General features: G+C 42.2%; 8 protein-coding genes, 2 long non-coding RNA genes and 2 pseudogenes across 11 annotated transcripts in view; 6 read left to right on the top strand and 6 right to left on the bottom strand.

Annotated features, from left to right (window-relative positions):
• Nucleotides 1-55,885: 55,885 nt before the first annotated feature.
• Nucleotides 55,886-57,723, bottom strand: LOC130201815 (uncharacterized). Of its 2 annotated transcripts, none has more exons than XM_056426944.1 (4): nucleotides 57,501-57,723; nucleotides 56,827-56,974; nucleotides 56,419-56,635; nucleotides 55,886-56,268 (listed from the first exon to the last, which is right to left on the bottom strand). In XM_056426944.1, exons 1-4 carry the CDS (start codon nucleotides 57,632-57,634, stop codon nucleotides 56,090-56,092), a joined length of 678 nt encoding a protein of 225 aa, XP_056282919.1. In that variant the 5' UTR covers nucleotides 57,635-57,723; the 3' UTR covers nucleotides 55,886-56,089. The 2 variants fall into 2 exon arrangements, with proteins under 2 accessions (XP_056282919.1, XP_056282920.1); XM_056426945.1 differs by having other exon boundaries at nucleotides 55,887-56,268; nucleotides 56,431-56,635.
• A 9,192-nt stretch (nucleotides 57,724-66,915) lies between these two features.
• Nucleotides 66,916-76,629, top strand: LOC130201814 (beta-1,4 N-acetylgalactosaminyltransferase 2-like). The gene is made up of 11 exons (XM_056426943.1): nucleotides 66,916-66,984; nucleotides 69,532-69,675; nucleotides 69,844-69,950; nucleotides 70,299-70,336; nucleotides 71,689-71,752; nucleotides 72,915-73,028; nucleotides 73,283-73,369; nucleotides 74,512-74,693; nucleotides 75,666-75,809; nucleotides 75,975-76,203; nucleotides 76,294-76,629. The coding sequence occupies exons 1-11, from the start codon at nucleotides 66,923-66,925 to the stop codon at nucleotides 76,476-76,478; spliced, it is 1,356 nt and encodes a 451-aa protein (XP_056282918.1). The 5' UTR covers nucleotides 66,916-66,922; the 3' UTR covers nucleotides 76,479-76,629.
• A 3,406-nt stretch (nucleotides 76,630-80,035) lies between these two features.
• LOC130201522 (beta-1,4 N-acetylgalactosaminyltransferase 2-like) lies at nucleotides 80,036-92,433 on the top strand. Its single transcript, XM_056426572.1, has 10 exons — nucleotides 80,036-80,180; nucleotides 81,188-81,331; nucleotides 81,573-81,679; nucleotides 84,863-84,926; nucleotides 87,696-87,809; nucleotides 88,029-88,115; nucleotides 88,472-88,653; nucleotides 89,919-90,062; nucleotides 90,383-90,611; nucleotides 90,702-92,433. Exons 4-10 carry the CDS (start codon nucleotides 84,917-84,919, stop codon nucleotides 90,893-90,895), a joined length of 960 nt encoding a protein of 319 aa, XP_056282547.1. The 5' UTR covers nucleotides 80,036-80,180; nucleotides 81,188-81,331; nucleotides 81,573-81,679; nucleotides 84,863-84,916; the 3' UTR covers nucleotides 90,896-92,433.
• A 2,675-nt stretch (nucleotides 92,434-95,108) lies between these two features.
• On the top strand, nucleotides 95,109-123,110 carry LOC130201572 (piggyBac transposable element-derived protein 4-like; annotated as a pseudogene).
• Nucleotides 123,111-123,768: 658 nt separating this feature from the next.
• On the top strand, nucleotides 123,769-125,554 carry htr1d (5-hydroxytryptamine (serotonin) receptor 1D, G protein-coupled). The gene has a single exon (XM_056426657.1). It carries the CDS (start codon nucleotides 123,865-123,867, stop codon nucleotides 125,014-125,016), a length of 1,152 nt encoding a protein of 383 aa, XP_056282632.1. The 5' UTR covers nucleotides 123,769-123,864; the 3' UTR covers nucleotides 125,017-125,554.
• Nucleotides 125,555-138,089: 12,535 nt separating this feature from the next.
• On the bottom strand, nucleotides 138,090-139,940 carry LOC130201671 (uncharacterized). Its single transcript, XR_008833227.1, has 2 exons — nucleotides 138,377-139,940; nucleotides 138,090-138,222 (listed from the first exon to the last, which is right to left on the bottom strand). It is a non-coding gene; the product is annotated as an uncharacterized LOC130201671 (long non-coding RNA).
• Nucleotides 139,941-156,607: 16,667 nt separating this feature from the next.
• Nucleotides 156,608-157,636, bottom strand: LOC130201669 (gastrula zinc finger protein XlCGF57.1-like; annotated as a pseudogene).
• A 9,146-nt stretch (nucleotides 157,637-166,782) lies between these two features.
• On the top strand, nucleotides 166,783-184,539 carry LOC130201571 (oocyte zinc finger protein XlCOF6-like). The gene is made up of 2 exons (XM_056426640.1): nucleotides 166,783-167,086; nucleotides 179,621-184,539. The coding sequence occupies exons 1-2, from the start codon at nucleotides 166,783-166,785 to the stop codon at nucleotides 181,504-181,506; spliced, it is 2,190 nt and encodes a 729-aa protein (XP_056282615.1). The 3' UTR covers nucleotides 181,507-184,539.
• Nucleotides 184,540-198,627: 14,088 nt separating this feature from the next.
• LOC130201569 (ras-related GTP-binding protein D-like) lies at nucleotides 198,628-218,714 on the bottom strand. The gene is made up of 3 exons (XM_056426638.1): nucleotides 218,657-218,714; nucleotides 217,758-218,053; nucleotides 198,628-198,930 (listed from the first exon to the last, which is right to left on the bottom strand). Exons 1-3 carry the CDS (start codon nucleotides 218,712-218,714, stop codon nucleotides 198,724-198,726), a joined length of 561 nt encoding a protein of 186 aa, XP_056282613.1. The 3' UTR covers nucleotides 198,628-198,723.
• Nucleotides 199,006-261,578, top strand: part of LOC130201668 (gastrula zinc finger protein XlCGF57.1-like) — a 96,395-nt gene continuing 33,822 nt past the window's right edge. The window contains exon 1 of the mRNA XM_056426758.1: nucleotides 199,006-200,438. Coding sequence (XP_056282733.1) covers nucleotides 199,092-200,048 — 957 coding nt within the window. The 5' untranslated portion in view covers nucleotides 199,006-199,091 and the 3' untranslated portion in view covers nucleotides 200,049-200,438. The remainder of the gene's footprint in view (nucleotides 200,439-261,578) is intronic.
• Nucleotides 220,776-222,451, bottom strand: LOC130201667 (oocyte zinc finger protein XlCOF6.1-like). The gene has a single exon (XM_056426757.1). It carries the CDS (start codon nucleotides 222,364-222,366, stop codon nucleotides 221,185-221,187), a length of 1,182 nt encoding a protein of 393 aa, XP_056282732.1. The 5' UTR covers nucleotides 222,367-222,451; the 3' UTR covers nucleotides 220,776-221,184.
• Nucleotides 259,380-260,269, bottom strand: LOC130201670 (uncharacterized). The gene is made up of 2 exons (XR_008833226.1): nucleotides 260,007-260,269; nucleotides 259,380-259,633 (listed from the first exon to the last, which is right to left on the bottom strand). It is a non-coding gene; the product is annotated as an uncharacterized LOC130201670 (long non-coding RNA).

Raw genomic sequence — 261,578 nt, 5'->3', positions numbered from 1 at the left:
GAGCTGCTTCCATGAGCTTTTTTTTGTCTCCCACAACATGTTCTGTAAAATGAATCAACTCTTTGTAATAGAGTTAGATACAAATAATTGTCGGAGAAATGTTTGAACCAAAATAGATATGGTACTAGAGCTGCAGGTTCTGCAAAGCTGCTTTCATTGAACTAAAAAGTAATAGAGGTTGTATTAACTTCTGCTGTAGTTTCCAGAGGAAAATAAAGTCTGTTTTTCGATTTGATAACAGAAGCCAACTGTTCTTTTTGAAAGACGAGCAGTGGAGTGAGAGTCCAGATAGCTGACTCCAGGAAGACATTCCTGCTCTGGTGGCTAATCAGATCACAGGCGATCACATTAGTTTCATACATAAACATGTGCACGAACAAAAAGGGAGACATGTGTTTATTAAATGTTGAAACCACAAAGTGATGATGGCAAAGATATGTTGTGCAGTTCGGTCTGGCAACTTTCTGAATCCACCACCTGCACCGTCTGACACATTTTTAATAAGACAGTCATCTCTCCTTTTCCTGGATGTCCGCTGATCAGCAGTGAGTTCATTTCCTGTCGAGCGTGGAGTAAACGGACCAGGCACATCCATGTACACATCTGTACACACCTGTAGACACACACACACACACACACACACACACACACACACACACACACACACACACACACTGGAAATTAGACCAGAAAAAGGCTTTCATCAACAATAACACTAATTACGAATTACAAAGCAGAGATGATTTTGGGAGAAGTAATGTCATGTCTATGTGCAGCGTCGGATTCGGATGCAAACTGTTGAGTAAAGGCGAAACCCCATTCAGAATACTTATCTTTCAGATTGAAGGATTACTGACAACACCTGCTACTAATGCCGGCATAGATTTTTCATCTCTCCATTCCCAGACAAGCCCTCATTCGGCCTGCAGGTTTACACATCCAGTAGCAAAGTGCTATGAGGGTAGAAGATAATCAAACCTTCATTCAAAAACCACAATAGAAGCTTCAAACATGAATACAATGATGATTGGTTCAGCCCATTTATAAATCAGACTCACATTTTTCTTTCTCTTGAGCAAAAAACAATTTTTTCTTCACGAAACCAGAGACATTTTTTGGAGATGCTAGTGGCTATCTATCCTCCAGGTAGCTACAACAACCAAATGCTCTCCTGGCGCTGCTTATGTATAAGGCTTTGTCACCAGACTTAATCTTACAGCTCCTGAAATGCACTTCAGCTCAGGGTGAGTTCAGTTAAATCAAGCAAATCTTTTCACCTCACTTTCTATTAAAAGTGTTAGTCACTTGTAAGCGTACCACATTTATATTGAGCCAAATCTGCCAAAATTTAGAGACACAGACACAGGATTATGTTAAAATGTGAAGCACACTTTTTTAAACACTGCAATTACATATCAAGTCATTGCAAAGACTCAAATTTGAATCAGGACTGACGCAAAGCGAGTGGGGCAAATACGTAACACGTCCCTCCCATATGTGTCAGAGTTTAATTTTCAACGAATTCAAAGGAGTGATGAGTCAGCAGTCAGTCAATGGCAGTATAAAACAGGAAGTAAAAGGTGTTTCGAGAACGTGTGAGTCATCACAACCACAAGTGGTCCTTGAGCATGCAGCCAAATGAAAACCCCAACCATGGAACAGTTTGGAGCAGCAGGATGAGCTGTGGACAGACAGACAGGCACACACACACTTACCTGGACACACGACCAATCTCATTATGTTCAGTTGGAGATCTTATCACATGATGAAGCACCTGGAAAGGCTTATCAAAAGAGGTGAGTTTTAAATCAATTCAGAGGTGAGCAGGCCACACTGAAGAACCTGTCACCCATAGAGCAGGACCTGGAGGGGGTAGTGGAGGGGAGATGGGCATCAGAGGACTGCAGTGAGCTGGTTGGTGTTTAATAATGGAGAAGATTGGATTGGTACAGTGGCATGGAGAGATTTATAAACAAAGAAGTACTTTAAAACAAATGTGCTGGTACAGTTTCTGATGGGTGGGTGGGTGGGGGGGTGGGGGATGTGCTCCCTGGGCCGCATGTGACAGAAGACTTCAGTACAAACTGTAGTCCGTTCAACCCCTCAGTGGGTACACCAACCAAGGAGAAGGGCATCACCACGATCTCGCTGGGATGTAATAAAGGTGCGAGTAGGAATCTGACAGCTAACACGCTTTCGGCTTGTTGAAAAAGGATACAACGTTGTGTAAGCACTCAATGGCTCCTGTTTGTAGCACCCCACACACTCAGAGGCCAGTCACTGGTGATTATTAGAGGCTTAAAGCCTGTTTCCAATCGCATGTCCCAAAAATAATCCTCTGAATAATGGTCAAATATGCCCAATATCAGCATCATCACTTTTATTTATTTGTTTTACCCAAAGTGAGGAGCAGTGGGCCCCCACTGACCCTCTTGAACAGAGCCGGGTCCCCCACTTATTTGATTTATTTCGTCTTATATGTAAATGTAACATTTAAATTATTGCACTATGTTGACTGTTGATTGTTGTTGTGTTGTTTGCCAAGTCAAATTCTTCTGAAATGTTTCTGATTCTGATTTCATTTTGCCTTGACCACATGTGACATCCAGATAGTTACATTTATGAATCAATGTTAAACAGCAACAGTGGATATTATTGACACCTGAATGTTGCATCGCACTCAATGTTGCTGCCGCAAGGAATTGTTGGACGGCATTATCTCCTTTCCTTTCGTAAAGGATGGTCCAGTGTTCCCTATGCTGAAGGAGATAAGAAAAGACTGCTTTGAAGCACCTTTCCTTAGCATTTAGATAATTTGACCAGCTCTTATTATGGCTGCCACTAAAATACTTCTGAGTCATTTCACACAGTGAGAAACAAAAAAATGATTATTTGGCCGACGCCTCACTCTTAATTTCAAAGCCACAACCTCTTGCCCTGCAGCAACCTCTTTCCTGCTGTATCCACCACATCACCGTCGCCGCCCACTCACGCACATGATTCTCATTTCACCCAATTAGGCGAGCACCATATATACCGGAGTAATATACCGGGGTTAATGAAAAGATTGTGGAACAGATCAACTTATTAAAAACAAAAAATGGAAATTATGATTTGGTAGCAAAACATATACAGTTCTTTATTTCTGTAATGCAATTCAAAAAAAAAAAAATCATGCATCATTGATTCACATTAAAAAATCAAAAAATATTGCAAAGCCTTTTATTCTTTTTAATTGCTGATTTTATGTTTTAGCAAGAAAACTCTAAAATCCTATCTCATAAAATTTGAATATTAGGTGTTTCGTTTTAATTAGACGATTCAAGTGATTATATATATATATATAGACGTGTATTTGTGGTTGGAAGAAATATAAACACACATATAGGATTAAAATTTGGTGAACAGTAGAAAAAAATGTCTTAACTTGTTGTGTTGCTTTCATTTTTTTTTGAAAAAAAAATACACCTCCCCCCCCTTAGGATTAATTTGACCCCATTCAATGTTTAATGTGGTGTTCTTTCGGTAGTCAACAAACAAACATAAAGTTTAAACTTGGAAAACAATATTAATTCTAATAATTTTTCTGAGTTTTATTGCTGGCGTCAAATTGAACCCAAAGGGTAAAATATGTTAGTAAATATAAAGAGAGGGTGAAATGATGAATCGGTCAAAATGACCCAAGGGGAGGGGAGGTATATTTGAGTCGGGTCAAAATGACCCTAAGGCAACACAAGGGTTAAAGTAAAACATACATGTTGCAGCATCCTGCTTGCCACTGCATCAGAGACAGAGGGGACATGACAAATGATTTCCATGGATCACAATTAATGGAGATATGCAAATCAAAAACAAACGTGAACAAAAGCCCAAGGGTTTGCCGAGAACAACCTCATTGATCAATACATTATTGACGATACAGTACTGCCTCTCGTACCTTATTGCATAAATATTCCACCGGGTCTGTGCCCAACCAAAACATTGAGTCGAGCCCCATTCTAGTGATAGTTTTGGGTTTCCTGAGGGCACGCATGTTTTCATCTGCACAGTCGGAGGCTTCACTTTCTGCTTTTGGTTGTTAAATTAAACATAGCTCAGACAGGAAATGGACCAGCAGGGCTTTTATTCTTGGCTTAAGACGTTATTGACTGTATCTTACACTGGTGCAGTCTCTGCATTACTGCACACATCAGAGATCTGACTGGAGTCTGACATACAGCAAGCAATGCAGATGGGAGTTTTTACATAAATACAGCTGTTATGTAGTCACATCAAACAGTGGAATGTGTGGCCTTGGGTCAACACTATGCGATACAGTTCCAACTTAACTGCAGCTACTTAAATGATTTTTCACTTTAAGGCTTTATAAACTGCTAAATGTTGCATGCAGACATCCTGGAACAAATATCCAGTACACAGCACTCAATCTCAGGCCTTAACTTTGCCATTTGGAGTGTGCTTATATCAAGTTTGCTTGTTGTTACAAAGTTAATACATATTTAATGAAGCGAAGAGGAAAAAAGCACTAGGTGCAGAAAGTATGAAAAATATCGAATACCTAGGGACCACCGCTTTCACTGCAGCTGTGACCTATCCATATTATAGCACTTTGCCTTATCATCCCAGTTTTCAGAGACGTATAAGAATAAGTGAATTTGAATATCCTGAAGCGTAGAGTCACTTATTCAATTCAATTCAGTTTATTTGTATAGCCCAATTTCACAGTGCTTTACAATCTGTACACATAGACATCCCTGCCGCAAAACCACACATCGGATCAGGAAAAACTCCCAAATAACCCTTCAGGGGAAAAAAAGGGAAGAAACCTTCAGGAGAGCAACAGAGGAGGATCCCTCTCCAGGATGGACAGGTGCAATAGATGTAATGTGTACAGAAGGACATATTTAGAGTTAAAATACATTCAATGAATATGACAGAGTGTATGAATAGTTGGTAGTAGGCATATTCCACGATGGAGACCTCCACGATCCATCAGGCAGATGGAGTTAGAGAGGAGTGGGCGGAGTCTCAACAGTGGGCGGAGTCTCAACAGGGCAGTGGCGTAGTTGGTAGCAGGAATTCCACGACCCAGACCTCGATGATCCATCAGGCAGATAGGATCTATGTCGTCTCATAGGGTCCGATGACCCCATGAGACTTGAAGTCAAAAGGACTTATCACTTTATCAATGCTTCAACTGTTTTTGTCCTTAGCGGCCAGTGGTGGGAGAAGCATTCAAATCATTTACTTATCTTTTTTATTGACTGCTGTAAACGGGTGTGTTAAAGGGTTTGCCCGTAGTGACACACTCTGAGACAACTTCACTGTATCTTTAGCTTTTTTAATTGAAAGGTTTAAGCAACTAGCTGGTAAACATAGTGGAGAATGTATCCTCTGCACAGTCAGATATTTCCTTCGGGAGAACAATACTATTGGTCAGGTGGCCAGAGCAGGCCCGGGGTGGGTAATCGGGAGAATCGGGAGAGTTCCCGGTGGGCCGCTTCACTTCTGGGCCGGTCGAGAATTTTATTTGTTGACATTTGTCACGTTAGTCCATCTTCTCTTAAAGTGGGCTAAACACGTTCCGCATTCTGACACCGCAGCCTCTGCATGGGTTGTACCATGCGAGGAAGTTCACCCCTCCCAAATAATAGAGTTGGTTCAGTCCATTATGGAACTCAACCAACTCAATTTGGGAGAGAACTTCACCCCTCCAAAATAGAGTTGGTTCGGTCCTTAGCCGTCTTTTCCAAAAAGTTTTCTCAGCTACGGATAGCTGGGCCGGCCCGACCGCAACGATATGCGTCAGGGAGGATGGACGGGAGGAAGAGGGCAGGAGGGGCTGAAAAAGCCAGGTTGAAAAAAAGAAAGGCATTGGAGGAGGATGCTGCCAAATGTGCCAAGCTTACCGATTTATTTTCACGAGGACAAACACAAGTGGCAACTGGTAAAGAGAGACAAAGGCCTAATGATTAGCAACATAACTATTCGGCTAACGTTGTAGCCTTGATTAATATCATTGTTGAGTCACGGAATGTAATTTGAGGATGTTTTGTTTATTTGACTGTAAAAAATAATTTACAGTGAATAATTAGAGTAAACCCAGGAGCAAGAACAGCTGATGTGGTGACGTCATCAAGTCAGCTGCTGTTCCAATTGCAGAAAGACCGTCCTCCCGTCCTCCGGAATCTGGACTCCCAAGACCAGACTCCCAAGTCCAGACTCCGGAAGAACACAAGTCTGTACTCGTGTACTTTGAATTGAGAAACGCCGTCAGACTCAAATGAATGATAATGTTGAACTGTCTACTGGACAGGAAACAGCTCCATTACAAATAAAAGTACTCTATTGAACTGACAGTTAAGTGCAGAAGTACTATTAGCAAAATACACAAGTATCAAGTATAAGTTTTAAGTAAGCATAAATCTAAAGGTGAATTGTTTTGAATTTTTAAATATAGTAATACATGGGCTTTTCTGACTGTAAACAAATCCTCAATCTATAAAGCAATTTGTAAATACAAATATACAAAGTTCAATATTTCCTTTTGAAATAAGACACATACTAGTATTGTAAATAAACTGTACGTATACCTGAGTGCATTCTCCCTCTGTACAGCCAGCATATCACTCACAATCATCTGGTATATTCTGTTTGCATTCTTCTCAGTAGGACCGATACACAAAATGAGTGACCCAGGTGATATTATGAGATACATCTTGGTTTATACTTTCTGTCATGATTTGAATCACTGAACATGATCCATCGGATCATCTGATCCTCTGTGCAGTCAGTTAGTCCGTGAGGAACGTGTAGACCAGGGGTACTCAACTTCGGAGGCCAAGAGGGCCACATTTAAACCACAACAGGTGCAAAGGGCCACAAACTATTATTAACATATATTTGTACCATTTTATTCACTATTTACTACTGCTGTTTAATATGCTGTCTTGCTAGTCATTTTTAATGCATTCCAAAGCATCATGGAATATTTAACAAATATTCTCAATTTCAGTAACAAATGTAGTGTAGCGACTGCATTTCCAAGGATGACAAGTGTTGGTCAAGCTGATGTTTTATTAACACTGGAGTGAATAGCTTTGCATTGATGACATTGATCAAGTTTGCAATTGCTACTTTTCCTATTGAGAGCTCTGAGTCTGCATTTCACAAATATTAATAACAATAACAATATAACAAACAACTGTTTCTTATTCCTAGTGAGAGCTCTGAGTCTGCATTCTTTTCACAAGTCCTTTCAGATCTGGTTGTTGCTCAGTTGTAGCTGCTCTGAGATAGTCTGCCAAATGTCTGTCAGTTAGATGGGAACGCTGCTTTGATTTTATTATTCCCATGGAAGAGAAGGAGCTTTCACACACATAAATAGATCAGGATTTTCTGAGCACACAGGATTAATGCAGGGTTTGTGTTCCTCAGAACACAGGATATCCAGAATATATCAATGCTCTCCTCCTTGTGTCTTTCTTTGAGGATGTTGTTGTGCTGCAGCTCTATGAGTTGTTCCTCAAACGCAGCCCTTTCGACTCGATTTTACAAACAAAATTAAATTCACCTTTAAAAGGCTTTTGCATATGACACATACCCATGTGTTATACATCAAAAATTCCTGAACAATCTCAGCTCTCTATATAATGAGGCACAATTGACCTCAGGTACAAGTGTAAAGAAAAAATATGACCCTAAAGCTGAAAATGTAAGTTCGATTTCTAAAAATTCTTCATATCTCTTCTGAAAACACACCTTTACTCATGTGGACCAACTGTTTTGGTGTTTAAAATTGGTTTACCAAAGGTCATGGGTTCACAAAAGCAGTGAAATATCTGAATACAATGCTAGATACATGTAAAGATGTCAAAAACCAAATTTTGTATTATCGTTTTTTGAGTAGAAATGATGTGGTCCGTCACACATTCACCAAAATGATAAAGATGGGACTGAGAAATGACTTAATATTGCAGATAAAGTTTCATGGGGTGTGTGCAAACACAAAATGACCATTTACATTTTTTCTTCTTCAAATTAATGTATTATACATTACAAAAAGTAAACATATTCTCCATAATATTCATGTTGAGAAATAGAAAACAGAACACAAATATTGATACAGAATATTTACAATATGGCTTCACTATAATGGCATCATGTCATCGTGTCATGGTCCTCCGGGGCACGAGACCATTGCTGGCCGGACAGGTAGAGCTGCAGGTGGATCTGCAGGCTGCACTGCAGGTGCTGGTGAATCCTCTCTGTAAAATATAATACTAGTCAGCACCGCCACACGTAACAGACACCGTGACGAGACACATAACAGACACGTCCGGACACGTCCCGACACGCAACGTTTAGTGAAGACTCTTACCCGGTCCAAGTGGATCTCTTCTGGCTGCGTGTTCCTCCTCGTGGCTCTGGAGCTCCTCTGAGGCTCCGCGCTGCTCGCCAAAGTCGCTGCAGCTGCTTCCTTGTTGTGAAGTCTGTTCGCGCCGTGTTCTCTGGCTTCTCTGACTGACAGACTGCTAATGAGCTCCACCTGGGAGGTGGGTCGGTCCTTGTGATTTGAGTGTTCATTGGTTGTTCTTCTCCGCAAAATGTTGACGGACAACCGCATTGGCAAATCACAGTACTCGGTGCCGCGTCACCCGACACGTTCGTCCCCCTATCTTTCTCTGTGAATCGCAGAGGAGCTTACGGTAGAGAAATGAACGGAAGAGGAAATCCTCCGGATTCATCCAGTATTTTAAACGTATCTCCGTATTGTCGCGGAGACTTCTACGTTACATCTATAAGCGTTTTATTCAGAAATCAGGATACAAGTGGACAACATGCATGGACCCCCCTCCAGAGCTCTGACCGATGGCCTCAGCGCTGGAGAAAGGAACCCCGTGTTTTGCCGCGCGGCCATTTAAATACCCGACGGGAACAGTTCTGATTGGACAGGAGCATAAGGGGGGCGGTGCCTTCTCATTGGTTCTTGTTGCCAGCTCCCGCCTCTGCCGTCCCTTCATTGGATGTTGTGGCCAGCACATGAATGCATATATTTAGTAAGGGGGTTGTACTAAAGTAAAGAGATGATTCAAGGTCCTTTTGTTGAGAAGGACTCCTGTCCGGTCATTCATTAATGAAGGTATGGTGCTGGTTCCTCTCAGATGGCTGACTGGACAAAAGGACCTAATCATTAAAAAGTGGGAAAGAGTGTGTGTGTGAGTTTGTGTGTGTTCAGAGTGGGGCCATACGTGACTTTAAGGAGAGAAACGGCCTCGTCCTAATCTTTCTGCCCCGGTGAGGTCAGGTGTGTGATTGCCCTTTCCTAACCTATGAATATAAAGAGCTTTCTTCTATAGTGACTTAGCGTGAAGCGGAGGAGGGGAGTGTGCCTAACCTTCCTTTTAGTGTCTTTTGTTATCTTTTTGGCGATCAGCCAGTTACCAGAAGGGCTCTCTTGTAGATGCTTCAACATTCCTTAGGTGTCACTGTTATCTTTCTTTAGATCAGCTCAGACGCCAGATTGCCCTGCCGAAGTATTCAACTCTCATTCAGTGTTTTTCCATCTTACACAACAGGCGGCCCGCGGGCCGCCTGTTGAGTAAGTCTGGCGTAGACCTTGGTTTCTTCTTCTTCTCCTCAAGTGTCATACATTTCCAGCTCCTGCTGATTGCAGGGCTCTCAAGTTTTGAAGACAGCCAAGCGTGAGATTTCCATCAGCACCCGATACAGCTGACCGTTGCGCGCGCCGGCATCGAGCCGAAAAGAGTTGTTGACGGGGGAGGGGGGGGGTGCTAGTGACTATTTTTTTGCTCCATCCCAATGCGCGCAGACCGGCGTCGGAGCTCTGCAGCGGAACAATCGATCGGCGTATTGAGCACCCCTGCATTCAAGCATTAAATAGCCGAGAGGTTTTTTTCAGCGTGAGGAATTCGATGTGTGGCGGGAGTGCGTGAGATAAGACCGAAATGCGTGAGTCTCACGCTCAATGCGTGAGACTTGAGAGCCCTGTGATTGCTCTTGCTCACGGCCCACAAAACCTGGTGACACATTGAGATGCACTTATTCAGTAAATCAGTCTTGCTGTCTTAAAAGCGGTTAAGATCGTCTGTCTTGCATGACAAACCTGCCACAAAGGAATTACCAATACCCACTGGAGGCCTGGACTGCATTCATCAGACTCTGACTATCTTTCATTTTCTCATGGTAACTTGAAGCTGGAGAAATATTTTCAAAGCCAAAAGATATATACAGTCGCTTATAGTGCTTCATCGAAAGCTATACATCTACAAATTTCAGCAGGGAAATGCAGGATCAAGAGACACCATTGCAATCTTACGGCTATTGACATTTGCAAAAATGGGTACATTTCTAAAAGGTATTGATCTGGCTGATGGGAGTATTAAACCAATGACCTGCCATTTATTGATGGGTTCTATGAGACACTGCCAACATTTCACGTAAGGTCATGGATGGAATAAAATACAAAAAAACTTTCATTTACAAAATATCTCAAGACTCCATTGACGTAACTGAATAATCAAGAACAAACTGTACTTGTTTACTCCATTTCCTTATTAATTTTCATTCAACTATTTAAATAATATAAATGTAGCAGTAATGGGATTGTGAAATACACTTATAAACATAATATAGCCTATGAATGCATCCAAATGCTGCACAAACATATGGACATGTATTTCTCAGGTTAAAGCTAACACTGAATAAAGGTCCCACACCAATTTGTATACTTAACATGGGCGTAGAAACTATTTATTCATTCTAAGATTGATATAAATTAATGGTCAACAATTTTAATTGATTTGTTGTAAATTATGAAGAGACAAGAATAATAGTGGATAGCTATGCTAGCTGTTCTATAAGACTGTAATCCTTATTCTAAAGAAATCCACTACGTTATTACAGGAGAAATCAATAGGTTTATTACTGTATACTTACTCATTAAATTCCGTATTTTAGTTTAGCTTGTAAGCATATCAACATTGGTGGTCCTGCTAATTGGCATAAGACAAAGTATGGTTTTGGACAAATACTGTTTTTATTTTGATGTTTGTGCTAGTGGAAAAGTCCTTATGGGCCATCGTGTGTGAACCATGAATGTCTGTACTGAGTTTCATGTCAACCCATCCAATACAGTATTTGTCAAGACCGAAGGCTACCATCACTATACCTCAACATCCATGTTGCTCATGTGACTTGAAATGCCAGACTTTTGCTGATTTCAGCTTCTAAAAGGAATTTGCTGCTTGTCTCTTATATTTTTGTACATATAATACCTCGACATTTTGGACCGTTGGACGGCCGAGAAGTAATTTTAATACAATACCAAGGGCTCTGGGTAATGGTGATCAGCATTTTTTACTATTGGCGTACTTCTCATTCGATATTAATAGTCCTAATGACAATACTCCATTACATTAATTAAGTAATTTACAAAACCCTGCTGCTTTTCTCCAACACAAGTACAAACACACAGTGGTATATGGAAGGACTGGTGTTCTGTAAATGATTAGGCTAGCCTGTTTGGACCCTGGTGGTGTTTGTCTATCAAGCATGGTTTCTCCCTCTCTTTTCTGGCCCCCGTGTTCATATTTCAGTGGCCTATCCACTGTTGGTGTTCGAGCTGAGCTCATTCGTCAGCGGGCAGCTCACTCTGTTAAGGATGTTTGTCGCCATGGACGACAGGTCCTGAATAACCTTCTCAGCATGGGATCCAACCCTTGATTTAAAAGTAAAAGGAAAACAACCTGTTAAAATCTTACAAATGATGAATAGCCGTGCTCAGAGGGAGTTAATGGCATTTGAGGTGAAGCGCTGCCAAGAAGAGAGGGACTGCATGAATATGTTGGAAAACAAATGCCTTAACACATACACTGATAACACACTTACATGCAGACACAGCTCATAGTACACAAATATAAAGCTAAAGACTTTTTGTTTCTCATCCCATCATTTGTTCTGGCAGGAGCATGCAGTAATCTATTTCAGGCCTGTCTTCGATCCAAATATCCTCCTACATTTCGATGTGGACTCCACCGCTCTTGAAAAATGCTTCAACGTTCCTGAAACGTATGAAGAAAAGAGGGATGTAAAAGCTTTTTTCTTATAGCGATCAGCTTAAATCTCCGACATGTTTCCCACTTGGCTCAAATGCATTGAAAGTGGTTTGTATTCACAGTCACAATAAAGGCTCCTCTTCCTACAATCTCTCATGAGGAGGTCTGGTATTGAGCATGTTCCTCTTCATCTATAGGGGGCATCCAGCATTAACATGATCACTTTTGTGCTAATCCTGAAGGTTTGAGTTTGTTATCTGAAATGGAAATTTCAGGTATTGCTTTGGGGCCGCAACTCATACAAAAAAAGAAGAATCTCCTGAACAGGTATGCTGCCTAGAGAACAACAAACTTGTGTTGTGCAAGATATTTGCTTGTTTCATCCCATGTAACTAGCATGTCAGAATTTCTTTGTCTCATCTTACCTTGTTTGTTATCTTCTACGATGTGTTCAGTGACATCGACCCATGGGAGAACAGAGTGCTCTCATCAAGTCAATCCACCAAACAGATCACACCTGTAGATAGACTGTCCGACTATGGACACATACTGTATGTATGCTGAGCACTTGAACTTCAGGTTGCTTTCTGAAGTTCTCTAGAAAATCCATGTATCTATATTGAAATCGATAATGATTTCTGGTCTGAGATTGTCAAATAATGTGTGGTAATCACCTATCACGATCAACTGCTTTTAGGAATAAAGTTAATTCAAAATGTGGATGTGGGTGATTTGCAATACAATGCCAGAACATGCATGAGCTAAAGTATGGATGCAGGTGTTAAAATAGAAAATACAAGGTGAGAATATCCATCCATTTATTGATTTTATGAAGAACTAGAATTTGGACTGGAGCTTATCCCATTATGGTGGACAAAGATATAATTATTACTGATGTATTTATATCTGCAACAAAGACATATGTTCCATTTAGGCAACATACACTGCTTTAACTTATGTAAGAATACAAAAAATACTACATTTAAAAGACCGATGGATGACATTGGAAAAAAAGTAGAGAATTTATTTCCAATCAATTAAATGTTTCACCTTCCTCAGGAAAAATCTTTTTCAGGATTCTCACTGCACCTGAGGAAACACATTTGCATGGCATATCTTTGCACATGGCCCCTCTGTTTCTGGTCTTTACCTTAAAGTGTTTAAATCCTGCTGACAGACCTGCGACTTGCTCCACTTGTCTTTATAATTGGGGTGCCATCCCGCCGGCGGCATACAGCTCGAGTCTGTTATGGAGTATTTTCTTAATCTGCAACTGCCTGTTTGCATTTAGCTGGAATGAGATTACATACGTGCATACAAGTGCCTAAAGAGAGACAGACACACAGCCTGATGGACGGGCAGTTAAACTGCCTGAGTCGGATGCAAATCATGGTCCTGTACCTTTCCATAGATTTAGCTACAGGATTAGAGTTCACATCTAATATGACCTGCTGCTGTCAGAGAAAGACAATAAACCATATGTTACTGCACTGGTCATCTACTAACGACTAGGGAACAAAAAATGTAATGGGAGTGTGTGTGTGTGCAATAAAATACCGAGCAGCTTTTGTTCAGTGTATTCATCATAGACAGCAGATCTTTCTCTTCATCCCTCCGTTTTCATTATTTTAGGGATGCTTTGTTCCTGACAATGATTTTCTGTCTTCCTGTTTCCCACCTTTCTCTGAATGAAAGGATCTCTGACATTCTGTTAAGAAAAGATGGGCGGATTTTCACTCAATGCGTCTGCCACAAGAAGCGTTTTTCTATTTTATCAACCGGTCATTCAGGAATACAAAGCCACCATCTCTTCTTTCTCTGATTCTCTTTCTGGTGTGTGATGTGCAGGTGTTTTGTGGGCGAGTCACAGGAAAGATTTTGATCCAGAACAAAAGCGGGGTCCCACGGTTGTCTCAGAAGTAGCACTCTATTAGTGAGACAAGCCCGCCAAAAAAGAGGGGATGAGCCCTGCAGAGACATTTAGATTTTGTCTATGTGCAAAAGTGAATTTGCCAGTGAAAATAGGGATCAAGAAGTCAAATGAAAACTTCATCCATCTCCAACTGTCAAACCCAAAGAGACAATTGGCTCCTTCTGACATAAGATCAAGGTCAGACACACAATGAAACAAAACGACTACACACGGCATTGTGCATCTCTCCGTGGTTTTGCATCTTCTTTTTTTTTCTCCCTCAATGAGTGTTGATTGAGTTCCTAACAACAAAACTAAAGTCTCTTTTAACCAGTGGTTCTCAAACTTTTTCTATCGCGCCCCACTTGGGAGGAAGAAAGATGTTCGTGCCCCACCGCGCCAACAGAATTGTAACTAAATGGTTTATGCTCAATTTTGATTGAAATAACAACTTTGTGTGACTCCTACATCTTGGCTTTTTCAAATAGAATAAAGAAAATTGCAATAACTTTTAATGAAACCAGATTACTTTAATGTTGTGCAAAAAATAACAAATATTTGGCAAATCGCTTATTGTGGCTGCAACTAACATGTTTTGCACTGGATATCTTTTCAAGATAATAACAATAAGTTCAATCTGCGAAAAACTAAACAAGTTCAAATATTTGGCAATCAATAGTTCTACTGAGTTTTACACTAACCATCTTTTCAAAACAATAACGTGCAAAACAAAATCATTGCAGATATGTGTGCGCCATCAAGTTGCATCAGTATTAGTTCAAATTCACTCAGATTCTCAAAGGAATCAATATTCTTGATCGAGTCTCCTGTCCCACATCTCAGCTCCAATGAAACCTGATCTGGTCTGCAGCTGAGGAACCTGCTGCTCTCTGCCTTGAAGATGAAGATTTAATTAATTTAGCTTTCCAAATATGTTACTGAGATAGGACAATTTTTACAGAAATGATTCATCATCAAACTTAACTATAATTGAATTAAAACATTTGACTCCAAAAAGTATATAGATGTGTATTGTTGCAAAGAAAAAATAAATGATAAACTGAGTCCACCTCCTCTTTGCAGAATAATATGTGCATGGATAACATGTGTAAAATTGTAATTGTATTATACTGTCCAGTATTTCATATGTCATGCATATGACGGATGTTTAGTGTCTCTGAACTCAAAGACGCGACACCAAGTTTCCTCCTGAGAGCCACCGAGCTCCATGTGAAGCAGCTGAAGACTCCGACTCCTCACAGAGTGAACACAGTGGTGCTTTCAGGGACCTTGTTTTCATGAAATTGACCACGCTGATAGCATCGGTCAAAACCTTGTGTAGCTCACGGCACATCTAGCGCTTCTCTGTGTACACAGTGTGTCCATTTGGAGAGACGCTCTTGATCAGCGCCTGCAAGCCTTTCCTTTCCCCCGCAACGGTCTGTGCACCATCTGTGACGTCGCGATCGCGCATGCGCAGGCATAACCTGTTAACGCCGTAACCGTAACGTAAATATTTACACGTACTTTTGTAATATGTGAAGTTCTCCGCACTGCCTCCTGCGCCCCACCTGTAATACCTCGGCGCCCCACAGTTTGAGAACCACTGCTTTAAACAGAGGGTCAGGATCAGGGCACCCAGGACCCCTTGGGCCCTACATGGGCCTGTGCCTGGTAGGTCTGTTCATTAATAATCCACCCATGTGATTATGCTCCGTACGGTAGACACTGACATTTTTCATTTCTTTCACCTAGCAGCGAGACTTAATTATCTGTCATTACATTCAGCCTGAAAAACATCAGCCACATTTTTCGTCTTGCTGTGAGGGACAGGCCAAGACTGGGGGAGCGACAGCTTAGTAATAACACATCATATTACCCTTCAGGCTTGTTTTAAAGGGGTTGTAACAATTGTGATACAGCTGTTACACGTACCTCCCATCAGGCCCATCAGCGTGTTGACACACAAACAACCATCATACTTTTGTTTTTCCGACAGTGTATGATGTTTACAAACAACCTCTCCTGCCAGTCTGTGATTTCTGTGGCAAGTTTTCAAAACAGATGAACATGAAACCACAATTTGATTTATGGCCGCCTGGACGCAGCTCCATCTTAACTCACTCTGCTGGATTTGACCTCTTCACCTTATTGCCAGAAATAGAAGATATGTAGATGATTGTTTGTTGTGCATCGTTCACATCAATAAAGTTGAACCAGTGCCTCTGCAGATACAGTATAGATGTTTACAAGACACAGTCTCCGGGTTTCCTTCCATAGCAAATCAGCAAAGTTATTGCTTTAGTTTCTCAAACTGTAATAGTTATTTTCATAATCTTGCAGAAATTCAGTATGAAAAGGTTAACGCCACAATGTTACAGTAAAATAAACGTGTTTGTTCATTTAATGTATTTATTTTGATAATAACTTGGACAGAGTATACATTTGGAAGGCAGGGAGCGTTTGGAATTTACAGAGCACATGCATGTTGCACATGTGGTTTCAATTCAAGGTGACCACAGCTGTTGGTCCCTATAAAAGAGGAATCTACCAAGTAAAAGAAAAAAATCATTTATTACTTTGCTGAGAGGTCAAAGACAAGTATCAAAGCAGCTGTTTCAGAATGATCCTTTCAGGGAAATCTATGGAAACATCTGACATTAGATTCTTTATCAAAGCACAAGAAGGTCAGCCTGACTTTTCTCCTGGACGTTGACAGAATGGTGTCCTCGGCTGCATAGAAAGCGAAGTACCTTCATTGCCATTACTCTGCCATTTATCATGGCTCAAATAATTAGCATGTCAACATCACCAGGATATCACTCTTGCATGATCTCCTCTTGATCCATGTTTCTAAACACCTACAGTGCTAACATGACAACAGCGTCATCATTCACATCTGTTACACAACAAGGGAAACCGCGTCTTCTGAAAAATACATCCAATACAAATTTGGCATTTTCTATAGAATCTGCTTTAAAAAAATGTATTTGCTGACAGACGCTTGATTTAAAGTTCTGAACAAAAGCTATTCAGCTTTTGCAACAATTGTACCTTAAAATAACTGCTTGAAAAAAATTGTGCCGCTACAATGACTTTTAATATGGCGATTTGCGCCTCCGCCATTGACATCGGGGGTCTGTGGGGAAATAACTCCGCTATGTAGGATTCTGGAGCCGCTCGCTCCGGGGCGGATGTACTTCGACCTGCTTTCTGGCAGTGATTACGCAATGTCATATAGTGCCACTCCACGCTCGCAGCTACAGTATAAGGGTAGCTTTTTTATGTAGCTTTTTGGTGTGGTCAACAATATTGTATTCGATCACACGTACTCCACATTCAAACATTTAGAAAACAACATATATAGGCTGAAAACGCGATCGGTATTTCATCTAAACTAAATGTTGTCATTCTTTTGGTTATGTTAGCATTCATCTCCGATATCACAATGAATAAAACTATGCAGTCATATTTATGTAAAATCGTTGAATATTCAAACCTTATCGGTTGACATAATTTCTTGGTTTCTGACTTCGTCTGGTCATCAATACAAGTGTATGCGAGGCTGCATCTATCGTAACTGGGTATTTACGACACTGAAGTAAACGTTAAATACCTCCAAAACTGAAGGGGGCGCTAAAAGGGAAAAACTCCATTATGGGGCTTTAAGATGAATTGGGACAAATTCACTTTTTGTCAATACAGGACGGGTGGCGTTCAAATAGTGAAATCATATTGAGAATGTCTGGCAAGACTGAAGGTGTACAAACCACATCATTTAGACCCCACACAAATAGATGTTTGTTTAGCACCTGTTTCTAGCTTCAGACATTCAAAGTACTTACCGTAGTTAAAGCTGCACTAACCAATGAGTTCATATTAAATGCGTAAATTCTCATATTCACACCCATTCATATACTAATATTCTACCCATCGGAACGAACTAACTCTTCGGGAGCATTTGTGGGTTATGTGTCTCTTCCAAGGACACATGGATCAGGACTGGAGGTGGGGATCATAAAAAATGACCATCCACTCACTCCGTCTTGGAATATTTTTATATTTTCATCTCCCCATGTTTCTTTCCCCTCTCCCCTGCCCTCTTTACTCTGCCTAGACTCCAGTCAGCATATTTACAACCTTCCACATTTCTGTATTTCAAGACATCCTCCGTTGCCAAGCATTTGACTGAGGTTTCCCAGAAGAGCATCTTCTCCTAATCAGCTGTTCCATATATTACCTCTTTGCAATCCTGCTGCTGGCTGTACATTGACAGTCCTCCTCTGGTCTACTCTGGTGTTTAATTTCTCCAACCATTTGTTATAAGAACTTCAGAAAAGTACCTGAACACAGTGTCCATGAGACCTTAACCAAAAGGTCCTTGAGTACTAATCTGAACAGGACTTTTTCTGCCAGAGGGGCCATGTTTATTTTATTAGTCTCACTACACTGGATTAATAACATAGTTACTACCGTTGTTTTGCATATAGACACTTGTTTGTCAGCAGCAAGTGACCTTTGTGTTCTGCCATGGCAGAATAAGAGAGGCAGATCATTTAAATATTACCTCAGCAGAATCAGGACTCCTATTGATGCAACACACAGTTGTGTAATAATTGGTGTCAAGTGTGTAGGGCTCTTGATGTGTAATAAGAGGATTGTGCACATGACTACAGTACAGCATCTGCTCCACGTTGAGAAAGCAATCAGATGACGCAATTTGAGATTAGAATTAGAAAAAAACCAACACAACGTGAGAGTGGACAAATGCTGAGTAGGTAGATGATATGTACAACCTCAATTTTCCTCTGCATTAAATAACTTTCACGAATGTGAGTTTCGAAGATGTAAGTATCTATCGGTTCCTCGCTCTGCTTTGAGCTGAGTCAGGGTATGAACATTGTGGCTCCGGGGAGCATTCGTCAATAACTTTGGTTCGAACTGAGATAGCTCCACATATATTGAATAGATTGCCAGGAAAAAACTGGGTAGAAGTTATTTCACGATGACTCTACACTGATCTAATATGCGCATGAATTACTTCTCCTCCAGTTTATCTCAAATCACTAGAAACATCATTATTTTGTGGACTATATTTAGTATTGTCAGTATTTTCAGTATGTTCTACTGTCAGGCAAACATTGTACAGTCCTTTACGCCTCATGTTGACCTGTCGTTTACATATCTCCATACCAACAAATGAAAGCCTGCAAGATCACGCCAAGAGGTCTCAGGCCGGTTGTTCTGGTCCGCCTCAGAGTACGCTAACTGCGTTCATTACTGCCCAAATGAACCACACCAGAGTCTGAATGTTGGTTTTGTTAAAGTGCCCTTTGTCTCGTCATCATACATCTATCATGAATCTGAGTAACATAGTTATCCACCTGTTTTCAGCACTTTGTCATAATGTATATGCTCACAGGGCCCCATCAATAAACCAGTTGTGAAGCCAAAAGTGCATTGGAAACTGTTTACAGGCCAGTTAGTTCATTCTGGCAAATCAAAGCTAGCTTCTGTATGTTTTAATACTTGGCCCCATGGCTCATCCCGGTTCTAGTAAGCAGAATACATTGTTTTCATGTGCCAACTCATCCATGTAATGCTTGAATATCTTGAATGTACGCTTTTCATATAAAGGAATGCTCTGCTGCTGCATAAATGTCAGGGGATGTGTTCCTGCTGCATAAATGTTAGCTTTGAGGAGAGAGGGGCCAGCCATTTATATGTTCTCCACTTTATATGCAAACATGGTTGTCGCAATTGTGTTATCGCATTAAGGAAAAATATACAGTAAAATAAATTATTATAAGAGTGCATACATATTTCTAACTGGAAAAGCAAATATGTAAGAGTAATTTACATGTTGAGCATACTTAAATAATTTAACAACTATTATGTTTTAGCCTTAGAGAATCACAGCCAAAAGTTTTTGCATTGGCTGATTAATTTACTTTTCTTTAGCTTTGCTAGTTTAATCAATCAGATGCATTTGGAAGTTGGTGAGCTAACACACTAAGCTAAACTAATGGCTCGTGTCCAGTGATGATTGTGATGTCTACTTAATCTGTAATGAATATCACGGCGCTATTTGACTGTGGCATACAGTATCTGGTTAGTTATGCATGAAATTGCCCTGATTATGAGATAAATAGAAGGAAAAGGACCATTTTGCTGATGATAATAGCTGAATTTCATTACTGTTTGGCTTTGCATTCACAAAGCGAAGCAGAAATGCAAACTTAGCTACAGAAATACTTTTTTTCAATGCCACAGTTATTTGTGTTAGTCAAGGATATATCAGCAAAAATAAAGTTTGAATATCTCCACCCAAAAAATAAATAATTATAGCAAATTGTATTCAGCTACAAAATAAACTTTTAACTGCTCGAAGAGATTTTCAATTAATAGCAGAGAGGTGCTTTCATCAAAACCAAACAGAGGAGATACATTCATATATGTAATGATTAACGGATAAAAAGAGTTAAAAAAAAGTACCCAATAGTTTCGTCCGATGATCGGGTGGCATTTTGAGCCAGTGTGCCGATATCTTGCTCACAGGTGACACTTTTTTATGCTTCCCTATCTTTAAAACTACTATGAGTATATTGTATGAAGTATAAACAATTCATTTTGAATCTAGATACATTTCTAATTGTGTTTAGAATTAACATGAAGTAATATTTTACTGTTGCATTTATGAGTTATTAACTTCTACATATTAAAGTTGACATGGCGGTGTAGTGGCTAGCACTGTCGCCTCACAGCAAGAGGGCGGTCCGTCTGTGTGGAGTTTGCATGTTCTCCCCGTGGCAGCGTGGGTTCCCTCCGGGTTCTCCAGCTTCCTCCCACAGTCCAAAGACATGCAGGTAAATTTAACTCTAAATTGCCCGTAGGTGTGAATGTGAGTATGAATGGTTGCCTGTCTCTATGTGTGCTCTGAGATGTCCAGGGTGTACCCTGCCTTAGCCCAATGTCAGCTGGGATCGGCTCCAGCGCACCACGACCCTAAAAAAAGGATACGCGGTTTGTATAATGGAATGGAATATCTAAAATATCAGTTAAAACATCAATCATAGTCGAGGTGCAAACATATCAAAGCTGCTGCAACTTCAGCCTCCTGTGGGATAAATCCAGCTGAATTAGAGGAGCAGCGGTGGTCAGAGTAACATTCAGGTGTGCTGAAAGGCCTCCGGCTCTTTTCCTTGCAGCGTTCTTCATAAGTCAAGATAGACAAGTTATTGCCTGTGGGAGCTACAGACGCAGAGGAATATCAGGCGTGCAGCATTAGGTTATATGTAATGAAGGATGTGAAATGACAAATCACGGCAATTAACCTTTTCTTTTTGTCAGATTAGCACCAACGGTTGTTTTGTCTAGCTAATAATTGCTAAATGAATTATCATACAACCTTTCCAGTGTAAGTAGCTGAATAGTTGTCATGTGATTCAGCTGGGTTCAAATTATAACCTTTTTTAAATTTATCCCATTCCATGACGTTGGTCTGCTGTTAAATAAATACACAACAAGGACACTAAAGAGCATCCAGAGCTAAATTAAAGCTGCTCGACATATAAAAGAAAAACGAGGAATGCTACTGTTATGCTGTGCAGCAATAAGGAGATAAATAACAGGATGTGACATTTTCAACTCAATCTTATCTGGCACAGGAGCTTAAAGTACTCTAAATCACACACTCCAGCATCATCCTGTGAGCTGGCTCTATGGCGACCAAACTCACTCACTATCTGCCTGAACTCTTCCCTGCTCCATTCCGACTGTTTACCACTCTACCCAATAATACTTATGTGGACCGGCCAGTAAGCTTTATATTTCCTCGTATTCTACCTCTCATTAATCCCTGAACACTTCCTGACTGCTGGATTGTTTGCCTTTGGGTCCAATTTATTGTCGCCTTGACCCGCCTGCGTGATACTTACAAGTTTTCTGAAATGATCAAATACAATCAAAAAGGATTTATCTGACACAACTATTTGAAGTGATTTAAAAAAAAGGACTACACAACTATAAATTCGGTGTGACAGCTTAAAATATCTGCAGTCTCAAAACACAGATTTACACAAAGGGTAGTCATTCTTGAAAAGAAGTTAACTGATTTCTGAAACTGTCGTCTACAAATCTGTGGAAGAAAAATGACTCGGTCATAAAAAACACTAAAGACAGCGAGAGGTTTGCTCTACAGCTGCTACACAATAACACAATACTCCACTATAGATATACTGTATGATTGTCTGAAGACACACACAAACAAACATATGACAAACACTCAGCTCTGAATCATTTACTAAATTTGTGAATGCGTGGTAGGGAGGGGGGGGGGATTGGGGGAGGGGAGGTTGGGAAGCGAACCTTCATGTGAATGATTGATGTGAATTGCTGCAGGACAGTTCAAGTGCATTCATCAGTGTTTGGTAACCATGGTGAGAGATTATAAAAGCACAGCTTTGTGCTGCTTAAAATGTAATTTGTATGGATAGATGAGCCTCATGTTGACTTAAAATAAAGAACCTTTCTATGATGTATATGCGTCATCCTTAAAGGGATATGAATATTCAATAAATCACATCCGCCGCTCAGTAACAAGGTATTACTACGTAAATACATAGAATATAACTGCATTGGCAAGAGGCCACACATTCACAGGATAAAATAGCCACTGGGTTATTTGATGAGAATGCGATCATGAAATGTCAACAGTGCAGCATTCTGTGTCGATGTAAAAATATAGCAATTACATGAGGATGATTAATGTGGGGATCAAATAAATTTGCATTTGCCATCTAATGGACTCAAACTCTGCTTTAACGCGAGGCAAATACCTCGGGATGGATTATGTTAATCACGGATTGCTTCCGTCTTGAAGCTTAAGTACATGTTTAATTAACTCTCTTCTGAGTGTTTACCGATACACAAACCCAGTCTCCCGGCGGTGAGTGAAATAGTCCCAACATTTAAATCTACGGTGTTTACAATTTTTTTTTTCTTCAAGTATGTCGCTCAGCATAAAAACAATGGCAATGGAAAGTCAATTACATTACATTTTCAGAGCGGAAATACATATTCTACGGATCTGAGTGACAATGCAGCGATCAGAGCGAGAAAATATCAAGAAAGTCACTTATGTTATCTGGTTGGGAGTTAATGTGTCGGCAAACAATGGTCCTTCAACCACAAGACTGATAAAGATAGTACTTTTTTTTGTTAAGTGATGTTTTTCTAAAACCTATGACAATGATCCTTTTGTTGCCTAAAACTAATGTTAGAAAAAAGTGAATTAGCTTGAAAGTTTTGAATATTTCGAGACTGTTTGACAAACTGCCATGAGACTGTGTTGAATGCACACAACCTACCTGTGTCTATTGTTATCAACAAATACTTCAACGGTACCTAACTCCTTCACTGCTGGCCGTGTATGGATTTGTGTGGCTCTCTTGCCTGTCTAATGCTAAGAAACCCTGCTGACTTTTGACATCTCCGCCTCAAGGTGAAACATTTGCTGAATCAACAACATTTCTTTAAAAGCAGCTTTTCACACACACTTCTATGGTTCAGTGTGTAACTTCCTGACAAGACTATTGACAGCTTCAGATTTTGAAATGAACTTTTTAAAGTTCAAGTCTTTGTTGATATTTAATTAATTCCATGTCATCCCTCCCTGTAGAGTAGTGATCCTCATGGTCTGCCAACCACAGTTAATAGTAGCTGTAACCTCATGTAGTAATGCTCATCACAGGTATCTACTGTTGCAGGGAGCACAAAAGCTTCACTGGCAGAGAAACCCACGGAGGCGTGAAACGAAATGGGAAACACTACGGGTGGCCTCACAAACTTGAATGGTGACAGGTGAAGTGAGTAGGAACACACAGACACACACACACACACACGCACACAGTGGTGAGTTGACAGACTGCCTCCAGAGTCTTAGACAGTAAGCAAGAACATAGAGTTTCCATTTTGCCTTTTGACTGGGAAAAGAGAAAAGTCAAAACACACTGATTCTTAGAAGAAGGCTGTTTTTGGGGTGGTTTTAAAATGGGCAAACAGGAAAACACATGCACATCAGTGTTGATGAGGCACTAATTGTGTTAGGTTACTGGCAGAAAAATAAATAAATGGAGCGGACTGGACTGGAGTTTATGTGACCTTGAACCTCTGAACTTTTTCTATACTTACACCAAATGTACTTTACAAGCTGAAGTTTAGGGGAGAAACGTCACAATGTGTTCAGATTTTTCATCATCTGTTTTTCAGGCCAGCGGGAAAAATGAAACTTAAGTGTAACGGTGGTGTTTGGGAAATCCCAGGTTGAACAACATACTTACAGCAACAGGAGAGACTTTTTCGTCAGCCAAAAGGTTTTTTCTTTTCTTCCTCTTCTTTTTTTAAATTACTTGCTCCAAGTGCATATTGGCTCATTTAAGTAAAAATGTGAACTACCATCGGTGTGCGAAAAATACCTGGTGGGAGGGTCCCACCTACCTCGACCTCGAGTGTTATGGTGTGTTCACACCGGACGCGTCAAAAATTTGACGCGCGTCGAGATTACATGTTAAGTCAATGCGTAGCTGCGTATTTTCCAGCGAGCAGCGCGTCAGACGCGTTTGAAGCAGCACGAACAGAGGGTTTGTCGCGGGGCGAACTCAGCGAACAGAGCGAGCAGACGCAGCTCGTTGACGCGCGAGTTCAAATTTCCCAACTTTGGCAGCAAAGACGCGTGAGTCATAGTTGCGTCAGCCAATCAGCGTTGAGAAGCTCCGCTCGTCATCGTCCTGCCGGTTGAAAAAAAATGGAGGACAAGATTATTATCGCTGTCTGTGGGCACCCCGAACTTTACGATAGAACTCTTTATGCTTACCGAAACCGGAGCTATAAAGATAAAGCGTGGAACAAGGTCGGAGAAGCCGTGGGACTCCCTGGTAAGTTTTGAATGTATGTATTTGCTTTTATTCTCGCTATTTGTTGTACTTTACTATGAACCAACCGCCGGCATATGTGTTTCATGGCAGAGGAGATCTGCCGCCGTAGGTGGAAAAGTCTCAGAGACACGTATCAAAGAGAGAAGAAGAGAGAGAGAGAAGCGCAGTGGGAGTGCAGCTCGGTCCACTAAAAAGTGGAAGTACGCTGCGGTCCTGTGGTTCCTCGACCCATTTATTACTACGCGTCCGACGCGTCTGGTGTGAACACACTTTTTTCGACGCGCGTCAAGACTGCTGCGTCAGACGCGTCAAGAATTTTTTCGACGCGTCTGGTGTGAACGCACCATTATGCTGAATAATACCCGATATACAGGATTTCGTAGATGCAAGCCCACCCAACAGACACATCACCAAGGTTCATTGTTATCAATAAGGCCACTCACACAGCACTTAGCCCTGCAACCTTTTATTTTTAAATCACAAACTACACTGGATTACATTTGTGGTGAATCGGCATTGGTTAAACGCCATAACCTCCAGGCTCTCTTGATCTGTGACTCAAACCCACCTTCCTGGATCATATTGCACCGGTACCCAAAGCAAAACTTTTGTTCGACCCGAGCATTTCTTTTTTCCGATTCGAACACCTGAGATGATGCCAGTAGAACATCGCAAAATGTGTGAGATTTAAAACATTGTCTTTCATCTTGATAGCACTGTCTTTGCATTATTATCTTTGGATTGTATGGAATACAAAATGTCAAAAAGGTCTCTGTGAAGGCTTATACCCAAGTCGGATTCAGTATTTAGAAGTATTTTTAAGCCAGAGGAATCAGGTCCACTTTTCCCCAGAGCAAGTTGTCCTGCTAGAACAGAACGAGTCAGTGAACTCAATTACAGTTTGAACATCGACGACAGATGAACATTTGGACCTATGCCATGTGGGTTGAGAAACGGGGGCTATGCAGTCCACTCTGTCTCTGAAGGAGAGAGGAAAGAAAAGCCAACTGAGGCGTTAGAGCCAGAGGAGCAGCTAGCCACCTGGACACAAGCTGAAGCCTGAGAACACCTCTGCTGGTTCACATTCTGACCACATGGAAACCCCAGTGCTGTGCTTAGGGCCGACCAGATGGAACAAGTACATCTTGTCCCCTCTGAAAACATGCAGAGCACTGAATGTGCTGTCTCTGGAGGAGTGGACATATAGTGGGTGAACATATATGCCGCATCTCTGCAGTATCTGAATTCATTATACTGTACGAATGGGAAAACTATAAATATGTGGAGGAGTTTGCCCTTTGCTCACCACTCGTCTCCTCATCCTACTTGTTATAACATATAAGAACATAAACTGGAATGAAGCCACATTATTTGAATGTATAGAAATCTCTGGAGCTGTATCGGGCCTTCCCCCCAAACTCTCTAGACATCATGTACTGAAGTGGAAATAAAGGTAGTGCCCTCTCTGCACCCTGTGGGCCGGTCAGGAGAATGAGCAGCCAGTTCACCAGCAGCTCTTATTACTACACATTCGCTGCCATCAATAAAACATAGATATTACATGACAGTTTCAAGTTTTACATTGAAAGCACACTGATGGCACACTGGCATAATGTGTTACATGATTTTCCCAAATGGATTGCAATTTCTTAGCTGATGCTGTACCTCACCACATTGAGTATAAATTATGTATCACAATGGACAATATTATAGATGTATATCAGCTTATCACATATAACGTGTTACAATAATTATGCCATATATGATGGCCTATTAGCAACCAGAAATATCTGCAGAGAAATGTCAAATATATAATTGAGGCGATTTAGAAAGAGTGTTGCCTCGACTATCAAACATAAATGGACCAATAGAAAGAACCAACAGAAATACCCAAACGCATTACAGGAGACATCGCTGTGGCAGGTCTTTAAACTTTATGATTCAGACCTCTTCATTCCAAATCCAGTATTGATTGGGTTGTAATCACAAGCTTATCTTGCGAGTAAGGAAGCTTTCATGTACTTTTTTATACTTCCATTAATACCATTTAAATATGTACTGATTCTGGAAGCACTTCAACAGAATTTTGATGCACAATTCAATTAAACCACACTTGGAAATACCATAGTATTGAAGTGTTATGGTATATAAATACTTTATATATATTGTAACAGGTCTTGTTACTATGCCAGGGTTTGTCTGGGTTTCCCCCCCAGCACCAAGGAATGAAGACACGTAGTGTAACGTTTGGCAAGATACTTTATTTGTAGCTCTGCTCTGCCGGTCTCATCCCTCCATCTCCCTTGCAGCTTGTATAGCATGAGAGTCAATCAACCTGATCCCCCACACCTGAGGCCAATTAGGCCTGTTCCCTGAGCCACTCCCCCACACACCTCCACAGCTGATCCTAACGACACCCATATGGAGGACTCAAAATGACTTAAGTATAAATGAATAAATGCATGAATAAATATAGGAATAAATAAATAAATGCTTACATAAATGCTTAAATAAATAAATAAATGCATAAATAAATATAGGAATTAATAAATATAAGTTATAAATCAACAGGACATCATTAAATAAATATATCTACATTTCTGTATTTCTTCATTTATTTTTTTCTCTATTTATGTGTCCACACGTATTTATTCATGTGTGACATTTACGTGTCCGTATATTCAAATGAGCTGGGCGGTCCGAACCTCTGTCTAAAGCATGATTGGTCACAGGAGTGTGATGCACCTGGTGTGTTGTGCTCTACTACTTCTGCCTGGCACATGAAGCTGAAGTTGGCTCGCTCAGCTAACCGTTATCAGAAGTTAGCCTAGACAGCTTTTTGACTTCAGCCGTTTATCATTTCCAAGTACAGAGTACAGACTCGTGTTTTCTTGGAGTCTGGTCTTGGGAGTCCGGACTCTCGAGGACACAGGACGGTCTTTCTGGTCTTGTGACGTCACCACATCAACTGTTCTTGCTCATGAATTTCCTCCAATTATTCACTGTAAAATACTTTACAGTGGAGTAGAATGTGTTGCGGTGTCCACTGTTTGGCGTAGGCTACGAATAAACGGTAATAACTATACAACGTCTCGTAGCTTTCCTGACCCAGGGTCGCTACAATATGAAGCTATGAATCTTAAACCCTCAGTCAAATTGACGTAACGTTATCTTTTAATCAATAATAAACTCTTTGTGCTCTTTAGATCCTCCAAAACCTAATTATATCTCATGTTTAGCCGCTACGGAGACGTCAGAGCCAGCGGAGCATTTCAAAAAGTCCTGCCGAGATCTGGCTTCTCTCGGCGGTCACACAGCGCGCTGAGCGCCCGGAGCTCAGTGGTCCCGCAAGCAGGACCTCAAATCTCCGTTGCATATCCTTATTAGGCTGAATCTCGATAAACCGACCACAGATTTGATGCTTAAACTACGAACTTCTCGGCTGAAAACATCCATAAATTACATTCCGTGACTCAACAACAGTAGTATTTAGAATGTACAGACAAGAATGCATAATAAACGCTGTTCGACTACAGATCCAAGTGCTAGGGATCGATTGCTTCTGTCTTGCTCTCCGACTTGACCAATCCTGTTCAACAATGAGGTTTGGACCGCCCAGCTCATTTGAATATACGGACACATAAATAGAGATATAAATGAATGAAGAAATACAGAAATGTAGAAATACATTTATTTAATGATGTCCTGTTGAGTTATAACTTATATTTATTAATTTCTGTAGTTATTTCTGTATTTATTTATATATACATTTATTTATTTATTTATTCTTGTATTTATTCATGCATTTATTTATTTATTTATACTTAAGTCATTTTAAGTCCTCCATACACCCAGCCACCTAATACATATATATATATATACATATATACATAAACACACATATATATACACACACATATATATATATATACATGCTCCAATACTGAGATGATATGTGTCTCAAACCACTGTTCCTGAGCATGGGCATAACAATAAAAAACTTTAATATGGTTGACTGCAGCTCAAGTAACATGTTGCATAATTGATGTAGTGTCTGTACCCTCTCACCTCATACAGATTAATAATATATTGACCCAAATAAAAAACTCAATAAAAACCCATACAGTACAACCACCTCACAGCTGTCGAGTCAAAAGAGAAATAAAAAAGCCAAATGAAGATTTATAAAAGGATACTGAATTTGCCTGTTTTCAATATCCAGGCAGGAAATGTTAATAGGGCGCTGCGGAAAGATTGAAGGCAGTTGTCAGGCTTATAGGGAATCAAAGATCACACATGTAGGAAGGGACCATGTCATTTCAAGGCTTTAATATACATTCTAAAACACACAGGTAACCAGTGAAGGGCAGCAAGGATGGGTGTGAGGTGGTCCTTGTCTTTTTACGAGTTAAAAGCCTGGCAGCAGCGCTCTGTATCTATGGAGGATTCAAAATGACTTAAGTATAAATAAATGCATGAATAAATATAGGAATAAATAAATGCTTAAATAAATGTATAAATAAATAAATACAGGAATGAATAAATATAAGTTAGAAATCAACAGGACATCATTAAATAAATATATTTCTACATTTCTGTATTTCTTCATTTATTTCTTTCTCTATTTGTGTCCACACGTATTTCTTCATTTATTTATGTGTGACATTTACGTGTCCGTATATTCAAATGAGCTGGGCGGTCCGAACCTCTGTCTAAAGCATGATTGGTCACAGGAGTGTGATGCACCTGGTGTGTTATGCTCTACTACTTCTGCCTGGCACATGATGCTGAAGTTGACTCGCTCAGCTCACCGTTAGCAGAAGTTAGCCTAGACAGCTTTTTGACTTCAGCCGTTTATCAATTCCAAGTACACTGAGTACAGACTCGTGTTCTTTTGGAGTCTGGTCTTGGGAGTCCAGACTCTCGAGGACGCAGGACGGTCTTTCTGGTCTTGTGACGTCACCACATCAACTGTTCTTGCTCATGAATTTACTCCAATTATTCACTGTAAAATACTTTACAGTGGAGTAGAATGTGTTGCGGTGTTCACTGTTTGGCGTAGGCTACGAATAAACGGAAATAACCATACGTCTCGTAGCGTTCCTGACCCAGGGTCGCTACAATATGAAGTTATGAATCTTAACCCTCAGTAAAATTGACGTAACGTTATCTTTTCATAAATAATAAACTCTGTGCTCTTTAGATCCTCCAAAACCTAATTATATCTCATGTTTAGCCGCTACGGAGACGTCAGAGCCAGCGGAGCATTTCAAAAAGTCCTGCCGAGATCAGGCTGCTCTTGGCGTCCACACAGCGCGCTGAGCGCCCGGAGCTCAGTGGTCCCGCGAGCAGGACCTCAAGTCTCCGTCGCATATCCTTATTAGGCTGAATATCGACAAACCGACCACAGATTTGATGCTTAAACTACTAACTTCTCGGCTGAAAACATCCTTAAATTACATTCCGTGACTCAACAACAGTAGTATTTAGAATGTACAGACAAGAATGCATAATAAACACTGGTCGTCTACAGGTCCAAGTGCTAGGGATCGATTGCTTCTGTCTTGCTCCCCGACTTGACCAATCCTGTTTAACAATGAGGTTCGGACCGCCCAGCTCATTTGAATATACGGACACATAAATGTCACACATAAATGAAGAAATACGTGTAGACACATAAATAGAGATAAATAAATACAGAAATACATTTATTTAATGATGTCCTGTTGAGTTATAACTTATATTTATTAATTTCTGTATTTATTTCTGTATTTATACATTTATTCTTGTATTTATACATTTATTTCAGCATTTATTTATTTATTCTTGTATTTATTCATGCATTTATTTATTTATACTTAAAGGGTACCTGTAGTCAAAAACAACAACGTGCTACATCCATTAGGCGCATCAAATAAATCATATTTTCCCTGCCGCTATTGTCAACAAGTCACGCATAGCCCGAGGCTTTACATTTCTTTGTCAACATTCCGAGTCCGTGAACGCTTCAGGGCGCAGACATATTGCCAGTTATTTACTCATGTCAGAGTAGAGTCGTTGAAAGGAATTCAGCCAATCCGGAGCCACTTCTACAACCGTTGCTTCTTGGGATAGATCGGTGGCCTCAAGAATTACACAATCTATATCAGGGGTGCTCAATACGTCGATCGCGGCGACCTGCCAGTCGATCGCGGCGTAGTATTGGTAGATCGCATGACATAAAAAAAATTTGGCCCGCCCCCCTGTCACTTTCTCTATAGCGCCACATTACAGCAGAAGCACGTCATTTCTGTCTCTACGTGTTGCGTTAACAGTCCTCTGCCTGCCGTCTCGTGCGCCGCGGAGCTCCCGACACCGGTTTGCGCGCATCGGGACGGACGGAGCAAAGAAAAAGTCACTAGCACCCCCGAACATGTCGGCCGAACATTGCATCAATGAAAGACATCGCCAGCGCTGGCTTATGCGCGATGTAGCTATCAAGCTCACGCTTTTGTGTAAAGCAGATTAGGTCTAATGTCACGATATCATCGGACATAAGTTTGTGTTCTTTACAACAAATGCACTCTATGTCTGTTTTTTGTGGCACACATTTCCCACAACTGCACCAAACGTCCGCCGACTTGCGTGCACTGTCCGCACGGTGAAGCATCTGGACCGGCGGTCCTTCGGCATCAACTTCATCAGAATCATCGCTATCATCGCTGTCACAATTCACTAAATGGGGATAGTCTGCTTTTAAAGGTTCAAACAAGTATCCAGTTGCTGAATCTGACAATCTTTCATCGTCCATATTTCGCCCGTTTTCTATATTATTATCAAGTTATCAGCATTTGTTTGCGAGCGCTCGACGTTGTTTACATTGGTTTCTGAACACATCCGCTGTGGCTGGCTGTCGATCTATCAACGATGTGACGTCACACCACCGGCGCCATATTCAAGCACCAGTGCAATGAAGCTTGTCGGAGTTGAGGACTTTGAACAGCCTAAACTACGTATTGTTATTGAATACTGGACCGTCAGTGCATGAATAACCTTTAGAAACACATTATCTTTTGATCTGGCTACACATTCGAGATCACAACAGGTACCCTTTAAGTCATTTTAAGTCCTCCATAGTATCAACTGCGGTTGCAATGTCTTGCCTGCTGCTACCAGAATAATGTACTTTGCAGTAGTCTGGAGGAGATATTTGAACACACTCAGACATTATTAAGTGCCTCCTACCCACTCAATGAAGGTTAAAGAGCTCCCCAACATCCAGGAGGTAAACGTAAAGTGCATATCTCATTCCTTCTTCTAATTCTAGGTATTTGTCAGGAACACGGACATGTGACTTTAAGATGTATTTAGCATCCTCTTCAGCGCCACAGAAAGCTGACATGAATAAACTCTTGACCGCGTACACCAGGACTTCTGAACCTTCAAGCCCACTTTGGATTAATAGAATTCTGAGAACTACACTTTTCCATCAACTGGCTGCAAATATGTGTCAGCTGTAATGATCATACTCTTCATCTCACCCGTCTGTTCCTGCCATTCTGAAACCAAATGTAAGGTATTCTAGATGGGTGATGATTGCCGTGGTGATATTAAAACATGTCATTTAAATGATGTATTTCAATACAATGTTGTTTTCTCCCAATATCAATTGTCAAGCAAATTTATATATACAAATTATAAGCATGGTATATCACCAAAAAAAGAAAGAATCCATTATTAAGTACCTCTGTAGCCCATTTGATGCCACCCTGAGGCCCATCAGTGGGCCACAGTATCGTACACAGTGGCGGTGCGTCCATAGAGGGCGCTACGGCGCCGCCCCTCTTAAAATTTTGAGATGAAAAAAAAAAGAAAAAAAATAATATATACTGTCAAAAAACATTATATACCAAATCATTTAAATAGTAAATAAACCGTGTTGACGCGCTAAATGTGTGTGGGAGACCGTAAGCCCCTGTCAACAACCACTTAAGTTAAATGTGATATAAATAATATATCGCCACTCATCATCATTGAGAGAAGCCCCTCCCCATTTTCGGGGCGCCGGCCAAACGTGTGTGTGCGGCAGCGAGCAAACATTTCACGGTCGTTTCGGCAAGGACGGCTTCTCATTGACGGATGAAACGTGAATCTTGGGGCGCAAAAGTTTGCGCCCTGGCCAATCACATCGTTTCTTATTTCACGTGATTGGACTATTTGGCCAATCAGAGACCGGTATCGTTCCCTCAGCCCAGAGAGCTCCACGGAGCTACGGGAGCAGGTTGCTAACGGAGCTGGTTAGCTGGAGGCTCAGTGAGTAATGCGCTGTTTAGTTTCCCCGGTCTGTTGTTCCAAAGTCCTGGGACTGAAACTCTCTGGACTACAACGGGGTGAGGGATCTAAAGAGCTTCAGACAAGTGTAAAGCACGAATCTTGCCGCAGTTATCTAGCTAAGAGCATGAAGCTAACACGCTAACAGCATGAAGCTAGCCCTGTTTGAAGAGTATAGCCGAGCAGCAGAAGGAGACCGAACTGGCATCGAAAACACAATGAAGAAGTTCGGAAAAACAGACACATTCCCTCAAGAATAATGGAAACAGGCTCGTCACAGACATGATTGACTTTAACCAGAGAGTTATTGAGAAGTTTGCCAACTTTAAACAGAGGAGGCTACTTTTCTTTACATGTAGTGGGGCCTACTCTGTCAAACACCCAATGTAACATGTGCTGCATCTCTTTCTGACTATTCTGCTCTGAACCTCTTTCATGTGAGGGTGAAACTATTTTATTTTGTAAACCTCTGAAACCCAACCCAATGTTTCTTAAAGCTGCTCATGCCAGAAGTTACAGTGTGTTGATAGTTGTTATTGGACAGTGTTGAGCGTGAGTGTGTTCTTGAAATAAAGATTTGTTTTTTACAATATTCTACTCAAAACCTCTTTTCTTCTCATTGTTGAGTGCTATTTAAACCGCGTCGCCCAACTGCGCCCCCCCGAAAAAATTTCGCCAGCAGTCACTGATCGTACACTTTTGAAAAAAGCCTTTAATAGTATTAGACTAGTTTGCTCTAGAGGTTATTGTAATGTGGTATTCTAACTCTCAAGACGTACATTCCCATACTGAAAGATTTATGACCACTGTGTAACTCTGTAGTTTGAGGGACCCCGAGGAAGACGCAAACAAAGCGACCGATGAACTCCACAAACACGATAACGGCTGAGATTTTCTGTCAGAGAGAAAAACGCAGTCGGAGATAAATGTCCTCGTTATTTATGAGAGGCAGCCAGAAAAGGAAGACCTTAGATCGTTTGAAGCAATAAAGCTTTAAAGCTTCTGTAATTACTACATATTATGTGAGGGAGTCGCTCGTAGCAAAAAAATAAAAATTATGCAGTTCCCCTCAGCTCTGGAGAGTTTCAACATTTTTCAAGGTCTTCGTTTTGGTGTTAAGGCCCACAACCATGTTCTGTTTAAGACTGCTCCAAAATCAAAACGTAGAGCAATTCCTCTCAAATTCTTCTGAGCGCTACCACTAAAGCTGCTGTCATTGCTGTAAAGGAGGTATTCGTAGGCGAGCAAGCGAAGGATAAAAACTCTTCAGGGCGCAAGGTTGCTAACCTTGGCGGATTAGCTTCACACATGAAGCACGTACAGTAATTTACAGTCGAAAACCGGGGATGTAAGAGGCCACTTGCTCACACAAAGCTATTTTCAAGGCTGTGTGGTGTATCATTATCATTTCGATGTGTATACATTTCACAGTGGATGAGATGACAGCCCTTTTGGTTTAAAACTACTGAACAACCAACACTTGTGCAAATGTCCTTGCAGCACAAATGCACATATTTAAATAAATAGAAAAAGGTGGTTTTTTGTGCACTTGACCAGGGCATATTATTTGTAGATTGGTCCCTCGAAATGAATGGCCTGTTTTTTCAGTTCTCTCTTTGATCACTATTTGAGGCTTACTGTAATTGCGGCTCAGTCAACTGTTAACACTTAATTACTGATACAGATTTCTGCAGGTTATCTGGGAAATAGCCTCATGTGCTGATTTTCCTGCAGAATAAACACATCTAAAAATGCACATAGGCGATTGTCCATCCAACTGAGTCGTGGAGGCAGCGAACTGAGCAGGCTATTCCAGACATCCCTTTCCCCGGCAACATTTTCCAGCTCTTCCTGGGGGACACCGTAGCATTCCTCAACCAGACAAGATATCAAATCTTCCAGGTCTACATCCTGGCCTCCTATCAGTTGGACGTGCCTGTAAAACCTCTTAAGGGTGGCTTCCAGGAGGCATCCTAATCAGATGCCGAACCTCCTCGCCTGAACGCTTTTGACACAAAGAAGCAGCGGCTCTACTTGTGCCTGAAATGTAATTTATTTGGCCACTGACAGTTTGAACAACAGGACTGGGAAATTGAGAGCTTTGCCTTCCAGCTCAGCTCCCTTTTGACCACAACAATACCTGAATCACTGCTGACGCCACTACGAGTGTGGGCGGTTGTACTCAGCTCACATTAAAGAACGGACAATGCACAATGAAAGCTGAAATGATCTGTATTCATTGAATCACAGAACTCAAGTTCCGGTGAGCCGATGATCTTATATGGTTCAGGGTCAGTCTTTTGATCTTAAAGTGACTCTCCAACACGGCTTACTATTGATATCTATCAGTGGCTCCCGGCGGTGACTTGCACAGCAGAAACCACATCGACCCCTTCATAAGACAGATAAAAGCAGGAGCAAAGTCACAGGGTTACTGCACATGTGTGTGAGAGCGGGAAGATTTTCAGAAAGATAATTGAAAAGAAGCGAGAGTCTTGGTTTTGACATGCACAATGGAGCATTGTATCCTGGCTCAGCGTATGGTTAAGAATTAATATGAGTCTCTGTTCATTAATGGTACTGTCACTTCTGCAAGGAGCAATACGGTGTCAGTAAGGTGGATTCTTGAAAACCTTCCTGTTGCTAAATTACTCATTTTCTGTTGATCTGAAAATCATGACTAAAAGCTTTAACCAAGTAGTTTTACTTTCCCAGATCAGGAAACACTAATATCATTTACACCACTAGGTCTGCTATAAGTAGTAGCTTTTCTGTAGCGTTCAATTAGTTTTTTTTGTCCTAAAAAGATTAAAGATTTCAGAAACAGGTAATCGACACTCTCGCTGCATAGCAATTGGTGTGTGGAGGGACAAACATAAATCTTTCAAGTGGTGTTCACAGCGAGCCCGTCTGATTAATTTGACAGTTTTGTTTGGTTTGTTATGGCTGGTGCAAAAGCTGTCAATAATTATCTGGTTTTGACTGAGCACCTGGAGGACATAGAAGACAAAAGAACACATCAGGTTCAGTGAAGTGCAGCATTATTCGCTGTCAGTCCAAAACTGTTTAATCATTGAGTTGACTGTCAGTCCACATCATCGTGTCCATGACGTTGTGTTTTATTCTTGGTTGGTTCCAAAAAAGTTCAATGTGAACACCAAAATATATACAGTATCTTTTGTCCAGACTAAATTAACCCAGTGAAATGTGACCAGCCAACACACAACCTGGTCTGTTTGAAGCACATTAACCCTCAATACCTGTTATTCAATGTGAGGACTACTCAAATAGCTTATGTTAAATTGTAGAGGCCTGGTGAAGCACGATGATTAAAATGTGAATCATTCAGTGCAGGTAAACATGTTTACTCTACAGGGAGGATTTTCACAAGCTTTTTTTTTTCACGTACATTTTTTTATTCGTTTAGACATATTGAACATAAAACAAATACAAAAATGTCCGACAAACATAAAAAAACAACTCTGCCATACATCTTCCCTAATCGCAATATCAAGATCTTTTTGCCATAGTCTCAAGCCATCGCACATTCCAGCTTCAATATTCAACATTTTTCTATAAAATATTGAGGTAGATTGTTGGGTACGGGAAGCACTTAGGAACTCCTGAATCTTATTCTCTTCATTCTTCTCTATTTTCAATCCGAACCCAGCCTCCATGCTACCCCTCATCTCCTCATCTAAATTAAACGTTTCTTCAAGGTCCTCGAATGATTTAAATGAGCCATCTCTGTAGAGATCTTTGATAACATGCATTCCTTTTGCCAGCCATGTATCCCATATAAATACTTCCCCCCCCCTAAGCAGATGAGAGGGTTATGTGCCCTTGCTCATGGCCACTTAGAGTGTTGTAAAACTAGACTTCTTTGGTCTGTTTTTGTCGTGTGTTTTTGAGATAACGAGTCCATAACCTGGAATGGAACGGCTAATTCCCCTTCCAGCTTTACCCATGCATTCAAGTTTTTATATCTGCAGAGTCAGCTGTTTTGTGTGCTCTATGAAGAATTCTGGTACTAGACGTCTCGCGCTCAATGGAAAGCAGGATCAGGATGCAATGAATTCAGTTTCACACTATTTAATGGCAAGAAGTTTAATAAACAATTAAAGCTCACGATCGTGGGTCCGAACTGACCGATGCTCCACAGGCTCCACGCAAAAAACAAAGGCGAGCAGGTCTGCGTAACACAGGTCAAGAACGAGAGAGCGGTTGTCCCCAGTACAAACGATATATTAGTATTCAACAGCCAATCACCGAGCCTCAAAGATTAGTCCTTTGTTATTCAGACATGCAACACCTTCTCGTTAGCTAAAGCTAGATCTTAAAATGGAGGGATTAAACGTCATGACCCTGGTTCACACTTCCGGTCAGCTGACTAAAAAGTTCCTTCACAATAAAAGTCGAGGATGTTACTTTCTGGATTAAAGTAACGTCACAGACTTCAACCAGCTACATGTAACATCTCTGAAATAATAAACTCGCATTCATTCCCATGTGGCATACATATAAACATTAACTCTTTCCATTAAAATGTATCATTACATACAGTCAACACAGAAACCAGTGTCTTTCCCTTATGCTTCATAATACATTCATAATACTATTCTTCCTAATATTTCCTATTTATAATATCTTTCTATATGTATTAATTTAAAGCATACGACTTCCTCTATGTACATGTGCAGAATCAAAATAAACTATTACAACCTAACTCTCTGGTTATGTCCCATTCGTTTTGGGATTTCCCTTTTGGATTTCATACACAACCGGATACCTTTCTGCCTTCATGTGATTTTAAAGAAAATTTAAATATCAATGAGTTAAATGAACTGATTTAAAAGGTTATATAAAATCTTTCACCCCTTCAAAATCTTACATCTAATGTCATTAACTTGCTTTTGTTGGCTTCAGTCACACTCCGGTGATGATACTGAGAGCATGAATTATGAGCTGCCGAGCTTTCTCCCTCAGCGTGCCGGAAATAACCTCAAGCTCTGTCACATCTCCTGTCACTGAGAGAGGCCGCCGCCTTCACCACCCTCATCCACGGCGTCAGCTTCTCGTAATGATGTTGGGAGCCTTATCAACCCCACTGCAACCTGCCAGCAGTCACACCAACCTCCCCCGTACTGAAGGAAACCTCTAAACGGACTCCATCGCCCTCAGCAACAACTGGGAAGCTGTCCCACACTCCTGCTCCTGCTATGTCTTGAGGGGAAAGAGGTGCTCAAGAAAGAGGAACATGGAGAATAAAAGGCAGAGAAGAGGAGAAAGAAACCAACATTTTCTTTTCTTGACAGTAACAAGCGCTCAGAATAAGAAACTTAAAGGATTGAGAGCGAGAGGATGATACCTTTACCCAAGGACATATGTTTAACACACATAACATTCTATGTTTAAAAGAAACATGTAATACATTAAGATTAAGGAGATTTGAGTGTTATGTGTGCTCCAAATTTGTTATTGCCTCAAACTTGATTTTAAAACCATGCATATATGCATGCCAGAAGATATTCATATCTGACAGCAAACCACTTGGTTAAGCTTAGGCGAATCCAGTCTATGTTAAAAGATACAAGGGGAACAAATCCTTTGTGGCTCAATAACAACGGTCCACTGCGTCCATTTTTGAGGTATGATGTGAAAATATATAATGTATTGTATAAATATTAAATACAATATAAATATCTAATAAGCTTTGTTCCAGTTGTTCTGATTTTAATCTGTAATGCAGAACCTGAATATTCATTGCAGTAATAAATCAAGAGTAATGATTTATTAAAATAAGAACATATTCAGAAGATATCAAACACGTTTTTGAAGCTGTCTAATAATTCTTTTTAATTTCCCCTCAGACCCCGGTTTGTTTATTTTTTAGTGATTTCAATCACACCTCTATTATTATATATATTTGAAAGATTCTGCAAAGACGTACAGTAACAGCGCTCTTCTGCTACTTCACGTTGTTTTTATATTTGTGATTATATTTAACAATATATGAGAACTAATTTTTATTCCCACCATCTGGATTGCAAGCCTGCTGTGTTTGACTTTGGATTTACATTCTTTGATTCAATATGTGAAATACCCTGCAGTCTCTATATATCATAATCTACATGTAACGCCCGGTTCTGTGTGTCCGCCCAGTGTCTCTTGATTGTTCATTGCCTTCACCTGCCCTCCGCCACTCCTAACTCTTGATTGTACATTGCCTTCACCTGCCATCAGCCACTCCTCTGTCTCCATGATTTACTCATGCCCTACACCTATGGTTTCTCCCACTATACAGGACTGTCTCAGAAAATTAGAATATTGTGATAAAGTTCTTTATTTTCTGTAATGCAATTAAAAAAACAAAAATGTCATGCATTCTGGATTCATTACAAATCAACTGAAATATTGCAAGCCTTTTATTCTTTTAATATTGCTGATTATGGCTTACAGCTTAAGAAAACTCAAATATCCTATCTCTAAATATTAGAATATCATGAAAAAGTATACTAGTAGGGTATTAAACAAATCACTTGAATCGTCTAATTAACTCGAAACACCTGCAAGGGTTTCCTGAGCCTTGAAAAACACTCAGCTTGGTTCAGTAAACTAAATCACAAGTATGGGAAGACTGCTGATCTGACTGCTGTCCAGAGGACCATCATTGACACCCTCCATCAGGAGGGTAAGACACAAAGAGAGGCGCAAAATCCAAGTTGCTTGAAATCCAGTGTGAAGTTCCCACAGTCAGTGATGGTTTGGGGAGCCATGTCAGCTGCTGGTGTTGGTCCACTGTGTTTCATCAAGTCCAGAGTAAATGCAGCTGTGTACCAAGAGATTTTAGAGCACTACATGCTTCCGTCTGCTGAAAAGCTCTATGGAGATGAGGATTTCATTTTCCAGCATGATCTGGCACCTGCCCACAGTGCCAAAACCACCAGTAACTGGTGTACTGACCATGGCATTACTGTCCTCGATTGGCCTTTCAATTCCCCTGACCTGAACCCCATAGAGAATTTGTGGGGTATTATGAAGAAGAAGCTGAAAGACACCAGACCCAACAATGCAAATGAGCTAAAGGCCGCTATTGAAGCATCCTGGGCATCCATAAACCCTCAGCAATGCCACAGGCTGATTGCCTCCATGCCACGCCGCATTGATGCAGTAATCCGTGCAAAAGGATTCCCAACCAAGTACTGAGTGCATTAATGGACATTTTCAAATGTTTGATTTTGTTTTGCTGTTATAAATCTTTTTGGCAACTTGGTCTGAGGAAATATTCTAATTTTATGAGATAGGATTTTAGAGTTTTCTTAAGCTGTAAGCCATAATCAGCAATATTAAAAGAATAAAAGGCTTGCAATATTTCAGTTGATTTGTAATGAATCCAGAATGCATGACATTTTTGTTTTTTTAATTGCATTACAGAAAATAAAGAACTTTATCACAATATTCTAATTTTCTGAGACAGTCCTGTATATTCTCCCAGTCTTTCCGTTGTCCCCAGCTGGATCTTTATCTTTATTAGTGTCCTTTATTCCTGTCTTTGTTACCCGTGGTCGATTCCTGTCTTTGTACTTGTTGTAGATTCTTTGTATTTTTGACTTTAGTTTTTTATGTTGAACTTTTTGTCAGTAAAATAGTGTTTTTGTTCTGTTTACTTGGAGTGCTGCCTGGTTCCTCCGCACATGAGCTCTTTCCCCACCCCCCTCGTGATACTACAAGAATAAATGTTGATCAGGATGTGGAGATGTGTTGACTTTCTGTACGTTTTTGGATGAGTCATGTGTGCAAATAAAATAATCTATCTGAAAACAATAATAGTTGTTGGAATGGGTGACGAGTTGAAACTGTTTGACAATGACAAACATCAATCTCGCCTCTCGTGCTCTATCGCTCTCTTTCTCACACTGATAAATGGATGCATCAAAGAATGGAAGGTGAGTACAGAAGGTGAAAACATGTGTTGGGGGGGGGGGGGGGGGATGAAGGGAGCTGAGGTGTAGGTTCACATATACTATCTATGAATGTAATTCTGCATCAACACAGACATTTCTTCTATTTTTCACCATATGACATGGTTCTTCAAGGGTGGCAGTCTGTCGATCAGTTTTCCACTTGCTGGTCCAAACTAAATGAATTGCTCTAACTTTGTAGAGATATTCATGAGAGTCACATTTATGCTTTTGAGTGAAATGTCTAATGACAACTATTTGGTGGCCTGCAATGAAATTTGGAATAAACATACAAGTCCCCCTCTGTATGAATTGTAATTACTTTACTGATCGCTCAACTAGTAACATGATCAGGTCAAAATGTATGTTTGTATTATATATTTAATGACAGTTAACAAACATAAGCATGCTATCATCCATCTTAAACATATTGTCATGCATTTCGCTCAAAGCACCACCTGTGCAGCCTCACAGCATGGCTGTCAACCCGTAGGTGCAAAAACATCAGTCCTCCCATTCATTACACTGTTGGTGGTGCCTTTTGGCTGCGGCAGAGGCGGCCACATGGGATAGCGAGAAAAATAAATGCAATTCCACAATGCAGTGACACTCCCACACTGCAGTGACACTCCCACACTGCTGCACAACCCTTTGCTAAATGCTGCAGCGCTTGCTTTGGTGTAAATGCAGCCGTAATCGTGTTTAATTAATAGAAGAACAAGCAACAAATAACACCATGGAGGGCTTTTCTTACAGAAATTAAGTATTTGGAAGCACAGCGCACCAAACCAAATGACCAGTGACGTATACCACTCTGAGAAGAATCCATCACAGCAGACAAAGCAGCATGAAAGTCACATTGGGGTTCGCTCAAATATAACTTGCTTACCGGTAAATTACATGCTGTGTGCTAAAATCGTTAATCTGCATTTTATTGCACCTAATTACAAGTTTTATTACCTTCTTTAGTCATTTGAAAGAGACAGTTTTTTGTTGTAATTGAACGAATGAATCGGTCATTGTGCTGTGATTCTCATGGCAGTAAGTCTAAACTTCCAGACAGCCCGGCTAATGGCGGACTGCGGGGCACGAGGAGATCCCCGACGTGAGGCACATAACTGAGCTGACTCACTGATGTGAAGTGACACTCGGCATCGAGTCTCAGTACACTGCAGGAAGAAAGATGAAGAGGAAAACAGAGAAAAGAGGGAATAATGTCTAGAATTTGAAATCTAACAAATTCAAAGTAATGTAAAGAGTAAAAGTGAGCAAAGGAGAAAGAACATGGAGACATTTAAAGAACTGTAAATTCTAAAGAGTGTGACATTTTTATTCAGTTTTCCTCACTCTGTTAGTCAAATGTCGACTGTGGGACGACTGAGTGAAGACACTTTGAGAGACGGTATTTCGAATGTTGAATCTAATCAGATGTTGCTTATTCAATGGTTTTGAATGAGAAATATGTCGAGAAACTACATGTTCCTCTTGCTATCAAAACATGTCAATGAGCAAAAATAGAAAAATAGTGTTATGGTTTCATGTCCCAAGAGCAGTGTTGGGAGTAACGCGTTACTGTAATTCCACTACTTTTAGCGGTAACGAGCATGTAACGAAGTATTTTTTTAAATCAACTAACTCAGTTACAATTACTGAAATTTAAATGAGTTCGTTACTTGCGTTACTCTCTTTTGTGAAAAATGAACACTTGCAGACAAGAAGACAAGCTAGGCCTACTTTAGCTGCTTCTGATCTGACATCGCAGGACCTTGGTGGCCAATGATATTGTAACGTCTCGGACGTTATGGACTGATGACACGGAGACGGGACGACGTTATTAATCCTCACTTTATTGGGCATCCACCAACACAGACAGCTGCTCCTCTCGGCTCAGCAGCTCCAATGTCAACAACAACGGTTCCCGTCAACCACCCTTAACTCCCGTTTTCCGACAGGTTAACCCCGCCTCCCCTCTACTCCGCCAATCACAGGCCCGCCCCCTCGACCAGCATGCACGGTGCCACACTGATTGACAGCCACTTCCTGTGTTGCCAGGTCCGCAGTTTTCCCGCGGAATTGGGCTACTTTTGAAGTGTTGCCGCGGGTTTATTTTTTTGTCCGCTGGTTCGGGTAGACCTATTTTGCATGCAAATTACATGAATATCTTTAAATAAAAATCCATATTTTAAATGAAATAATTTATTTATTCCCAAATCCTACCAAACTGACTCCAGATCAGCACGTACACGCCGACACATCCGCGCACACAGGTGAGCACACTCTCACTAGCACCCCCCCCCCCTCAATTATATGCAGCACCTCAAGGCACCTTTGTTTTCTCTTTTAATTAGTGTTAATACTGTAGGCCAATCACTTTTATTTCATTGGGCCTAATGTGGTAAAAAAACCAGTTAAATGACAGAGTTATTTTGTATTAAGTTAAGTATTAAAAGGGACTTTTGTACGACTGCTTGATTTGAAGGCCTGTTGCCCTGTTGATTGCAATAAATAGGTCAACAACATATGTTTATTGTGTTTGACTGTTAAGTACTGTTCATTACATTAAAAAAGCAGACAAAAGTAAGTTAAAAGTTACTTTCCCTAGTAACTAATTACTTTTGATATACAGTAACTAGTAAAGTAATTAAATTACTTTTAAAAGAAGTAACTAGAAACTATAACTAATTACTAATTTTCAGTAACTTGCCCAACACTGCCCAAGAGTGATTGAGTTGAGGCACAAACAGAGACATTTTGCTTCAGAAGAAGAGGATACAGCTATATTACTGTTCTTACCTTGGATCCCTGTCGTGACTCGCTTCTTCAGAAATAACGTGGACTGAGACAAAGACTTATTATGCACCGGATCATGCCAGAACACGATTTGGACCCTTCTTTATTGGGAACAACACCAACAACATTGTATAAAATCTGGCACCTCCTCTGTTAATTAAAAGAAAAATGATTTTCTAAGAGAATATTACTCTGCATTCTAGTTTCGAAATTAAGCACTGACTGGGACTAATATTTGGGCTAGCCTGTTGGGAGAGTTTTATTTTACTGTGGTAGGAAGTCTAAATCTACAATTATAACCTTCATGTTTTCAACACTACAGAACAATTGAATGGGGAATGTTTACATAAATGGATGTAAATGTCGCTCTCCAGTCCCAAACAACATTAGGACGTGCTCAGGACAGACCGCTCGGTGAAACTGATGCTCGTTGGCTACGGCTTAACACCTGTTTCTGATTCATAATTTGGTGATCTCAATAACTGAAATCTTGCCGCAGGTGTTGGAATACATTAAAACAATTTCTTTATAATCATCACTTTTGCAGAAGGCACACTGCTCCATATAAACAGGCCTGTGCGCTGAAGGTCATGACCAGGGGTCCCCAAACTTTTTCCTGAGAGGGCCACATAACGTTTCTCTTCAGCCGGGGGGGGGGGGGGGAGTGGGTGCTAGTGAGAGTGTGCTCACCTGTGTGCGCGCATCACGGCTGAGCGATGCGCTTGCTGTGAGCACTGCGCGTGCAGACAGCATTTAACGGAGCGGAGCAGCGCGTGTGCTCTGATCGCTCTTTTAATGAAGTATCGATACAAAAAATATGCGAAATCACATCGTTTTTAACGTACGGGTACTTCGTTAGTATCGCTACACCGTGCAGCGTGACAGCAGCAGATGTAGCAGACTAACATTCAAGCTAACCTAACTTCCCAAACGATGTGGACATCTGAACGCTGATTGGCCGAGACGCGACACGTCCCATCAAAGATGTTCTATTGCGAAGAGCACCACTCCACATTTTCTCCGCATCTCACTGAAATCTCAACGGCAGCGGGCCAGGTGAAAAAAATAATAAATCGGAACGCGTCTCTGGTATTGTTCAGGGGGCCGGTCCAAATGTGGAGGCGGGCCGAATCCGGCCCGCGGGCCGTAGTTTGGGGACCACTGGTCATGACCATAGGTGAGGGTTGGCACGTAGACCACCCAATAAATTTAGAGCTTCGCCTTCCGGCTCATCTCTTCAACAAGATGGTGCGGTGCAGCGCCTGTTTTACTGCTGTAGCCGCACCGATACGCCTGTCGATCTCTCGGTCCATCTTCCCCACACTCGTGAACAAGACGTGAACTGGAGATACTTGAACTTCTTCGCTCGGGGATGGCACTCTGTTTCCGGCAGAGCACCATGGCCTCAGATTTGGAGACGCTAACTCTCATCCCTGCCGATCCACACTCGGCTGCAAAATGACCAACTGAATGCTGGAGATCACGATCCCAGGAGTCCGACAGAATCACATCATCTTCGAACAGCAATCCCCAGATCCCCGAACCCGACGTTCTCCACCCCCCGGCTACGCATATATATCCTGTCCATGAAGGTTACGAACAGGACAGGTGATAAAGGGCAGCCCTGGCAGAGGCAAACACCCACTGGGAACGTGTCTGACTTATTGCCGAGAATACAAACACAGCTCCTACTGCATGCGTACAGAGACCACGAGAGAGCGGTAGCAACCATCTCATCAGCAAGAAAGTGGAATATTAAACTATTTAAATACAGAATGTATCATTTTTGTTTGAGGTAGATTACAAGTTAATTATATATTTTGGATGCCTCACTTTAGTTTGCGAAGAAAATTGATATCTATAAACATTTTTTTTTTTCATTTTAAGAATATTTTTTGGTTTATTTAATATTTAAATATTTGTTTTCTTTACTGCTTCAAAGCCAAGGCTATTCCTGTTGCATTGGATCTCTCTCTCTTTCTTTTGTTTGTAAGGTCAGACATAATAGTCTAAGGAAGCTGCTCTTAGCTGTATGCTGTGCCAACATCAAATTATAAGGGAAATACAATAAGTGGAAATTACTCATTTATGAAATCTAAAAATGCTCTGTGGGTTCTAGTCTACGGTCCTGTGAGTGTGGAGGGGGATTGACACTGAGGTTAAAATGGGGTGATTTTTGGAAAATATAAATTTGTTGACGATTACAGACGTTTTTTAGCCCAATCAATAAATGTTACATATGGAAATCAAGACACTTTGTTAAATAAATGTTCAACAGTTGCATTTTCTGGAGGTCTACGACATTGATCTATTATGAGCTGAAAGGAGGAATCAATACCATTTGCTCGAGCATCCATACCTTTATAATTTTACACAAACAGAATAAAACACTATCCTTGGCAGCCCCATGATGAAAATATTACTTACGATAAAGCAGCCGTCTCATGAAACTCACTCAGATTATTTAATAACACTATTAACTCATTTTCTTTGCCCTTTGTGTCGAGTTCTGCTCTTAGGACTATTATACTCAGATTGTAACAGCACTCAGACCAAACTGAGTCTGATAAGTGGAAAAAAGGAAAGCTAGAGGGAAAGGGATTTAATAGGAAAAATTAATAATGACCATCTCAAAAGTGCGTGCATATCACATTTAACGGAGAAAGATATATGACACCTCAACTTGAACCTTCAGCTCTGAGCCAAACTGGCCATGACAGGAGGATACACACCACGACCCGAGATAGTGAAGCATGTTTGCAAGTGTGTGCATGTGTGTGTGCGTGTGTGTGTGTCTGTGCGTGCGTGCGTGGGTGGGGGGGGGGGGCTGTCCTTATACATCTATCTTTATGAACACCAATTTGAGTTTCAAACAGCGGGAGTGAGGTTATTTTAGCTTAATTTTCTCCAAAGCCTGTTATTATAATCAATACATCCTATGAAAAAACAAAAACACTTAATTGATAAGAACTATTTTATGGTTAGCCAAAGCTGGATATAACTGGTTCCTCGTGCTTGCATGCCTCTGCAAATCAGTCAAGTTGCAGTTTACATAGTTTATGTCCAATTCTGTCAAAAAATGTCCTCCCTTTAACATTTGATCACGTTGCAATGACCTTGACCTTTGACCTTTAAAATGTAGTCCGTTGAGCTTGGTTTCAATTTAAAGAAATTCCATTTAGTTGTTGCGTGGACGGACGTAAGGACAACCCAAAAACATAGAAATCCTCAGACAGGTTGTGTGGTCATTGGATTCATTGAAATGAAGTGAATTAAATTTAGTGGTTATGGGAATGCATTATGTCAATGAGGGTAAAGTGTGTGTGTGTGTGTGTGTGTCTGTGAGCGCGCTTACGTGTTGGCTTTAAGTATTTGAAATAGTATGCTGGAGCATTTCTGCTGATTTACCGATGCGGTTTCTGATAATGGAAACTGCTGAATATTTACAACACCGCAGCAGAAAAGTGTGATGTGGATTTTTCACGGTTTCCACAAATACTTCAAACCCATTGAAGCTTTTTTTCGTCTCACAGGGAAGAGGTGAAGTGAGAATCAAGATACGCTGTTAATCATATTCAGAAGCAAAGCCATGTTCAATATTGATGAAATACAAGCGTTAGTCCTCTCTGGGCATCTCTTATTACATTGGTTGACCTCAAACTGTCTCAACCAGTAGTTCATAGTGATTTTTCCTTTTACATGTGTAAATGCGATGGTAGTTTCAGGCGACACACATCACCTCTGAAGACCTCTTAAAGGGAAAAACAGCAAAGCTCATTGAACAAGTTTCACTTGTGCTACTGTCTCACAAATATGAAATGATGCAAGAGACGTTCATAAGCGACAAACAATAAAACAATCAATAAAGTAAAAGGAAACCAACATGTGATACTTTATACTTCGGGAGGAAATGAACAATTAATATGTACTAACTGCTGACATTGTGTTTCCCTAATGACAGAAAATAACACTAGGCTTGCAAAGCGATACATTTAAACAAAGTTAAGCACTGGACTTCTGCTCTATTTGAAATAAAACATTACATGTACCTTAATCTACACTGAATAAGTGAATTTATAGGGGGAGTACACATTAAAACCACGGTGTTGTGGCATGTTTTGGTTCAAAGTATGCACATTTACAGTATTATTAATAACCTGATAGTTATACCAAAATAGGCCATACATCATGATTTATTGGGTCAAACCAAGCAATTCTATGTCAAATCAGACATTCAGTATCCCACGTAGGCCGAATGGAGCGACCCTTTTCCATAACCATATTTGACCACCACTGTGACTGTCAGATTTGGGGACACCCGATTGACAGGTCGCTACCGCTACCAGAGCCGTACACAACGTCTCTACGTCACTCGTCCCTGGTTCAGTGTGTCAGTTGTAGCTTTTGTCAGCAGCTGTTCGTTACATCAGTGAACAGCATTGGTCTGAGCTGTGAGTGCAGGACATTTACAATTACGATCTGTTCCTGGTAAACACTCTGCTGTCTGTCGATGTTTTGAGCCTCTCCAAACATTCGAGAGAGCCTGAGTTAGAAGATGTGTACTGTGTATTTACATCTGTCCAGTCAGTCTATTCAATCCATTGGGTTAGATGGAATATTGAGAATTTGTGAGCTATGTTTTACTGTTCGTTGATATCCAGTTACATTGTGTTATGTGCGCAAGCAACACAAATCTACACGCCCCATGTAAAGGAACTCCCTAGTCGGAGATTTTACTTTTGACATCAACACCACATCAATGTTTTTTTCTTATTTAGGGCCAATATTACAAATTAGTTAGTGCTGACCATTCCACACTTTTGGAATTGAAATTCTCATCAATCCAAAGACATTGATTTAAAGGTGCATTGTATAGTTGCAGCAATATATACTTAAATAAGTACGCCCGGCAGTCCTCTAGTGAGTCACTGTAAACAAACTATCAAAACACACAGTTCGTACTGCCCCCGGTTAGTGGCACGATGGCAATACTATTTGGATTTGTTATCAGAGTTTCAGAAGTGAAGTTCTGCCTCGTATTGGTTTGGAGCATGTGGGCAGATCTTTCAAATTGGACCCTTAAATGCAAGTCAAACTCAAATTAATATTCACGTTTACTAAATATACTGATAAATATATCATTGGGGTTTGTTTCGACTTACATATTCAATTTGTAAACATTTTAAATACCAAAGATATTTCATTAAATGTAAATTTATTTTTTGACTGTTATAGTGGGTAAATAGATAAATATGATGCAGGTTTGCCAATTATCTACAGAACATTGACACGGTGTTGAAGCTGGAATGTTTTGATCACTAAGAAGCGTTCAAGGACAACTGTGTTACCAAATGCAGCTGCAGAAAAGACAATCCCGGTATCATCGGCTCACAATCCCTCACACAATTTTCAGCTCCCTGCAACACATTTCCCTAGGGGGATCTTAACAAGAACTCTTGGCCATGTTAACCTCCAATCCCGTGTCTAGTCAGCATTTAAAGGTCGCTCTGCTTGGTGGGATTTGAACTGGCGGACCTCGGGTAAGGAGCCGAGTTCCCGGAGCTTTCAGTGGGAGCCGGAGTAAGGATTAATGAGCGGATACTGATTCCATCCTTTCTTCCAAACAACACAACTGTAAGGAGCAGGAGCTTGACTTGAATAATGCTGAAGCATGGTGTGTTTGTGTGTGTGTGTGGGCGTGTGTGTGTGTGTGAGTGCAGGTAGGTTAGAGATATGTGACCGAGTGGACTCACCTGCGATAACTGCATTGGAGAGGTTAGGCATGTGGAAACAAGATATTCTTGGAGCAAGCCGGGTGGGGGAGAAGAATACCACTGGGGTTTAGACTCCTGCATAACTTAGAGATGAAGGTTTCTAACACACACACACGTGTGTGTTTGAGCCTCAAATACTCTCCGTAAGATTGTATTGTGCAGGTTTAATCTCCATAAAGATTTGTCAAGTTTAAGGGACAAACGTACCTTTCCTTGTGGTCGTTTAGCTGTTTCAAATTAGAGCAAATTACATCAAATAATACAGCTCTGGCTCTCGACCAGGCCAATAAAAAAACATATTCATTACTTCAGAGCGGTTCAGATAATAGGACACCACTACAGATATTAATAATTCATTTGGTGAAAGAATACTCATCAGTGGCTTGCCATCGGAAACAGATCCCAATCTGCCTGCGGTCACTAAGGACCCCAACTTCATTTACTGTGGATGAATTCCACGGCAGTTTGCTCCAGCACACAACTCGTAAGGGAATCTGTTTTACTTATCATTTAAAAAACTCATTATTAATTGGTGGTCTACCAAATGAGCTGCTGAATAGCTGCTGCTGTGACAGTGTATCGTACCAAAAACACTGGGCGGATTGGACTGATTCATTTCCCTTCATGGTTTACAACAATAGATATAACTGATGTGTCACAGCTTGATTCATAAGCCTGTGCAAACAAACTCTCCTGTCACTTCAAACCCTCCTGATATCGAGCTCCATCCCATCTCCCAGGCTGAGCGCGGCCCACCCTGCGGAGAAAACTCATTTTGGCCGCTTGTTTCCGCGACCTCGTTCTTTCGGTCACGACACAGTATTTGTGACTGTAGGTCAAACTCACGCCTGGCATTATCAAATATAGTAGAGGTATATCTGTTCAGTATATTGCAATACTGTTCGGCAATTCCTGCAACAGGGTCTTAAAAAGTAATTTAGTAATTCAGCCTTCAAAGCATATTTTGATTCAAATAATTGTGAATGCAAAAAGAGAGAATTATTCAAGATTAGTGATGCTAATTATTATTAAAGAATTAGAAATGTGCCATTATCTCGAAACAAGACAACTACTTAAGTTCGTAGACCAATTTAATGACGGTTGTACAACATTAAACCAGCTCTGAAATAGCTAGGAGCCGCTAACGGTCATAAGTAGGCTACACTGCAGTCTGGACATCACAACAACCATGAGGTTAAGACTTGAGTAACAGCTAAAGAGAAAGACCAGCATTTATGAAGAACTGAAATGCAGTGACAAGACAATCATTTCACTGTTTTGAATCTCCAAAATCGTTAAGTCTCTGATGTCAAAGTAAATCACTGAGCAGTTCCAGTTATTGCATGATTAGAAGTAAGCAACTGGAATATGTTTTCTTTTCCTGCAGGGCTTTATTGGAATTTCAGAAGAAATTAGTATTGACTGACCTTTTGCAGGTCATTTTGGCACGAATTAACACATTTATTTATAATCACATTCTTCTTTTCTTCCTGCGAGGATAGTATTGACATTGTTGTTTGCCTCTATTCATCTTCTCTTTTGCTTTTATTGCAGTCTTCACTGTTTACTGTGGTGTTCGCCTTTGTATCTCATCACTTTGGCCTTTGTACCTTACAAATGCTGCAAAGATATTTTTATGGTGAGCAATCAAGAAAGAAAAGACAGCTCTGCAGCCAAATTGGCTTTTGGCTATCTTCAAACAACTTTGTTTTTGCTGCTAAAATTAAATCACTGTTGTGTTGGGATGTACTCAGCAGGAAACATGTAAACTGGCAGCTACAGAGACATTTTCATTTTTCTTACTGCAACAAAGAAAAGGCAAAAAACGATGTGTCTCGCCAAACATACTTTTTGTATCACTTTCAACGCTGCTTGATCTGAATTGAATGTTGTAGGACTAACATACAGGCAGCACAAGTTAAAACATGCAGAAATAAACTTGTATTAGATAATTAAATGAGTTGTTCCACCTTCTAACATCACTGTGCTAGCCGACATGTATTATTTACTATTTTATTGATAGAAATGGCATATATATATATATATATATATATATATAACTGTCAAATAAAGATGTGACAGAATTTATCGGAGTCTCCATCCATCAATGCAACGGCTCCCTGAGAGGCAGATTGGGATCTGGATGATTTCAAGGAGAATAAACTCTGACTCCCGAGTATTGTGAGGTGTTTGTAGTTCTCAGGTATTTTCACTGTTTATGGTATTTGAGTGTGAATTTTCTCGTTCGCATTCTTCAAGCATTCAATACATCTCTTTTTCCCGAAGACGATTCCGCTATTAAGAAAGTTTAATTGAATTGTTCAAGCCCTTTAATAATAATCAGTGGGGGTCCAGGATTTAAGATGATCCAAACTGATTTTTTTTTGACCTGTCCAGTGTTCACTAAGAGAAAAGCTTTCGAGTTTCACAAGTTTCTGCTTAATATGAATACAACTCAAAACTAAAGAACTCATAAATTGAACCCAACACGGACACATTTTTGACCTTTAATTCAGAGAGAAGTATTTCAAAATGCTAAACTGCCAAAATAAATCTGAACTGTATTTCATTCCCACGTGGGCACTCCAGTTCCTGAGGACGGAGACGATGGGATCAAAGACATATCTGTCAATTAGAGTCCAGCAGTTTTTGGTTCCACTTTAAAAAATCCCTTCAAGTGTGTGAGTGTTTGTGTGTGTGCATAGATGTGTGAAAGTGATGTGCTCCATTTCTTGATTAATGCTTTCTATATTTTTAGAGCCTATTAATTAGCTATGATAGAGCTGCTATTGATTCAATTAATGATAAAATATGCAGAAGATGGGAGAGAAAAAGTAGTTTAATCAAAGAATTTAATGAACTAACAAAACCACTCTCTGTAGATTAGTGTGGAGCATGTCAAATAATGTTACGGCGTTTTGTTATACTTAAAAGTGGAGCTTTTCAGAGATCTCTCTTATGTAAGATAGATGCACTGCTGTCAAAGTCTTCCCCAGGGCTCAGCATTGTTTTCTTATGGCAGCTGCTAATGTTGCACATTATTACCAGCATTGCTGGTATCTCAGTAAAATATATGCAGTGTGGTGTATCATATAAGAATGGCTGACATCTTCGAAGTTTCTCGCTGCAGAGCTTCCCTCAACTTTTGGAAATAAGTGGCGAACTGGCAAATAGCCGTCAACAACCAGATGTCATAAATAGCCCCCTTAACCCTCCCGTTGCCCTCGGGTCAATCTGACCCTCGTAACTGTAGATACACGTACATATGTGAATTACAAGCCTCTACCCCTGTCCTCTGGGTCAAAAAGACCCAGCTCTGGGTCAGAGTGACCCAGGTCTGGGTCAGAGTGACCCCGGCGTGTATCCGTACTCTGGGTCAGAAAGACCCGAGTTGAATCCCACGTGCCCCTCCCGTTGTCCTCGGGTCAATCTGACCCGCGTAACTGTATATACACGTACATGTGTGAATTACAGGCCCTCTACCCCTGTCCTCTGGGTCAAAAAGACCCAGCTCTGGGTCAGAGTGACCCAGGTCTGGGTCAGAGTGACCCCGGCGTGTATCCGTACTCTGGGTCAGAAAGACCCGAGTTGAATCCCACGTGCCCCTCCCGTTGTCCTCGGGTCAATCTGACCCGCGTAACTGTATATACACGTACATGTGTGAATTACAGGCCCTCTACCCCTGTCCTCTGGGTCAAAAAGTCCCAGCTCTGGGTCAGAGTGACCCAGGTCTGGGTCAGAGTGACCCCGGCGCGTATCCGCGCCCTGGGTCAGAAAGACCCGAGTTGCATCCCACGTGCCTACGTTCTTTGGGTCAGAGTGTGTGTGTGTGTGTGTGGTGTGTGTGTGTGTGTGTGTGTGTGTGTGCGTGTGTGTGTGTGCGCAAGGCTCCAGTTTGACCCCAGGACGCAGGGTGTATGCTTTCTGAGTAAAGGCAACACGAGGGTTAATGCCGTTTATTTCCTCTGATATTTATGTTCATGGTTAATTTCCAGCATAGTTGTATACATCATGTATTTACTTGTTTTATTTGGGTCATTTTGGAACGAAACATTCCCACATGGAAGAGTGAGGATATGATGACCACGAGGCAATACATATTGACAATTGAAAAATAAAGAGACAGTTGAGTTTTTCTTATTAAGCAGCCTTCAGTTAGCACCCAGTCACAGCACCACCTGTGCTTCACCTGTAACCTTCATTACTACATCATCATTACATCAACGGTTAATGGGGACACGTTTTTTGTTTTGTTTTTCGTTTTATGTTTATATGCATGTGTGTGTATGTATAGTGTGTGTGTTTATATGTATATATGTGTGTATATGTATGTATATGTATACGTATGTATGTGTGTATATACATATATATATATATATGTATATATATGATTCTCTGAAATAAGTTTTTTCGAGAAATCATAGGTTAGGGCACTTATAAGCTTGTTAGCTTCAGCCTCGACCCTTTCGGTCAGCCACTTTCTTCTTTTGTTGAATTATGATTGTTGTATATTTTGCTGATCGAAATAAACTAAATCATCATAAACATGTAACCTGTTCTGTTGTGACTCTGCTGTCAGTGTCTTAGCCCTCTGACTACATCACATCATCATCATCATGTAACCTGTTCTGTTGTGACTCTGCTGTCAGTGTCTTACTCTGACTACATCACATCATCATCAACATGTAACCTGTTCTGTTGTTTCTCTGCTGTCAGTGTCTTACTCTGACTACATCACATCATCATCATCATGTAACCTGTTCTGTTGTGACTCTGCTGTCAGTGTCTTAGCCCTCTGACTACATCACATCATCATGTAGTCCTTTGGTCTCCAGAAGGATGGAGCTCTGTGTGTGTGAACATGTTTGAGGAGTTGACTCCATGAGTTATTGTATCAGAGTGAAACATGGAGAGCACAGCTCCTCTCACATCTCTAAGATGTCTCACACAGTTTATAGTAGTGATTGTTGGCGTTGTTGTCTGTGTTTAGCCGTATGGCTATATCTCTGCATGTACATTTAGATAAGCCATATTCAGCTCAGAGCCTTGTTTAGCTTATAGAGCAACAGGTCATGACCTTGTTTAGCTCAGAGCAGCAGGTCATGACCTTGTTTAGCTAATAGCAACAGGTTTAGCTCAGAGCAACAGGTCGTGGCCTTCTTTAGCTCAGAGCAGCAGCTCACATGTACTTATATCTGATCCAATGACATCTGCACACTTCTAGATTCGTAAAGAAAGACAATCTTTGGTATTTTCTAATTCTTTATGTCAAGCACAAGTTAACTACTCCCCTAAAAGAGGAAGCCTTCAGATTTAGTGGTAGCATTGCATTAGGATTACATTCCTGTATTTGAATTGTATTGCTGGATCTCAATTCCTCTGATTCTTCCATCTGCAGTCAATCTGCTCACATGATTTACATCATCAAAGTTTTGCCTTCCAAGAGCTGTTCCAAATGAAAAGTGAATGTCAGATGTATGAACCGTCCTGACTGAGCTTCACTGAAGCTTTATACCTGCTACAAGCTCAGGTCAAAATGGTGTTTAGTATTATGTGATTTATAGGTTGGCTCAGATTGTTTATCATTGATGTTTGTTCCTGCTGTGTGATTGTAGTGCTCAGACATCAGCTGTGTTCTGAGTGAAGCAATAGGTATCAGATTGACATCCAAACTGAGGGTGTCAGGGTCCTTAAGCTGCCCTTCATAAACAAGCGAGGTTCCCAACCACATCGGGGTCCTCCTCCAGTGGGAAATCTTCACACTGGGTCCAAATCTGTGATATCCGGCTGTCGGGGAGACCGACTTATGAGCCTGAAACAAGTGATACAATGGTGGCTGATGTATGAAGTTATCATGGCTTCACCGCCCTAAACCGGCTGCAACCGTCTTGTGTGTGTATATTTTGGGGTGTACGTTTGTTACCTAGGTCAGAGGTCACTGAACAAGCCATCTTCCAGTGCCTTACTCACACTGGCAGGGGGTCAACACACCGTGTCACTATCAATAGTTGGTGTTACAGGTCCAGACTTTCCCATTACAGATTAAAAATGAAATTCGTGCCAGACTTTGAAGACAGAAGTGTTTATTCAAAAGAACATATTTCTCCTTTAGACCCCAACATTTGAAGAAAAGAAAAAAACATTCCGTCAGTTGAACCAATTAAAAAGCACAGACAATAACAACTTAGACACACAAAAAAACATCAGCGTTGACAATTTCTCCTTGAGATGTCGATGAGGCCTTTGAGTCCATCTTTGAACGGTTGTGGCAGATTATTCACTGCATTGTCCAGCAGGACACTTGTATCAGGGCACTGCAGAGCAAATTCCCTCAATGCAGCTTCCTGGTCCTGTAAACTTGGAAATGGGTTGGTGCCAAATCTGACACTCGTGTCAGTGAGCCCACTTCCTGGTCGTACCAGTCTGCAGCCACAGATGCATTTGGCAAAAGGTCTGTCGACAGCTTATTTGGGCATCCATCTCTGGCCAAGTAATTTGGTATCCCCCTCCCTGTAATAATAATTCAATGTGGCTGTCACAACCATGCCATGTATTGCAACATGCTCCTTCTAGTATTTGATTAAACATGTTTAAGAAACATTCAATAGTAAAACATTTTGAAAATAATTATTCACATTAAAAAAGGCTTGAAAGACCAACCCGAAGACATACCAGGAATCTTGTGTGCATTCCATGCTTGCACAGGTCGGTTAACACCGATCTGGGCCAACTGGCATGTCAAAGATGACACACAGAACCGAGTCATCTGGTCCTCCATGTCCAGCTCCTCCTGATCCACCAGTTGGACCAATGCAGCTTTCAATGGGTAGTTGACCCGGTTGTTGATTTCTGGCCAGATTCTCTCGATTCTGTGATTCTGTCATTGCAAAATAGAGACATTTTCAGATTCTTGATAAACAAATATTTCCCCGCCCCCCCAGACTAACTTACTTTCACATTTCAATATCTTCAGTTAACCATTCTGAATAATTAATGAAAGTGTGAAATAGTTATTTAATTACATGTTGATTAACTTTATAATCAGCAAAACCATTGTATGTTGATCACCTTTGTCGATGGTGTTTGGAGATATGGTGGCCTTTCAGTGTTGTGGCGGTGGCTGGCCAACTTCTCCTGCATGAAAAGAGTGAGGTAGAACTCCTTTCCATGATCCACTCTGACCTGGTCCCACATCCCATATTCCATTACTGCACTCCTGCAAGAAAACATAACATTGGCAGACAGCAGTATGGACGGTAAGGCTAATGGTGTCAGATACATTTACAAAATGTGTAGTAGGTCTTGTGTTATCAGGTACTGATGAGGTGAGATGAGTTTTAACTTGCTGCTTAAAAAGGGTTTCTGTAGTTTTCAATAAGTTTAATTTAAGTCCTTTTTTAGACCAATATGAATGCAATTTAATACGTTGATTCAAATCCAAACTAAAAAAAATTATATTATGAAGGTTTTCACATGCGACTAATCCCACTTAAGTTGAGCATTTTTTAAAAATACATTAACAAGCCATATTGAATTTAAATCCACTTTCGAAAATGTGCGTCTCTTCCTAATCAAGTGCATTTTTCAGAGCTGACAAAATGGTATTCAAGAAATTGTAAGATATTTAATTTTAAATGCATTTTTTTGTTTTTAAGGACCCACAGACACCCTGTTAAAACACCTCATAAAATGGGGATGATTTGTAATGTTTAGGGTACAAGGACAACAGTCTTTTCAATTACCTGTAAACGTCATTGTAGATGGTGAGGTTGTTCTTTACAGGCATAGTAGCTTGTCCAACAATTTTGCTGGAGAAGCGATCTATTGCCAGCACATGAGTCACGCCAAACATGACAATCTTCTCATTTTGGTCCATGTGGATTTTGTGACCCACATAGGCTGCATGGTAAGGAAGAGGGTTGAGGTTCCTTGCTCCCTTAAACACAGACAGAAAAGAACATCATGACCTTATTGAATAGCACAACATATTCTAATTTGAGAAAAAAAAAAAAACCTGGCATCGTGCCTTAAGGTAAGGTGGGTGAATGTTGCGCAAAACAGCTCCAACACGACCCTCTGATGCGAAGACACCTGCAGCTGCAAGACTCCCAGTCATCATTTTCCTGCCATAGGTAGGACCACCCTGAAGATAAAGAAAGGAATACATGTTGCATTGTAATGTTAAGCCATGAAATGTCAACTTCAACTCCAATTAAATTACAATTAATTGTTAAGTGTTTTGAATTATAGATGATTATGAAAACTAGTTGCAGTTTAAACATGTTTTACTCGATACATTTTCATAGTTGTAAGAGACTAATTTAATTAGCAGTAGGCTACATTATTTAGTTGGATTCAGATGTTGACCTTTAATCAGATCTGTGTCTAACTTTAATGTTAAAAGATGTCGTTATCATTTGTTATTGTAATAAATACAAGCAAGTTACAGAATGACGTCACATGGATCACACATATCGGCAGGTATTTGCGGCTGGAGCTGCGTGGAGCTGCACAGTTTTCGGACCGTGTTACAATAACTATATAACTACTAAATACAATAGCTATTATGGAGTTCCCCCCCCCCTCTTTGTAAATGTGGGACAGTCTTTCTTACCATCTGTTTGTATGAACCATCTATATCCTGCCTGTGTGCCCGGCCATCACCCCACGAGAACCACACTTTACAAATGTTTCTCATTTCATTCCTAAATACACCTTTATTGGACATGGGACACTAAGGTAAGGCTTTCTTTCATGTCTCTCCGAATAAATATGGTGCTCTAGTACTTCTAATAGACTGGGTGACAGAGTGACACACACCCTGTTCAGGGCTCTCAAGTTTTGAAGACAGGCAAGAGTGACATTTCTGCAGATCCATACGACTGCACCAAGAGGATGACTAAATCATCATAAACATGTAACCTGTTCTGTTGTGACTCTGCTGTCAGTGTCTTAGCCCTCTGACTACATCACATCATCATCATCATGTAACCTGTTCTGTTGTGACTCTGCTGTCAGTGTCTTACTCTGACTACATCACATCATCATCAACATGTAACCTGTTCTGTTGTTTCTCTGCTGTCAGTGTCTTACTCTGACTACATCACATCATCATCATCATGTAACCTGTTCTGTTGTGACTCTGCTGTCAGTGTCTTAGCCCTCTGACTACATCACATCATCATGTAGTCCTTTGGTCTCCAGAAGGATGGAGCTCTGTGTGTGTGAACATGTTTTGAGGAGTTGACTCCATGAGTTATTGTATCAGAGTGAAACATGGAGAGCACAGCTCCTCTCACATCTCTAAGATGTCTCACACAGTTTATAGTAGTGATTGTTGGCGTTGTTGTCTGTGTTTAGCCGTATGGCTATATCTCTGCATGTACATTTAGATAAGCCATATTCAGCTCAGAGCCTTGTTTAGCTTATAGAGCAACAGGTCATGACCTTGTTTAGCTCAGAGCAGCAGGTCATGACCTTGTTTAGCTAATAGCAACAGGTTTAGCTCAGAGCAACAGGTCGTGGCCTTCTTTAGCTCAGAGCAGCAGCTCACATGTACTTATATCTGATCCAATGACATCTGCACACTTCTAGATTCGTAAAGAAAGACAATCTTTGGTATTTTCTAATTCTTTATGTCAAGCACAAGTTAACTACTCCCTAAAGAGGAAGCCTTCAGATTTAGTGGTAGCATTGCATTAGGATTACATTCCTGTATTTGAATTGTATTGCTGGATCTCAATTCCTCTGATTCTTCCATCTGCAGTCAATCTGCTCACATGATTTACATCATCAAAGTTTTGCCTTCCAAGAGCTGTTCCAAATGAAAAGTGAATGTCAGATGTATGAACCGTCCTGACTGAGCTTCACTGAAGCTTTATACCTGCTACAAGCTCAGGTCAAAATGGTGTTTAGTATTATGTGATTTATAGGTTGGCTCAGATTGTTTATCATTGATGTTTGTTCCTGCTGTGTGATTGTAGTGCTCAGACATCAGCTGTGTTCTGAGTGAAGCAATAGGTATCAGATTGACATCCAAACTGAGGGTGTCAGGGTCCTTAAGCTGCCCTTCATAAACAAGCGAGGTTCCCAACCACATCGGGGTCCTCCTCCAGTGGGAAATCTTCACACTGGGTCCACCTATGATATCCGGCTGTCGGGAGACCGACTTATGAGCCTGAAACAAGTGATACAATGGTGGCTGATGTATGAAGTTATCATGGCTTCACCGCCTAAACCGGCTGCAACCGTCTTGTGTGTGTATATTTTGGTGTGCGTTTGTTACCTAGGTCAGAGGTCACTGAACAAGCCATCTTCCAGTGCCTTACTCACACTGGCAGGGGTCAACACACCGTGTCACTATCAATAGTTGGTGTTACAGGTCCAGACTTTCCATTACAGATTAAAAATGAAATTGCAGACTTTGAAGACAACAGAAGTGTTTATTCAAAAGAACATATTTCTCCCTTTAGACCCCAACATTTGAAGAAAAGAAAAAAACATCCGTCATCAGTTGAACCAATTAAAAAGCACAGACAATAACAACTTAGACACACAAAAACATCAGCGTTGACAATTTCTCCTTGAGATGTCGATGAGGCCTTTGAGTCCATCTTTGAACGGTTGTGGCAGATTATTCACTGCATTGTCCAGCAGGACACTTGTATCAGGGCACTGCAGAGCAAATTCCCTCAATGCAGCTTCCTGGTCCTGTAAACTTGGAAATGGGTTGGTGCCAAATCTGACACTCGTGTCAGTGAGCCCACTTCCTGGTCGTACCAGTCTGCAGCCACAGATGCATTTGGCAGGTCTGTCGACAGCTTATTTGGGCATCCATCTCTGGCCAAGTAATTTGGTATCCCTCCTGTAATAATAATTCAATGTAGCTGTCACAACCATGCCATGTATTGCAACATGCTCCTTCTAGTATTTGATTAAACATGTTTAAGAAACATTCAATAGTAAAACATTTTGAAAATAATTATTCACATTAAAAGGCTTGAAAGACCAACCCAAGACATACCAGAATCTTGTGTATTCCATGCTTGCACAGGTCGGTTAACACCGATCTGGGCCAACTGGCATGTCAAAGATGACACAGAACCGTCATCTGGTCCTCCATGTCCAGCTCTCCTGATCCACCAGTTGGACCAATGCAGCTTTCAATGGGTAGTTGACCCGGTTGTTGATTTTCACAGATTCTCTCGATTCTGTGATTCTGTCATTGCAAAATAGAGACATTTTCAGATTCTTGATAAACAAATATTTCCCGCCCTCCCAGACTAACCCTACTTTCACACATTTCAATATCTTCAGTTAACCATTCTGAATAATTAATGAAAGTGTGAAATAGTTATTTAATTACATGTTGATTAACTTTATAATCAGCAAAACCATTGTATGTTGATCACCTTTGTCGATGGTGTTTGGGAATATGGTGGCCTTTCAGTGTTGTGGCGGTGGCTGGCCAACTTCTCCTGCATGAAAAGAGTGAGGTAGAACTCCTTTCCATGATCCACTCTGACCTGGTCCCACATCCCATATTCCATTACTGCACTCCTGCAAGAAAACATAACATTGGCAGACAGCAGTATGGACGGTACATGGTGTCAGATACATTTACAAAATGTGTAGTAGGTCTTGTGTTATCAGGTACTGATGAGGTGAGATGAGTTTAACTTGCTGCTTAAAAGGTTTCTGTAGTTTTCAATAAGTTTAATTTAAGTCCTTTTAGACCAATATGAATGCAATTTAATATTGATTCAAATCCAAACTAAAAAAAATTATATTATGAAGGTTTTCACATGCGACTAATCCCACTTAAGTTGAGCATTTTTTAAAAATACATTAACAAGCCATATTGAATTTAAATCCACTTTCGAAAATGTGCGTCTCTTCCTAATCAAGTGCATTTTTCAGAGCTGACAAAATGGTATTCAAGAAATTGTAAGATATTTAATTTTAAATGCATTTTTTTGTTTTTAAGGACCCACAGACACCCTGTTAAAACACCTCATAAAATGGGATGATTTGTAATGTTTAGGGTACAAGGACAACAGTCTTTTCAATTACCTGTAAACGTCATTGTAGATGGTGAGGTTGTTCTTTACAGGCATAGTAGCTTGTCCAACACCTTGCTGGAGAAGCGATCTATTGCCAGCACATGAGTCACGCCAAACATGACAATCTTCTCATTTTGGTCCATGTGGGATTGTGACCACATAGGCTGCATGGTAAGGAAGAGGGTTTGAGGTTCCTTGCTCCCTTAAACACAGACAAAAAAGAACATCATGACCTTATTGAATAGCACAACATATTCTAATTTGAGAAAAAAACAACAACCTGGCATCGTGCCTTATGGTAAGGTGGGTGAATGTTGCGCAAAACAGCTCCAACACGACCCTCTGATGCGAAGACACCTGCAGCTGCAAGACTCCCAGTCATCATTTTCCTGCCATAGGTAGGACCACCCTGAAGATAAAGAAAGGAATACATGTTGCATTGTAATGTTAAGCCATGAAATGTCAACTTCAACTCCAATTAAATTACAATTAATTGTTAAGTGTTTTGAATTATAGATGATTATGAAACTAGTTGCAGTTTAAACATGTTTTACTCGATACATTTTCATAGTTGTAAGAGAGACTAATTTAATTAGCAGTAGGCTACATTATTTAGTTGATTCAGATGTTCCCCTTTAATCAGGTCTGTCTCTAACTTTAATGTTAACACTTGTAGTCTTCATCTGTCATTGTAATAAATACAAGCAAGTTACAGAATGGCGTCACATGGATCACACTTTACGGCGGGTATTTTGCGGCTGAGCTGCGTGGAGCTGCACAGTTTTCGGACCGTGTTACAATAACTATATAACTACTAAATACAATAGCTATTATGGAGTTCCCCACCCCCTCTTTGTAAATGTGGGACAGTCTTTCTACCATCTGTTTGTATGAACCATCTATATCCTGCCTGTGTGCCCGGCCATCACCCCACGAGAACCACACTTTACAAATGTTTCTCATTTCCCCCCTAAATACACCTTTATTGGACATGGGACACTAAGGTAAGGCTTTCTTTCATGTCTCTCCGAATAAATATGGTGCTCTAGTACTTCTAATAGACTGGGTGACTGAGAGTGACACACACCCTGTTCAGGGCTCTCAAGTTTTGAAGACAGGCAAGAGTGACATTTCTGCAGATCCATACGACTGCACCAAGAGGATGACTATGTGCTGGCCTTAGATCAACTTTTATAACATAATTTATGCATATCAACACTATAAATGAACATAACTAAAGTTTACTTTCAATACAAATCCTTTATGACTCATTTGGCTTGATTTTTAGTGGGCGGTCATTATGACCCTGAACACAGGTGTCTCATCTCTATTTATCTACATCACCCCATGAAATTTTTCTACTAAATGGTAATAAAATGTAGGAGAATATACATGTTATAGTAAACTAATGCAATTTAATTTAGATTTAGATTTTTTCAATGTACCTAAAAAATTGTTTGAACATGTATTTTTCATTAAATCTATGGAGGGGTGAATAACTCAATTCCACTAAAAACTGATTGGATTGTTAGTAATGGTGTTGGTGATGATGTTGTGTAGGGCGAGGTTTGGACCCAAACGCAGCAGGCAGAGTTTCAAAATAAAAAGGTTTCTTTTAATTGTTCACTGAGCAGAACCAGTCTGGCAACAGGAGAGAAACAGGAACAGGGACAAGAACCAGACAGGAACAAAAACGACCAGACCCCGAACAAGCAGAAGGACACAGGCTAAATACACTGGGGAAACGAGACACAGGTGGAGACACAGGTGGAAACAATCAGGGCGTGGCTGGGAACAATCAGGAACGAAATAGACAAGCACAGGAACGAAGCACAGGAAACAGGAAACAAGACAGGGACCTCAAACAAAACAGGAAACACTCTAAATCATAACAGTACCCCTCAAGGGACAGATTCCAGACGTCCCCACCAGGGCGGTGGAGGAGCAGGAGGAGGGGCCAAGTGCATGGCGGACAGAGTCTGGGGCGGGCTGGGATGACCACCCGCACGAGGGACGCTCCGGAAGACGGGCCGGAGGATAGGACGGAAGCTAGGGAACAGGGGTTGACGGACGGTTCACACGGGAACAGGGCTGGACGGGACGGATCACGGGGAACCGGGCTGACGGATTCTCGAGAACCCGGACGGGACGGTACACCGGGGACTGGAGCTGGTGACGGAACACCGGGGCTGGTGGACGAACACCGGGACTGGAACTGGCGACGGAACACCGGGACTGGAGCATTGAGACTGGAACCGCGACGGAACACCGGGCTGGAACTGGCGACGGAACACCGGGCTGAACTGGTGATGGAACATCGGGGACTGAAATGAATGAACACTGGGACCGGAAGGAACACCGGGGACTGGAGCGGAACACCGAGACTGGAGCCGAAGACCGAGACTGGAGCCGGAACACGAGGACAGATGGAACACGGAGACTGGAGCCGGAACACCGAGGACTGGGCAGGTGCTTCCATTAAATGGTCCGATTGATTATCCTGGACAAACTCCGCTGAATCTCCTCCAGGGTCCTGGGTGCTGGCGTCGGGGGAACAGGACCTGCCGGGTGCTTCCACGGAATGATGAGCGGCGGGTAGGTCCGATTGATGGTGTCGTAAAAACTCTGCTGAATCTCCTCCCGGGTCCTGGGTGCTGGCGTCGGTGGAACAGGAACTGCCGGGTGCTTCCACGGAATGATGATGGGCGGGTAGGTCCGATTGATGATCTCGTAAAAACTCTCCTGCGCTGGGTCCATCTTCTTGGTTCTGGTCGTTCTGTTGTGTAGGGCGAGGTTTGGACCCAAACGCAGCAGGCAGAGTTTCAAAATAAAAAGGTTTCTTTTAATTGTTCACTGAGCAGAACCACAGTCTGGCAACAGGAGAGCAACAACAGGAACAGGGACAAGAACCAGACAGGAACAAAAACGACCAGACCCCGAACAAGCAGAAGGACACAGGCTAAATACACTGGGGAAACGAGACACAGGTGGAGACACAGGTGGAAACAATCAGGGCGTGGCTGGGAACAATCAGGAACGAAATAGACAAGCACAGGGAACGAAGCACAGGGAAACAGGAAACAAGACAGGGACTTCAAAACAAAACAGGAAACACTCTAAATCATAACAGATGAGGTACAAACTATAGTTATTAGGATTTTTTTGTTTCTGACCACTTTTGGGTCAAACTGACCCGGGAGCATGACGGCTGTATGTAAGAAACGAACATAACAGGAGGGTTAAAGTATAACATACTAACCTTACACACACTTATAGTTTCGTTGTATGCATTTTTTCGCGCAAATAAATTAACTGCACCCTACCTGTGTTATTACATTGGAGACTGCAGCTTCAAGTTGTTGGTCCCTCTACGCAAGCCACATTCAAATATCAAGTGTTTTTTTTATGTCCACATCACTACAGCCACTATGCATCATTTGTTGTACAATATCTAAGTATGGTTACAGGCTGGAGTCCATCTTGCGTGCTTCAGTGCAAAAGGGTGTATATAGCAGTGGCGAACCTAAACACGTCTACTGCGGGAGATAAACACAGAATAAACTCAGTTACCCAAAATGCAACCCTTTGTAGTGTCAACTACATTTAACCCTCCTGTTATGTGGCGGGTCAAATTGACCATTTGTTTCTTTGTAAATGTGGGACAGTCTTTCTTGCTCCCTCCAACCATATGTTTCAAAACACACACACACACACACACACACACACACACACACACACACACACACACACACACACACACACACACACACACACACACACCTACACACACCTACACACACACATTAAGTGAGAAGGTGATTCTTGCTGTGTACATGAATATTAAACTTCACGTCGTCACCACTGTCGCTAACATATCCAGGTTTAATTCTTTATTCTTTATATTGACTAATTAAGATTCTTCTAACGTTACCCTGCTATGTGTTTGCATCGTTAAAATATATCCGTTTAATTATTTATTCTTTATATTGATTCATTAATATTCTTCTAAGGTTAATACGAATATGTATCACTGGCTTTTATTTTGACTTCATTTTAAGCACTTCCGTTCTGTCGTTTTTGGTTTCAGACAGCAGAAACGAAATACGGAGGTGGTATTCCGTTTTTCCGTTTTTGGTTTTCAAACGGAAAACGAAAAAACCACGTGATTTCCGTATTCCGTATTTGGAATGAAACGAAAAAACGAAATAACATTACGTACACGGACCGCACAGCCATTGGTTTTGACTGACACGAAAGCAAAGCCAGCAGGGCGTTCCTCGTGCGCGTGGAGACTATTTATCTGCTTGCTCTCTGGCTTCCGCGTGAGAAGTCGTGGTTCCGAGGGTGCTGCAGCACTCCTTGTTTTTTGTTTAGCTTTTTCTGCCGGCTATTTTTTCCAACTACAATGGTAATTAAAAAAATATATATTTATATATTTTATTTAAATCTTTGGTAGATGGAAAAGCAGCGGGCTTTGATTATAAATTAACTAACCAACTGACGTACCCACTAACTAACTAACTAGTAGGCCTACAGCCTATTGTTTCTTTCTTCCGTTTTTTCCCCTCTATATATATTTCATCAATGTATCTTTCATAAATTGTTCATTGACTGAAATGTAATCAAATGAATGTATAAACACAACTACTCTAAATCTGTCCTTCTGTACACATTACATCTATTGCACCTGTCCATCCTGGAGAGGGATCCTCCTCTGTTGCTCTCCTGAAGGTTTCTTCCCTTTTTTCCCCCTGAAGGGTTATTTGGGAGTTTTTCCTGATCCGATGTGAGGTTTTGGGGCAGGGATGTCTATGTGTACAGATTGTAAAGCACTGCGAGACAAATTTGTAATTTGTGAAATTGGGCTATAGGCCTACAAATAAACTGAATTGAATTGAATTGAATTGAACTGTATATTTTCTCCTGAACCAGAACTGCCAGTGTTTGTTTATGCCTAAAATATACTTCATGGTCCAGTTTCCGAAAAGATCATATTTATGAATTGATCGCGTGCTCTCTTGTCTCCCTAGATGTCTGTATTTTCCAGCGCATCGCTTCAGAAGTTTGCTGTGTCTGTTATGGTCCTGCTGACATGCTATTTCATGATATTCTGTCACTGTCCTGGAAAGTGGACCAAAGAGGTTCCCACTCAAATCAAATTGAGGTAAAGCCCACTCTGTCTTTGTGTGTGTGTCTGCATGTTTGCGTGTTCTCCAGCATATAAACAATGCATAAATAGCCATTCTATTGGTGTATTAATAATAATATTATCTCTAATATATATAGCGCTTTTCTAGACACTCAAAGACGATTTACACAAGGCATAGACAAACCAAACATAACTAAATAGAAAGACAAGGAGCAAACAAAACAAACAAACAGAACACTGATAAAAAGGAAAAAAAAGTGGAGAAGCTATGCAGAATGAGTCATGTAGTGGAGGGTAGGGTGCAGGGGTTAGCAGGTGAAGGCGAGTTTGAAGAGGTGGGTTTTGAGGGCATGCTTGATTGATGACATGGGGAGCCTGACGGTTGTGGATGGGGAGGGCGTTCCAGGTGGGGGTGCAGCAGCTGAGAAGGCCCTGTCACCCCAGGTCCACCGATTGGTCCTGATGGTTCTCAGAGTGTTTGCACCGGCAGACCTGAGACAACGGGTTGGGGATTGGAGGGGGAAGAGGTCTGAAAGGAAGAGAGGGCTCAGGTTGTTTAGGGCTTTGTAGATGGTGAGTAATATTTTAAAGTCTATCCTGAATTTTACAGGGAGCCAGTGACGGTTGCGTAGGACCGGTGTGATGTGTTCATAGCGGCTGGTGGAGGTGAGCAGTCAAGTGGCAGTGTTGTGAACATACTGAAGTTTATTGAGGATTTTGTTGGCAGAACCAAAGAGAATGCTGTTGCAGTAGTCAGGTCCGGCGGTTATGAGGGCATGGATGAGAATGTCAGTGGTGGCAGAGGACAGGGAGGGCCGGAGGCGTGCAATGTTCCTGGGGTGAAAGAAGGCAGTTTTGGTGATCTGGTTGGTGAAAGACAGGGTGGGGTCGAGGATGATACCAAGGTTTCAGACCTAGATACAGGGGGTGACGATGGAGCCATCAATGTTGAGAGACTATGGAGGAGAGGTCCGTTTCAGTGATTGAACATTGAACATTGAGGATGATAGTGAGTGGATTGGAAGTAAGTGAAGAACATCTTGAGGGCTGGGGTGTTGAGGGCTGGGATTTCCAAGGTGATAGCCAGGTGGTCAGAGATGGTGAGGTTGATGCTGGTTAAGGCACAGGAAGAGTTCTTCATGCTGGAGACTATGGAGGAGAGAGCTGTTTCAGGGATTGAACTGCAGCATGATCTTTCCTATCTTCCAATCCACTCACTCTCATCCTTCAGTTCAATCTACTCACTCTCATCCTTCAGTTCAGGGATTGAATTGAAGGATGAGAGTGAGTGGATTGGAAGATAGGAAAGATCATGCTGAGGGCTGAGATGTCCAAGGTGATAGACAGGTGGTCAGAGATGGTGAGGTCTATGCTCGTTAGATTGATGATGGTAATGCCGTAGGTGCAGACAAGGTCAAGTGCATGTCCTTTTTTATGGGTGGGAAAGTCGACATCTTGGGTGAGGTTGAAGTAGTTAAAGATGTCCAGGAGTGCTGTAGAGATTGTGGAGTCAGGTGAGTCAACGTTTATGTTGAAGTTACAGAGTAGCAGAGTGGATGGAGAGATGGCAAAAAGTTTTTGTATAGCCCATTCTCACAAATTAAAGATTTGCCTCAGAGTGCTATACAATCTGTACAAATAGACATCCCTGTCCCAGAACCTCACATCGGATCAGGAAAAACTCCTGAAGAAACCTTCAGGATTGCAACAGAGGAGGATCCCTGATGGACAGGTGCAATAGATGCCATGTGTACAATTAAATGTCAAGCATGAGGTCTTGTTGGAGGTCTTGTTGGAGTTGGAGAAGTGACAGGCACATCAGGATAATCCATAGGTCATCGGAGCTGAGGTAAAAAGTGGTTATGGATAAATCGAAGAAACGGAGGAGGCAGTTTCGGCAAGCTAACAGCTAGCTGAAAAAGCAGCAGTCAGACTGACTGCACCACGACGACAGTTGAGAGGCTATCAGGCAACCTGTCTCAGAGCAGTAGCATGGACAGGAGTATCCAGCAGGGAGCCGGCTGGCTCATTTGAGTGAGAGACTGCCAGCTAGCCAGCTAGTTGTCCAGGGAGAAGACGTAGCAGTAGAGAGCAGGTGAAAAATCCAAAACGAAGCGTTGGAGAAGAATTTAAAAAAGAGACTATTGAAAAAAATATATATATATCTGATATTAAATTGTAAGTAAGTTAGAATTAAACAAGAAACTGTCCCAGGCGGACCAGCGTCAGACTCGCCAGCATCCCCGTTGCTATTGGAATTGATTTAGCAGTTACATAGATTTCCTGACATTTAATTGTATTGTCAAAAAAGGCTTCTGGAACCATACAGCTCATGTTTCAGGGACTTTTTAAAAATAAAACTGGTTCATTACCTTGAATTTGTGGAGTGGCAAAACATCCTCTCATCTGTGGAGTACAAACAAGTACAGTCTGAGTTAATGCAATTCTTTGCAAGACCTCAAGCAATGTTGGACATATTTATTCTTAAGGGATAATTAATATGAGAGAAAAAGAATATAATTGTCGTCCTTCACGACTTTCATATTACCGCCACCCTTCTAGGTTCCTACCCCAGGGTCCTGTTCCCAAATCCGGTCCATGCAACTGTCCTAACGGCTCAACGCTCCTTAAGAATAAACTCCCGAAGGATGAGTATGAGGAGCTGGTGCAACGCAGAGCCAAGGAGCTCCAACAATTCAAAATCAGGTAGTGGAAGGATGCAGTTATCTAAATCTTCAGCGGCACTTTACGAAAAAATATATCTAGGGTGTACCATCTATATACAGCATATATATATATATATATCCTAATAAATGTGTATATATATATTTGTTGATTCATATCCCATCCCCCCCCCCCCCATCTTCCCGATAGGACCACGTCTGTATTATCCACACCGCTGTTTGCTTTGCCCAACTCTCCCCTGCAGTACCCTATCCAGGGTGTTCATGTACAGCCTCTGATCTCCACTCCTGTACCAGGTATGCTACAACCTGTTCATCTTGTTTCAGCTATGAGCCGAGTCAAATCTGGAATTTAAAGTGTCTGAAAGATCTGGTAAAACCGAAAGAAAAGCTCACACTCCGTATTGTAGCCAAAAACAATACCACAGCCAATAGCAAAATAAAAGTTTTATTTTTTACAATTTTGTGTTGGGAGAGAGTTACTATAAGATAAAGAGAGGAGGCTGGATCGGTTAGAGTCACTTCATGGTTTATTTATTTTTATTTGAGAATGTATCCAGCATAATGTCAGAAATGCCAGAAATGATAGTGTGTACTCCCATAAGTATGAAGTAGTGTGAAAGTACGAGACCATTTTGATTTCAGGTTTAGCACTACATGCAGGACAAAGGAGCAGCTACAAGGTTTGTGTGATCCCATAGATGTAAAAAATGGTCAAGTCATTCTGAAAGCTTTTACACACCGGGGTTGTGGAATTCATTCTGAAGTTATTGTATTTTACAAAACAGCAACACAGAGGCTCCTTAGCTCCACGGACAGCAAACGTTAGTCACGACCCCAATGTGTAACGGCCTTCTTGCAGATCAACCTGCTGGAATGGCAGCGTGTGGCGGGGCTGATACAAGATGGCTGCTGGACATTTGAATATTTATCCAAATTCACAGCTCCATGAAAACATGTCACATGTGATGGTTTTACATTTGGTGAAGACAACACACTTGAGGATAAAACATACAGCGTTATTATGATGGCAAAAAAAAAAAATCTTTATTATGAGGGCAAAACATTGTTTCACATCATCATCACTTTTTAGTTTTCATAGAAATCGTTTCTTGATTATTGTTGGAATTGATATAATGCAGAAGCATTTCCATGACGTTATTTTACATAATTGTACAACAGCCATCTTGGTGTAAAAAGGGACAGGAAGCTTGCTGCAACTGTGGGATTACAGGTGCTGAAAAAACTGCAACAGATGCTCAATGATTTCATTTTGAAAGCCAATATTTATTTAGTTTTTGTTAAGTTTTGAATTTGATTAATTTCCAACTTGGATTTTTGCCAAAAAAACTATTTATTTCCATAATTGCATTCTTGTTATAATGTCGGGACAGACCAACATATGAAGGTGAGAGGTGACATGAACATGACCACTCAATCAGCATTGGCTTTCAACATTTCATAATCAATGTTACTGGACTTTAAGGTCACTTCCCACTTTCCAACTGTTACAGAAAGCGTTATCTTAGCAACACGGCTGCTCTTTCCTGGGCAACAGCAAGGCCTGTCCTCACTTTCTCTTCCATCTTGGAGAATTCATTAATTGGAAAGAAAATGTTATTAACAAATACCTCACAAAACACATGGCCACTGAGAGCATTTTATTAGCAACGTTTTGTTTAGCAAACAAATACATTTCCATCCAAGAATGATCTGAAGTAATGATTTCATTAATGTTCTTCAAATTGTACAATCTATCAAGACACATTTTTACTCCTCCAAATGACTGCCATAAACATTATTTTGAAAAGTTAACTTCCACATAAACCTAAGCTTTGCTATTATGAGATTTTGATTTAAGAGACACATATCTATGTTGCTTACTTGCAGTCAGGAAGCGATGTAACAGAAGTTCAGAACTTTGTACAAAGCCAAACATCCCAGATCTGCTAGCTCTGAGCCAGCTAGGCAGTTTATGAATACCGGTTAAAATACATGCTGAGGACAGTTGATCCACTCGGGTGTTTGTCTCCAGGTCTACTTGGAAGTGTCCAAAGGGGTCCTGACCACAGAGATTGCTGATGGAGGAATGGTGCAAGGTGAGAGTCGGACATCTGAATTAATAGCTTTATTAAGCAACAGCTGACAACAACTTATGTGCTGGTACATTTTGTTTCTGGCCATTTCTGCCATATCTTCCATGTTTGCATGTTTATTCAGGACCTTAATATTGCCGCTTCACTATTTTGCAACTCATGCCCTAGAGCAGGGGTCAAGAACCTTTTTGACTGGGAGAGCCATACAAGCCAAATATTTCTAAATATATTTAATTGAGAGCCATATAGTATTTTTAACGTATAATAAATTAAATATGTCTTGCTTTTAATGCGATTTCTGGTGCTGCATGATACTACGGGGGGGGGGGGGGGGGTGCAGGTGACTTTTTCTTTGCTCCGCCCCAATGCGGCGCGCACACGCCAGCATCGGAGCTCTGCGGCGAGCGAGACGGCGAGCCGAGAAGTGTTAACGTGACACGTAGAGACAGAAGTGACATGCTGCTAGTTAGATACGATCAATAACAGACGTTTAGTTTAATAAAAGAACAAAGACGTGCTCTTTAAGAAAAGGGACCTTAAATTACTTCTGCTGTAATCTGGCGCGATAGAGAAAATTACAGGGTGGCGGAGATTTTTTTTTTTTTTCAACTCAAAATTGTCTGGTAGCCATATGCCGTCACCGGAAGAGCCATATATGGCTCGCGAGTCATAGGTTCCCGACCCCTCCTCTAGAGTTTCAGATATGTTAATTATTTAATCCCATTGGCTTTCTCTCATTTCCATACTAGGAAAATAAAGTAAGCATTTGCTTAGTCCATCCCTGCATCCATAGAAACACACTTTATCGCCACATGTGATGCATATATAAACATTGTTATAATCTCAAATTCACATGTGCATTAGTCCTCAACTTTTTTACTGTTTATATTCGGTCCCATTATCAGCTCGTCAGTCACCCGTTGAATTGCACCAACTTGTATTAAAGGTGCTGCACCAAATACAGTTTGACTTACTTATTGATCATGATAACTAAACCTTGGAGAAATCCTAACACTGGCTTTAATCATCAGGAATTGCATTTTCATACCGGAATTTGGGGAAAAAATGCATTAAAGTTCGTAGATTTAAATTAATATGTTTTTCATCCACAAAGCAGTGGTAACAAGTAAGTCAAATTAAATGTACTCTTTTGTTATGCTCTCAGGTGATGGGAAGACCAAGATGATTATGGAGTCTAGCAGCCTGGTGACCCTCAACTACCTGCTGGCTAAAGTATTCTACACCAGCACGATCTACCACATACACACTGGAGACCTCGGTATGAAGACATCAGAAGCTAGAAGACAAAATCTTTGTCTGTAAAAAAGTTCGCTTTACAGAAATGAAATGCTCAAAAATCCATGCATGAGTCCTGATGCGCTCAGTTGTCAATGTTTTGTGCAGCTATGTCTCTGCATAAATGTCTGTTTCTGTGTTTTTAATGTTCATCTTGAGAAAGTAAAATGAGTTAGTGGAAATTGTTGATGCAGTTTGATTCCTACAGTGTACTTTAACACCTGCTTCTGTACTTAGTATCCTTCCAGTTTGAGGAGCATAAGGCCGTGTTTCCCATCACCATCAAACAGCCTCTCCTTCCAGTCCTATACAACATGGGAAAAAGTAGGTGTGCGCTCTTCCTGCCTGTCTCGGGGGTTAAACATGAAGTTAGCGGTCAGTCAGGTGAGGAAGGAAAGTGATGCCTCTCGGCTCTCTCAAACATTGGAGCATCAGTCGTTGATGTGTCGGCATAACGACTGCTGTTGAGCGTATTTACGACCAGTTAGATCAGGGGTGCTCACACTTTTTCAGCATGCGAGCTACTTATTATGTGACCAAGTCAGGGCGATCGACCAAGTGTGCTCACCTGCCGCGCGCGAGCCGAGAAGAGTTGTTGACGGGGGGGGTGCTAGTGACTTTTTCTTTGCTCCGTCCGTCCCGATGCGCGCAAACCGGTGTCGGGAGCTCCGCGGCGCACGAGACGGGGGCAGAGGACTGTTAACGCAACACGTAGAGACAGAAATGACATGCTGCTGCTGTAATGTGGCGCTATAGAGAAAGTGACAGGGGGGCGGGCCAATTTTTTTTTATGTCATGCGATATACCAATACTACGCCGCGATCGACTGGCAGGTCGCCGCGATCGACCGGTCGATCGCGATCAACATATTGAGCACCCCTGAGTTAGATCTACGATCAATCTATATAAGATGCAATGACATGAAACTGCAAGTCTGTTGTTCTTGAGTGGATGTCCACGGGAACATTTGTATGTTTGTCATGGTGGTGCAGGAGTAAAACACAATTATATATATATTACAAGGCCAGTGGTGTGGGATCCATGATGGCGTCCTTTGGTGGCTGGTTGGGGTGGCTAGGCAGTTCTCCAGGAGAGTTCCTGGGGAGCAGAGAGGCTGGGAAAGCACACATTTACAGACAAGAGTAAACTGGAAATTCAAGAGGCCGTTGTAGCCGTTCCGGGAATAAGAACTGATGATCTGGCGAGGAGTTGAGGGAGAATTGAGGGAGGTAAGGTGTGGGGCTTGATGAGGGAATTGGTTTAATGTGTGTGGTTTGATTGGCAGCAGGAGTCATTGTTGTCTCATGTAATAAAAAGACACTTAAAGAACACTGAAATGTCCAGTCAGCTGGAGCAGTAATGAAATGATCACTTTCTATCTGTTCAGGTCACAGAGCCTGAACCCCAAGCAGGGACAGTTAGTCTTTTCTTTATGGAACTCTTTCCCTACTTCTCTTTTTGGTCAGATGTGAGCTCCCACGTCACCGTCATCACCAAGACGTTCCTGCGCTATCCACGACTCAAGGTGTTGCTGAGTAGCATCCAGAGTTTCTATAGCGACATAGGAGTCATCATCGCTGATGACAGCTTTGAACCGGAGCACATTACTGGAGAACACATCAGACAGTACATCATGCCGCCAGCACAGGTACACACACTCTCACACGCACACGCACACATATTCAATTCAAAATTGTGTTTGTGTTGGGGTAGGTTACCCTCAAGGACCAAAGGGATGAAACACTCAGGAAAGCAACAGAGAAGGATCCCTCCCCTCAGATGGACAGAAGCAAAATATGTCATGTGTACAGCGTTACAGAAATGAATATGACAGAAATTATGACTAATGAGTAGTAGGCATGGACCACGATCCAAATAACCACAATCCATGTAAACGGAAGGAGGTAGAGAGGAGGGGCATCAGCAGGGCCATGGCAGGAGGCAGGACCACAGAGGCAGGGGACCGGCCCTTGAGGCAGGAGGCAGGGTCCAGACCAGGGCCACGGAGCAGGAGGCAGGAAGCAGGGGCAAGGAGACGTATATAAATATTCACACATAGTTCAATTCAGTTCATTTTATATAGCCCAACATCACATATTACAAATTTGCATTTTAAGGGCTTTATAATCTGTACACATACGACATCCCTATCCCAGGACCTCTGATCAGATCAGAAGTATACATCAAAGTTGGCACATTCACTACAAATTAACAAAAGCTATGTTGCCTTACTATATTACGCTTTTCTAAATATTTGTCAATTTGTTAGGATCTGAGTGTTTCCTGTTTTATGTTGAAGTCCCTGTCTCGTTTCCTGTTTCCCTGCTCTTCCCTCCCTGTGCTTGTCTGTTTCTTTCCTGATTGTTTCCACCTGTGTCTCCACCTGTGTCTCGTTCCCCTGTGTATTTAATCTGTTTCTTTCTGTTTGTCTGGTGTCGGATCGTTTTTTTGTTCCTGTGTGGTGTTTGTCTGTGTTTCTGTCCTGGAAATAAAGCTTTTTTTTTTTAGTAACTCCTGCTGCCTTTGGGTCCTCCGCACTCTAGACCTTAACACAATCATCTGTATTGCATTGTACTCGTCACCTGAAATGAAAATGTAAAACGTGTGTTTCCTCCCTCAGGGCTGGTTTGCTGGCAGGAACCTGGTGGTCTCCCAGGTAACCACCAAGTACTTCCTGTGGGTGGACGATGACTTTGAGTTCACAGAGGGGACGAAGATAGAGAAGCTGGTGGAGGTGATGGAGGCACACCCCGAACTGGATGTGGTGAGAATGAAATGGTTCACGTCTAAGTGGTCAGGAGCTTGTGTTGATTAATTCTGGTAAAAAAAAAGTGATGAACAAAAAGGATATGTTGTCTGGTGTGCTCCAGATTCCTGCTTCTCTGAATCCTCTCTAAATTCTTTTTATTGATCTCTCCATTCTCATCAGGTGGGTGGGATCGTAAAAGGGAACCAGTTTTATTTCTCTCTCCTCTATGAGGAAGGAGAGGAACTGGATGGCGGCTGCCTCTACAGAAAGTCTAAAGGGAGGTTCCACTCACTTTCTGGTTACCCACAATGTTTTCTGGCCAGCGGGGTGGTCAACTTCTTCCTGGCTCGAACGCGTGCTGTACAGCAGGTGGGATTTGATCCTAAGCTCCAGAGGGTGGCACATTCGGGTAGGTCTGGAGTCCAAGCTGCAGTGAGTCCACTCTTTCAGTTTCTGTTGCTGTTTTTCTAAAAGTGTGAATGTCTGTCTCTGACTTCAGAGTTCTTTATGGACGGCCTGGGCTCCTTGATGGTTGCATCGTGCAGCCACGTGTCCATCGGCCATCAGCCCAAAAGGGACAAGGGTACATACGCCAGATTCAGACACCCTCCAGCAAGGGACACAACGTTTAAACTGCAACGTCACTTCTTCAAAAACCACCTAAAGTGTGTCAAGTATGAATAAAGGACCACATTGCGATGCCCCAAACGCGCCGCCTGGGAAAATATCGCGTCTATCGCAGCCACACGTGTCTGTACGTTGACTTTTCATGGGATTTGGTCGCGTGAAAAAATAGTTTTGCTTTTGGTGTGAACGCACCTTGAGGAGTGAGAGTGGGGAGCAGAGGCACGGTCTGCAAATGACAATAAAAGATATTACCAAATACTCTTCTTTGTAAGCTCATCCTTGGTGCTTGGGGAAGAAGCCTGCCGGTGACAGCCACAAACCTGTTACAGTTTTAGAGATTGTTTTGACATCGGCTCTTGAATGCCTTGGCACAGATGTACACTTGAACTAAAGGAATTGATTTGATTGCGGTGGACAAAGGTGATCTCACGTCCGTCCCATTCTCGCAATCTGGACTTCACAAAAGTTTGCTCAAAACACCCAGAAGTCTTGTGCTAGTTATGAAGAAATTCACACATGTCTGATCTGATGATTACATCAATGGATGTCCCTTAGGTACAGTCCCAGATATGAAACAACTGCAGTCCAAAATCTACCGCTTTACCTGTTTACCCATCATGTGATTGGGAGGGTTAGTTATTTAGTATTCTACATGAACGGGACAACAATGGAACCTTGGGAAGAGCAGATGGTAAGAGCTGTAGTATTTATATAGACAGACTAATATGACCAAAATGTCATGTTTTTGTTGAGATTCATAAATCCTCATTTTTAAGCCCAGCAATGTTACATGCCAGGTATCTGCTTAGGAGTGGTTATAGGCTAAGACTGTAACTGCAAAATAATGTTTTAAGAAATATGGGAAATAGATTATTGTACACATGAGATTATTCTCCCTACCTTTTCTTCTTTCCCTCGTTTCTTTGACATTCGTGAATAGTCATCCTTGTTATAAACATGCCTCAGCTGATCCTACATCAACAAGCCAGTTCAATATGAACTGTTGTTCTGTGCTCGTCTTGATGTCTGTAACACCGTCTGATTGTTCGTTGTCGTCTTATGTTATACCGCACCAATCCCAAAAAAGTTTGAAAAAGAAGTAACTGTTGCAGCCCGACAATTGTATTTTATCTCTCTTTGTGAAGTAGCTTAAAACCTTGAATGCAAATCATCTTCTTCTGTACAAAGCAAAGGGGTGTCCGATCCCCCGTATTGGTTTTAAGTAAGTTATGACTGGGGGGGGGGTGAAGACCTTTTGAAGTTTGATTGACACATTGACCAAATTCGTTGTTCTTATCACAACCTGACATGTCTTCCTTTGTAATCCCCACTGGTCCTTCTGGGGATAAATGACTAAGTGAATTATCACTCTTCCACCAAACCTTTTAAACTGCTCATGGAGAATTGTTGTTTTTCTTTTCTTCTCTACAATTTTCTTGAAACAATGAATATAATATATTGTGTATTTTATTTGAAGTAAAGACATTACTTAAATTAAACTAATGATCTTAAGTAGCAGTTACTAATGTTATATTAGTGATTTGTTTATATATTTTTATGTATGTTTAACTTAACATAGTTATTTAATTAAACTTGGACTAAAGAAAAGTGAACTAATGATTTTGAGTAATGATTACTAATGTGGACTTAGATATCTCTACTGCAGGACTTACATTTTTAAGTTAACCCAACTTTAACCCAGCAAATGGACCTGTACTCATATAGCGCATTTCTAGTCTTCCGACCACTCGCGCTTGTAGTTAAAAGCGCTTTAACTACATGACATGATTCACCCATTCATACACTGATGGGAGGAGCTAAGGTTCACCTGCACATCAGGACTAACTAATTTGAATACCAGATTCCCTTCTAGTCAGGGTTTTTCCTTTGACCCATGGGTCTTCGGTGCTCCCCAAAAAAAATGTTTGCGCGCTGCGCGCGCACCATCTGTTCACGCACGTCGGGCTGTTGAGTGAGTGATCAGCAGATGGCCACTCTGTCAAGTCGCGCACCTCACAGTTGCGCATTGATCAGACAAGAAGAGACGCTTATCAACTCCAGTGTTTCCCCTACCATTGTAGCAGGGTGAAATCTGACCACCCGTCACCCTGTAATTTTCGTCTACGCGATCATCTGATTTAATTGGACCACCCTGCTCACCACTGACACCCCTATAAGCTACATCTTCAGACAGCTAGTCAGTTTTTAAAAAATGGCTTCATCAGCAAAAAAATAATTCAATGAGATACTAATTTGAAATTATAAGATAGTAAATCATGTAATTCATTCATAGGCTAATTATGATTTACAGGGTCTTAATTTTTCCATCAAAATGATAATAATGGGCTTCCATACCTTTTATAGACCAAGTCAAATACAACATTCATTTTTACATTGTATGAAATCCAGTGATAATAAAACTTGAAGTTTGGATAAAGTACACAATAATCCAGTAAAAATGTGTATTTTATATTACATTTCCGTCTTGCGTTGCACGCAGTGGGGCACGAGCACGAAACCAACAGCAACAAATAAAGACGGCAACAGTTGCCAAACCAGTCTGGCTGGAAGGGTGTTAGGACGCGAGGAGATAAGACGAGGGAAGGAATCGAGGATGTACAATACATTATAGACTGGCAATTTATTCAAGGTGGAGTCCGGTGGGTGGTCGGTTCCCCGCGGCTCCGTGGGGTGTCCGACAAGGCGCGCCGTTTCCCCTTCTCTCTTTTCTCAACGCACGACCGGAGTTATACATTGGTGCTGTAGTTGAATGGAAGCAGATGCACAGCCATTGGTTTTGACTAACATGAAAGCAAAGCCAGCCGGGACAAGGGGCGTGCCTGGTGTGCATGGAAACTATTTATCTGCGTGCTCTCTGGCTTCCACGCGAGAAGTCATTTTTCCGAGGATGCTGCACCACTTTTTTTGTTGTTGCTTATTCTGTCGGATATTTTTTTTCAACTACAATGGTAATTAAAAAATATATATTATTTAAATATATGGTAGACGTAAAAGCAGCGGGCTTTGATTGTAAGTTAACTACCTAACTAACTAACTAACTAGCTAGTACAGCCTATTGTTTTGTTTTTCTTCAATTGTCTCTCTCTATATATATTTCACTAGTGTGTCTTTTAACAATAATTGCCTTGTCTAACCCTGACTTTACTGGCATCATACATTCTTCATTGACTGAAATGTAATCAAATTTAACCATAAACACATTTGTATATTTTGTCCTGAATTCAGGGTTAAAATGGGCAACTGATTTTAATTTCCTTTAATCCCATTTTCCATTTATTTTATAAATTAAGAACACGTCAAACAAAAGCCGTATCAATACAATTACATGTTAAGAGTGTTTTTCTTCTTCAAATTAGTTTGGCGGACTTTAATCTCAGTTAAAGGGCCCCTTGTTTGTTTCTAATTCCTTCACAGCTATAGAAACCAGAACTGCCAGTGTTTGTTTAGGCCTAAAATATACTTCATGGTCCAGAGTCTGAAAAGATCTGGTGGCATTTTCAGGACGGCTTTCTTCAACACCTTACATGATGAGCCAAAACATAAACCTATTCATGAATTGATCACATGCTCCTTTGGCTATATGGCCTCATTCTTGTCTCCCTAGATGTCTGTGCTTTCCAGAGCAACGCTTCAGAAGGTTGCTGTGTCTGTGATGGTCCTTCTGACATGCTATTTCATGATATCCTGTCACTGTCCTGAAAAGTTGACGAAAGAGGTTCCCACTCAAGAAAAACCGAGGTAAAAGGCACTCTGTCTCTGTGTGTTTGCGTGAGTGTTTGTATCAGTGTGTGTGTTCATGTGTGGGTGTGTGTTCCGTTTTGAATGCATGACACACCCTGGAAAGTGGTATGACAAGCTTAGCCATTCCATAGGTTTAATGATTCAGCAGTTCCATACATTTCCTGACATTTATTTTAAACGTAAAAACAAAAACAAAAAACTGGAACCATAAAGCTTGTGTTTCAGGGACTTAAAAAAAAGGAAACTGGTTCATTACCTTGAATTTGTGGAGCGTTAAAACATCCTCTCATTTGTTAAATACAAACACATATATACATATACACATAACACTTTAACTTAAACACACGTCACATGTAACATACACTTTTAACTTAAACACACATCACTTGAAACACACACCTAAACACTTTAACATTATTTGTTGTCCGAGCACTTTATCTTTATCTTTATCTTATCTTATTTTATACTTAACCCTTGTGTTGCCTTCGGGTCATTTTGACCCGAATCAATATTACACCCTACCCCCGCCTTTGGGTCATTTTGACCCGATTCAATGTTTCACCCTCCTGTTACCTTTATATTTACTAACATATTTTACCCTTTGGGTTCAATTTGACGCCAGCAATTAAAACCTCCAGAAAATTATTAGAATTAATATTGTTTTCCAAGTTTAAGTGTGAGGCACTTTATGTTTGTTTGTTGACTACCGAAAGAACACCGACATTAAACATTGAATGGGGTCAAATTAATCCTAAAGCGGGGGGAGGGTGTAATATTGATTCGGGTCAAAATGACCCGAAGGCAACACAAGGGTTAAGTTCACTGTTGCTGTCGTGTTGATTGTTGTTTGTCATGTCTAAATGTTGCACCTTCCGCCAAAACAAATTCCTCGTTTGTGTAAACATTCCTGGCAATAAAACTGTTTCTGATATAAGTGATAATATGATAGGAAGACAATATAATTGTGGTCCTTCACGGCTTCCATATGATTGTCACCCGTCCAGGTTGAAACCCCAGAGTCCTCTTCCCAAGGCTGGTCCATGCAACTGTCCTCCGGGATCATCGGTCCTCAAGAATCAAGTCCCGAAGGATGAGTATGAGGAGCTGGTGCGAGGCAGAGCCAAGGAGCTCCAACAATTCAAAATCAGGTAGTGGATGCATGCAGTTATCTAAATCTTCAGCGGCACTTCAAAATAAAAATACATTTTGGGTGCACCATCTTAGGGTGATGCAATGGCAATTAAAGATAATAACACCGGCACTATCTTGGTGAATTGTAGGGCAGTGTGTAGGATGTAGGGGGCTTATTGGCAGAAATCAAATCTAAAATGTATATATATACATTGTTGATTCATGTCCCCCCCCCCCCCCCCCCTATCTTCCCAACAGGACCACGTCTGTATTGTCCACACCGTTGATTGCTTTGCCCAACTCTCCCCTGCAGTATCCTATCCAGGGTGTCCATGCACAGCCTCTGATTTCCACTCCTGTACCAGGTATGCTACAACCTGTTCAACTGGTTTCAGCCCTGAGCCGAGTCAAGTCTGGTTTAACGTGACTGGAATATCTGGTAAAACACAAAGAAAAGCTCATACTCCATATGGTAGCCAAAAACAAAACCACAGCCAATGAGACATAGAAATAGTTGTATTCCTTACATTTTCTCAGAAGAGAGTTACCATAATATATAGAGAGGAAGCTGGATGGGTTAGTTCATGGTTTATTTTTATTTGAGAATGTATCAAGCATGTATCAAGCAATGTCAGAAATTAATGTGTGTACTCCCACAAACGATCATGCCAAAAAAAGTAGTGTGAAAGTACGAGGCTATTTTTATTTCAGGTTTAGCACTGCATGCAGGACAAAGAAGCAGCTACAAGGTTTGTGTGATCCCATAGATGTAAAACATTGTCTGGTCATTCGGAACGCCTTTACACACTGGGTTTTTTTGTTGGTGCAATTCATCCTCAATTTTACAAAACAGCAACACAGAGTCCACGGATGGCAAACGTTAGTCACGACCCCAATGTGTAACGGCCTTTTTGCAGATTGGTGCTGGAATGGCAGCGTTTGGTGGGGCTGATACAAGATGGCTGCTGGACATTGGAATATTTATTCAAATTCACGGCTTAAATAAACTCCATGAAAACACTTCACATGTAGAGCACTGTGATGGTTCTACATTTGGTCAAAGATACAGCATTATTATGATGGCAAACTGAAATAAATACATTTCCATGACATCATTTAAAATCATTGTACAACAGCCATCTTGTTGTAAAAAGGGACAGGAAGCTCGCTGCAACTGTGGGATTACAGGTGCTGAAATTGCTGAAACAGATGCTCATTGATTTCATTTTGAAAGCCAATATTTATTTAGTTTGGACTTATGCCAAAAAAGTATTTATTCCTATAATTGCATTATTGTTATAATGTGGGGACAGATATACATCACATATGAAGGTGAGGGGTAACATTGGCTTTCAAATTTTTATAATCAATGCTAGGTGACTTCCAACTTTCCAACTGTTACAGAAAGTGTTGCTTAGCAACACAGCTGCTCTTTCCTGGGCAACAGCAAGGCCTGTCCTCACTTTCTCTTTTATCTTGGGGAATTCATTAATTGGAAAGAAATTTGAATTAACAAATACATCACAAAACACTTGGCCACTGAGAGCCTTTTATTAGCAAAGTTTTGTTAAGCAAACAAATACATTTCCTTCCAAGAATGGTCTTAATTAAGTAACGATTTCATTAACGTTCCTCTAACTTAATCCAAATTGTACAATATATCAAGGCACATTTTGGAAAAAAATTAAACCTGTAACTGATTGCCAAAAATTTCATTTTGAAAAGTTAACTTCCATGTAAACTTAAGCTTTGCTTTCATGTTGTTGTTTTTACGGTTTTTACTTGCGGTCAGAAGGCGATGTAACAGTATAGGGTCAGATCAGTCTCAATAATTGCAAACACACACAGAGAGACTCACAAAAGCAAACACAAAGATTCACAAATGTGCACAGAACAATTCACAAATATATTCAATTTACAAATGCTCACAGAAGGATTTACAAATAAATTACTCACAAATACACACAGAACCTTTCACAAATACATTCCAATGCACACATAAATAAATTCAGATCTGTTTGTTTGTCAATCGCACTGCATTTGTTTGTGAATTGCTACACATTTGTTTGTGGGTTTTTGAGACTCCCTTGCGTTCGATTTTCATCATTTTTTTCAACATAGACCTATCTGAAGCCAATCAGATGTCGCCCTCATTTCAATCAATCCCATGACTAGTCATGACAACAAGATAGTTATTGTAAGTCATTGAAACTTTGGTTTAATCTTGTAAATCGTGTAAAAAAAATTGGAGCAGCGCTCCGTCTGTCATGACGTTGTGCTGTTGGTGACTCTCACTGGCTGCTGCTACTGACGAGACAGTCATTCAGGCGTAGTCGGTAAACAATCACGAGCTGTGTGAGCCTACGGGTGATGTTATGAACCCAAACACAAGGGCATTAGATGTTCCGACGTTTATGGGATGTCTACAACAATTATACAGCAGCAATAGTGGTTATTTCTTCTATGGTGGATGGCGGAAAAGATAACTGTTTCCTGGGAGTAAAGCCATGGAAATAAGCCACGCCCCTCTTAGGCGCGAATGAAGCGAATGATTTTGGTTCAAAATGAGGGCGACATCTGATTAGCTACAGATAGGTCTATGTTGAAAAAAACGCATTTGCGGATCAAGCCACGGGGAGTCTCAAAATCCCATGCACAAACGTGTAGCAATTCACAAAGAAATGCTGTGCGATCGACAAACCAAAAAATCTTGATTTATTCATGTGTGCATTGGAATGTATTTGTGAATCGTTCTGCGTGCATTTGTGAGTCTAATTTATTTCAAAATCCTTCTGTGTATGGTTAAATCGAATATATTTGTGACTTGTTCTGTGCGCATTTGTGAATCTTTGTGTTTGCATTTGTGAGTCTCTCTGTGTGCATTTTCAATTATTGAGACTGATCTAACCCTATTACATCGCTTCCTGACCGCAAGTAAATAACATAGATATGTCTCTCTTAAATCAAAATCTTCTGAGAGCAAAGCTTAAGTTGGAAGTTTACTTTTCAAAATAAAGTTTTTGGCATTCAGTTACAGGATTCTTTTTAAAATTTTTAATGTGCCTTAATATATTGTATATTGTGCCTTCTGTGTGCATTTGTAAATCAAATATATTTGTGAATTGTTCTGTGCGCATTTCTGAATCTTTGTGTTTGCATTTGTGAGTCTCTCTGTGTGCATTTGCAATTATTGAGATTGATTTGACCCCATATAACAGAAGTTTAGTTAAGTGTACATAAGACTGACTCACTTGAACTTTGTAAAAAGCCAATCATCAGAAACAAAAATCCTGTAACTGATTGCCAGAAACTTCAATTTGAAAAGTTAACTTAATCGTTGCTTTTATGAGATTTTGATTTGAGACATATCTACGTTGTTTACTGGCGGTCCTGAAGCGATGTAACAGAAGTTTAGTTCAGCGTACAGAATTGCTCACTTTCAACAAAGCCAATCATCCCAGATCTGCTAGCTATGAGCCAGCTAGGCAGTTTATGACTACCCGTTAAAATGCTGAGGACAGTCGATTCACTCGGGTGTTTGACTCCAGGTCTCCTTGGAAGTGTCCAAAGGGGTCCTGACCACAGAGATTGCTGATGGAGGGATGGTGCAAGGTGAGAGTCGGACATCTGAACTAACATCACACTGGCCTTTGTTGTAGTTCTTGAATACTTGTGACTGAGCCTGATTTGATGAACAAAACAAGTAAGCTACAGCACTTATGTGCTGGTACATTTTGTTTCTGGCCATATCTGCCATATTTTCAGGACCTCATTTCCATACTAGGAAAATGAAGTAAGCATTTGCTTCGTCCATCCCAGTTAATATTATGCTTGCATTCATAGAAACACGTTATATCACCATATTTTATATGTGGTGATGCATATATACATTTTTGTATCATCTCTAATTCACATTTCATTATTCCTCAACTCTTTTACTGTTTTTATTCGGTCCCATTAAAGTTACGTACACACCAAAAGGCGTGAGTTTACTCGCTTGACCATTCGCGTGTTCATGCTATAAGCATTGCGACGCTCCGTGAGGGGCAGGGCTTATCTCCTTGGCTTGCCTCCGTTAAAAACCTTTATCATTTCCTTCATCCACCACGGAAGAACTAACCACTAGTTCTGCTTTATACTTGTTGAGGACATCCCACACACGTCTGAACATCTAACGTCCTCGTGTTTGTGTTCATACCATTAATATCATGTATATATATATATTAGTGCTGTGAAAAATAACGCGTCAACTCAGTTAATCCAACTACAGGTTTAACTAGTTTTTTTTTTTAACGCATTTAACGCATGCGCAGAATGAGCTTCCAATCCGTCTGTTGTTGGTCGTCGGGACGAAAAAAAAGTCACTTGCAAAATGAGCTACCAATACACCACTTCAATCTGAACTCTGTCCGCTCTCATGCAGACGGTCTGTTCATCGGTAATGATCCATCCGCAGGTTCACCTACGGAAACCTTGTTCCGACTTTTACTTCCTGTAGATCAGGGGTCTCAACACGTCGATCGCGACCTGCCAGTCGATCGCGGCGTAGTGTTGGTAGATCGCATGACATTAAAAAGATTGGCCCGCCCCCTGACATGTTCTCTATAGCACGTCTTTGTTCTTTTATTAAACTAAACGTCTGTTGTTGATCGTATCTCCACAGCAGCATGTCATTTCTGTCTCTACGCGTTGCGTTAACACTCATCGATCTCCGTCTGGCGCGCCACAGAGCTCCGTGCGCGCGCATCGGGACCGAACAAAAAAAAAGTCACTTGTCAATCTGTCCACCTTTAGATTGTATCATGGTGGAGTTAATGGTTGACAAACAAGAGAAAAATGCTCTGTTTAACCCTCCTGTTACCTTTACATTTACGAACATATTTACCCTCGGGGTCAATTTGACCCCAGCAATTAAAACCTCCAGAAAATTATTAGAATTAATATTGCTTCCCAAGTTTAAGTGTGAGGTACTGTATGTTTGTTTGTTGACTACCTAAATAGCCCTTTAAATAAATAAACAAGTTGATATTTCTGATATGTTTGACACAGTGAAAAACAGCCTGGGGTCAAATTGACCCCAAAGAACACCGACATTAAACATTGAATGGGGTCAAATTGACCCGAAAGGTAACAGGAGGGTTAAACATTCTGTTTAGGATGAAGATGTATTAATGTTCCATATGGAAGAAAACTGCTAAATAACTGCTGAGTTGCAGCACCATTGTATAGAAGAATGTATAAATGTATATATCCGTCTTTTGTCATAAATCTCTATGTTCTCACAAAATATATAGAGAATATCGGTAATATGTGATTAATCATGATTAATCCACAAAAACCTGTGATTAATCCGATTAAAATTTTTAATCGTTTCACAGCCCTAATATATATATATACAGGACTGTCTCAGAAAATTAGAATATTGTGATGAAGTTCTTTATTTTCTGTAATGCAATTAAAAAAAACAAAAATGTCATGCATCCTGGATTCATTACAAATCAACTGAAATATTGCAAGCCTTTTATTCTGATTTATTGCTGATTATGGTTTACAGCTTAAGAAAACTCAAATATCCTATCTCTAAATATTAGAATATCATGAAAAAGTATACTAGTAGGGTATTAAACAAATCACTTGAATTGTCTAATTAACTCGAAACACCTGCAAGGGTTTCCTGAGCCTTGACAAACACTCAGCTGTTATAAATCTTTTTTTAACTTGGTCTGAGGAAATATTAAAATTTTATGAGATAGGATTTTAGAGTTTTCTTAAGCTGTAAGCCATAATCAGCAATATTAAAAGAATAAAAGGCTTGCAATATTTCAGTTGATTTGTAATGAATCCAGAATGCATGACATTTTTGTTTTTTTAATTGCATTACAGAAAATAAAGAACTTTATCACAATATTCTAATTTTCTGAGACAGTCCTGTATATATATATATATATTAATACATGACATCACTCTTAGGCTCACACAGCTCTTTCAATTTATTTGTATGAACCATTTTCACAAATTAAAAATGTGTCTAGTGCTTTACAATCTATCGCAGCAATTAATGGGATTCGGTCGTGCGAAAAAATCGCGTCGCTTTGGTGTCAGTCACCCGTTGACCTTTTGAACTGCACCAACCTGTATGATGGTGCTGCACCAAATACAGTTTGACTTACTCATTGTTGATCATGATAACTGATCCTTGGAGAAATCCTCACACTGGCTTTAATCAGGAATTGCATTTTTATACGGAGATTTGGGAAAAACGCATTCAGCCATACACCGATTTAAACAGATTTTGATTAATATTGTTGTCATCCACATAGCAAAGTAAGACCGTTTTTTTAAATAATATGAAATGTATTCTTTTTTTTTTAATGTTGTCAGGTGATGGGAAGACCAAGCTGATTATGGAGTCTAGCAGCCTGGTGATCCTGAACTACCTGCTGGCTAAAGTGTTTTACACCAGCACGATCTACCACATACACACTGGAGACCTCGGTATGAAGACATTGGAAGCAAGAAATCAAAATTTATCTTTACAGAAATTAACTGCTCAAAATTGCAATCAGTTGTCGATGTTTTGTGCAGCTATATGTATCTGCATACATTTATTTTTCTGTGTGTTTAATGTTCATCTGGAGAAATTAAAATCAGTCAGTGGAAAATGTTGCTGCAGTTTGATTGAGAGTGTACTTTAAAAGTTGTTTCTGTACTTAGTATCCTTCCAGTTTGAGGAGCATGAGGCCGTGTTTCCCATCACTATCAAACAGCCTCTCCTTCCAGTCTTGTACAACATGGGAAAAAGTAGGTGTGCGCTCCTCCTGCCTGTCTCGGGGGTTAAACATCAAGTAAACGCTCGGTGGATGAACATTTGTATTTTTCTATGTTTGTGACTACATATCCCCCCAAAAAAGGACAATGACTGGCTTTAGCTTTTGTTGTGCTAGTCTCATGTGATAAAAATACACTAAAAGAACACTGTAATAGGGCGCCTAGCAAGTTTATGTTCACGCATGTGCAATCAGCTGGAGCAGCAATGAAATGATAACTTCCTATCTGTTCAGGTCGGAGAGCCTGAACCCCGAGCAGGGACAGTTAGACTTGTGTGTTCACGTGTCTTCTCTTTATGGAACTCTTTGCTTACTTCTCTTCTTGGTCAGATGTGAGCTCTCACGTCACCGTCATCACCAAGACGTTCCTGCGCTACCCACGACTCAAGGTGTTGCTGAGTAGCATCCGGCGTTTCTATAGCGACATAGAAGTCATCATCGCTGATGACAGCTTTGAACCGGAGCACATTACTGGAGAACGCATAAGACAGTACATCATGCCGCCAGCACAGGTACACACAGACACACACACACAGACACACACACACACACTTTAATTCAGTTAATTTTGTACATCCCGTAAACATAAATTACAAATTTGCCTCAGAGGGCTTTACAGTCTGTACACATACGACATCCCAGACATTTGACCTCACATCGGATCAATAATAAATCCTTTCACGGGGAAAACAGGGAAGAAACCTTCTAGTAAGCAACAAAGGAGGATCCCTCTCCCCGGATGGACAGAACCAAAATATGTCATGAAACAACGTTTCAGAGTTACAACACATTCAATGAATATGACAGAATGTATGAATAACTAGGCATGGACAACCATCCAGATAATCACAATCCATGTAAACGGAAGGAGCTAGGGAGGAGAGGCTTTAGCGAAACTATTTTTCGCGTCACCCAAAACGCGTGAGTTTACTCGCTCGACCATTCACCGTGTTCAAGCCATGAGCGTCGAGACACTCCGCGAGGGGCGGGGCTTATCTCCGTGTCTCGTCTCCGTAAAGACCGTTATCATCTCCTTCATCCACCAGAATAACTAACCACTAGTTCTGCTTTATATTTGTTGTGGACGTCTCACACACTAACGCCCTCGTGTTTGGGTTGATGACGTCACCCGTAGGCTCACTCAGCTTGGTTACTTTCACCGATGAAGTTACTGTTACGTCTGAAAGACTTCCGCTTCCAGCGCTACGAGAGCGGAACTCAAGAGCTGATTGGCCCGAGTTGCGAGATGACCGCCTCAAAGTTGAAATATTACAACTCGGGGCGAAAATTGCGCCGCTGAAAACGCGCCGCTGTAAACGCGTTGCCCACATCGCGTCGCCCCAAACGCCCCAAATGCGGCGCCCTGGAAAATATTGCGTCTATCGCAGCCACACGCGTCTGTACGTTGACTTTTCATGGGATTCGGTCGCGCGAAAAAATAGTTTCGCGTTTGGTGTGAACGCACCTTTTGGCAGAGCCATGGCAGGGTGCCGGCCCTTTAGGCAGGAGGCATGGTGAAGGAGGCAGGGCCAATGAGGCAGGAGGCAGGCCCATAACAGGGCCATGGAGCAGGAAGCAGGAGGCAGAAAGCAGGGGCAAGGAGACGTATGTAAATGTTCACACATAGTATATACAAAAGTTGGCACTTTCACCACAAAATGAACAAAAGCTGTGCTACCCTACTATATTACGCTTTTTCAACTATTTGTCAATTCTCTGTATTCCATTGTACTCGTCACCTGAAATGAAAATGTAAAACGTGTGTTTCCTCCCTCAGGGCTGGTTTGCTGGCAGGAACCTGGTGGTCTCCCAGGTAACCACCAAGTACTTCCTGTGGGTGGACGATGACTTTGAGTTCACAGAGGGGACGAAGATAGAGAAGCTGGTGGAGGTGATGGAGGCACACCCCGAACTGGATGTGGTGAGAATGAAATAGATAATATCTGAGGGTTCAGGAGCTTATGTTGATTAATTCAATGGTAAAAAAGTGGAGAAAAAAAGGGTATGTTGCCTGGTGTGCTTCAAATTTCTGCTCCTTGCTGAGTCCAGCTACTGAAAGACTATTTTTAAAGGATTAAAATGTCCTTATTCAAATGTCAGTTTATCCTGCTATGCACTTGTTTTTACAACTACATTGTGTCAACTTAAGCTCATCCCAGCATGTAGTAGGCAAAGAAGCCAGGACACAATGTACTGGTTGCCATTTTATAATGATTTTTTCGATCTTTCTGTTTTCATAAGGTGGGCGGGACCGTACAAGGCAACCAGTTTTATTTCTCTCTCCTTTATGAGGAAGGAGATGAAATGGATGGTGGCTGCCTGCACAGAAAGTCTAAAGGGAGGTTCCACTCACTTTCTCGTTACCCAAAATGCATTATGGCCAGTGGAGTGGTCAACTTCTTCCTGGCTCGAACGCGTGCTGTACAGCAGGTGGGATTTGATCCTAAGCTCCAGAGGGTGGCGCATTCGGGTAGGTCTAGAGTCCAAGCTACAGTAAGTCCACTTTTTCAGCTTCTGTTGCTATTTTTCTAAAAGTGTGAATGTCTGTCTCTGACTTCAGAGTTCTTTATGGACGGTCTGGGCTCCTTGATGGTTGCCTCATGCAGCCACGTGTCCATCAGCCATCAGCCCAAAACGGGCCCCAGCAGTGACGGTAGATACGGCAGATTCAGACACCCTCCATCGAGTGACACAAAGTTTAAACTTCAGCTTCACTTCTTCAAAAACCACCTAAAGTGTGTCAAGTATGGATAAAGGACCACTTGAGGACATTACGGTCACTGGTTGGGTATATATCTCTCCCTTCTTGTCTGTTTTTATTGTTTGGTGTATATATATATATATATGTATATATAGTTATTTTTTCTTTTATATATATTTTTTGAAGATAATTATTTTGCCTCCTCATTCAGCTCTTGAATGCCATTCAAGGAATCTCTTCAAATTTGGCACAGATGTACACTTGAACTCCAGAAAGAATTGATTTGATTGTTGTGGTCAAAGGTGATCTCACGTCCGTTCCATTCTCGCAATCTGGACCTAAAAAAAGTTGAGCTAGTCTTGTGCTAGTTATGAAGAAATTCACATAAATGTCTAATCGGATGAAATGACGTCAATGGATGTTAACTGCAAACATGATTGATGAGTGGGAGCATACGACCTTCTCAAGGCATTTGGTCATTCGGCCAATGTGGTTTATCCTAAACACCCAAGAGAATATTTTTTTACAAAGTGCTTGTTATCTTATAGTATCGTCAGGAACATGCTTTAGCAAAGATAAAATATAAGTAATTTTCCACATTATTATGTCCGTATTTGTCCAACAGGACTGTGTGAAAAATAAACGAAATACGTGTGGGAAATTACTTTTATGTCGTAAGAAAGTCAAGTAGCCTGGAAGCCGGTACAGCAACCCGCCGGGAAGAACCGACACACTATGTTTTACTCAAGGAAAGAAAAAACTTTATCTATTCCATCTAATGCCAAATTTACAAGAAAGCGTAAATAATTTGGAATCTGATAGACTGCGTTTCACAAAGTTTATGTAGCTTCTTCAAATTCAGCAACTCACAAAACTGTACCAGAACCAGCCTGCCAAAACTTTGTCGTTCTTGACGGCCTTGAATGGATAGCGAAAGAAAAAAAAGGCTATGTTTAGTTGTTCACCAACAGTTCGGTCCAGTTGAGTATGTTAAAATACAGGGACTGTGGATTATGTTATGTCCTTCAACTAAGCAGTCAACTTCTAAGTATTTCGCAATGTTGTTGTGACAAAATGTCAAACATTATCAAATGGGAGTGGCTCATGACAAGGCTATGGTATGTTTTTGTGTTTTGCTTCATGCCACCGTTCCCTTGTTGTGACTAAAAATAAATACAGATGATGAAAATGTTTGTTTACATCAGCTTTCACAAGTGTTCAGCACCTGGGTTTCAGGTTTTGATGAACTATCCATGTTTTTATTTCTGTTTTTATGTCTGTTTCAATGTAAAAGCCTGTTGTTTGTAGTTCACCATGTGTGCCTCCTTATATTCCACTGAGAAAAAACAAGCTAAACACAGACTCGGTTCACACAGACAAATCCTACTCGTCAAATCCAGAAACTGTGTGCATCCAATTCACTTGGGCTTTGGAAATATATATATATTGAGGGATAGAAATATCCCTATAAACACACACATATATGTGGCTGTCTGTATGCATTTTCATTATTACTGTCATGAATGCAGGAACGATTTTTTAAAATTACGACGAGACACTAAAAAATAAAACATTGTTTTTTCACACACTGGTCAGTTTTGAGAGTTTGGGCTATACTTTACTTCCATAACATGTCTTCTTTCAGACTTGCAGAAAGAAAAACATTCAAAAGGCAGCATTACTTAATGCCTCATTTGTCCATTTGAAGACAACATTTCAGATCTGAGTTAAAATTCATGTCTTCAAAATGTGTGGAATTCTACAATACTCTACAAAACAATATTTATAAATATTATCTGTTCAATCTTCTGACCATCAACATAGCAGCTATACTATTATCTCTATGTGAAAATATAGAAACATAATAATTTATTGGCCATGTACATTGCACATGAGGAATTTGACCCGGTGAAATCTGGATAACAATAAACAGACATAGAATATAACAATACAATTTAAAAAATTGTGTTTTTCATCAACATATAAAAGTACTTTAGAACAAGTATATATTATTAAATTAAAGTGGCATGTGTATTTTAATAAGAAAAGATGTTCAAGGGTGTGGGGATGTGAAGGTCAGAGTCAGTCCGTGTGGGTGGGGTCCTGTCAACATTTGGCTGATATTTGTGTCCCTAACAATCTTAGGGAGAAAGCTCAGTTTTTTAACATAACCAAGTGTTTTTGTTATGTATTTTGTTTCAATTTCTAAAGGTTATTGTGTGTCTCCAATTTGTTTCCTCTTAAAAACATCATATAGAGAGCAGTTTGTTAGACCATAGTCTTTTAGGAGACAGTGTAGGGAGTTTTCCGCTCTGGTGATAATTATGTCCATGTGTGCTTAGTTTGGTTTCCATTGGAGACCATAATGGTAACGTATAGCAGTTTGTGGCACTGTATTTGTTTTCCACCTATATTTAATTTAGCTGACGCTTTTATCCAAAGCAACTTACATTAAAAAAAATACGGATAATACCAAAAATCACAATTTAATTTTCAACTTCTCAAAATAAAAAACATGAAAGCACCATTTTTTTGTTGTGGACATCCCACACACTAACGCCCTCGTGTTTGTGTTCATTACATCACCCGTTGGCTCGGTCACTTTCACCGATGAAGTTACTGTTACGTCTGAAAGACTTCCGCTTCCAGCGCTACGAGAGCGGAACACAAGAGCTGATTGGCCCGAGTTGCGAGATGACCGCCTCAAAGTTGAAATATTTTAACTCTGGGCGAAAATGGCACCGCTGAAAATGCGCAGCTGTTTTTTGCGTTTTTTAGGGGCGGTTAAAAGTTAAAATATTCTCAACTTTAAGCGCGAGGCGCACAGCTCATCAATGTCACACTCGGCCAATGCAGCCAATCGAATCAAGCAGGAGGCGGGCTTTCCTTCCTGTTTTCCCGAGGAGAACCTCATATTAGCGATATTTAATTACGAAGAGCTTTATAATTCTAAATCTAAACACGACTCAAACTGGCTCCTGCTCGGTCGGAAGTGGAACTGAAAGCCTCGCCATCGAGACACAATTGGCGGAATAGATGGTGGTGTTCGCCGTACTCTTAACTTTCTTTTTAAAAATATGTTGAACCCAAAATTAATGATTGGTTGCGCACGCAGGTCCATTTCACAGGTGCACCGTGCTGTTTTGCCCGGTGCTGTAAGCCATAATCAGCAATATTAAAAGAATAAAAGGCTTGCAATATTTCAGTTGATTTGTAATGAATCCAGAATGCATGACATTTTTGTTTTTTTAATTGCATTACAGAAAATAAAGAACTTTATCACAATATTCTAATTTTCTGAGACAGTCCTGTATATATATATATATATATATATACGTATACTAGGCATTACGGTACAAGCGTGTAAAAACTGACTTCAAAATAAGAGCAAACTTTCGGAGAACATGATATGACAAAATATGCCTTTAAATACTTTTAGATTAAACTAAATGAAAGAATGAAAAATTATGAATTGTATGAATGATGAACAAAAGAAAATACCGAAGGTAACTATTCCGATATTGGGACATTCTGATTTAGAATTTCAAAATAAAATATATAGAAAATTAAATTCACGAGCAAATGTGTCTCTAATTTCAGAATAGATTTAGAACAAAATGGTGCATAGTTACAAAATAATTGCAATTCTGATTCATAGTAGACCACTTTAAGGTCTCACCCAGAGACAATTCTGATGTTTCTAAATGAAAGCACGTGAAAAAGGAAATAAAATTAATAATTTTCCAATATTTGACTTTTTTTTAAAAGCAGATCATTACAAGTTTATACAAAAATGACAATGCATTCTGCTTATTGGTGACCTCTGCTATGTTCATGATTATTTTCATGATATATTACTACAGATTGTCAGGAAGTGAAAGTTAAAGTTAGCTAAAAATAAATAATGTTAATATCTTTCCAATATTTGAATTTTCTTTAAAGCAGATCATAAAAATTCTATACAAAAATTACACTGCATTCTTGTTTTTGATGACCTCTTTTATATCTATGATTATTTTCAGGAGGATTTAATGTACAGAATTTCAAGAAACGTAAGTTAAAGTTAGCTTTAAAAAAATTATATTTTCTTTAAAGCAAATAATTTAAAGTCTATAAAAAATGATACTGCATTATTGTTATTGGTGACCTCTGCTATATCTATGATTATTTTCAGCAGGATTTAATGTACAGAATTTCAGGAAATTTAAGTTAGTTACCTAAATACTAGTGGAATACAGCTCCATCACTAAAATTGCTCAGCAGAGGATGTTCTTCCTGAGGCAGCTGAAGAAATTCAACTTGCCAAAGACCATGATGTTGCACTTCTACATCATTGAGTCCATCCTCTGCTCCTCCATCACCGCCTGGTACGCTGCAGCCACCGACAAGGACAGGGCCAGACTGCAGCACATCATTTGCTCGGCTGAGAGGGTGATCGGCTGCAATCTGCCGTCCCTCCAGGAATTATCTGCTTCCAGGACCCTGAAGTGAGCAAAGAAGATTGCAGCTGCCTAAATAACATGCACAGATGTATGAAAAAAGGACGTATGGACGTATGCTTACTTCTGAGACACATAAGTTTGTGGAAAATCAAGAAAATATGTATTCTTTCGGAAAATCCGCTGTTAGTCTCTGTGCAAGTTGGAAATCAGTTTAAGCGCATAAAAACAACGACATGGCAGCTTTGAGGCAGTAAAGTGATGAAAGCATCAGGTCATGAAATTTCATGAAACTTGTAAATCCTTTGTTCTGAGACACAAGTTTGAGGAAAATCAAGAAAATGTGTATTCTTTAGGAAAATTCACTATTGGTCTCTATGCAGGCTGGAATTCCGTTTAAGAGCATAAAAAATGAACATACAGCTTTGAGGCAGTAAAATTATGAAAGCATCAGGTATTCAGGAAAATATCATGAAACTTGTAAATCTTGTGTTCTGAGACGCATCATTTTGATGAAAATCAAGAAAATATGTATTCTTTAGGAAAATCCACTGTTGATCTCTACTCAGGCTGGAAATCAGTTAAGTGCATACAAAAATGAACATACAGCTTTGAGGCAGTAAAATGATGAAAGCATCAGGTATTCATGAAAATATCATAAAACTTGTAAATGGGCGTTCTCACCAAAAGCGATGAGATTTTTTCGCGCGACTGAATCCCATGAAAAGTCAATGTACAGACGCGTGTGGCTGCGATGGACGCGATATTTCCCCGGGCGACGCGTTTTCAGCGGCGCAATTTTCGCCCCGAGTTGAAACATTTCAATTTTGAGGCGGTAATCTCGCAAATCGGGCCAATCGGCTCTTGTGTTCCGCTCTCGTAGCGCTGGAAGCGGAAGTCTTTCAGGCATAACAGTAACTTCATCGGTGAAAGTGACCGAGCTGTGTGAGCCTACAGGTGATGTCATGAACCCAAACACGAGACGTCCACAACAAATATAAAGTAGAACTAGTGGTTAGTTATTCTGTTGGATGAAGGAGATGATAACGGTCTTTTCGGAGACGAGACACAGAGATAAGCCCCGCCTCTCGACGCTGATGGCGTGAACACGGCAAATGGTCGAGCGAGTAAACGCACGCGTTTTGGTGTGAACGCACCTTAACCCTCCCGTTGCCCTCGGGTCAATCTGACCCTCGTAACTGTAGATACACGTACATATGTGAATTACAAGCCTCTGCCCCTGTCCTCTGGGTCAGAGTGACCCCGGCTCGTATCCGTGCTCTGCGGGGTCAGAAAGACCCGAGTCGCATCCCACGCGCCTCCGTTCTTTGGGTCAGAGTGACCCCGGCGCGTATCATCCGTGCTCTGCGGGGTCAGAATGACCCGAGTTGAATCCCACGCGCCCCCCTCCCGTTGTCCTCGGGTCAATCTGACCCGCGTAACTGTATATACAGGTACATGTGTGAATTACAGGCCCTCTACCCCTGTCCTCTGGGTCAAAAAGACCCCGCTCTGGGTCAGAGTGACCCAGGTCTCAACGCAGGTCTTTCTGACCCCGCAGAGCACGGATGATACGCGCCGGGGGTCACTCTGACCCAAAGAACGTAGGCGCGTGGGATGCAACTCGGCCCGGCGGAAAAACTCTGTCGGGTGAAAACGACCCGACGCCCGGAACCGCAAAGCTCCGCGCGCTTCATTTCCTTCGCCGCCGCGTGGGTTTTTGTCATCGGCCACCGAGCGGGACACAGACGGACTACGACGGCCAGTCGGCAGTTGTGTCTGCAGAGACAACTGCCGGCTCCGGCCGGCCGCACGCACGCAGGCCCGCCCTCCATCCATCCTGGACTTGTACACCTCCAGAGTCTGCGGGCGGCGGCGGTGGCGGCTGCGGGCTGGAAAGATAACTGCAGATCATTCGCACCCCAAACACAAGCCGTTCCGACTCGTCCCTTTTTCGGTAGGCGCTACAGAGCACCACCGTAAGCTCCGTAAAAACACACCCGACACACGTGGAAGAAAACACAAAACAAAAACAAAAACCCCAAGCATACACACAGGAAACGGCTTCTTCCCACCGGGCCGTCGCTCTGCTAAACCGTTAATCAGAAACGTCTACACGCGTGCACCGTCACCACTTTATTTCTGCACAATAATGAAAACCACCTTTTTAATAATAATAATAATAATAATAACGTCTTTCCCACACGTCGGACGTAGCCGGAGGCGGCGGCGGCACAACATTGCGTCGCCGAATACGTTCCCGGTTCACGTGAAATGCAAAAAGATTGACGCGGGGAGAAATAGGATCACAGGACACAGGACTTGTTGTTGTTGTTGTTTGAAACTTGCGTTTATTTCATTTGGTCATCACCTGCAGCGTTACAAGCAAAGACGCACGCGCACGCGCAGACCTCGGCTCTTTTCCTTCTCCGGTAACAGTTCCCGCCGCGCCCGCGCGACCGCGCTGCATACTCGCGTCGTCCTCGGGTCAAAATAACGACTCGACGTGTGAGACGACGACGACGACGCTGCTACTACTAACGCCGTCTTTGGTGCCCGGTGGTGCCCTGCTCTGCTCCTGCTCGCTGCCTGCCGCTCTATTGCTGCCGTGCCAAAAGTCATCATGACGGTAGATTCACCAGAAGTCAGATTGTCGAAATGCTGGTGGACCCGGCGCGGCAACCGCCGTCATTAGAAGAACGCGGTAGCGGTCGTCCTAGCGGTCGTCCTCGCGGTCGTCCTCGCCTCAAAGACGTCGCGACGGCGCCTCGTTTCGCCGACGGTCGGGTCGTCGACCGCGCGAACGCGCCTTCGGGAGTAGGACCCGGAGAAACGGAACGAGACGAACGAAAAGGACGAGAAGAACGAGGAGGAGAAGAAGAAGAAGAAGAAGAAGAAGAAGAAGCACGAGAAAAAGGCGGTAGCGGTCGCGGTCGTCCTCGCGGTCGTCCTCGTGGTCGTCCTCGCCTCAAAGACGTCGCAACGGCGCCTCGTTTCGCCGACGGTCGGGTCGTCGACCCGGCGAGCGACGCGACCCCTTCGGGAGTAGGACCCGGAGGAACGGAACGATACAAACGAGAACGAGAAGGCTGTAGCGGTGGAGGAGAGGACCGCCGCTCTGCCAAATCCATTGCGAGTCGTTTCCCCAGAATTCAGGATGTCGAAATGTTGGTCCGTCAACCGTCAGGAAGAGGAGGAGAAGGAGAAGGAGAAGAAGACGAAGAAGAAGACAAAGAAGAAGTAGAAGAAGTAGACAAAGAAGTAGAAGAAGAAGAAGAAGAAGACGAAGAAGTAGACGAAGAAGAAGAAGTAGACCAAGAAGAAGAAGTAGATGAAGAAGTCGATGAAGAAGTAGATGAAGAAGAAGAAGAAGAAGCAGCAGACGCCGCCGCCGCCGCCGCTTCTCGAGGCAAAAGACGGACCTTGCTGTCGAAAAACGGTGAAATATCGTGGTCCTCGACGCCGTACGACAGAGCGGGACGCCTGAATCGCCGCGCCGCCGCCGCTCCGGGGCGACGCAAAGTCGCACGCCCGGGACGCGGCCTCGACGTTTCGCATGTTTGTCACGCCGGCCGTGGAAAGGATCGTCCTGGAGATGACCAATCTGGAGGGCTCGCAATACGGCGACGGCTGGAAAGGGATGGACGAGACCGACCTGCGCGCCTACATGGGCCTGCTGATCTTGGCGGGCGTGTACAGGTCCCGGGGCGAGGCCCTCTCCAGTCTGTGGGACGCCGAGAGCGGCAGGGCCGTGTTCCGCGCCACGATGCCGCTCAACGCTTTCACCGTGGTCGAGACTGCTGCGCTTTGACGACCGCGAGACGCGAGGCGAGACGCGACCGACAAACTGGCGGCCGTGAGGGAGGTCTGGGAAGCGTGGGTGGCGCGCCTGCCGCTCCTCTACGACCCGGGCCCCGAAGTGACGGTGGACGAGCAACTGGTTCCCTTCAGAGGTATACCGTTTGGCCGCCGCCGCCGGCTCTGCTTTTGATGATGATGGCGACGGTGGTGGTGGTGGTGGTGGTGGTGGTAATAATAATAATAATAATAATAATCCTCTCTCTCTCTCTCTCTCTCTCTCTCTCGCACGCTCTCGTCCGCCAGGCCGGTGTCCTTTCAGGCAGTACATGCCCAGCAAGCCCGCGAAATACGGCATCAAGTCGTGGGTGGCCTGCGACGCCAGGTCCAGCTACGCGTGGAAGATGCAAATCTACACCGGCAAGCCCAGCGGCGGACGACCGGAAAAGAATCTGGGCACGAGGGTCGTGCTCGACGTGACCGAGGGCCTGACGGGGCGCAACGTCACGTGCGACAATTTCTTCACCTCCTACGAACTCGCGCGGCTGCTCCTGCTCAGGAACAACACCGTGGTCGGCACGGTGAGAAAGAACAAGCCCGAGCTGCCGGCGCTGCTCGCGCGGCCAGAGACCCGCTTTTCGTCAACGCGTTGCCTTCACGCCCGACGCCACGCCGTCTCCTACCTGCCGAAAAAGAGCGGCAAAAAAAAACGTGGTCCTCCTGAGCACCAAGCACGCGCGGGGCGACGTCAGCGACCGCGCCGACGCCAAGCCCCTCGTCGTCCTGGACTACAACCGCAACAAGGGCGGCGTGGACAACCTCGACAAGGTCGCAGGGACCTACAGCTGCCGAAGGATGACCGCCCGCTGGCCCCTGGTCGTCTTCCACAACATGCTCGACGTGTCTGCCTACGACGCCTTTGTGATATGGCGAGAGGTCCACCCCGACTGGATGCCCGGCAAACGCAACAAGAGGAGGGTGTTTCTCGAGCTGCTGGGAAAGGCGCTCGCCTATCCGTTCATGGAGAGGCGGAAGCGTCTGCCGCGCACGGAGGCGTCCGCCGCCATTGTCGCCAAAGCTGCCCGGGTGGCCTCCTCCGAGTCCTCCTCCTCCTCCTCCTCCTCTGACGCCGCAGGAGCGTGCGAAGCCTCGGCCTCCTCCTCCGAGACCTTGTCCTCCGAGACCTTGTCCTCCGAGACCGCCGCCGAAAGAGGTGTCAGATCTGCCCCTCGAAGAAGGACTCTAAAACATACACCGTGTGCAACGGGTGCAACAAGTACATCTGCAAGGGCTGCACGCTGACATACTGCCCGACGTGTGCCGATGCTTAGGGTCCCCTCTATCGCCTCTGCCGTTGTCCTCGGGACTAAAACGTGTGTGTGTGTGTGTGTGTGTGTGTGGTTGTGTGTGTGGTTGTGTGTGTGTGTGTGTGTGTGTGTGTGTGTGTGTGTTTGTGTGTGCGCAAGGCTCCAGTTTGACCCCAGGACGCAGGGTGTATGATTTCTGAGTAAAGGCAACACGAGGGTTAAACTGATTTCCAGCCTGCACAGAGACTAAAAGTGGATTCTCTGAAAGAATACAGATTTTCTTGATTTTCCACCATATTATGTGTCTTAGGACACAGGATTTACAAGTTTCATGATATTTTCATGAATACCTGATGCTTTGATCACTTTTCTGCCTCAAAGCTGTATGTTCATTTTTTTATGCTCTTAACCCTCCCGTTGCCCTCGGGTCAATCTGACCCTCGTAACTGTAGATACACGTACATATGTGAATTACAAGCCTCTACCCCTGTCCTCTGGGTCAAAAAGACCCAGCTCTGGGTCAGAGTGACCCAGGTCTGGGTCAGAGTGACCCCGGCGTGTATCCGTACTCTGGGTCAGAAAGACCCGAGTTGAATCCCACGTGCCCCTCCCGTTGTCCTCGGGTCAATCTGACCCGCGTAACTGTATATACACGTACATGTGTGAATTACAGGCCCTCTACCCCTGTCCTCTGGGTCAAAAAGAGTGACCCAGGTCTGGGTCAGAGTGACCCCGGCGCGTATCCGCGCCCTGGGTCAGAAAGACCCGAGTTGCATCCCACGTGCCTACGTTCTTTGGGTCAGTGTGTGTGTGTGTGTGTGTGTGTGTGTGTGTGTGTGTGTGTGTGTGTGTGCGCAAGGCTCCAGTTTGACCCCAGGACGCAGGGTGTATGCTTTCTGAGTAAAGGCAACACGAGGGTTAAGAAGAAGAGGAAGGCATATCTGCCTAAATCTCGGGAACTGTTTATCCTAATCTAGCTGAGTTTTTAGTCTTCTTCTGAAGTATTTGTAATCTTTACTTTTCTATCAAAATGATATGGTAGTTTGTTTACAGTGCAATAAAGAGAGTGACTGTCACTAGTTTGTTATCATGCTGCATTGCAACAGTGCGCAAGTGCGTTATTGACGCATGCACTTTCCCTCTGTGCAAACCCAACGTATGCAGCTTCAGCATTACAGTGGAAATCCCATTCAGACTGTATCGACATAAAAGTATAATGTATATGGACAAGGGTTCAGAAATCATGAATTTTTAATGAAACCAATGCATGCAACAAACTCAACACAGGTTTGTTAGAAGATGGAGACCAAAGCAGTGAATCACACTGAGTATTGGTATCATCCTGTTGGGATGGTTTGAGAAGTTTCACTAGATTTGAAATACTTGTTCCATCTGTAAACTATCCTGCTTTGCATCCAAGCTGACAACTACACTCAAAGAAATGACTCATTGGATGAACTCAATTAAATTGTTGGCAGGTTTTCCATCCAATAATTATATGCAACTCCAACTCAAATTTAGCACATCAGTGCAATAAAATGTAATTAAGTTAGTCCAACTCATTTGTATCAAATACATCTAAAATAAAATAACGATATTCATTAAATTAAATTAATTTATGTTTGTCCAACTCAAAATATAAACTAACTAACAAAATATGCAAACTCCACACAGAAGGAACGCCCCGACTGGGAATTGAACCCACAGCCCTCTGGCTTTGAGGCAACAGTGCTAGCCACTACACCACCGTACAGCCCTGAAAGTGTGTTCACCTCATGTAAACAACTGATTTTCAGCTGGCGCATGCGCAAAGGGTAGTCCTCAATGAAACACATTTATTTTGAGTTGATATGCACACCATCTAACCTAAATAAATCTAATAAATGAAAGTATTCATACATTTTGTGTTACACCCATTAACTATAAACATCTATTTTTGTAATTGATTTATTTAAATGTATCAAACAATATTTAAATGTGTCACCTCGAAGAAGGGCTTGAATCGTTTTTGTGAGTGTAACCTAAATAAATCTAATAAATGAAAGTATTCATACATTTTGTGTTACACCCATTCAATATAAATATCTTCGTTTTGTAATTGATTTATTTAAATGTATCAAACAATATTTAAATGTGCCACCTCTAAGAAGGGCTTGAATCGTTTTTTGGAGTGTACACTTTAAATCCCCATGATGTCAGAGTTTGAGTAAACTGTTTTTGGGTGTAGTATTCATTTAAATAACGGACACAAAATAAAGTCTGGTATTATTTCAGAACTCATTCAATCTCATATATTCTTTAAGAAATTATCATTTACAATTTTAGGTAAACAGAACTGATTTGAGAATTTTGCTTTGCGACCATCTTAAACTGCCAAGGGGCTGTGGGAGGTCCCTGCACCCTATCGAGACCCTCTTCCTTGTAACAGTAACATAAATGGACTGAGAGAGGTATCCACTGTATTACTTGCAAACACACGCCTGTGGTCGCTGTCGATTACATTCACTGTCAGTGTGTTGTGCGCACAGTGAAGTATCTGCAGCCAATCCCATCAGAAGCTCACAGAAACGCAGATTTCAATGCAACTTGTTGGCGACTCCGTGATCTCCTCTGGAGCAGAGCGGATCGTTTCAGCACCGGGAAGCCCCCACGTCGCCCCCCTTGGGGGGGCTTTAATTGTTGCCTGAGAAAACTCACAATGTGCTGCGCTTTGATGCACCAGATGGAGCTCCGCCGACAGCACACTTTTTACACGTTTCACGCATTCTGGTACTTAAACTCTGGAAAAGGGCATTTTTAAAGTTGAACGTCATCAATTCGAGTCGCTTCAACTAGGCTACAACTGAAATAACTTGATTTAGCCTACTGTGTTTCAATATATATGTATATACAGACCGGCATGCTCTACCTCTCTAGATGAGATGTGAAGCAATCTCAGCACTTAGCCTACAGCAGCAACATCGTGAAGCTGCCCGCTGCTCCCCTCTCAATGTAACCAGTCTGCATTTCGCTTGTTTGGACTTGACGTGTGTGAATTCCCTGGTCGCTTTTGAACTAACTCCGCTTTTCTTCAAGAGGACTGGATAGAAATTCGTCAAATGAAGAAAACACATGGTACGTCTGAACGTTTTTTTCTTTTTATTTATTTATAAGTAAATAAACATCATCTGTCTGTGTTCGCTATACCATTACGCACGGATCGGAGAGCGCAGGGGAGTGAAATATAATGTGTCACTTGAGGAGCAAACATCACAGGTTCAAATTGGCTTTTATAGAAATATAAAACAACTCTGCTGACAATATAGAAATGAATCCCACACACACCAGATGAAGATTTCACAAAATAGGCTACTCAATATACCTGTAGGCCTACTCTAGCAAACGACAAATAAACCATCATCATACGAGCCACTCGGGGAAAGTAACAAACGCATCGTGGATTTAAACGTGTTGTGAAGTGCAAGACATGAGAAAAATTAAGCTCCAGTGTGACACAACTGATTGACAAGGTGAGAAAACCAGCTGGAGGATGCAGGAAGCACATTATCTTTTATTCTAAAAATGTAACTATATTATCTAATTTCAGCTCGTCATGGTCAGTAATTGCAGCCTGATATAACTTTACAAATTGGTTGATTAGCTATTCATAATTCCTATTAAAATAATGAAAATATGAAGGTCACAAGTTTTTTTCTTTTCTTAATTAATGTTGTGTTATAGTTTCAACCTCTAAGTTAACAGTTTAAGGGCTTGGCAGGTGAGGAGCTTATATCGTGATAACGCATATTTAATTGTAATGACAAGGCTTGCATTCCTGTATGAATGTATATGATGATGTAGGAGTCACTGGTTGTCTGATCATGGTGCTGAAATCACATTAGTTGTTTTCTTTCAAACCAGCACAGTTATGGCACATGCATCCAAATCCATTCAGCAAATGTAGGACAGCAGAGTGGAGTTACATGGTGATATTGGTTATTAGAAATAAGCCTTACAGGCTTTTTGTGCAGAGCATTAACAGACATGGACAGTGTGTTGTCGTAATGTTGTCTACGCGAGTGGGTGTGAGGATATTCATGTTCAATTTGGCAATTTGTGGACAACAATCTTCCAATTGTTGTTTGTCCCCTTCTGTCTGACCGTCCTCACTTGAAGGAAGGAATTACATTCTTTGAATAACAGGAGAAGATTCTGCTTTGAAGTAACAAAAAAAAGGGCCCCTCAAGCTTATCAGGAACCCACCTCAGAGAGAGAGAGACAGAGAGATGCACTTTTTGCTCGTTAAGGTGCATGTATGCGTGTGTGTGTGTGTGTGTGTGTGTGTGTGCGTGTGTGTGTGAGAGATACTCTGCAAAATGAAAAGGAATCACCATCACGATGCTCTGATGTATCTTTGAGCACCGTGTGCCTCCACTCCGCTGGGAGACTCACACAGACACTGTCTTCTCTCCCATCCTCTTCCTCTTCCTCTTCCCTCACACAGTCACGCACGCACATGCACTTTAACAATTAGGGTGTGACTGCAAACAGAAAATGGAAATTCTATTCATGTCATGCCATACCCTCTCCCTACTTAATTATGACACTCTATTAAACATTGTAAATTGTATGAGACTGAAACGTGACGATACTGTTGAAGGTATCATTTTCTTATATGATGATGGAGTTTCTCATCTGAGGCTCATGAGGACATCTCACAAAGAGGACTAGCGTGAAGCTCATCAAGCAAAGTATAAAGTTTGGGTTTAATAATTAATGTCGGAAGAAGCAATTCATGCCTGATGTTTTCCAGAGAGCAGCATATGATAATATCACAGTTTTCTCTCAGAAGAGGATGGAGGGGTGAACATCACATCCCCACTGATTTGCTCTGTCACATTTACCTCATTTGGTCATATTGTTTTTACTCTTATAGAAAACTGCCACTATTAGGCATTCACACCTCTGGCAAGCAAATATCTGTCCAAAGCAGAAAACAAGTAAAGGGATGTATAAGAGTATAAGATGAAGAAAGAAAAAAAAATAACAACCTAAAAACAGATACACCTACGCCCATTATTTTGTGGGTTCACATCAAAGGTAGGCAGCCATTGGCATGTGGCAGCTATATCCACTGGCACACGGCAGCAATAGGGAGCGAGAGAGCTTTTAAAAAATGTTGAAATGCCTCTTTTCTGCATGCCAAATTACCTCTTTCACAGCTATGGCAGGTGTGCGGCCTATTATTTACTGTAGCTGGCTTGAGACATGTTCCCCCCACCTTTACTGATTAACCATGTTCAACTCAGAAGTGTACGTTTTCATAAATAAAGTAGCCTTCTTGTGGACTGCTTTTAAATATGCTTACAATGTTCTGATTATAGGAGCAACATGATTTTCAAAAGTGTTGTTATATACGGAATAAAATTACATATTCATTGGAGATTTAAATTGAGATGTGATGTCATAATTTAACCTTACTATTGTGTGTTTGGGAGTTTACCGTGCTTGCATTATTTCACTTGCATGACTGTGCTGAAACTCGAACAAGAGGCAGATTTGTGCAGTTGACTTACAGCTTCGTTCCACAAGCGAAACATGTGCTACTTTTTCGTCACTTTTTTCAGGAGACATAACATAGCAAACAGTAAACACTTGAGTTAATTTATCACTACACTGTTTGTTCTGCAGACTACTGTTTACAGAACTGTGCAGCACCTGAGTAGCAGCCAAGAAGATGGTGGGGCAGTGACTGTGAAGAGGACTTAACCATTCGGCTGTAAAACACTCTGCCTGGCTACATATCTTAAAAGGCATGCGCCAAAAAAATGTCAATATTACATTCAGCACCAAGAGATACTGGGAGTGCAGTATGGAATATGAAATTAACACTGACACCATACTCATTAACTACCATCAGACAACTCAATTCTATAAACTCAGTAAGAGGCTATCAAACAATTTGACAAATGGCCTCAGTGCAGCAATACTTTCAATTCCCACAACTATTAAAAATGAAACCAATGTGTTCCTATGCCGTCGCAGCAATAACGCACAAGGCAAATGGATGCACTTGTGAAGCTGAAGACGGTGCACTCCGATGAATGTACGATAGAGTAAACATGCAAAGAGGTTGGGAAAGCAGCAGCAGCACAAGCTGAATCTAAACGGTACGGGGAAAAATAAGTGGAGGAAATTAGCATCACACAACACCAATCATCAGTGGCATCCAGAGCAGGAACCAGTCACCATCATTAGATATCCCACGATGCGTCATTAAAAACAGCAGCGCAAAGGCCTAATGTCATCCTCAAAGTAACAAACAAAGCAGAATGAAAAGGTTTCTTAATACTGGATAGCACGAGGAAGGACAGTCAGGAGAATCCTCATCAGACGTCTGGCCAATAACCTGCTACTGCTTGACAACCTCTTGCTGGTCCTTTTAATCAACAGAGACTAATTGAAAGTCTTGCTTTAAGATATGAATTCATGTGATACAGAGATACTGGATGAGTTCTTTGGTAATTAGACCCCATCGTAATATCACACTTTTTCAGTGGAAGTCATGCCGGCATAAGAGCAATAAAGGAAGATGCCCCTAACGTCGAAGGCGATGGTGAAGCAGCTTAATATGTAAATTAATATGATCTGGATGGAAGAACTGGGAAAACTGGTTCTGATGGATCGTGGAATTGGGTTGAGGTGGGTCACAGCAGACACCGTAATGACAGCTGGCAGCAGAAGAGAAAGGATTGCTTTTAAAGTGTGATGGCAAATAGAAGATACAAGGCGTTCAAGGGCAACCCCATGCTCTATGATGCAAACTAACTCAAGTTTAAATCTCCACCTCCTTGAGAACCACTTTAAACTGTGAGTTTAGAATGATCCACCGGCTTAATATCAAGATGTTGTTCGGACTGGAAACACGTGGAAAGCCAAATGGGTTTAAAAACATAAAAGTGTCATAGCAAAGTTGAAAGAAACTATGGGATCGAGAGTTACATGAAAACAGTAATAAGGAGTCGAAATAATGTCGAAGGAAAGAAAGGTAGCAACAACTAATGATCCCCTTAAAGGTCACGTGTACACAGAGAGTTAACCTGCTTTCAACTTAAAGGAAACACCTTTTACAACATCCTTCAGTGCAGTGAAGACGTCCCGCCAGCAACAAACAAATATTTGCACTATTGATTAAGGTTATTTCTATAACATTTCAGAAAATTAAGAACAATTTCAACCATTATTTTTTAATGCTTAAAACTGACATCTTTAATATGTTTTTTAAATTTTTTTAACGACCAACAGTTAAAAAGTCTGAAGTTAGCTTGATAATAACACAGTGTACACGACAGGGAGGGGAAGTGAAGTGAGCTGATCAATGGAATGATCCGATTAGAATTTTGCATTAGGAAACCCTCAAATCTGACAAGAAAAGTGCAGTTGTAAGAAGAATTACTGAACTCTCATGTCTCAAAAATTACTTTGAATATTTAAATGTATTAGCTGCAGAAATCCAGTGTTAACCTTGTTTTATATTATCTCAAATACGTTATTTGTTTGAGTTTCACTAGTTTCACAATATGAAAATACTCAAAATTCTAGTTAATAATGTACTCTTCATTGATGCCACAGTGGGAAATTCATCTCTGCATTTGACCCATCCTTAGTTAATAAGGAGCAGTGGGCTGCAGTGAAGCACCCGGGGAGCAACTGGGGGTTCAATGTCAAGCTCAAGGACACTTTGACATGCAATATGGGGAGAGTGAGGATCAAACCGGCTCCCTTGTGGTTACGGGGCGACCCCTCATCCCCATGAGCTATACAGCCGACCCAAAGTTAGAGTGTTTTAAAGTGACGGTGGCTCAGCTGGATCGATACAGTAATCTGGGAGATTACAGAAGTTTGCGAGCCCAGTCGATATCGTATATGCTTCACTTCACTTGTCACACTTTATGCTGCTGGGTTTTCTATTTACACCGGAATTAAAGCAATCCATTAAAATTGAGACTCTGAGTGGTAATCCCATCGGATTTACAGGCAGGATTATTCCCATGGGATTGAACTCAGTCTGAGAAAGCAGTCTTTTACTAATTTAACAAAATGTCCCTCTCTTTCTCTTCAACACCATTTCTACACTATTGTCTCAGCACTGAGAAGACAATCCACATTGCATTGTCTCAGGTAAATGTTAATGGTGTTCTGTTTGTATTCTGGATGATGTTAACCTCTGCGAGGGACCTTTGTGATTTTGACTTATTTTATCTCATTTGTTGTAGCCTTCATCATTTCATGTCCTTCCCCTACTCTTTTTATTTCCCCTTCTCACATAATCTCCCAGTCTCTTGTTTGTTTCATTGCTCTATCCCTTCATCTCTGACTAATTTACAGTCAAGCTACCCATACGATTAGTGCTGAATCCTAAGAATGGGCCTTCCAGATGAAAGTAGTAATTATAGATCGTGACAATTTGGTAATTATCATGAAACCTGGACTGCTTGCTCTCACAGCAGCAGCAGCTGTGCCACTCAGGCCATTAAGTGGCCGATGTTTCGCAATTGCTTACATGTTGAAAGATGCCAGTTTCCATGACAGTGCTTAAAGCCAGTTATGGGAGGTAAAGCTGTGTCGCTTTATCCAACAGCCTTGAATGCATTGACTGAATCCTGTTGACTGGAAGGAGGGAGAAGTGAAAAATACCACGAGGCAGTACAATACTAAAAGATACAATATCTGTACTGTAGCACTCACCTGGATTTGCACATTTTCAATTTGAGCCACAAAACTGTTAACTGTATACTTTGTAAATTCACATTTTGTAACTAAAGTAACTTTTAAATATACAAGTTTGTATTCAGGTTCTGATAATATTACCTATGAAGCATTAATATTATTCAAAACATTCCAGGACTAATTATTTGTTGGATGCCACATGGAGATCTTTGCTTTTGTGTGAGAGAACGCCTTCTTATATTTTGCCTTAAAATATGATAATAGTTTGATGAAAGCAGAATTAGATTTCACAATGATGCATCAAGACCTAAGGGCCTCCTGCGAGAACTGCTCACAGGAACAAATGCCGTAAATTCCGATATTAGAGAATTTGTGGCATTCACATTTTTTTTTTCAGTATCATCCTCTGACACACTCGTTCACCTCCTGAAGGCTGGAATATCTGTCGCCTTTCTTATTAGTCATGGACTAATCCTGTTAAATCATTGCCTTTCTATTTGTGTCACAGTACACAGCGCTGCTCTGATGACACGTCAATCAGCTGCAGTGTGGTTTAAAGTGACTGACAGCTACATTTGTTCTATTTTAGTTTGCTGAATTACAAATTACAATTTTTTTAATGAAACTTTCCCACACACAAATGATGTCATCAGGACACACATTATGGTTCTGCATAAACCAGTTAGTTGTGGAGAAGATACGATGTTTGAACTTTGGAACGGAACAGATGCAGCATGTAAAATAATGATGTAATTAGGATGTAAACATGTTGTTTTATTTGAATGTGTGCACTTGAGGTGAGGTTGAAATGTTGCATTTAATATGCAGTATTGAGCTCAGGAAACATGAGTGGAGTTTATAATTACAGCAGGATTTTTGAAATTTGGTAGGACTCTGCTTGTTGGGTCTTTTGTTAAACACAAATGAAAAGTCTAGAGTTATATTTTAGTTAATCCTTTGAAAATTAAGTTAAAAGTGAGCCTTTGTCATTTTTTCAAATAGTTCATTGTGTTCATTGACATGGCCCTTCTGTCAGAAAATCAACCAGTCAAGCTGTCAGTTTCTGTTTTTTGTACTTACAAATTGGCTTCCACACATTTTCTCTGCATCTGCACTTCAATATAGATCCATCCTACTTAATTGGCAATAAAATCAAACCACCATCTCAGAGAAAGTTACAGCTGTCTGTGCAAAACATCTTCAGAATATTTCTGCAAATGGGCAGTGAGGGTTCAGGGCTAATGAATCCTCACTGGAATATTAAAAACTGGTTGACTCTGTAAGTGCAGCAAAAAGTCTCATTAATCCGTTATTATAACTGCAATATATTTCTTTTCTTGAATAAAATCAATGAAACCATTAACTCATTTCCCATTATTTTGTAATTAATTTCAAACTATTTTCAGGAAGAAGCTATTTCAAAGAGCTTTGAATGAGGCGAAGACATGCATGAGCAATCACAATGAAGAAAAACAATAGATGCAATTTCAGTGTTGTTACAGCACATACAAACATTTAATTTACAGCCACCTGCACTCTTTACGAAACACTAATTAATCTCTGGATGTATACCACTGTCAATAATATCCATGACACAGATAAAACCACAACAATAATCCTTCTTATCCACCTGACTTTGCTTTAATCAACATTAAGTAATTAAACTCTCGCTTGAGCGCTTTGCATATATATTGAATTACCTTCTGACGTCAGTAAATGCTGGCCTTCTGTTCAATGTTAATGCTTTGACAATACTCCAATTCAACGAAATACCTAGAGTTATAAGCGCCATGTTTATTTATGGTGCACAAAAAACACAAGTGTGTGTCCTTGGCACAAACGCTACAGAGGGGTGATACGATTGTTCACAAACTGTACAGGATCAAATCAACCCACATGTGCACGTCTCGGCTCCGATCACTCTCCACTGGATCATCTGCTGCTGCTCTAGAACCATCTCTCCCCGCTGCAGCTCATTTTCCTTACAATATGCGCAGCGCTGCAGGGTTTAATTTGTGGTCCAATTTCGGTGTACATGCTAACCCTCGGCCATGTAAATCATAATGCTTTCTTGCCCTGCAATATTACTGACAATCCTGTAAAAGCTCTGCCTTTAACCAAGTCTGACTTTTAAAGATCACACCACTAACGTTTTCTTCTAAATCGAGAGACTCCAACAAATATCCCTGAAAACGTCTCTCTTTGGTTTGTAGTATCTTTCAGCCTGGTGTCCTAACACTTCCATCCCCATATCACAAAACTTCATTGTTGGCTTTCTCACGGATTCATTTTTTAATTTATTTGTTGGCGTGACCCACAATTTGTAAAAATAATTTACAGAGAAATGTAAAAGTATGAACAAAAGTTTCAGAGCACAAACTTTAAAGTAAGAAAAAGAAAATGAAAACTAACCCTAAATTGCTCCCTGTAGCTGTGTCCAAGGTGTAAGATTATATAACATGATTGTAAGTTGCTTTGGATAAAAGCGTCAGCTAAATGAATTTAGTTAGAAAAAAATGGCTTTTATATTGAACTCTGGCAGTTGTTGCTTATTTCTCCCTCTTCAGTATTCAATTTGTCCTTAAACTCCTCGTCTTCATGTACGTGTACTTGTAGTAAACATGCCATATTTATTCTTCATCTTTGTATCATCACTTTCTGTCATTCCGGGAAAACTAAACCTCTTTGGCCTTTATGATGTGCTCTTCAGCGCTCGAGTCAAACATCTGCTGTTGCCTCCTCGATGGATCATTGTTTCTCAACCTCTGTTGCACCGCCACCACTTTCATGACTCATACACACACTCAAACATTGAAGATAAACATAAACATGAAATCCAACTGCCTGCTTTTTCACTTACACTTATCAAATGTAGTAATTTGTATCTAGTTGTTCAAACAATATTGTGTACTCCATTTATTTGCTGTTATTTTAACCTTATTTAGTCTTTGGGACAACTTACCAAAATAGTTTGAAAAAACCAAACAGCAGGACAAAGAAAGAAACCTCCAGGGACTGCACGAGTGGGCTTATTTTGTCTCATGTAATTCTCCTTTATGTGAATATGAGTAATTATTTGGCTCAGCAGTAATATCCACATAACAATTGTTTTACACTTGAGTTGGTAACACTTTGTAATAAAGGGCCAAATAAAATCTATTGCATGACTCAAGCTGATTTAACCCTCCTGTTGCCTTAGGGTCAATTTGACCCGATTCAATGTTTAATGCAGGATGTATCATGCATTATCAAGTCATTTTGATTTAATGTGATTCGGTCACACTTAGTATACTCATTTCAGGGATTCACAGTCACTGCATACAGTTATTGATAGCTAGTGTTCATTTAATTTAATTTCAGACACATGAATTTGCTCAATCTCTAAAGCTGTTCTCAGCAGCCTTCGCTCTGTTTATGTTTATTTAATTTAAGAAAAGACAATGCACATTCATTAAAATGCACATGTAAATGTAAAAAGCCATACAGGCTATTTTTCATCATCAGAAGAACCTGCAGGTTGATGGTATGAATAGAAAAGTATCTGTCTTAAAAGAGCAGAACCTATATTCTCAATAGATTTCTCCAAAAGTGGTTGCTAAATCGTTTTGATTTGAGTTATGACTAACACGTATATGGTTGTGACTAACTACTTGAAGTGATTCCTTTGAAGTGGTGTGATTTGGGTCAAATGCCCATGATTTCAATTTAATTATCTCATGTAAACAGGATTAATATGGGGAGCTCTGGCACTAGAAAGCATGAAACAGTCTGCAACAACTTTAATGAAAATGTGCAATACAATTCACATCCGTTTTGTGCCATTGTGTCTCTAACTAACACTCTTTAAAAATGCAAGTCAGTAGGAACATTTGGAAATATTAAAGGGGACATATTATGAAAATTCCACTTTTTTAGTGCTTCTATACGTTAATTTGGGTATCTGGCATGTCTCCCAACACAAAAACGCTGGAGAAAAAAACCTCACGCGGCTTGTTGTGGTTCCTCTATATCAGAAACGATATGCTTGAGTGTTTCAAATGGGATCACCACCAACGTCTACGTAGATTTTGAAGCACGCCCATGGAGGGAGTCTGGCTACATGGCCTTGGACCGCCCCCCACCACAACTTTACAGGTAAAGTTTATTTGAAAGTTGTGTTCATAGACATGAGTCATCAAATAAGTCATCAAATACAACGATTTAATAAGTAAACAAGGTTTAAACGCTAATTAATGGAGGTAAAAACATTACCCCCGCCCCTACTTGGTCACTTACTGTTGTCAGATAACACTTTAGTTTACAGATGGAACTTTATTCATGTAGCATTTATATCTTTATGGTGTTCCCGTTACTTGCATTTACACAAACACTTTCACAAACAGTAAATTACATAAACACACTGTATTTGCTACATACTCATACATGCACAAACTATTCACGTACTCGAATCTCTAGCACCACTATGCTCTCAAAACCGCTAACAAGACTGTGAGACCTTAGCCAATGTACAAACAAACAAAAATGTAGAAGTGACATTCAGAAACGTCCTGTTGAGCCCTAACTTCTCGAACTTGTTCGGGAGCCTCTTCTTGTTCAGGGTCTGACTGGTTCAAAACAATATGGTTGCACGACGCTATCTTCATCTGCAATAGCCATATTTCTACAAAGGTAATGGCCAGCTGGGCAGGCAGCAGCTAGGCGAGCGCATCTCGTGGAGGAGGGAGGGGGAGGGGGGAGCTGGCTCATTAGCATTTAAAGGAACAGGCACTCAAAACAGGTAAATCTGTGGGGAGGTGTTTTTGACAGGGTAAAAAGGGTGCTGTTTGAAATGATTCTTGTCGTATTTTGACCAAAATATGTTACAAACATTTCATTAAGACCCCAAGGAACCATATCAACTTGTGGAAAAATGGGCATAATATGGGTCCTTTAACACTCGGTAGAAATAAAATCCTGGGAGATTACAAATAAACATAAACAGTTTTTGTGCATCATTTTACTTTGTAAGTGTGAGGATTGTCCAATACTCTATTTGTATAACTTACAGCCGTAAACTTGGTTATAAGGTTAGCTTGTTAAATATAGGTACAAGAATGTTAATGGTTTGCTGTGTCAAGAGTTGTTGGAGCGATAAAGCGCCTTTGAGTCAGCTCGGGGAAAGAAAGTTTCCAGGCCTTAATGGAAGGAATTTGGTTCGTTCAGGATAAAGTTGGATTTTATTTGTGCTGTCAACAGTGGGTGGACATTTAATTACTTTATGGGGGAAATGACAAAAAGGTTATATATCGAGGTAATTTTGTAAATGGAGCAAAAAAATAGTGCAGAGATTTAAACAATTGCAAGCTCTCACAAATGATTTTTGCTTCTGTGTCAACTCCTCTGATCCTGCACAAGATCCCATGTTTCAGGAGGGACTACCCGAAATGTATCTTTTGTTTTGTTAAAACATACTTTGCACTAACAATGTTCTCAACAGCTCTTTTATCATCTTCCCTAGATTTAAACCAGATCCTCATTTGTCCTAACACACACACACACACACGTGCACACACACACACACACACACACACACACACACACACACACACACACACACACACACACACACACACACACACACACACACACAGACAGAGCCAGTTGTGACAGATGAGCTCAGCATCAGCTCATCCCAGCAAATAAGGGTCTCTCAGGTGTCCTAGATGTTTCACTTTCTAAGTGTCCTAAACACAGAGTGAGGAGTGTGTTAAGGTGCGTTCACACTAAAAGCGAAACTATTTTCTCGCGCGACCGAATCCCATGAAAAGTCAACGTACAGATAGGGCTCGAACACACCAGACGCGCCTCTCAAAAACGCGTCGCCCGCAAAACCATTGATTCCCTATGGTACGGCGCGACTTTCAGACGCGCCTTTTAAATGCCACGCAGCGCGGGTTTTTTGCGTTTTTCAAGGGCGGTTAAAAGTTAAAATATTCTCAACTTTAAGCGCGAGGCGCGGAGGCGCACAGCTCATCAATGTCACACTCGGCCAATGCAGCCAATCGAATCAAGCAGGAGGCGGGCTTTCCTTCCTGTTTTCCCGAGGAGAACCTCATATTAGCGGTATTTAATGACGAAGAGCTTTATAATCCTAAATCTAAACACGACTCAAACTGACTCCTGCTCGGTCGGAAGTGAAACTGAAAGCCTCGCCATCGAGACACAATTGGCGGAATAGATGGTGGTGTTCGCCGTACTCTTTCCTTTCTTTTTAAAAATATCTTAAACCCAAAATCAACGGTTGGTTGCGCACGCAGGTCCGCTCCACAGGTGCACCGCGTTGTTTTGCCCGGCAGGTTTTTGCCAAGGCGTTTTTGGTGCGGCTGCGTTTTTTAGAGTCGCGTCTGGTGTGATCGAGCCCATCGACGCAATATTTTCCCGGGCGGCGCGTTTGGGGCGACGCGATGTGGGCGGCGCGTTTTCAGCGGCGCAATTTTCGCCCGGAGTTGAAATATTTCAACTTTGAGGCGGTAATCTCGCAACTCGGGCCAATCAGCTCTTGAGTTCCGCTCTCGTAGCTGGAAGCGGAAGTCTTTCAGACGTAACAGTAACTTCATCGGTGAAAGTGACCGAGCTGAGTGAGCCTACGGGTGATGTCATGAACCCAAACACGAGGGCGTTAGTGTGTGGGATGTCCACAACAAATATAAAGCAGAACTAGAGGTTAGTTATTCATGGTGGATGAAGGAGATGATAACGGTCTTTACGGAGACGAGACACAGAGATAAGCCCCGCCCCTCGCGGAGCGTCTCGACGCTCATGGCTTGAACACAGCAAATGGTCGAGCGAGTTTTGGGCGACGCGAAAAATAGTTTAGCTTTTGGTGTGAACGCACCTTTACTGTAGTGGTGTAAATCAATAAAAAATAAAAACACTGGTGGAAAGGTTGCCTGAGTCGTAGGAGGCCTAAATGTGTCAATACAAATTATTCTACGCAGAAAAGATGTGAAAGTTGCTTTTGCTGTTATTACAGTTTTTCTCGATTGCTTAAACACATTTTTTGAAAGCATGCCTCGTTTTCTCAAAACTCTAAACACAAATCCCAAAACCACTCACACAAAATACAAAACCCTTTATATCTCCTGCAAAATGCAACTTTGCTTTCAAAACAGTGTTATGTCACCTCAAAAGGGTATTTTGTTTTCAAATGACAAACACAGCCCATTATATGAGTAGACATTCTGAGCATCGATTGAACACTGATGTGCTCAATGGAAAACACTACGATGAAATGGGAAAACACCAGCATGAAGGCCTTATCAGAAGCATGCCTTTTCATGTCCAGTGGTACTCTACGCTTTCTCCTGTTGTAAAATATTGTAAATGTATAATGTTTTAACTCAAAATATAAAACAATACAACAAAAATGTTTCTTTCTTTTTTCTAATTTTTTCACAGAACAAACAATAGAAAATAGACCAGTACAGTCAACAAAAAAAGAAAGAAAAGTGTAAATGAAAAAGGACAACAAAAATACTCCTCTGCCTTTCTGGTCTCCTCTACCTTCCATGTTTTCATCCATTCTTCTTCAAATCAGGAGGTCACCTGTGGCCCTTATATTGCTAAAGCCTTGATTCCAAATTGCACAACAGCCATGGAAATGGAAGTTTTGCCAATTGAATAGCAGTGTGTTCTGTCTGAACACAGGGAGGTTTTGGCATTGATGAAGTGTGCAAAGTAGAGAGGATGGTGTTTAGTGTTTTGAAGAAAGTGTGGCTAACAATTGAAATCTGTGTCTAAAGCAGATACTTGTGCTTATAGTTTAGCAGAATTGGTTTAGGGAGTTGGCACATGAGTTACAGGTTGTGGTCATTGTGTTATAAGTTCCAGTTTGTGTGTGTAATCAATCGAGAAAAACTGTAAAGGGGAAAGGCTTTCATGAACAGAAAGAAATCTTACTTTCTAAATTAAGAGGCTAAATTGTCCCGATTTCAAGAATGTGTTCTCATTCTATCGTTTTACAGAGGATCTGACATTATTCTGCCCAGCCGCTATAATGAGTCCTTAGGTTTGTACCCAGAGGTTCGAGCGAACTGCTTTCATTGTGTCGCTGGCTAAGATACTTCACACTTCGCACCTTCATTGCCAATTTCCTGGGAGGATTAATGATGTGTTATTTTCTATTTGTCTATGCTTATATGTATGTGTGTGCATGCATGTGTGTGTGTGTGTGTGCGTGTGTGTGGGTGGGTGTGAAGGGGGATTGCTGGGTGGTGCAGATTATGCATGTGTATACTATATGTACATATGCTTGTGAACATGTGCAGCCCCCACAGTTTTAATAAAACATCTTCTTTACCAAGGCAGTTGCAAACAATGGAGATAATCAAACAGTTTAGTGCGACATGCCAGCGTGTTGCAATTGAGGCATTCTAGCATTCAAGAAATGTGTTTCTGTTATTCTGCACAGCCTACTGCCATTGCTGTTGTTGTTTTATTATATTTTATTTTTTATTGTATGCACTTTAGGCTGCACTTTGATCGATACCACTTCTGAAGTCATGTTGACTGTTCAAATATTCCTACTAATCTATATTTTATCATTTCATTTTCCCACAGATGATGCAGCTCAGCTATTTAATTCAGTACCTGCATTGTTCCGAGCAAATAGCATTGTAATCATTTTTTAAATTTTTGCCAATATAAACAACAGCATCTTAAGAAGGATGTTTTCAATCCACTCACAGTGGAGAATTAATCAGTGACTGCAGATGGTGTGTCGCTTTAAATGTTGTTGCCATAAGGAATTAATATTATTTACAGAATTCAACCAGCTCTTATTATGCCTGCCAATTTTTGAGGAACCTACCTGAGGAAAAGAAAATACTTTTCAACTGCAGCTCAAATGATAGGGCTCGAGTAAGTAGCCTCAGAGACGAAACCAAGGGCATAGACATTTTCCAAAGCATTTGAATTAAAAAAATATATTTTATTCAACCTTTATTTATTCAGGATAAGCCTATTGAGCTTTTACATCTATTTTGCATGGGATCCTGCTCAATATGGCAAATAATTCTAATCCCATGTAACTGCAAGTAAATTCACAGCACAAATGATGCATAATCATATCTGTGTATTACATAAACTAGTTTAAAATGTCTCTGTAGCTCAAGACACTGGTCCCAAAAAATGGTATGACTTAAAAACGGTACAGGTCAAAGGAAATGACGAACATCATTTTTCAGTAAAAAGCTGATCTGACAACAACACAAAAAGGTTCACAACTCATTGAGAGCTCCAATAGTCTGCTCCGATGAGTCCTTCGCACTCAGCATTCTTCCATTGACTTCATCATCAATCCCCAACCTCCTTATCTTTGCCAACTTCCTCCTCCCAACACACACACACACACACACAGAGAGAGAGCACATCCTTGCTCACCTACCGTTTAGTGCATGTCGGAGTAAACACCAGACATTAGCTGACAGAGGAGGTAGAGCTAAATCAATTAGCCTATCTCCAGAGGGGCCATGCGGTGTTTGCAGGCCTGCTGGGTTCAGAGGGAACCTCGGTTCCTCCCAGACCAACAGACAGGCTGCCACACACGCTGAAGCATCTGCTTGGATTTGGCCCTCAGCCTTAGAGGAATGAAGTGTATTTGTAGTGAATAGATGTGTGGTGCACTGAAGCCAACTGGGCAGTGTTATTGTACACGACTCCACTTCTGCACTTCGTCACATCTACACCAACAAGTTTGAAAGTTTACTGTTTGTCATTATTGTGATTTTACGTCATTTAAACCATTTAAAAATGTCAACATATTGAATGATGTTAAATCTCACCCAATTGGGCTGAGAGATGTCTCCCTGTATGATATCTTCAATTTTAAAGCCAGATGTATAGAAGCTAATATATTTCACACAAACAGTCGGCCCAATTTAGACGACGCCGGTACTTTATTGAAAATCTTTTTCCTCCCGTCCATTCATTATGAACCTCATTACCTCATTGTGCTGTCAGCCAGACCCTGAGGAGATAAGCCTTATCATTGACTTATTTGATGTGTAAACAGATAAGCTTCTCAGCCATCTATCAAGCGTGCTACTGTAGAGACAACTTAATGAAGAATAGCTCACCGTGTGGTGCGACAACACTGTGACTGACATTGTTGCAGAACATCGTGCACATACCAATCTCTTCTCCACTGACGCAATGAAGTGAAACTGGAAGTTTGTTATGCTGTGTAATGCTTCACCCATCAGGAGTTGCACATATCTCTGACACATCTGCACTTGATGTCTTTTTCTTGGAATCTACAATACACGCAAAAAACAATATAATTAGGGCCATTTTTTAAAGGGGCACTCCACAGATTTTACACATGACGTTCAGTTTCCTTCTCACCACGAGTAGGTGTTTCCGTTTATTTATCCTTTCACGATGTGTTTTCAGAGGCTTCGAAACCGCAGTCCACAAACAAATTGGTGTTGTCACAGCGACTATGTCCAGGTATTATAAACAGACAATGTGTGTACAATACAGCATGTGAAAATAGTTGTATAACGTATTTTTGGAGAGCTGGAGAGTTTTCTAATGTATGAGGAAGTAACTTAGATGCTGCCGTTGTAATGTCACCAGAGTCAACTCCCTTCTGGATTCAAATGGACATTTATGCCCGTACTGTCTTGCTGTTGACTTCCTTTCTAAATGAGTAAACAAGATCCCCCGACTTTATTTAAGTGCAACACTCAATTGGACTTTAACTTCTATCTGTTGTTCAGGAAAGAGCAGCACAAAAGATACCATGTAGGTTTCATGGAGATGAAAAACAACAAATATGTGCTCTCAATTCAGCATAACGTATTGTCTTCACGTGTGTGTCACTATGGTTTGGTTTACATAAAGTTGTTTTATAGTTCATAGTTTTATTTTGATAGTGGCTCTTAAAAACAAATCACAATGGGCTACAAAAGGAAATGACTCGGGGATAAAAACAGAGTGATGAATAAATGAGTGGTATTTTTCAGGAACTTATCTGTATTTGGGAACCTCAACCTAATGGGTAGCAATAATAACCATAAACAATGCAAATAACAAACAGTAAACATAAGTGCTCTTTCAACTTACAGAGCTTGAAGGGACTTTCTCAATGACAACCTCCTTTGCATTTAAATAGTTGTGCATGAGGAGAACTAGGAACTTCCCCTGGTGATCTGACACATCGACCGAGTGCAGGACTGATGCTCATGGTTCAGAATAAAGCAGTTGATACCTAACACTCTGACGATGAAGAGCTACGATTGTTTTGCAGTGTCCTTAACATTCATAAGAGCTAAACCGAAGATCAGCAGTTAGACCGTCACTCATTGTCGATGTGGAGCGTGTGTTTGTCTGGCTGGGTACCATTAGCCCCCTGTGGCCTTTTCTTTGCTGTTCAACAGTACGTACGTGTCTTTGATGGAGGGCAGCCAGTCGACCAACCTCCTGGCCATTTGAATGTCATGGTGTGCGAGACAAAACAGAGGCAAAGCCTATGCTTATATACACTGAATATACCGTTATATGTAAATATGTTCACTTCTGTTGGTTTTATACCAGCTCAAGTCACCAACCAATGTGTTTTTAAAGAGCTGCTAGAATGGCGATAAACTCTTTGCCTTTTAAACTTTTGAAATTTAAAAGCAAGCCATAGCCCATAGTCTATATCTACTGTGGACACTCATTAAGATCTGCACTAAAAATATTGATTTGAAGTCATTTAAATCGGGGAATGAAAGAATCATCATCTCTAAAAGAGCAAACAGTGCACATAAAGAACAAAAGGCTCCGAACTGAGTTTAACAATGTTAATATGTGGAAATTAATGTACTAAACGGAGGCTGTTCTCATCCACTATTTAATAAGCATATTTATTATCACAGTCGAGGCACCATAATCCCCCTCCAGAGCCCAGCTGCCAATCAACCCTTAGTTAATGGAGGTAATTTGCTGCAGAGTTGTATCAGGAACAAACATGCACTCAGAAATCAGTCTTGACACTTCATGTGCCAGCAGAAGGTTGTGTGGACCGCGACAGAGGAAACATTTGTAATTACTGTGGCGAATGCAATTGCTGGTTTTTGGCAGCTTCAATATAACCACTCCGTAGCGTGTTGATGTGTGAAACACAAAATAGTCTTCAGAAAATAATTAACATCCATACAAATGTTAATCAAATAATCAAATTGTGTATGTTTTTTTCCCCTAACACATTCTTGTTTTAATTGTACAAATTCCACATTTTATTTAAAAAAACTCAGTCACTTTGTCTTTTGTGAAGCGTGGAAGATTTTCCAGGCAAATGTGTCACTTTATATAAACATAAATATCTTGTGCTATTTCTTATGAAATGTAAGTGGTCCGTATACATGCTGTAGAATTAAAGCAACACATACACTACCATTCAAAAGTTTGGGGTCATCCAGACAATTTTGTGTCTTCCATGAAAACTCACTTTTATTTTTCAAATGAATTGAAAATTGAATAGAAAATATAGTCAAGACATTGACAAGGTTAGAAATAATGATTAATATTTGAAGTATTAATTTTGTTCTTCAAACTTCAAGCTCAAAGGAAGGCCAGTTGTATAGCTTATATCACCAGCATAACTGTTTTCAGCTGTGCTAACATAATTGCACAAGGGTTTTCTAATCAGATATTAGTCTTCTAAGGCGATTAGCAAACACAATGTACCATTAGAACACTGGAGTGATAGTTGATGGAAATGGGCCTCTATACACCTATGGAGATATTTCATTAGAAACCAGACGTTTCCACCTAGAATAGTCATTTACCACATTAACAATGTATCGTGTGTATTTTTGATTAATGTTATCTTTATTGAAAAAACTGTGCTTTTCTTTGAAAAATAAAGACATTTCTAAGTGACCCCAAACTTTTGAACGGTAGTGTAGATGGAAAGCTGAAGGGAGAAAATGCCCTTAACAGTCCTCATCCCCACTGGGGCACAATACGCCAGTTCAGTTCTTACAGTATCTCTTTCATTGGACTTCAAAGTGAGTCCGCTCCCCATCCGGTAATCATGCTCTGTTACCGGGAGCCAACATAGCCAGCGCCTCTTTGTGATTCTGAGCACCAATAACGGCAAATGTGAAGCGAGTTGAGTTTATGTATCGGGAGTCCATCTCCATGAGAGCGTTTAATGAGCTTTGTGGGTAGTTTTGACAAAAATGCATACAATGAAAATGTTTTTATTAAAATAAAAGGACATTATTTTGTCTGTTGTCTTTATTTAAAATATGTATACTATAATATGCGTAATATGTTATATATTTGCAGTCAATTCAAATGAAATCCAGAGGGAATCAGGCAGAGATGGAAAGATGAGAACGAATTGTGCATTTTTCTGCCAGTGTTTTTTAATTTATTTTCGTGACAGAAGAGACAGAAAATGATGAGCCAATGTTGTTGCAATTACATGATCAGCATCCAAAACCGCTAGCCAACCAGAACATCCCATAATTGTACTGTGAACTATTACCTTAGGAAAAGCAGTTGCTATGGCAGAAAACACTAATTTACCCCACCATAATTTAAAAATAATATTAGTAGTATTAATTGCTTTTATGTTTAGAATTGCTGTACATTGGAGACCATCGTAAAGCACCGCTGCTGTGATTAGTTTAGTGTTCAAAGCAAACTGGACTGACAGATTACACGACTGGTTAACCTGTGGGGAAATGTTTTAAATGTATCTAACCTGGAGATTTCAGTCCTACAAAATGTTCTGTAAGTCAACAGAACGTCTGGAGGTGTGGGTGTTAAGTCCGTGTATCGAGTCAAAATGCTCCATTAAGGTTGAGGTTGAGTTTACAGATTGTTTATCTGCATTTAATGCCCCTTGTGTGTGGGCTTTGTCATGTAGGAGGTTTGTTTGTGTATGCATGTGTTCAGTATGAGGGAGGGGAGGATGCTAACGTTGAATATAACTAATGCTCTTTCATATTTCTCACTCTCATTTGTCTCCTTTAGGTTGAACATGCTGCAGAGGAGACTTCATGACAAAACCTCAGCTATGTCGTATGGACGCTACAACTGAACGTTTTTACACCGGGAACCTGAAAGAGCTTTGAGAACGCTGCATTTCAGCAAACTTATATACCACTGAAAAACACTCTAAGAATAATAAACAATTCTAAATCGATTTTTCCTTCGTCTGCATCATGTAGCTGTAATGTTCCGGCTTTCAAATAACTTCAAAGTATAATCCTCAATTTAGAAGGCATCCCATGTACATGAGAACAACGGGAGCAAACCTTGTTGTATCTGTCGTCACATCTTCCTAAATCTCCTCCTCGCTTAGTTTCACCGAGAAGGAGGAGTCCATTAAAGGATTTGATAGAAGCTTTGGTCACAAGGTGCTGTTTCCAGCTGACTGCTGCTTGGAGATGAGATAAGAGCATTGCCAAAAGAGAAAAAGGAGTGCATGTCTGAATACCAATTAGGATTCATCTCTCCTGCAGCTACACCAGTGAGGCAAATCAATATCGCAGATGCGAAATGGACAAATCAGCCGGCTTTGATTAGAGGAGCTTTAGCTGTGGATGGAATTAGAAGTTGGCTGAAGGTTGATATGAAATTACAGTATGAATATGAAACAATCTTCTGCATTTTCTACAGCCAAAACCAACAGTGCAACGCCACTGCACAGCCTGCTCAGTGCCATGCCTGAGCTGATGAGGTGAGGCTGGTTCAAACCTGTGAGTAAGGTTTAGAAGGCGCAGAGGCGACATGGAGCGAGATAATAGCTCTCTGGACAACTTCACCGGCAACTACACAGAGACACCTGACAGCATTACACCTCCACCCTGGAGCGAGGCCACGCTGCTCAGCCTCCAGATCTCATTGTCTGCCCTATTGGCTGTCATCACCTTGGCTACCGTGCTCTCCAACGCCTTCGTCATCGCAACCATCTTTTTAACCAGGAAGCTCCACACGCCGGCCAACTTCCTGATCGGCTCCCTCGCCGTCACCGACCTGCTGGTGTCTATTTTAGTCATGCCGATCAGCATCGTCTACACTGTCAGCAAGACCTGGTCGCTGGGGCAGATTGTCTGTGACATCTGGCTTTCTTCTGACATCACTTTCTGCACGGCCTCCATCTTGCACCTGTGCGTGATCGCGTTGGACCGCTACTGGGCCATCACAGATGCGCTGGAGTACACAAAGCGCCGCACCATGCGCCGGGCGGCGATCATGGTTGGGGTGATGTGGGTGATCTCCGTCTCCATTTCCATGCCGCCGCTCTTCTGGCGTCAGGCCAAAGCCCACGAGGAGCCGAAGGAGTGCGCGGTGAACACGGATCAGATCTCCTACACCCTATACTCCACCTTCGGCGCCTTCTACGTTCCCACAGTGCTTCTCATCATCCTCTACGGACAGATCTATGTTGCCGCCCGCACCCGCATCTTCAAGACGCCATCGTCCTCGGGAAAACGTTTCACCACGGCGCAGCTCATTCAGACCTCTGCAGCCTCCTCTCTCTGTTCTCTTAATTCCTCCTCCAACCAGGAAGCACACCGACACTCCCTCAATGTGGGAGGTGGGGGAGGTGGAGGATCACCTCTGTTCATGAATAGTGTGAAAGTGAAGCTGGCAGACAGCGTGTTGGAGAGGAACCGTTTGTGCGCGGCTCGGGAGAGGAAAGCGACCAAGACACTGGGCATCATCCTGGGCGCTTTCATCGTCTGTTGGCTCCCGTTCTTTGTGGGCACACTCGTCATGGCCATATGTAAAGAGTGCTGGTTTGATCCAGCGCTTTTTGATATATTTACCTGGCTAGGATACCTGAACTCTCTCATCAATCCAGTTATCTACACCTCATTCAACGATGAATTCAAACAAGCTTTCCAAAAACTCATGAAATTCAGACGGTTCTCCTGAAAAATAACAACAATGATAAAATCTCTCTTGGAAAACAGGGAGTGAAAAAGAGCAAACTGGATGCAGACTAAATAATAATGATAATAGAAATACTGACACTTAAATGTCCCATCTTGTGAACTCATGCTAATTGTGATATATTTTTGTTTTTATAGCAAACAGCTTTGTGCCATAGCTCTTTAGATAGCATATCCGTCATATAAACGTAGGCTCTGCATGCTAAAAAAGACAAACTTTTGAGCTCATGAATTTTGGAACTCATGTTAAAAAGATAAAGAAAGAATATTTTAAGTAGATTTCATGTCACAGGGAGACAAAAGCAGATGTCACAGTTAGAAAGAGCAAACTAAGAGAGACTGGGTTTTAATCCAGCGCAAATGAAAAGCCATGAAATATATGTTGTCTTAATCTTTGTGTCATTCTATATGCTGCTGTTTCATATTATGTGTCTGTGGTACAGTAAAGTAAGTGGCTAATGTCATTGTTTTTAATAGTGTCTTCATAAAGCTGCTGTTTTTACGGGAGACAATGATGGAAATCAAAGATAATAATAAAAATTTGATGAACTGATGAGCAACAACATTTCAACTGTCACAGTTTTAATCAATTGAGCAACTCTTAGACATAATAATAATAATTATTATAATAATAATTATAATAATGTTATTGATAATAATAATAATGTGTGAGCCTGGACCTTATACAATCTTTGATGCTTTTTTGTGTCTTGATGGTGAACAACAACAAGCCTAGAAAACTAATCCGTACCACATCGGCTCACGATTGGCACACTGCTTAGGGCACATGTTAAATGACTATTATTATAATAATATGCATATGCAGACAAGATGAGAAACCACATGGTGGGTTATTTGGCACCATGAGAAATGTCATGAAATTAAGTAATACAAACAATAAAGAAGTCAATTTTTTCTAAAGTCTCTTAAAAGGTTTAAGTGACCAAATACTTGCTAAATTAATGAAATTGTATACTTGTGAAGTTTCATTGTCAGTGACACCACATAACATAATGTAGCATCCTGAAAACTAAATGTAAGTCTATGGGTGATATTTCTGCAAAATGCTGAAACGGAAGACAATAACCTTTTCAATCAGACCCGCCAGATGAAGAAAAGCTCATTTTTAAAATAATAACATATGACGTGTGACGATAAAGTCTCAACAGAGTCTTTGGAGCTTAACCAAGGGGCATCTGCTCTGAGCATCACCTCCAGTGTCTGGACTCCTCGGGAGGATTCATCGTGCAACGTGCAGTTCTTCAAACACCATCAATTTATCACCTCCAGCCACCACTGATGAAGGTGATGAAGCAGATGAATCTGACAAAACCCGGGCAGAGATGGAGAGGTGGAGGGGCAAGTAACAGCAACATGAAAGTAGTCGAAGTAGAGAGACAATCATACTTCAAAAGAGACGGCAGCAAGATAATAGGCAAACGATGTAATTGTGTTGCTGTGCGATAGGATAGAAGAGACCAGCTGATCAGAACAGCTGATATGAAAGCCCAAAACAATAACAGCAAGGAAATTATGAGTGATCAGGATCAATTGTAATTTAATGTAATATAAATGTAATTAGCTTGAATCAAATCTGTCCCTAAGTTTCAGACTGCTGCTGAGTAGTGCAGAAGTCGAAAGGGGGATACAATGCATTCGTGCTTTTTCTTTGAACATATAGCTACACCTTTGAATACATAATTCAATCTCATGGAAGCTAATGACTAATGTGACCACATTAATTACAACGAGAATATGTAAAGCTCTGTGAAGAGAGGCCACAGTACCATCGCAGTGTGATAAAATGAATGTTCTCCCTGAATTTAAAGGTAGGTCACATTAAGCAGTGTTAAACAATAACACCTGATTATACAGGCTACAGTGTTAAAGATACAACCATTAGCCCATCAGCTATTGATTTATGCCTTTGGGAATCACTGAGGTGAACAAATGGGTCTGAACTAATTAGCATGCAGTGAATAACCTGAAACAAATAAAGGAATATCTGCTTAAGTCCCAAGGTAAGACACAAGCCAAGCAATTGCTGCATCTTGGGTTCAAACCAGGCGTTATGTGTCTTCCTCACCTGTGTATTCTCAAATAACGGCTAAAATACTCCCCAAAGAATGTACAAAATGGAACCAAAAGTAGTTCTGTCACTCCCGATCAGCGTGGACAAAAGATGGCTTCAGATAAAGTTAGGCTGTGTTGAACATTGAAACCAAAAGGTCATGATGCACTTAACCTCATGTGATTGGCTGTGACGTCTCAATCCATTCTCCACTAAAACAAAGCAGCACAACAGGAGCTGGTAACCAAGTCAGGCCCAGTGGTTCCGAGGTGCCACTTTAACATGTACATCACATCACAAAGTTAAAAGAAAAAGCGCAACAGATATTTCAACTCAATATCAGCTGCTTTGAAATGCAATGAATTCCTATGAGGTTTATGTCTGTGCTGAGATTTATGAATGATTTTTGCACCTCAGTCACACCTCATCTATGTAGTTTAGTTGAAGAGATATTGATCACCAATGTAGAGAAATGTCAAAATGTCTGTCGTGCTATGTATGCACTATTAAAAAAATGACATTGAGGCGAGCGAGAACTAACACAAAAGGGTGGATCTAAGATATGATTGTTTGTTTTTCAAAGATTAAGTTGTCGTTAACCTGACTATCAAAAGCTCAATATCAACATCCTGTGAGTGATACACGGTCAAAGAGCTAGAAATTATGCAATCGTTCTCAAACTGAGATTGACTGCAGTCCACGATGGGTTCACATTTTAAATGACGATATGCAATCTCACATAACTTCTATCCACTTTCACACATCCCTGAGACTGCGTTCTGTCCATGCATCTGAAATGCATCCATATTCAGTATCGTCGATATGCTTCCTGGGAATGCACACCCACACACACACACACACTCATTAAAACACCTTTGGTAACCCATCATACATGATCACGAACATGGGGGATTAATTATTTAAGAAGCCACATGAATATTTAAAATGTGACATCCTACGTAGTGTTAAGGCACAAAGCAAAACCTCATTAGGTGGCAATTAAATTAATAAACATGCTGCCTCCATTGAAATGTGGATGGAATTAGTCATACAACACCCAAACAGAAACTGTGAACATTTTTACTCCAAGTAAACAACGAAGAGGCTTCCTGAAGGATAAATAAAATCACCCTCGCAACACAAACTGAAGTAATCAATCAAGTTTAATTAAATTAAAATTCCAAACTCACCGCGGGAGCTTCGATCATGGCCAAGATTAAAAATTAATAAACTAAGGCAATACCAAGAACACTGTCAGCTGTGTATATTCATACCTGTTTTAGTTGTATTCAAAATTCTCATGAATAAGTAAAGCTAATAGATTGTTCGAAGGATGACTTTGTTCTTACCCCGTCTCCATTGTGTTTATACACTTCTTTACCGACACTTTCTCCACGGAAGCTGAGCATTCATCATTTATGTATGGAGCCCGAGCAGCAAGGGCCCGAAAAAACATTCGCTAAAAACATATATGAGCATCAAACGCGATTGAGACCTCGGTCATATGTTCTCTGAACATCTGCGACATGGAGGTGTGATGTCAAGTTCACCATGAGTTCATCACGACTGGAAGTTTACCAGCGACCTTAATGCCTGCTGTGCAACCAACAGCCCTGACTGAGGCTTGGATCTTGACAGGATGGCGAGGTAGGTTAAAGGAAAGCGCTGAAGTCAGTGAGTACGGGAAACGCTCTGAGTATCTGCTGATCCCACAAAAAGCTTCACATTGGACTGGAGGTTAACCAAGCAAGCAGATCTTGGTTGGCAGGCTGAAGACTACAACCATGACAAATAGCTGCAGGGGCAGAATTCAGAAGCGAGTAAACAGGTTATATAAATTGAGAATGTCTCAAACCACTTCTCTCTCGTTACCTTCCAGCAATGCAGGACTCATTCTTACCGGTTTTCACTGTCAGATGTTTTTCGGTTGTTTGGTCGATTGGAAAATAATCCAATAAACCCAGAAGCAGGGAGCTGGAATCAGTAGAGTATGGTGAGTAGTTTAGGGGTTTGTGATGCCCAACAGCAAAACAACTTTAAATAAAAAATTTAAATTCACAGCTGTATATGGTTAGAGGCACTGAATACTTACGTGTTTATTTCAACACGAGAAAGATTTTGGTTGACAGCTTCCAACGATGACCCAAAACCAAACAGCAACTTCACTGATGTTTCTTGGTTTGCAAAACCAGTCGTCATTCTTCATGTTTTTCTGTCATCCCTGAGGGGATGTGAGCAGCGGCTTGCTCCCTCAACAATGTTCCTAGAAATGTCAGGAAGACACAACATCAAATAACATCAGTAAGATGTTTTTTGGGCGGGGTAGATTTCATCCTTTATTAAAGTGATATGTGTTCAAATATTTAGCTACTTTCAGTTTCTATACTTCATTAGATTGTTGTAACCGTGGGTAGGATTTAGGATAATCAATGAGTAGAAATTTAACGTATTTGTTTTCTATATGTTTTCATTAATCACCTGAAACTAATAATTATGTTTTCGCCACCTTAGCATGAGCGCTTCATAACTCCATAGGTTGTGGGGCCCTCTTCCCTTTCCAAGCGTGCCGGTGAACTACGGTGGCCTACAGGTACAGATAGGTATCTTTAGGATGTCTTGGACAACTAGTGTCTACTCTTCGCAATTCTCAGTTTTTAAGAAGCTGTAGAAGATAAATAAATAAAGTTAATTAATTAATTAAGAACCAAATTTAAAGTTATTTAGAATTTAGATATCGCCCCGAAACGCAAAGTCACGATACAAATGTATTGACATCTCACGAGAAACAAATGTAAAGTGTCAATACCATAATTAAAGACGTCACTCTTCTGAGTGACGTTAAAGAATGAGGAACACCGACATCTGTCAGTATCAGTCGTGGCTGAGACGTTTACAAATGGGTCGTGCCGTACCTTTGTAAACACTGAATTAGGATTTTACTTTGGTTTGCAGATGCGTAGATCGATTATTGGCTTTTAACTCACAAATAATGACCTGCAGAGTAAGAAGCGTAGTATCCTTCACTTCACCTGAATGGTTTACTCCCCCTCAGTGGCCGACTCGGTGCTTTTTGAGTCTGTGTTTGTGAGGAGCTCTTGGAAGAGAAAATGCAAGGAGAGAGAGAAAGGAGTTAGGAGGAGGGGAGAGACACAAACACAGCCTTGTGGTTGTCTGTTTCAGCCAGTAATCTATATCGGTTAGAGCAGATGAACCACACTTGAACCCAAATGGAATGAGACATAGCAATCATCTAATCCATCTCATTCGTAATGAAGAATTTATTGTTCAAATGATTTAAAGCCGATGTTGCAAAACAAAAGCCTGTGCATCCACAGAGCCATGAAACAAATGAATGAATTATCTTATTCATTTTTTAAAATTATTTTGAATTCTTCAGTTATTCTTTTATTGTTCTGCTTAGTAGCCTCTGGGAAACAGGCATGAAAAACCACAGTGAAACACCCGTAACTTGCTGCTCACACACGGGGCTGCAACAAATACATAGCTGCCTTTTTTCTTTCATTAATGAATATAAATCATGAACAGAAGACATCCGCCTTTTGATTCCTACTTCACAAAAACAAGAACTAATTAGGAAAATAATGTATATTTAATTCTTCAGAGGCACTTTAATTATAGACATATTCTCACTTTAAAATGTACAAGTAGAATGTTATCTCAATGTAAAACCTAGCAGTAGTTTTACAAAGATGATTGTATTACATTCATTTCAAATCCCCATAAAATAGAACTGGTACACTAATGATATTTTGTTATAGGAACATTTATTGGGTTACCTTTCATTTACTGGGTTAGTTTTCATTTACTGGGTTAGCTTTGGACACTGACAATAGTTTCCTCAGTTGCTCTCATGCAGTTGCAACAGGACTGATGCCATCATGGCGCCCAACCACAGGGATCCTCCTTTGTTGTCCAGTCACAGCTTCAATAAATACTTAATAGCTCCTGCTCCTCCAGGAATAAAAGTGTCTTGTTTTTCAGACCCACTGCAGCAGTTTTGTCAATTGAAACTCACAATATTTCCTGTGAGTACATTTTATGAAATTACAAGATCTGCAATCAAGTTATAATATCAGTTACTACATATGCTGAGCTGTTAAAAAACGGTCAACTTTACATTTCAACTGCATTGCGTGAATTACAGCATTAAAATATGACTATGAGTCTCTATGTTCATGCTAGAAGCTTTGTAACGTGTTCTTAGAATCATGAATTACGAAATGACTGAATACAGCCATCAAAAATGGCCAAATCGCTACTTTAAAAGTGCTCAATTTCACCCAAAAAAGCTCCATAGAGACTGTGTTTGTCCAATGGCCACTTAAACTTAAATTAATTTAATCAAAAATAAGCAGAAGAGGAGTCATCCAAAATAACTTAATAAAAGTTAACACCACTAACAGCAGTGCAACACAACAGGAGAATTAAATGTGGACCCCTAAATATTATATCTCTGTCATCTAAAGCTGTATTAGTAAATAATTGAATATCAGATAATCACATTGATTTTATGTTGTCTTACTGAAACCTGGCTGAGTCATGAAGATTATGTCAGCCTAAATGAATCGACTCCTCCAAGTCATATTAATACTCGCATTCAGTGCTGCCGCTAGCCATGTTGGTGCCCTACGCATAGCTCCTTCATGATGCCCCCCCTGAGATAGGAAAGGGACCCACGGCGAGTGGCGGCGTCGACGGAGGGGGGGGGGGGGGGGGGTGCTGAGCGATTAAACAACCTGGAAAACATTACAGCCAATTCTATTTGTGATTGTGTACTGGCCACCAGGTCCATATTCAGAGTTTATATCTGAATTTGGTGTTCAAGTAATCTGGAAGAATCCAGCTTAGTTTGGCGAGATAGTCTTAAAACATATAAGAAGGCCCTTCGTAATGCCAGAGGAGCCTATTCCTCATCAGTAATAGAGAAACATAAGAACAACCCCAGGTTTCTCTTCAGCACTGTAGCCAGGCTGACAGAGAGTCACAGCTCTGTGGAGCCGAGTATTCCTATAGACCTCAGTGGTAATGACTTTATGAACTTCTTTAATGAAAATATTCTAACTATTAGAGGCAAGATTAATAATCTCTTGCCCTTAACCAGTGCCAATCTGTCCTCAAGTAGAATGGCCTTGGAAACCGCTGTATGCCCTGGTGTATATTTAGATGGATTTTCTCCCATCAACCGTGACCAATTATCTTCAACGGTTTCTACTTCGAACACGTCTACCTGTCTCTTGGACCCCATCCCGACGAGGCTGCTTAAAGACGTTTTGCCTTTAATTGGCAGCTCTCTATTAGATATTATCAACGTGTCTTTGTTAACAGGCCACGTACCACATTCCTTCAAAGTAGCTGTAATTAAACCTCTCCTAAAGAAGCCCACTCTGGATCCAGAGGTGTTGGCTACTACAGACCGATCTCTAACCTCCCCTTCCTCTCCAAGATCCTTGAGAAAGTTGTCGCAAATCAGTTGTGTGACTTTCTACATGACAATAGTTTATTTGAGGAGTTTCAGTCAGGATTTAGAAAACACCACAGCACCGAGACAGCACTGGTGAAAATTACAAATGACCTCTTAATGGCAGCAGATAAAGGACTCATCTCTGTCCTGGTCTTGTTAGACCTTAGTGCTGCATTCGACAACATTGACCATGACATCCTATTACAGAGACTGGATCAGTCGATTGGCATTTCAGGCACGGCACTAAGTTGGTTTAAATCCTATTTATCAGATCGATCTCAGTTTGTATTTGTAAACGATGACGCCTCGATGACCACCAACGTTAGTCACGGAGTTCCACAAGGTTCAGTGCTTGGACCAATTTTATTTACCCTATACATTAAATTACATTACATGTCATTTAGCATACGCTTTTATCCAAAGCGACTTACAATAAGGGCATTTCAACCTAGAGTACAAACTAAGAACAACAAGAATACAGGAAGTAACATTTCCTCAACATAGTCGAACGACAAAAGTACCACAATAAGAGCTATTTAAGTGCCACTGAAGTGCAAATCTGTGTTTTAATCCAGATATAGTCAGTTATACATGCTTCCTTTGGGCAATATTATCAGGAAACCCTCCATCAACTTTCATTGTTATGCAGATGATACTCAATTATATCTATCGATCAAACCAGAAGACTCCAACCAGCTCAGTAAAATTCAAGCATGTCTTAAAGCAGGGGTGCTCAATACGTCGATCGCGATCTACAAGTCGATCGCGGCGACCGGCCAGTCGATTGCGGCGTAGTATTGGTAGATCGCATGACATAATTTTTTTTTTACCACCCCCCTGAAATGTTCTCAATAGCACGTCTTTGTTCTTTTATTAATATAAACAGCCGTCTGTTGTTGATCGTATCTACACAACAGCATGTCATTTCTGTCTCTGCGTGTCGCGTTAACACTTCTCGCCTCTCCGTCTCGCACGCCGCAGAGTGCGCGCATCGGGACGGACCCGTAGGTAGATCATTTTGACTTGGTCATTTTATAAGTAGCTCGCGTGCTGAAAAAGTGTGAGCACCCCTGTCCTGTAAGTTTCTTATGTCCCTCCAGTTGATCCAGAATGCTGCAGCTCGTGTACTCACTAAAACCAAGAAAAGAGATCACATCACTCCTGCACTAGCTGCTCTCCACTGGCTCCCCGTAAAATCAAGAATCACTTTTAAAATTCTTCTCTTAACGTACAAAGCCTTGATTGGTGATGCACCATCATATCTTAAGGAGCTTGTAGTACCATATTGCCCCACTAGAGAGCTGCGCTCACTAAATGCGGGGCTACTTGTAGTTCCTAGAGTCTTAAGAAGTAGGATGGGAGCCAGAGCCTTTAGTTATCAAGCTCCTCTTTTATGGAACCAGCTTCCACCTTCAGTCCGGGAGGCAGACACAGTCACCTCATTTAAGAGTAGACTTAAGACTTTCCTCTTTGACAGAGCTTATAGGGAGGGCTGAATCAGGTTCAGTGACTCCGCAGCTTCGTTGGAAGCCAGGAGATCAAATCCAGCCTTTTTCATAAGTAATTCTTTTGAAAGATCTGCATTGGGTGAGTCCACATATTTAGACTGCTGTTCTGATATATCTCTAGCAAAGCTAGCACTTTTCTCTGAGGTGATCTTTCTCTGATAAGCTGAGTAAGATATTATCTCTCCTCTCAGGTAAGCTTTGCATGCGTACCAGATGACTGCTGCCAATGTATCTTGGTTAACATTGGTAGAGATAAAAAGATCTCGCTGCATTCCGGAAGTCGATCCCTCTCCATCTTACCCTCACTCGTGAACAAGACCCTGGGATGCTTGAACTCCTTTGCTTGGGTAAGGGAATGTAGGGCTGGTGTCCCGAAAAATGAATGGGATGAATGAAGACATGTCGGAATGTCACCTCGATTGCGTTGTTGTTTCCAGACAGCGCTCAGTTGGACATGGGGTGGATTTTTCCTGTGAGAGGGTAATTTCGATATAAACATGCCAGAGCTTAGCTTTTTTCCCAGGTGGTAGACACTCTCAACCCGGTTCCAACCATGTATTTGATAACTCTGAGTCTCACAGCATCGCTTTGTTATAGGCATTTGTAAAGTAAAAACCCGCTCAATGTCGCCCTCTTGTGGTCCGATTTTATAAAATCCACAACTCCTCCAAAGATAGTCCCACAGACCCCAGACTTTGCACAGGCACTCTCTGCGGGGGGGAGTACCTTGTCATGGGGTTAGATGTGTTCTGTGGGAGGGTCATTTCGATATATACATGCCAGAGCGTAGCTTTCTTTTTCAGGTGTTAGACACTCTCAACCCGGTTCTAATCATGTGGTCATATGGCAAATAGTCTCCCTAGTGTCCTGCCATGTTCAACATTGGACATTTGGGGAACTTTTTGCATGCACAATGTCCATGTGCACAATGTCCATGTGTGTGCCCTCTGGTGGTGAAGAAATGTTACAGGGCCAATTGTCGTACAATTCTTTTATTTTTTTCAAATCATAACTCGGCGAGCGAAGGTCAGAACTGAAAGCTTTTTTTCTCACGTGGTACCTGGGGAGGGGGACTGTCGCCCTGAGGTGTGTTCCAATTTTTAGCGACCTCCAAAGCGCTCCGAAACAGAGCCTGAACAGTGCCGAATAGCCAGCGAGGCCTTAAGGCTGTGTAGGCACTCCGTCCCCACCTGGAGGGAGCAATCCACCGGTTTCCAGCAGAGCACCATGGCCTCAGATATGGAGCTGTTGACTCTGATCCCCGCCGCTTGACACTCGGCTGCAAAACGCCCCAGTGAAATCGGGAGGTCACGGTCCGAGGATGCTAACAGGACCACGTTTTCCGGACCGGATAGCCCTTTGCCACGAGTCCGGAACCACATACTCCTGCAGTATTCTGTTTCTTCTTTTCAAACTAACTAACACACACACACCGTGATTGCTTGTTATTGATTTTTTCGGGAGTATGCCATATAATTCACGGTGTGTTGATATACAATATTATGGAATTTGATGATTGTTGTTAAGGTAAATAAACTGTTATAGTTTTAAAGAGCAGTCTCTGACTATTTTCTGCACATGTGTTGTGATGATAGCTGGTTGTTATCGTCAGAGCTCAGATTCAAACCTTTACTGTTCACTCTAAATGTGGATTCGGACAAAGAGTTATATTAACAATAAAAGATAGTGAAACTAAGCTCTTGTTCCAAATAATAGTCATCTTTATTGGCTTGTAGTACCATATTGCCCCACTAGAGAGCTGCGCTCACTAAATGCGGGGCTACTTGTAGTCAGTGGCAGTGCGTCAATACAGGGTGCTAGGGCGCCACCCCTCTTAAAATTTTGAGATAAAAAAAAGAAGAAGAAAAAAATATAATATATACTGTCAAAAAACATTATATACCAAATAAATTAAATAAGAAATAAACCGTGTTGACGCGCTAAGTGTGTGTGGGAGACCGTAAGCCCCTGTCAACAACCACTTAAGTTAAATGTGACCTAATATAATATATCGCCGTTCATCACCACTGAGAAAAGCCCCTCCCCCTTTTACGGGCGCCGCCCAAACGTGTGTCTATGGCAGCGAGCAAACATTTCAGGGTCGTTGCGGCAAGGACGGCTTCTCATTGGCGGATGAAACGTGAATCTTCGGGCGCAGAAATATGCGCCGCTAAAGACATTGTTTCTGATTTCAACGTGATTGGACTATTCGTCGAATCAGAGACCTTTATCATTCCCTCACAGCCCATATAGCTCCCAGGTATCTACGCGAGCAAGTTGCTGACCGGAGCTGGTTAGCTGGAGGCTTAGTGAGTAATGCGTTGTTTTGTTTCCCCTGTCTGTTGTTCCAAAGTCCTGGGACTGAAACACTCTGGACTACAACGGGGTGAGGGATCTAAAGAGCTTCACCGAGAAGTGTAAGAAGCACGAATCTTGCCGCAGCCATTTAGCTAACAGCATGAAGCTAACTCTGTTTGGAAGAGTATAGCAGCTGCGACGAAGGATACCGAATTGGCATTCGAAAACACAAGTAGACACTTTAACTGCCATAAATATTATTGATGTTATTGGTAATAGGTCTGGTTGTATATTATTATTTGTACAACTCGTTTTGTTGAATTTTGGTTTGTTTTTATTTTGCATTTGATAGGAACTATTTTTGTGTCCTATGTTGCGCTGGGACGCATTTGGTTGCAACCATCTCAAAGAGACATGTGGTCGTAGCTAGTTTCTAAGAAGTGTAAGTAAGTGAAAGATAAGTATTTCAAAGTGGACCTATTCCCTCGTGGTTGTGTGCAGCCAGTGAGGTACGTTCTTTATGTTTTATGTTCATGTTTTTGTCGCGCATATTTCTGTCAACTATTTTTATGTAATGTCAACGGCAACATTTTGTTGAATGTATTTGTACAGTTCGACGGTGGATTGTGAAAGTGGATGGTGACGGAGGTTGATTGAAGTGCGCCTGCATCCAATAAATCTATCAGTAACACAAGAACGACGGTGGCGTGTAATTCCTGGATGGAGTGATAGACACATTCTCTCAAGAATAATGGAAAAAAAGGCTTGTCACAGACATGATTGACTTGAACCAGAGAGTTATTGAGAAGTTTGCCAACTTGAAAGAGAGGAGGGCTACATTTCTTTACAAGTAGTGGGGCCTACTCTGTCAAATACCCAATGTAAAATGTGATGTATCTCTTTCTGAATCTATTCGGCTCTAAACCTCTTTTATTCTGTAAACCTCTGAAACCCAACCCAATGTTTCTTTCTGCTCTGAACCTCTCATGCTCAAAGTTACAGTTTGTTGATAGTTGTTATTAGACAGTGTTGAGCACTGTGTTTTCTTGAAATAAAGCTTTGTTTTTTAGAATATTCTACTTAAAACCTCTTTTCTTCTCATTGTGGAGTGCTATTTAAACCGCGCCGCCCAACTGCGCCCCCCCTCCCCCTCAGAACAATTTCACCAGCCGCCACTACTTGTAGTTCCTAGAGTCTTAAAAAGTAGGATGGGAGCCAGAGCCTTCAGTTATCAAGCTCCTCTTTTATGGAACCAGCTTCCACCTTCAGTCCGGGAGGCAGACACAGTCACCTCATTTAAGAGTAGACTGAAGACTTTCCTCTTTGACAGAGCTTATAGTTAGGGCTGAATCAGGTTCACCTGGTCCAGCCCCTTGATATGCTGCTATAGGCTTATAGCTGCCGGGGGACGTTTTAGGATACACTGAGCACCTAGCTTCTCTTTTCTCTCTCTCCTTATGGATGAATTTGCATCTCTCCATCACACATTGTTAACTCTGCTTCCTCTCCGGAGTCATTGTGACTTTACGTTTCATAGGGTTTATTGGACCTGCTGGGTCTGATGCCATGGCCCTGCTGATGCCCCACCCACTCCTCCTCTCTACCTCCATCTGCCTGATGGATCACGGAGGTCTCCATCGTGGTCCATGCCTATGTAACGGATGTGGAACAGGCACGGAAGAACTTGACTCAGATGGTGTATTTTCCCAATACTTATTTATTCTGCAGGAAAGAGCAGAACACACACAATTTCCTTCTGGTCTGTCTCTGTACTTCCGCTTCCTTCAGCAATACAAAGCCATTGTGCGGGGAAGACGGACCACATTGAATCTAAATGATCACAATATTCATCAAAAACCATGACATGTAACATACAAAACATGTAACATACAAAACAGCGACCCCTATTCGACAAAATAAATAACTACATGAGCTCGAGTAATTTTAACAGAAACAGCGAAAATGAACAAAAGGAAAACCATACCTGCAGGAAAGAGCAGAACACACACAATTTCCTTCTGGTCTGTCTCTGTACTTCCGCTTCCTATACACACGCAAAACAAAACAATTTACACAAAGAAAGTATACGTTGGGGCGACCGGATGTAGCTCAACAAACGGCGCCAAACTGGCTCAACGAAACTGCCACCAAACGTATATTTTAACGGTCTAAATGATACGACAGCTGGACGCCGGGATCGTATTAACGTTCCACTATTGTATGTGACATAAACGGTCACTTTATTAAAGAATACAGAGAAAATAGTTCGACATCGTTCCTCACTCGACTCACCTTCAGCAATACAAAGCCATTGTGACGGTGAGACGAACTCGGGAGCAGGAAGTACAACAGAGATAGAAAGCAATTTCCGCAGGAAACAGAATTTTAAAAATAACGCTAAATAAAAATGGCTCATTAAAATAAAATTCACAAACACTCAACAATATTGTTGAACAACAAACAAAAATAAAATACAACACATTGAAAACAAGAAATGACAGAATACATTTCTAACTCCGTTACATTCACCCCCACTGAATTTTAACAAACATGAGCACTGACTACAGAGTGCACGCCAAAGAAAACATTACAGGTAGACAACCTACAAAGGGCCAACATCAAGAAAACCAACATAAAATGTATCCCATAAGGATGAAGTGGTACGAGAGCAGTGCTTGCCTCTCAACCCAACAACTGGCAACGGGGTGCCTTGTACACCCCACAAGACCCACACAAAGTGCAGTGCAATACTGGCCCATGACGTAAGGAAAACAGAACAGTGGGACATTATAATACAACACTTTCCAGACCCATACGGGCATAAGCTATCGGCTTATGATTTTAAAAAGTAAAAATCTGGAATTTGGAGTTGCAAACAGCCCCAACATTGAGCTACTCCTGGACAACATCCTGCCCGGACATGGTCTGTATAAGCCTGTTCACAGGATTAATTATGCGACCAAATCTTGACCTGACCTGTGCATTAAAACCACCAGAGTGTGCGGGTGAGACCTCAACCACAGTGTGCGAAGTGTCAGATGTGTTGTCCGTCTGTGTCGTGGTGTCAAGATCAAAGTCCGACTGTCTCACATCTGCTGAGACATCTGCAGCAGTCACAGGGCAAGAATCACCAGACACAGACTGATCAGCTGTGTGGTCCTCATGTGAGATAGCTGTGTTCTGGAGATCAGAAGTAACACTCGTCATGTCAGCAGTTTCCGCCTCAGCTAGACTTGGCACAGACAACTGAGTAATCCATGCAATGGTTCTCCTCTCCGAATCCACAGGCACCGCATCAGTCAAGATGCCCTGTCCATCTTCCACAGTTACAGGAGGTGCTCTGTCACTTTCAGTGTCAACGCTTTCACTAGCCACACTGCGAGGCTCACTCCTTCTCCCAGGCACCTCTTCCGCCTCACCACCATCATCTCCTGAAGCTGAGGATCCTGTAACTAGCAGGGATGAAGCCCGGTCAGACATTTCACATGTGTCCCCCACAGGAAGGAAATTAACCTGCATCAGCAAGTTCCTGTGGATCACCTTCTCCCGTCCAGTGACTGTGTCATGATTCTGTATGTATGTGTCTCCGTCTTTACGTCCACCACAGTGTAGACGGTTGAGTCCCACCTGTCAGCAAGCTTCTTTTTACCTCTTTCCTTTCTGTTGGCCAGGAGCACCCTGTCACCGATCATGATATTGGGTCCCTTTACTCTCCTGTTGTACAACTGAGCATGTCGATTCTGCTCTTTTGTAGCATGGACCTGAGCAATATTCATTGCTTCTTTCAGGTCGTCAGCGAGACTCGCCACATACTTCTCATAGCTCATCACGGCAGAGTCATGAAGAACAGTACGAAAGAGGACATCAACAGGCAGGCGGGGGATTCGGCCAAACATGAGGTAGAAGGGAGGATAACCTGTCGTCTCATGTTCCGTGCAGTTATACATGAACGTCAGAGTCTGTAAGCGTCGAGGCCAGTCAGCCTTCTCTTCAGGAGGCAGCGCTCGAATCATGCCACCCAGGGTCCGATTGAAACGTTCCACACTCCCATTCCCCATTGGGTGATAGGGGGTTGTGTGCGATTTCTTGACACCCGAGACCCTGAGAAGCTCACTAATCAGCAGACTCTCAAAGTTAGCACCTTGATCACTATGGATCCTTTCCGGGAATCCAAAGACACAGAAGTACCGGTCCCATAGAACCCTAGCCACCTGCTTAGCTGTTTGGTCTTTACATGGAAACGCTTGAGCCATCCTCGTGAAATGATCAGTTATCACCAAAACATCAACAGATCTGTTTCTGGAGTCCTCAGCCGACCAAAAGTCAATGCAGACCAACTCCAGTGGTCGGGTCGTTTTTATGCTTTCCAGGGGGGCTCGTCCTTCAGGCTCGACTGTCTTGCTTACGACGCATCGCTGACAATGACGAACATAGTCTCTTACATCCCTGTCGAGGTTTGGCCAGAAAAACCTTTGTCTCGCCAAGCTGAGGCTCCTGGACTGAGCTTGATGTCCGGCTTTATCGTGAATCCCCTGCAGAACCTCAGTCTTCAGTGAGTCAGGGACAACGTATTGGAACCGCTTTGCTTTGGTCTTCTGATCCCTTGAAATCCTGTACAACACACCATCCTTCACGGTCAGCCTATCCCAGTGTTTCAGGTACCTCATGACCAAGACAGACTCATTGAATCTTTCTCTCCTAGAAGGCCTCCGATGTCTCTCGACATAGGACAGCACACGAGAGAGGGTTCTATCCTCCGACTGCTTATCACAGAGGTCTTTCACGGTGTAAGCAGGCAAGACGTCTAGTCCAGGCGGAACCAACTGAGGTAAGTGCTGCAACACCTCAACAGCACGGGCTCTCGGACCAACATCCCACTCAATGTGTGACTGTAGTACAGCGGACACGTCCTCCTTCGCCACAGACTGACTGTGCATGCGCAGCGGACTGGATGCAGACTGGGCATGGGCATCGTCACTCCGAGTGGAGGGCTCCCTGTCATGACTGGATGAGCGAAAGGCATTCTGGACTGAGAAACTTGACATATCCTTGACTTCGGCAAGGAGACCAGCATAAGGCTCAGCGAGCAGCCTGTGGCCAACACTCGCTTTGACAAACGGCACACGGCTCAGGGCATCAGCTACGATGTTCTGTGGGCCCGGAACATACTTGATGTCAAAGTCGTAACTTGCCAACAGCCACCCAGCGTTGCTCACAACAATCTAGCTTTGGCTTTGTCAGAATGTGAGTCAACGGGTTGTTATCGGTCCAGACAGTGAATTTGTGGCCTTTCAGCCAGTGACTGAACTTTTCGCAGACTGACCATTTTAAGGCTAGAAACTCCAACCGATGAGCTGGATAGTTCTTTTGGGACCGAGACAACGACTTGCCGGCAAAAGCAATGGGCCTGGCTCGTCGTCACCCTCCTGAATTTGAGACAGAACCGCACCTAGACCATCCAGGGACGCATCAGTTGACAGCATGAAGGGACGGTTGAAATCGGGGTGAGCCAAGACAACACAGTGGACCAGTGAAGCTTTCAGACTTTCAAAAGCCTGTCCCTGCTCCGGTGTCCAATCAGTCGCATACAGCTTCCTGCTCGACAGTTTGCTTTTGTGTTGTTTACCTTTTCTCTTCGCACCTTTCAATAGGTCAAACAGCGGCTTGGCCATTGCAGAGTAACCGGGCATGAAGTGTTGATAGTAGTTTACCATCCCCAAGAAGGACCGTATGCGCTTCGGGGACGGCGTCACGCCATCAGGCTCCATGAGATCAGTGCTTGTCATGTTGGTGATGCTCTCAACCTTGCTGGGGTCTGTTGAAACACCACTCTCATCAACAATATGGCCAAGAAACTTTACAGACCTCCTGAGGAAGAAGCACTTTTTGGGGGCTAACTTCAAGTTGTGTCTACGCAGCCTCTTAAACACCGTCTCCAGGCGCAGCAAGGCAGTCTCCTCATCAGGTGCAAACACCAGCAAGTCATCCAAGTAGCATAAGAGACTCAAATAGTTTTGATCACCAAAAATGCTTGTCATCATGCGCATAAAACTCCCGGGACTGTTACAGAGGCCCTGCGGCAGACGGTTGTACTCATACAGGCCCATGGGAGTGGTGAAGGCAGAGTATTTCCTGTCGTCCTCGTGGAGTGGCATATTGTAAAACCCGGAGGTCAGATCCATTGTGCTGAAAAGGCAGTTCCCCCCTAGCGCTGCCAAACAATCCCCTGGTGGGAAGAGGATGAGCATCCTTCAGTGTCCTTTTATTCAACCATCGAAAATCCGTACAGATGCGGAGATCTCCGTTTTTCTTCCACACAAGCACCAATGGTGAAGCGTATTCACTGCTTGACTTTCTGATGATCTCTTTTCCTCCATCTCGCTCAGTACCTGACGCAGCTTTTGGTACTGGCCAGGGGCACTCTCCTGTATGGGAGTCTGAATGGCCTGTTATCCGACAGGTGTATGCGATGAACGAAGTCTTTGCCTCTCCACAATCAAGATGGTGGCGTGAAAAGATGTCCTCATACTGCATCACAAGGTCAGCCATCCTCTTCTTACTGTCCACAGACACTTCACACGACTCAACGTCAACAGTACTAAGCCCGATAGAGCCAAGCATTTCTTGGGAAGAGTGTGCGTTAGCAGCAGGAGGCACGGCTGATTGGGTGCAGCCAGCAAGGCACCTCTGTCTGTTCAGCAACATCCATGTCCTCAAGCGCTGCACACGTATAGACATCAGCCAACTTTGCATTTCGCCTCAAGAGCACAGGTCTGTCAGATGTATTGATGAGCTTCAGCGGAACCTGCCTGTCTCCCAAAGTGTCGTCACAATCTTTGCGACCAGAACACCCCTGGGAGCTGAGCAGGATGAAGTGGGCTCTGTCATGACGGTGCTACCTGGGAGATAACAGTGTTTTGGGTAGTTTTCCCAGATGAGATATTCACGGCCAGGCTCGAGGTAGGTGGCTGAGTTACATCTGACTGTACCGACCTTGTCAGGAACATCTCCACCTTTCCATGGGCTCAGACCTGAGAGCATGGACAGAAAACTTTCAGTGTCCGAGTCTTTGTCTGGGCAAGGGCCATTTACAGTCTTCCAATAGGACTTGCAGAGTTTAGACTGGCGCAAGACGTGTTTTATAACATTGGTCCCTATAATCAACTCATCATGCTGTCCAGGGACAACAAGTGTTGGAACAAACATCTTAGAACCATAAACTTCCATCTCCACACCAAAAGCACACTTGGGCCTAACACGAAGTCCACCACATCCAACAAGGACTACATTGACATCAATTTGTTCTTGGTCAGTTATCACTCCAGCATCTCTCAGTTTCATCTCAGCTGTTTCATTAATGCTACATGCCATGGAGCCACTGTCCAACATGCCACCTATTGTAATAGTCCCACCCATTACCACAGGTGTGTAGAAAAGACTGTCACTACTGCCAACTCTGTGAATATTCTGATAAACAACCACCTCAGATTTATCACACGAGTCTCTCGCAGACGTGTACACAGTCTCAGCATCAGACATGTCGTCTGTTTGGGAGTTTATTGTGCGACCTGTACTGCCTCCCTCTGAATACAAGTCGGCTAGTTTCCCTCCGTCTGGTATCGGGTTGAGTCTTTGGCAGGGCAGTTCAGTTTGGTGTGGCCGGGGGCATGGCAGCCAAAACAAAGTCTCTCGGCCATACAATGTGAGATGGTGGTGTGGCTTGAGTCATTGCAGACCTTACAAACTGCCTCTCTGGAACGCTTTTCATGGGAGGGACGCTGGAATCGCCCACCTCGAGTTGGATGCACAGTGTCGCGCGACTGCATTTTCTCCATCATCTCCTGGAACATGTCGACCATACGGGTGAGAAGTCTCTCCTCTGACTGTTGGAGATTTTGTGCCACGACTGGCACAGAGGGACGACTCGGAGCATGACAGAGTTCACCTGGAACTGGGACAGATGCTGGAGAAGGGCAAAGGGGATGACACACATGATGCTGGGTTTGGAGATGGGAAGGTGAGGGACTCTGAGTAAGGCACTGCACTGCCTGGCCAGTCGATGGCTGACTGGGCTGGTCAGAAGCCACTGCAGTGATGTAGCTCTTTAGATGTGCAGTACCCGCGGCACCACCACTAGACCTCAACTCACGTTGATATTCATCAATCCTCAGCTGAACATCACGCGAGGTCCATTCGTGAAGTGGTTTAAACTTCAGAGTGCAAGCCAATTCTGGGTCAGGGCAGTGCTTGACAAACATAAGCGCCACTTCATCATTCATGTTCTCCGTCCGCTTCCCTTGTCTGTGTAAGCCTACGAGAGCGAGGTCGGCAGCTTTGTTCAGTCTTATCCAGTAGTCGACTGGGTTTTCTCTATGCTCAGGCAAGGTAGCATAGAAGTCTGCGAGAGGAAGACATGAGGGAGTGACACTGAAGTAGTGGAGGAGAACATTATATATCAGTTCAGGTTCTTGTTTGACATTGCGCAGGGTCACTACGCAAGGCAATCTTCACAACATCTCTGGCCTTGCCCATCAAATGGCTCATAACTTCTTCTGCTTGGTCACACAGAGGAATCTCTCGCTTTCGGAGATGTGTTTTAGTCATGTCAATCCAGTCCTGGACTGGGTATCTGTCAGTATTGTCACCTCTGAATGTCTGAAGTCCTTTATCAGAGTTCACATGGACTGTCACATGTGGAGGGCGTTCATGTTGGTCAACAGTACATTGTGTTGTCTGGGTGGTAGTAGTCTGGGTATCACTGTTCATGTTTACAACACCAGCTGATATTAATTTCTCTACAATAGACTCACCAATTTGAACACCTAACTTCCCTACCATGTCTGTGAGATGGTTTATGGCATCGACATCACTGTCAGGAGTAGACGTAAGAGGACCCCTCATTAACCCACCAACAGGAGAACAATCTGGGCTCTGACCTAGCCCTGTATCACAATTATCCGGTGTTAGTTTAGAGTATCCCACATTCCTACTGTCAGAAATATGACTGAGCCAACTACCCCTCCCCTTTGGCAACTTAGGGCTAGCAAACTCATCCATTGTTGCTATAGCGATCGTTTTTATAACCAATAAATGTACTTGCGTTGTGTATTTAGAACCAAAATGTAATAGAAATGCAATGAATATGCAGAAGAAAAAAAATTTTTTATATATCAATAATCAAAAGTCATCGACACACTGAGATCAAACAATTTGAAGCACTATGCCCTATTCCACAATCTCTTAAAAACCTGATATGACCACAACGGTCTTCAAAGGCGGATCAGGACGTCAGCACAACATCCACGGCGACGAGCATCAAGCTGGTCTGAAGATCCGAAGGTCACGGCACCAGTGTAACGGATGTGGAACAGGCACGGAAGAACTTGACTCAGATGGTGTATTTTCCCAATACTTATTTATTCTGCAGGAAAGAGCAGAACACACACAATTTCCTTCTGGTCTGTCTCTGTACTTCCGCTTCCTTCAGCAATACAAAGCCATTGTGCGGGGAAGACGGACCACATTGAATCTAAATGATCACAATATTCATCAAAAACCATGACATGTAACATACAAAACATGTAACATACAAAACAGCGACCCCTATTCGACAAAATAAATAACTACATGAGCTCGAGTAATTTTAACAGAAACAGCGAAAATGAACAAAAGGAAAACCATACCTGCAGGAAAGAGCAGAACACACAATTTCCTTCTGGTCTGTCTCTGTACTTCCGCTTCCTATACACACGCAAAACAAAACAATTTACACAAAGAAAGTATACGTTGGGGCGACCGGATGTAGCTCAACAAACGGCGCCAAACTGGCTCAACGAAACTGCCACCAAACGTATATTTTAACGGTCTAAATGATACGACAGCTGGACGCCGGGATCGTATTAACGTTCCACTATTGTATGTGACATAAACGGTCACTTTATTAAAGAATACAGAGAAAATAGTTCGACATCGTTCCTCACTCGACTCACCTTCAGCAATACAAAGCCATTGTGACGGTGAGACGAACTCGGGAGCAGGAAGTACAACAGAGATAGAAAGCAATTTCCACAGGAAACAGAATTTTAAAAATAACGCTAAATAAAAATGGCTCATTAAAATAAAATTCACAAACACTCAACAATATTGTTGAACAACAAACAAAAATAAAATACAACACATTGAAAACAAGAAATGACAGAATACATTTCTAACTCCGTTACACCTACTATTCAATTCAATTCAGTTTATTTGTAGAGCCCAATTTCACAAATTAGTCTCAGAGTGCTTTACAATCTGTACACATAGACATCCCTGCCCCAAAACCTCACATCGGACCAGGAAAAATTCCCAAATAACCCTTCAGGGGAAAAAAAAAAAGGGAAGAAACCTTCAGGAGAGCAACAGAGGAGGATCCCTCTCCAGGATGGACAGGTGCAATAGATGTCATGTGTACAGAAGGACAGATTTAGAGTTAAAACACATTCAATGAATATGACAGAGTGTATGAATAGTTGGTAGTAGGCATATTCCATGATGGAGACCTCCACGATCCATCAGGCAGATGGAGTTAGAGAGGAGGAGTGGGCGGAGTCTCAACAGGACAGATATTAGATCTTAATAGTACTTAAACATTCAAAATTTATCAAGCCCCTGCTAAATGCTGTGATGACACCGCTGCTCACATTGCTTTTAATACTGAAATACCTACATGTACAAAAAATACTTTACTCAAGCAACATAGAAAGATATAAGATATGATGATCGATATTGTGCGGGCCTTTCTGACCTGACCACAAATGCAGTTGCGTTTATTGACTCTGGAATAGAGGGACAACGATTCCACCTTATATCTCTTCATGGGGAATGGTACCTGTGTATATGTACTTCTGTACGGGTGTGGGCAGGTACTTGTGTGTGAAAAAATATGATGTACACACACGCACACAACGATGCATGCACGCACATGCACGCACATGCACACACGCACACACACACACACATAAAGTTTAGTGCATTCAGTACCTTTTCTTTTTGTAACCAAAAGATGGAGCCCTTATAGAATCTTCCCCCAGCAGCTAATTTGAACACATTTCTACACAGAGGACAGGCTTTTAAATACACAATATACAACATCATTGACAATATGTTCAGCGACAAAGCATCCATTTGATTCCATTTAGCTATACACTCCATTCTCAAACCACCCATAAGGCATTGCAGCCCATTGACCTTTCATGAAATTGTTTATGAATGTATTCCCTCCATCGAAGAGCTCCGTTTATTCTGGTCACATGACATCGATCACTTCTGTCCTCCTCTGTTGCTCTCCTGAAGGGTTCTTCCCGTTAAAGGGTTTTTTGGGGAGTTTTTCTTATGTGAGAGAGGCAGGGAGGAAGAAAATCAGTTGTATTTAGTACCTTTCTTTGACCAGTAGGTGGAGCCCTTACTCTTCGAATGGGGAAGGCAAAGGCGCGTATCCTCCACGGAGATCTTTTCTTCACTCTTATTCAATTCAACATAATTTACTTTCATGTACATCCTGTACGGTGTGTAGTTATTGACAATGTGTTCTGATATATTTTCTTCATCGAAAATGAGCCACGGTCAATGAGTCCGAGTTAAAAAAAAAAAAAAATTTAATCGGGTAACATTTTTCTTTTGATTAAAAAGGGAAAACGGTGTTTTGGGATGAAGGAAATAAAGCTGGCTGCTGGCTAAGGATAAGTGGAGATACAGTAAGATTGTAATACACGCCGGTGGTAACGACTACGCCGGTCGGAGGTCCCTAAAATTAATGTGGAATCGGTGTGTGCTCATGCCAAGACATTGTCGGACACCCTAGTTTTCTCTGGTCCTCTCCCCAATTTGATCAATGGCGAATTGTATTGCCGCATGTCGTCATTCAACCGCTGAATGTCGAGGTGGTGCCCAGCGAATAATGTGGGCTACGTAGATAACTGGAAGACTTTCTGGGGAAAACCTGATCTGATGAGTAGAGACGGCATCATGAGCGTGTCTCATTTCTGAGAACATGACCAAGTTGATCACCGGACTTAATCCATGACAACCCAGGGTTCAGATCCGGGAGCAGAGTTGTAGTGCTACACCCTTCTCTGCTCTTCCATTCGAGCAGTTACCCACCCACACCTCTAGAGTAGAGACTGTATCTGTCCCACGGCCACTTCAATTAAATAAATCAAAAGTAAGCAGAAGAGGAGTCGTACAAAATAACCTTATACAAGTTAACACCATTATTACAGCAGTGCAATAAAACAGGACAATTAAATGTGGACTCCTAAATATTAGATCTGTCATCTAAAGCTGTGTTACTAAATGATTTAATATCAGATAATCACATTGATTTATGTTGTCTAACTGAAACCTGGCTGAGTCATAAAGATTATGTCTGCCTGAATTAATCGACTCCTCCAAGTCATATTAATACTCACATTCCTCGAGGCACCGGTCGAGGAGGTGGAGTAGCAGCCATCTTTGACTCAAGCCTATTAATAAATCCTCAACCTAAATTAAACTACAACTCATTTGAAAGCCTTGTTCTTCGTCTTTCACATCCAACCTGGAAAACAATACAGCCAATTATATGTGTGATTCTGTACAGGCCACCAGGTCCATATTCAGAGTTGATATCTGAACTTTCAGAATTTATATTGTGACTACCCTCCCCCGCTGCAGCTGGGTACCTGGCCGAGAAGGGCTTCCTGGTGGGAGGAGCTACCGGAGAGAATAAAAGGAAGCACCAAGGGGAGGCTCTCTCTCTCTCTCACTCCTGCACACATGATGCTCTTACTCAGCTGGGCCTACTGCACCAGCCTCAGCATGTGCTTCTGTTAGAGTTCTGTTGCTACAATAAATGGTTTGTTATAAAGATCGATGGGTGGCCTCCCTTTTTGTTACCAGCCGTGAGCCTGGTGGTAACAATATCAAGTTTAGTTCTTAAAACTGATAAAGTTTTTATTGTAGGAGATTTCAATATCCATGTGGATGTTGATAATGATTGCCTTAGTGCTGCATTCATCTCATTGTTGGACTCGATTGGCTTCTGTCAGAGAGTACAGAAACCCACTCACAGCTTTGGCCACACCCATGATCTTGTTCTTACATATGGCGTTGACATTGAGCATTTGAAGGTCTTCCCACAGAACCCTCTTCTGTCAGACCACTACCTCATAATAATAATACATTTATTTTATAAGGTGCCTTTCAAGGCACTCAAGGTCGCCGTACAACACATTAAAACAGTTACCGTTAAGACAACCGGAGAGCAGCAGCAGCTAAACGCGCCAGCGTTCACTCCCGGATGTGACGTAAAGGATGAAAGATTACAGCACTAGATGAAGGTAGAGAAGAGAGAAGAACAACCCGCAGACTACGCTCCTATAGGAGGACAGTGTGGGAGCAGGAAAACACACACCTCAGCAAATAAGCACATACATTTAAACATGACTTGCAATGGGAAACAGGCGAAGGCGTGGGATGTGGGTGAGGGTAGTGAATGCATATCGGTGTGTTGAAAGTTTGTGTGTAAGTGGCCTGGGATTGTCGTCTTCCCCCAGGCCACAATCAGACAGTTCTCAGTTCGCAAGATGGTCGTTGCCATGGAGACAGCCTTGAAAGGTCCCGGACAGAGTCAACAGTCCACAGGTGTCTATGGAGAGGGGGAAGGGAATGAAAGAGATTCTCACTTCATCACTTTTAAGTTTATACTACCGGAGTTTACACTGTTAGTCAAAAGTTTCTACACCAGATGTCTAACTGACAGTGCTGTCGCTAAATTTAAAGAAGCGATTCCTTCTGCATTTGATTCAATACCACGTCTCAATATAACAGAGGACTCCTGGTCTAACTTTAGTCCGTCCCAGATTGATCATCTTGTTGATAGTGCCACAGGCTCACTGAGAATGTCACTGGACTCGATAGCCCCTCTGAAGAAGAAGACAGTGAGGAAGAGGAGGTTTGCTCCCTGGTATAACCCTCAGACCCGCAAACTAAAGCAAACATCACGAAAGCTTGAAAGCATATGGCGTTCAACTAATCTGGAAGAATCCCGCTTAGTTTGGCGAGATAGTCTTAAAACTTATAAGAAGGCCCTCCGTAATGCCAGAGCAGCCTATTACTCATCAGTAATAGAGAACAATAAGAGCAACCCCAGGTTTCTCTTCAGCACTGTAGCCAGGCTGACAGAGAGTCACAGCTCTGTGGAGCCGAGTATTCATATAGACCTCATTAGTAATGACTTTATGAACTTCTTTAATGAAAAGATTTTAACTATTAGGGACAAGATTAATAATCTCTTGACCATAACCATTGCCAATCTGTCCTCAAGTGGAATGGCCTTGGAAACCGCTGTATGCCCCGGTGTATATTTGGATGGATTTTCTCCCATCAACCGTGACCAATTATCTTCAACGGTTTCTACTTCTAACACGTCTACCTGTCTCTTTGACCCCATCCCGACGAGGCTGCTTAAAGACGTTTTGCGTTTAATTGCCAGCTCTCTATTAGATATTATCAATTTGTCTTTGATAATAGGCCATGTTACGGTGGTGTAGTGGCTAGCACTGTCGGTTCACAGCAAGAGGGCCGTGGGTTCAAATCCCGGTCTGAGCGGTCCTTCTGTGTGAAGTTTGCATGTTCTCCCCGTGGCAGCGTGGGTTCCCTCCGGGTTCTCCAGCTTCCTCCCACAGTCGAAAGACATGCAGTCAGGTTAATTGATGTCTAAATTGCCCATATGTGTGAATGGTTGTATATCTCTATGTGAGCCCTGAGATGGACTGGTGGCCTGTCCAGGGTGTCCCCTGCCTTCGCTCTATGTCAGCTGGGGTCGGCTCCAGTGCCCTCACAACCCTAATGAGGATGAAGCGGTATTGATAATGGATGGAATAGGCCATGTACTACATTCCTTCAAAATAGCTGTAATTAAAACTCTCCTGAAAAAGCCCACTCTGGATCCAGAGGTGTTGGCTAACTACAAACCGATCTCTAACCTCCCCTTCCTCTCCAATATCCTTGAGAAAGTGGTCGCAAATCAGTTGTGTGACTTTCTACATCATAATAGTTTATTTGAGGAGTCAGGATTTAGAAAACACTCATAGGGTTTCAGGCCGGTGCCGGTGTTGTCTGGAAGAACCAACGTCTCACATGAAGACAACAAACAAACAAGATGGCTTCCTCCTCGAGCTGCTGGTGCCTTGCTCAAAGGTGACAGGGGAGTGCTTTATAGATGCTTCATGACAATACAAAATATATTTAATAAAAGGCCAATTCGTGCATTTAAACTGTGACAAAATCAAACTCAATAAAGACGGATAGACAATTATATTTATATAATATTATATATATATATATATATTGTATTATATAATATATATAATAATATAATTGAGGAGTTTCAGTCAGGATTTAGAAAACACCACAGCTCCGAGACAGCACTGGTGAAAATTGCAAATGACCTCTTAATGGCAGCAGATAAAGGACTCCTCTCTGTACTGGTCTTGTTAGACCTTAGTGCTGCATTCGACACCATTGACCATGACATCCTATTACAGAGACTGGAGCAGTCGATTGTCATTTCAGGCACCGCACTAAGTTGGTTTAAATCCTATTTATCAGATCGATCTCAGTTTGTATTTATAAACGATGACGCCTCGATAACCACCAACGTTAGTCACGGAGTTCCACAAGGTTCGGTGCTTGGACCAATTTTATTTACGTTATACATGCTTCCTCTGGACAATATTATCAGGAAACACTCCATTAACTTTCATTGTTATGCAGATGATACTCAATTATATCTATCGATCAAACCAGAGGAGTCCAACCAGCTCAGTAAAATTCAAGCATGTCTTATAGACATAAAAACATGGATGACCTGCAACTTCTTGATGTTAAACTCAGACAAAACTGAAGTAATTTTACTCAGCCCTGAGCACCTCAGAGATTCAATTCAATTCACTTCAGTTTATTTGTATAGCCCAATTTCACAAATTACAAATGTGTCTCGGAGTGCTTTACAATCTGTACACATAGACATCCCTGCCCCAAAACCTCACATCGGACCAGGAAAAACTCCCAAATAACCCTTCAGGGGGAAAAAAGGGAAGAAACCTTCAGGAGAGCAACAGAGGAGGATCCCTCTCCAGGATGGACAGGTGCAATATATGTAATGTGTACAGAAGGACAGATTTAGAGTTAAAACACATTCAATGAATATGACAGAGTGTATGAATAGTTGGTAGTAGGCATATTCCATGATGGAGACCACCACGATCCATCAGGCAGATGGAGTTAGAGAGGAGGAGTGGGCGGAGTCTCAACAGGACAGTGGTGTAGTTGGTAGCAGGAATTCCACGACCCAGACCTCGATGATCCATCAGGCAGATAGGATCTATGCCGTCTCATAGGGTCCGATGACCCCATGAGACGTGAAGTCAAAAGGACTCCGGGGAGAAAGCAGAGTTAGTAACATGTGATTGAGAGATGAAAGTTCATCCTTAAGGAGAGAAAAAAGAGGAGATAGGTGCTCAGTGCATCCTAAAACGTCCCCCTGCAGCTATAAGCCTATAGCAGCATATCAAGGGGCTGGACCTGGTGAACCTGATTCAGCCCTAACTATAAGCTCTGTCAAAGAGGAAAGTCTTCAGTCTACTCTTCAATGAGGTGACTGTGTCTGCCTCCCGGACTGAAGGTGGACGCTGGTTCCATAAAAGAGGAGCTTGATAACTAAAGGCTCTGGCTCCCATTCTACTTTTTAAGACTCTAAGAACTACAAGTAGTCCCGCATTTAGTGAGCGCAGCTCTCTAGTGGGGCAATATGGTACTACAAGCTCCTTAAGATATGATGGTGCATCACCAATCAAGGCTTTGTAGGTTAAGAGAAGAATTTTAAAAGTGATTCTTGATTTTACGGGGAGCCAGTGCAGAGCAGCTAGTGCAGGAGTGATGTGATCTCTTTTCTTGGTTTTAGTGAGTACACGAGCTGCAGCATTCTGGATCAACTGGAGGGACCTAAGAGACTTATTAGAGCAGCCTGATAATAAGGAGTTGCAGTAATCCAGTCTCGAAGTAACTACTTATAGTTCCTAGAGTCTTAAAAAGTAGGATGGGAGCCAGAGCCTTCAGTTATTAAGCTCCTCTTTTATGGAACCAGCTTCCACCTTCAGTCCGGAGTAGACTCAAGACTTTCCTCTTTGACAGAGCTTATAGTTAAGGCTGAATCAGGTTTGCCCTGGTCCAGCCCCTTGATATGCTGCTATAGGCTTAGAGAATGCTGGGGGATGTTTAGGATACACTGAGGACCTCTCTCCTCTTTTCTCTCTCCTTATGGATGAATTTTCATCTCTCCATCACACATTACTAACTCTGCTTTCTCCCCGGAGTCCTTTTGACTTCACGTCTCATAGGGTCATCGGACCCTATGAGACGTCATAGATCCTATCTGCCTGATGGATCATCGAGGTCAGGATCGTGGAATATTCCTACTACCAACTATGCCATGGACCTGTTGAGACTCCTCCCACTCCTCCTCTCTACCTCCATCTGCCTGATGGATCGTGGAGGTCTGGATCGTGGAATATGCCTACTATGAACTATTCATACACTCTGTCATATTCATTGATTGTGTTGCTATTGTGTTTTCATTTGTGTATAATGATTCCTTCTGTACACATTTTATCTATTACACCGGTCCATCCTGGAGAGGGATCCTCCCCTTTTTTTGCCCGTGAAGGGTTGTTTGGGAGTTTTTCCAAGTTTTGGGACAGGGATGTCTATATGTACAGATTGTAAAGCACTCTGAGACAAATTAGCAATTTGTGAAAATGGACTGTACAAATAAACAAATTAACTGAAAAGCTTGTAGTCCACACCACCGTAATAAACACCATGACAAGAACACATTCACAAGAACCAGCCACATTTATAGATAACAAAACAATCAGACGGAACTGTGACACTAAAACTCCTCACACTAAATAGAATCAGAAAGAACCATAAAAACAACAGAGACAAACGAACACAACGCGCCTGCAGAACACAACAAGCAGCTCACTCACTTAAAGTGAAAGTCCATCCTCCTCTCTTTGCCAACACACAAATCAATGACGCGGTCGTAGAGTTTGTTGTAGAGCTTTAAGTCCACTAAAAGCTCCTTCTCGCTGGCCGTGGACACCAGTGATGAAAGTCGAGCCTCCCCAGTTGCATTTCTGGAATATGTCTTCATCCGTTTCAGGGATGAACATTTCTGGCTCAAGCTAGCTAGCTGTGGTGTCTGGCTCAAGCTAGCCCGTTGGGTATAATGTCCCTCTTTTCCTGAAACGTCCTCCTTGAGAAAGGCTTCAAGATTAAATCTGCCACCAAGTCCGCTTCTCTTCCTTCCACCAAAAAACATAAACAGTGGTGACTTCTTGACCCCCACTAATCTATCTCCGTCTCTCCGTCGAACTGCATTCAGGCCCACTAACCAATCACAGCGCAGGTTAATCTGACGTACTTTTATGTGCTTCCAGAAGGCCAAAGGACCTAAAATAATACACCCAGTATGTCAAACTAATGATATGATTGGTTGAAGATGATGTCACCATTTACTTCAGCAGGCTGTACTCGGCCTGTGTGAAGGCCTGAGATGAGATGCTCTTCTTCCATAGAGACTGTGGAGCTGACATGTGATTGGATAAAAGCTCCCGTTAAAATAAACTGGACTGGAAGCAGCGCTGCCGGATGGAAGCACAGCAACAGAAAAACAGTTTTAAAATTGTAAAATAGCTTTAATTTTGTTATTATGTTTAGGCCTTAAACCGAAAAAGTTGGAAAAGTTACAATTTAAAGACGCTCGACAACTAAATGCAGTATAAGAATTCTTTAACTAATTATATAATGTAACCAGTTTGCTCCAATATTCAAAAAAATAAAACAAGTTTTCTATCACTTTATTAGATTACAAATACAAATTACAAATCTGTGCAAAAAATAACAAACACTTGGCAAAAAATAGCTTATTGGGCCAGCAATTAACCTGTTTTGCACTGAATATCTTTTCAAGATCACAACAATAACTTGCAAAACAAAACTAGCAGACATGTGTGAGTCATCACGTGTTATCATTATTATATGCTGCAATGAGCTTTCCACTACGGGGTTGCAGGCTTGATACGGCCACTCTCAACAAAGCTCAATTTTTAGTTCTTGTTTTGAAGGGCAACAGCAGGACGGTAGAACTCAAGGAGGTAACACCTGTCAAGTCGCCAAGAATCTCGGCCGTCGTGCAATCAGATGTTTTGTTTATGATTTGTCGACCAATCAGAGGTCTCCTTAGAATCTCATAATAATGAGATACCAAGTCATAATTATGAGATACTATCTATTATGGGATACTATCTATTTTGGTGTTCACACCAAAAGCGTCGCAAAGCACAGTCGCGTGTGGTTGCGATAGACACATTTGGTCTATGCCGTCTCATAGGGTCAACCGGACCCTATGAGACGGCATAGACCCTATCTGCCTGATGGATCATCGAGGTCTGGATCGTGGAATTCCTGCTACCAATTACGCCACAGCCCTGTTGAGACTCCGCCCACTCCTCCTCTCTACCTCCATCTGCCTGATGGATCGTGGAGGTCTCCATCGTGGAATATGCCTACTATGAACTATTCATACACTCTGTCATATTCATTGAATGTATTTTAACTCTAAAACTGTCCTTCTGTACACATTACATCTATTTAATTATCATAATCTGGATGTAACAAAGTGGAAATCATACCAGTGAGAAATACATTTCATAAATGAAGAACATTCGTAACTTCCATTAACAACCATTAAAACATTAATAATAAACACACGTATTTAATTTGAAAAGAAAAACCCGCTGCTGCAGCTTGGTTACAAACTCTGGGACAAATATGGAAGAACACCATTGAACTGAAGTCATTGTGGTGGAAACATCAGCTGAACTTTCAAAATGTTTTTGAGCCACCAAGAAAACAACAACAACAGATTACTTAAATAGCTGTTACAATACTAGTGAATCAAATCAATATTCACATCTTAAAACAAAGGAATCCCTAAATCTTAAAGAGAGATCAGTAGAGGATGATGTTGAAGAAGAAAGGAGAAAAGAGACAAATAACCACAATTCTTTACTCAATTAAATCATTTTTCAGTTATGGAACAAAATGTCAGTTTCTCAAATAAAACTAAATCCAGGATGTATTGAGTATAAACTGAAGAGAAAACATTGCTTAAGAGAAAGAAGGTTACAAATGTTCCTCAGTTTCATCACCTATGATAATTCAGCTCAAACCCCAGTGCTGCAGAGAGGACATGAAATAATTTGATAATGTAAAACAATTTAAATTCAAATAAACATGACAATACATAACACATGAAACACAAGACAATGCCAGAGAAACTCACAGTAGGGTATATACATTGACGTGTAGGTTAATCTTAGCTGAAGACACATGAATACATGTAAGATTTTTGGAATAACCGAGACGAAAGAATGTGTTGAGCGAACTCCACGACTAATTTGTTTCTCTATTGTGGACGATTAAATGCCGTTTCAGAATTTGCTTTTGTGAAAATGTTTTACTACATACTGAACAACTAAATGGTTTCTCTCTTGTGTGGACACCCATGTGAGTGTTCAGGTTTTCCTTACGTGCAAATGTTTTACGACAAACTGAACAACTAAATGGTTTCTCTCCCGTGTGGACAGTCATGTGACGGCTCAGGTGTATCTTACATGTACATGTTTTACTACAAGCTGAACAACTAAATGGTTTCTCTCCTGTGTGGACAGTCATGTGTCTTTTTAGATAGTTATTCAATCCAAACTTTTTGTCACAAAGTGAGCATTGAAATGGTTTCTCTGCTGTGTGGACAGTCATATGACTCTTCAGGTGTCCCTTATGTTTAAATGTTTTACTTCACACGGAACAACTAAATGGTTTCTCTCCTGTGTGGATAATGACATGACTGTTCAGGTTTACCTTTTGTCTAAATGTTTTACTACACACGGAACAACTAAATGGTTTATCTCCTGTGTGGACAGTCATGTGAGTATTCAGGTGTCCTTTGCTTGTAAATGTTTTACTACAAAGTGAACAACTAAATGGTTTCTCCCGCGTGTAGACAATCATGTGGTTGTTCAGATTAGCTTTTTGTATAAATGTTTTACTACACACGGTACAACTAAATGGCTTCTCTCCAGTATGGACAACCATGTGTCTTTTTAGATAACGATGGAATCCGAATCTTTTTTCACAAAGAGAGCATTGAAATGGTTTCTTTCCTGTTTTGGAGCTGGTGGGTTTCTCCAGATGTCCCTTGTGATCAAAGCTTGCAGCACAATCAGGCGAGCTGATTGATGTATTTCCAGTACTAGAGTTCACATCACTTACAGGTACTTCTTGGTTTTGCAGAGGGTTCACATCTGACTGAGGTTCCCGAGTCTCCTCCCAATCAACACTGTCCTCAGTCTCATCAGTATCTGGTCCTGAAACACTTTCTAGATCTAACTTCTTGTCTGGTTCTGGTCCTCCACAATCAGCTCCAGCAGCTTCTGTTTCCATCTGTTCAGTTTGTCTTTGATGAAGCTGAGAGGACTGAGCTTCGTCTTTATCAACTTCACTCTTTACTGGCGTGAATGTGAACTTGATACCAGCCACCTCCAGCCCTTGAAGCTGCTCTCCATCCTGATTAGTCCAGAGTTCCTCCTGTTCCTCTTTAATGTGTGGGGGCTTTGGGTCCTCCTGTTCCTCTTTAATGTGTGGGGGCTCTGGGTCTTCCGGTTCGTCTTTAATGTGGGGGGGTTCTGGGTCTTCTGGTTCGTCTTTAATGTGGGGGGGTTCTGGGTCCTCTGGAGGATAATAAAATACATTAATACTAGTAATCAAGAGGTTTGTCAATGAAAAAGCAGTGAATTAGTTGTGAATGAGAGAAGCATGACGTCTAAATAAAAAGCTGCTGCTGTCAATAATTGTCTTTTTATTCATGAAGAACAATATAATAGAGACTTGGACTGCAGAAGAGGAGGAACCAGTCCTCCCATCAGGGACGTTCCAGTGAAAAAACCCCCGCCTGAAAGCTGGAGAGCAGAAGATCTGAACAAGAAAACTAAATCTGAGTACATGAATACAGTTTGAGCACAAATCTAAGAGCCTGTGAGGTGTAGTACAGTAAAAAATCTACCTCCAAGATTTACATTAAAAAGTAAATATGTACCTCTGAGCTGAAGTACATGTGATGGATACAATGTTTCAAATTCTTTGCTTCCAAAACATATAGTACTGGTATTAAAACTTGGCCAGTGTTTTATTAAGCTTAAATTACAACTGCACAGATTACCTAGAGCACACACACCTATCTCTCTCCATGACACGAGTTACATGAATGGCAGACGTAGATAGACACAGTGACCTTGTGCGGTTCCAGTATTAACCGGTAGAAAGGAGACTGTAGATCAAAGGCCGAGATGCTCAGACAAAATAACGATAGACGTGACCAGGGGGGAGACGTCAGCAAGTTTGTTCTGGTGTTGTGTAAGACAGATGTGGAGGGAGGTTGTTGTCTTTAATACGGGACCCAACTCAGGTTTATTTTTGAAACTGTTGGTTACAAATAAATCTATGAGAAGTGAACTCTGATCCAAACTCTGTGTCCTGTGGGTGTTTGATAACTGAGGTCCAGTGGGTCAGTATCCTGTGGCGTCTCACCAGCAGTCAGATAGGAGAGAGACACAATCGGGAGCTCTATAGTCAGGAACGTGAAAATAGCGAAGCCGTGGACCACAGTCATGTGCCTCCCGGGGGCCAGAGCGGGCGACGTTGAGTCTCGTTTAAAACTGCTGGCTAAGGACAATACAGTAAGATTGTTTCAGTTTAGTTTATTTGTATAGCCCATTTTCACAAATAACAAATTTGTCTCGGAGTGCTTTACAATCTGTACTTATAGATATCCCTGTCCCAAAACCTCACATCGGATCAGGAAAAACTCCCAAACAACCATTCACAGGTCATTTCTGTCTCTACACTGTCGCGTTAACACTTCTCCTCGAATCTCTGTATCGCTCGTGTAAATGTTTACATTACGGCGTTAACAGGTTACGATGCGCATGCACGACGGCCAAGATTCTTGGCGACTAGCCGTGTGTGTGAGTTCAACGTTCCTGCCAATTCTCTTCAAAACAAGAGCTCAACATTGAGCTTTATTGAGAGTGGCCGTATCAATAAAACGTGATGACTCACACGTATCTGCATTTGTTTAGCAACGGTTGCATGTTATTGTTGCTTTGAAATGATATGCATCGAGTCATCTGGAGAGGAGTGCCACCGACTACAACAGAGTCACCTGACTTGGCCGCTGCTAGTGTCACCTCCAGGTACGTGAAATTTAACCTCTTCCAATCCACTGAGGATGCCGGCGTCCTTAAGACCCTCCCCTTCCCTTTGAACGACGTGCTCACACAGACCACGTCAATAAACATGGGCATGTTTGGTGTCCCAGCATTCAACACATCCTCATCTTTGCAAAGAAAATATCACAATAAATGCTGCAAGTACATTTCGAAGGAGAAAACTTACATAATACACTTTAAAAGTACATGTATTAGCGGAGGCAATAGTGGAAGTACTAGCGGAAGTTATCACGGAGCTAGCGGCATGGACAGGGTGATTAACATGGAGATACTCAAATGAGCAGGACTCCCTTCTATGGATAACCTCCTTATCAGAAAGACTCTCCGCTGGACAGGACACCTTCTGAGAATGCCAAACGACCGAAATTTATTAATCGTGATGAATGAATTTTTGTCTTCTTCTTTTTAAAGACAAAACTTCACACAGAGCTGTGTTTTCAAATAGGCTCCTACCTATAAAGTGCCAGCGAGGTATTTAATGTCGTGGATGATATATTGTTTCTTCAGTGAAACATCCAGATTAGTAAACAAAGGTGTATTTGAGACCCCATTGGTCCTGTCATCTTTAACATTGAACAACAGCAAAACCAGTGGCCTTGATAAACTGACTGACATTCAAATTCACCTTTTAAAGGCGTTTGCATGTGACACATACCCATGTGTTATACATCAAACATTCCAGAACAATCTCAGCTCTCTATAAAATGAGGCAGTTGTCCTCGCGCCGTGTTCTCTGGCTTCTCTGACTGACAGGCTGCTAATGAGCCTCACCTGTGTGGTGGGTCGGTCCTGTGATTTACTGAGTGTTCATTGTTTTGTTTTTTCGCTAAATGTTGACAGACAAACGGATTGACAAATCACGGTGAAGGTTTTGTGTGACGAGTTCTTTCCGCGCCGCGTCACACGACACGTCGCCCGACACGTCGCCCGACACGTCGCCCCTGTGTCTCTGTGGATCGGAGGAGCAGACGGGAGGAAGGAGCGCAGGAGGAAACCCGACTGATTCATCCACGAGTTTAAACTGATCTCTGCTCCGTATTTTCACGTAGAAATAATTGTTTTAAAAACGAAAATAGTGTCAAACCGCACTGCCGCGGCTCGACACTCAGAGGAGTGCAAAAACGTTAACGCACACCGGAAGTAAACAAAGGTGCGTTAATTGCATTAAAATATGTTCGTGCGTTAATCGCGGCCAAATTAATCGCATAGATTAACGCGTTAACGCTGACAGCCATAGTAAAAATACAATATGTACCTTTGTAATGTAGTACAGTAAAAGTACAAAATGTACCAATGAGATGTACAATAAAAGAGCAATATGTACATCTGTGATGGAGTAGCCTACAGTGAGAGTACAATGTGTATCGCTGAGATGTTGTACAGTAAACGTACAATATGTACTTGTGAGATGTATCGTAGAAAAAGTATGTCCATGGTTAATTACTGCAGTACAGTACCTGTAACTCTACCTCAGTACATGATGTGAATACTTCCTCCAGAACTGGTTCCATCAGGTTAAAGTGATAAACAAAGAGAACGAACCTGCTCGTTGTAACCGGACTTCCGGGTTGAACACAGCGTCCAGTAGTTTCCGGTGTCGCTCGTTCTCCTCTTTTAAACTACAAAGTTCCTCCTCGTACTCTGCTATCGTTCTTTCAAACAGCCCACAGATCTCCTGCGCAGCCGCAGTGAGTCGCTGGTTGACTAAACCTCTCAGCATTTGGGCTTTAGACATTTTCACGAGCTCAGAAACGTTTCCTCCAGACAACTCCGTTAAAAACGCTTCGCTCACTCGGACCCGCTCGGTGTCGCTCGGCTCCGCTCGGGTCCGTGTATCTCCTGCTGGCACGCTGACGTCATGAGCTCCGCAGGACACGAGGAGACAATCCGGACGTTTCCAATGAAGCGGAACAACACAGAGTCGCTCGGACAGGGTCACGTGGACATTGTGGGTGATGAGACACACCGTTTAGTCTCCATAGAGTCACTGCGACTCGCGCCGTGTGGCCGAGTTCCGTCTCCGTATTCTTCCTGTTGCCACGCGACGCGAGCTTCGTGAGTCTGAGGTTACACTTTCTACAAAGTCCACTTCAACAAGTGTGTCCGCACATCCGGGCTCTGGTCGGTAGTGATGTGTCCTTTGTCTCAAGGCTTCCACACGTGTGTCGAGCTGCCAGGAAGATTCTTTTGTGAAGCGGGTGTCGAGGCGCCTGTTGCTGACGTATGTGATGACGCGCCGGCTGTACCATGTGACCGATTCAGAAAATGGTTCGTATTTGGTGCTCGATTAGAAATAAAAGTGTCATTAAAGCGCAACGGATTCCCAATCACATGCTGTGGACTCTGGACATTTGTTTGCAAAGTATTCAACCTTCTTTTTTTTACGATGGAAGCAGCAAGAAAGACGAGAGTTCCTCTGTCTGGAGCATTTTGAGCTGATCTCTACTAGTAGCCTAAGGGATGCACATAGTAATAATAACTATGGTAAATATTATATCAATCCAGCTTCATATGTGCCCTGTGAAAAGGTATTTAATAAGCACTGTGGAAATGTTGATATTTTTTCAATACAAATGTATAAATTGTTGTCCATAGTAACATAAGCACACTCTCCCTAATGTGTTTCCACTTTCTCTTTTGACCCTGTCATTGTATCATAAAGAGTCAAAGTCAAAGACAGAACACCACACAGGCAGAGTCATAAGGACTGCGGAGAGGATCACAGGGACACAACTTCCGTCCATGGACTCTATGTATGTGCAGCGCTGTGGGAAAAGAGCAGAGGGAATCATTGGAGACTCACTTCATCCAGCTCACTCTCTGCTCAGACACAAACACTGCACATACAACCTGAGACACAGCAGGGCAGACAGCATCGTCACCCACAGGACACGCTTCTTCAACAGCTTCTTCCCTGCCACAGTCAGACTGATGGCACAACAGAACTGAGAAATGCGCACTCTTTGAAAATGTGAACAAATGTGCAATACTACAATCAGTGCAATATCCCCACACAACCTTCCCCCAACATCTGAACATGTGCAATATCCCCATATAACTGTCCCCTTCCCCCTCTTTCTTTTTACAAGCTAGGTACAGCACTAGCCTACTTACCTATTTATTATCTCTGCACTCTCCTTTTTTATGTTTTATTTTGATAACCTGTTCCTGTACTTAATACTGTATACACTTGTACCACACTATGTACAGTGTGTTTTTTGTACAGTGTTTAAAAAAATATATTTTTCATATTTCTATTATTATTACTGTTACTACTATTATTATTATAGTGTGTTTGTTTTGTATCTCTGCTGACTCGGAGAGCCCTGCAAAAATAATTCCGATGTGTCTGGACTGCTGGTCTAGACACAAACAAAACCTGTTGGGCGTAAACTGTGTCGACAGAGAGAGTCGAGATGCTTGGACCACCACTACATCCAGGTTATCAGGAGGAGGGCGCCCCCTGGTGGTGAGCTTCACTTTCACATTTCTCTTGTTGACCTGCCGTGATGTTCACGACAGGAAGACGTGGACACGCTTCAGTGAGCCTCTGGCAGCTTTACACTATATAAGAGACATTTAAAGTGATGTAAACTCACACAATGTCAGTCTGCTCACAGGAACAAGGATGCTGCGTTCAGGGCACATGGGGAAGGTGGGAGAGAAGAGCTTCCACTTTACAAACACTTTTCTCATCAGCTCTCAGGTTGTAAATAGTATTTCTGGAATGTGAGGTTTGAGGCTGTTGACTAAAGTTTCTCTGACTTCTTTAATTATGAAGAAAGAACAAAGTAATACTTGTAAATAATCAACTCCACAGTATCTGTTGTCTCATGTGTGCCAGGACTCAATAAATCCTCCACAGACCCAAGCATGAGCAGATTATTAATATTATTTTAAAGGTTGTTAAATGTGTGTGATAAATCTTTTGTAAACAGACACACTTGTGGTTGTAAAAATCAACAAGTGATATCAAACTCTCTCATTTCTCTGTGACAAACAAGTTTTAGAGGAAAGTTTAAAGCACAGAGACTGACTGGCAAATGTTCTCTGGTCTCAACATGAACTCTGGACTTTGTGGTGTTTCAGGAGGAAAACTGACTCATTTATTCTCTTATTAGTTTAATAAATTCTAAATTATTTTTCGTAGGAAACCCTGAAAATAAGACAAGAAATTACTTTGTTCATTCTTGAATCAAGAAATACTGTATTCATCATGTGAACCTGTTTGACCAGAATCTCAGTTGAACTATTCAACTGTTGAGAAAGAATGTCTGGCAATTAAATGGCCGCTAACCAAGCTGCGATATTACCTCCTGGGCATAAAATTCACCCTGGTAACCGATCATGCACCATTAACATATGTCACGGTGGTTCTTGGATCTGGATAACTTAATTTTTTCTGTTGAGCACAGGTCTAGAAAAGCCCAAGGAAATGCAGATGCCCTGTCCAGGAGATGTGAATGCTGTTGGTTGATGCTCCCAGCTGCCACTTGGAGCTAGTGGAGCTCCCAGAAACCACTTCCAGTCAGATTCTCTCTGCATAGAACTGACAACATCCAGTGAACCTGTCTGGGTGACTAGAGTACGACTGTTCTTCTCTCATAAATGTTGCTTTTCTGTTCCCATCAGATAATCACAGCTCTGTGTTTGCTGTGTTTGGATCCAGAGTGATTTCACGTGAATACCTTAAGAATCCAGCTCTGGTCTTGGGCTCTGCTTGAGACAGTAAAACATCCACTTCAGTCACTGCCAGTGAGACGTTTGTCCACTTGTCCCCCAGAACGTCCTGTAGTTTATCTCTGACTTCTGAAACAGCCGCCGTCACGTCCTCAAAGTATCTCAGAGGACGGATGATGATGCCGGACGAGTGTGTAGAGTCAGCGAGTGACAAAGTCCAGAGTGCATGTTGAGACCAGAGAACATTTGCCAGTCCGTCTCTGTGCTTTAAACTTTACTCTAAAATATGTTTGGTCCAAAGAAATGAGAGAGTTTGATATCACTTGTTGATTTTTACAACCACAAGTGTGTCTGTTGACAAAAGATTCATCACACACACACTTAAAAACCTTTAAAATAATATTAATAATCTGCTCATGTTTGGGTCTGTGGAGGATTTATTGAGTCCTGACACACATGAGACAACAGATACTGTGGAGTTGATTATTGACAAGTATTACTTTGTTATTTCTTCATAATTAAAGAAGTCAGAGAAACTTTAATCAACAGCCTCAAATCTCACATTTCAGAAATACTATTTACAACCTGAGATCTGATGAGAAAACTGTTTGTAAAGTGGAAGCTCTTCTCTCCCAACTTCCCCATGTGCCCTGAACGCAGCATCCTTGTTCCTGTGAGCAGACTGACATTGTGTGAGTGTGCATCACTTTAAATGTCTTTTATATAGTGTAAAGCTGCCAGAGGCTCAGTGAAGCGTGTCCACGTCTTCCTGTCGTGAACATCACGGCAGGTCAACAAGAGAAATGTGAAAGTGAAGCTCACCACCAGGGGGCGCCCTCCTCCTGATAACCAGGATGTAGTGGCGGTCCAAGCACCTCGACTCTCTCTGGCCACACAGTTTACACCCAACAGGTTTTTAGTCTCATGAAAACGTGTCTAGTAAATTATTCTCGTGTCATAATGGTGAAAAGTTTCAAACTGACATTAATTCCTTAGTTATAATGAACTTTACTGTCACTGACTGAATGCACAACAATATCATAAAAGCATAAACACATGGACGGTATTATCTCCAACAGTCAGTGAAACTTGAATCCATCTAAAGGTTTAACAAATGAAGATTGTTTGTCGTGAACCACGTCTCCTGCTCGTCAGTGTCATGAATCGGCCCTTTTGAGTCCCTGGGGCCCAACGTGCTCTTTAGGGACATTCACAAGGTGTCGTTGTTGTGCTACTGATACGATTGGTTACTGTCCTCCAGAACTCAAACCACACCCTTGTCTCGCCACACCGTCAACAATAAATAATAAATACATGAAAATATGTTAAAGATGTGAAACATACCTGGAATAGTCAGAAGTAACTGTGTTGATTCCTGCATCATTCTGCTGCTCTGTGTGTTATTTGTGAAACAACATGTACACCTTCTGCTCCGTTGTGTATTTATTGAAAGGAGAGTAGATTGAATAATAATAATCATAATAACTTTATTTATCTGGCACCTTTACAAACAAAGTTTACAAAGTGCTCTACAGAGAGTCGAGGCAAAACAAATAGAATAGTAAGAAACAAATATAACTTAAACAAAATAATATATATGTATTTAATATTCAAATTTCAATTACAAATTAAAAACAGACAAACTAAATTAGGGGAACCAAAGTTCTGCATAAAAGGACGAAATCACTTAAAAGCTGTTCTATAAAAATGGGTTTTAAGAAGTGATTTATAAGAAGTTACTGATTCTGCAAGTCATTTCATGCACTGGAACCCTCTGTGTGAGAAAAGGAAAAAGGTAAACAAAGTGCATTCAGTGTGCTGTTGATGCTTTGAGAGATGAATGTAAATGTCTGCATCATGTTGTTAAGAAAATGTTTTATTTTGACACAAGTGAGACGTTCATGTGAGCAGTAAAGAAAAGAGAAAACCCAGCTGGACGACAGTTCTCCAGGCTGGGACTCTCTGGTTTGGTGGTCCTCTAGCGCCACCTGGTGATGGACTTTCATTCTGTTTGACGTTTACATGTTGAATAGTCAGACTAAAGGTCGAGGCTGGTGTGTTCTGTTGTTGTTGGATGACCCAATACAATAATATAATAATAAGAAGAATAATAATAATACATAACATTTCTTTCGCGCTTTTCATAATTCTCAAAGACGCTTAATATTGTAATATATAATAAACTCTGAACCCTCAAAGGCTCACTGACGTCACCTGTTAAGAGCTTGAGTGTGGGAGACTGTAGGGCTTGACTACATCCCGTTACCATGACAACATGACAGCATATTGCGTATATATCCTGGTGTTTGTGGTCAAATCTAAGAGCCAATCAGCTCTCCGTGACGACAGCGAGGCGTTTCCCATCATGCACGACATCCAACTGCGCATGCGTCGTTCAAAAATGGAGTCCGACGAGCCTCCGGTGTCGGTCTCCGTGTCTCCGGGAGAAAAGATGAGGCTGTTGGTGAAGCAGCGAGTCCACGCGGCCGTTGAAGAGTCTTCTGGGCTGTTGGACACATTGACAGCAGCTTATGAGGACACCGTGTCTCAGCTCAGAGAACACGAGCGACACGCATCAGGTTCGTGCTTCTTCTTCGTTGTTCCGCGACTCAGCCGACACTCGGATTTCCGCGGTCCACTCAGCCGACACTTACATTTCTGTGCACCTATAGACTGATGTTGACGGTAAACGCATTCGATCGTGAGCGCGCGAGGGTTTTGATAAAGTTAGCGGAAGAATTCACGTGAAACAACATCCGTTTTTCAAAATAAGATGTCGACAAATCATACACTAGCATATAAAAGTAGGGCTGTCAATCGATTAAAAAAAAGTAACTAGTTAATCGCATATTTTGAAATTCATTAATCGCGATTAAAAGTTTTTTTTTCTTCTAAAGACTAAATCTTCTAAATGAACGAGTAATCACTTCAGACAGCGTGTATTTTAGACACTTGTTTAATTGTATTCTTTTTTTAAAGACAACACTTCACACAGAGCTGTGTTTTCAGAGAGGCTCCTACATATAAAGTGCCAGCGAGGTATTTAATATCGTGAATGATAAATTGTTTCTTCAGTGAAACATTCAGATTAGTAAGAAAAGGTGTATTTGAGACCCCATTGGTCCTGTCATCTTTAACATTGAACAACAGCAGAACCAGTGGCCTTGGTAAACTGACTGACATTCAAATATGTCACGTTAACCCTCTGGAGTCTGGGCTCATTTTCTCGATTTTACAAAACAATGTAAATTCACCGTTTAAAGGCTTTTGCATATGACACATCCCAGTGTTTCCCCCACCATTCTATCAGGGTGAGGCCCCGCCCCCCTGTAATGTTCTCTATCGCGCCAGATTACAGCAGAAGTAATGTAAGGTGCGCGAGAAGGAGAGCGTAGAAGTGTTAACACTACACGTAGAGACAGAGTGACATGCTGGTGTGTAGATACGATCAATAACAGACGTTTAGTTTAATAAAAGAACAAAGCTGTCTTCAAGAAAAGGGACCTTAAATTACTTCTGCTGTAATCTGGCGCTATAGAGAAAATTATAGGGTGGCGGGCGGAGATTCCAGGGGGGCGGGGCACCACCATGTTATAATGATAGGGGAAACACTGGCTTCCCTGTGAAGCTCGTAACGACACGTTGAAGATTGGGACCTCGGTAAATCGGCAAAGTATGGTCCTTCGCCGTGAGCGAATAAACCAATGTCACTCGACTCCACATCATCGGATCCAATCCAAACTCCACATGTGTGATAAGACTCCAGGCCTGAAGACCTCTGCAGTCTAATTTTTTATTTTAATCGTAGCGCCACCAACTGGTAATAGGAAGTACATGTTTATCATACTTTGGCTTGCTTCTCTTAGTAGGTCAATCAGATCGGCTTCAACTTTGTTCCACACAAACCTACCATTGTCAAGATGTCAGCATGTACAAAATCATACATGGATTGACCTCCTCCTCTCAAACAATTTGTCACCACACGAACTGGATATCGGTTCACAAGAGGTGCAGCAAGAGGGGATTGTATCATCCCTCTCAGGAAAAGTGCTTTCAGTCATGCTGCATTCTCAGTACAAGCAGCAGTTGACTGGAACTACATTCCAGTATCTATCAGAGAGCTACAATCATTCAACTCTTTTAAAGCGGAAACAAAGAAATGGTACATTACTACCCAGCTCTGTCAGCACTAGACTGTAACTACCTTCTCCATCTATCCAGGTTGGACTTTCATTTTGTCTGTCTGTCTGTCAGTTGTTGTCTGTCTGTTGTCCGGTCTCTGTATGTCTTGACTTGCTGGTCGGCCGTTTACTCCACCTGCGTGTCTTCTCTCGTCGTTCACCTGTTTGCAGTTATATATCACATTTAGTCTGTATGCTTTTACGTTGTATCTCTGACATTATGTTTTTATTCTGTCCATTTTAACATTGTTCTCCCTTATTTTATTTGCTTTATCTGTAGATTGTATTTGTAATCTTATGTTTTTAGGTTTGTTCTTAACATCAGCAACATTGGGACTACAGATGAAAAATAGCCTCTTGGCTAACTCTGGCACATGTACTGCAATGTTTTTATCAATGTGCACTGTGCCTCATTAAATAAAAGCACACAAAGCATTTTACGTTCGGTGTTGTGCTGTTGCTGTGGCAATCCATTCTTCACATCATACAACGAAGGGGCTAAACATGCTCCCTGTGTCACTAAACTTGGCACACACATTAAGAAGCAAAGATGTAGTTACAGTGTTTCCCCTACCATTATTACAGGGTGGCGCCCCACCCACCAAAATCTCCGCCCGCCACCCTGTAATTTTCTCTATAGCGCCAGATTACAGCAGAAGTAATTTAAGCTCCCTTTTCTTAAAGAGCATGTTAGTGCCATTTTCCATATTGTAATTGTAATTTAGACTCAGATTTAGATACTATATTATTTAGATTTTGTTCGTTATAGTGATTGCATAATTGTATGTTATAGTTTGCATTGTTTAGAATAATCAGAGGTGAGTTGTGACGTATTGAGCTCGCGCATTGATGTATCAACGGGTGGACTTGTTTCACGGTTGCACCAGAATTCAGTAAAAAGAACAGAGCGAACTCACTGTTTTCTACCGTTGTTGAAACACACTACACGCGTAGACTCGTTCTTTCCGTCTAAGAGTGGTTAAACAAATGGAGATGTCAAGAAACATCTACTGATGACAATAAGGGAGTTTTAGCCGCTACATTAAGTAGAAAACAGTCGCCGAGGGCGAGAGAAGATTGTGCTGCCGACGAAGGAAGCTAACCAGCTAAAGGGTAGCTAGCGGCGGTGACAAGGCTGTGCGGCGGACGAAGGGAGCTAGCGAGCTGCGGCGGTGACAACGCCGTGCTGCTGACGAAGGAAGCTAACCAGCTACAGGATTAGCTAGCGCCGTTTACAACGCTGTGCAGCAGACCGGATATGCGATAGACTACTACGATGATGGATGAGTACACAAAGAACAACATTGAATGAACAAATAAGATGTGCTACTAGACATTGGCCACACAGGACATTTGAAAAAAGTGCTATTGCTAGCTAGTCATATTTGTCCAGAAGAAGCTTGAGTTTTATTCTGGAAATAAAGACAGCCCTGAAATCTTTTCTGGAAAGCATTCACATGTTTTGAGGTTAAAGGACTGTCGATCTGGATTTCAGAAGTTTGCAAGAGCTTGTTATAATAAGAGACTTGTCTAACAATAATAGCCAATTGAAATGTCAGATTCGAATGAAACCAGGATGGAAGGCAATGTCAAGCTAGACATTAAAAGAAAGATCAAGTTGACCACAAAGGCCCTAGAAAAGAAACTTGATGAACAGATGAAGATCAGGAAACGTGCATTAGCACGTCTTGTCTCCAAAGCGGAGGAAATAGAAATTCTCATGATAAATGATTCCAATGCTCTCCTAGTGGAAAAGGATCATCTCAGTGATTACTCCAAATTTCTGAATAGGTTTACTGAAGTGAACAATGCAGTTAGTGAACTGTTATCTGACGATGAAAGGGAAGCTGACAAGCGGTATTGGAGTGAGCCAAACCTCATAAAGTATGAGAACTTTTTGACCAGTTTGGAGCAGTGGATAATAAAAGCAAGACTGCACGCCGATGGCGAACAGGCCGCTACTGAAAATGCGACCCCAAAGACTGGCGCAACGACACAGCAGGGTGAGTCTGCCACTGAAGATGTGGATCCAGACGACAGTGCATCTGCTGTACAAGAAAATCATAGTTCAGTTACCGCACAATGTGTATGCAGCAGACACTCAAAGTCATCCAAAGCGTCATCTCACGCTTCGTCACTGCGTAGAAACGAGGAAGCTAACCGTGCAGCCCTACTCGCACGCGCAGCCGCACTTAAGAAGAAACAGGCATTGCAGTTGGAAGAGGCTCAAATGGAAGCACAGCTGAAAGCTAAGCAGATTCAGTTGAAGGCTCAAATGGAGGAGCTAGACTGCTATCGCAGAGTCCACAGCAAAGCTACAAGTTATGGAAGAGTATGATAACATGGACGACGATGGGATGAATTCCTACCTCGTCAAGAACATGCCTACAGCAGCGACCATCGAACATTATGCTCCAGATGTCAGACCAAAATTGACTAGCAGTCTTCGAGTTAGCCAACACAACAGTGCTTTTCACTGTTCACCTAGACACAAGTCTCATGTGCAAGTAAAGGATGAAAACAACAACACAAGTACAAATTCCAATGGAAGGCAGGTTGAACTTAGCGAAATGATATCGAACCAGAAGGATATCAAAGATACGTTAGTAACACAACAAAGACTAGCTAACTTACCTCAACGAGAAGTCCCTGTATTCAGTGGCGATCCTTTCGAGTTCCTGCCATTCCTGAAGGCTTTTGAGCACATCATCCACAGTCGTACAGACAACGATGAAGACCGCTTGTACTACCTAGAGAAATTCACCAGCAGTGAGCCAAAAGAACTTGTGAGACGTTGCCAACACATGAGCGCATAACAAGGCTACAATGAAGCAAGAAGGCTCTTGACCTATCACTATGGCAATGAGTATAAGATAGCTGTAGCCTATGTTGACAAGGCTCTCAAATGGCCTCAAGTCAAGCCAGAAGATGCAAAGTCACTTCACAGCTTCTCCATCTTTCTCACCGGATGTAACAATGTCATGAAGGACATGGAATATCTTGAGGAGATGAACAGCCGAAAAGAACCACTAGCTGTGCTACGAGTGTCAAGCCAGACAAAGGGGGTGCCTCAGAACCAAGAAAGAACAAGCAGACAAGCAACGCGTTTCAGGAGCCATACCTGTACTACAACAACAGACACACCCTGAGCGCATGTTACAAAATAAGAAATCTGCCAAAGAAAGAATTGAGTTCATTAAAGGTAAAGGACTTTGTTTCGGGTGTCTGACCCAAGGGCACCTGGCAAAAGACTGTAAAAAGAGAGCCACTTGTGAAATCTGCAGCAAGAAACACCCAAGCCTGCTTCACAGCAAAAGGGACGAGAACACTGACCAAGAGAACAGCAAGCCTGAGAAAGGTCATAGCTCTACCAGCGGACACTCAGCTCCACAAGAAGACGCGTCAGTCAAGAGGGAAGTCACGGCAGTCACCGAGGCCGGAGGAAATGACTGTGTCCTGTCTATCGTGGCAGTGCGCATCAAATCCAAGAGGAGCAACACGACAATAGAGACGTATGCGTTCATGGACTCAGGTAGTTCCGCTATGTTTTGCTCCGAAAGGCTGATGACAGCTCGGTGTCCATGGTAAGAAGACTAAAGTGCTACTCCGTACTATGGGCCAGGAGAAGCCTGTGTCCTGCTACGTGCTCTCAGATCTGGAAGTGTGCGGTTTGACAGAGAACAAGTACATAAGCCTGCCAGACGTCTACACCCACACAGACATACCTGTAACGAAGGACAATGTTCCTGTTGAGAAGGACTTGGAAAGATGGCCGTATCTGCGTAAAGAAGTACGGTTACCACAGATCGACGCAGATGTTGAGATACTGATTAGAATGAACGCTCACTCTGCGATGGAGCCGTGGAAGATTATCCACAGCCAAGGTGACGGGCCTTACGCAGTAAAGACGACTCTCGGGTGGGTCGTTAATGGCCCTCTCAAGAAATGTGACGATCACCACAAGTCAAGTCACTGCAGTCAAAGGGCTTCAGTCAACAGAATCTGTCAGTGGCGTGGACAGCATGCTGTTGCAGCAATGCAACTACGACTTTCCGGAGTAAGCCTGCGAAGAGAAGTCAGAAATGTCACGAGAAGACGTTCAGTTCATTAAGTCTGTGACTGAGACAATCAAGAAAGTCAATGGGCACTACAGCATTGGGATGCCTCAGAAACAAATATGTGGTGATGTCAAACAACAGATGTGTTGCCGAGCAATGGGCATCAAACCTGAAAAGGAAACTCGCTAAGAACTCCAGCTTCCACGATGACTACAAGACCTTCATGTCAGACCTGCTGAACAAAGGCTATGCAGTGGAAGTTCCTGAAGACGAGCGCAATCGCAATGACAGCAGAGTGTGGTAAGCAGTGGTGGTGCGTCCATAGAGGGCGCTAGGGCGCCGCCCCTCTTAAAAGGTTGAGATGAGAAAAAAATAATACATCCTGTCAAAAAACATTATATACCAAATCATTTAAATAGTAAATATTCTGTGTAGACGCGCTAAATGTGTGTGGGAGACCGTCAGCCTGTCAACAACCACTTAAGTTAAATGAGACATAAATAATATATCGCCACTCATCTGTATGGAGAGAAGCCCCTCCCCATTTTCGGGGCACCGGCCCAACGTGTGTGTGCGGCAGCGAGCAAACATTTCACGGTCGTTTCGGCAAGGATGGCTTCTCATTGGCGGATGAAACGTGAATCTTGGGGTGCAAACGTGTGCGCCCTGGCCAATGACATCATTTCTTATTTCACGTGACTGGACTATTCGGCAAATCAGAGACCGGTATCGTTCCCTCAGCCCAGAGAGCTCCACGGAGCTACGCGAGCAGGTTGCTAACCTCAGCTGGTCAGCTGGAGGCTCAGTGAGTAATGCGCTGTTTAGTTTCCCCTGTCTGCTGTTCCAAAGTCCTGGGACTGAAACTCTCTGGACTACAACGGGGTGAGGGATCTAAAGAGCTTCAGACAAGTGTAAGAAGCACGAATCTTGCCGCAGCTATCTAGCTAACAGCATGAAGCTAACCCTGTTTGCAGAGCAGCAGAAGGAGACCGAACTGGCATCGAAAACACAACGAAGAAGTTCTGAAAAACAGACACATTCCCTCAAGAATAATGGAAACAGGCTCGTCGCAGACATGATTGACTTTAACCAGAGAGTTATTGAGAAGTTTGCCAAGTTTAAACAGAGGGCTATTTTTCTTTACACGTAGTGGGGTCTACTCTGTCAAACAGTTAGAAATGCACTCTGGCGGAACTCTTTTATTTTGCAAACCTCTGAAACCCAGCCCAATGTTTGTTAAAGTATTCTGCTCTGAACCTCTCATGCCCAAAGTTACAGTGTGTTGATAGTTGTTGTTGGACCGTGTTGAGCACGGTGTGTTCTTTAAATAAAGCTTTGTGTTCTACTATATTCTACTCAAAACCTCTTTTCTTTTCATTGTTGAGTGCTATTTAAACAGCGTCGCCCAACTGCGCCCCCCCCCCCCCCAAATTCACCAGCCGCCACTGGTGGTAAGTTCCACATCACGGCGTGATCCATCCACAAAAGGGAAAGCTGCGGGTTGTTTTCGATTGTGCCGCTTCGTTTCAGGGGAAGTCACTGAACGAGGAACTGTTACAGGGTCCGGACCTCACTAATGGTCTGGTTGGAGTCTTGACAATGTTTCTACACGAACACATCGCACTCATCTCCGACATTGAAGCGATGTATCATCAAGTAAGAGTTTGTGATGAGGACTCTGATCTTCTACGATTCCTTTGGTGGCCACAGGGGGATCTGAGCCAGCCTCCGCGTGAGTACAAGATGGTGGTCCACTTGTTCGGGGCCAAGTCGAGCCCGAGCTGCGCCAACTACGCCTTACGACGGACCGCAGAGGAAAAGACAGGTCATCACCTGAAGCAGTAACTACAGTCTTAGAGCACTTCTACGTCGACGACTGCCTGGTCTCGACGTCCAACGAGAAGAAGGCCACCGCCTTGGCCAAGGACCTCATTGCACTGTGTGAGAGTGGAGGATTCCGCTTGACTAAGTGGTCAAGCAACAGCCGCGAAGTGCTGTCATCACTTCCCGAACAAGAAAGAGCAAAGGAGATCAAGAATCTAGACCTGGACAAGGATGAACTACCTATGGAAAGGGCCCTTGGAGTGGACTGGTGCATAGGATCAGATTCCTTCAAGTTCCGGATCCATGTGAAGAACATGCCCATCACCAGACAGGGTATTCTCTCGGTCGTAAGCTCAATATATGACCCCCTTGGATTCCTGTCGCCGTTCATTCTTCTTGCGAAGACCATCGTCCAGGGTCTCTGTCGAATGAAACTTACCTGGGATGAAGAAATTCCAGAAGACATGGCAAACAGATGGTTCGCTGGCTGTCCGATTTGAGCCAGTTCACCAGCTTTTCTGTCAGGAGGTGCATCAAGCCAGACGGTTTTGGTCCAGTGATGTCAGCACAGCTGCACCATTTCTCTGACGCTAGCGAGACGGGCTACGGCGTCGTCACGTACCTCCACACCGAGAACAGCCACGGTCGAGTCCACTGCTCATTTATTTGAGGGAAATCCAGAGTGACGCCGCTTAAACCTGTCACAATCCCACGCCTCGAGCTCACCGCGGCTACCATTGCGGTGAAAATGGATAAGTTCATGAAGGAAGAGCTTCGGATGGACCTCAAAGAGTCTGTGCTATGGACAGATAGTACCACCGTCCTCCAATACAACGACGACGCTCGTTTCAAAACATTCGTAGCAAATAGTATCGACAATCAGAGAACACAAGGCCAGCACAGTGGAAGTATGTCAGCACGGCTTCTAACCCAGCTGACTACGCATTAAGAGGAATGAAGGCAGAGAACTTCATGAAGTGTCGGAGCTGGATTGAAGGTCCAGACTTCCTAAACAAGAGTGAGTCTCACTGGCCTGTCCTATCAGAGTTCTCGAGAGATAAGTGAAGAAGACGCTGAAGTGAAGCGTATGATCAGCGTGAACATCATCAAGACTGTAGATTCAAGCACAGACCCTCTCTTCAAGCTGATTCATCATTACTCCGACTGGCACAGCCTGAAGAAGGCTGTCGCCTGGATGTTGAGGCTGAAGGAACTGCTTCAAAGTCTGTGCGAAACAAGGAAGAAGTTTGGGTCTCAAGCCCAGTCTTCAGAAAGTCAAGACGCAAGAATTAAGACAGTTGAAAACCAGCACTCCCTCCAGGTGTGTTTCAGAAGGAGGATCTATACACCAGACGACGATGGAGGCAAGTGCAGTATATCTCCGACATCTTCTGGAAGCGCTGGTCCAGAGAATACTTGCCCCTCCTACAAGAAAGGCAGAAGTGGCTGGAGAAGAAGAGGAATGTGAAAGAGGGAGACGTTGTACTCACCGTGGACCAGAGGGCTCCAAGAGGGTCCTGGTTGATGGGAAAAGTGGAGAAGACAATCCCCGACGCCAAAGGGTTCGTCCGTCGGGTCCTTGTCAAAATGAAGACCAACACTATAGAGATACCCATAACTAAGTTGTGTCTCCTGCTCGAGATGGAAGAATCCCATGGACAATAAAGGACATTGTTATTTAGGACATTATTATTTCTACAGTCGTCATTTTTGTAGGCCTCATCTAGACTAGTCTAGGTTGTTTATTTTGGCTTAGGCCTTAGTGAAAGAGTAGAGAGGTAGAATATAGAAATTGATTTAGTTTAGTTAGGTAATTGTCATCCCCATGATGAGCAATTAGGGGCCGGAATGTTAGTGCCATTTTCCATATTGTAATTTAGACTCAGATTTAGATACTATATTATTTAGATTCATATTTAGATTTTGTTCGTTATAGTGATTGCATAATTGTATGTTATAGTTTGCATTGTTTAGAATAATCAGAGGTGAGTTGTGACGTATTGAGCTCGCGCATTGATGTATCAACGGGCGGACTTGTTTCACGGTTGCACCAGAATTCAGTAAAAAGAACGGAGCGAACAAACTGTTTTCTACCGTTGTTGAAACACACTACACACGTAGACTCGTTCTTTACGGCTAAGAGTGGTTAAACAAATGGAGATGTCAAGAAACATCTACTGATGACAATAAGGGAGTTTTAGCCGCTACAGAGCACGTCTTTGTTCTTTTATTAAACTAAACAGCCGTCTGTTGTTCGTATCTACACAACAGCTTGTCATATCTGTCTCTACGTGTCGCATTAACGCTTCTCGGCTCCGTCTCGCGCGCCGTAGAGCTCCGATGCCGGCGTGTCTGCGCGCATCGGAGTAGAGCAAAAATAAAGTCCCTTGCCCCAACCCCCCCCCCCCCCCCCCATCGACAACTTTTTCACCTCTCGTAAGTTTGCAGGTATGTGAACACCAACATGTTTCAAGTGTTTGTGTCTGTGGGTCATGTCCCGCCCTCCTGAAGGTGTAAACCTAGGCGAAACACTGAGTCACCAGATAGGATTTTTATTCTTCAAAAATGGTAATGCCATCATACATCTTTGAAAGATTGTTGATATCTCATTGCGTTCAGAGAATATAGACTAATGAACATCCAAGGGGTGTGGCCTAATATGTAAAGACACCTAACTTCCAAAGTTTTCCATGACCGTATGAACCCTGTTTTGAATAAAGGGTTGAAAATTAGTCTTCTTTTTTTAAATCCAATTAATCGATTAATCGAAAAAATAATCAACAGATTAATCGATTACAAACATATTTTGACATTGCTCCCGTTTTCAACCACGTCTGTGTGAGCTGAGCTTCTCAAACTTGACTTCGATAAAAACTAAAAACAGAGAGACAGAGCTGTTGAGGAAGAGCTTCGTGTGTGTCTTTCGACCAATACTGGCAGGATATCCATTTTGTGTTCATCGAAACAGGCCCAGGTTTCACACTAATTGAGTATGAATACATTTAGAAACTATATTATTAACTATATGTAATATATGTGCTGTGTTAGTGTCATTTTGGTTGGTGGTGTGCCCCAGGATTTTGTAACTGTAAAAAATGTGCCGTGGCTCAAAAAAGGTTGAAAATCACTGCACTAGCATATAAAAGTAAACAATGAATTAATTTGGTATCTTTATAGATTGTTTCTAAGATTTAGCTTAAATTATGCTAAAATTAAAACCTTTTTACTGTAGGAAGGAAGATTTTATAAAAAATAAAAGTCAAGACTGTTTTATGTTAAAAAAGCACATTTCTGATTATTTGAAGTCCTGTAAATATATTTCCCCAAGATTTCCAGGAAATGACTGATGCAGATGTGTTCAAGACATATCTGAATTCCCCTAGCAATCAAACAATTTTAATGTATCAATTAGGACATTTTTAAGTAGAAGTCCGAAATGATTAAAGAAATCGGAAAATTTCTTTCATGTTTGAGGCGTTCTCGATATATTTTTCCTCAGAGTCCCAGGCAATGACGGATGCAGATGTGTTCAGGATGTCCCTGACTTCCATTACTCTGGCAATCAAACATATTTACTGTCGCAATTAGGAGATTTTTCAAAGTAAATGTCCTACATTTTTACGAGAAATCGTTAATTTCTTTAATGTTTGAGGCGCTCTAGATATGTTTTTCCTCAGAGTCCTATAGGCAATGACTGATGCAGATGTGTTAAGGATGTCCCTGACTTCTATTACCCTGGCAATCAAACACATTTACTGTGGCAATTAGGACTGTGGCATTTAAACAATGTTACTGTCGTAATTAGGAGATCTTTTAAAGTAAATGTCCTACACTTTTACAAGTAATCGGTGGAGAACCACCTGTCTCAACTGTGACAAAGATTTTAACAAAGTTAATGTAATAATGTTTGCTCTTTGATAAAGTAATGTGGGTTCAAATAAATATAATTTAATTAAATGAATTTATTTTATAATATTTAAAAGACATTTGCATATATATTTATAGACTTATATAAGTACACTTTTTACATTACATGTCATTTAGCAGACGCTTTTTTCCAAAGCGACTTACAATAAGTGCATTTCAACCTAGAGTATAAACTAAGAACAACAAGAATACAGGAAGTAACATTTCCTCAACTCAGTCGAACGACAAAAGTACGATAATAAGTGCTATCCCAGTGCCACTGAAGTGCAAATCTGTGTTTTAATCCAGATATAGTCGGAAAACACTTAAATAAACAAATGCAAAGACAGTTATTTAACAATATATTCTGGAGTAGTTGGAATTATACCGTGTTACAGTTACAACCGACCCTTTGAGGGCAGCCATGAGGCTGATGTGGCCCATGGTGAAAATGAGTTTGACACCCCTGCTCTAGACCTTTCTTTTCAGCATTTGACACATTGAACCATTGAATTGATCTGTGTCTAAACCTTGCCCTCTCACTACTGGGGTCCCTCAAGGCTACGTCCTGGGTCCCCTCCTCTTACTCTCACTACTGGGGTCTTTCAAGTCTCTGTCCTGGGTCCCCTTTTCCTCTCACTGCTGGCGTCCCTCAAGGCTCTGTCCTGGGTCCCCTCCTCTTCTCTCTGTACACTAATTCTCTCGGCTCTGTCATTTGCTCGCATGACATCAGGACAGCAGAAAGTCTACATCTTCCGCCGCAAACTACACACAGATCTTTTACGACTATACCTTGAATACAAATAGATTAGCATTTCAGTGGCACTTGAATTGCACTTACTTATGGTATTACTTATTGTATTAATTATATTACTTCTGCTATTTTTGTAGTTTGACTTTCTTGAAGAAATGTTACTTTCATTATTGTTCTGAGTTTGTACTCGTGGTTGAATTCACTTATTGTAAGTCGATTTGGATAAAAGTGTCTGCTACATGACATGTAATGTTGTTCTTTTTATTTAGAGGTCATGCTTCTCTCATACACAACTAATTCACAGATTTGTCAGTGATAAACCTCTTGAACAATTAACAGTTTAATATGAGATTCATAAGATGTATAAATGTATGTTACTATTTTCCACAGACGTCCAGCAGCTGTTGGTGGTTAAAGAAGAGGTTCTTTCTGAGCACCAGGTCTGGATCTCCAGTCTGGACCAGATGCATCCAGAGCCCCCGCTAGTTAAAGAGGAACAAGAGAACTCAGAGCCCCCCCACATTAAAGAGGAACAGGAGGAACTCTTGACCACTCAGGAGGGAGAGCAGCTTCAAGGGCTGGAGGAGGCTGGTCTCAAGTTCTCATTAACTCCTGTGAAGAGTGAAGCTGAAGAGGAAGCTCAGTCCTCTCAGCTTCATCAAAGACAAACTGAACAGATGGAAATAGAAGCTGATGGAGATGATTGGGGAGGACCAGAACCAGCCAGGAACGCAGATCCAGATAGACCTCCGGATCCTGATGAAAGGACTGGAGACTCTTCAGAACCAGATACTGATGAGGACTCTTCTGAACCAGATACTGATGACTCTGTTGATTGGAAAAAGACCAGAGAACCAGGTTTAAACTCTCTGAATAATGATGAAGTTTCTGTCAGTGATTCAAAATGTAGTTCTAGTGAGAAACCATTAAGCTGCTCTAAATGTGGGAAAAGATTTCACCTCAAAGGAGATTTTAAGAAACACATGTTATCTCACACAGAAGAGAAATCGTTCAGCTGCTCAGTCTGTAAAAGATCTTTTACACAGAGAGGAAGTTTAAAGAGACATATGTTAACTCACACAGGAGAGAAACCATTCAGCTGCACACTCTGTAAAACATCTTTTACACGGAGGAGAACTTTGAAGAGTCACATGTTAACTCACACAGGAGAGAAACCTTTCAGCTGCTCAGTCTGTAAAACATGTTTTGCACACAGTGGAACTTTAAAGAGTCACATGTTAACTCACACAGGAGAGAAACCTTTCAGCTGCTCACTCTGTGAAACATCTTTTAAAGAGAGAGGAACTTTGAAGAGTCACATGTTAACGCACACAGGAGACAAACCTTTCAGCTGCTCACTCTGTGAAACATCTTTTACACGGAGGAGAACTTTGAAGAGTCACATGTTAACTCACACAGGAGAGAAACCGTTCAGCTGCTCAGTCTGTAAAAGATGTTTTGCACACAGTGGAACTTTAAAGAGTCACATTTTAACTCACACAGGAGAGAAACCGTTCAGCTGCTCAGTCTGTCAAAGATCTTTTACAGAGAGAGGAACTTTGAAGAGTCACATGTTAACTCACACAGGAGAGAAACCGTTCAGCTGCTCACTCTGTAAAACATCTTTTCCACGGAGGAGAACTTTGAGGAGTCACATGTTAACTCACACAGGAGAGAAACCGTTCAGCTGCTCAGTCTGTAAAACATCTTTTACAGAGAGAGGAACTTTGAAGAGTCACATGTTAACTCACGCAAGAGAGAAACTTTTCAGCTGCTCAGTCTGTAAAACATCTTTTACACAGAGAGGAAATTTTAAGATACACATGTTAACTCACACAGGAGAGAAATCGTTCAGCTGCTCAGTCTGTAAAAGATCTTTTACACAGAGAGGAAGTTTAAAGAGACACATGTTAACTCACACAGGAGAGAAACCTTTCAGCTGCTCAGTCTGTAAAACATGTTTTGCACACAGTGGAACTTTAAAGAGTCACATGTTAACTCACACAGGAGAGAAACCTTTTAGCTGTTCAGTCTGTAAAACATCTTTTCCAGAGAAGGGTCATTTAAAGAGTCACATGTTAACTCACACAGGAGAGAAACCTTTCAGCTGCTCGGTCTGTAAAACATCTTTTGCACGGAGCAGTCATTTAAAGAGTCACATGTTAACTCACACAGGAGAGAAACCTTTCAGCTGCTCGGTCTGTAAAACATCTTTTGCACGGAGTGGTCATTTAAAGAGACACATGTTAACTCACACAAGAGAGAACTCATTTTAGTTGTTCTGGTTTTGGTAAAGTTGACATTTATTCCACTCCCTCACTTGTCAACAAGACCTTGAGAAACTAGAACTCCCTCGTTTGGGGCAGTGACACACTTCCAACTGGGAGGACTCTATCCACTAAGGGCTCGAACACACCAGACGCGACTCTAAAAAGTGCAGCCGCACCAAAAATGCCTTGTCAAAAACCTGCCGGGCAAAACAGCGCAGTGCGCCTGTGGAGCGGACCTGCGTGCGCAACCAACCATTGATTTTGGGTTCAATATATTTTGAAAAAAAGAAAGGAAAGAGTATGGCGAACACCACCATCTGTTCCATGAGTTGTGTCTCGATGGCGAAGCTTTCAGTTGCACTTCCGACCGAGCAGAAGTCAGTTTGAGTCGTGTTTAGATTTAGAATTATAAAGATCTTCGCAATTAAATACCGCTAATATAATATATAATATGAGGTTCTCCTCGGGAAAACATGAAGGAAAGCCTCCTGCTTGATTTGATTGGCTGCATTGGCCGAGTGTGACATTGATGAGCTGTGCACCTCTGCGCCTCGTGCTTAAAGTTGAGAATATTTCTACTTTTAAGCGCGCCTGAAAAACGCAAGAAACCTGCGCCGCGTGGCATTTAAAAGGCACGTCTGAAAGTCGCGTTGTACCATAGTGAATCAATGGTTTTGCGGGCGACGCGTTTTTGAGAGGCGCGTCTGGTGTGTTCGAGCCCTAACCACTACGAAGCCATCTCCACGAAGAGAATATTATATAAGCAAAGAAGTCACCGTGTTTGTTTTGTTTAGCTTTATTTGCTCTGTTATTTGTCATCGGGTATTTTATGAACCCCTGAGTCTTCCTGTTGTGCTTGTAGCTGCTGTCATAGTGATCCAGTCTGCTGAGCTTTGTTGAGTTGAGACCCTCCACCAAGAATATGTCAGCAGACTGTATTTCATCAGTTATCGGTCCAGTTACGCGGCTTTCGTGTGATACAGTTACTGTACTTTACTGCTGCGGTGAGGATCTGCCTTGTTTGGAGTGTTTTCATCTTATTTTTGCTTCCATCCACTCTCATCCGCTTAGTCAGGGGTCGGGTCTTGGGGGCAGCAGACCCAGCAGGTTGACCCAGACTTCCCTCACCCGCAACATTTTCCAGCTCTTTCTGGGGGATCCTGAGGCGTACAGGCCAGCAGCAAGATGTAATCCCTCCAGCGTGTCCTGGGTCTTCCCCGGGGTCTCCTCCCAGTTGGACGTACTTGGTAAACCTCTAAAGAGAGACGTCCAGGAGGCGTCCGAATCAGATGCCCGAACCACCTCAGCTCAAAGTACAGTCGCTTCGGAGGAAGGGAAACTCAGACAGTCGTTGTTTTTGTGAGGTAAAATGGCGCAGAAAAGAGTTCATCTGATCGACATTGTATCTGTTATCTGTTACCTCTGCTTAATGGATTATCAGAACGATTGTAACACAGTCTCAGCTGTAGCAGAAAAGACCGGGGGGCAGAGAGAGCTGGAGGGGATTCGACACAACATCCATCAGAGAATCCAGGACCGAGAGAAAGACCTGAAGCTGCTCTATCAGGAGGTGGAGGCCCTCTACCTCTCTTCTGATAAAACAGTGCAGGATATTGAGAAGATCTTCACTGAGCTGATCCGGCTCATGGAGAACAAATGCTCTGATGTGAAGCAGCAGGTCAGATCCCAGCAGAGAACTGAAGTGAGTAGAGTCAAAGAGCTTTAGGAGAAGCTGGAGCAGGAGATCACTGAGCTGAAGAGGAACGACGCTGAGCTGAAGCTGCTGCCACACACACAGGATCTCAAGCCGTTTCTACTCAGCCACCCCTCACTGTCACCACTCGCTGACTCTACATACTCGTCCAGCTTCATCATCCATCCTCTGAGATACTTTGAGGACGTGACGGCGGCTGTTTCAGAAGTCAGAGATAAACTACAGGATGTCCTGAGAAAGAAATGGACAGATGTCTTACTGATGGTGACTGACGTGGATGTGTTATTGTATGAAGCAGAGCCCAAGACCAGAGCTGGATTCTTAAGGTATTCACGGGAAATCACTCTGGATCCGAACACAGTACACACATGGCTGGCATTATCTAATGAGGACAGAAAAGCATCATTTATGAGAAAAGAACAGTCGTATTCTAGTCACCCAGACAGGTTCACTAGATGTCGGCAGGTCCTGAGTAGAGAGAGTCTGACTGGACGTGGTTACTGGGAGCTGGAGTGGAGCGGAGGAGAAGGAAGAGGAGGAGGAGTTCATGTAGCCCTCTCATACAAGAATATCATCAGAACAGAGGTCGGGGATGAATCTCTGTTTGGATGGAATAACAAATCTTGGGTTTTAGATTGTTACAATAACGGTTATAACTTTCGCCACAACAGAATCTACAGTTCCGTCTCTGGTCCTCAGTCCTCCAGATTAGGAGTGTACCTGAATCACAGAGCAGGTATTCTGTCCTTCTACAGCATCTCTGAAACCATGACCCTCCTCCACAGAGTCCAGACCACATTCACTCAGCCTCTCTATGCTGGACTTAGAATGAGTCATTTTGGAGCCTCTGCTGAGTTCTTTCAACCGAACTAGACAGAAGTGAGTTCAGGGACAGCTGTTTAAAGTCTGTGTTTTAAGTCTTAAACTTATTTTGTTTCCATCATTGTCGCTGAGCAGACTTTTCTTCACCTGTCAATCAAACCTTGTGGGCGGGACTTGTACATCTTCTCCTTATTGTTGTGTAGATGTCTGAGTTCCTGTAGGTGGCGCTCCTTCCTGTGTGTGTTTATCCATGGAGGCTCTCACTGCTCATGATGCTCTTTGTTTACCTGAACTCATATTTATCTGCATGAACATTTAAACTTCTCTGAGCTCTAAATGTCTGATGAATATTCATATTGGTGCTTTTATATTGTTGTTTCTCTTCTTCTGCATGTTTCTGAAGAGAGAAAGCACCAGACCTTCATTTATCAAGATGTTTTCGTCATTTGTAATCTGAGAACAACATTAATGTTAACATGACTAATAAACAAACATGAACAAAGTACTTTCTTCTTGTCTTATTTTCAAGGTTTCATATGAAGCTAATGCATAACATATTAAACTAATAAGAGAATAACTGAGTCAGTTCAGAGTTCATGTTGAGACCAGAGAACATTTGTCAGTCCATCTCTGTGCTTTAAACTTTCCTCTAAAACATGTTTGTCACAGAGAAATGAGAGAGTTTGATATCACTTGTTGATTTTTACAACCACAATGTGTCTGTTGACAAAAGATTCATCATACACACTTAAAAACCTTTAAAATAATAATAACATGTTTGGATACTGTGGAGGATTTATTGAGTTCTGACACACATGAGACAACAGATACTGTGGAGTTGATTATTTACAAGTATTACTTTGTTCTTTCTTGATAATTAAAGAAGTCAGAGAAACTTTAACCCACAGCCTCAAACCTCACATTCCAGAAATACTATTTACAACCTGAGAGCTGATGAGAAAACTGTTTGTAAAGTGGAAGCTCTTCTCTCCCACCTTCCCCATGTGCCCTGAATGCAGCATCCTTGTTCCCTCGAGCAGACTGACATTGTGTGAGTTTACATCACTTTAAATGTCTCTTATATAGTTTAAAGCTGACAGAGGCTCAGTGAAGCGTGTCCACGTCTTCCTGTCGTGAACATCACGGCAGGTCAACAACTGAAATGTGAAAGTGAAGCTCACCACCAGGGGGCGCCCTCCTCCTGATAACCAGGATGTAGTGGAGGTCCAGGCACCTCGACTCTCTCTGTCCACACAGTTTACACCCAACAGGTTTTTACTTTTAGTCTCATGAAAACGTGTCGAGTAAATTATTCTCGTGTCATAATGGTGAAAAGTGTCAAACTGATATTAATTCCTTAGTTATAATGAACTTTACTGTCACTGACTGAAAGGTTCAAGGTTCAAGGTTTTTTATTTGCCATCTGTGCCTAGACCAGCAGTCCAGACACATCGGAATTATTTTTGCAGGGCTCTCCGAGTCAGCAGAGATACAAAACAAACACACTATAATAATAATAGTAGTAACAGTAATAATAATAGAAATATGAAAAATATATTTTAAAAAACACTGTACAAAAAACACACTGTCCGTAGTGTGGTAAAAGTGTATACAGTATTAAGTACAGGAACAGGTTTTCAAAATAAAACATAAAAAAGGAGAGTGCAGAGATAATAAATAGGTATAGGCTAGTGCTGTACCCAGCTTGTACAAAGAAAGAGGGGACAGGGGACAGGGATATTGCACATGTTCAGATGTTGGGGGAAGGTTGTGTGGGGATATTGCACTGATTGTAGTATTGCACATTTTTTCACATTTTCAAAGAGTGCGCATTTCTCAGTAGTTGTGTTGTGCCGTCAGTCTGACTGAGGCAGGGAGGAAGCTGTTGAAGAGGCGTGTCCTGTGGGTGGCGATGCTGTCCGCTGTGTCTCAGGTTGGCTGTGCAGTGTTTGTGTCGGAGCAGAAAGGGAGCTGGATGAAGTGAGTCTCCAATGATTCCCTCTGCTCTTTTCCCTGCACATACATAGAGTCCATGGACGTAAGGTGTGTCTCTGTGATCCTCTCCGCAGTCCTTATGACTCTTTGCAGAGCCTTCCTCTCTGCCTGTGTGGTGTTTCCATACCACACGGCAATGCTCTCTATCAGTCCTCTGGAGGCCTGGTGAGAGGGCGACGGTTCAGAGCAGCTTTCCTGAGCATCCTGATGAAATAAAGCCTTTTCTGGGCCTTTTTCACTGTGGGTGTGGTGTGAAGAGTCCAGCTCAGGTCAGATGTCACCTGCATTCCCAGGAATCTGTACCCGTCAGCCCTCTCCACCTCAGTCCCTTTAATGATGAGAGGCTGTAGAGGGGGAGGGTTCTTCCTGAAGTCCAGTATTATTTCCTTGGTCTTGTTTGTGTTGAGGATGAGGTCGTTCTCCTCTCCGTAGACCAGGATGTTGTTCACCAGGATCCTGTAGCCCGACTTTTGTTGTAGACTGGTTTGAGCCGGATTGCACAACAATATCATAAAAGCATAAACCAGGGGTGTCCAAAGTCCGGCCCGCGGTCAGATTTCATACGGCCCGCGACATCGGTCATATAATGTGTTATTTCTGGCCCGCCAGATCTGTCAGAATAAATAAATCATAAAAACTTGAAAGACGTAATTCCTCCTCTCATGTTTCTGGCTCTGCGTGGCGTGAGCCCTTCTCGAAACCTATTTGCCATGGCGACGGCAAAAAAAAGGACAAAAGTTGACAGTGAGGGCCGCCGCGTTCAGGAGCGGTGGGAATTACTCGTGTTTCCCCTCCCATGAGAACAAGGTGGGGGTCCGCCCCACTGAAATGTTCTCTATAGCGCCAGATTACAACAGGTTGTTTTATTAACTAAATGGTCGTCTGTTATTGATCGTATCGACACAGCGGCATGTCATTTCTGTCTCTACGGGTGGCGTTCACACTTCTCCTGGCTCTCGGTATCCCGGCGGAGCTCCGCCCCCATGCGCACAGACAGGTGCGCACATACAGGTGAGCGCGCTCCAACCAGCCGGCAGAGAGGTCCAATATATCGCGGGAACAGCAAACCGACACCTCTGCGTTCCCACGGTGGTGAAGACACGTCGTCTCAGTCGCTCTCTGCTCCGGGTTCAAGAGCAGAGACGAGGTGGGGCGCGAGGGGGATGCAGATTATTTGATTTCAAGACCTTGTTTGAGAACTTCACATATTACAAACTACACGGACATAAAACGAAGTCATTCATAAATAAAGAGCGAAATGCCTGTCGCCGACTTTCGTGTAAATGTGTACGTTACGACGTTAACCGTTACGCTGCGCATGCGCGACGGACGAGATTCTTGGAGACTTGCCAGGTGTTACCTCAGCGTTCCAGCTGTTGCCCTTCAAAACAAGAGCTCAACATTGAGCTGTATTGAGAGTGGCCGTATCAAGCCTGCGACCCTGTTTTAAAAAGAGGTGTAGTGGAAAGCCCATTTTATCACACATAGAGTAAAACGTGATGACTCACACATTTCTGCACTGGTTTTGTTTTTCAAAGGTTGCGCGTTATTGTTATTTTGAAAAGATATGCAGTGTCAATAACACTCAGTAAACTCTTTATGCCCAAATATTTGATCTTATTTTGTTTAATTTTTCACAGGTTGCACTTTATTGATATTATCTTGAAAAGGTATTCAGTGCAAAACAGGTTAATTGCAGCCACAATAAGCTAAATGTGAAGTGTGTTGAACGGTAACATATGTCATTAACAGTGAAAAACCTGTAGATGTGACAAACTATTGCATTTCTGAAAAGATCTAGTAAAAGATGAGGGCAAAACTAATTAGTTTTTAAGTGTAATGATAACAGACCACTTTGCATTACTTATAACTCCTGTTTAAAATGTTCATTAAGCAACGTTATGTAACTCATAGATATGTAAGGTATTCTATATACAGCTTTTTCATTGTTATCTGACTGAATGAAAGGCAGACTTGGTTATATTATATGTGGTTACATTGTCATTTAAAAAATAAAAGTAATTGTGACAGTAAAAATAAATTGTTTTATAACAGTGTATTTTCATGTAACTTTTGTGGTTTAAAAAATGTCTAAAGGAACTATTGGCCCCCGGCATCTTTACTTTATCACAATTGGCCCTCGTTGCAAAAAGTTTGGACACCCCTGGCATAAACACATGGACGGTATTATCTCCAACAGTCAGTGAACATTTAATCCTTCTAAAGGTTTAACACGTTTGAGTGTGACGTCTGTTGATTAGTTGTGAAGAGATAAAAAGAGACTTTCAAGTTAAATGAAGATTGTTTGTCGTGAACCACGTCTCCTGCTCGTCAGTATCATGAATCGGCCCTTTTGAGTTCCTGGGGCACAACGTACTCTTTAGGGACATTCACAAGGTGTCGTTGTTGTGCTACTAATACGATTGGTTACTGTCCTCTAGAACTCAAACAACACCCTTGTCTCGCCACACCGTCAACAATAAATAATAAATACATGAAAATATGTTAAAGATGTGAAACATACCTGGAATAGTCAGAAGTAACTGTGTTGATTCCTGCATCATTCTGCTGCTCTGTGTGTTATTTGTGAAACAACATGTACACCTTCTGCTCTGTTGTGTATTTATTGAAAGGAGAGTAGATTTAATAATAATAATCAAAATAACTTTATTTATATAGCACCTTTAAAAACAAAGTTTACAAAGTGCTCTTCAGAGAGTCGAGGCAAAACAAATAGAATAGTAAGAAACAAATATAACATTAAAAAAATATATATATATATATATATATATATTCAAATTTAAATTAAAAATTAAAAACAGACAAACTAAATTAGGGGAACCAAAGTTCTGTTCTATAAAAATGGTTTTAAGAAGTGATTTAAAATAAGTTACTGATTCTGCACTGGAACCCTCTGTGAGAAAAGGAAAAAGGTAAACAAAGTGCATTCAGTGTGCTGTTGATGCTTTGAGAGATGCATGTAAATGTCTGCATCATGTTGTTAAGAAGAGGTTTTATTTTGACACAAGTGAGACGTTCATGTGAGCAGTAAAGAAAAGAGAAAACCCAGCTGGACGACAGTTCTCCAGGCTGGGACTCTCTGGTTTGGTGGTCCTCTAGCGCCACCTGGTGATGGACTTTCATTCTGTTTGACGTTGACATGTTGAATAGTCAGACTAAAGGTCGAGGCTGGTGTGTTCTGTTGTTGTTGGATGACCCAATACAATAATATTGTAATATATAATAAACCCTGAACCTTCAAATGCTCACTGACGTCACCTGCTAAGAGCTTGAGTGTGGGAGACTGGAGGGCTTGACTACATCCCGTTACCATGACAACATGACAGCATATTGTGTATATATCGTGGCGTTTGTGGTCAAATCTAAGAGCCAATCAGCTCTCCGTGACGACAGCGAGGCGTTTCCCATCATGCGCTACATCCAACTGCGCATGCGTCGTTCAAAGATGGAGTCCGAGGAGCCTCCGGTGTTGCTCTCCGTGTCTCCGGGAGAAAAGATGAGGCTGTTGGTGAAGCAGCGAGTCCACGCGGCCGTTGAAGAGTCTTCTGGGCTGTTGGACACATTGACAGCAGCTTATGAGGACACCGTGTCTCAGCTCAGAGAACACGAGCGACACACATCAGGTGGGTGCTTCTTCTTCGTTGTTCCGGGTCTCCAGGCCGCGTGGTACGGGGTCTGCACGTGGAGACTGCGGTCAACTCAGCCGACACTTACATTTCTGTGCCCCTATAAACTGATGTTCACGGTAAACGCATCGATCGGGAGCGCGCGAGGGTTTTGATAAAGTTAGCGGAAAGAACCACGTGAAACAACATTTGGTTTTGCAAAGTTAGCGGAAAGAACCACGTGAAACAACATCCGTTTTTCAAAATAAGATGTCGACAAATTATACACGAGCATATAAAAGGAAACAATGAATTGATTTTGTATCTTTATAGATTGTTTCTAAGATTTAGTTTAAATTATGCTAAAATTCAAACATGTTTACTGTAGCAAGGAAGAGTTTATAAAAATAAAAGTCAGACTTTTGTATGTTAAATATTGAATCGGGTCAAAATGACCCGAAGGCAACACAAGGGTTAAAGCACATTTCTGATTATTTGAAATGACTGATGCAGATGTGTTCATGACTTCTCTGACTTCCCCTAGCCTGGCAATCAAAAAAATTTACTGTCGCAATTCAGAGATTTTTCAAATTAAAAGTCCTAAATGTTTAAAGAAATCGGTAATTTCTTAAATGTTTGAGGTGCTTTATATATGTATTTCCTCATAGTCCTAGGCAATAATGCTACACAATAAATAGAATGCTTCAATCGACACCGTGATCGGTTTTATCGGATCGGCAGATACTAATTTCAGTGATCGGCAACAAAAAACCTGATCGGTGCATCTCTAATATGTATACATTTATATAAGTACACTTAAATACCGTGTTACAACCAACCCTTTGAGGGCAGCCTGATGTGACCCACGGTGAAAATGAGTTTGACACCCCTGCTCTAGACCTTTCTTTAGCATTTGACACATTGAACCACCAGATCCTTATTTCCTCCCTTCATGACCTGGTATCTCAGGCACTGCACTCTCCCTCTTCCCATTGTATCGGAATTCAGAATTGGCAGCCTGGAAGAGCTTCTACAATAATACGAGTCTGCTGTAGTTCTCTCCTTTAGGGAGACGTTTATTCACTGATCAAACGCAAAGTACAAATGCTCACCTGCGATTGCAATCACACGGGGAGCTCTCCTCAACACAAGTCGAGGCCCAGAAACCCACACTCTCCCCCAACTTAAAGGGTACCTGTTGAGATCGCGAATATGTAGCCAGATCAAAAGATAATGTGTTTCTAAAGGTTATTCATGCACTGACGGTCCAGTATTCAATAACAATACGTAGTTTAGGCTGTTCAAAGTCCCTCAACTCCGACAAGCTTCATTGCACTGGTGCTTGAATATGGCGCCGGTGGTGTGACGTCACATCGTTGATAGATCGACAGCCAACCACAGCGGATGTGTTCAGAAACTAATGTAAACAACGTCGAGCGCACGCAAACAAATGCTGAGAACTTGATAATAATAAAGAAAACGGGCGAAATATGGACGATGAAAGATTGTCAGATTCAGCAACTGGATACTTGTATGAACCATTAAAAGCAGACTATCCCCATTTAGTTAATTGTGACAGCGATAGCGATGATTCTGATGAAGTTGATGCCGAAGGACCGCCGGTACAGATGCTTCACCGTGCGGACCGTGCACGCAAGTCGGCGGACGTTTGGTGCAGTTGTGGGAAATGTGTGCCACAAAAAACAGACAGAGTGCATTTGTTGTAAAGAACACAAACTTATGTCCGATGATATAGTGACATTAGACCTAATCTCAGGCATGAGAATCCCTCACCTTTCGGCGAAATTCGCCGTTTTGAAACCAAAATAGGTGACTGACGTGAATCGTGTAGATCCGAAGAGTTTTTGTTTTGGGGGAAGGGGGTCAATTGGCCGGCCGGCGTTTATGAGATTGGAGTGGGACACGGAGAAAATGTGGAGTGGTGCTTTTCGCAATAGAACATCTTTGATGGGCACGTGTCGCGTCTCGGCCAATCAGCGTCAAGATGTCTTCAGCGTTTGGTGGTTTAGCTTAGCTTGAATGTTAGCCCGCTATCTGCTGCTGTCACGCTGCACGTGTAGCGATCCTAACAAAGTACCCGTCGTTAAGAGCGATGTGATTTAGCATATTTTTAGTATCATACTTCATTAAAGAGCGATCAGAGCGCAGCGCTGCTCCGTGTCGAGCTGTCTGCACACTACGCAGCGAGTACCGTTAAGTGGCGGAATTTTAGGCTTTAAAAATTAAAAAAGATGCCAGAAGTGAAATGTTTAAGTTCAGTCTGTAAAGTTCTGTTACTGTAACTCCAGCTGCTCATCCTGATGAACTCTGTATCATCTGGTCAGATACAGACTAACAGTCTCATAGTGATAATCAATGCTATGATGGCTCCATGTAGTTTCATTAATATCTTGTAGGCTAATACTAATAATACTGCCATTTGTTAAGTGTTGAAAAAGTTGGTAAAAAGTGAACCATACAGATATTTTATTTATTACTATTATAGATAAATATACCAGGATCGTATTTATGGTACTGTTTTATGGTATTGTATCAGTATCATGATATTTATGGCAGGTATGGCATAGATTAGAACATACGTGTCAAACTCGTGGCCCGCCACGTCATTTTATGTGACGACATTCTTGTGTCCTTAAGATTCACTTGTTGGTTCATAATTGACTGTAAAAGGGAATATTACTAAATAGTTGTGTTGTGCATACTGTGATATTCAAACTGCAACATCTTTTCATTAAATACATTTGAGAAGTTAAAAATATCCCTCGATTTAGGTCTCAGCTTGTCATTCAGGGGTGATAGTGCGTCCCAAAGCCAGACCAGTGGAGAACCACTGCCCAAACCAGTGGAGAACCACTGCCCAGACCAGTGGAGAACCACCTGTCTCAACTGTGACAAAGATTTTAACAAAGTTAATGTAATAATGTTTGTTTGATCTTTGATAAAGTAATGTGGGTTAAAATAAATATAATTAAATTAAATAGATGTATTGTATAATATTAAATACATTTGCATATATAGTTATACATTTATATAAGTACACCTAAATAAACAAACAAATGCAAAGACAGTTATTTAACAATATGTTCTGGAGTAGTTAGAATTATACCGTGTTAGTGACAACCGGCCCTTTGAGGGCAGCCATGAGGCGGATGTGGCCTCGGTGAAAATGAGTTTGACACCCCTGGATTAGAAGATCGTGACAACCAGGTAGAGGCAGAACAGACTCAAGGAACAGACTCAAGGCTCAGCAGAGCACAAGACTTGAAGACTTGTTCACGCCAAAAAAAAAGGAAGTTGGTTCATGAATGACTATATTATATACAATATTACTATTATTATAGGGCCCACTGACTTGGTGTCAGAATGGAGGAACTATAGATTATCATACAACGTCCAACATCGATGTTCGTGGAAGTCACCAGCACCCCCCCCCCCCCCCGCGCGCGCCTATCCTTCTCACCTTTTTCACCCCTGACCCGTTTTCATGCCTGTAATCTGCTTTACACAAAAGCGTGAGCTTGATAGCTACATCGCGCATAAGCCAGCGCTGGAGTTGTCTTTCATTGATGCAATGTTCGGCCGACATGTTCGGGGGCCTGCACCCGAAGGAGAACTGTCAAATCGGTAAGTTTGCCAGTTGTTTCATGTAGCAGGGCTCTCAAGTTTTGAAGACAGGCAAGCGTGAGATTTCCATCAGCACCCGATACAGCTGACCGTTGCGCGCCGGCATTGAGCCGGCATCGAGCCGAAAAGAGTTGTTGACGGGGGGGGGGGGTGCTAGTGACTATTTTTGCTCCATCCCAATGCGCGCAGACCGGCGTCGGAGCTCTGCAACGGAACAATCGATCGGCGTATTGAGCACCCCTGCATTCAAGCATTAAATAGCCGAGAGGTTTTTTCAGCGTGAGGAATTCGATGTGTGGCGGGAGTGCGTGAGATAAGACCGAAATGCGTGAGACTTGAGAGCCCTGATGTAGACTAATTTGCGATCACCAGAGTTGGTGTGAGTCCGTTTATTATTTAGACAACCGAACGCCTTTCACTGCGCCATCTTGGCGTGAACTCCAGACGTGAACTGGTTTGAGGCCACCGATCTATCCCAAGAAGCAACGCGTGTAGAAGTGGCTCCGGATTGGCTGAATTCCTTTCAACGACTCTACGTCATAGTGACCTTTGACATGAGTAAATAACTGGCAATTTGTCTGCGCACTGAAGCGTTCACGGACTCGGAATGTTGACAAAGAAATTTCAAGCCTCGGGCTATGCGTGACTTGTTGACAATAGCGGCGGGGAAAATATGATTTATTTGATGCGCCTAATGGCTGTAGCACGTTGTTGTTTTGGGCTACAGGTACCCTTTAAGATTCAGTCTTTTATACACAGATCTCGTCACAGGTGCATATCCCACCCCCCCTGAGATCTCCTTGGCTCTTGTCTTCTCATGAGAATTCACTCTTACCCCCGGGTGGGGGCTGTCTTTTGGCCGTGCCTCTTGGTATGTGTAAATACTGATAACATGTGTGAAGGTTGAATACTGTCAGGCGTGTAGCTACCCTTGAGCTGCAGACACAATATCTCTCTCTCCTCACAGGCAAAGTGCCGTCTCTTCTGATGTTTTGCCGGAACCTAGATATTACGGTCCTTTCAATAAATCAGATTAATATTAAAGTTATTAATAATTATAGTTATAATAATAGTTAAAATAATAATATTATGTAGTTTTTCCCCTTTAGCGCACCCTTCAGTTTTTGAGGTATTTAACGTTTACTTCAGTGTCGTAAATACCCAGTTACGATAGACGCAGCCTCGCATACACTTGTATTGAGTTGGGATCATGTGTTGTCCTGTATTATAATTAGGGTCCTCTACTACGACTTCGTCGTAGAGGAACCTATTGTTTTTCAAAGGATTATTTTTCTTATTCTCTCCAAACAAACGTCGACTGGCCGCACACCTCATACCGCAACCAAGTGAAATTTCACACGCATATCAGAACTCGTGAAAAAGTTATGATTTTTTAGTTTTCGGAATTTGTTTATGAAAAAAATTATCTCTAGCGCCCCCTTGAGGTAGAAAGCTAATACTTTTATTCAACAATGACCGATTGACTTGAAATTTGATATACAATATTGAACTTTGTGCGGTGGGTCGAACATCAAAAAACACCATTCGCCATAAAAATCCAAATTGATGTAACTCGCCCATACATTATGTAATCTACTGCATATTTCTCATATATCATGACATACTGAGCCTTAACACATCCATATGCTAATTTTTTATTATGGTCTTAGCGCCACCTAGTGGTAACGGGAACAAAAATCGTTTATTCTTTGGCTTCCTTCTCTGAGAAGGTAAATCAGATCAACACCAAATGTGTTACACATGAAGGTTAGACTTTCATGATACCAGAAGACGAAGCATTTTATGTTTCGTCTAACACTGTTTCCGTGGCAACCCATTCTTCGCGTCAAACAACGAAGGGGCTTTGGAGGGACTAAAAATGCTCGAAACTTAACTAAACTTAGCACACACATTTAGAGTCAAAGATGTAGTTACCTGATATGATTTAAAAGCTTTGCAATGCCAATATGGCTCAATAGCGCCCCCCTAGACTGTATTTTATGTTCAAAAGGCCACGGTATTTGCCCCCAATCACCGATTACTTTGAAATTCATCATACATGTCCGCTTAGATCTGCTCTAAAAAAGATTACATAATGACCATAAGCTCCGCCCATTTTGATTTCCCGCCATTTTGAATTTTGTAAAAAACACATTCTTTTCAACTCCTCCAAAACGATAGTTGCGATTCATACATGACTAGTTGTTGTTCATTATTGTTTCAATGCAATCAAAAATCTTTAAAAGATTGTTGATATCTCATTGCGTTCAGAGAATATGAACAAATGAACATCTGAGGGGTGTGGCCTGATATTTAAAGGCACCTAACTTTCAAATTAATTGGCAAATCCTCACCAAATTACTAGACTATGTTCATATGACATCCCTTAAAGTATCCTAATTTTTTCATAATATTTAAACATTAGGGGGCGCTACAATCAATCCCTCAATATATGCCTTTTCTGCATTATTTCCTCATGTTTTGGGGGGTTGTTAAACAGTTAACTCCTCCTAGAGCTTAAACCCGATTCATTCCAAACTAGGCCAGTATAGTCTTGAGACCTTTGTCTTCAAAAATCTTTGAAAGATTTAAACAATTTTAAAGTTTGTGCGTCCTCCGGACAGGTAAAGTAATACCATTCGCCAATAACATGTAAGATGATGTAACTCGGCCATACATTATCCAATCTGCTCCATATTCCTCGTATGTCATCACATAATGACCGTGAAGACATCCATATGCTAATTTAAAATTCTAGTCATAGCGCCACCGATTGGCCAAAGCAAATCAGCCTAAAAAGCATCACATTCACATGTAATTTACATGACAAGGTCAAGACTTCACGTGGATACACATGATGCATGTATATGTTCAAATTATCACAGCGCCCCCTGCTGGCAGTACTGGACTTGCTCGAATCTGCTCTAAACTTCTCCTGCTTCATAGAATTCACGGCCTGAGGATATCAACAAGACTTTTTTCACTGTCAAAGCGCCACCCACTTGCAAAGTAAAATCAGTGTCGCGTGACGAACGGTAAAACGCCCAAACGGCGGGCCTGTGCTCTCGGCCGAGGGGGCCGGCGTCTGGCCGGCACCCCCGACGTGCGAAGCAGGAATGAGGACCCGTTCATCGCTGCTTGCAGCTTTAATTATTATTATTGTTATTATTTGTACGTGTCACGGGTTATAAAAGGTGACGAGGGGGAGGTGACGCAAGTTTTGTTGTTGTTTGGAGTGCGCTGACAGGTGGCGGGCTGGTGAGCGGACTCAGAACGACAGCAATCCGGTGACTGTTTCTATTTTGGATTCATACCAACGGGCGGGATCACTAAGACGAAGACTGCGCAGGAACACTGTGAACTGGGCCCAGCACCTACCGGACTAGGGTGCAGTAGCGCGGGGATTGAACGCGCCGCCACGTTCCCGCCTGGTCTGTCAGCTGTTTGCCGGCTTTTGGGGGGAGGGGGGTGTGCGCGTGCAGTCATTTACTTTTGTTTGGGGGGACTGCAAAGACTTTGGGGACTGTCGGGATCCGGGGATTGTACTTCGTTTTGAGTGGGTTTGATTGTTTGTAGTGTATGTGTTCATTTTGGGGGCTTGCCGATGCATTGAATTTGATTTAATATAATAACATTTGGGTTTCCGCATATCGACTGTGTGTTTTTCTTTTACGACCATTTGAGCAGAGAGTTAACACCAGAATTGCAGATCCGCCCATTCTTTTTTTAGCGTATTGTACCTTTTCCCTTGATTGAGTTGCTAAGGCGAATTGTTACAACATAACCAAAAGAATGACAACATTTAGTTTAGATGAAATACCGATCGCGTTTTCAGCCTATATACGTTGTTTTCTAAATGTTTGAATGTGGAGTATGTGTGATCGAATACAATATTGTTGACAACACCAAAAAGCTACATAAAAAAGCTACCCTTATACTGTAGCTGCGAGCGTGGAGTGGCACTTTATGACATTGTGTAATCACTGCCGGAAAGCAGGTCGAAGTACATCCGCCCCGGAGCGGGCGGCTCCAGAATCTTACATAGCGGAGTTATTTCCCCACAGACCCCCGATGGCGGAGCCGCAAATCGCCATTTTAAGTCATTGTAGAGGCACCATTTTTTTCAAGCTGTTATTTTAAGGTACAATTGTTACATAATGTTACTTTAACACCATCCTACCTCAACGACTGCACTTACCGGGTAACTTGGAGAGGATCTCTGTCTGAACCTTGCCCTCTCACTACTGGGGTCCCTCAAGGCGCCGTCATGGGTCCCCTCCCCTTCCTCTCACTACTGGGGTCCCACAAGGCTCCGTCCTGGGTCCCCTCTTCTTCCTCTCACTACTGGGGTCCCTCAAGGCTCTGTCCTGGGTCCCCTCTTATCTCTGTACACTAATTCCCTCGGCTCTGTCATTTGCTCGCATGACATCAGGACAGCAGAACGTCTCTTCATCTTCCGCTGAAAATTAAAAACACATAATTTCCGACTAAACCTTGGATAAATGCGTCGTTTTTGAAGGGTTAAGGTGCTTTATAAATGTATTTCCTCAGTCCCAGGCAATAATGCTACACAATAAATAGAATGCTTCAATCGACACCGTGATCGGTATTATCGGATCGGCAGATACTGATTTCCGTGATCGGCACCAAAAAACCTGATCGGAGCATCTCTAGTATTACTTATGGTATTTTTGTAGTTTGACTTTCTTGAAGAAATTTTACTTTATTGTTGTTCTGAGTTTATACTCGTGGTTAAATTCACTTATTGTAAGTCGATTTGGATAAAAGCATCTGCTACATGATATGTAATGTTGTTCTTTTTATTTAGAGGTCATGCTTCTCTCATACACAACTAATTCACAGATTTGTCAGTGATATACTTCTTGAATAAATAACAGATTCATAAGATGTATAAATGTATGTTACTATTTTCCACAGACGTCCAGCAGCTGTTGGTGGTTAAAGAAGAGGTTCCTTCTGAGCAGCAGGTCTGGAGCTCCAGTCTGGACCAGGTGCATCCAGAGCCCCCCCACATTAAAGAGGAACAGGAGGACAAAGAGAACTCAGTGCCCCCCCACATTAAAGAGGAACAGGAGGACCAGGAGAACCCTGAGCCCCCCCACATTAAAGAGGAACAGGAGGACCAGGAGAACCCTGAGCCCCCCCACATTAAAGAGGAACAGGAGGACCAAGAGAACTCAGTGCCCCCCCACATTAAAGAGGAACAGGAGGACCAGGAGAACCCTGAGCCCCCCCAGATTAAAGAGGAACAGGAGGACCAGGAGAACCCTGAGCCCCCCCACATTAAAGAGGAACAGGAGGACCAAGAGAACTCAGTGCCACCCCACATTAATGAGGTACATGAGGAACTCTGGACCAGTCAGGAGGGAGAGCAGCTTCAAGGGCTGGAGGAGGCTGGTCTCAAGTTCTCATTAACTCATGTGAAGAGTGAAGCTGAAGAGGAAGCTCAGTCCTCTCAGCTTCATCAAAGACAAACTGAACCGATGGAAATAGAAGCTGATGGAGATGATTGTGGAGGACCAGAACCAGCCAGGAACGCAGATCCAGATAGACCTCCAGATCCTGATGAAAAGACTGGAGACTCTTCAGAACCAGATACTGATGACTCTGTTGATTGGAAGAAGACCAGAGAACCTCAAGCAGGTTTAAACTCCCTGAATAATGATGAGGTTTCTGTTAGTGATTCAAAATGCAGTTCTAGTCAGAAACCATTCAGCTGCTCGAAATGTGGGAAAAGATTTCACCTCAAACGAGATTTTAAGAAACACATGTTAACTCACACAGGAGAGAAATCTTTCAGCTGCTCAGTCTGTAAAACATCTTTTGCACAGAGCAATCAGTTAAAGAGTCACATGTTCACTCACACAGGAGAGAAACCTTTCAGCTGCTTAGTCTGTAAAACATCTTTTAGACACAGTGGAACTTTAAGGAGTCACATGTTAACTCACACAGGAGAGAAATCTTTCAGCTGCTCAGTCTGTAAAACATCTTTTGCACAGAGCAATCAGTTAAAGAGTCACATGTTCACTCACACAGGAGAGAAACCTTTCAGCTGCTCAGTCTGTAAAACATCTTTTTCACAGAGCGGAACTTTAAAGAGTCACATGTTAACTCACACAGGAGAGAAACCGTTTAGCTGCTCAGTCTGTAAAACATCTTTTGCACAGAGCAATCAGTTAAATATTCACATGTTAACTCACACAGGAAAGAAACATTTCAGCTGCTCAGTCTGTAAAACACCTTTTAGACACAGTGGAACTTTAAGGAGTCACATGTTAATTCACACAGGAGAGAAACCTTTCAGCTGCTCAGTCTGTAAAAGATCTTTTTCACAGAGAGGACCTTTAAACAGTCACATGTTCACTCACACAGGAGAGAAACCTTTCAGCTGCTCAGTCTGTAAAAGATCTTTTGCACAGAGAGGACCTTTAAAGAGTCACATGTTCACTCACACAGGAGAGAAACCTTTCAGCTGCTCAGTCTGTAAAACATCTTTTGCACAGAGCAATCAGTTAAAGAGTCACATGTTCACTCACACAGGAGAGAAACCTTTCAGCTGCTCAGTCTGTAAAAGATCTTTTGCACAGAGAGGACCTTTAAAGAGTCACATGTTCACTCACACAGGAGAGAAACCTTTCAGCTGCTCAGTCTGTAAAAGATCTTTTAGACACAGAGGAACTTTAAAGAGTCACATGTTAACTCACACAAGAGAGAACTCATTTTAGTTGTTGTGGTTTTGGTAAAGTTGAGATTTATTCGACTCCCTCGCTTGTCAACAAGCCCTTGAGAAACTGGACCTCCCTCGTTTGGGGCAGTGGCTCACTTCCAACTGGGAGGACTCTATCCACTAACCACGACAAAGCCATCTCCACTAAGAGAATATTATCTGGGTAGAGTAGTCACCGTGTTTGTTTTGTTTAGCTTTACCGGCCCTGTTCTTTGTCATTGGGTATTTTATGAACCCCCGAGTGTTCCTGTTGTGCTTGTAGCTGCTGTCATAGCGATCCAGTCTGCTGAGCTTTGTTGAGTTGAGATCCTCCACCAAGAATATGTCAGCAGACTGTATTTCATCAGTTATCGGTCCAGTGACGCGGCTTTTGTGTGATACAATTACAGTTACTGTACTTTACTGCTGCAGTGAGGATCTGCCTTGTTTGGAGTGTTTTCATCTTATTTTTGCTTTCATCCGCTTAGTCCGGGGTCGGGTCTTGGGGGCAGCAGACCCAGCAGGCTGACCCAGACTTCCCTCTCACCTGCAACATTTTCTAGCTCTTTCTGGGGGATCCTGAGGCGTTCCAAAGCCAGCAGCGAGATTTAATCCCTCCAGCGGGTCCTGGGTCTTCCCGGGGTCTCCTCCCAGTTGGACGTACTTGGAAAACCTCTAAAGGGAGACGTCCAGGAGGCGTCCGAATCAGACGCCCGAACCACCTCAGCTGACTCCTTTCGATGCGAAGGAGTAGCGGCTCAACGCCAAGCTCCCTCCTGATGTCCGAACTCGGTACCCTATCTCTCAGGCTGAGCCCGGCCACCCTACGGAGGATATTCGCGACCTTGATCTTTTGGTCACGGCCCAAAGTTCGTGACCATAGTTGAGGATTGGAACGTAGACCTACCAGCAAATTGAGAGCATTGCCTTTCGGCCCAGCTCCTCTTCACCAAGACGGTCCGCTATAGCGCCTGTTTTACTGCTGCAGCCGCACCGATCCGCCTGTCGATCTCTCCCCATCTTACCCTCACTCGTGAACCAGACCCCGAGATGCTTGAACTCCTTCGCTTGGGGTACTCTGTCCCACCTGGAGGGAGCAGTCCACCGGTTCCCAGCAGAGCACCATGGCCTCAGATGTGGAGGTGCTGACTCTCATCCCCGCCGCTTCACACTCGACTGCAAAACACCCCGAAAATAAAGATGGTTAAACAAACTGTCAAGCTGATACAGACTCCAACACAAGTGTATTCAGCTAAGATTAAGCTACTTTAGAATTAGATTGATAGAAAATAGGTTGTATATAGACACTTTAGAATTATAGTGGAACGCTGAGCACATTGGCCCTCTTTCTGCCACACAGCATCTCACACACACACACTGGCCCTCTCTGACCCCTCACACACACACACACATTGGCTCTCTCTCTGCCACCCCCACCCCCACAGCTACACTGGCCCTTTGTAACTATCCTGGGACCGACCTAGCCACAGCTCGTCCCATCCCGAAAGAGATAAGACTATCTTAAGATTCCCGAGCTCGTTAGAGAATTTTCAAAAAAGCAACAAGTGAAACATGTCTTTGTCCCGCACATGAACTCTTCAAGCCGAGTCAATTAACCCCATATACACAGAAATGAGAAACATGCACACACTACTGATGGCTGGAGAAGGAAGACCTGGGTGGGGCCTTGAGGGTTGGACTACACCCTGTGCTCCAATGAGGCTCCTAAGTCTAAACCACGGGCCGCCTCCTACTTATTATGCGAATCCAATCACAAATGCTCTTAAAGACTTTATATGCATAACTAATCTTTTGGAATGTCAGTCTGTCAGGAATGGAGCGAGCGGAGGCCCTTCCTACAGACCCGAGTACACGCATTCAGCTTGTGTGATACTGTAAAGAATATATATTATAGCTTAGCATAGCCTAGTGTATTGTGCATAAATGTTATGTGTAAAGTGGAAAATCACTGGATGAGAGTTAGAAACTTCAGCAGGTCAATCTGGCGCCTGAACTGATCAAAGAAGATAACAGTGACACTCGAAGGAAGTTTTATGCACCCCCCTCCCCCGCATCACGCACATTCTAGAAGTGATCACATACAAAGAGCTCATTATATTCATAGTTCAGAAAGAGCAACTATAGACTTTAACTCACAGCGCAGATAAGATAAGGAACGGTCCAGCTTTAGCAATTAATATCCGGATTCAACCACAGGCCTTTCTCTGACCCATGACACACGCACACACGTGAAGAGGCCCTTTGTTTAAACGACCTTCTAGGAGTTCCAGGCCCCATTCCTGCACTGATAAGACTCCCCGAGAGGAGTGGGAGACCGTTTAAAGGAAGAAAACAAAGTATCTCAACTCTCTTCCTTTCTCACACTTTTTCACAACATATGCTCTGATTGGCGGGCCGAGAAGGACCAATGAATGAGCGACAACAGCGGAAGCAGAGAGACGAAGAACCAATGAGAAGACACCGCCCTCTCTTCGCTGGACCAATCAGAACTGGCCTTGATGACTATTTAAACCGTCGCGCCCTCTGCTAAAGCGCCTCTCTCTGGTCCGAATACTCTAGGTATCGGGCTGAGGGGGGTCCATGCATGATGTCTACTTGTATCCTGATTTCTGAATAAAACGCTTAATAGATTTAAAGTAGAAGTCTACCGCTGTTTCTTTCAGTCAGTGCCGTCCGGTGGTTCCTGTTCCTCCAACATCAACAATACTCTGTTGAATAAACCTGATTGAAGTTCAACTAAAATCCTTCTGCAGTACGGCTGGTCTCTCCTGCACGCGTACTCGTGGATTGGTTAAATCGCGACACTACACATCAGTTTTTCTGGTATTGTCTTGTGTTCCATGCGTTATGTATTGTCATGATTATATGCATTTAAATTGTTTTACATTGTCATAGTCTCTTTAGGTTCTTGTTACCTCTGCATCATGGGATCAAGTGTTGGTACCACTTGCTCCTCGGAGGCTTGTTGGAGAACTGGCTCTGGAGCTTCTTCAAGCTGGGACTGAAGAAGCTCTCGCTGGTCTGCCGCTCCTTTACTCGTCCTGCAGATTCTGCTGGAGTCTCTCTGTGGAGAGAGGAGGACACTTGGTTGAAGATAGCTCGCTCTAGAGTTTTGGAAAGAAAAGGCAGAAGAGAGAAAGGTCTGTAGTCGTTGACTTCAGACGGGTTGAGGGTGGTTCCCTTCAGGAGACGGTTCACTCTCGCCTCCTTCAGAGGGTTAGGGAAACGGCCGGTTGAGAAGGAGCTGTTGATAAGATGGGTGAGAACGGTTAGAAGGTCAGAAGCAACAGCCTGGAGAATGTGAGATAGGATGGGGTCAAGAGGTCAGGTGGTCGGGGCGCCGTAGATTACTAAGGTAAGAACCTGATCAGGAGACAGAGGGAAGAGAGGGGGACGAAGAAGAAGTTCATGGAATTGTAGTGAGAGAAGATGGATTAGTGAAGGAGCGTGTGTTGTCCATCTTGTTTGTAAAGGAGACGACAAAGTGGCTCTGTAGAAGTGTGGAAGGAGGGGGACAGGGGAGGTCAAGGAGGTTGGAAAATATAGAGACGAGTTTAATGGGGTTAGAGAAAGAAGATTGAATAATCTCTTGCCCATAACCAGTGCCAATCTGTCCTCAAGTGGAATGGCCTTGGAAACCGCTGTATGCCCTGGTGTATATTTGGAGGGATTTTCTCCTATCAACCGTGACCAATTATTTTCAACGGTTTCTACTTCGAACACGTCTACCTGTCTCTTGGACCCCATCCCGACGAGGCTGCTTAAAGACGTTTTGCCTTTAATTGGCGGCTCTCTATTAGATATTATCAATGTGTCTCTGCTAACAGGCCACGTACCACACTCCTTCAAGGTGGCTGTTATTAAACCTCTCCTGAAGAAGCCCACTCTGGATCCAGAGGTATTGGCTAACTACAGACCGATCTCTAACCTCCCTTCCTCTCCAAGATCCTTGAGAAAGTGGTCAAATCAGTTGTGCGACTTTCTACATCATAATAGTTTATTTGAGAAATTTCAATCAGGATTTAGAAAACACCACAGCACCGAGACGGCACTGGTGAAAATTACAAATGACCTCTTAATGGCAGCAGATAAAGGACTCCTCTGTCCTGGTCTTGTTAGACCTTAGTGCTGCATTCGACACCATTGACCATGACATCCTGTTACAGAGACTGGAGCAGTCGATTGGCATTTCAGGCACGGCACTAATTTGGTTTAAATCCTATTTATCAGATCGATCTCAGTTTGTATTTGTAAACGATGACGCCTCGATAACCACCAACGTTAATCATGGAGTTCCACAAGGTTCTGTGCTTGGACCAATTTTATTTAACTTATACATGCTTCCTATGGGTAATATTATCAGTAAACACTCCATAAACTTTCATTGTTATGCAGATGACACTCAACTATATTTATCGATAAAACCAGAGGAGAGCAACCAACTCTGTAAAATTCAAGCATGTCTTAAAGACATAAAAACATGGATGACCTGCAACTTCTTGATGTTAAACTCAGACAAAACCGAAGTAATTTTATTCACCTCAGAGATCAATTATCTGGTGATGTGGATTCTGTAGACGCATTGCCCTGGCATCCAACACCACTGTAAAGAATCTTGGCGTTATCTTTGATCGGGACTTGTCCTTTAACTCCCACGTAAAGCAAATCTCAAGGACTGCATTCTTTCATCTACGTAATATTTCAAAAATCAGGCACATCTTGTCTCAAAAGGTGCAGAAAAATTGGTTCACGCGTTCGTTACTTTGAGACTGGATTACTGCAACTCCTTATTAGCAGGCTGCTCTAATAAATCTCTTAGGTCCCTCCAGTTGATCCAGAATGCTGCAGCTCGTGTTCTCACTAAAACTAAGAAAAGAGATCACATCACTCCTGCACTAGCTGCTCTGCACTGGCTCCCAGTAAAATCAAGAATCACTTTTAAAATTCTTCTCTTAACCTACAAAGCCTTGATTGGTGATGCTCCATCATATCTTAAGGAGCTTGTCGTACCATATTGCCCCACTAGAGAGCTACGCTCACTAAATGCGGACTACTTGTAGTTCCTAGAGTCTTAAAAAGTAGAATGGGAGCCAGAGCCTTTAGTTATCAAGCTCCTCTTTTATGGAACCAGCTTCCAATTTCAGTCCGGGAGGCAGACACAGTCACCTCGTTTAAGAGTAGACTTAAGACCTTCCTCTTTGACAGAGCTTATAGTTAGGGCTGAATCAGGTTTGCCCTGGTCCAGCCCCTTGATATGCTGCTATAGGCTTATAGCTGCCGGGGGACGTTTAGGATGCACTGAGTACCTATCTCCTCTTTTTTCTCTCCTTAAGGATGAATTTTCATCTCTCAATCACACGTTACTAACACTGCTTTCTCACCGGAAGTCCTTTTGACTTTACGTCTCATGGGGTCATCGGACCCTATGAGACGGCATAGATCCTATCTGCCTGATGGATCGTCTGGGTCGTAAATTCCTGCTCATGACTACGCCACTGTCCTGTTGAGACTCCGCCCTCCTCCTCCCCACCGCCATCTGCCTGATGGATCGTGGAGGTCTCCATCGTGGAATATGCCTACTATGAACTATTCATACACTCTGTCATATTCATTGAATGTATTTTAACTCTAAATCTGTCCTTCTGTACACATTACATCTATTGCATCTGTCCATCCTAGGAGAGGGATCCTCCTCTGTTGCTCTCCTCCAGGTTTCTTCCCTTTTTTTCCCCCTGAAGGGTTATTTGGGAGTTTTTCCTGGTCCGATGTGAGGTTTTGGGGCAGGGATGTCTATGTGTACAGATTGTAAAGCACTCCGAGACAAATTTGTAATTTGTGAAATTGGGCTATACAAATAAACTGAATTGAATTGAATTGAATTTAGTTTTTTGTAGAATGAGCTTTTAGCGTCAGAGATAGAGGCAGCGAAGAAGGAGAGAAGAGATCGATCGGCGTGCAGGTCGTCTGCATGGTTTCATTTCCTTTCAGACGCTCGCTAGGCGTCTCGGCGGTAATCGGGAAGACAGCGGCAGAGACGACGGAGAATCAGCTGCAGGTGAAGAAGCCGAGTTGGGAAAGCCGATCAGCGTTATGATAAAAAAAACTAGTTAACTAGATCCTGTTGGATTGGCGCATTGCTCAAATAGTTAATAAAAGGCTTCCAGGTCTCATCAAAAGGATTCAATGGAATCTGAGTCCAAATCTGATCTTTTAAAGTTTTATATGATTTAGGATCTCTTTTAACTTATGTGTGGGTGGGAGAGCGTGTTTCCACTTAAAAAGTACGAAGTGTCTAGCTAACGGTGTCATGAATGCCAGGAGGCAGGTTGTGTGTGTGTAAGCAAATCACGTGAAACCGCGAAAAGCCACAAAAGCTCAAGCGAGTAAAGTCACGCAAGTAAACGCAGCATAAGGCGCTAAGAGGATTCAACGTTGATGTGAAATGGGACCTTTGAGAATTTAGTAATGTCCAAAAAAAAGACTTTAATGAAGTCATACGTGGGTAAAGTCATGGAGATAAGCCGCTAAAACTCACAGGAGTAAACGCAGCATAAGGCGCTGAGAGGATTCAAACTTTTCTTTTTATTTATTTTCTTTTTTGTAAATTGAGTTTGCAAACACAGGAATGAAGAATAATACCACCGCCAAGAAGTTGGGGTATACAGAACTTTACATTCAGTCATTTGGAAGTGGGTGGCGGCGGCGGAGCTAACGCTAACTCTCAGCCAGACGACACGGCAAAGAGATGTGATGGCACAAGATGAAATTAAAGAAACCATTGCTAAACTAAAAAACAACAAATCACCGGGAGCAGATGGATTCACTGGATTACAAAGCCTTTGTGAACGACCTCACCCCTATATTATGCAAAATATATAATTATGTACTAAAAATGAGAGATCCACCGAAATCATGGCCTGAAGCCATCATTACGGTCCTACATAAAGAAGGAAAAGATCCCATACAGTGCACCAGTTACCGACCAATAAGCCTCTTATGTGTAGACTATAAAATCCTGACGTCCATCCTGGCGGCCAGAACCCAAAAATATATAACAAAATTAATAAAACCCGACCAAACTGGATTCATCCTAGGCCGTCAAGGAACAAACAACATAAGAAAAGCCCTAAATTTACAATCAATAGCGTCAAGAGACGGACAACATGCAATGCTTCTCGGCTTAGATGCCGAAAAGGCATTTGATAGAGTTGACTGGTCATCCCTGGAACAAACATTGATAGAGATGGCATTCGGCGAAGAATTTGTTAGCTGGATCAACTTGTTGTATAGAGACCCAAGATCAAGAGTCAGAGTGAAAATAGCTCTGTTTGCAGATGACATTTTGCTTTTTATAAAAAACCCTCTTCTCTCCATTCCTGCACTTATGCAGTGTCTGCACAAATACGGCTCAGTATCAGGGTATGAAATGAATGAAAACAAATCAGAGGCGATGATGATATCCGGAATCTGGCCCACGCAGTTGAATGAGGACGTTTCCTTTCACTGGTCTAAACAAGGATTTAGATATTTGGGAACTAATATTACACCTAGCTTCACACAGCTGTTTGACACAGGGTCAAAAGAAGATGTGTGAGCTTCACACTTAATCACTGAAACAGCTTTGGGTAACAAAATCGCATCCAGAACAGCTGCAACAAGGGTGTGGTGTGCAATAGGTTTGCCTGCTGATGTTAAAAAACCCCGATGTCTCCACAGGGATCCAAAATCATGTACCACTCCAAAAGCATAACGTGAATCGGTGTAGATGTTAACCGTTTTACCTTCAGCTAACTTGCAAGCTTCTGTGAGTGCAATCAACTCTGCTGCTTGTGCTGAGAGGTGTGAAGGAAGCTTGCCACAAACCAGTGTCTTGTGTGATGACACTACAGAAAATCCAACCTGCCCACTGCCTGTTGTGGGTGAGCGAGAAGCAGAGCCGTCTACAAATAGCTCAAGATCAGCGTTAGAAAGTGGTGTGTCCGTCAGATCAGGTCTCGGCGTACATGTCTGTTGCAAGACTTCGACGCAGTCATGAGGCTCTCCATCCTCTGCAGTTGGAAGAAGTGTAGCAGGGTTAAGGACGTTGCAACGTTTCACCGTAATGTTAGGTAGTTCCAACAATGTCGTGTGATATCTGAGCCATCTCTGAGCAGAGAGGTGAGAAGTCTTCTGAGCATGTAAGATGTGGGAAACTGCATGCGGGACCATAAGTGTGACATCAGAATAGCCCACAATGTCACGTGAGGCTAGAATAGCTTTTTCAGCTGCTGCTACTGCTCGCAAACAAAGAGGGAGACCTGCGGTGACAGGGTCAAGTTTTGAGGAGAAGTAGGCCTGAGTTTCCCTCCATGCGGCTGACACAAAACAGATGTCATATAACAGTCTTTTTGGTCTATGAATTGAGTATAAGGTAAGTCAGGTCTCGGCAAGCCCAAAGTCGGGGCCTGCGATAAGGAAGTCTTTAAGTCCTCAAATGCCTTCTCGGCTTCCTCAGTCCAAGTCAGTTTGTCACGTGCACTAAGGTTTCTACCATGGACCATGGACGAGAGGGATGCCTCTCTTTCTGAGTAATTTGGAATCCACTGTCTGCAATAAGAAGTTGTTCCCAAAAAACTCCATTTGTTTCTTAGTGATTGGTTTTGGTAACGATTGAATTGCTGCAATGCGTTTGGGAGAGAGGGATTTGCCCTCCTCTGTGATCACATGTCCCAGATAAGTCACCTTTTTTAGTGCAAATTGAAGCTTCTGCAGACTGGCTTTGTGTCCATTATCTGCCAAATGTTTAAGTAGCGCTACTGTATCAATTTTACAAGCTTCTTCTGATGTGCTGCAAATCATCATGTCATCAACATAATTCAAAGACCACCAGCGAGTTGCACATTTTGAAGATTTTCGCTAAGTGCTCTGTGGAACACGCCTGGGCTTTCATGATACCCCATAGGACATCTGGTCCAGGTGTATCCTCGTCGCCAATTTGTGGTGGAATAACTGTTCCGATGCCTTGTGAGAAATCAAAAGTATTTTAAGCACGGTGGTCTTATCACACTTTATTATATAGTAGCAAGTTCACAAATGATCAGAATGTGAGCCAGGTACAAACAAGTGGACAAGTGAGTCAACTAGACAAATAAGTAATCACACAAATCAAGTCATGGAAACACCCAGCTGAGTGGAGCAAAGTCTGAACCCTCCGAATGAGAAGTCTCCGACTTAATGCTGCCTTCGAAGTTAATTCTCCTCCTCTTTATACATCTCGCGGAGATGTACACATTCCAGAGTCCATCTGTTTCCCCTAAAGAGGACCTCGTCGAGATGTACACATTCCAGAGTCCATCTGTTTCTCCAAACTAGGACCTCACCGAGAGGTACACATTCCAGAGTCCATCTGTTTCTCCAAAATAGAAGTGAAGACCCCTGACGGCCCTGTTTATTCTGCAACCCCCCAACATTTGAGTGACTTTTCCGGTTGGTCCATCACCTCAAGTCATCGGTTTGTGACCTTTTCACATGACCCCACACAGGATTAGATTACCCCCCATAGATATTTGGGAGAGACAATTGTGAACACATTTTCTCCTCCAACAATGCCAATTACAATAAGCTAATCAAACAAATAAAAAATGACCTGACACGTTGGCAAATTCTGCCCCTCTCATTGTTTGGTCGAGCGGAGACGGTGAACATGAATGTGTTTCAGTCTCTACCAGTGGCAGAACCAGTTTCCATCTTCAATATATTAAATAAACTAATCTCAAAATGCATCTGGCAGAATAAGAAACCCAGAATAAGACTGAAAACACAGCTTCTACTCAAAGAAAAAGGAGGTCTCGGCCTACCAAACCTGAAACTATATTATTGGGCAGCACAACTAACAGCTATAGTGGCATGGATTGGAAATGACCAGGAGACAGGATGGACCCAGATAGAACAGAGCACAGCTAAGGGTATATCTATATCAACATTGCCTTTCATTGATATCAAATCATTTAACAAAAGAAATTTAAAAAACAAATGGATAAGACACGCACTGAAGATTTGGACAATACTTAAAAAGAAGCTTGAAGGACCCAGCTCACTCTCAAGGGCTATGCCACTTGTAGGCAACATAGAATTCCCTCCCTCGATGTGGGATGGTGGATTTAGACAGTGGGCTGTAAAAGGTCTTAAAACCATCAACCAATTATTTTATGGAACAGAACTCAAATCATTTTCTCAGCTGCAAGAACAATATACACTTCCATCAAAGGACCTGCATAGATACCTTCAAATGAGACACTACATTACAAACCATAAAGACAGACAGTTAGTAAAAAAAGAAAACTAATGTAACGGAAGACTATTTTATTAATATAGCAGAAAACGGCTTTCCAACTAAAAACCACGTCTCCCACATATATAGAAGGCTTACAGCTGACAGAACACAAAATACATTGAACATCAAGGAAAAGTGGGAATTGGAAATAAATGTTATAATTGAAGATGCAACATGGGAAGATCTGTACAATAAATGTCATAAAGGAATCAATAGCCAATTATGGAAATTTGATTGGAAACGAAAAATCAGATATTTTAATACACCTCTTGTAATCTCTTCATATGTGAAGGATCCTTCAGCTCCATTATGCTGGAGAAAATGTGGAAAAATAGGAGATCACACGCATATCTTTTGGGACAGTAGTCAAAGGTTTTTGGAAAAATATTTAAAAAGAAATCAATAGAATCATTGAAGTGAAGAGATTTAGGGGACACCAATCTGAGGTATATTCTACGTATACTTTTAATGATTGCCAGAAAAACAATAACTCTGAACTGGAAAGATGCAAAACCACCAACCATAACTCAGTGGAGACAGAGATTAAAACAGGTCCATACAATGGAAAAAATGACTGCAAAACTACAAATGACATTAGATATCTTCACAAGAAGATGGGCGTGACGTTATATCTAGAGTCGATATTGGATGTAGATGTTATAACTGAGAGGGGTTGAGGCTGTACACACAGAGTGCAACTGCAAAACAAAGAGGTCTATGAAAAATCTGGGTATGAAATGAATGTCTGTTGATTTCTTTATTTTATTTTTCACATTGATGCCTTTTACCTTTCTTTAGTTATTTCACTTTGTATTTAGTATAAACATGTGGGAGGGGATGGGTGGGAATGTTTGCCGGGTGTGTATGTGGATATAGATGGATTTGGACGTGTGCTGATTTTATTTTGTTGTAGATATATATATTTTTTTCTTTTCTCGATGTCAAGGAATAATCTGTTTGTGGAAAATGCTAAATAAAAAGTTATAAAAAAAAATAAAGTGTGATGGAAAAAATATTATAACCCACAAGCCTCAAAAAGAAAACAAGGCACTGGTAATGGTACTCCTGCTTTACTGGGATGGGGTTCGATTCCCTGCAGTGTCCGGCTATTTTTTTTGGCATAAACATGGTATCATATTTTCATTGTCACTGTTTCTACATTCACTAATAACCTGTACATAGATTTGTGTACAATAATTCAGATGGGCATGACATATGTTGGAGAACACATTTTCTGACTGTTGTGCCCACATCTTTACAGATTGACTCCATTGTTTCTCTGAATCGAGCATTACTTTATGGTTGCACCACAAAACAGAGTGCAGGTGGGACGAGAGGAGGTGGACTTTATGCCTCATCTCTGTTTGAAATTCCCAAATTCTTCATTTAACTCCGTTCTCAGTACATCTTCGTCCTAAGCATCTTTTCATTGCGGTCTCCAGCTTTTGGTTTGACTAATTAATTCATGTTTAACTGATCCTGACATCCATTAATCCCAAATCAGAACGGTGATCAACGAGGGAGGTTTCTCACGGTCTTCATGACAAATGAGGGAGTGGAATAAATGTCAACTTTACCAAAACAAGAACAACTAAAATGGGTTCTCCCCTGTGTGAGTTAACATGTGAGTCTTTAAATTTCCTCTCACTTTAAAACATCTTTTACAGACTGAGCAGCTGAACGGTTTCTCTCCTGTGTGAGTTAACATGTGTCTCTTTAAAGGCCCCCTCTCTGTAAAAGATGTTTTACAGACCGAGCAGCTGAACAGTTTATCTATTGTGTGAGTTAACATGTGACTCTTTAGAGTTCCTCTCTCTCTAAAACATCTTTTACAGACTGAGCAGCTGAACGGTTTCTCTCCTGTGTGAGTTAACATGCATCTCTTTAAATGACTGCTCAGTGTAAAACATCTTTTACAGACTGAGCAGCTGAAAGGTTTCTCTCCTGTGTGAGTTAACATGTGTCTCTTTAAACTTCCTCTCTGCGCAAAAGATGTTTCACAGACTGAGCAGCTGAAAGGTTTCTCTCCTGTGTGAGTTAACATGTGTCTCTTTAAATGACCCCTCTCTGTAAAAGATGTCTTACAGATTGAGCAGCTTTTTCACTAGAACTACATTTTGAATCACTGACAGAAACGTCATCATTATTCAGAGACTTAAAACCTGGTTCTCTGGTCTTTTTCCAATCAACAGAGTCATCAGTATCTGGTTCAGAAGAGTCTCCAATCTCCTCATCAGTATCTGGTTCTGAAGAGTCTCCAGTCTTTGCATCAGGATCTGGAGGTCTATCTGCATCTGCGTTCCTGGCTGGTTCTGGTCCTCCACAAGTATCTCCATCAGTTTATATTTCCATCGGTTCAGTTTGTCTTTGATGAAGCTGAGAGGACTGAGCTTTCTCTTCAGCTTCACAGGAGTGAATAAGCACTTGAGACCAGCCTCCTCCAGCCCTTGAAGCTGCTCTCCCTCCTGACTGATCCAGAGTTCCTCCTGTTCCTCTTTAATGTGGGGAGGCTCTGGGTCCTCCTGTTCCTCTTTAATGTGGGGAGGCTCTGGGTCCTCCTGTTCCTCTTTAATGTGTGTGGGGGGGGGGGGGGGGGGGCTCTGGGTCCTCCTGTTCCTCTTTAACTAGTGGGGGTTCTGGATGCACCTGGTCCAGACTGAAGCTCCAGACCTGCTGCTCAGAAGGAACCTCTTCTTTAACCACCAACAGCTGCTGGACGTCTGTGGAGAATAGAAACATACATTTATGAATCTCATATTAAAACTGTTATTTATTCAAGAAGTATATCACTGAATATTCTGAGTTAGTTGTGTATGAGAGAAGCATGACCTCGAAATAAAAAGAACAACCTTACATGTCATGTAGCAGACACTTTTATCCAAATGAACTTAAAATAAGTGAATTCAACCACGAGTACAAACTCAGAACAACAAGAATAAAGAAAGAAACAGTTCTCCAAAAATGCCAAACTCTAAAAATACCAAAAGTAATACCATGAGTAATTCCATAAATAATGCCATAGTGCAATTCAAGTGCCACTGAAATGCTTATGTTTTTATTCAACGTAGTTGGAAAATATGTGTTTTTTTATTTTCGGCAGAAGATGTAGAGATAGATGTATACTTTATTGATCCCGCAAGCGGGAAATTACAGGCAGATTACAGCATAACATGAGGGAAGAGAGGAGAGAGAAGAAAAAAACCAGATTATGCCCCTCGAGGGGTACAGTGTGTGAGCAGGAAAAAACACCTCAGCACAAAAGCACATACATTTAAACAAGACGTGCAACGGGGAGGAAGGGGGGAGGGGAGGTAAGCCAAAGACTGGGGGATCTAAACCCAGCCATTGGGGGGCAGAAGGTAACCAGCGCAGACAAGCAGCCAGCCATCCGGCAGCCATTTAAGGCGCCAGTAGACCCCGTCCTGTCACACTGGGGGTACGAAGCAGGCGAAGGCGTGGGATGGGGGGGGGGGGGGGGTAGTGAATGCATATCAGTGTGTTGAAGTTCGTGTATGAGTGGCCTGGTATGTCGTCCTCCGCCAGGCCACAACAGACAGAGTTCTCAGACCGCAAGATGGTCGTTGCAATGGAGATAGCCTTGAAATGTCCTGGGGAGACAACAACCACAGGTGTCTGTGGATAGGGGGAAGGGAATGAGAGAGATTCTCACTTCAGAGGTCTTCAGGGGAGTTGTTGTTCCAGTAACGGCCTCGGCCAAGGCCCGTTCTGGTTGAGGGAGCCGAAAGCAGATAAGATTGGGATTGTTTGGTCTTCCAGTTGCTGCATTCAATTTGCGCACCTACTATCCCTCCATTTTCCTCCCATTTCCCAATAGGATTTCAAATCGATCCAATTTCATTTGCAGAGACGTCAGCTTCTCCACGATGTTATCATTCTGGCGGTTCAATGCCACAGTCTGAGTGCCAACAACTCTGCCCAGCGCGTCAATCATGTCGGGCAGCCTTAGGGGGCTTTTAACAGCCGTCACCGTTTCCTTAATTTTCCGATAAGCGCCAAATCCAATTACCAGAAAACCTGTAATCATAGTTCCGAATAGGTAGATGTCTTCTACGTCTTCCACGGAAAGGGCCGCTAGGCACACGACACGCCACTTCTCGTACGCATCCATTGTGTAACCAGCTGCAAACGTCCCGGCAGGACGGGCAGGTTCCCCCGAACCCGAGCTTCTCGTCGAGAAGATGGTGTCAATTGCGTTGAGAGACCAGTTGATCAGGTCCATGGTTTTTAGTTTGAAGAGCGATGCGGAGAGAGTCTCTCAAGTATAAGACAAGACGATAGGAGCCAAGCAGGGAAGGTCAGGTCATGGGGAGGAGAGAGAGAGAAAAATGCGACCGCCTTCGGAGAGAGACAAACAGACTTGTACTTTTAACGACTCCCTGATACAAGATCTGAGATCCTGGAACACAAGAGAGGTTTGTGGAAACCCAACTGTGAAGGCTCGGGAGATCTATGCAGAGAAGCAAGGAGTAGCAGCGGCTGTTGAAGGACACCAGAGTTGCAGGTTGTATGCACTGGTTGACACCTCAGCTCCACATCAGTGTTGGGCCAGAGTGGAGGCAAAGAGAAGAACAGTGGTGAAAGCAGGGGTTGACCATCAGTAATACCATAAGTAATACTACAAGTAATACCATCAGTAATACCAACAGAAATACTACAAGTAATACCATCAGTAATACTACAAGTAATACCATCAGTATTATAAGTAATACAATTAGTAATTCCATGAGTTGTAACATAATACAATAAGTAATACCATAACTAAGTGCCAATCAAGTGACACTGAAGTGCTAATCTGTTTTTATTCAAGGTATAGTCGGAAAAGATGTGTTTATAGTTGTAGACTTTCTGCTGTCCTGATGTCAGTGGGGAGCTCGTTCCACCAATGAGAAGCCAGAACCACAAACAGTCTTTTTGTTGAGTGATTGTACTGAGATGTTGTACAGTAACAATAAAATATGTACCTCTGATGTAGTACAGTAACAATACGATATGTACCTCTGATGTAGTACAGTAACAATACAATATGTACCTCTGATGTAGTACAGTAACAATACGATATGTACCTCTGATGTAGTACAGTAACAATACAATCAGTACCTGTGAGATGTATCGTAGTAAGTCTAATAAATTAGCATGTTTAAAATTAGCACTTAGAAACATAAGAATAGAGGCAAAAAATCGGGCAGAAGACCTCTGGAGAACAACTCCACACAATGTCGTGCTGTCATTATAAATTACACGATTATTCTACCATCTGCCCCACTATCAGGTTAAAGTGATAAACAAAGAGAACCCACCTGCTCGTTGCAACCGGACTTCCGGGTTGAACACGGCGTGCAGCAGCTTCCGGTGTCGCGTTTCTCCTCTTTTAAACTACACAGTTCCTCCTCGTACTCTGCGATCGTTCCTTCAAACAGCCCGCAGATCTCCTGCGCAGCCGCAGTGAGTCACTGGTTGACTAAACCTCTCAGCATTTGGGCTTTAGACATTTTCACGAGCTCAGAAACGTTTCCTCCAGACAGCTCCGTTAAAAACGCGTCGCTCACTCGGCTCCGCTCGGTGTTGCTCGGCTCCGCTCGGGTCCGTGTATCTCCTGCTGGCACGATGACGTCATGAGCTCCGCAGGACACGAGGACACAATCTGGACGTTTCCGATGAAGCGGAACAACACAGAGTCGCTCGCACAGGGTCACGTGGGCATCGTGGGCGATGAGACGCGCCGTTTAGTCTCCAGAGAGTCCCTGCGACTCGCGCCGTGTGGCCGAGTTCCGTCTCTGTCTCCTTCCTGTTGCCACGCGACGAAGCCGTGAGTCTGAGGTTACACTTTCTACAAAGTCCACTTCAACAAGTGTGTCCGCACATCCGGGCTCTGGTGGGCAGCGACGTGTCCTTTGTCTCGAGGCTTCCACACGAGGCGCCAGGAAGATGTTTCGTGAAGCGGGTGTCGAGGCGCCTGTTGATGACGTATGTGATGACGAGCCGGCTGTCTCACGTGACTGATTCAGAAAATGGTTCGTATTTGGTACTCGATTAGAAATAAAAGTGTCATTAGAGCGCAACGGATTCCCAATCACATTCTGTGGACTCTGGACTTTATTGCGCATTTGTTTGCAAAGTATTCAAACTTCTTTTTTTACGATGGAAGCAGCAAGAAAGACGAGAGTTCCTCTGTCTGGAGCATTTTGAGCTGATCTCTCCTCGTAAGGGATGCACATAGTAAAAAATAACTTTGGTAAATATTATATCCATCCAGCTTCATCTGTGCCCTGTGAAAGGGTATTTCATAGTCACTGTGGGTATGTTGATATTTTTTAAATAAAAATGTATAAATTGGTGTCCATAGTAACATAAGCACAGTCTCCCGAATGTGTTCCCACTTTTTCTTTTGACCCCGTCATTGTATCATAAAGAGTCAAAGTCAAAGACAGAAAACACTGGACAGCGCCCGAGGTTTGATCCCAGGGAGGGAGAGAACATCGTAATCTGATAGATTTGAGGAAGTAACCACTGAGCTAAACCAGTGCAAGAGCTGCAGCAGGAAAGTGGCTTCATGACATAGAAGACAGAGAGAGACATAGACAGAGGGACAGAGAGAGAGATAGAGGGACAGAGAGACATAGAGAGAGGGAGAGAGAGAGAGAGAGAGAGAGAGAGACATAGACAGAGGGACAGAGAGAGAGAGACATAGACAGAGGGACAGAGAGACATAGAGAGAGGGAGAGAGAGAGACATAGACAGAGGACAGAGAGACAGAGAGAGAGAGAGAGACATTGACAGAAAGACAGAGAGAGAGAGAGAGAGACAGAAAGACAGAGAGAGAGAGGGACACACGCACACAGTGTCAGGCGGCGTTCCTTGGGTTCTCGTATCACAGATTTATTGCATGATAGATATATATATATATATATATATCTATCTATATATCTCGCTGGTTTCTACACGTGTGTGCAGTTGAGTAGAGACCACGGCCTCCGAGCTCCAGGGTCACGGGGTTCCTGTGGAGGGGAAGCGTACTCCTCCGTAGGGCTGGGTCTAAGACTGTAATGATGCCGTATCGCTATGGATTATTGCTTATTGGTTATCGCTGCTTATTGCGACACTTTTCAATTCTTCTCCTCAATTTGAAGGGCTCAGTGTGCCTGTTATTGGTTGTTGTGGCATATTGTCAAGACAACTGTCTTGATTGGAACATTGAGAGAGCAGCATGATAGGGACTGATCTGAGAGGTGGAGGGGACCTTCAAGCCGACGTAGCGGGGTCGTCAGGAGTGGCCATGGTGTGTGTTCCGTTACCGTGGCAGCGGCTAAACCGACTGTCCTTCTCCTATTCTGCTTGTCTGGGCCTGATTGTGTTCCTCTGGGTGTGTGGGCTGACCTGAGAGTCGATGACGAAGATCAGCGCTCCGGTGCCCCTGAAGATCATCTCGTAGTCGAAGGTGGGGTCGAAGAAGTCGATCTGGCCGGGGAAGTCCCAGATCTGGAAGCTGACGAAGGAGCTGCTGGACACGTCCTCTCTGCAGATCTTGTTGGTGCTCTCCAGGAACAGGGTCTCGTTGGGCGACATCTTATGGAAAACCACCTTCTGGATGGAGGACTTCCCACTCCTCCTCAGGCCCATCAGCAGGATGCGAGGTTTGACCTCTCCGTTCAGAGGGTCGCTGAAGCCCAACACTACAGGAACAGAAGAACCAGAGATGCGACAGGACGAAGTGCTTCTACACAACCGACTCATCAGAGGATGGGGCTCAACACAATGTCATGATGTGTGATTCTGGGAGAACAATATTCATGACAATGGGATTAAATAGTACCAAATACTACTATATTGTGTGTGTGTGTGTGCGTCACATTCTTGCCTCGACACCTTGATGGCTCGATGCTGAGGAATGTCAGTCTCATCGTGTCTCCAGCTCTTCAGCCTTATTCTGGTTTAATATTCCAGATTTGCAGAGCTGAACGCTTCTGAGTTCTCAACTATTTACGTACACATTTAATTGCTTGCCGGCGGTCAGCGGCCCTCTACCAGCCACATGGCGTCCGACAGGAGGAGCAATGCGTCAGAGTTCAATGTGAAAACTGTTAATCCCGTTATCGTTGATCATAAACCGGGATGTGATTGTGAGGTGTTTCCCTCTGCTCTGATGTTTGAGAATCAATAACACACATACTTACATACAACCATCAATAACACACTGGGAGGGACAGAGGTTCAGCTCTGAGACTAACTCACTGAACTGAGGTGAGTGTCAGGTGTCACGTGAACTTTGACCTCACCTCCGTCCTCACAGCCCGGCGTCTGAAAACGCCTCCAGGTCGTCCTCGTCGTCGTCATAGTATCCCTCCCCCGCGTCCCTCTCGCTCGCCATGCCGGCCGCGGCTGCTCGTGGTCGGCTCAGGACTCGAGCCGCCTCGCGGTGGCCCACTTTCCCCGGGTCGCCACCTGATCCGTGGGAGCCATGCCGGTGACCTTTCCCCCGCAGCGGAGGGGTCTGTTGTGTGTCTGTCAAGTGTCTGGCACGGCGACACGGAGAGAGACGTGTCTGCACACTACCGGTCACAAGTGTGACAACATCTCTATTTCTCCATTCTATTATTGAAATGTACAGTTTAATTTCTCAATGTACTCTGAAATGAAAGCATAGAATCCACATAATCAATTGGAGATAAACATAATACTCATGGAATGGTTTTGCTTAACTAAATGTAATCTAAATGTTTGATGTATCAGCCGAACACACCCGCGTGGCATTCGTTCTACAATATAAATCAAATATAGTTCAGAAAGTTGTTGACCCTTAATCACTTGTTGCCTGAATAAGGCCTTTTTGCACAACTCTGAAATGTACATTATTTTTCAGTTTTTTGGTTTCACCTTTGGCAGTTTGCCGCTGACCTTTGAACCATTTCATGTTCTTCACTTGAACTGCTAACATTCTAATAAAAACTGGGAAAATAGGTGTGTTCTAAAACTTTTGCCCGGTAGGGTGTGTGTCATAGATTCTTATTAAAATAAATACAAGAGGATCACGAAATGTTTATCTACCCATATTGATATTCACAATAATAATAATATGGCATAAAACCAATTTTTCAACACTCCAGGAATAAACAGGCTTCTTCTGTACATTTAATTTCTGAAAGGACAACATGAAAAACAGCGAAATAGAGAAAAGTCATGTCAATATGTTGTTTCTTAAAAATATGCTACCGAGGTTAAAACATTGAGAGGAAATAAAACAGTGAACACAGTGCACATGTGTGTGAAGTATTGCATTTCATTTATTTTACAAACAAGCTGAGACAGAAGCAGTCGGCCTGAAGTTTACTGTTTATTAGCCTAAGGGGGGGGGGGGGTCTTACTGGTGCTGTTATCTGCAGCCTCATCACCACGAGATGCCGATAAATCTCGCACACTGTCTCTTTAATTGAAATCTCTCTCTCGGCATATTATTATTATTATCCTCCTCCTCCTCCTCCTCCTAGCACACACACATTCCTGACGGTGGTCACAGCAGGGAGCCGCTCCATGGAGCATCAAGGTAACGCGTGTGTTGTGTTTATAATAACTGAAAAGTCTCCAGATCGTCTCTGACGTCACGTGTTCCATCTTTTGTAATCTTTGGACGTTCATATTATTCTGTCTCCTGCTCAAACTTCATTCTGAGGGTTTTACTATTAATATTAAAGTAACCTGCAACATGTAGGTAAAGATTATAGATGACGTGTAAAACTGACTAAAGATGATCTGTCACCAATGTGCATAGCAACATGTTCTGATGAAGTGAGGATGAGACACATATGTATTATAATGTGTAGCTCTTGGCTAAGATGAGGGACATATTGTGTGATTTAATGAGAACAATCACAAAGAGTATCAAGTATCTGTTGAATGTTCAAAGATCTTAGAACTGACTCCAGAACGGGGCTTAAAAAGTCATTAATAATGTCTCAAAATCAACAGTGAAGCTCAGCAGGAGCCAACGGCTCTCATTACTGGGATGTGCTGCGTTCAGGGCGAGCTGGACTTTGAACGTCTCACATGTGTAGAAAATAAAAGTCAAAGACTAGATTCTACTGGATGGGTTGAACTGGCGATGCTGATGTCTTCATGTGTAGAGGAGAACATGTTGACATGTCTTCATGTGTAGAGGAGAACATGTTGACATGATGTCTTTATAGAGGAGAACATGTTGACATGATGTCTTCAAAGAGGAGAACATGTTGACATGATGTCTTCATAGAGAACATGTTGACATGATGTCTTTATAGAGGAGAACATGTTGACATGATGTCTTCATAGAGGAGAACATGTTGACATGATGTCTTCATAGAGGAGAACATGTTGACATGATGTCTTTATAGAGGAGAACATGTTGACTTCATAGAGGAGAACATGTTGACATGATGTCTTCATAGAGGAGAACATGTTGACATGATGTCTTCATAGAGATAACTGATGAAATACAGTCTGCTGACATATTCTTGGTGGAGGATCTCAACTCAACAAAGCTCAGCAGACTGGATCGCTATGACAGCAGCTACAAGCACAACAGGAACACTCGGGGGTTCATAAAATACCCGATGACAAAGAACAGGGCAGGTAAAGCTAAACAAAACAAACATGGTGACTACTCTACCCAGATGATATTCTCTTAGTGGAGATGGCTTCGTAGTGGTTAGTGGATAGAGTCCTCCCAGTTGGAAGTGAGTCACTGCCCCAAACGAGGGAGGTCCAGTTTCTCAAGGTCTTGTTGACAAGTGAGGGAGTGGAATAAATGTCAACTTTACCAAAACCAGAACAACTAAAATGAGTTCTCTCTTGTGTGAGTTAACATGTGTCTCTTTAAATGACTGCTCCGTGCAAAAGATGTTTTACAGAGTGAGCAGCTGAAAGGTTTCTCTCTTGTGTGAGTTAACATGTGACTCTTTAAATGACTGCTCCGTGCAAAAGATGTTTTACAGAGTGAGCAGCTGAAAGGTTTCTCTCTTGTGTGAGTTAACATGTGTCTCTTTAAATGACTGCTCTGTGCAAAAGATGTTTTACAGAGTGAGCAGCTGAAAGGTTTCTCTCTTGTGTGAGTTAACATGTGTCTCTTTAAATGACTGCTCTGTGCAAAAGATGTTTTACAGAGTGAGCAGCTGAAATGTTTCTCTCTTGTGTGAGTTAACATGTGACTCTTTAAATGACTGTTCTGTGTAAACCATTTTTTACAGACTGAGCAGCTGAAAGGTTTCTCTCCTGTGTGAGAGAACATGTGACTCTTTAAAGTTATACTGTGTGCAAAACATGTTTTACAGACTGAGCAGCTGAAAGGTTTCTCACCTGTGTGAGTTAACATGTGACTCTTTAAAGTTCCTCTGTGTCTAAAACATGTTTTACAGACTGAGCAGCTGAAAGGTTTCTCTCCTGTGTGAGTTAACATGTGGATCTTTAAATGACTGCTCAGTGTAAAACATGTTTTACAGACTGAGCAGCTGAAAGGTTTCTCTCCTGTGTGAGTGAACATGTGTTTCTTAAAATTTCCTCTCCGAGCAAAAGCTCTTTTACAGACAGAGCAGCTGAAAGGTTTCTCTCCTGTGTGAGTTAACATGTGTTTCTTTAAAGTTCCTTTGAGGTGAAATCTTTTCCCACATTGAGAGCAGCTGAATGGTTTTTCACTAGAACTACATTTTGAATCACTGACAGAAACTTCATCATTCGTCAACGAGTTTAAACCTGATTGAGGTTCTCTGGTCTTCTTCCAATCAACAGAGTCATCAGGATCTGGATCTGAAGAGTCTGCAGTCTTGAGATCAGGATCTGGAGGTCTATCTGGATCTTTGTTCCTGGCTGGTTCTGGTCCTCCACAATCATCTGGTTCAGAACAATCTCCAGTCTCCTCATCAGTATCTGGTTCAGAACAATCTCCAGTCTTTTCATCTGGATCTGGGTTTCTGGCTGGTTCTGGTCCTCCACAATCATCTCCATCAGCTTCTATTTCCATCGGTTCAGTTTGTCTTTGATGAAGCTGAGAGGACTGAGCTTCCTCTTCAGCTTCACTCTTCACAGGAGTGAATGAGAACTTGAGACCAGCCTCCTCCAGCCCTTGAAGCTGCTCTCCCTCCTGACTTGTCCAGAGTTTCTCATGTACCTCCTTAATGTGGGGGGGCTCCGAGTTTTCCTGGTCCTCCTGTTCCTCTTTAATGTGGGGGGGCTCAGGGTTCTCCTGGTCCTCCTGTTCCTCTTTAATGTGGGGGGGCTCTGAGTTCTCCTGTTCCTCCTTAATGTGGGGGGGCTCCGAGTTTTCCTGGTCCTCCTGTTCCTCTTTAATGTGGGGGGGCTCAGGGTTCTCCTGGTCCTCCTGTTCCTCTTTAATGTGGGGGGGCTCAGGGTTCTCCTGGTCCTCCTGTTCCTCTTTAACTAGCTGGGACTCTGGATGCACCTGGTCCAGACGGGAGCTCCAGACCTGCTGCTCAGAAGGAACCTCTTCTTTAACCACCAACAGCTGCTGGACGTCTGTGGAGAATAGTGACATACATTTATACATCTTATGAATCTCTTATTAAACTGTTATTTATTCAAGAAGTATCATTGACCGTGTTTACATGCATTCGAATAACTGGCTTAGTCGGACTGAAATCGAATTATCCGTTTCATGTAAACACCTTTGTTCGACTATGTGCGGTCCGACTACGATCCGATTAACACCCCTGGATAACTCGATCCGATCCGGTTGATAATTCGACGATCGCGGCATGTAACGGTGAATTGGATTAGGAACTGGACTTTGCGTCTTTGCGCATGCTTGAGATCCCGCCGCCCGCCTCCCTCCCATGTCGTGACCCGGAAGTTGAAAGAGACGACAAGTTGTCACTTCCGGGAGCCTGGCCGGCAGAAAACAAACAACGCCAATAGCGCCATTTGCATTCGCTGTACTCCTATTAACATCATGCAAGAATAGTAGAGGGATGTCTCTTCGCCTTGCTCTCAGTTCGCCATCTTTCTCGAAATGTTGATGTTGGTGGTGGTGAAGAGGTCAAGCGGAAATGGCTGTATCACCACGAGTTGTAATGAAAACAGCGCCACGTATCGGATATGACATGCTTTCGGCCAATGATTCGAATTACTCACTGCCATGTATATTGGGATAATAGCAGATGACCCAAAAGATAGCATAGTCCGACTAAAGCAAGATTCAAATTATACCATCATGTAAACGCACTGACTGACAAATCTGAATTATTAGTGTATGAGAAAAGCATGACCTCTAAATAAAAAGAACAACATTACATGTCATGGAGCAGACACTTTTATCCAAATAGACTTACAATAAGTGAATTCAAACATGAGTACAAACTCAGAACAATTAAGAAAGTAAAAAAAATTCAATAAAGTCAAACTACAAAAATACCATAATTAATAGCATAATCCAATAAGTAATTACATAAGTAATGACATGAGTAATACCATAGTGGAATTCAAGTGACTGAAATGCTAATCTATTTTTATTCAAGGCATAGTCGGAAAAGATGTGTTTTTAATTTTCAGGGGAAGATGTCAAAACTTTCTACTGTCCTGATGTCATGCGAGCAAATGACAGAGCTGAGAGAATTAGTGAACAGAGCCAGGACAGAGCCTTGAGGGACGCCAGGAGTGAGAGGAAGGGACCCAGACCCCAGGGAGGGGACAAACAAACAATTAGTGAAAAAGACAAAAACTAACCCTGTCTGAAAAAGGGGCCAGAAAGGGGCCAGTGAAGAGGGAAGAGGCCACAGCTGAAGTTAGACCCCCGTTGTGGAGAGAGTAGGACAAAACAGAAGGGGAAAAACAGGATCACTGAGTAGAAAAAGAATGTGGTACCCCCGATTTGGGAGGAATGATGGGTTTTTAAGAGCCCTAAAATAAAAAATGTCATTGGACCCTTTTTTAAGTTTTATCCTCCCAAAGGCCCCAAAAAACATGAAATGTTTCTCCCAATTTTGCTTTAAAAAACTTTTTGAGGAAAAAATATATTATTTAAAATTTAACAAAATGGTTTTTACAAGGGGGAAAACATAGAAAAATATATTTAAATTATTTTTGGGGTAATTTTTCAGAAAAACTTCTTTTTTTTTAAATATAGTAGAAAAAGAATTTTATTAATTTTATTAAAAATCAACAAAATTCAGTTTATTTTAGAACAAAACAAAATTTTTCTGGGTTTAAATTTTAAAAGACATTGAAAAACCCCGGACCAGGCTCAAATTCAAAAAAAAGGGAAAAAACCTAAAAGAAAGAGGAGGATCTCCAAAAAGATGCAATGAAATGTTTAGAAGGACAAATTAAAAAACCAATGAATTAACAAATTTTAATAGTTCATAATTTCCACATGGGATTAGTCCATCACAGATCTAAATTTCCCCAAAAACATTTTCACAGGAATTCCCCGAAATCCATCACAGAATGCTGTCCCCTGAGAAAAATCAAAAGGGCTTAGAAACAGATTGGGGATGTTCATCCAAGGGGAAAAAAAGATAACCTTCTCCAAAATTTCAGCTATAAGCCTCCAAAATCAATGACAAATGATTCAAACATAAGCAAAAAGGGAACAATCTAAAAATGACTTTTTACTGAAATTGAATGGGTTTCCCAAAAACATAACAGGTCCCATTCATTTTTTGACTTGGAAACAATATGAAGGAAAGGCTGTAAAGACAAGCTTTGATATGATGGAGCATCACCAAACAAAGGGTTTTTGGGGTTAAAGAAAATTTTAAAAGTGATTTGATTTTACTAGCCAGTGCAACAATAGGGGTATTTTTTTCTTTGTGAGAACACACCCCATTCTGGATCAACGGGGACCTAAGAGATTTAAGATGCAATAAATTGATAAGGGAAAATAAACCCTTTTTTTTGCATCTTTTGGAAAAATGCCTGATTTTTTTAAAATTTAAAAAAGAAGGTCCGAGATTTGTTTTTAGTTAAAAGGGCAAGTATCAAAGATCCCCAAAATTCTTTTAAATGGTTTACCCCAAAAATTTTGAATACATCACCAGATAATTTCTCACTCAGCCATTAAAACTGTTTTTTCTAGTTTAACATCAAGTTAGGTTATGTTTTATGTCTTTGACATGTTTTTTTACAGATTTTTTTTCTGGTTTTTAAAATATTATGTCATCTGCAAAAAATAAAATTTATATGTTTTGAAAAATTCCCAAAAGGGAAACATGTATGGGAAATAAAATTTCCCAAACACAGAACCTTTAATCCATTCATGGGGGTTTTTCAGAAAAAAATTGGGGATCGAAAATAGGTTTAAACCAAATTGGGTTCCAATCACTGCTCCACTCTGTAAAGGGTGTCATGGTCAATGGGGTGGGACTGTCAACAAAACCCGGACAAAAATCCTTTTGATTGAGGTCATTTGTATTTCCCGGCCCCTCGTGTGGTGTTTTAAACCATTGAAATTTTCAAATAAACTATTATAAATCCTGTTTACCCTCAAGGATCTTAAAAAAAGATCTCTGTTTAAACCTCTGGGTCCCGCTTTTTAGATTTAAAAGCCACCTTGAAATTCCTGGAGAGACACAAAAAATCAAAGGGGGCCCCAAATTTAAAAAAGCTTTGCACCTCCAAAGCCAAGAGACAGGTAGGTGTAGAAAGAAAATAATTGGTCCTTGATGGAAAATTTCCCAAAATTTCACCCGGGTGTTTAAATTCCATTTGGGGCACTGGGTTTTCAAAAGATTTTAATCTTGTCCCCTTTAAAAAACTTTTTTAAAAAGTTCATAAAGTCATTACCACTAAGGTTTTGGAATGCTCGATTTTACTTCCGCCTGGACAGTGCTGAAGAGAAATTTGACATTATTGATAAAAAGGGCCCCGGGGAAACCCTGTTTTTAAAACATCTAAACAAGATTTTTGGGTTGTAAAGAATGCTCAAGCTTTTTACCTTTTTCTTTATTTTCAATACCAGGGGAAAATTTTCCTCACTTTTCCCGGGGTATACCCGGGCATTTCAGAAGAGGGATCAACAAGATATCAATCGGGGAAATGTTAAAAGTCCCCTTTTTTTCTATCAATCAAACAGAAGGAATCCCTTTTAAATTTGTCAGCACTATCAGTTGACATCTTTTAAACTTTGACAAAACATTGTATAAACAAAAGTTTATTGTTCTGACAGAAGAGGATTCTGTGGTCAAAAGCTCAATGCCATAAGAAAACGATCAAACTGAAAATTTTCTTTTCGAACCAAGAGTCAAAAGGAGATGAATCAGCATAAAAAAATTATCAACATCCCATATAAAATTAAAAATAATAACTTTAGGTTTTGAACCAAAAAAACTGAGAATTCAGATATAAACTAATATGGAGTCAAAATCAAAATTTTTAGGTTTTTAGGTTATGAAAGACTAAGAACAACTTTCAAAATGTATGTAATTTTTGGGGTTAAAATAAAAAGATTTGTTCCCATGCCTCAAAAGTGAGAAAAAACTTAAGATTTATACAGACATATTTTCATGTCAGCCATTTCAGTTCAACATAAATCAATGTTTCTGATAAAATCACAAAACAGCTTTGAAAGAGATAATATTTGAGACCATTTTAGACCATTTTTGCCCGTTTTTGTGTTAACTTGTATAAATTTTTAACTCCTTTTCTTTTTTATTTAATTAATGGAAACAGTCTCTAAAAGTCATTAACGTCAATAAACAAAAATGTTAAAATTCTGTTCCCGATCTGAATTTTTCATGATTGTTTATCAACTTTCATCAGAAAAGAGAGCCAAAGGGGTGAATGCCGTCTCCTCATCAGATATTTTAAAAATCTTAGTTTCCTTACATTATTCCAAACAGAGTGAAAACCAAATTCATTTCCCCAAAATTTAGACAGAAAAATTTCTGTCCGTTTGAAAAAATTCCCCATTAATTTTAGATTCCGGGGTCAAATATTCAATCTGACTGATTGTTTTTTGCCCCAATTTTAAAAAAGACTTGGTTCAAATCTGGTCCTGTTATTTTTAGTCCCGAAGAGCTATAAATTTTTTCCTTTTGCTGGAAAAATGGTCAAAAAATGGTTTCCCTTCTGTGAACTTTCAACAGTTAAAATGCTTTGGGGATTTAGCTGATGTGTCCACCCAAATCGCATCTGACTTGGGCCCCATCTAACCCTTGACCTAACAAATAAACTTTTTGCATGTTTCAGGGGCAAAACAAAATGAGACACACTCAAAACAAAAGAAAATCTGCTTTGAGCTACCAAAAAAAGATAATTTAAAATGATCAGATTTGTTTTACTCCCGAGGCACATTTAACTGGTTTAACAAAACATTTCATATTGTGCAGCTTTTTGAATCAAATGTCAACCCCAAAAATTTGATCACGAAATGTCCTTACAAAAAAGCATTTTTTTTCAATGAAGATAACAAAAACAATCAAAATTATACATTTTTAATGTGGTTTCATTCATAAATGTTTCAATGAAATATCTCATAAATTTGCAACTATAATGTTCTGTAATTTTTTTTAATCCCCTTGAAACTAATGGTAAAAAATTAATTATGTTAGACATGAAACATTTTGCTGATAAAATTTTTAAAATGTTTCCACATTTATTATCTACATCACATTTGTTTATAAGATAAAAAGGCCGGAACATGTAAATTACATTTTTTCAAAATTTTATACGAAACCAAATGTTAACTGTATTCCAGACAAATTTTTAAACCAAAAGAAAAAATAACCCCCTAGCAAAGACAATCTTGTTCTGGAAATAGATGCCCCCTCCTAACTTTCCCTTTAAAAAAAACTGTCAACATAAAACACTATTCCTTTAAACGAAAAAACTGGCCCAAGTTTCGAACACACATTACAGAAAGGGAAGTTTAAAAAATAATTTAGTTTTACACAGAAGAACATTTGCCAAAAATGAAAAGATTAAAAGCCTGACACCATCTGTCCATTTCTTATTCTTGCTTTTCTTTAAATAAGTACCAAAAAATTTTTAAAAAAATCAATTTGGGCCTAATGTGGGGTTTATTGGTTTTTAACAGGACAATGAAAAACACCTAAATTTTAAGAACTTTGAAGGGACTTAATGGTCCCCTCACCGATCTCAACCCCCTTGAGCTGTTGTCAGCCATGGAGAAGTGCCCATAAAATAACGGGTTTTTTGGGCATTTCCGAACCTCAACAAATTCAGCTGAATGCAAATCAAACTGTAAATTTCTGAGCATTTTTTTCAAAGTTTTTAATACTTCAAATCCCTTATTTCAACCTCCCAAAGTCTTGACTATTTCATTTTTAACCCTTTGATAAAAAAAATGTAGAAAAAAAATTTCTTTAAACTTTTTTTATACATACATACACACACTGAATACTTATAACAATGTGATATTTCAGTTTAAAAAAAATACATTTGCAAACATTTCGGTTTTTTTCTGGCAAGAAGGGATGCCGAGTGAAAAATGAGGAATAAAATCAACTTCTTTGCTTTTTACTGTACTACTACATCTCAGAGTTACATACAGTACTTTACTGTACCACACCTCAGAGGTACATATTGTACTTTTACTGCACTACATGACAGAGGTACAGTGGGTATGGAAAGTATTTAGACCCCATTAAATTGTTCACTCTGTTTCATTGCAGCCATTTGCTAAAATAAAAAAGTTCATTTTATTTCTCATTAATGTAGACTCAGCACCCCATCTTGATAGAAAAAAACAGTAATGTAGAAATGTTTGCAAATTTATGAAATAAAAACTGAAATATCGCATGGTCATAAGTATTCAGAACCTTTGCTGTGACACTCATATTTCACTCACATGCTGTCCATTTCTTCTGATTGTAAATCTCTGCAAACTTCAGAATAAACAGCACAGCAGCTGAAATATGGGCCTGATAAAGAAATATCATGTCTGCATTTCAAGGCTCGCTACACGCCCAACAGAATTCAACGTTCAGACTTGCCATCAGTATTTAAAGTAAACCTTTTCTGATCTTAGCAAATGGCTGCAATGAAACAAAGAGTTAACATTTTGAAAGGGGTCTGAATACTTTCCGTACCCACTGTATGTTCCTCTGAACAAGACCAGCCAACAAAAGCATTCAAGAGCAGCACCACACAGATCAGTCAGCAGTGACACACTGAACCGCTTCTTTGCCCGCTTTTAAACACGCCACAGCGGAGAAGAACCAGCCCAAGGAGGAAGAGCAGACACTCTTCCTCCAGCACCACCAGGTGAGGTCTGCTCTTTGTAACACAGTAACAATACAATATGTACCTCTGATGTAGTACAGTAACAATACAATATGTACCTCTGATGTAGTACAGTAACAATCCAATATGTACCTGATGTAGTACAGTAACAATACAATATGTACCTCTGATGTAGTACAGTAACAATACAATATGTACCTCTGATGTAGTACAGTAACAATCCAATATGTACCTGATGTAGTACAGTAACAATACAATATGTACCTCTGATGTAGTACAGTAACAATACAATATGTACCTCTGAGATGTATCGTAGTAAAAAGTATGACCGTGTTTAAATACTGCAGTACAGTACCTGTAACTCTACCTCAGTACATGATGTGAATACTTCCTCCAGAACTGGTTCCATCAAGTTAAAGTGATAAACAAAGAGAACCCACCAGCTCGTTGCAACCGGACTTCCGGGTTGAACACGGCGTCCAGCAGCTTCCGGTGTCGCTCGTTCTCCTCTTTTAAACTACACAGTTCCTCCTCGTACTCTGCGATCGTTCCTTCAAACAGCCCGCAGATCTCCTGCGCAGCCGCAGTGAGTCGCTGGTTGATGTCGACGCGCTTCTTCTTCTTCTTTTTGTTTTTAGGCGGCTGGCATCCAAACTGGTGCATTACCGCCACCTACTGCCTTTCTTTGCGAACTAGAAATATCTAGCACTTTATCCCCTCAAAAAGAAAAGAAAAGAAATAAAAATAAACTAAACTAAGAAGGGAGCCCTGTCAACTTCAGTGCCCTAAATTCTTCTATTCAACCCTGTCTCCTTCAGATACTGCAGCACCCTTCCTGCCCCCAAGGATAATGCATCCCTCAATTGCACCCCTCCTACTGCCAGCCTCCTCTTCAACCTGCCTCGCTCGTTTCTAAATTACCGGCAATGCCACATGACATGATCCACCGTTTCTGCTGTCTTGCAGTACTCGCACAGTCCGGTTGGGTGTTTTTTAATTAATTGCATTGTTTTGTTTAGCTTTGTATGTACAATCCTGAGTCGACTCAATATGTTTTCTTCTCTAGTGCTAAATATTGTTGTCCTCCCCTTGTTAACCTCCTTCTGAATAGTATACAGATGTCTTCCTGTGCCTCCTGCCTCCCAACTGTGCTGCCATTCCTTAATAATGTTTATTTGTATTCGTGATTTAGCTTCTGATTTGCTAAATAAAATATCCTTCTTGTTCTGACATTCCAGTGCTTGCTTTGCTAGTTTATCTGCTGCTTCATTTCCCTTTACCCCTCTATGTGCCGGCACCCACATGAATGCTACCAAAATACCCATATGCTTAAGACGGAAAAGTGCTTCGTGTATTTCATTGATTAAGTCCTGCCTGCTGTTAGATGTGAGTGATTGTAACGACAATAATGTTGAACTGGAATCCGAACAAATGATGACCTTACTTATCTGGACCTCCTCCACCCACTGTAGTGCTGCTAGAATGGCCAATGTCTCGACTGTACACACCGACAGATGGTCTGACGATCTCCGTTTTACGTCATAACGAAAAGATGGGCTGGTGACCGCAAAACCGGTTCTACCTGTACGAGGATCTTTCGATCCATCCGTGTATGCCGGAGTAAATGATTTATATGTCGTCTTTAGCCTATCCTCCACCATTCCTGCAATATTATCAATGTTTTTAAGTGCTTGGGTTTTGTTCAGAGTGAGAACAAATTGATCAACTAATCCTGAGGAAAATAACCAAGGAGGTGTTACCGATAGCGACACGGTAGCAGTGAATTTTATCTGATTCAACCCCATCTCCCTTGCAAATTGTCCACTACTCCACGCAAAGCAGCCCCGTTTGTCCCTTTCGCTTTCCCAACACGGCATGAGCCCCTTTGTGGTTGGGTGCTTGTCCACGGAATGCCCTTGCAGATTGGCCCAATAGCTCAACATTAACTGTTTACGTCTCAAATGCAGCGGCATCTCACCCACCTCCACCTGGAGAGCAGACACAGGACTTGTTCTCAAAGCCCCACAACAAAGTCTCATAGCCTGAGATTGCACCACATCCAACTTTTTTAGTGAAGTTTTTGCCGCAGTAGTTCCAAACGCTATACACCCATAATCAAAAACTGATCTCATCAGCGCAATATACATATTCTTCATTGCAGGCTGGCTCCCATTCCCCCGGTTAGACACCTCATCACATTTAAAATATTTTTACATTTCCTAACTATCATCTGAATCTGCTCATTCCATGTTAGCTTATCATCGAACCACACCCCTAGAAACCTAAAAACCTTCACTTGTTCAATAATTTGCCCATATAGCTTTAGCTGAGTAACCACTCCTCTCTTCCTAAAGCAGATTGTTTTAGTTTTCCCCACAGAAAACTTGAATGCCCATGCATAAGACCATCTTTCTACTTCATTCACGGCCTCTTGTACCTTCCCTTTAATGTGATTTATGTTCTTCTCCCTCTTCCACAACGCTCCATCATCTGCGAATAGGGATCCTCCAATATCACTCTGAACTCGAAGGAACACATCATTTATCATGATGGAGAACAGTATTGGACTGATTACACTACCCTGAGGTGTACCATTCTCCACCGGGTATCTTCTCGATAGTGCTGTCCCAATTCTGACTTGGATAACTCTGTCCAAAAAGTCTTTATCCAATTGTATACTCTGCCCCTATTCCCATAATATTCAACTTAATCATTCCTTCCAAACCATGTCATATGCCTTTCCACATCAAAAACCGCCATCACTGACTCCTTATTTACCTGGGCTTTTTGATTTCTGTCTCTAAACAAATAATTGGGTCCATAGTTCCTCTACCTTCCGAAATCCACTTTGATGAGGTGTTATCATTCCTGGTCTCCATATAATAGCTTAATCTCTCGGTTATCATTCTCCATAATTTTACCGACATGAGAGGTTAGTGCTATGGGTCTATAATTTGTTGGATTTGATGAATCTTTGCCCGGTTTCCTGATTGGAATAATCACAGCTTCTTTCCATGATCTAGGAAGTCTCCCCATTTCCCAAATTTTATTCTAAAGTGATACCAATTTTGTCATTGCTAACCTCCCTAAATGCTTCAGCATTATATAACATATTTCATCCTTCCCTGGTGATGTCAATCCGGCTCTTTCTATCCCCCTTTTAACCTCTTCCAAAGTAAATGGGGCATCCATTGAACTATTAGTATTGTCTCTTCTTTCCAGAGCACCAGGATGAGCCGACCGTGTCCTTTCCCTCCCTAATTTACCCTCTCCTGTAAGGTTGGCAGAGCTGTGGATTTCTGTTAACGCTTTTGCCATCATCTCTGCCTCTCCCCATCTGTCGCTGCTTTCCTCCCTTTCTTCAGTACTGGATACTGCCATACTTTTCTGATTCCTCTCATGCTTCTGATCATCCCCAAATCTCCCACAGGTGTTGATCTCCCAATTCTACGACAGTAATTCCTCCAGCTTTCCCTTTTTTCTTTCCGAATGGTTCCCCATACTCTTGCCTGCGCTTGTTTGTACTGGATCAGATTCTGGAAGTTATGTGTTCTTTTTAACAGCTTAAGAGCTTTGTTTCTTTCTTTCACTACTCTCCCACATTCCTCAGTCCACCAGGGGACCCCTTTCCTTTCATCCTTCCTTTACTTTTAGCTATTGCTTGTTTTCCAGTATTGTAAATGTCATTTTTATATCAACCTCGTCGACATCTTCATTTAAGTCTATTTTATCCATTTCTTGCTCGCATATATTTGAAAAGTTCCCATTTTGCCCTATTAAACACCCACTTACCTATCAACTCTCCCTGTTCCTTACTCCTTTGTAATGCTATTTTACACTTTATTGGAAAATGATCACTGCCCACTGACGTTTCCTCTTCTACCTCCCACTCGCATATCCCTGCTAAACTCCTAGATACCATGGTTAAGTCTAGACATGTTCCCTGTGTGCACATCGAGTCCCTCTGCCATCGTTTAAACAAACCAAATTGTGTTCCTCTAGTAACTCTTCCATTACCTCCCCATTGAGATCTGTTCTTGCTCCACCCCATAATGTACTATGTGCATTAAAATCTCCACATACCACCACCTTGTTGCCACCTATCCTTTCAATTTGTGCCAATCTATTCACCTCTAATTTTTTACAGGGATTATAAAAATTTACAACTATGACCTCTCCTTCCCTTGCCCAGATCTCCACAGTTACATATTCGAGCTCGGTCCCTATCTTCACCTCTCTAAATGTGACGTCTTCACTAATAAATGTGGCACATCCTCCTCCCTGACCACCCTCCGTATCACACCTAACACACGCTTATCCAGCTAGTCTGAAGTCCAAATTTGGTTTTAACCATGTTTCCTGTATGCATATGACATCTGGCTTACTAGGCATATCCCCAACATATTTTTTGAATTCTTGTCCATTTGCCAACAAACTCCGAGCATTCCATTGTAGAATTAATATGATGATTAATCCTGTGAGCATGATTCTTTGGTTAACTGCCCCTGTTTTTTAAGCTCTTCCTGTACCGCCATCCCAGTTATTCCGTGAAGATTTAAGTATCTTGCTGCACTTTTTACTATTATTTCAATTTTCTCAGATCTCCCTTTTGCCTGGAATGTGCAGTTAACCACTTCTGCCATGAAAAACAAAGTTCTCCTTATTTACTGCCATTATATTCTCATCTCCCCTTTGACTCTTAGTCGACAGTTGTTCACTTGGCTGTTGAGCCGGTTCCTTCCTGACTACATCTCCCCCCCTCTTTCCCTCTGAGCCATCTTTGCTGCTTCTGCATACGATATATTCATTTTCACTTTCAGCTGCTGCACTACCACTTCCTTCTTTCTCACTTCACACCCACCATAGGCCACACTGTGTGCACCTCCGCAATTTGCACATTTGATCTCTGTCCCAGCCTCACATTTCCCATAGTCATGTTCCCCTCCACATTTTCCACATCTTTGCTTCCCTTTACACGCTGTAATATGGCCATACTTTTGGCATTTGAAACACCTCAAAGGTGGTGGGACATATGCTCTTACTCTATACCTTAGATACCCCACAGTAACTGAGTCAGGCAACACCCTTTCTTCAAAATCTAGCAGCACTGACAAACTGTCCACCCTTTCTCCACCTTGTCTTGCCTGCAGACGTTTAATCCCTATAACTTTACCCCCTTTAATACTTGCTCTCAGTTCCTCCACGTTGTCTTCCACTGGGATACCGTATATCACGCCTCTAACAAAGGGCCCATCATTTAACTTCTTCACGCTCTCAACCACTATATTGCACACTTTTTTCAACGTCATTGCTTTCCCTCTCTGCCCCTCGTCCTTGCACTGGATCAACAATCCGCCATCAGCCAGCACCTTCGCCATCACAATCTCGCCAACTTTCTCCTTCAACCACCAGTCAGCGCCACCGGGCTTATTTTCCGAATGTCATTTCCGTCCTTGAATCTCACAATTATTTTGAACCCTCCTTCTCTGCAATCCTCTCCCTCATCCTCCTGCTTTTCTCTCTCCCGTCCCCACTACTACCAGATCTACTGCTACGACTCCTGGCTCGTTTCTTATTCCCCACTTCAGTCCAGCTATTATAATCCATATCCTCACTCCCACCCTCTCCATCACTATCGCCTCCCATCCTTAGTCCAGTCACAGGTCAGTGTATGTACACTCCGCTGAAACTAATCCTCCAAACTTTCTGTCATTTGTCACGCTTCCACGCCAGCTACTTCTGCGATCGACTGCTCCTTGCTCCTCCACGGGCCTCGCCTGCTCCGTACTCACGGCAGTTGCTACCGTTCACGGTCCACGCTTCTTCTTCTTCTTCTTTTTTAACGGCGGTTGGCATCCATATAATTGGTGCATTACCGCCACCCTCTGGAGTACTATTCCGTCAGTTGACGCCTTACCCCCAAAACAAACAAAACCAACAAAACAAACACCCCCCTCCCCCCAAAAAATAAAAATAAAAAAAATAAAAAATAACCCTCATCCCTACATTTCAACTATACCCTATAATAAACCCCTGTGTCCTTTAAGAACGTGAACAGTACTCTAATCTGTGCTCTCCCCCCCATGCTCAGTATTCCCTTCAGTGTACACTCACGCACCCCCAATTCCCCCAGTTTCTTCCTCATCACCTCTCTATGAGTCTCATGCGCCTTACAATTAACCACCACATGCTCCACCGACTCCTCTTCTCCACATCCTTCACACAGCCCTGTCTGGTGTTTCCCTATCATTTTCAGTGTCATGTTGAGTGCAGCATAGCCCAACCGTAGCCTTGTCAGCACTGTTTCCTCTCTCCTGTTCCAACTTCCCACCCTGGTTGCCGTAAGACTCCTTTGAATAAGATACAAATGTCTCCCTTTTTCCTCTCTGTCCCACCTATTTTGCCACATTTGGTTGACGTTTTCCCAGATAATACTCTTGACCTCCGCCTTACTGATGTTAACTCTCATTTCTATGTCTCCTTTCTTTAAAGCCCTCTTTGCCAACTTGTCTGCCCTCTCATTCCCACTCACCCCTATATGTGCTGGAACCCACATGAATTTCACCTGACCTCCCTGGTTGGTTATGCGTGTGACCGACTGAAGGACCTCATAGAGAATATCTTGACGACTGCATGAATGAAAAGATCTGAGGCTTGCTAGGACTGAAGCTGCATCGGAGCATATTAACACCTTGTCCTGTTTTGCCTTTTCCACCCATCGTAACGCCACCAGCACTGCCACCATCTCCACTGTGTAGACCCCTAGCCTATCAGATGTTCTCCTGTTGATCCCTACTCCTTTATCTGGTATTGCCACCCCAAATCCTGTCACTCCTGTCTCAGGTTTCTTCGCACCGTCCGTATAAATCATAGTATATTCACTGTATATTTCCATGACTCGAAATTCAAATGCACTTAACAAATCCTCTTTTCCTTTCTCTTCTCTTTTTAAATCTAACAGATACCAGTCTACTTCAGGCCACACCAGTGTCCATGGAGCCACCACCGGGTAGACCACAGAGGGGCTTATTCTTAGATCAAACACCTTAAACTCCTTTGCAATGTCATTGCTAGCCGACCAAAGTTATTTTTCTGGCTCCTCCCATTCTCCCAGACCGCCTGCAACACTCTTTTTGCAGGGTGAGCATTATTGTGTCCCTGCAAATTAGCCCAGTAGTTTGCCATTAGTTGCTTTCTTCTTAAATCCAGCGGCATTTCTCCCATTTCCACCTGCAGGGCAGGGATTGGCGATGTTTTAAAAGCTCCACTACAAACTCGTAATGCCTGCGCCTGAACCACATCTAATCTACCAATTAAAGATTTAGCTGCTGATCCATATGCTATGCTTCCATAATCCAACGCCGATCTTATCAAGGCCACATATATGTTTTTTAAAGCTGAACAGCTGGCTCCCCACTCCCTACCACTCACACATCTCATCACATTTATTACTTTTTTGCATTTTTCCTCTACTCTCCTGACGTGATCTGCCCATGTTAACTGTGAATCAAAAAGAACCCCCAGAAATTTAAATGTGCCCACCCTTTCTAATTCTTTCCCATACATCGTAAGCTTCATCCCATCCTTAATTATTTTCCTGGTGAAAAAAACCGTTTGTGTTTTTTCCACTGAGAACCTGAATCCCCAATCATATCCCCACTCCACCACCTCATCGATTGCTTTTTGAACTTTTCTGACTGCATGTTCCATGTTCCTTCCTTTCTTCCATAATGCCCCATCATCTGCAAACAGAGACCTACCTATATCTATTGGTACCTTTGTGAATATGTCATTAATCATAATGATGAAGAGTAGCGGGCTAATCACACTGCCTTGAGGCGTGCCATTATCGACTAAGTATTGACTTGACACGTCTGACCCTATCCGTACTTGAATTTTCCTTCCAAACAGAAAATCCTTTACCCAGTTATAGACTCTCCCACCAATTCCCATGTTGTGCATCTTGATTAGCAAACCTTCCTTCCACATCATGTCATAGGCTTTTTCAATGTCAAAAAACACTGCAACGACTGCCTCTTTATTTGCCTGGGCCTTTCTAATGTCAGTCTCTAGCCTTATCACTGAGTCCATGGTGTTTCTACCCTTCCTAAAGCCACTCTGAAAACTCGTGAGCATTCCTCTCTTCTCAAGTGTATAAGAAAATCTTTCCGTTATCCAGTGGCGGGCCGTGCATTTTCTATCTAGGCCTTCAATGCCGTCTTACTACAGCTGAATAATCTAATGTAAGATATTAGTTCACCAGTGTTCCGGTGCGGGGCTTTTATTGTGAAGGAGCAGACGGAAAAAGATAAAGTTGTAGTGTTTCTTGTGTTATTAAGTAACGTAAAACCCTCAGTTACACTGAGAATTCAGAGAATCGTATAGTACATGTATATGTATATTTCTATCGATGTATGTGTGTGTATTTAATAAATACACACACATACATCGATATAAATATGATGAAGATGAAAGTTCCTGTTTACCCAAACACATGACACAATTAATGAGTCTTTTCAATATGTCCCTCTTGTTCTTCACCTGTTCATTGTGCAGCTCCGTTGCCGCTTGTTCGTTGATCTGTAGATCCGCTCCGTGTCCCCAAAAGTTGTCAAAGCACCGGTGCTTGTAGGTGCCGAGTCGTACTTTAGTGTCTCGTTGCTGCCTCGGTTAGACAACTCAAGTTTACAAAGCCACAGGGCTCTCAAGTCTCACGCATTGAGCGTGAGACTCACGCATTTCGGTCTTATCTCACGCACTCCCGCCACACATCGAATTCCTCACGCTGAAAAAACCTCTCGGTTATTTAATGCTTGAATGCAGAGGTGCTCAATACGCCGATCGATTGTTCCGCTGCAGAGCGCCGACGCCGGTCTGCGCGCATTGGGTTGGAGCAAAAAAATAGTCACTAGCACCCCCCCCGTCAACAACTCTTTTCGGCTCGATGCCGGCGCGCGCAACGGTCAGCTATATCGGGTGCTGATGGAAATCTCACGCTTGCCTGTCTTCAAAACTTGAGAGCCCTGAAGCCAGTGTGGCTCCCAACACCAAATCGATCACTTGCAACAGGCATCCCCAGCAGTCCGGTGTGCAGAGCTTCTCGGAGCCTGTGAGCCATTGGTATCGCTCGTAGTTGGAACTTTGAAAGTGGCGAACGAACCCCTGTCCCGCCTGTGACGGGCTTTATAGCGTCGGCGTCGGTCTTAAAGTTCGTTGAGAATGGCCTTATAATTATATCCTCGACCAAATCGATATCTTCTCCTCCTTCCGCCATTGTGGGTTGAACAAACAGCTTAGTAGTACGCGAATTATTTCGTTTATCAAATTCAGTTTCCTAGTTCTGAGGTTCTGCATCTACCTGCCCATAGGACCCGCCTCTCAATATTGGTAATCCAATCAAAAGACGTGCAGCACTCCGCCTGCTCGCTGCTCCTGTGCCGGTTCCGGGGCCTTCTAGAAGGCCTAGAGGAGCCAACTCTAAAGCTGATTGGTTGACACAACATTGTCATTCCCATTCACTTGAAGCTACCAGCGCCCGCAATGTTGATTCTGAAGGCCTAAGGGCAGATGTTAGCCCCCTGGCAACACACGATGATTAAAAGATCTAAGATAAAGACCAGCCCTCCAAATTCAATTCAATTCAATTCAGTTTATTTGTATAGCCCAATTTCACAAATTACAAATTTGTCTCGGAGTGCTTTACAATCTGTACACATAGACATCCCTGCCCCAAAACCTCGCATCGGACCAGGAAAAACTCCCAAATAACCCTTCAGGGGGAAAAAAAGGGAAGAAACCTGGAGGAGAGCAACAGAGGAGGATCTCTCTCCAGGATGGACAGATGCAATAGATGTAATGTGTACAGAAGGACAGATTTAGAGTTAAAATACATTCAATGAATATGACAGAGTGTATGAATAGTTCATAGTAGGCATATTCCACGATGGAGACCTCCACGATCCATCAGGCAGATGGCGGTGGGGAGGAGGAGTGGGCGGAGTCTCAACAGTAGGCGGAGTCTCAACAGGACAGTGGCGTAGTCAGGAGCAGGAATTCCACGACCCAGACCTCAATGATCCATCAGGCAGATAGGATCTATGTCGTCTCATAGGGTCCGATGACCCCATGAGACGTGAAGTCAAAAGGACTCCGGGGAGAAAGCAGAGTTAGTAACGTGTGATTGAGAGATGAAAATTCATCCTTAAGGAGAGAAAAAAAGAGGAGATAGGTACTCAGTGCATCCTAAAACGGCCCGCCACTGCCGTTATCATCCTTTCCATTACTTTACACATATTCGATGTTAGTGATATTGGTCTGTAGCTGGTGTGTTTAGATGGATCTTTGCCATGTTTTCTAATTGGGATCACTATTGCCTCCTTCCATACGCTCGGTAACTTTCCTTCCTCCCATACTCTGTTATAAAGGCACAGCAGCTTAAAAAGTGCTCCCCTTCCCAAATGCTTTAGCATGACGTAGCATACCTGATCGTCCTGGCGATGTTGGTTTTGATCCATTTATGGCTCTCACCATCTCTGCCAGAGTAAAAGGTTCATCAATGTTATCATGTGTTCTTTCCCTCCTATCTAGCACACCTGGATGCTGGTTAATTCTACTCTCCCTTCTACTTCTTTCTTCTTCCGACAGCTTATCTGAACCATGAATCTTCACAAATGCTTTTTCCATTATCTCTGCTTTTTCCCTATTGGAGACCGCTGTTTCCTCGCCAGAAGTCAAAACTGGGTACTCCCATTCCCTTCTATCTCCTCCCATCCTCTTTATCATTCTCCATACCTCTCCCACAGGAGTAGTTCTTCCTATTTTATTGCAAAATTGTCTCCAACTCTCTTAGCTTGTCGTATTGTTCTTCTCACCACTGCTTGTGCTTTTTTGTATTGAATCAAATGCTGCATGTTGTGGGTTCTTCTGACGAGTCTAAATGCTTTGTTCCTGCTTTTAACTGCCTTGCCACAGTCCTCTGTCCACCACGGAACAAGTGTCTTACTTATCTGATTCTTACTCCTGGGTATAGCTCCATTGGCTGCCATAATAATTGCTGAAGTTACCTGCTTGTTTATGTCGTCTATGTCTCCAGAAATGTCAATCTTTGTCATTGTTCAATTCAATTCAATTCAGTTTATTTGTATCGCCCAATTTCACAAATTACAAATTTGTCTCGGAGTGCTTTACAATCTGTACACATAGACATCCCTGCCCCAAAACCTCGCATCGGACCAGGAAAAACTCCCAAATAACCCTTCAGGGGGAAAAAAGGGAAGAAACCTTCAGGAGAGCAACAGAGGAGGATCTCTCTCCAGGATGGACAGATGCAATAGATGTAATGTGTACAGAAGGACAGATTTAGAGTTAAAATACATTCAATGAATATGACAGAGTGTATGAATAGTTCATAGTAGGCATATTCCACGATGGAGACCTCCACGATCCATCAGGCAGATGGCGGTGGGGAGGAGGAGTGGGCGGAGTCTCAACAGTAGGCGGAGTCTCAACAGGACAGTGGCGTAGTCAGGAGCAGGAATTCCACGACCCAGACCTCAATGATCCATCAGGCAGATAGGATCTATGTCGTCTCATAGGGTCCGATGACCCCATGAGACGTGAAGTCAAAAGGACTCCGGGGAGAAAGCAGAGTTAGTAACGTGTGATTGAGAGATGAAAATTCATCCTTAAGGAGAGAAAAAAGAGGAGATAGGTACTCAGTGCATCCTAAAACGGCCCGCCACTGCCGTTATCATCCTTTCCATTACTTTACACATATTCGATGTTAGTGATATTGGTCTGTAGCTGGTGTGTTTAGATGGATCTTTGCCATGTTTTCTAATTGGGATCACTATTGCCTCCTTCCATACGCTCGGTAACTTTCCTTCCTCCCATACTCTGTTATAAAGGCACAGCAGCTTAAAAAGTGCTCCCCTTCCCAAATGCTTTAGCATGACGTAGCATACCTGATCGTCCCCTGGCGATGTTGGTTTTGATCCATTTATGGCTCTCACCATCTCTGCCAGAGTAAAAGGTTCATCAATGTTATCATGTGTTCTTTCCCTCCTATCTAGCACACCTGGATGCTGGTTAATTCTACTCTCCCTTCTACTTCTTTCTTCTTCCGACAGCTTATCTGAACCATGAATCTTCACAAATGCTTTTGCCATTATCTCTGCTTTTTCCCTATTGGAGACCGCTGTTTCCTCGCCAGAAGTCAAAACTGGGTACTCCCATTCCCTTCTATCTCCTCCCATCCTCTTTATCATTCTCCATACCTCTCCCACAGGAGTAGTTCTTCCTATTTTATTGCAAAATTGTCTCCAACTCTCTCTCTTAGCTTGTCGTATTGTTCTTCTCACCACTGCTTGTGCTTTTTTGTATTGAATCAAATGCTGCATGTTGTGGGTTCTTCTGACGAGTCTAAATGCTTTGTTCCTGCTTTTAACTGCCTTGCCACAGTCCTCTGTCCACCACGGAACAAGTGTCTTACTTATCTGATTCTTACTCCTGGGTATAGCTCCATTGGCTGCCATAATAATTGCTGAAGTTACCTGCTTGTTTATGTCGTCTATGTCTCGAGAAATGTCAATCTTTGTCATTGTTCAATTCAATTCAATTCAGTTTATTTGTATCGCCCAATTTCACAAATTACAAATTTGTCTCGGAGTGCTTTACAATCTGTACACATAGACATCCCTGCCCCAAAACCTCGCATCGGACCAGGAAAAACTCCCAAATAACCCTTCAGGGGGGAAGAAACCTTCAGGAGAGCAACAGAGGAGGATCCCTCTCCAGGATGGACAGGTGCAATAGATGTAATGTGTACAGAAGGACAGATTTAGAGTTAAAATACATTCAATGAATATGACAGAGTGTATGAATAGTTCATAGTAGGCATATTCCACGATGGAGACCTCCACGATCCATCAGGCAGATGGCGGTGGGGAGTAGGAGTGGGCGGAGTCTGAACAGTGGGCGGAGTCTCAACAGGACAGTGGCGTAGTCAGGAGCAGGAATTCCACGACCCAGACCTCGATGATCCATCAGGCAGATAGGATCTATGTCGTCTCATAGGGTCCGATGACCCCATGAGACGTGACGTCAAAAGGACTCCGGGGAGAAAGCAGAGTTAGTAACGTGTGATTGAGAGATGAAAATTCATCCTTAAGGAGAGAAAAAAGAGGAGATAGGTACTCAGTGCATCCTAAAACGTCCCCCGGCAGCTATAAGCCTATAGCAACATATCAAGGGGCTGGACCAGGTGAACCTGATTCAGCCCTAACTATAAGCTCTGTCAAAGAGGAAAGTCTTAAGTCTACTCTTAAATGAGGTGACTGTGTCTGCCTCCCGGACTGAAGGTGGAAGCTGGTTCCAGAGAAGAGGAGCTTGATAACTAAAGGCTCTGGCTCCCATTCTACTTTTTAAGACTCTAGGAACTACAAGTGGTCCCGCATTTAGTGAGCGCAGCTCTCTAGTGGGGCAATATGGTACTACAAGCTCCTTAAGATATGATGGTGCATCACCAATCAATGCTTTGTAGGTTAAGAGAAGAATTTTAAAAGTGATTCTTGATTTTATGGGTAGCCAGTGCAGAGCAGCTAGTGCAGGAGTGATGTGATCTCTTTTCTTAGTTTTAGTGAGAACACGAGCTGCAGCATTCTGGATCAACTGGACTTATTAGACTTATTAGAGCAGCCTGATAATAAGGAGTTGCAGTAATCCAGTCTCGAAGTAACGAATGCGTGAACCAATTTTTCTGCATCTTTTTGAGACAAGATGTGCCTGATTTTTGAAATATTACAGAGATGAAAGAATGCAGTCCTTGAGATTTGCTTTACATGGGAGTTAAAGGACAAGTCCCGATCAAAGATAACGTCAAGATTCTTTACAGTGGTGTTGGATGCCAGGGCAATGCCGTCTACAGAAACCACATCAACAGATAATTGATCTCTGAGGTGCTCAGGGCCGATTAAAATTACTTCGGTTTTGTCTGAGTTTAACATCAAGAAGTTGCAGGTCATCCATGTTTTTATGTCTTTAAGACATGCTTGAATTTTACCGAGTTGGTTGCTCTCCTCTGGTTTTATCGATAGATATAGTTGAGTATCATCTGCATAACAATGAAAGTTTATGGATGTTTCCTGATAATATTGCCCAAAGGAAGCATGTATAAGGTAAATAAAATTGGTCCAAGCACAGAACCTTGTGGAACTCCGAGATGCTGTAGAAGGACAGAATACCTGCTCTGTGATTCAGGTACACTCCTAATCTGGAGGACTGAGGACCAGAGACGGAACTATAGATTCTGTTGTGGCGAAAGTTATAACCGTTATTGTAACAATCTAAAACCCAAGATTTGTTATTCCATCCAAACACAGAATCATCCCCGACCTCTGTTCTGATGATATTCTTGAATGAGACGGCTACATGAACTCCTCCTCCTCTTCCTTCTCCTCCGCTCCACTCCAGCTCCCAGTAACCACGTCCAGTCAGACTCTCTCTACTCAGGACCTGCCAACATCTAGTGAACCTGTCTGGGTGACTAGAATATGACTGTTCTTTCCTCATAAATGATGCTTTTCTGTCCTCATTAGATAATGCCAGCCATGCGTGTACTGTGTTCGGATCCAGAGTGATTTCCTGTGAATACCTTAATAATTCAGCTCTGGTCTTGGGCTCTGCTTCATACAATAACACATCCACGTCAGTCACCGTCAGTAAGATATCTGTCCATTTCTTTCTCAGGACGTCCTGTAGTTTATCTCTGACTTCTGAAACAGCCGCCGTCACATCCTCAAAGTATCTCAGAGGACGGATGATGAAGCTGGATGAGTGTGTAGAGTCAGCGAGTGGTGACAGTGAGGGGTGGCTGAGTAGAAACGGCTTGAGATCCTGTGTGTGTGGCAGCAGCTTCAGCTCAGCCTCGTTCCTCTTCAGCTCAGTGATCTCCTGCTCCAGCTTCTCCTGAAGCTCTTTGACTCGACTCACTTCAGTTCTCTGCTGGGATCTGACCTGCTGCTTCACATCAGAGCATTTGTTCTCCATGAGACGGATCAGCTCAGTGAAGATCTTCTCAATTTCCTCAACTGTTTTATCAGAAGAGAGGTAGAGGGCCTCCACCTCCTGATAGAGCAGCTTCAGGTCTTTCTCTCGGTCCTGGATTCTCTGATGGATGTTGTGTCGAATCCCCTCCAGCTCTCTCTGCCTCCCGGTCTTTTCTGCTGCAGCTGAGACTGTGTTACAACCGTTCTGATAATCCATTAAGCAGAGGTAACAGATAACAGATACAATGTCGATCAGATCTTTTCTGCGCCATTTAACCTCACAAAAACAACGACTGTCTGAGTTTCCCTTCCTCCGAAGCGACTGTACTTTGAGCTCTGATCTAACAACATGTGTCTCTGCAGTGAACGGGGCCTGTCAGCTGCTGCACTTCACCGCCATCTTGGTTAAACCCATCTGTAAAACTGTAGATCTAAGGGAGGGAACAAGGTCAGATGTGAACAGAGTGGGGCTCCCTTTTCTGCAGAGGAGGAGGAAGAAGAGGGGAGGGGGTCATTAAAGCTTTGGGTCATTCCAGGAAGAATAGGGGGGGGGGGGGTTGGGCGTTAAAGCTTTGGTTCATTCCAGGAAGAAGAGGGGGTGGGGGCGCGGGGGGTTCATTCCAGGAAGACGAGAGGGGGGGGGGGGGGTTAAAACGTTGATTCATTCCAGGAAGAAGAGCAGCGCTGAGAATACAAACTTTGTTCCTCATTCACAAAGCTTTGCACTGAAATCAAACTCTGAGTTTGAACTCTTGAACTCATTTAGTCTGGTGCTTTGGGGGGAAACCGGCGAGCGGCGGCCACCGAGCTGTTACAGAGTCCATGACGTCATTGGTCAAGAGTCATTCAGTCAGTTTTTCCTCCTGAAACCACAAAGTCCAGAGTTCATGTTGAGAGCAGAGAACATTTGTTAGTCCGTCTCTGTGCTTTAAACTTTCCTCTAAAACATGTTTGCCACAGAGAAATAAGTGAGTTTGATATCACTTGTTGATTTTTACAACCACGAGTGTGTCTGTCTAAAAAGATTCATCACACACACTTACGGCACTCCGGCAGGGTTGAAACTTACATTTAAGTTTCATTTTTGGGGTTACGTTATCACGTGGCCTCTTGACATGTGTCAAGACTAAGACGCTGATTGTGAACCTCACACACCAACCCAGAACGCTCGGTCACAATGGGACTAAAACAATGACGACATCGTCTTGTTCTTGGGTTACAAGGAGGCCTAAGTGGTTCACTGTGTTCTTTACAGGTATATCATTAATATAAGTTATATTACTACTTTTTAAGACACATAACTCACATTTCATTCCATTCAGACAGAGACCTGAAGCTTTTTAAAACAAATCAATCATTTTGATTTTAGGATTCAGCTGTGAATCATTTTCCAAGAGTAAAGTGTGACTGCCAGTGAAACACGGGTTCACCAGCATGGAGACGGAATACCAGGTAAACCCAGATGACAGCGAGCTGCTGTCCCTCAGACACGAAGAGCGACTGACTACTGACCCCTAGCGGTGAAAACAGGTCAGTGCAGCAGAGTGTAAGGCCCAAACACTGAACCCTGAAAGGCTCACTGACGTCACCTATTAGGTGTTTGAGTGTGAGAGACTGCGGAGCTTAAATATAAGATTGTTAACTGCATGACTGCTGCTATTGAGGATGTGTGTGAATGTATTTCTATAGAGATTTTCATGAAGAAAAAGACAAATCTGATTGTTAGTTGTGTATACAGAGCTCCCAGCTCCAGTATAGAGAAGTTCAAGGATTGATGGAAGGTATGTTTACAAACACTGAGCAGAAAGTCACTTTCATTTGTGGTGATTACAATATTGATTTATTAAATCCAAATAAACTATTATCGATTGATGAATATACTGCGACAATGTACAGTATGAGCTTATACCCTATCATTACTAAACCCAGTAGAATAACATCTCAATCAGCAACAATTATAAATAATATATTTACTAATAATATGGAAGATAATTTAATGAGTGGGTTACTTATAAATTATATAAGTGACCACCTACCAGTGTTTGATATCTATGATTGTGAACATAAAATGATGAAGGATGAAAGTATAACAAGACAGAGGAGAGTAAGAACAGAAGTTACCCTTGATGCATTTAGAAGGGAATTGCTGGGACAAGACTGGAGAACTGTTTATGAAACAGTGGATGTAAACTCTGCATATGACTCTTTCTTGGATATTTTGTTATCAATATATGATAGAAGCCAGTGGCGGCTGGTGAATTTTTTTTGGGGGTGGGCGCAGTTTAAACAGCACTCAACAATGAGAAGAAAAGAGGTTTTGAGTAGAATATTGTAAAAAACAAAGCTTTATTTCAAGAACACATCGTGCTCAACACTGTCCAATAACAACTATCAACACATTGTAACTTTGGGCATGAGAGGTTCAGAGCAGCTTTAAGAAACATTGGGTTGGGTTTCAGAGGTTTGCAAAATAAAAGAGTTTCACCCTCACATGAAAGAGGTTCAGAGCAGAATAGAGTCAGAAAGAGATGCAGCACATGTTACATTGGGTGTTTGACAGAGTAGACCCACTATGTGTAAAGAAAAGTAGCCCTCTGTAACGTAATTCATTATTGAACCGCCTGGAAGAGTTTATACAATAATCCGAGTCTGCTATAGTTCTCTCCTTTAGGGAGACGTTTATTCACTGATCAAAAGCAAAGTACAAATGCCCACCTGCGATTGCAATCACACGGGGAGCTCTCCTCAACATTCCTGCCTAGCCCCAGGACCCCACGCCCTTTTATCACTTTCCAGATTTCATCCCTTCCCCCCAGATCTCGTCACAGGAGCATATTCCATCCCCCTTACCCCGGTGTGGGGGCTGTCTGTTCGCCGTGCGTCCCTCTTGGTATGTGTAAATATTGATAACAGGTGTGAATGTTGAATACGGTCAGGCGTGTAGCTATCCTTGAGCGGCAGACACAATATCTCGGTCTGCTTACAGGCAAAGTGCCGTCTCTTCTGATGTTTTGCCGGAACCTAGACATTACGGTCCCTTCAATAAATCAGATTAATATTAACAATCCCCATTTTTACATAATTCATTATGTAACTCAATCTTAATCTAAATCTAGAAGAACTGGCTCGATCAGTGACATGCTGGAGATCTGCACATTTTAAGTAGAAATAGGTGTAATTAAATCAGTACAGAGTGGAAATCTCTAACAACAATGAGACTAAATAAGTGTAGTGTGCTGTCAGTACAGAGTGGAAATCTCAACATTAAAAAATAGAAATAGGTGTAATTAAATCAGTACAGAGTGGAAATCTCTAACACCAATGAGACTAAATAAGTGTAGTGTGCTGTCAGTACAGAGTGGAAATCTCAACATTAAAAAATAGAAATAGGTGTAATTACATCAGTACAGAGTGGAAATCTCTAACAACAATAAGACTAAATAAGTGTAGTGTGCTGTCAGTACAGAGTGGAAATCTCAACATTATAAAATAGAAATAGGTGTAATTACATCAGTACAGAGTGGAAATCTCTAACAACAATAAGACTAAATAAGTGTAGTGTGCTGTCAGTACAGAGTGGAAATCTCAACATTAACAAATAGAAATAGGGGTAATTTGCTATCCAAAAACTTGATAGATCTCATAAAAAGCTAAGCTGGACCCTCTTATATCCAGGATCTTTATATTCCTCGTACTAGAGAACCGTTGTCTCTAGGTTGTTGTAACCCTCTCTCTACTGGATATTCCTCTAAGCACATAGTATGCTAATATACACACAGAATGAAAAACCTCCCTACCATAACAGTATCACGCCTCTTTAAGTGTGTGCTTGTGTGCACTATATGGGATATGGTCAAACCTTAGCAAGTTATGTGTACAGGATGGGAGCGTCCAATTCGAGTTCTTCCTCGGATCCATCGCCGTTGATACTTAGCTGCTCACCATCGTCTTCATCCTCTCCATCCTTCTCCAGCAACCGCACCTTCTCTGCTAAGAGGGCCATCTGATAGGACTGGGGCAATTTGGAGTCCACAGCGGTGGTGATACACTTCAGGCATAACTGTCTGATACAGGGGATGCAACAACATCCGCATAAAGCCAGCACTACTACCCCTACGACTACGGAGAGGATTACAGAGATGATTACGCCTTTCCACTTCCCAAACATATTGTTTAGCCAGTTATTAAAGGGGGTTACCTTGCCTGAGTGTTCTGCCAATTCAAGGGACAGCGCTTTGAGACCCTCTAGGGCCTTGGTGAAAGATCCATCCGGGGCTGTGTTATTTGGGATGTAGGTACAACAACTTTGGCCAAAAATTGAGCACACTCCTCCATCTTTTGCTAACAGCATATCGAGTGCCAACCTGTTCTGATACGTCATTATTGAGGTGGCAGACAGCTGCTCATGCACTCCAGCGAAGGCGTCACGGGTCATGTTAGTCAGACGCTGGATGTTGAAGTGCACATAGTTTAAGCGGTCAACATTTTTGTTTATGGTTATCCATGGGATCACTGATTCGAAACCTGCTGCTATCTGGTTTATTAATTTATACTCGTTTGGCACCCCTCTGGGTATTCCGATGGCGTCAAAATAGATGGGAGAGCCAGCGTGCAGGTCAAAACTCCTCTTCTTCCTATCCAGGGGACCCGGGGTTTTTACATAACTGGCAAGCTCCTGGGCTCCTAGGGGGATTACTCGGATCTGGACTATTAGTGAGACTGAGGTACAGGTTCCTTGCCAGTCCTTGGGGAGGACATTCAACAATCGTCTTCCCCCACAGAACCAGTATATGTCTGATCTAGAGTACCGCAGTCTAGTTATCTTATCCCAACTTGTTACACTCCTCTTACTGCTGCACCAGTCTCCGGGTAGATCACCTAATCGTATCCCGGTCGCACTAGTCCTAGTTAGGCATGAATAGTTATTTTTAATCGGGGTGAAGATTGGTGGTAGAGCCGTCGCCGGGGAGCCAGGGAAATATTTCTCCCATTCAATGCAATCGTTACCCGGGTTCTCATTTATATGGAGGTCTAAAAGACAGTCCAGGTCCTCTGGTCGGCTTAGTACTGATGGTACAGTCCATGAACTGGGCCTTGGGTTGGCACAAGCGACGCAGTCTGTTGCGTTTGACCCGTGTGCTGCAGTTGTTATCCACTTCATCCAGTAATTAGTAAGATCGAACCCGGTCTCTACAGCTAATTTATCCTCAAAGGTGAAGTTTTTCAGCTCCACCCGCTGTACTCCACCTGGGGAGTCGTTCCCTGTATCTGAGCCTGAGATTACTGTTACATTATCGAGCGGTAGTATGGTAATTCTTAGTGTACCCATTGGGTCCCTCCCGATCGTATCCACCCCCACCACTAAGGAAAACGTGCTTTTTACCTCGTTAAAGAATGGGGATTCTCTTAGGTCTGTTATGGTGATGAGGAGTGGGTTGCAGCCTTCTGATGTGGTGATCGCCTGACCTCTAATTAGACTAATTTTCCCCTGAAATTTACTCCAATGATCTCCCTGCCGGACCCACCCCCCTGGTCTCGAAGTCCAGTACACATATGTCCAGTTTGGGCACCAACGGGGGCTGACCGGTTCTCCCCAGGGGAGGATGCACATGTAGACGTCATAACCCCTCCACCCCAGTTGGTCGCTCCCACAGTTGATGATGCTACACAGATCTACCTGGAAAGCCTGCGATCCAGACTCATTCTTGACATATAGGACCGGGTTTAGGGTTGGCGGCACACTTCTCTCCGCTCGCAGTGGAGACTTGATGCCGGGCCGAGGGGAGAGGGTGGTGGTTCTATTCTCAGGCTGGTCCAGGTTCTTCCTCTGCTCCCACCACATGAAAGGGAGCCCCGCTGCAAGACATATCATGAGAAGGACCCATAGGACAGCTTTTGTGTCGCATCCTAGTGCGGTTCTCATTGTTGCGGTCGTGAGTATTTCTAATCCTGGATCTACTTTTATTATGGAAAGCTAGGACTGTTTAACCGCTAATGTTGTGGTTCAATGTTCATTTCTTGCTTCTTAGGCAATATCTTGGCTCTTCCTCCTCCTCCAAAATGTTCCCCTTTTCTTCTGGTGCTGCTACCTCCTGGCGGCTGTTGACTTCTTTTAACTCACTCCTGACCAGGGTCAATGTTCTGTCTTTCGGGGTCAGAGCTCGGGCACAATGCGTCTTGTGTATCCAATTACTTATCTTATCTTCTTTCAACCACACCTTTACACAGTGTGAGGTTACCTCCGCCACCTTGTATGGACCTTCCCAGCGGGGAGCCGTCCAGTTGAATTTTGCCACTTTCCTCAGGACCCAGTCCTCCACTTCCACTGGAGCAGCGTCTCCTTTTTCTTCCGTGGACAGGATCTCCGTCACCTGTTGGGAGATACTCATGACAGCGTTATTCAACTTCCTCATGTACTCTGAGATTTCCATATGCTGGTGTTGCAACTGGCTGACTGTGGTTGGCAAGGTAGATGTCAGTGGGCATGGCATTTTCCTACCCGTAAGTACTTCATGGGGACTTATTCCCAACTTAGAGTTTGGACTTGACCTAATCCCATACAGTACTATTGGGAGGGCCTCAACCCAGCTCAACTTAGTTTCTGCGCATACTTTCCCTAGTCCCTCTTTTATGGTCCTGTTTGCCCTCTCTACAAGTCCCTGGGATGCCGGATGATACACTGCTCCAAACTTGTGAGTGATGCCGAAGGTTGTCTCTATCTCTTGTAGTTCTGAATTGGAGAAATGTGAACCATTGTCTGATCTGATTACCTCTGGAATGCCAAACCGAGGTATGAGTTCTCTAGTTAACCACTTTACCACCTCTGCTGCCCTCTCTGACTTTGTGGGGATAGCTTCTACCCACCGGGAGAAAGGATCCACACATACCAACAGATACCTCTTTCTCTCGACACGGTTCCCAATTCCCATGTCTGTGAAATCGATGACTACTTCCTTCCAGGGGGCCGTTGGAGCAGGGAAACTTCCTAACCCCGCTCTCAGAGCTGCCTTGGGGTTATGTTTGCAACATATTTCACAGGTCTGAACGTAGTATTTAGTTATTTCTCTCATGAATGGATGCCACCAGTTCTGAGTAAGCAATGTCATCATTTTCCCACTTGCACCATGTCCTCTGCTATGTGCTTCCTGACACAACATGTTCAACAGACCTGCCGGGGCTACAACTTTCCCTTCATGGCTTCTCCATATCCCCACCTCGTCTTGGCTCGCCCCCTTCTCTATCCAAGCCTGTTTCTCTGTGGGTGTCGCCCCCTCTTGCACCCTTTTAATGTGGTCTGAGTCTAGCCTGTCCTTCTCTGGTACTTCCTTTCCCTGCATCATCTGGTTCTTGGGTCGGTACCCTGCTGTACCCTTAGCCGCTAGATCTGCTGCGTTGTTCCCCATCACTACCTCAGATGTCGCTGTCTGATGTCCCTTGCACTTCATCACTGCTACCTGCTTTGGTTCTTTTAGGGCATGATAGAGGTCCAGCAAAGGTCGTAGATGTTTCACTGGAGAACCATTACTAGTCACAAAACCTTTTCGTCTCCAATGGCATAGGTCTATGTGTACTGCTTGTAGGGTATATGCTGAATCTGAATAGATATTCACTCTGTTTCCCTTTGCTGCCTTGCATGCTTCTGTTAGTGCCACTAACTCTGCTGCCTGTGCTGATGCTGGCTGTGGAACTATGCCTGTTCTTACTATCTCCCAGCCCTCACTCGCTCTTCTGACTACCGCATACGACGCCACTATCTCTCGAGCTAGTGTCTGATGGCTATGTCCGTCGCAGTAGTAGGTGTCGTCTGGTTCAGTCAGTGGCTCTTTCTCTAAGGTCTGGTGTAACTTCATTTCACGGTCCGTTGCGTCTTCACACACATGCTCGTCCCCATTACCCATCTGTGTGGCCATGTTTTTAGCTGAGGCCTCGTAGTGTATGTGTGTCTTTGTCAAAAGGTTTTGCAGAGTAGTCTGCCTCGCCGCGGAGAGTGTGAAAGCGTTCGACTGTAGAAACGCCACCACTCCGTGTGTGGAATGTACAACAGTCTGGTGCTCCATCGTTAGATGGGCTGTTTTCATCAGTGCTTTTCCTATCGCCGCTACGTGTCTGACACATGTAGGGTGCCCTATCTCCACCTTGTCTATCTTCCCACTGTAGTACATCAAAATCCTTCTATCTGTACCCCCCTCCCCCTTTTGAAATAGGACAGAATTCACAAATCCGTCCTTTTCATCAACATCGAGGTGAAATGGCTTCGAATAATCAGGTGCGTGCAACGTGGTCGCGCTGGCCATGGCCTGTTTAGTGGCTATGAATGCGGCGTCTGCCTCTTGAGTCCATACCAACGGCTTTGAGTAATTTTTATATCCCGCGCCCTGTATCAGTCCTCTCAACGGGGACACTTGCTCGGAAAAATTAGCAATGAAATTTTTACTCCAGGTCACCAAACCCAAAAATTTCATCATCTCTCTTACTGTCACTGGCTTTGTGTGCTGCAAAATTGATGATTTCTGTTCTTCAGTCATAGCTTGCCCTGTCTTAGCCACTACTCTACCCAAGAAAGTTACTCTCTGCCTCCCAATCTGCAACTTCGACTTTGAGACCTTGAATCCATTTACCTGTAGCCAACTCAAAACCACCTTTGTTGCCTCCATAATTGACTCTGAACTGGTTCCCGCTAGCAAAATGTCATCAACATATTGTAACAGCACCACTCCAGCTGGTAATTCTATCTTTGACAGAATGTTCTTGAGCACATAGTTAAAAATGGAAGGTGAGTCTAGATAGCCCTGTGGCAGGCGTGTGTAGGTGTACTGCTTTCCCTGATAGGAAAATGCAAATATCTGTCTCGAATTTTCAGCCAGCGGAACACAGAAAAAAGCATTTGCCAAGTCAATGCAGGTGAACCATGTCTTGTCTGGACCCACAGCATTCAACATTGTGTATGGGTTTGGAGTATCATAGTGAGTCGGCACTATGACCTTATTGATCGGTCTTAAATCATGAACCATTCTGTAGTCTGGTTTTCCAGGTTTAGGGACCGGATTAATAGGTGTATTCCAGGGAGACCACGTCCTCTCCAATACACCTGCCGTCAACAGCCCTTCAATTGTTTTAGAAATTCCTACCGTTTGTTCTATCCTTAATGGACCCGCCTGTTGCGGATAATAAGGTTGTGGGAACTGGGCTTGAGGTGGTGCTAATGCTGCTTGCTGTGGCTGTTGATAGACCAGTGCATATGGATCCGGCGGAGGGGCTGGACACGGATTGTGTGGGACGTAAGGTCCAGGTGACTGTGCTGGTGCCTGCTGCACCGTGTTTTGTGGCATCTGCTTAGCTTCTGTTTTCGCTCTGTTCACGCTTTCTCTGCTTTCTTTTAGCTGTGTTTTCATTAACTGCAACTGTAGGTTATTTAGTTCTGTTTTGTCCTTATCCCAACTCTCTTTATTGCAATCCACGTGGTGCCCCACATGAGCTGCCCAACTGTTAAAGTTCTTACTTGCTAGCCCTACCGTCCCTTTCAGTTGTGTTTTTATGTTATCAGGTACCGATGCCTCTATGGACCCTCTAAACAACAGTTCAGTGTTCGTGTCGACCATGGGGTCCTCACCCAGTTTGGTGTTCCACAACTCTCATATCCTCCCCAAATATGCTGCCCCTCCCTCACCATCCAATGGTGGCACAACTGTAAGGTCCATGGTCTCCACCTTCACAGGGTACCTAAACCTGAGCTGAGGCCACAAATCACTCACCCAGTCTGCTAATGGAGCTCCATCATGTACATTTGTTGTATCCGCCATCCGTTCCACTTGCTGCAGGTCCGCTAAAGAGGCGCAGGCTACAAAAATTCTTCTAAAGTCCCCTACCCCTGGGACACTTCCTGCACATTGCCCCAAAAAACCTCGGATCCACGCTGCCCCCCCCTTCTCAATTTTAGGTAGTTTATCTTTTAGCATGGTCACATCTGACAGGGCAAGGGGCGAGTATGTTGTCTTCTCATGGCCATTCGCTCCCACTGCAGTCAGAAGTGGAAATTGTTGTTGTGGTCGCCTGTGTGTGGAGTCAGTCCTTCTTTTAGTCGTTGGTGGTTTCATGTTATTACATTGGTGCACATTTGCTCCAACTTTGTCCAGTCTTTGGTAATATCTGTGTCCGTAGTTCCCTAAACCTTCTGACCGTGGTGGTGGCATCACCATCCTACACCTCTCTTCTCTCCTTAATCTAACTTGCTCTGCATCTTTTTCTGATAAGTCCTCTCCACTTCCCTCAGCACTCTCGTCACCATCGATTGCCTCATTTAGCTCCGTAGTGACCCTTCGCTCATTTAATATTGCAATTAGTTCCTCCCCTGTTGTCTTTATCCTGTCTGAGGTCGTCCCCCTGGATCCTCCACTGGTTCTTGGACTCACTACATCCCTTCGCCTAGAGTCGTTAACCCCCCTTAAAGTCCGGTTTGTTGCCCTTGTGGACAAGTCAGCTGATTCTGTTGTAAAGTCAGTGTTATCCCTCTCCAGATGGCTCAATGTTTCTGTCAGGTAATCTTTGATCGCTGTCTCATTATTTGGCGGTTGGGCTGTGACTTGTACCAACCCCTTCTGAATGAACAACACTTGTGTCTCTCCTGGTTCTGTTGCTTTTCCTGGCTGTAATGGCATCTGATGTGTCTGCATGACACCATCATGGAGTGGGGACCTTGGGTCAAAGTCTTGCATCCATACTCAGCCCCTGAGGACCAAATACACTGCACCCACAATACGAGAAAGAGTGTCCGGAAGGCACAATGGGACATTCATTGCTGAAAGCTTATCAGAAGGTTGCGTGTTCAAATCACGTCGGGGTCACCAAATTGTAACGTAATTCATTATTGAACCGCCTGGAAGAGCTTATACAATAATCCGAGTCTGCTATAGTTCTCTCCTTTAGGGAGACGTTTATTCACTGATCAAAAGCAAAGTACAAATGCCCACCTGCGATTGCAATCACATGGGGAGCTCTCCTCAACATACCTGACTAGCCCCAGGACCCCACCCCCTTTTATCCCTTCCCAGATTTCATCCCTTCCCCCCAGATCTCGTCACAGGAGCATATTCCATCCCCCTTACCCCGGTGTGGGGGCTGTCTGTTCGCCGTGCGTCCCTCTCGGTATGTGTAAATATTGATAACAGGTGTGGATGTTGAATACGGTCAGGCGTGTAGCTATCCTTGAGCGGCAGACACAATATCTCTGTCTGCTTACAGGCAAAGTGCCGTCTCTTCTGATGTTTTGCCGGAACCTAGACATTACGGTCCCTTCAATAAATCAGATTAATATTAACACCCTCCTCTCTTTAAAGTTGGCAAACGTCTCAATAACTCTCTGGTTGAAGTCAATCATGTCTGTAACCTGCCTGTTTCCATTATTCTTGAGGGAATGTGTCTGTTTTTCAGAACTTCTTCGTTGTGTTTTCGATGCCAGTTCGGTCTCCTTCTGCTGCTCTGCTCTGCAAACAGGGTTAGCTTCATGCTGTTAGCGAGTTAGCTCCATGCTCTTAGCTAGATAACTGCGGCAAGATTCGTGCTCTACACTTGTCTGCAGCTCTTTAGATCCCTCACCCCGTTGTAGTCCAGAGAGTTTCAGTCACAGGACTTTGGAACGACAGACAGGGGAAACTAAACAGCGCATTACTCACTGAGCCTCCAGCTGACCAGCTCCGTTAGCAACCTGCTCGCGTAGCTCCGTGGAGCTCTCTGGGCTGAGGGAACGATACCGGTCTCTGATCTGCCGAATAGTCTAATCACGTGAAATAATAAAACAATGTCATTGGCCATTTTTGTGCCCCAAGATTCACGTTTCATCCGCCAATGAGAAGCCGTCCTTGCCGAAACGACTGAAATGTTTGCTCGCTCCCGCACACACACGTTTGGCCGGTGTCCCGAAAATGGGGCGGGGCTTCTCGCCGTGATAATGAGTGGCGATATATTATATTTTTTCACATTAACTTAAGTGGTTGTTGACAGGCTGACGGTCTCCCACACATATTTAGCGCGTCAACGCGGTATATTTACTATTTAAATGATTTGGCATATAATGTTTTTTGACAGGATGTATTTTATTTTTTTCTTCTTCTTTTTTTTTCTTCATCTCAACATTTTAAGAGGGGCGGCGCCCTAGCGCCCTCTATGGACGCACCGCCACTGATAGAAGCTGTCCAATGCGACAACGCAATAAGAAAATCAATAGCTCTGTTTAAACCATGGATCACAAAGGGCTTGTTGAATCCCTGTAAAAAAAAGAACACCGTGTCCAAAACAATTATAAAAGATAGAACTAGAGAAAAAGAAATGAAATATAAAAGATATAAAAATATATTAACTGATATTATTAGGGGGCTGCACGGTGGTGTAGTGGCTAGCACTGTTGCCTCACAGCAAGAGGGCCGCGGGTTCAATTCCCGGTCGAGGCGGTCCTTCTGTGTGGAGTTTGCATGTTCTCCCCGTGGCAGCGTGGGTTCCCTCCGGGTTCTCCGGCTTCCTCCCACAGTCCAAAGACATGCCGTCAGGTTAATTGATCTCTAAATTGCCCATAGGTGTGAATGTGAGAGTGAATGGTTGTATGTCTCTATATGTGCCCTCGATGGACTGGCGGCCTGTCCAGGGTGTCCCCCGCCTTTGCCCTATGTCAGCTGGGATCGGCTCCAGCGCCCCCGCGACCCTAATGAGGATAAGCGGTATTGATAATGGATGGATGGATGGATGATATTATTAGAAAATGTAAGAAGGATTACTACAATTTAATGTTAGAAAAGAATAACAATAATATCAGGGGCACATGGAACATACTAAACTCAGTCATTATGAAAAAAAAATAGCTCCAGCTTTTCTGAGTATTTTATAGATAACTATAGGACAATCACTGACAAGAAGGAGGTGGTGGAGGGCTTCAACAACTTATTTGTGAATGTGGGGCCCAAACTGGCAAAAGAAATAAACCCTCCACAAGGAGGAGGTGCTGAAATATTCTATGGAGAAAGAAATCCAGATACTATCTATTTGAGAGGTACAGATAAAAATTAAATTATTAACGTTGTTCACAAGTTTAAGAACAAAACATCTCTGGATTGGAATGGTATCGACATGACTTTAATAAAACAAGTAATTGACACTATAGTAGACCCTCTAACTTTCATCTGTAATCTATCGTTCGACTTGGGATGCTTTCCCAGTAATATGAAAACGGCTAAAGTGATTCCATTACACAAAGCTGGAGAAAAACACCTATTTACTAACTACAGGCCAGTTTCACTGCTCTCCCAGTTCTCTTAAATTCTCGAACGCTCTTTGTTGTGCGGTTGGACAGCTTCGTTGACAAATATTCAGTAGGTGTTTTTGTCGATCTAAAGAAAGCGTTTGACACAATTGATCATGGTATTTTAATACATAAACTGGAAAGGTATGGGATTAGAGGGGTAGGGCTAAATTGGTTAAAAAGTTACATTGAAAACAGAAAACAGTTTGTTCAGATGGGAGTATAGGTCTCCACTCTTAGATATTATATGTGGTGTTCCGCAGGGGTCAATTCTTGGACCGAAATTATTTGTACTGTACATCAATGACATATGCAATGTTTCTAAAATACTGAATTATGTTATTTTTGCTGATGACACCAATGTATTCTGTGCTGGGGAGAACCTTCAGCAGCTGTTGGAGGTTGTCACGGCAGAATTGAGTAAGCTAAAGTTGTGGTTCAATGTCAATAAATTCTCAGTAAACATAAAAAAAACAAATGTTATGGTTTTTGGTAATAAAAATATACATCCGAATACTCCGGTAGAATTAATGTCGGATAGTGTTATGCTGGAAAGAGTTTTCGAGAACATATTTTTAGGCGTGATAATCGACCACAACTTTAGCTGGAAACCACATATCAAGTATGTCAGGTCCAAGTTAGCACGAACTGTTGGGATATTATGCAAAACAAGGCACATACTAAACTATAAATCATTGCAGACATTATATTACACTCTCGTTCTACCATACATGACATATTGTGTTGAAGTGTGGGGGAACACCTACAAAAGCACCCTACAGCCATTATGCATCATGAAAAAGAGAGCAATCAGAATAGTAAATAATGTAGGATATCTTGAGCACACCAATTCACTGTTCTTAAAATCACATACACTGAAACTTAGGGATATAGTAGAGTTCAAAACAGCACAAATTCTGTACAAAGCTAAACATAATTCACTTCCTGGCAATATTCTAAAGATTTTTAGAGATGGAGAAGGAGAGTATGAACTAAGAGGGAGATGGAATTTCAAACAACCAATTGTTCATACAACTCTAAAAAGCATGTGCACATCTGTCTGTGGGGTGAAACAGTGGAATATTTTAACTGATGACATCAAGGAAAGTAAGAATCTGGTGATATTCAAAAACATTTTTAAAGACATGACTCTGGACAAGTATAGACGTATCAGCATTGATGAAGCATCATAAGTAACGGTTAATGTGGACAAGTTTTTTTGTTTTTGTTAATTGTTTTATGTATATGTTTGTGTGTGTGTATTTATGTGTGTGTGTGGTGTATGTATGTGTGTGTGTGTATATGTTTATATGGGTGTGTGAATTTGTATGTATGTGTATGTATGTGCATGTGTTTATGTATATATGTTTATGTATATATATGTATATATCAGTGGCGGCTGATGACATTTTTTTTGGGGGGGGCGCAGTTGGGCGACGTGGTTTAAATATCACTCAACAATGAGAAGAAGAGAGGTTTTGAGTAGAATATTGTAAAAAACAAAGCTTTATTTCAAGAACACAGCGTGCTCAACACTGTCCAACAACAACTATCAACACACTGTAACTTTGGGCATGAGAGGTTCAGAGCAGCTTTAAGGAACATTGGGTTGGGTTTCAGAGGTTTGCAAAATAAAAGAGTTTCACCCTCACATGAAAGAGGTTCAGAGCAGATGTAACTGATGTGGAACGGGCATGGAAGAAGTCGGCTCAGATGGTGGATTTTCCCAGCACTTATTTATTCTGCAGAAGACAACAGAACACACACATTTGCCTTCTGATTTGTCTCTGCACTTCCACTTCCCTCAGCAATAAAAAAAACGTTGTCCATGGAAGACAGGACCACATTAAATCTAAATAATAACAATTCTCATCAAAAACCATGACATGTAACATACAAGGGAAAACAGAGACCCTAATGGACAAAATAAATAACTACATGAGCTAGAAAGTGGCTCAATGAAACCGCCACCAAACGTATATTTTGACAGTCTAAATGACACGACAGCTGGGCCGGGATCGTATTAACATTCCATTACTGTATGTAACATAAACGGTTAATTTTTATTAAAGAATATAGCCAAAATAGTGCAAAATCGTTTTTCACTCAACTCACCCTCGGCAATATAAAACCATTGTGACGGAAAGACGGACTCAGGAGCAGGAAGTGCAACAGATGGAAAGCAATTTCCGCAGGAAACAGATTTTTAAAAATAACGCTAAATAAAAATAGCTCATTAAAATAAAATTCATAAACACTCAATAATATCGTTGAACAACAAACAAAAATAAAATACAATACATTGAAAACAAGAAATGACAGAGTGCATTTCTAACTGTTTGACAGAGTAGACCCACTATATGTAAAGAAAAGTAGCCTCCTCTCTTTAACCCTTGTGTTGCCTTAAGGTCATTTTGACCCGAATCAATATTACACCCTCCCCCCGCCTTTGGGTCATTTTGACCCGATTCAATGTTTCACCCTCCTGTTACCTTTATATTTACTAACATATTTTACCCTTTGGGTTCAATTTGGCCAGCAATTAAAACCTCCAGAAAATTATTAAATTATTATTGTTTCCCAAGTTTAAGTGTGAGGCACTTTGTTTGTTTGTTGACCCGAAGAACACCGACATTAAACATTAGATAGGGTCAAATTAATCCTAAAGCGGGGAGGGTGTATTGATCAAATGACCCTAAGGCAACACAAGGGTTAAAGTGGTCAAACTTCTCAATAACTCTGGTTAAAGTCAATCATGTCTGTAACCAGCCTGTTTCCATTATTCTGGAGGGAATGTGTCTGTTTTTCAGAACTTCTTCGTTGTGTTTTCGATGCCAGTTCGGTCTGCAAACAGGGTTAGCTTCATGCTGTTAGCGAGTTAGCTCCATGTTCTTAGCTAAATAACTGTGGCAAGATTCGTGCTTTACACTTGTCTGAAGCTCTGTAGATCCCTCACCCCATTGTAGTCCAGAGAGTTTCCGTCCCAGGACTTTGGAAAACAGACAGGGGAAACAAAAAAACAAATTACTCATGGAGCATTCAGCTAACCAGCTCCGGTTAGCATATAGGCTTGAGGAGAATCTCCGGGTGTACGTCCTCCAGCGGTCAGCGCTTTGCTGCAGAATTTTTCAATCCGGATGTTCGGGTCCCAACTCTTTCAGCCTCTTCTTGTCAATATCTGACCGTCGATTGAAAGGTGTTTGGTGTAGAGATACCAGAGTTTTCAGTCGCCGACGCCATACTAACATAAAGCTTCTGCTAGCTATGTTGCTCGCGTACCTCCGTGGAGCTCTGGGTAGCAGGGTTGCCAGGTCTGTGTGACACAACCAGCCCAAAAACCAGCCCAATATCAGAACTCAAAATATGCCCGTGCCAAACCATATACACTGCTTTTAAAGTCCAACAGCATTGCTATCATTGCCAAATGTATTGTAATATCTACAAAGTAACAACATATGTTTAGTTTGCCAGCATTAAAAGCAGTTTTCCTCAAGTTATTTCACCTAGGTCCTAAAATGGCCTTGTGTAATTAGATACAGTATATTATCATAAATAAAATTTGTGTACGTGCTGATCTGGAGTCAGTTTGGTAGGATTTGGGTATGAATAAATTATTTCATTTAAAATATGGATTTTCATTTAAAGATATTCATGTAATTTGCATGCAAAATAGGTCTCTGTGAACCA

The sequence above is a fragment of the Pseudoliparis swirei genome, chromosome 11, assembly GCF_029220125.1.
Source record: "Pseudoliparis swirei isolate HS2019 ecotype Mariana Trench chromosome 11, NWPU_hadal_v1, whole genome shotgun sequence".
NCBI lineage: Eukaryota > Metazoa > Chordata > Actinopteri > Perciformes > Liparidae > Pseudoliparis > Pseudoliparis swirei.
The sequence above is the reverse complement of the archived record's forward strand: the minus strand, read 5'-3'. Positions and strand labels throughout refer to the sequence as shown.

Excerpts from the sequence above, each read along its gene's own strand:
- LOC130201815 (XM_056426944.1), bottom strand. The coding sequence starts at position 57,634 with ATGGACCAAAATGAGAAGATTGTCATGTTTGGCGTGACTCATGTGCTG. Across the intron at positions 56,975-57,500 it reads ATCTACAATGACGTTTACAG|GAGTGCAGTAATGGAATATG; the intron begins GTAATTGAAAAG and ends GTTTTCTTGCAG. Across the intron at positions 56,636-56,826 it reads TCCAAACACCATCGACAAAG|AATCACAGAATCGAGAGAAT; the intron begins GTGATCAACATA and ends TTGCAATGACAG.
- LOC130201814 (XM_056426943.1), top strand. The coding sequence starts at position 66,923 with ATGATATTCTGTCACTGTCCTGGAAAGTGGACCAAAGAGGTTCCCACT. Across the intron at positions 66,985-69,531 it reads CCCACTCAAATCAAATTGAG|GTTCCTACCCCAGGGTCCTG; the intron begins GTAAAGCCCACT and ends CCACCCTTCTAG. Across the intron at positions 69,676-69,843 it reads CTCCAACAATTCAAAATCAG|GACCACGTCTGTATTATCCA; the intron begins GTAGTGGAAGGA and ends TCTTCCCGATAG.
- LOC130201522 (XM_056426572.1), top strand. Across the intron at positions 90,063-90,382 it reads CACACCCCGAACTGGATGTG|GTGGGCGGGACCGTACAAGG; the intron begins GTGAGAATGAAA and ends TGTTTTCATAAG. Across the intron at positions 90,612-90,701 it reads CCAGAGGGTGGCGCATTCGG|AGTTCTTTATGGACGGTCTG; the intron begins GTAGGTCTAGAG and ends CTCTGACTTCAG.
- htr1d (XM_056426657.1), top strand. The coding sequence starts at position 123,865 with ATGGAGCGAGATAATAGCTCTCTGGACAACTTCACCGGCAACTACACA.
- LOC130201571 (XM_056426640.1), top strand. The coding sequence starts at position 166,783 with ATGACAGCATATTGCGTATATATCCTGGTGTTTGTGGTCAAATCTAAG. Across the intron at positions 167,087-179,620 it reads ACACGAGCGACACGCATCAG|ACGTCCAGCAGCTGTTGGTG; the intron begins GTTCGTGCTTCT and ends TATTTTCCACAG.
- LOC130201569 (XM_056426638.1), bottom strand. The coding sequence starts at position 218,714 with ATGACGACGACGAGGACGACCTGGAGGCGTTTTCAGACGCCGGGCTGT. Across the intron at positions 218,054-218,656 it reads GCCGGGCTGTGAGGACGGAG|TGTTGGGCTTCAGCGACCCT; the intron begins GTGAGGTCAAAG and ends CTGTTCCTGTAG. Across the intron at positions 198,931-217,757 it reads TCTTCGTCATCGACTCTCAG|AGTCATCAGTATCTGGTTCT; the intron begins GTCAGCCCACAC and ends TCCAATCAACAG.
- LOC130201667 (XM_056426757.1), bottom strand. The coding sequence starts at position 222,366 with ATGGAAATAGAAGCTGATGGAGATGATTGTGGAGGACCAGAACCAGCC.